The sequence below is a fragment of the Silurus aristotelis genome, assembly GCF_946808225.1.
Source record: "Silurus aristotelis genome assembly, chromosome: 1".
Lineage (NCBI taxonomy): Eukaryota > Metazoa > Chordata > Actinopteri > Siluriformes > Siluridae > Silurus > Silurus aristotelis.
The window spans coordinates 33,900,729-34,170,978 of record NC_139574.1 but is presented as its reverse complement, the minus strand read 5'-3'; the positions used below and the strand labels follow the sequence as shown (position 1 = coordinate 34,170,978).

At 38.9% G+C, this 270,250-nt stretch overlaps 8 protein-coding genes and 3 long non-coding RNA genes across 23 annotated transcripts; 6 read left to right on the top strand and 5 right to left on the bottom strand.

Annotated features, from left to right (window-relative positions):
• Positions 1-22,662: 22,662 nt before the first annotated feature.
• On the bottom strand, positions 22,663-26,934 carry LOC310725454. The gene is made up of 2 exons (XR_014533365.1): positions 25,979-26,934; positions 22,663-25,132 (listed from the first exon to the last, which is right to left on the bottom strand). It is a non-coding gene; the product is annotated as an uncharacterized lncRNA (long non-coding RNA).
• Positions 26,935-45,452: 18,518 nt separating this feature from the next.
• Positions 45,453-49,404, bottom strand: LOC310725445. 2 transcript variants are annotated; one of them, XR_014533363.1, is made up of 3 exons: positions 49,202-49,385; positions 46,171-48,455; positions 45,453-45,970 (listed from the first exon to the last, which is right to left on the bottom strand). It is a non-coding gene; the product is annotated as an uncharacterized lncRNA (long non-coding RNA). The 2 variants fall into 2 exon arrangements; XR_014533362.1 differs by having other exon boundaries at positions 45,453-48,455; positions 49,202-49,404.
• Positions 49,405-83,904: 34,500 nt separating this feature from the next.
• Positions 83,905-87,658, bottom strand: LOC310732849. 2 transcript variants are annotated; one of them, XR_014535562.1, is made up of 3 exons: positions 87,536-87,658; positions 86,777-86,873; positions 83,905-85,788 (listed from the first exon to the last, which is right to left on the bottom strand). It is a non-coding gene; the product is annotated as an uncharacterized lncRNA (long non-coding RNA). The 2 variants fall into 2 exon arrangements; XR_014535563.1 differs by lacking the exon at positions 87,536-87,658 and adding an exon at positions 87,346-87,512.
• A 10,363-nt stretch (positions 87,659-98,021) lies between these two features.
• Positions 98,022-112,949, bottom strand: flad1 (flavin adenine dinucleotide synthetase 1). Of its 2 annotated transcripts, none has more exons than XM_083537570.1 (8): positions 112,531-112,949; positions 111,751-111,891; positions 109,650-110,409; positions 108,390-108,537; positions 106,037-106,135; positions 105,596-105,785; positions 98,609-98,682; positions 98,022-98,473 (listed from the first exon to the last, which is right to left on the bottom strand). In XM_083537570.1, the coding sequence occupies exons 2-8, from the start codon at positions 111,865-111,867 to the stop codon at positions 98,338-98,340; spliced, it is 1,524 nt and encodes a 507-aa protein (XP_083393696.1). In that variant the 5' UTR covers positions 111,868-111,891; positions 112,531-112,949; the 3' UTR covers positions 98,022-98,337. The 2 variants fall into 2 exon arrangements, with proteins under 2 accessions (XP_083393696.1, XP_083393695.1); XM_083537569.1 differs by having other exon boundaries at positions 111,751-111,916; positions 112,531-112,945.
• Positions 112,950-117,639: 4,690 nt separating this feature from the next.
• Positions 117,640-154,956, top strand: shc1 (SHC (Src homology 2 domain containing) transforming protein 1). 6 transcript variants are annotated; one of them, XM_083537179.1, is made up of 14 exons: positions 117,640-118,008; positions 134,847-134,891; positions 144,066-144,230; positions 145,616-145,686; positions 146,411-146,474; positions 147,460-147,579; positions 149,004-149,057; positions 149,392-149,443; positions 149,707-149,833; positions 150,176-150,335; positions 150,840-150,897; positions 151,018-151,131; positions 152,044-152,276; positions 152,491-154,956. In XM_083537179.1, the coding sequence occupies exons 2-14, from the start codon at positions 134,880-134,882 to the stop codon at positions 152,617-152,619; spliced, it is 1,359 nt and encodes a 452-aa protein (XP_083393305.1). In that variant the 5' UTR covers positions 117,640-118,008; positions 134,847-134,879; the 3' UTR covers positions 152,620-154,956. The 6 variants fall into 6 exon arrangements, with proteins under 6 accessions (XP_083393305.1, XP_083393306.1, XP_083393308.1 ...); XM_083537182.1 differs by lacking the exons at positions 117,640-118,008; positions 134,847-134,891 and adding exons at positions 142,231-142,620; positions 142,793-142,910; XM_083537180.1 differs by lacking the exon at positions 134,847-134,891 and having other exon boundaries at positions 117,641-118,008.
• A 1,912-nt stretch (positions 154,957-156,868) lies between these two features.
• lenep (lens epithelial protein) lies at positions 156,869-160,368 on the top strand. The gene is made up of 2 exons (XM_083540241.1): positions 156,869-157,341; positions 159,928-160,368. Exon 1 carries the CDS (start codon positions 157,043-157,045, stop codon positions 157,307-157,309), a length of 267 nt encoding a protein of 88 aa, XP_083396367.1. The 5' UTR covers positions 156,869-157,042; the 3' UTR covers positions 157,310-157,341; positions 159,928-160,368.
• A 4,337-nt stretch (positions 160,369-164,705) lies between these two features.
• Positions 164,706-181,899, top strand: pbxip1b (pre-B-cell leukemia homeobox interacting protein 1b). 4 transcript variants are annotated; one of them, XM_083536638.1, is made up of 10 exons: positions 164,706-164,820; positions 168,389-168,474; positions 169,769-169,900; positions 172,201-172,510; positions 173,931-174,155; positions 174,259-174,282; positions 176,398-176,444; positions 178,071-178,187; positions 178,275-178,536; positions 178,645-181,899. In XM_083536638.1, exons 2-10 carry the CDS (start codon positions 168,415-168,417, stop codon positions 179,991-179,993), a joined length of 2,526 nt encoding a protein of 841 aa, XP_083392764.1. In that variant the 5' UTR covers positions 164,706-164,820; positions 168,389-168,414; the 3' UTR covers positions 179,994-181,899. The 4 variants fall into 4 exon arrangements, with proteins under 4 accessions (XP_083392764.1, XP_083392763.1, XP_083392766.1 ...); XM_083536637.1 differs by having other exon boundaries at positions 178,275-178,542; XM_083536640.1 differs by lacking the exon at positions 174,259-174,282.
• On the top strand, positions 181,721-189,422 carry tlr19.1 (toll-like receptor 19, tandem duplicate 1). Its single transcript, XM_083536570.1, has 4 exons — positions 181,721-184,817; positions 184,983-185,191; positions 188,538-188,646; positions 189,193-189,422. The coding sequence occupies exons 1-4, from the start codon at positions 182,283-182,285 to the stop codon at positions 189,202-189,204; spliced, it is 2,865 nt and encodes a 954-aa protein (XP_083392696.1). The 5' UTR covers positions 181,721-182,282; the 3' UTR covers positions 189,205-189,422.
• A 7,416-nt stretch (positions 189,423-196,838) lies between these two features.
• LOC310725350 (protein S100-A16) lies at positions 196,839-206,259 on the top strand. Its single transcript, XM_083540228.1, has 3 exons — positions 196,839-197,212; positions 204,654-204,775; positions 205,187-206,259. The coding sequence occupies exons 2-3, from the start codon at positions 204,656-204,658 to the stop codon at positions 205,337-205,339; spliced, it is 273 nt and encodes a 90-aa protein (XP_083396354.1). The 5' UTR covers positions 196,839-197,212; positions 204,654-204,655; the 3' UTR covers positions 205,340-206,259.
• Positions 206,260-207,520: 1,261 nt separating this feature from the next.
• s100t (S100 calcium binding protein T) lies at positions 207,521-209,731 on the top strand. Of its 2 annotated transcripts, XM_083540111.1 has the most exons (3): positions 207,521-208,356; positions 209,131-209,304; positions 209,407-209,731. In XM_083540111.1, the coding sequence occupies exons 2-3, from the start codon at positions 209,143-209,145 to the stop codon at positions 209,572-209,574; spliced, it is 330 nt and encodes a 109-aa protein (XP_083396237.1). In that variant the 5' UTR covers positions 207,521-208,356; positions 209,131-209,142; the 3' UTR covers positions 209,575-209,731. The 2 variants fall into 2 exon arrangements, with proteins under 2 accessions (XP_083396237.1, XP_083396236.1); XM_083540110.1 differs by lacking the exon at positions 207,521-208,356 and having other exon boundaries at positions 208,815-209,304.
• A 261-nt stretch (positions 209,732-209,992) lies between these two features.
• chrnb2 (cholinergic receptor, nicotinic, beta 2) lies at positions 209,993-238,021 on the bottom strand. Its single transcript, XM_083537712.1, has 6 exons — positions 237,652-238,021; positions 223,251-223,396; positions 219,805-219,849; positions 217,929-218,038; positions 216,398-217,436; positions 209,993-213,275 (listed from the first exon to the last, which is right to left on the bottom strand). Exons 1-6 carry the CDS (start codon positions 237,695-237,697, stop codon positions 213,126-213,128), a joined length of 1,536 nt encoding a protein of 511 aa, XP_083393838.1. The 5' UTR covers positions 237,698-238,021; the 3' UTR covers positions 209,993-213,125.
• Positions 238,022-270,250: the final 32,229 nt, after the last annotated feature.

The window sequence follows — 270,250 nt, the reverse complement described above, 5'->3', positions numbered from 1 at the left end:
TTAGCCCACCCTAAAAAAAATTACTAGAACCAGCAATGTAACCTCCCTAAAAATACAGTGAGTGACACTAGCCTCCAGTGTGTCTATACAGAGGAATACTACAGGAGGGAATGTACAGGGGTAAAGTAGGGCTTTAACAATTATTTGAGTAACTCGAGTAATTCGATTACAAGAACTCATTAAGGCAAATATGTTATTTTCACCCACAATATTTGAGTAGTTTGATTTTTAATGCACTGACTGCTTCTTCCTGCTACTCTGCTTTTTTTTTGGTCCACTTGCTTCCTTTTTGAATATGAATAAAAAAGAAACAAAAAATAAATAAACATTTCATTTTGTATGAGTTTGTCTTTTTGTTTAAATGATGAACATGGACACGAACAATGAACTTTTCAGAACATCAACTGAAATTATATAAAAAAACATTCCAATGTTTTGTTGTTTTGAATATTTCTCTGGCTTTAACAATTAAGTAATATCTGTAGCAATCAGCGATTCACCTCTTTCTTGCACTTCAGACAATGTGCCTCCGTGTGCACTTGAAGTCTACTGCGCATGAACCATGCGAGAGTTCACTTTCAAACTTCATCCTGTAAATCGATAAAATTGTATTTTTTAGTTGCCATTGTTGCTTTTTGTATTGTTGCACATGAGTATTATACCACCCGCATCCACATTCACCCATCAAATCTTGTCCTGCACTGCACTCATTTGTGTCGGGTCCTGCAGGAGTGCAGGTGTCTACTCTGGAGTTCTCTGGACAGGTTAACACAGAAGACGCTGCAACAGGGAGGAACAGGGAGGGGTTTGGAGAATATTCAGTCCAAAGAAAATCGAACGTTTGGGAAAATTTCGAACTAAAGCAACGTAAACACCGTACAGTGCAGTTACCATTTTTAAAGTAATTTTAAATAGATTTTTATGTTTTGGTTTATATACAGTGTTTTCAAAAAGTCACTCCGCAGTGGGTGTGTAGAGCAGGTAGTGGAGCACATTTTTAAAGCTGGCAATAAATATACAGATTTAGTTCGTGGAAAATTACAAGCAGCTTTTGCGGAGACAAGAATAGCACATCATGATACTGTGCGATATTTAAGAAATAAAATACATGACAACACAATACATTTAATTTATAAAATACACAAATACATGAGTGAGAATAATTATGAGTTACATTAAACAAATTTTTTTCCAAAACCTACTCCATGTGGACACTGCGGAAGGACTTTTTAAACATACTTTATTTGTATTTTGATGTCATATTGCTTAATAAATGCACTAAATGGGTTAAGTTGTCACCGCTATTCTTGTTTGCAATTCCAGAAATAAAAATTTAAATAAAAAAAAAAACATTTGTTGAAATTGCTTGTTAACTTTAAGAGACCCGTCTTATTTCCCCTCTCTTATTTAATATTACTCTTGAATAAAGAAGTACTTCTTATCCGATTATTTGATAAATCAGTGGAATTTGTACATTTCCTGGCCATATAGATTATAATGCTATAGTGTGCAGGTTATAATATACTATTTTTGTAAGTCTGTTTTGTAAAATAGATCTCAGCATGTTGGTTTAAATACAATTAAAATAATGACTTCAAAAATACAGCATGTGTTTTTGTTTGGTCCAGCATGCATACAGCAATGTATTGGGATGGAGCCAGGGCACTTATTCTTATGTTCTACACTGAAGTCACACAAAGATTTTAATCAATTACAATGTGTAGCATTAGAATATTTCAGCAGATGACAAAAATTATCGTGGTTATTGTTGTTTCTACATCAGTGGCCTTAACAGCGTAGAAAATCTATTAGATTTTCTGTGGGCCTGTCTGAAATGTTATATTTAAAACATTTACCATGATTTATTTCTACCTTTGCCCAAATAGAAATGAGTGCTCCGAAATGCCTTGTCATTAGAGATATGTCTGTTTCGGAGAATGAGGCGGAAGCCGAAGTATATGCACACAAAGTCTTTAATGACAAAATAGGCAGGAGATACACACACTGGCAGTGAAGCAGTATAGTCCTGTGAACGCAAACGGCAGTTCGTGTATAGTATCCATATATACTGTATAGCTTGTGTATAGCTTTTCTCAGCGCGGTGCTGGCAGCAGCAGAGAATCATGGTGCAGATAGCATGAAATGTAGAAAACAATATTGGACAACCTGTGGGTGAAAATGAATGGCTAAAAGGAGTGTGGGGGTAATGGAAGTCAGGTGTGTCGGGTTAGTAATTAGGCGAGCAGCTCCGTGCGGGTGGAGCACGTGCGGGTGAAGACGCAGGGTGCTCCCTGACAGTTTTCAGTCATTGAACTTTATTCTATTTTTAAGCTCTCACTAAGTTCACAGCAATGTTTATTCACATCATCAAGTGGAAGGTCGCCCGTAGTTAAATAAAACCTTACTTTGATATAAAACAGAATAATTGTTATTTATATTATATATTAATAAATATATAATTTATATATTATTTAACTTTGAAATGTCATTTTATAAAACAATAAAAGTTATATTCGTAACTATAAATGTAAATATTTACTACAGAATAACACTTTAATATTTTTGGAGATTGTACAGTATGGACATGCCAAATCATGTAGTCAAGTAGCCAGGAATGTTTGTAAATGTTATAATTTAATAATTATATAGTGCATAGGAAACAAAGATGCATATTTATTGATAAATTACTAAAATATTAAAATATAAATAATACATAGACAGCTTTCAACATTTGGTACTGCAAACTATTACAGTCCATAAATGCAAGCCTTACACACATATTAGTTAAAACTATTTTTAGCTGCATATAGTAGTCAGGTTGTACACACTCCTAGGTATTTATAATCAGTAGCCATTGTGTGGTACTGAACAATTTTACAGTCAAGCATATAGTAAAAACCTCACACGAAAAAAAAAAAAAACAATACACATTTCAGTATGTAATATTTTTCTTCCCAAAAAGTAAACCAGCATTTAGAACAAGGTAGAAAAACAAGGTACACCCTTCCCCATTCATCAAGAAAGTATCACTAATAAAATGTTGTAAGCAATAAGTTTTATGACCTGCACATCAATAAGAGAATGATTATAAAGCCCAAACAATCTGTAGTTTACCATTCTACAGTCTGAAGGATAGTTTACTGTTGGAGAGCCTTCAGAGTTATTGTCTAAGTTTCCCACGTGTAAGCATTTCAGCAAATTCAGTCCAAATAATTTAATGCTCAAAAATTATAAAGGAAAACTCAAGCGTTACATCATGTGACCATGACTAATCTTGAGGCCTACTTAAGAGAAAGAGATATTAAATAAAAACATTCTCAAGTTTCCAAGAGTCAAATGTAATTATTAGGGATGGACATTTAACATTGTATGCAATAAATAGAAAAGCACACTGTCGACTGCTTTATTCTGCATGACTATCTAAGGAGCCAAGAATAATACATTTTTTACATAAATCAACATCTAAAAGAATTTTCCAGTTAGCCATTAATTATTATTATTAATTAAATGTTATTAATGTTAAGCCCATCAGCACGAAACTACCTTGGCAGCACTACCTCTACTTTTACAAAATAATGAATAAAATAAAGCAAATAATAAGATAAGTTACTATATTCCACTGTACTAGCATAAGCTAACTACTGTACATTTACAGCATTTAACAGATGGCCTTAACCAGAGCGATGTAAAAGAGTGCTTTCAAGTCTCAATGAATATATATAAATAACTCGCTAAAGATTTAAATAAACAATAATATAAAAAGAATTGCAACAAAGTATAAAAAGATTTTTCTCTCTTGGAAATATGCATGAGTAGGAGTAGAATTATGAAATTTTAATAATGCTTCAGTAAATTCAGTTCTTTTAAAACATCCCTCCCCACCCTTGCTAAAAACAGTGAAGAATGTAATATATATATATATATATATATATATATATATATATATATATATATATATATATATATATATATATATATATATATATATATATAGTGAGGAAAATAAGTATTTGAACACCCTGCTATTTTGCAAGTTCTCCCACTTAGAAATCATGGAGGGGTCTGAAATTGTCATCGTAGGTGCATGTCTACTGTGAGAGTCATATTCTGAAAAAAAAATCCAGAAATCCCAATGTATGATTTTTTTACTATTTATTTGTATGATACAGCTGCAAATAAGTATTTGAACACCTGAGAAAGTCAATGTTAATATTTGGTCAGTAGCCTTTGTTTGCAATTACAGAGGTCAAATGTTTCCTGTAGTTTTTCGCCAGGTTGCACACACTGCAGGAGGGATTTTGGCCCACTCCTCCACACAGATCTTCTCTAGATCAGTCAGGTTTCTGGCCTGTCGCTGAGAAACACGGAGTTTAAGCTCCCTCCAAAGATTCTCTATTAGGTTTAGGTCTGGAGACTGGCTAGGCCACGCCAGAGCCTTGATATGCTTCTTACAAAGACACTCCTTGGTTATCCTGGCTGTGTGCTTCGGGTCATTGTCATGTTGGAAGACCCAGCCTCGACCCATCTTCAATGCTCTAACTGAGGGAAGGAGGTTGTTCCCCAAAATCTCGCAATACATGGCCCCGGTCATCCTCTCAGAACTTCTGCCCCACTAATCTTTCCTGGCCTCCTGTCAGGACAGTACTGAAATGTTGGTGGCAACTTGGTGGCAACATTTGGGATCTTTTTTGCAGTTTGTTTTTGAACTCTGAGTTTTAGGACAAGAGGATTATGATCAGAAATGTCCTGCTGAGCAACTCTACTAGAACACACTTGTCTTAGTTTTTTCTCCTGCAGAAAAAACATGTCTAATCTAGAGTAACTGTCATTCTGGCGTCGAGTAAATTTCTTCTCAGTGGGGTGTAAGTATGACCATGTGTCTCTTAGATTTAGAGATGAAGTAAAGTCTATTAAAATAGCTCGACCTGGTAAATGCCATGCAGATGATTGATTACGATCAAAGATGGGGTGTAAAACTGTGTTGAAATCACCTCCACATATGAGAACACCCTCAGCCGTTTCCATCAGATATTCCTTTAATCTAGCTAACACAACTTTGTCTGCCTTATGCTTATACAGGTTAACAAGAGTGTACAGTTCACCAAACAGATGACAAAAGAGCACAATGTAACCTCCACTACAATCCTCATTATGGCATATGTACTCAAACGGAACTTTGTCTCTTATCAGTATTGCAACTCCTTTGCTGCGGGGTCTGTGCACAGTGAAGTACACTTTCCAGTCCTTTTCAGTATTGTCTTTCAGGATGTTGTAACACTTTGGTCCAAGATGTGTCTCTTGTAAAAAGACAACGTCAGCTCGAAGGTCTCGAAGGGTTTTTAACAACTTAGAAATCTTTTCGGATGTCCTTTGGGTTTCTTTAATACCACAAGTGTTCCAGGTGACAAAACGAAGACTTAATTTTGTTTGTGATGTCATTATTAAACCTCTGTAAATAAAATAGTTAAAATAGTTAAAATTTTCCTGTATATGTCTGTTGTGTATTGTATGTTTAATACTATGTTTAATAAATATCAAAACACATCTAAGTCAGGCCATACATTTATGGGTGCATTTTCATGTTATCTTATGAACACAGTAATCTATACATTATGTATATTGTTTTTAGAAAACATTCTCTCGCACCATAAATAAAGTACTTTATTAAATACATGAAATTAAATCGTTAGAAATGTAGTTTGCACACAAATGTCAGCTGGGAATAGAAATTAAATAATAATTATAATATTGTGCATAGAGGAAATTATCTCATAATATTATACATTACATTCATTTATTTGAAAGATTGTATATATGGTACAAATATATGCAGAGAGACAACCATGTTTGCATTGAAATTCATTTACTTTATTTACCTGTTGAAACCAATTTACACTGGCTGCCCTAACTACTATATTAATGGTCAAAACTAATCATTTACGTTAAATCCATTCAGATAATCAAAACTAATAATGTTAGATGTTGTTGGGAACCTACCTTTCACATCGTCTGGTGGAAGATGAAGTGTATCAGATGAAAAATCTTTTTTGTATTAAAAAATAAATTTATTTATAGTGTTGTAACTATTGGTTAAACAACTGGTCTATAAAATTGACATCAACAATAGTTGGTGGTTCTGGAAAGAAAATAAGATCTTAAGAAGAGCAACTTACAAACCAGATAAATGAATAAGAATAGCAAAATGCAGCCAATGCACACAAATACATTCATTCAACATTTGCATAAGCACATCCCATTTTCTATGATGTATTGCTTAACCCTTTAAGACCTACACTAATGCATGTGTGGTGATGTGTGTGTGTTGTTGTTGTTCTTGAACTCTAAACAATAAACCAAATTATTAGAAAATATCATTATGATCCAGCAGCATTGCAGATACCAATCTAGTCTTAAAAAGAGAGTTTTAATTGTATATAGTATATACATTTTAATTATATATTTCTTATTTTGTGTGAGTGATTAGTGAATGATGGGGGTTCTTGCTTAGCTAACCATTTTTGTTATCGTCAGACAGCAAAGTAATAATCAGTAATAGTATAAATACAGATACAATTGAGACCAGTGTGAATATGTGATGTTTACTAATGGAGTACACACATTTTACTGAGTAACTTTTTCTGAGTAACAAAAGTTAATGTTAGCTATTGTCTTAATTTTTGTGTCTCAATAATTTTATTAAATGTAAGAAAATGACTACTCTTATATACAGATTTCCTTCTTTTTCATCATCTTCTTTTGGCTTCTCCCATTAGGGTCACCACAGCGAATCATCCGTCTCCACAGGAAGTTTAAATGCATATTATGTGATTGATTAAACTTTTTTGAAACATTTACCAATGAGCATTTACTTTAATTTAGATTAGAAAATGTCTAAAAAAATTTATTTTACACACACTTTTTGCCATGCAACCAATTATTATCTTTATATGTAAATTAGTTTTAGCATTACAGTTAGATCTGAAATTATTGTAATATAATCATTGTTATGTACAAAATATTAAATATTTTATGAAACTGATAAATATATGATTTCCGTGCCTGTATTAAAACTGCATTTTTCTGCAAGGTTTGAATAACAAATGACGTCAGTCTTTAGTGCATAGTAAAATCTAGCCTATATGAAAGATTCAAATTCTAGATTCACTTATGGAACAATGGAATATATGGAACAAAATAACAGTGTGTTTCTTTTCTCCCAAACAATAAAATATGTTTTATTGGGAAAGAATAATGCTGACACTTTTCTTTTTCCAATGTTTATCCTACTCCATTATAGATAGTTAAATTTTTCTAGGTTTATTCATAAAAAAAGGTTTGCTTGAAAGAAGCACCTCAGACTTTGTATCAGACATATTTTTGCTAAGGTCTTTTTTACAGTAATTGACAACAGGGATTTCAAATAGTAAATAGATCCTCAAGATATTCTTAATTAAATATATCATGATGTACTAAATTTATGCAATTTATACTCCTATTTAAACTCCTTATATATATATATATATATATATATATATATATATATATATATATATATATATATATATATATATATATATATATATATATATAATATCAATTTAGTACATCATGATATATTTTATATATATATATATATATATATATATATATATATATATATATATATATATATATATATATATATATATATAAAATAAGACATTTCTCAGTCTTATCATACAACAGACTCTCTGGCAAAGTACTCATAGTAGACGGCGATGGTGTTAAAGGCCGTTTTCCATTCATCCCCCTCCCGGATGTGTACGAGGTAGTAAGCATTTGGGATGTCTAACTTGGTAAATATAGTGGCCTCCTGGAGTAGCTCAAAGGCCGATTGAATTTCCACCGGAACCCTGTTGGGCAACAATACAACAGTCATTGGTAACCCGGGCCTCCACCGATCTGGTATGAAATTCTTATTTGTGATCCGCATATTCGATTTGGCACATGTTTTAGCTGGATGCCCTTCCTAACGCAACCCTCCCCATTTTTTCGAGCTTGGGATTCAAGGGAAATAGGTACCAATTCTTAATGGTGATTAAGTTGAGTCCCCGGTAGTCAATGCAGGAGCAGAGGTTCTTGTCCTTCTTTAAAAAAAAAAAAAGAAACCTGCCCCAGCCGGGGAGAAGAAAAGGCGGATGATACCAGAAGCGAGGGACCCCCGGATGCAATCAGTCATGGCCTCTTTTTCTGGACCCGTCAGGTGGTAGAGACAACCATGGGGGGTTAGGGTTAGGGTTAGGGTAACCCTGGCAATGGTCGTTCCTGGCAATAAGTCAATAGTGCAATGGTATGGATGGTGGGGAAGTAGTGATAAAGCCCTGGCTTTATTGAAGACGGTGGCCATATCCTAAAAAGATTTCATCCCAAAATGAGCTGGGATCTGAGGGACTGAGGTGAGATTAGTGGCTTGACTGTCATAGTACCAACATTTACCAACCGAACCTCCACCGAACCTCCACTCTCCTACACTTCTCCCTTTCCCTGCCATCTCTGTAGATGTCGTCCTCCTCTCCTTCTCCTCCTTCGGCCAACAGTAGCCCAATTTCCACCGGAACCCTGTTGGCCAACGATACAACGGTCGTTGGTAACCCGGGCCTCGACCGATCTGGTATGAAATTCTTATTTGTGATCTGCATATTCGATTTGGCACATGTTTTAGCTGGATTCCCTTCATAATGCAACCCTCCCCATTTATCTGAGCTTGGGACCGGCACTAATAGTGCACTGGCTTGTGCCTCCCTAACGGCTGGGTTGAGGGTTATGCCTCTGCAACCATGTTAAACCGAACATAGCAGGTGCTTGCAGTGATGGGATGATTAGGAATGATAACCATTCACGATTATTTAGTGGTGGAGACGAGGAGGGGCTTGGTGTGGTGGGTGACCCGATGGAGAACCTGGCGTAGACCAGGTGTGGTGCAGGGAGTGGTTTGGACTTAATGCCCAGTTGGCAAACAAGTTCCTCATTCAACAAAGTTCCAGATTCAACGCCATGCCCTCTCTTTTGCTGGACAGGTGGCTGCCATGTGCGCTGCCTTGCCACAATACAGGCAGAGCCAGTAAGAGCGACTCCTTCTCGCTAGTGGAGTGGTGGCGGTGGCTAATCTCCATGTGCTGCATAGGCTGAAGGCGCTGTAGAGAGCTGTGGAATCCCACCACTCTCTGCCCCAGCAGTGCGAAAGTCTGTGGCATATTCAGCTACAAATTGCCTGTCTTGGGTGGTCTGGAACAAGGACTGGGCGGCATCCTGCCAGGGGGTCGCCGAGTCGAAGATCTTGCGTAGCTTCTTGGAAAATGCACCGTAGGAAGCACAGACCGAGGACTGACCTTCCCACTCTGCCGTGGCCCACTGTTTGGCTTTACCCGAAAGTATGGAGATCACATAGGCCACCGTGGCGAGTTTATCCAGGAAAGATGATGGCCGAAGCTGAAATGTTTTTTCACAGTTCAACAGGAATGGCCTGCACTTCCTCGGTTTTCCCGCAAAGCGTTCACGGGTCGGCAGATGAACCTCACACCGAGGTGCCAGTGGTGCAACAGGCGCCGGAGTTGCTAATGTAGGGGCATGAGCAGTAGGTGTTTCTGAAGCAGAGGCCTGAGCTACAGGGGCTTGGTTGCACTGAAGGGCCAATTCACAAATTGCATTTTTCAGTTTCTGTATCTGTTGGTGATGGGAAGTGGTGATCTGCACTAGAAAGTTGAGTCTGGAGATCGTCCGCTGGGTCCATGTCTGGCCAGATCCTACTGTCAGGGTGCAGGTAGTTGGGTGCAGGTAGTTGGACCCAAATGCAGGATGCCAGCAAGGTATATATTTAAAGTCTTAAATAGCCAAAACAATTTCAGGTAAATCAGTAAGTCCTTGCAGAACAAAAAAGGCACAAAAGCGAAGTGTCCAAAAACTTACGACCGCCAGGCTGAAATATTCCACATATGAAAAAACACAATAAACAAAGTGTCCGAAAACTTACGACCACCCAGTGACGAGCGGGAGTAAGGCAGAGTGAGAGAACTAAAAATGCGCAAAGCCGCTGGCTGACACTATAGTCCCTTTCCAGTTTGATGGGCAGCAACAACTGCTTCTTTAAGATCATTGTTGATGTCTTTGCTTCCTGACAAAAAACAAAACAAAAAACTATACACGTGCATCTCAATACATTAGAATCATTAAAAAAGTTGATTTATTTTAGTAAGTCAATACAAAAAGTGAAACTCGTATATCATATAGATTCATCACGCACAATATATTTCAAGTGTTTATTTCTTTTAATTTTGATGATTTTGGCTCACATATAACAAAAACCCATCAATTCACAAATTCATCTCAAAAAATTTTAATACTTCATAAGACCAATCAAAAAAACATTTTTGTGAATTGTTGGCCTTCTGGAAAGTATGCTAATTTACTGTATATGTACGCTGTAAAAAATCCAACTTGCAAATTGTTAACTCAGTTTAAAATTATAAGTTATGTGGACAAATTTTAAGCACAGTGGTGCGTTATAAAATACTTATAAAATACATTACTGCATGATTACTACTATTTCGTCCAATGAAAATAGACAATTAAGATTGGAAAATATAATGTTTTGATTTCTTAATTTAAGCGTTTCACTTCCTGTCATTGCGCATACGCAGTCTGTGTCTGTAGCATTTTGCACGGGGTTTCCCCTCATCAACTGCATTTTAGAAGCGGCTGGATGTTCTCTGGTTCAGGTAATTTTTTTCTTTCGTTATTATTGAAAATAACCTAAATAGATTATGCAGATGCTTAACGTAAAATGGAACGTTATGTTTTGGAAAGACTATTCTAAGGAATGTAATATTTTTCAACAAGCTAAGAAAGCTAACGTGCTTCATTTGAAGGCCATCTCAGTTCACTTTGTAAAATTTGAATGAAATGTATCAAAATACATGATTTTATTGTGTAAGTTATAGTTATTACAATAATCTGTATTTAAATGGATGTGTGTTGTGGATAAAGTTATTAGAATCGTCTAGTATTTAAGTCATCAAACAAGCATACAAAAGCCATATAAAACACAATCATATGCCTAATGCGAATTACAAATGCTAAATTAAGAATTAATCTTTCTTTTTGAATAAATCTTTGCTTGATTTGCATTAGAGGAAGGCTTTAAGACCAGGCAGAATCCTTTGCCAGCTGGTCATTTCCATTTCACGTCTGCTTTTTGCTTTCTGCAAATCAGTTTTGGCTAATGTAATGCAAAAAAACTTGATCATTGATCATCCAGCTACGCCACAAAACAGAGCACTACTTGGGGAAAAAATGCAATCTACCTGAGTGAATAACGTTGCACAATAAACAAGGAAAATCGGCACTATTGTACGTTAATATTGTTAAATAGAGGGGAAAAACAGCATTTTACATTTCAGTAAGTTACAGGGTATTCTTAACCTTGCTTCCCGTGTGGTTATTTCTGATCTTACTTAAAGGCCGGTCCGTGAAAATATCGTCCGATATTAAACCGGTCCGTGGCGCAAAAAAGGTCTGGGACCACTGCTCTAGAGCACAAATTCGTATCACCGATCCTTTACATGCAGACAATTTATTATGTTTCGAAAAGTGCAATTCAGGAGATATTAAGTTGGATGTGTGATATTGTTTTGTTGTCTAGGTATACAGCAAAACAATCAATCAGAGATATGAAAGTATGAAAGCCACATTGATGAGTCATTGGCAGAAGAGCTTGCTGAATTAATATCAGCAAAAGTGTTTAAAACAAATCCTGTTTTAACAGCCACTGCAAAGAGGGAACTCTCTAAACAAAATACAGATGGACTGCTTATTCTAAAGAGCATTTTTAAGTTCCTGTGATCCTGTGGAGTACCGATTTGATAGACTACACCAAAATAGCTTTGTGTATGTACCAGTGTTGAGAGTTCTTGAAGTGTTGCTGAACAGAGCAGATGGCTTGGAAAAAGCAGTTTTTGTTGAGGAGGATTTACCAGGACAATACACATTATAGTGTTTTTATGGGAAAAGAACGAGAGAGACACGGAGGTATAACGTTTGCAGTCTTTACTGTCTTTTCCCAGTCTGCTACTAATACAACACACAACGCATGCCTGCTATTATATATGTAACACAGTTGCACCAATATACCACGCTCCTCCCTTCTTAGACTGAAACCTAACATAAACCAAACTTTATGTGGTTTAGCCTAAAGCACATGCATTACTTTAAAATGATCAACAAATTTAACTGAGCACACAGTAAGTCAGAGGTCCTGTACACTGCAGAATAGTGCCAGGTATCCAAAGCTTCTTGGGATGTGTGGGATGTCTGAAGTCTCGTACCAACACCCTCTCCCCCAAACTGAATGTCCAGAGAGACTTTGATTTCTTATCGTGCGCTTTCTGCTGTTGGATCTGGTGCTTGGATACAACATCTGGTGCTTGGATACAACTCTGCTGGTGTGCGCTCCATGAAAGTGTGTGGTGTATTCCTGTATGTGAACAGGTAACGGGCTAGCTGCTGATTGGTAGATGCCGACTGAGACTGCAGTCGAATCCATGCCTTCTTATAGGTTTGAACAGTCCTCTTAGCTGCACCATTTGAAGCCGGTTGGTATGGTGGTGATAGAATATGCCATACACCATTCCCCTTAAGAAATTGCTCAAACTCAGGTGCTGTAAATTGAGGGCCATTGTCGGGAACTAGAACTTTGGGCAGGCCATACAATGCAAACAGATTCCTGAGAAGGTTTACAGTCTTTTCCGCGGTTGTCAGCTTTGTGGGCAGGACTTCAATCTATTTTAAATGAACGTCTATCACCACCAGGAAATGATGCTTGTTGACCGCCGCATGATCAACATAAATTTGCTCCCATGGTGCTGTGGCCCATGACCATGGGTGAAGAGGGGCTGCCAGGGGTCTATTTAGTGTAGTTTCACAGGGTGAACACTGAGCCACAAATGTCTCAATCTCATGATCTAAACCCGGCCACCAAAGGAAGCTTCTTGCCAGAGCTTTCATTCGAGTGACTCCTGGATGTTCCTCATGTAAGTCGGAAAGCAATCTTCTTCTGTACTTAGGCGTTATGGCCACCCTTCTGCAATGTCTTTCGCAGAGATCGGTAGTTCCTCCACATGAGAGATCAGAAACACTCCTTCCTGCTCCTCCTTTAAAAGACCATAATTGCATGGAAGACAGGATAATGCGTCTGCAGAGTCTGCCCATCGTTGCATTTGGCATAATGCAGCCAGAGTTGGAACTTACGAATGTAGGCCCAAATATGGCCAAAAGTCGTTTGTGATCTGTCAGTAACACAAACTTTCTTCCATGTAGATACTTATAGAATTTCTTTACACCAAAATTATGACCAAAGCTTCCTTTTCTTTTTGAGCATAATTGCACTCAGTAGGTGTCATGGTTTGTGATGCGAAGGCAATGGGTTGGTAGGATATGTGAAATGACTGCACCCACGCCATATGGAGTGGCGTCACAGGCAAGTCTGAGAGGTTTTCCTGGATCATAATGCGCAAAGCACTTACTGTTCAGTAGCTGTTGTTTGCTGGCTTTGAATGGCTCTTCACAATTTTGTCACCAATTCCATTTTGAGTCTCCTTGCAAAAACTGTTGCAGAGGGTGCAACAATGTTGAAAGGTTGGCCACAAACTTTCCATAATAATTTAGCAATCCTAAGAATTACCTTAGCTCTGAGACATTCCTTGGAGCATTTATGATTGCTTCCACTTTCTCTTATGTAGGGTGCAAACCCTGCTCATCTATCCTTTACCCCAAATATTCTACAGAGTCTTTAAGGAAAGCAGACTTTGCGAGTTTCATCCTCAGTCCGTGCTTTTCTAGCCTGGCCATCACCTGATCCAGTACTGCTAGATGTGCTTCTACAGTAGATGCTGACACCAAGATGTCATCCATAAAACAGACCACATTGTCTATGCTTTGCTGTATCTGGTCCATTTTGTGCTGAAAAACAGCTGGAGCTGTCGAAACACCATAGGCCAGGCAGTGATAACGGAAAAGACCCTTGTGGGTATTGTCAAATACTGCTCTGACTCAAGATCTAGAGGTAACTGTTGATATGTGAATGACAGAACAAGTTTGCTAAACACTTTACCTCCTGCCAGGGTGGCAAATAGATCCTTAGTATTTGGCAGTGGATATTCTTCAGAGAGTATACAACGATTAACAGTCACTTTGTAATCACAGCATACTCTGACAGAGCCATCCTTCTTGGGAACCACTACTATGGGCACTGCCCAATCACTCGTTCCACCGAAATAATGGTTGCATTGCTTTGCAGTCGCTGTAACTCTTTCTCCACAGCATCCCTCAGAGCATATGGTACAGGTCGCGGCTTATAGAATTGGTTTGCTATCACGCTGAACTTGGATGCTAGTCTGGAATTCTTGAATCTTTCCATAACCGTCTTTGAAAAGATGTTTATGCTTGTCCATTATGGCTTTAAGAGAGGACTCGGTTCTTGTCTCTTGTTTTAGGCGGAAAATTTAACCCCAGTCAAGCTTGATCTTCAGCAGCCAATTTCGTCCTAGTAATGGCGTTTTGTCACCCTTTACTACCATCAATGGCAGTCTCCATTAATTTCCATTATACTGGACTAGAACTTGAATTTCTCCCCTGTATCGCCTGTATATGATGAGAGATGAATTGCAGCTGGCTGCAAGGAGCAGTCATTTAGGAGCTCTTTGTATATGGATTCTGGAATTAGAGAGACAGATGTGCCAGTCTCCATCTGCATGGTAACTATCTTTCCTGAGAGTTTCATTTGCAGAAATAGCCCATCTTTCTTTCCTTGTGCAGTGTAAACTGTAAAAAATTTAAATGCCTCAAAAGGAGCACTTAATTCGTCAGCCGTAGCTGTCACGGCTTTACCTGCTCGTTTACTGCTTTTGCAGACCTTTTTCAGATGGCCTGGTTTACCACATGCATTATATACTGCAGTGCGGAAATGGCATTCATGTGGCTGATGAACCTCTCTGCCACAACGATGACATGCATTTTTCGTCTGGCCGAAAAGCTTTATGCCGATCTGCTCGATGCAGAGAAACCTGAAATCGTAGATCCTTTCTGTGGTTTGTTCATCATTCTTCCCCGTGAAAAACTGGCAACTTTGTGAACCCCAGCACTGGAATGGTCAACACACTCTGTCAGCTCCTTAGTATCCTTGTATGCCAGTTCAAGGCCAAGAGCAATTTCACAGGCTTGTTTGAAAGTCAAATCCTTCTCAGATAAGAGACGCTTGAGGTAAGCTTCACTTGACATACCACAGACAAACTGATCCCTCAGTGCATCATTGAGGAACTGGCCAAACTTGCATGTGCTAGCAAGTCTTTTCAGGTCAACAATATAGTCTGTTAACGTTTCACCTTCTTTCTGGTATCGTCTGTGAAATCGGAAGCATTCAGCGTTCAATATTGGCTTTGGTTTAAAATGCAGTAACAACGTTTCAGTCATTTCTTCAAATGTTAGTTCAGCCACTTTCCTTGGTTGACTCAAATTCTTCAATAGTCCAGTACTCTGTGGGACCCAAGACACTTAGGAACACATCAGCTTTTTATTCTGCTGCAATCTCATTCGCTGCAAGCCATCTTTCAAATCTTTCTAAGTAAGTTTCAAAATCTTCTTTCTTACTTTCAAATTCAGGAACTTTGCCAATCATTGCTATATTGCCGTCACTTTATTTTCCGTTTATCACCTCCGTGCAATTCCGAATTTTTTTTTCTTTCACTCCAGTTTATTTTCTCCCATATCTGTTTTGTTGTACTTGCGATCTCTCCGTGAAGTACTAACGATGGCCAATAGATGTCAGTCTTCCGGTCTTTTTTTTTTTTTGGAGCTGCCGACTGAATAGTTTCCTCTATCACGCACTGCTATGGGCTTGAAACTTTTGATTTCCAGTTGCTTCAATAAATGGCAAACTGTTACTCTAGTATTGCAAATTCACTTGCACTTTTACTTTCCTTCACTATGGAATCCAAGTCCTCGTTGCCACTGTAGTGTTTTTATGGGAAAAGAACGAGAGAGACACGGAGGTATAACGTTTGCAGTCTTTACAGTCTTTTCTAACTTCCCATTCTGCTACTAATACAACACACAGCGCATGCTTGCTATGAAAATCCCGTAATACATGTAACACAGTTGCACCAATATACCACACACATCAACTCATAGTGGACAGTATTACAAGAAAACCAACTTTTATTGGTACAAAGTGATTGCATTTCAGTAAAGAATTTGCGGTTTGCAATCCCTTGGGGACTTTAAAAAACATTCACAAAATCACAGCCGTTTATTGAGTGCTTCTGATTCTGTTCTACTCTTCACTTAATACAACTTGCTCTGCTTGGAAAAAGCAATAATATAAAATTTTTTGTGTGAAAAATACCTTTATTCAACAATTCTTCTCCTCAGTGTCACCCTACTGCCATTTTGGAGAGTACCAAAAAAAATTCTTCTCATAGCTTCATAAAATTACAGTTGAACCACTTATGTCACATGGAATATTTTATCATTGTTTTTGGCACCTTTCTGGACCTTCAACGTGGTAGGACCCTTGCTGTCTATGGAAGGCCTTTTAAACACCTGCTTTTGTCTTCTGCATTAGGAAGTCATACAGGTTTAAAATGTAATTTACATTATGGAGAACAATTCCTTCCACCTGTGACGTTAAAGTTAAAATCAAAAAAATCATTGTGTGACAATGTGAAGAACAATTAATGGAGAGGGAATCTCTTTTGTGCAATCAGGTTCCTTTCCTGAACTGTATACAATGTGAGAGGATGAGGATCATTTAGATCAGGGGTTTTTAACTGGTTCTGTGCCAGGGACCACCATTCTGACTAACAAGTAATCCGCGGCCCACTAGCGTGTGTATGTGTGTGTATGTGTGTGTGTGTGGGGGGGGGGGGGGGGAATTCTGGAAATGTTTGGAAAAATAAATTATGGAAAAAAAGTGATTTTAATAGTGAAATTATGTAGGCTGTCACGGACCACATGCAATGCCGCGGCGGTTGAAAACCCCTGATTTAGATCCTCTGGCTCAAGTATTTAAATTGCACTTGTTTCAGAAAACTTGTAACACCTAAAGTGCTCAATGACCATGATTTAAGCCTTTTTTCACCCAATAACAAGTTTCCTGCCAGATGTCCTACATGACACTTTGGAGGGAATCGTTCCATTTGAGTTTTCAGTTTGAAAGAACTAATCACAGACATTTTACTTTTGATACTCTGAACTTTCCTTACAAGGACAGAGTAAACAGACCCCAAGTTTATAAGCAAATAATGATATTCTAAGAAATTGTGTGCTTCTAAATTTTTAGCAACAGTTTAGACGGGCCTCTTTTCTAGAGGAGCAAGTGCTGAATAATGTGCAAGACTTCCCTACAGCTGTTGCTCTCCTATTTGGCTTGATTCATGCCATCAACATTAGCTATCCTAAAGAAATAGAATACAGTTTTAAACCTATTCAGAAAGTGTTTATTAGCCTTGACCCCCAGTGCTCTTCAAGAGTCCAGTCCTTCAAAAACAAATTGTTAAAGTTTAAGTAGCTGCAGTTCATATTACTAATCAAAAGTGCAATTACTGAGTTGTTCGAGTTGGGTCAGTACGTGTATAACAGTAAAACATATGCCAAAGTCAGTTTTGAGTTAAAATTTTTAGATTTACAAATCTTGCTGGAAAATTAAATCAGTATTTCTATAAAGCTGGTCAGCAGAGGGATGCAAGAAGTGCTGTAAAACTGCCTGGTAGACCACTGTGCTGACCCTGGACTTGATAAAACAATGTGGACCACTACCAGCAGATGGCTCCCCAAACCACCACTGATTGTGCAAACTTTTCACTGGACCTCAAGCAACTTGGATTCTCTGCCTCTCCTCTCTTCTTCCAGACTCTGGGACATTGATTTCCAAATTAAATGAAACATTTACTTTCCTTTCATCTGAAAAGACAACTTTGGCCCACTGATCACAAGTCCAGTCCTTTTTTGTCCTTTGCTCAGGTGAGACACCTCTGACATTGTCTCTGGTCCAGGAGTGACTTGACACAAGGAATGCATCAGTTGTAGCCCATGGATACGTCTGTGTGTGGTGGCACTTGAAGCACTGACTTCAGCTGCAGTCCATTCTTTGTGAATCTCCCAAAAATTCTTAAATGGGCTTTGTTTTACCTTCTTCTAACACATTCCATTTCCTTCCATTTAACTCTCAATTAATGTGCTTAAATACAGCACTCTGTGAACAGCCAGCTTCTTTAGCAACGAGCGATGAGCTTTTGTGTCTTACCCTCCATGTGCAGGGTGACAGTGATTGACTTCTGGACAACTGTCAAGTCAGCAGTCTTCCCCATGATTGTGTAGCCTGAACCAGACTGAGACACCATTTAAAGGCTCAGGAAACCTTTACAGGTGTTTGGATTTATTTAGGGAGTGTCCAATATTGAACTTTTTCACAATACTCACATTTTTTGATGATACTTAATTTTGTGTTTTCATTAGCTGAAAGCCTAATCATCAAAATTACAAGAAATAAACACTTGAAATATATCAGTCTGTGTGTGATGAATCTATATAATATACAAGTTTCACTTTTTGTATCGAATTACTAAAATAAATCAACTTTTTAATGATATTCAAATTTATTCGCTTCCATGGTGGTCTAGTGGTTAGGATGTGGCGTTCTCACCACTGCGGCCAGGGTTTGATCCCTGGTCAGGGAACCAACCCCAGCCACTCGCAGTGCCGGTCCCAAGCCCGGATAAATGGGAAGGCTTGCGTTAGGAAGGGCATCCAGCGTAAAAACATGTGCCAAATCAAAAATGCGGATGATCCGCTGTGGCGACCCCTGACAGGAGAAGCCAAAAGAAAGGGTTTTTTTTTATGATATTCAAATTAATTGAAATGCACCTGTAGTTGCAACTTTCGCATGTAACACATGGTTTCACAAAAATAAATAAATAAAAGCTTTTTCTTTCTTATTTTTACTGTTATTGTTGTTACTTCTTATGTCTGCCTGGAAACATTGTACATTTCCTGGCCATATAGATTATAATTCTACTGTATATAGTGTGCAGGTTAGACTGTATCTTTTTTTTAAATCTGTTTTATAAAACAGATCTCAACATGTTCCAAACTACAACTCCAGTTTCAAAAAACTTTGTAAAAACTGTGTAAAATATAAAAACTATGAAAATATAAATAAAAATAGAATGCAATGATTTTGGGTTGATGCAAATCTCATCAGCCCATACTTTATTCACAATAGAACATAGAAAACATATTAAATGCTCAAACTCAGAAAAATGAACACATAAAGCAAAAAATAAGGTAATGTGTTGGCTGCATCACATCTCAATAAAGTTGGGGTGGTTCACAAAAGTCTGGAAAAATTAATTGCTATTAAAATTAAACATTTGGTAAAACATTTTCAACTAATTAGGTCAATTGACACCAGCTCAATAAGATGTTTGTGTATGAACAGTGTCTCTTAGAGAACATGATTGAAAAACACCACGATCCTCTCTGAGCCTAAGCACATAAAAAATGTACTGAGGCAAAGTGGAAAGCTGTTCTGTGGTCAGATCAAATTAAATTGTAATTTCTTTGTTGGAAAACATAGACACCACATCTTCAGGACTAAAGAAGAGAGGAACGATCTTGCTTGTTATTATAAGGTCACATCTCTGATCGTATGCGAGTACATTAAATCATAGTTTAAAAGCTGCTAGAGCTGAACACCTGAGCAAACTCATAGAAAATAACAAAAACAATCCCAGGTTCCTTTTCAGTACTGTAGCTAAATTAACAACAAATCAGGGATCTGAAAAATGTGTTCCATCACAGTTTAGTAGTGAGGACTTTATGAATTTCTTCACTGAAAAAATAGATAACATTAGAAAAACAATTGTGGCAGTTCAACCTCTGACAGCATCTCCCGACACAATCGTACCCACAACCCCACAACTACACTGTTTTACATGTATAGGACAGGAAGAGCTGTATGATGCTATTATGAAAGCTAAATCAACAACATGTCAAGATCCAATTCCCACTAAATTACTGAAGGAAGTGTTATATACAGCTGGTGAGCCTCTTCTCAATATTATTAACGCCTCACTATCGTTATGTCATGTTCCTAAATCCCTCAAGTTAGCAGTTATTAAGCCCCTCATTAAAATACCTAATCTGGATCCAAACACGCTATCGAATTACAGACCAATTTCAAATCTCCCATTTATGTCTAGGATTTTAGAAAAGATTGTCGCTGCCCAGTTATGTAACCACTTGCAGGAGAACAATATCTTTGAAGAGTTTCAGTCAGGTTTTAGGCCCCATCATAGCACAGAAACTGCTCTAGTTGAAATCACTAATGACCTGTTCTTAGCTTCAGACCAAGGCTACATCTCCCTATTAGTTTTACTAGATCTTAGTGCTGCGTTCGACACTATAGATAATGATCTTCTCCTCGATCGCTTGCAGAATTACATCGGTATTCAGGGACAGGCATTAAGCTGGTTTAAATCCTACCTGTCCAATCGTTACTATTTCGTAGATTTAAATGGAGAGCTATCCAGAATAATGCTAGTAAATTATGGTGTGCTTCAAGGGTCAGTTCTAGGACCCCTGCTTTTCACAATATACATGCTTCCGTTAGGAAATATTATTAGAAGGCATGGAATTAGCTTCCATTGTTATGCTGATGATACCCAGCTATATATTTCATCCAAACCAGGCGATACAGCTCAATTAGCTTGCATAACTGAGTGTGTTGAAGAAATAAGAGATTGGATGACCCATAACTTTCTGCTATTAAATTCTGATAAAACTGAGATTTTGCTCATCGGCCCAAAAAATAGTACACAGAAGCTCCAGCATCTCAGCCTGCATTTAGATGGTTGTTCTGTAACCACTAGTTCAACGGTAAAAGACCTGGGAGTTATTTTAGACAGCAACTTATCTTTTAAAAATCACATCAATCAAGTTACAAAAACAGCCTTCTTTCACCTTAGAAATATTTCTAAGCTAAGAAATATGTTATCTATATCTGATGCAGAGAAGCTCGTCCATGCGTTTATGACCTCTAGAATAGACTACTGTAATGCATTACTAGGTGGATGTCCTGCGTCATTAATAAACAAGCTTCAGTTAGTTAAGAATGCGGCAGCAAGAGTTCTTACTAGGTCAAGAAAATATGATCATATAACCCCAATCTTATCGTCCCTACATTGGCTTCCTGTTAAGTTTCGAATAGACTACAAACTACTGCTACTCACTTATAAAGCACTAAATGGTTTGGCTCCCATGTATCTCTTCAGTCTTTTAACACGCTACAATCCGCCACGCTCCATGAGATCTCAAAACTCTGGGCTTCTAGTAGTTCCTAGAATAGCAAAGTCCACTAAAGGCGGTAGAGCATTTTCACATTTAGCTCCTAAACTCTGGAATAGTCTTCCTGACAGTGTTCGGGGTTCAGACACACTCTCCCAGTTTAAGTGTAGATTAAAAACATATCTTTTTAGCAAAGCCTACACATAACACACATCACACACATCACATCATAACCTTGTGCTCCAGAATATATGATCACATGCACATTATCAATTTGTGCTGTTAATATCATGAACAGCAGCTACGCTAATTCCTCTCCACTGCTTCTCTTTCTCTCCCCATCCCGAGGCATCCTGAGGTTTGGCCAGCTCCAGTCACGTCCCACCTCGTGAAGATTATGGACCTATGGACGCTCATGGAGAAGTAGATGCCGAGTGTTTAAAGGCCCTGGCATGAAGAAGCTGATGCTGGATCTATGATGATCACAAATGTTGAGTTTTTTATACCAAAGACTGTAGAAAGAACATTCACTTATAATCTTATACTCCAGTACTCATGTTAGTTCTCTCTCTCCAGTGTTCTGTATTGTTGAAAGATTTATGATCAAACTCTTGATGTCACCCATATGAGGATGGGTTCCCCTTTGAGTCTGGTTCCTCTCAAGGTTTCTTCCTCATATCATCTAAGGGAGTTTTTCCTTGCCACTGTCGCCACGGCTTGCTCATCAGTGACAAACGCACACCATTCACCTTCACTGTTGTTTTCTGTAATGCTGCTTTGAGACAATGTCTGTTGTGAAAAGCGTTATACAATTAAACTTGACTTGACTTGACTTGAGTTTAAAATGATCTTGTTTTTTCTTTAAATCTTTTAATCTTCTTCTTCTTTCAGCTGCTCCCATTATGTGTCACCAAAGCATATCATCCGTATCTATACTACTCTGTCTTCTGCATCTGCCTCTTTCAAACCAACTACCTGCATGTCTTCCCTCACCACATCCATAAACCTCCTCCTTGGTCTTCCTCTTTTCCTTTTTGGTGGCTTCATCCTCAGCATTCTTCTACTGACATACCCCATGTCCCTCCTCTGCACATGTCCAAACCACCTCCATCGTGCCTCCCTCATTTTGTCCCCAAAACGTCCTACATTTTCAGTCCCTCTAATTAGCTTATTTCTAACGTTCAAATCACTTTAAAATAGAATATATTCTTAGTTAAAACACTTTATATGGGTTTCTTTTGTTGTTGTTTTGTTCTGAATAGAATAAAAACGTATGAAATTTGCTAATGATTACATTCTGGGTTTTTATTTATTTATTTATTTATTTTTACATTTTGTACATTGTTCCAACTTTTTGGAATTGTGGTTGTAGATAGAGTTCATGTCTTTTTAAGAAAGTACAGCATGTGTTTTTGTTTACTTCAGCATATTGAAACATTTTATTGAGGTAAAGCCAAGGGCACATAAACTAATGTTCTAAAATTAAGTCACACAAAAATAGCCTTTAATGAGTTACAATGTGAAGCATTATAAGATCACAGCAAAAGGCAAAATTATCATGGTTCTCGTTCTTTCTGCATTAATAAAATGTAGATTGGAATACATTGGAGTCATTCTAATGATGTATAACATACAATCATTGACGGCAAAAGTAAAGAAACATTTGAGATTTACAAATATTACACTGAATGTGTAAAACAAAAAGAGCAAAATGTAAAAAAAAAGAAAAATAAAAAAAAGAAAAGAAAAGTGAGTTATTTTCTCAAGTGTAGTCAAGTAAAACGACAGCCATTGAAACTCTATAACATTCATGTAGAATATAAATACCTTTACCCTATAAAGGTTTGTAACAAGAATCGACGGTGGTTTGTATTGTATACTGGTAAATCTCTGCAGTTAGTTGTAGAACATATGCCTTTTGTTGTTAGCAAACATGTATGTAAATGTTAATAGCATGCCTTAATCAAACAAATCATGGCAACCCTGTTGCGTAAAAAAAACTTCCAAAAAATGCATGGACATTCTCATTTATTAACGCACATCATGTACATAAAGAAATTTTAAGCACGTTAATATATTGCCGCCATATTGATTTTATCTCGATTATCGGTTATCTCAACGCTTTTTGTCGTCCCCTAGGCCGGCAACATAACCGGGTTCAACTGTATCACTAAAGTTAAGATCACTTTGTCTGTTTGTATCTGATAAGGAGCTAATGATGGTCGAATAATCATTAAGTGATAGTTATTTTAAGTCCTGATATGTTATTGACATGGCTGACAAAAGCATCCCGTGAATCAGATGTAATGTTTGGTGTATGTATTCGCAGAACCTGTCTTTGATAGCAGACTGTGCCTCTAAACTTATTTTCTAAAACTAACTCTTCCAGCTCATTCAGAGCCAAACAAAAGATTGCATTAGTGAGTGGATAGCCAGGCTCCAAAAGTCTAAATTCACAAAAGATTGGGTCTTTAGGAAGAAGGTAATCAAGAAATCTTAATTCTGGTAGAAGGACAATGTCTGATAACTCAGGATGCAGTTTCCTAATGGAGTTCAGAAGGAAATGCCACTCGATTTTCTGTGGCCCTGTCTGAAATTTTACATAAAAAAATTTATCATGGTTGATTTCTACCGTTCCCTTCATGGAAATCAATGCACTGAGACGCCTTGCCAAAATTTGTGATAATATTGAATACTGCAAATTAAAGATGTGTCTGTATCCTAAAGGATTTGGTTGCTCAAGTTTCTCTTTGTTCTGCATCACTGAATTGTATTCTATTTTTAAGCTCTCACTCAGTTCACATGAATTGTTTTTATAATATTTCACATCCTTTCCATCAAGTGGAAGGTCTTCTAATTCAGTCAAAGACTTAATGACACTCAGTATTTCTGCCCCACTAATCTTTCCTGGTCTTCTGTCAGGTGTGGAAGGCTTACACCACAGGCGTACACCACTGGCAACTTTTGGAAGTATTTTGTTACCATTCTGCCAAACTGTAAGATCTAGTACAAGAGGATAATGATCAGAAAAACCTGGCAGTTCAGCGATTTTGTGTACAGTGATCTTACGCACCCGTTCCATTCTGTGTTCTGGAAGAAAAAACATGTCTATCCTAGAGAGACTGTCATTCTGATGTCGTGTAAAGTCCTTATCAGTAGGCCGTAAGTATGACCAAGTGTCTCTGAGATTGAGAGAAACAGTGAAATATTCTAAAGATGCTCTAAATGGTGAATGTCTTGCTTGAGAACTTGAAGATTTCCGATCAAAGCTTGGATGTAAAACCGTGTTGAAATCACCTCCAACCACTAGAACACCCTCAGCTGTTTCCACCAGATAGTCTTTCAATCTAGCCAAGAAAAATTCGTCTGCCTTATGATAGTAAATATTAACAAGGGTGTGAAGTTCACCAAACAGACAACAAAAAAGCACGATGTAACTTCCATTGCAGTCCTCATCGTGGCATATGTACTCGAATGGTACAGTGTTTTTTATCAGTATTGCGACTCCTTTGCTTCGAGAGCTGTACACAGTGAAATAGACGTTCCAGCCTGGAACATCTTCCAAGATTTTATAACAGTCTGGGCCAATATGTGTCTCTTGTATAAAGGCAACATCAGCCTGAAGGTTATGAAGACTGTCCAGCAGTTTTGAGATTTTTTCTTCTGACTGAGTGATATCTTTAATACCATTTGTATTCCAAGACACAAAACGGACTCTTGATTCAGGTCCTGATGTCATTATTAATGACTTTGTGAATTTCTGTGAATAAATCACACTTACTTTAAAACATAATATTTTTTTAGATATTTCTTTCTTTTTTGTTCAATGTGCTGTATGTAAGCAAAGAATTCTTAATCCTACATGTACAGTAAATCAAAAAATAAATATTACATTATACTTCTGTAAATGAAATACACCATATAAAACTGTTCTACAGTGGAACCTTGGATTGGAAATAAGGCAAAATCTATATATTTTTTGCCTTACTGGCAATCCAAGGTTCCATTTATATATATATATATATATATATATATATATATATATATATATATATATATATATATATATATATATATATATATATATATATATATATATAAATGACAAAAGAGACAAACACAATAAAGTGCAATCTACATGGGTTGATGGGTTTTCATTTAAATAAAAAGCAGACACCGGTTAGGCCAGCCAGTGGAAACTTGTTCCAACTGGTAATTTCAAGGCAAACACACCTTGAAATTACCAGTTGGAACAAGTTTCCACTGGCTGGCCTAACCGGTTTTTTGACTAATGGCCAAAAACTTATCATTTATAATATATCCATTTAGATAACCCAAACTATTTATAATGTTAGTAATACCAAAACCCAAATATTAAAAATACAACATTTACAAAAAAATACATTTATAAAAGTACAGATTAGTTCACATATCAAAAAGTGTTGTTTTTTTAAAAGTACAGATTAGTTCAGATTCTAAAAAGTGTTATTATTAAAATGACCTTTGTGTACTGTTATTAATACTATTTTAAATACAATAATTTATAAAATAATAAATAGAAATTTTTTCAATTGTTATTTTATACAATCCATTGTTAGTAACTTACCTTGCCCAATCACCTTCAGGAAAAATGTAGAAGTGTACCAGATGAAAAGGCTAATATGTACTTGGAAAGATTTAAAACTATTTAAAGGAGAGTTTAAGAAGAGAGACTTATAAAGCAAGACAGGAGAAACTGAAACGCAATGAGCAGGAAATTCACACATACACATTTATGCAACATTTGCATGAGCACAACCCATTTTTGATGATGTCATGCTTAACCCTTTAAGGCTTAAGCATGCTCAGAGATGTGTGTGTGTTTTTATGGTTACCTGTAAATGTTGCAAGAACATGTAGAATATAACTTATTGAGTGAACAAAGAAAATTAAGGTACTAAATAAAGTTAATAAAAGTGTTCGGTCACCACCTAATTACCAAAGTAATATATTCATTTGACTTTGTTTTCTGCTGTTTGCCAAACCTTGGCTCAGTGATTTGTTTTCATATTGTTTAGTAATGGTATTATTTGGACTATGATTGTGTCCATGGTCTTTATTATTACCTTTGTTCTTTTAGTTTCTTTGCTTATTTTGTGTCTATTATGTGTGCTCTTCATTAAGAAAACCTCTGCATCCACTTTCCACTCACACACTTGGTTCATTTACTACAGCTTCATTGTGGGAAAGTGGTAGCTCAGTGAGTAAGACAATGGACTTCTGATTGCTCCCACTCCTGGGCCCTTGAAAATATGTATAAATGTATAAATAGGACAAATATAAATCACTCTGGACAGAGGCATCTGCCAATTGACATATATGTAAATGTAGGTGTCAACTATAGACGTTTCTTCTATAGTTAATTTAAAGAAAGAAATTAAGACAAAAAGGGAGATGATATCTTTCTATAATTAAAGGAGCCAAAACAAAGAAAATGGATACCTTTGGGAAACATTTTAATCACAACTCAAAAAATGTATACTTGAATACTCTTCTCTTTCTATTATTTATAGTTTAGATTATAGATCTAGCACTGTAATTTAAATAAAGATGCATTTTATAATGCCATGATTTTGTAAAAAAATATTTTGAACTGATTAATCATTTTAGAGATTAGAATTAATTCTTCAGTGTGTAAACAAATATAGGTTTATGAGCTGCACCCTGAAATGAGGTAGGTCTATGTATAATACTCAAGTATTTAATCCGAATGTAAACACACCCTTTTTATAAAGTAGAATGTGTAATGTCATTCTATTGTCAATTCTCATATCCTGCCTTACCATAAAAACCAGACAAACAACTTAAGAGCTTAATTTGTGTCTAAGTATGCAGCAAAACTAGTGTATGTTTATGTTGCTTGGTAATCACTTGATCTTATATTTGAAATTTCCTCTGACTGCCCAAAACTAATCTACTAGACTAATCTACTACAATAAATTAAAGCTATTAATGTTTTCTAAGAATTAGCAGACCATTATATTACTAAATTCAAAATTTTTATTACCAGTAATTACTAACATTTAAAAAATAAAACAAGCAAATTAATAAAGTAAATTTGAAATACATACAGTATATATACAGTACAGTCATTTCAAATAAAACACGATTTGTTTTAAATATACTGGCATTGCTTTTTATAGGTTTTATGTATTTTTATATGTATTTATGTGCTACTGTATTTAGATATAATGCATAGTAGGAGCTATTATTTTGTATATGCACAAAGATTTCTAAATTGTTTAACTTATAATATGAAAATTTTTTAATTTAAGTATCTATTATCAATGCTGTTTTTATAGTTCCATAGCAACAGCTTTTCTCTGTCTGAGTCATGCAATAAATGTGACACATGCAACCAGTTAACAGATCAAATGTTGATCCCTGTGGTTTCCCAGATGAATGTTAGTTTTAAAGTAACCAACAGTTTAATGTTTAACAGTGTGTGAATGACTCATAATTGTATCCTAATTTCATTAATTGGTGTTTGACAGAGGTGGGAAGAAATAAAGTACAAATACTTCGTTCCTATACTTAAGTAGATTTTTCTGGAATCAGTACTTCACTATTTATTTTTCAGATTTTTACTTTTACTTATTACATTGCTACACAAATAACTGTACTTTTTACTTCTTACATTTTCAAAACAGGCTCGTTACTTGAGTTTAAATCTATTTGGTGAAATGTCGATAATTTTTCTTCTCAGTGCGCCGTTTTCAGCCCATAAACCTATTTGTCAGGAATCCACCTGCCACACCTCCGTCAGTGACTGTCATTGCCGCTGCGTGCTCCCAAGCTCGCAGCACAAATCATGCACAGCTGAAGCGCATCACGCAATCACTCCCGGCTTCCATATAGACCGCTCACTCACACACACTCGCTGTCCGTTATTTCATGTTCATGCCCGTCCGCGTGTGTGCCGGTGTGTTCGCGGCTGCTTAACCCCGCTACGTGCCGTTTGACTCGGACTCTGATTTTCTGGATATTCCCTGCTCACGCAGGTATTTTGTGTTGGCACTGCCTGTTTGTGTTATTAAACACTGTTTGCTTTCACTTCGGCTTCTGCCTCCGTTCTCGCCTGACACTATTCCTTGTCATTGCGTGGCTTTTTCAATCTACCATTAGTGTTTTATTTCCGTGTCAAGTCAAGTCAAGTCAAGTTTAATTGTATAGCGCTTTTCACAACAGACATTGTCTCAAAGCAGCTTTACAGAAAACAACAGTGAAGGTGAATGGTGTGCGTTTGTCCCTGATGAGCAAGCCGTGGCGACAGTGGCAAGGAAAAACTCCCTTAGATGATATGAGGAAGAAACCTTGAGAGGAACCAGACTCAAAGGGGAACCCATCCTCATATGGGTGACATCAAGAGTTTGGTCATAAATCTTTCAACAATACAGAACAATTTGTGATCATCATAGATCCAGCATCAGCTTCTCCATGCCAGGGCCTTTAAACACTCGGCATCTACTTCTCCATGATCATCCATAGGTCCGAAATCTTCACGAGGTGGGACGTGACTGGAGCTGGCCAAACCTCAGGATGCCTCGGGATGGGGAGAGAAAGAGAAGCAGTGGAGAGGAATTAGCGTAGCTGCTGTTCATGATATTAACAGCACAAGTTGATAATGTGCATGTAATCATATATTCTGGAGCACAAGGTTATGATGTGATGTGTGTGATGTGTGTTATGTGTAGGCTTTGCTAAAAAGATATGTTTTTAATCTACACTTAAACTGGGAGAGTGTATCTGAACCCCGAACACTGTCAGGAAGACTATTCCAGAGTTTAGGAGCTAAATGTGAAAATGCTCTACCGCCTTTAGTGGACTTTGCTATTCTAGGAACTACTAGAAGCCCAGAGTTTTGAGATCTCAGGGAGCGTGACGGATTGTAGCGTGTTAAAAGACTGAATAGATACATGGGAGCCAAACCATTTAGTGCTTTATAAGTGTCTTACACACCACAGACGTAGGCTAATTTACGGAGTTCACAATGAGCAAGGCAGAGGGCAACAAGAAGTCTGGGGTTAACATGGATGAGACAGAGGGAGTCAGTGATGTAAACATGACTGAGAACAGAGTCATTCCTGATCACCTGTTCATCATCATCTTTTCTCAGCTTGTGTTCTATATGTTAGTTGTTCAGCCTGGATACATTCATTAGGTAACAACATTTTAAATTAGTTATGTATTTATATATATTAGGGCTGTCAAACGCAAATTCATTTTAATGGCACTAAATGTTATAAACGCATTATTAATGCAGGTTGCATTTCTTTTTGACCATTTGTATAAAAAAATATAAATAAATAAATAAATAAATATATAAAAGGTTTTAAAATAAAAACCTTCAGCACAACATACAATTATTCATTACATTTTTCCTAATAAGGCCAAAATGAACTTAAATTTCTTCGAATCACCTCATTAACCGTACGTGTGGAAGCATAGCAAAAGTTCAGTTTGGTGTCCTGATAATTTACGTAATTTAAACCACCATAATTACTTAAAAATATTTACAATAATATTGTCTTCATGCTCTATGTTGTTTGGTTTCGCTAATAATAAACATACATTTGCATAAAGCATCCATATTTCTGCATGTCCATGTTGCTTCGAGTATTAAAAACTAAATATTAATATATAGTAAATTAAGAACAGATAGAAATGTGTGATTAAGTTGCGATTACTGTAAATATTTAAATTGATTGACAACCCTAATATTAATGTCCAGTTACCACTGTGACACTAAAGCAGGTAGTAGTAATGACTACTTTTTACTTAAGTACATCAGAGCCCAAAATTCTTTACTTTAACTTGAGTAAAAAAGTATATTCCGTACTTCAACTTTTACTTGAGTATTTTAAAACATGAGTATCTGTACTTCTTCTTAAGTGAAGGATGTGTGTATTTTGCCAGCTCTGGTGTTTGGTAATGAAGGACTACTTTGCATGAACAACACTATGATTATGTGTCAGGCAGTCATTCATGCAGTGGGATGCAAATTATGAGCCAACTAAACAGCTACTTCAATTAGGGTACAAAAGTCATCAATTAAATATTTAGTTATCAATCATTGGACACCTGTTTGAAAGCTGGCATCCTGACCACCTTCTTCAATATGGATCCATTTTCTGTTCTGATCTCAACAATCTAGGCAAACTACTTGCTGGACACCAATCAGAGGCTGCATTTTTATGATGATATGTAGATTTTACAAGATATTAAAACTATAAAAAATAAATAAATAAAAGTATTTTGATACAAAATATGAAGCCATTTTTATTAACCCTATTGAATACAAATTACAAAATCCTATTTTAAATTTGAAATACGTTTTTAAAAAACATGTATCATAAATACTGCCCATCCCTGGTGGTGATTAAGTTATAATCATTTAGTGCTCACTTAAAATTTAACAAGAAACGAAAAAGCAGCTGGATGGAATTTGATACATTTAACACAAAGCACCAACTTGAATGGCACACAGAATCTTATAAATATTTAAACAAACTTTTTTTGCTTCAATAACAATGTACATTCAAGATGATTCAGATTACAGTACTTCGGTGTTAAGAATAAGGGTCGCAGAAAATCGGATCTGTTATACATATGTATTATTCCATATTTGCATACATTTAAATAGTGGTCTAGAAATTGTGCAATTTTCAGAGATTTTCACATGCCAGCTCCCACCACTCTAACTTATTTTCACGTTTGTCTAGCCATGTGCATCTTTGTTTTGATTTATGCTATGTTTCCACCCCTGTCTGTGATTAGTCATTTATCTCATGCCTTATTTGGTTTATGTTTAAATATCTCACTTTCATGTTTGTCTACCAGTGTGCTTCCTTATTCTTTTTTATGTAATATCTTCATATACTTTGATTCAACTTCCCAGTTTCGATCTGTATGGAGAGCTCATTGGCTCAGGGTAGGATTAAGAGGATTAGGACAATGGGTTCACCAAACAAAACTGATTTTATTTGGCCACAGACCTTATTTTAAGTTCTACTTTTACTTTTCAGTACATCAAGCTAAAACACATATACAGGTAACACGTGCACCCTCGATATTTATACAGTTTGGTTTTCAAGGTAGCTTAAACTAAAACACATATAAACAAAAGCACCCTCATCTCTGCACGGTGTCTCTATCCCCCAAGGTCACATCTATATAAATTTCCCTGCTCACTGCAACAGAGTACGTGTGGATGGAAAGAGAAATGGTGTAGGGGTGATTCTGAAGGAAGAGTACAGTAAGAGTGTAGTGGAGGTGAAGAGAGTTTCTGATAGGGTGATGATCGTGAAGGTGGAAGTTGAAGGGATGATGATAAATGTCATCAGTGCCTATGCCCCACAAGTCGGCTGTGAGATGGAGGAGAAGGAAAGATTCTGGAGTGAATTAGATGAAGTGGTAGATGGTGTACCTAGAAATGAAAGATTGGTGATTGGGGCAGACTTTAATGGACATGTAGGTGAGGGGAACAGAGGTGATGAGGAGGTTATGGGTAGGTATGGCTTAAAGGAGAGAAATGTGGAAGGGCAGATGGTGGTAGATTTTGCTAAAAGGATGGAAATGGCACTGGTAAATACATATTTTAAGAAGAAGGAGGATCATAGGGTGACCTATAAGAGTGGAGCAAGGTGCACACAGGTGGACTATGTTCTATGTAGGAGATGCAACCTGAAGGAGATTGGAGACTGTAAGGTGTTGGCAGGGGACAGTGTAGCTAGACAGCATCGGATGGTGGTCTGTAGGATGGTTTTGGAGGCGAAGAAGAAGAGGAGGAGAGTAGGGACTGAAAGAAGAATAAGGTGGTGGAAACTGAAGGAGGAAGACTGTAGTGTGAGGTTCAGGGAAGAGGTCAGACAGAGGCTCGGTGGTGGTGAAGAGGTGCTGGATGATTGGGAAACTACCGCAGGAGTGATGAGGGAGGCAGCTAGAAAGGTACTTGGTGTGACATCTGGAAATAGAAAGGAAGACAAGGAGACGTGGTGGTGGAATGAGGAAGTGCAGGAGAGCATAAGGGAAAAGAGGTTAACAAAACAGAAGTGGGATCAACAGGGTGATGAGAAAAGTAGGCAGGAGTACAAGGAGATGCGGCAGCAGGTAAAGAGGGATGTGGCAAAAGCCAAGGAAAAGGCATATGTGGAGGTGTATGAGAGAGGTTAAACACTAAGGAAGGAGAAAAGGATTTGTACCGATTGGCCAGGCAGAGAGACCGAGCTGGGAAGGATGTGTTGCAAGTTAGAGCAATAAAGGATGGAGATGGAAATATGTTGACTAGTGAGGAGAGTGTGTTGAGAAGATGGAGGGAGTATTTTGAGCAGCTGATGAACGAGGAAAATGAATTTATTGTGAACATCACACACCCAGAACAAATAAATCAAACTTTTTCGAAACAAAAATTATTTTATGAAAGCAATTCTTTCATAAACACTGTAAACATGAATGCATTTTAAATAGCGCTGGGCTAGAAAAAAGCTGCCTGTTGTATATATAATGATTGCATAAAGCACTACACATTGCTGTAATAATTTACAAACCTTGACACATCTTGTCCTCTGGCATACCAAAATAGATGACAGTACTTATATATTATTAACACTGTAAATTAAAAATATATACATTTTATGCATATAAATACATCTTATCATCGTACATATTCATCGACTATCCCCAGGCCTTTAAGCAAATCTGAACAAATACCAAAATGACTGATAAAAGGCAGATGTGATTTAAATACATTCCAAATGCGTTTCTTTTAAAATCAGAAGAAAAATATCATTATTTCAGAAAAGAATGCAAGCATGGTTAAATTCTTAATAAAATAATAAACAAAGAATTACAATAAACTAAACTTGAGCCCCTCAATTTAAGGTGAATTTGAATTCTTTGATGATTTCTCATTTAGGATGTGGTTAATTTTAAAGTTTAGGCTTGCCATTCCTTTCCTTTCTTACTCTCTTTCCTTCTTTTCCCTTCTCTTCCTCCTTTTTCCTAATTTGAACTTTTGTTTATTTTTATTTTTATATTCTTTATTTCTTTTGTATGTTTGTGTAGATAGTTTTATGTTGTGTTTGTCACATTCATTAAACGGCGTACTTTTCATAAGTGATTATCTCTGAGTGCCGCTCACATTTCAAGGTTCCTGCAACATTGAATCTGAATAACATGCTCTATTAATTGTACGGTATAAAGTAAAGGGCCGGGAAAATACCCCTTTTATAGAATTAATAAAAGATTATACTGTCTGTTTGGTGAAGAACAGACCAAATAATTATAACGTTAATTCCATTACCGTCAATTTAACAACTTAATTTAAATATTTAGGAGTACTTATAACCCGTTATAATTACTCAAAAATATGTCTTTTTTTTGAGAGCTAAATTCGCTACTGTTAGAACTCCACCTGCCACACCCCCTTCGGCTGTCTTTGCCTCTGTGTGCTCCTGAGCTCTCGGCTTCATTGGGCACACCTGAGGCTCATTCATCCAATCATCCACGGCTCCTATATAAACCTCTTATTCACCCACACTCTCTGTCGGTTATTGTAGGTTCATGGTGGTGGGTGTTAGCTCTATTTGCGGATTCCGCTACATGCCTTTCTTCACGGACTCCTCACTCTCTGCACGGCTGCGCTTTCCTTCCCAAAGCGCACCCCGGATTACCAACGATCCTCCCGTTGCTGTTTTCCCACGCACGCGCTTCCAACGCTACCATTCTCCGTGGCTGCCCCAGCGCCGCGCTTCCTCCGAAGCGCACCGTGGATTATATACACGGACTGCCTTTCACCAGTTCAGGACTTTGTGGACCGCGCTCCCACCACAGGATTATTCTCAGACACAGCGAGTATTTGTGTTGGCTCTGCCTATTTTCTTCATTAAACGCTGTTTGTTTATACTTCAGCTTCCGCGTTGCATTCCTTGCAAGACAGAATAACAGACCCCTGAAAAGGAATATAAGGACAAGAGAAAATGGGGACAAAAAAAGACATGATCGGATTACCGCCGTGGTCCCGGCACGAGCCGAACCTCGGAGGCAGGATTTGCTCTGCCGCGATGAAGCGGCAGCCAAGCTCCGCCTCGGGAAAAACCCGGAAATACGCTGCCGTTTCTCGCGGATCATGCCCTGTTGTTGACGCCCCCTTGTTGGCCACCATGGTGAGTTTATCCAGGAAAGATGATGGCCGAAGCTGAAAAGTTATTTCACAGTTCAACAGGAATGGCCTGCACTTCCTCGGTTTTCCCGCAAAGCGTTCACGGGACGGTAGATGAACCTTACACCGAGGTGCCAGTGGTGCAACAGGCGCCGAAGTGGCTAATGTACGGGCATGAACAGTAGGTGTTTCTGAAGCAGAGGCCTGAGCTACAGGGGCTTGGTTGCACTGAGTGGCCAATTCACGAATTGCATTTGCCAGTTTCTGTATCTGTTGGTGATGGGAGGTGGGGATCTGCACCAGAGAGGAAAGTTGAGTCTGGAGATCATCCACTGGGTCCATGTCTGGCCAGATCCTACTGTCAGGGTGCAGGTAGTTGGGTGCAGGTAGTTGGACCCAAATGCAGGATGCCAGCAAGGTATATATTTAAAGTCTTAAATAGCCAAAACAATTTCAGGTAAATCAGTAAGTCCTTGCAGAACAAAAAAGGCACAAAAGCTAAGTGTCCAAAAACTTACGACCGCCAGGCTGAAATATTCCACATATGAAAAAACACAATAAACAAAGCGTCTGAAAACTTACGACCACCCCGCGCCGAGCGGGAGTAAGCCGAGTGAGAGAACTAGAAGTGCGCACAGCCGCTGGCTGACACTATAGTCCCTTTCCAGTTTGATGGGCAGCAACAACTGCTTCTTTAAGATCATTGTTGATGTCTTTGCTTCTTGACAAAAAACAAAACAAAAAACTATACAGGTGCATCTCAATAAATTAGAATCACTAAAAAGTTGATTTATTTTTAGTAAGTCAATACAAAAGTGAAACTTGTATATATAGATTTATCACGCACAATGTATTTGTAATGTAATGTATAACTAAGTGTTTATTTCTTTTAATTTTGATGATTTTGGCTCACATTTAACAAAAACCCATCAATTCACAAATTCATCTAAAAAAAAATTTAATACTTCAAAAGACCAATCAAAAAAACTTTTTTGTGAATTGTTGGCCTTCTGGAAAGTATGCTAATTTACTGTATATGTACACTGTAAAAAATCCAACTTGCAAATTGTTAACTCAGTTTAAAGTTATAAGTTATGTGGACAAATTTTAAGCACAGTGTTGCATTTACTTATAAAATACATTACTGCATGATTACTACTATTTCGTCCAATGAAAATAGACAATTAACATTGGAAAATATAATATTTTGATTTCTTCATTTAAGCGTTTCACTTCCTGTCATTGCACATACACAGTCTGTGTCTGTGTCAGGGATTCCCCTGCCACGCCCCCTTCAGTGGCTGTCAAGCCACGGTGCTTCGGGGAACCCCCCTGCCACGCCCCCTTCAGTGGCAGTCAAACCTCGGGGCTTCGGGGAATGCTCCGCTCCTTCTCTCGTGCGCGCTCTGCCCGCAAGGAGCTTCTCGCCGTCGCACCAACCACACACACCTGATTCTCATCTCACACACCGGACTCTCATCGGCACGCTAATCACGCCGCCTATATCAGCACTCACGGCACACACACACGCCGTCCTTTATTGCACGTTCATGGGTGTATTGTCCTGCGTGTTCGTGTAGGTGTGTATGCACATATCCCACTGTGTTCGCGTATGCTTTTTCCTCCACGTACCGTTCGACTCGGACTCTCGCTCTCTCGCTTCGTGTGGACCGCACCTCTTTCCAGGCACCTCTTGGATCTCGCTTTCTCGAGTCCGGACTCGGATGTTGCGTACCGCGCCTCTTTCCAGGCGCGCCATGAATTATTCTCTCACAACTCAAGTTCCGACCCAGACATAGTGGGCCGCGTCTCTTTCCAGACGCACCTGGGATTACACTGTCCTTTTTCCCTGGATTCCTGGATTCCCTTTTTGCAGCAGGTATTTTTGTTGGCTCCGCCTTGCTTGTGTTTCGGTTTTCAATAAAGCTTTGTTTTGCTGCTACTGTGACTTCCGAAAAGGGACACAGAAGAAAAGGAGGAAAACCTTTCCGTAAAGAAAAAAAAAAAAAAAAAACGGAGAAGGACTATTCCGGAGAAAAAAAAAAAAAAAAGGAAAAAAATAAAAATAAAATAAATAAATAAAAAGGGGAGGAAGGAGATCATCGGATTACCACCGTGGTCCCGCCGTGAACCGAACCTCGGAGGTCCGGATCCACCCTGCTCCAAGCCCTCCAGGACGGCTCCGTTCCGCCCCAGGACCTCCAGGAGACCTCCTCTCTGTTCCAGACCCTCCGGGAGGGTCCCGCTGTGCTCCAGGGCTCCCCAGAGATCACGGCTTTGCTCCAGAGACTCCAGGAGAGCCAAACCTCATCCCCGAGCTTTCAAGAGAGCACCTCTCCACCCACGGGGTCCCCAGAGCTCTCAGCTCAGCTCCAGGACTGCGAAAGGGAAGTCGAACCGCAGCCCCCGGTCTCCACTAAGGGCTATGGCTCGCCCCCCAGTCTCCCTGAAGGCCGACGCTACATCTCTGAGCTCAGTTCCAGGCCAGGGTCTCAAGGCGGGCTTAGGTCCGCTCCAGGGTCTCCAGGCAAGCTCAGTTCCGCTCCTGCATCCCTAGGAGAGCTCAGCGTCGCTCCAGCGTTCCCAGGAGAGCTCAGCGTCACTCCAGCGTCCCAAGGAGAGTTTAGTTCAGCTCCGAGACTGCGAAAGGGAGAGAGAGACACGGAGGTATAACGTTTGCAGTCTTTACTGTCTTTTTCTCAGTCTGCTACTAATACAACACATAACGCATGCGCGCTATGAAAATACCGTAATACATGTAACACAGTTGCACCAATATACCACACTCTTCCCTTCTTAGACTGAAACCTAACATAAACCAAACTTAATGTGGTTTAGCCTAAAGCACATTCATTACTTTAAAATGATCAACAAATTTAACTGAACACACAGTAAGTCAGAGGTCCTGTACACAGCAGAATAGTGCTCCGTGACAGTGTGTATTCCTGTATGTGAACAGGAAACGGGCTAGCTGCTGATTGGGAGATGCTGACTGAGACTGCAGTCGAATCCATGCCTTCTTAAAGGTTTGAACAGCCCTCTTAGCTGCACCATTTGAAGCCAGATGGTATGGTGGTGATAGGATATGCCATACACCATTCCCCTTAAGGAATTGCTCAAACTCAGTTGCTGTAAATTGAGGGCCATTGTCGGAAACTAGAACATTCGGCAGGCCATACGATGCAAACAGATTCCTGAGAAGGTTTACAGTCTTTTCCGCGGTTGTCAGCTTTGTGGGCAGGACTTCAATCCATTTGAAATGGACGTCTATCACCACCAGGAAATGCTGCTTGTTGACCTCCGCATAATCAACATGACTTTGCTCCCATGGTGCTGTGGCCCATGACCATGGGTGAAGAGGGGCTGCCGGAGGTCTATTTTGTGTAGTTTCACAGGGTGAACACTGAGCCACAAATGTCTCAATCTCATGATCTAAACCCGGCCACCAAAGGAAGCTTCTTGCCAGAGCTTTCATTCGAGTGACTCCTGGATGTTCCTCATGTAAGTCAGAAAGCAATCTTCTTCTGTACTTAGGCGGTATGGCCACCCGTGATCCCCAAAGAACACATCCTTGGTCTGTAGACAACTGATCTTTTCTTTCATAAAAAGGTCTGAGGTTTGGATTGGGTACAAACTTAAGCCATCCAGTTAGTGTGAGATCCAAAACCTTGGATAGGATAGGGTCATGCCTGGTATCTCCTGCAATGTCATCGGTAGTTGCTCTTCTCCCGATGGTAGGATATGTGAAATGACCACACCCACGCCATACGGAGAGGCGTCACAGGCAAGTCTGAGAGGTTTTCCTGGATCATAATGCGCAAAGCACTTACTGTTCAGTAGCTGTTGTTTGCTGGCTTTGAATGGCTCTTCACAATTTTGTGACCAATTCCATTTTGAGTCTCCTTGCAAAAGCTGGTGCAGAGGGTGCAACAATGTTGAAGGTTTGGCCACAAACTTTCCATAATAATTTAGCAATCATAAGAATTACCTTAGCTCTGAGACATTCCTTGGAGCCGGGGCATTTATGATTGCTTCCACTTTCTCTTATGTAGGGTGCAAACCCTGCTCATCTATCCTGTACCCCAAATATTCTACAGAGTCTTTAAGGAAAGAAGACTTTGCGAGTTTCATCCTCAGTCCGTGCTTCTCTAGCCTGGCCATCACCTGATCCAGTACTGCTAGATGTGCTTCTACAGTAGATGCTGACACCAAGATGTCATCCATAAAATAGACCACATTGTCTATGCTTTGCAGTATCTGGTCCATTGTGTGCTGAAAAACAGCTGGAGCTGTTCGAAACACCATAGGCCAGGCGGTGATAACGGAAAAAACCCTTGTGGGTGTTGTCAGATACTGCTCTGACTCAAGATCTAGAGGTAACTGTTTATATGTGAATGACAGATCAAATTTGGTAAACACTTTACCTCCTGCTAGGGTGGCAAATAGATCTTCAGTATTTGGCAGTGGATATTCTTCAGGGAGTATACAATGATTAACAGTCACTTTGTAATCATAGCATACTCTGACAGAGCCATCCTTCTTGGGAACCACTACTATAGGCACTGCCCAATCACTTCGTTCCACCTGAATGATGATTCCATTGCTTTGCAGTCGCTGCAACGCTTTCTCCACAGCATCCCTCAGAGCATATGGTACAGGTCGCGGCTTATAGAATATTGGTTTGCTATCACGCTGAACTTGGATTCTAGCCGGGAATTCTCAAATCTTTCTATAACAGTCTTTGAAAAGATGCTTATGCTTGTCCAGTATAGCTTTAAGAGAGGACTCGGTTCTTGTCTCTTGTTTTAGGCTGAAAATTTTACCCCAATCAAGCTTGATCTTCTGCAGCCAATTTCATCCTAGTAATGGCGTTTGGTCACCCTTTACTACCATCAATGGCAGTCTCCATTCATTTCCATTATACTGGACTGGAACTTGAATTTCGCCTGTATATGATGAGAGATGAATTGCAGCTGGCTGCAAGGGGCAGTCAATCAGGAGCTCTTTGTATATGGATTCTGGAATTAGAGAGACAGATGTGCCAGTGTCAATCTGCATGGTTACTATCTTTCCTGAGAGTTCCATTTGCAGAAATAGCCCATCTTTCTTTCCTTGTGCAGTGTAAACTGTAAAAAATTTAAATGCCTCAACAGGAGCACTTAATTCGTCAGCCGTAGCTGCTCGTTTACTGCTTTTGCAGACCTTTTTCAGATGGCCTGGTTTACCACATACATGACATACTGCAGTGCGGAAATGGTATTCATGTGGCTGATGAACCTCTCTGCCACAACGATGACATGCAATTTTTCGTCTGGCCGAAGAGCTCTGTGCCGATCTGCTCGATGCAGAGAAACCTGAATGTGTAGATCCTTTCTGTGGTTTGTTCATCTGTCTTCCCCGTGAACAACTGCCAACTTTGTGAACGCCAGCACTGAAATGGTCAGCACGCTCTGTCAGCTCCTTAGTATCCTTGTAAGCCAGTTGAAGGCCAAGAGCAATTTCACAGGCTTGTTTAAAAGTCAAATCCTTCTCAGATAAGAGACGCTTGCGGTAAGCTTCACTTGACATACAACAGACAAACTGATCCCTCAGTCCATCATTGAGGAACTGGCCAAACTTGCATGTGCTAGCAAGTGTTTTCAGGTCAACAATATAGTCTGTTAACGTTTCACCTTCTTTCTGGTATCGTCTGTGAAATCTGAAGCATTCAGCGATCAATATTGGTTTTGGCTTAAAATGCAGTGACAAAGTTTCAGTCATTTCTTTAAATGTTAGTTCAGTCACCTTCCTTGGTTGACTCAAATTCTTCAGTAGTCCATACTCTGTGGGACCCAAGACACTTAGGAACACATCAGTTTTCTATTCTGCTGCATTCTCTTTCGCTGCAAGCCATCTTTCAAAGTTTCAAAATCTACTTTCTTACTTTCAAATTCAGGAACTTTGCCAATCATTGCCATGTTGCCGTCACTTTAATCTTCGTTTATCACCTCCGTGCAATTCCGATTTTTTATTTTTTTCTTTCACTCCAGTTTATTTTCTCCCATATCTGTTTTGTTGTACCATCCCTAGTGGTTAGGATGCGGCACGCTCACCACTGCGGCCTGAATAAATTGGGGAGGGTTGCGTTAGGAAGGCCATCCAGCGTAAAAACGTGCCAAATCAAACATGCGGAGGATCCGCTGTGGCGACCCCTAACAGGAGAAGCCGAAAGAAAGTTTTTATCTGTTTTGTTGTACTTGCGATCTCTCCATAACGTACTAACGATGGCCACTAGATGTCAGTCTTCAGGTATTTTTTTTTTCTTTTTTTTTTTTTTTTTTTGGAGCTGCCGACTGACTAGTTTCCTCTATCACGCACTGCTATGGGCTTGAAACTTTCCATTTCCAGTTGCTTCAATAAATGGCAAACTGTTACTCTAGTATTGCAAATTCACTTGCACTTTTACTTTCCTTCACTATGGAATCCAAGTCCTCGTTGCCCTGTAGTGTTTTTATGGGAAAAGAACGAGAGAGACACGGAGGTATAACGTTTGCAGTCTTTACTGTCTTTTCTAACTTCCCATTCTGCTACTAATACAACACACAGCGCATGCGTGCTATGAAAATCCCATAATACATGTAACACAGTTGCACCAATATACCACACACATCAACTCGTAGTGGACAGTATTACAAGAAAACCAACTTTTATTGGTACAAAGTGATTGCATTTAAGTGTCGATGTACACTAATGAATTTGAGGTTTGCAATCCCTTGGGGACTTTAAAAAAACATTCACAAAATAACAGCCGTTTATTGGGTGTTTCTGATTCTGTTCTACTCTTCACTCAATACAACTTGCTCTGCTTGGAAAAAGCAGTGATATAAAATATATTTTTTGTGTGAAAAATACCTTTATTCAACAATTCTTCTCCTCCGTGTCACCCTACTGCCATTTTGGAGAGTACCAAAAAAAATTCTTCTCATAGCTTCATAAAATGACAGTTGAACCACTTATGTCACATGGAATATTTTATCATTGTTTTTGGTACCTTTCTGGACCTTCAACGTGGTAGGACCCTTGCTGTCTATGGAAGGTCAAAGAGCACTCAGATTTAATAAAAAATATATTAATTTGTGTTTGGAATGACATGAGGGTGTGTAATTTTGAAAGAATTGTCATTTTTGGGTGAACTATCCCTTTTAAACACCTGCTTTTGTCTTCTGCATTAGGAAGTCATACAGGTTTAAAATGTAATTTACATTATGGAGAACAGTTCCTTCCAACTGTGACGTTAAAGTTAAAATCAGAAAATTATTGTGTGACAATGTGAAGAACAATTAATGGAGAGGGAATCTCTTTAGTGCTATCAGGTTCCTTTCCTGAACTGTATACAATGTGAGAGGATGAGGATCATTTAGATCCTCTGGCTCAAGTATTTAAATTGCACTTGTTTCAGAAAACTTTAAACACCTAAAGTGCTCAATGTACCATGATGTAAGCCTTTTTTCACCCAATAACAAGGTTCCCGCCAGATGTCCTACATGACACTTTGGAGGGAATCATTTTTTCAGAATAAGGTGGCCTTTTTTTGCAAAAGGCTTACATCATGGTACATTGAGCACTTCAGGTGTTACGAGTTTTCTGAAACAAGTGCAATTTAAATACTTGAGCCAAAGGATCTGAATGATCCTCATCCTCTCACATTGTATACAGGTCAGGGAAGGAACCTGATTGCACTAAAGAGATTATTTAACATGTTACCACATATAAAGCTTATTATTTTTAATCAGAATTTTGTTTTACAGAATATGTGGCTCCATGTTGTGTTGGCTCCTGATAATAATAGGAGGCTGGATATTTTAGAAAATCTCACTTCAGTTGAACACTTGAAAACAATTCAAAATATATACTCATACCTGAGGTACTAGCCGGATCCTGTAAATAGAAAACAGTTTTGTCTGGTGTCTGAAACTAATCTGCTAACTGTTCTAAAAGACAAACAGCAGGGAAAAGAGTAGAATGGAGGAGTCAAAGATTTGGCAAAAAATTATTTATTGAATAATCCTAGTTGAATACTTATCAGTAATGAGTCTGACAGCACAAATGAAAAAAGTGTTACTTTATATTGCCAAAAGTATTTGGGCACCCCCTTTTAATGAACAGGTTTGATTACTTCGTAAATTCGTAATTTCAATGAGTACAAATTTATAAGCAAATAATGATATTCTATGAAATTGTGTGCTTCTAAATTTTTAACAACAGTTTAGACAGGCCTCTTTTCTAGAGGAGCAAGTGCTGAATAATGTGCAAGAAAAGTGCAATTACTGAGTTGTTCCTGTTTGTTCAGTAGGTGTATAACAGTACAACATATGCCAAAGTCAGTTTTGAGTTAAAATTTTTAGATTTACAAATCTTGCTGGAAAATTAAATCAGTATCTCTATAAAGCTGGTCAGCAGAGGGATTCATGAAGTGCTCTAAAACTTCCTGGTAGATGGCTGTGCTGACCCTGGACTTGATAAAACAATGTGGACCACTACCAGCAGATGGCTCCCCAAACCACAACTGATTGTGCAAACTTTTCACTGGCCCTCAAGCAACTTGGATTCTCTGCCTCTCCTCTCTTCTTCCAGACTCTGGGATATTAATTTCCAAATGAAATGAAACATTTACTTTCCTTTCTTCTGAAAAGACAACTTTGGCCCACTGATCAACAGTCCAGTCCTTTTTTGTCCTTTGCTCAGGTGAGACACCTCTGACATTGTCTCTGGTTCAGGAGTAGTGGCTTGACACAAGGAATGCATCAGTTGTAGCCCATGGATACGTCTGTGTGTGGTGGCACTTGAAGCACTGACTCCAGCTGCAGTCCACTCGTTGTGAATCTCCCACAAATTCTCAAATGGGCTTCGTTTTACCTTCTTCTAACACATTCAATTTCCATTTATTTAACTTTCAATTGATGTGCTTAAATACAGCACTCTGTGAACAGCCAGCTTCTTTAGCGATGAGCGATGACCTTTTGTGTCTCACCCTCCATGTGCAGGGTGACAGTGATTGGCTTTTGGACAACTGTCAAGTCAGCAGTCTTCCCCCATGATTATGTAGCCTGAACCAGACTGAGACACCATTTAAAGGCTCAGGAAACCTTTACAGGTGTTTGGATTTAATTAGCTGATTAGAATGCGACACCACGGGTGTCCAATATTGAACTTTTTCACAATACTCTAATTTTCTGAGATACTAAATTTAGCTTTTTCATTAGCTGAAAGCCTAATCATCAAAATTACAAGAAATAAACACTTGAAATATATCAGTCTGTGTGTGATGAATCTATATAATATACAAGTTTCACTTTTTGTATCGAATTACTAAAATAAATAAACTTTTTAATGATATTCAAATTTATTGGGTTCCCTGGTGGTCTAGTGGTTAGGATGCGTCGCTCTCACCGCTTCGGCCCGTGTTCGATCCCCGGTCAGTGAACCAACCCCAGCCACTCTCAGTGCCGGTCCCAAGCCCGGATAAATGGGGAGGGTTGCGTTAGGAAGGGCATCCAGCATAAAAACATGTGCCAAATCAAACATGCGGATGATCCGCTGTGGCGACCCCTGACAGGAGAAGCCAAAAGAAAGTTATTTTTTTTAATGATATTCAAATTTATTGAAATGCACCTGTACTTGCAACTTTCGCATGTAACACATGGTTTCACAAAATTAAATAAATAAAAACTTTTTCTTACTTATTTTTACTGTTATTTTTTTTACTGTTACTACTTATGTCTGCCTGGAAACATTGTACATTTCCTGGCCATATAGATTATAATGCTACTGTATATAGTGTGCAGGTGTACTGTATCTTTTTTTTTTTATCTGTTTTATAAAACAGATCTCAACATGTTCCAAACTACAACTCCAGTTTCAAATAACTTTGTAAAAAAAAACTGTGTAAAATATAAATAAAAACAGAATGCAATGATTTTGGGTTGATGCAAATCTCATAAGCCCATACATTATTCACAAAGAACATAGAAAACATATCAAATGCTCAAACTGAGAAAAATTTACATATAAAGCAAAAAATAAGGTAATGTGTTGGCTGCATCACATCTCAATAAAGTTGGGGTGGTTCACAAAAGTCTGGAAAAAGTAATAAACATTTGGTGAAACATTTTCAACTAATTAGGTCAATTGACACCAGCTCAATAAGACGTTTGTGTATAAATATTGTCTCTTAGATAACATGATTGAAAAACACCACCATCCTCTCTGGGCCTAAGCACATAAAAAATTTACTGAGGCAAAGTGGAAAGCTGTTCTGTGGTCAGATCAAATGAAATTGTAATTTCTTTTTTGGAAAACATAGACACCACATCCTCAGGACTAAAGAAGAGAGGAACGATCTGCCTCTTTCAAACCAACTACCTGCATGTCTTCCCTCACCACATCCATAAACCTCCTGCTTGGTCTTCCTCTTTTCCTTCTTCCTGGTGGCTTCATCCTCAGCATTCTTCTACTGATATACCCCATGTCCCTCCTCTGCACATGTCCAAACCACCTCAATCGTGCCTCCCTCATTTTGTCCCCAAAACGTCCTACATTTGCAGTCCCTCTAATTAGCTTGTTTCTAACGTTCAAATCACTTTAAAATAGAATATATTCTTAGTTAAAACATTTTATATGGGTTTTTTTGTTGTTGTTTTGTTCTGAATAGAATAAGAATTTATGAGATTTGCTAATCATTACATTCTGGGTTTTTATTAATTAATTTATTTATTTATTTATTTATTTATTTATTTATTTATTTATTTATTTATTTATTTTTACATTTTGTACATTGTCGCAACTTTTTGGAATTGAAGTTGTAGAAAGAGTTCATGTATTTTTAAGAAATTACAACATGTGATTTTGTTCACTCCAGCATATTGAAACATTTTATTGAGGTAAAGCCAAGAGCACTTATACTCATGTTCTAAAATTAAGTCACACAAAAATAGCCTTTAATAAGTTACAATGTGAAGCATTATAAGATCACAGCAGATGGCAAAATTATCATGGTTCTTGTTCTTTCTGCATTGATAAAATGTAGAGAGAAATACATTGGAGCCATTCTAATGATGCATAACATACAATCATTGACTGCAAGAGTAAAGAAACATTTGAGATTTGCAATGATTACACTGAATGTGTAAAACAAAAAGAGAAAAATGTAAAAAAATAAATAAATAAAATAAAAGGAGTGAGTTACTTTCTCAAGTGTAGTCAAGTAAACCGAAAACCATTGAAAATCTATAACATTCATGTAGAATATAAATACCTTTAAATAAATATAATACTGAAATACAGTTACAAAAGTATCATTGAATGCTAATTAAAAGTCTGTGTTTTGTCCTTAAATATAGGTGTAGCCATATCTTCTTAATTCTGTAGTAATCCCGATTTATATATTTTTTAGTTTTACTACCTTTAGTTTCATTATAAATCAAGTCAGCCATCAAAACTAATGATATATAATTGCAATTAGTAGAACAGATATAAAAGAAACAGAATACATTCTGTGATACAATCGAACCCATTTATCTCAAAACATTTTTTTATCTTTGACATCGTTTTTGAAGTGGAACCATCAAATTCTCTTTTTGTCTTAGCATTTTCTCATCGGTTATGTCGATTCTTTTATGTCGCTGAACCCTAATATCTCGAGCACAAAAGAGGGCCAAATTTGCCACTTAACGTCGGTTATCTCCATCACCATGACCAATCGCCAGCTTTTGAAAATGTTAGTTAATGATGCCACTTCACCATCTCACCTACGTATTTTCGCGTATATAAGACGGGTCTTATACAAAGTTCTATGTACCCCTCACCCAGGGTGTGTCTTATATTAGAGATCAGCCTGGAATGACGTGAAGAAGGAAACAATTTCAAACTGCTGGATGCACTGCGTCATTCAGGATATTTCCGATGATGAGTTTCAGGCACAGTGCCGTGCAGCCGCAGAAGAACGGCTGAATTTTCCAGGAAGTGGTGGAAAAATCAAGCCTTACAGATGCTATCTTGGAAGAGGAGGCACAGGAGTGTAGGATACTTTTCAGGGCTGTGTCAGAGTGAAATGACTCGCGAATTTAATTTTGACACTGGTTAACTTTTTGTAAAAAATTAACTCACATTTATTAACGCACATCATGTACATAAAGAAATTTTAAGCACATTAATATATTGCCGCAATATTGATTTTCGTTTATCTCGATCATCGGTTATCTCAACGTTTTTTGGCAAACCCCTAGGCCGGCGACATAACCGTTTTCAACTGTATCACTAAATTTAAGATCACTTTGTCTGTTTGTATCTGATAAGGACGTAATAATGGTCTAATAATTATTAATTTATGGTTATTTTAAGTCCTGATATGTTATTGACATGGCTGACTAAAGCATACTGTGAATCAGATGTAATGTTTTGTGTATGTATTCGCAGAACCTGTCTTTGATAGCAGACTGTGCCCCTAAAGTTATTTACTAAACATATCTCTTTCAGCTCATTCAGAGCCAGACAAAAGATTGCATTAGTGAGTGGATAGCCAGGCTCCAAAAGTCTAAATTCACGAAAGATTTGGTCTTTAGGAAGAAGGTAATCAAGAAATCTTAATTCTGGTGGAAGTACACTGTCCGATAACTCAGGATGCAGTTTCCTAATGGAGTACCGAAGGAAATGCCACTTGATTTTCTGTGGCCCTGTCTGAAATGTTACATGAAAAAATGTATCATGATTTATTTCTACCGTTCCCTTCATGGAAATCAATGCACTGAGACGCCTTGCCAAAATTTTTTGATAATATTGAATTCTGCAAATTAAAGATGTGTCTGTATCCTCAAGGATTTGGTTGCTCAAGTTTCTCTTTGTTCTGCATCATTGAATTGTATTCTATTTTTAAGCTCTCACTCAGTTCACATGAATTGATTTTATAATATTTCACATCCTTTCCATCAAGTGGAAGATCTTCTAATTCAGTCAAAGACTTAATGACACTCAGTATTTCTGCCCCACTAATCTTTCCTGGTCTTCTGTCAGGTGTGGAAGGCTTACACCACAGGCGTACACCACTGGCAACTTTTGGAAGTATTTTGTTACCATTCTGCCAAACTGTAAGATCTAGTACAAGAGGATAATGATCAGAAAAACCTGGCAGTTCAGCGATTTTGTGTACAGTGATCTTACGCACCCGTTCCATTCTGTGTTCTGGAAGAAAAAACATGTCTATCCTAGAGAAACTGTCATTCTGATGTCGTGTAAAGTCCTTATCAGTAGGCCGTAAGTATGACCAAGTGTCTCTGAGATTAAGAGAAACAGTGAAATATTCTAAAGATGCTCTAAATGGTGAATGTCTTGCTTCAGAACGTGAACATTTCCGATCGAAGCTGGGATGTAAAACCGTGTTGAAATCACCTCCAACCACTAGAACACCCTCAGCTGTTTCCACCAGATAGTCTTTCAATCTAGCCAAGAAAAATTTGTCTGCCTTATGATAGTAAATATTAACAAGGGTGTGAAGTTCACCAAACAGACGACAGAAAAGCACGATGTAACTTCCATTGCAGTCCTCATCGTGGCATATGTACTCGAATGGTACAGTGTTTTTTATCAGTATTGCGACTCCTTTGCTTCGAGAGCTGTACACGGTGAAATAGACGTTCCAGCCTGGAACATCTTCCAAGATTTTATAACAGTCTGGGCCAATATGTGTCTCTTGTATAAAGGCAACATCAGCCTAAAGGTTATTGAGACTGTCCAGCAGTTTTGAGATTTTTTCTTTTGACTGAGTGGTATCTTTAATACCATTTGTATTCCAAGACACAAAACGGACTCTTGATTCAGGTCCTGATGTCATTAGTAATGACTTTGTGAATTTCTGTGAATAAATCACACTTATTTTAAAACATAATATTTTTGTAGATATTTCTTTCTTTTTTGTTCAATGTGCTGTATGTAAGAAAGGAATTCTTAATCCTACATGTACAGTAAATCAAAAAATAAATATTACATTATACTTCTGTAAATGAAATACACCATATAAAACTGTTTTACAGTGGAACCTTGGATTGGAAATAAGGCAAAATATATATATATATATAAATGACAAAAGAGACAAACACAATAAAGTGCAATCTACATGGGTTGATGGATTTTCATTTAAATAAAAAGCAGAAAATTTCTTATGCAGAGAGACACCTGTGTTTGCCTTAAAATACCATTTGGAACAAGTTTCCACTGGCTGGCCTAATCAGTTTTTTGACTCATGGCCAAAAACTGATCATTTATAACATATTTATTTAGATAACCAAAACTATTTATAATGGTAGTTAATACCAACACCTAAATATTAAATATTAAATATAAAAATTAAATATATTACAATTACAAAAAAAATACATACATTTATAAAAGTACAGATTAGTTCACATACTAAAAAGTGTTGTTATATTGAAAGTACAGATTAGTTCAGATACTAAAAAGTGTTATTGTTAAAATGTCCTTTGTGTACTGTTATTAATACTATTTTATATAAAATTTATAATTTAATAAAATCAATTTATAAAATGATAAATAGAAAATATTATAATTGTTATTTTATACAATCCATTGTTAGTAACTTACCTTGCCCAATCACCTTCAGGAAAAATGTAGAAGTGTACCAGATGAAAAGGCTAATATGTACTTGGAAAGATTTAAAACTATTTGAAGTAGAGTTTAAGAAGAGAGACTTATAAAGCAAGACAGGAGAAACTGAAACGCAATGAGCAGGAAATTCACACATACGCATTCATGCAACATTTGCATGAGCACAACCCATTTTTCATGATGTCATGCTTAACCCTTTAAGGCTTAGAGATGTGGAGATGTGTGTGTGTTTTTATGGTTACCTGTAAATGTTGCAAGAACATGTAGAATATAACATATTGAGTGAACAAAGAAAATTAAGTTACTAAATAAAGTTAATAAAAGTGTTCGGTCACCACCTAATTACCAAATTAGTAATAAGTAATAAGTAATATATTCATTTGTCTTTGTTTTCTGCTGTTTGCCAAACCTTGGCTCAGTGATTTGTTTTTTATATTGTTTAGTAATGGTATTATCTGGACTATGATTGTGTATGTACCACTTATCTATAAAAACTCACCACTTAATGCTGGTTATCTCTCAATGGTCTTCATTATTATCTTTGTTCTTTTAGTTTCTTTGTTTATTTTGTGTCTATTTTATGTGTGCTTTTCATTAAGAAAACCTCTGCATCCACTTTCCACTCACACACTTGGTTCATTTACTACAGCTTCATTTAGAGAAAGTGGTAGCTCAGTGAGTAAGACAATGGACTTCTAAATAGAAGCTCCCACTCCTGGGCTCTTGAAAATATGTATAAATGTATAAATGGGACAATTATAAATAACTCTGGATAAAGGCATCTGCCAATTGACATAGATGTAAACTTTGACATAGAAGTTTCTTATATAATTAATTGAAAGAAAGAAATTAAGACAAAAAAGGGACATGATATCTTTCTATAATTAAAGGAAAGTAGTTACCTTTGGGAAACATTCTAATCACAACTCAAAAAATGTATACTTGAGTACTCTTTTGTTTCTATTATTTATAGTTTGGATAATAGATCTAGCACTGTAATTTAAATAAAGATTCATTTTATAATGCCATGGTATATGTAAAGAATAAATAAACAAATACATAAATAAATATATATAACATGTTGAACTGAATAATCATTTTAAAGATTGGAATCAATTATTCATGTAAACAAATCTGGGTTTATGAGCTGCACCCTGAAATGAAGTGGGTCTATGTATAGTACTCAAGTATTTAATACGTGTGTAAACACACCCTTTTTATTAAGTAGAATGTGTAATGTGTAATTGACCATTGTCAATTCTCATATCCCGCCTTACCGTAAAGACCAGACAAACAACTTAAGAGCTTAATTTGTATCTAAAAAGCAGCAACATGAGTGTATGTTTATGTTGCTTGTATCTTTGAAATTTCCTCTGACTGCCCAAAACTAATCTACTAGACTAATCTACTACAACAAATTAAATAAATAGATTTTTATAAATGGCCATGCGCAGGTTTGTGAATGGAGGGTGAGGCCGGGAGCAGGTAGACACAAAAATGCCTCACCTAAAATGGATAATGACTAATGAGTGTTCTCCCTCTTTCAGTGATTGGAGGGGGCATTTAAGGAGAAGCGTGAGGATGTGTGTGTGTGTGTGTGTGTGTGTGTGTGTGTGTGTGTGTGTGTGTGTGTGTGTGTGTGTGTGTGTGTGTGTGTGTGTGTGCCAGAGAAGTGTGGCTGAGGCACTGAGCACCAAAATATAAAGATAAATTCTCAATAAGAGAGATTTGATTGACTAAGGCACTGTCCTGTCGTGCTGTTCCTTTTCCTCAAATCCATACGCTCTCCCACAGCCTGTTTGATCTGTTCCTTCACCATTACACTGACTAAGTTGAGTAAACAAAGTTCTATAGAAACACCTTCTCTGGCTGAGTCATGCAGTAAATGTGACATATGCAACCAGTTAACAGATCAAATGTTGATCTCTGTGGTTTCCCAGATGAATGTTAGTTTTAAAGTAACCAACAGTTTAATGTTTAACAGTTTGTGAATGTCTCATTATTGTTTTCTAATTTAACTTTTTGGTGTTTGACAGAGGTGGGAAGAAATGAAGTACAAATACTTCGTTCCTGTACTTAAGTAGATTTTTCTGGTATCAGTACTTTACTTCACTATTTATTTTTCAGATTTTTACTTTTACTTTTTACATTGCTACACAAATAACTGTACTTTTTACTTCTTACATTTTCAAAACAGGCTCGTTACTTGAGTTTAAATCTCTTTGGTGAAATGTCGATAATTTTTCTTCTCAATGCGCCGTTTTCAGCCCATAAACCTATTCCTTGTCATTGCGTGGCTTTTTAAATCTACCATTAGTGTTTTATTTTCGTGTCTTACACACCACAGACGTAGGCTAATTTACGGAGTTCACAATGAGCAAGGCAGAGGGCAACAAGAAGTCTGGGGTTAACATGGATGAGACAGAGGGAGTCAATGATGTAAACATGACTGAGAACAGAGACATTCCTGATCACCTGATCATCATCATCTTTTCTCAGCTTGTGTTCTATATGTTAGTTGTTCAGCCTGGATACATTCATTAGGTAACAACATTTTAAATTAGTTATGTATTTATATATATGAGGGCTGTCAAACGCAAATTCATTTTAATGGCACTAAATGTTATTAATGCATTATTAATGCAGGTTTCATTTATTTTTGACCATTTGTATAAAAAATATAAATATATAAATAAATAACTAAATATAAAAGGTTTTGAAATAAAAAAACCTTATCAAAAACAAATATTCACTGATTATGTAATCGGTATGAACGTTTGAAGAGTTACAGTTTCTTTGGATCACCTCATAACCCGTCCATGTGGAAGCATAGCAAAAGTTCAGTTTGGTGTCCTGATAAGTTATGTAATTTAAACTACCATAATTAATTTAAAGCATTTACAATAATATTTTGACTTCATGCTCTATGTTGAGTTCGGTTTTGCTAATAATAAACATACATTTGTTTATTGGCAAAAGCATCCATATTTCTGCATGTCCATGTTGCTTAGAGTATTAAAAAGAAAATATTAATGTATAGTACATTTAGAACAGATAGAAATGTGCAATTAAGTGGCGATTACTGTAAATATTTAAATTGATTGACAACCCTAATATTAATGTCCAGGTACCAGCGTGACACTAAAACAGGTAGTATAATGGCAAATTTTTACCTAAGTACACACATCCTTTACTTAAGTAGAAGAACAGATACTCATGTTTTAAAATACTCGGGTAAAAGTTAAAGTACTGATTATACTTTTTTACTTAAGTGAAAGTAAAGAAGTCTTGGCTCTGACATGTACTTAAGTTGTCAGGAATCCCCCTGCCACGCCCCCTTCGGAGGCTGTCATATCCCAGGATTCCCCGACGCACCTCGCTCCGGTTCTCGTGCATGCCCCGCCTGTCACGTCTCTTCTAACGGGGAAATCGCTCTCAATCGCTGTAGAGCTGTGGGACACAAATGGTGGTGAGTTCGGCTCGTGCACCACGTTCCTCCAGCTTCTCACCAGAGAACTCGGGATAGTCACGGCCGACCTTCATCTCCTCACCCCGCCTCCGAAAAGCCGGGTCAGTACCTGAATCTTCTGAAGATCTTCGCCCGGCTTCAGGCACTCCAGGAAAGCTCTGCTCCACCTCAGGTCCTCCAAGTGGTCTCCGCCGTTCTCCAGGCCATCCAGGATGGCTCCATCCCGCCCGAGGACCTCCAGGAGCTCTCCATCCTGCTCCAGAATCTCCAGGATGGCTCAGTTCCGCTCCAGATTCCAGAGGAGAGCTCGGCTCCGCCCCAGGACCTCCCGGAAAGCTCGGCTCCGCCCCAGGTCTCCCCGGAAAGCTCGGCTCCGCCCTCAGGTCTCGCCTGAGAGCTCCGCCCAGTTCCAGGTCCCGCCAGAGAGCTTCGCCCAGTTCCAGGTCCCTCAAGAGTGCTCAGCCTCGCTCCAGGCTCCCCACAAGGGCTTGTCTCGGCTCCTGGTCTCATCCTACGGCGAAGTCCCGCTCCCGAGCTCCTCCCACGGCGACTTCCCGCTCCCAAGCTCCTCCCACGGCGAAGTCCCAGTTCCCCGCCGTGGAGGTGGCTCCGCCTTGGAGGTCCGCCAGGGGCTTCACTCAGCCTCCGGCCTTTGACAAGAACGGGGCTCCGTTGCCGGTAAGCCCCGCAAACTGCTCTACCCCGCCTCCGGCAGTCACCAGGGTTGTCTCTCCCTTACAGGTCTCCGTGGGAGAGAGAGCGCCTAACCAGACCATCCAGGGTAACGTCGCCCCGTTCCAGGACATCAGGGGTGGTCCTCCCCGAGGTCGTCGTCCAGGTCTCTGTGGTGGACAAGGCTCCGTTCCCGGCCGTCCTGGATGTCGTCGGTCCGCCCCAGGTCTCCGTGGTGGACGTCCTCCCCCATCCGGTCTCCGCGGAGGGCATCACTCCGCCTCCGGCCTCTGCTGAGAGTGTCACTCCGCCTCCAGTCTCCATTGAGGAGGTCTCTCCGCCTCCGGTCTCCACTGAGGGCTTCGTCCCGCTCCTGACTTCCGTTGTGGGCTCGGTTGGGCTCCTGGCATCCGTGGGTGACGTCTCCCCACTTTCGGTCAACGCCAAGGGCTACACTCCATTCCCAGTCACCGCGTTGGTCTTTGCTCCGGTCCTGGGTCCTGGGTCCTGCTTTGTCCATGTTCCCCTTCCGGCTCTCCTCAGGGGTGGTCACTCCGCCTCGGGTCCTTCCCGGCTTTCTCTGGCTCCAGAGCGGTTCCAGCCGGGTCCCTTCAGGCCCTGGACGATCGGGAAGGCCCTCCTCCGAGTGCCCCGGCCCTCCGGGAGTTCCATGAGTTGTGGGCGTCCAGTGCCGCCCCTTCGGGGGGGGGGGTTGGGGGGTGTCAGGAATCCCCCTGCCACGCCCCCTTTGGAGGCTGTCATATCCCATATGTCAGGATTCCCCGACGCACCTCGCTCCGGTTCTCATGCATGCCCCGCCCGCACGAGGCTCAGTGCAATCGGGCTCATCCCGAACACCTGGGATTAATTCCACACCACCTATAAAAGCCTCACACACACACACACACTTGCTGTCGGTTATTAAATGTACGTGGTGATGCTCGTGTGTGTCTGTGCAGGTTCCAGGTGGTGCTTCTTCGCGTCAGCATTCCCCGCTATGCACCTTCTGATCCTGGACTCCTCGCTTTCCCCCCGGTGACGGTTCTTTCCCCGGCGCACCTTGGATTCCCGACGCCTCTCCGTCGCTTCTTCCACGTTGCGCTTCCTCCACGCCTCACCGCGGATAAATCATACGGAACTGCCTTTTGCCGGTTTTATCCCGCGCTGCGGGTGTTTTGTTTTGGCTATTTTGTTTAATAAAGACACCGGCTTCTATTTCTGCCCCCGCTCCATCTTCACCGCGTGACATAAGTAAAAAGTTGTTATTACTTCTACCTAGTTTAGCTGTTAACTGGATCTCACATCATATTAGGTAGGTAGGTAGGTAGGTAGCCTAGTGGGTTAAAGTCAGGGTCCCCACGAGGATGAGTTTCAGAGTTTGATTCCTGGTCAAGCTGCTTGCTGTGTTGGTAATTAAAACCTCTGGACCTTGTCTGCTCTGAAAACATTTCAATTCTGTCCTTTCTGTGTTGGATTAATTTCTTGATTTCCTGGTCTTTAATGAAAGATAACTCCACCAAAAAAAAGGCACTTCTGTGGTAGCTCAGTGGGTTAAGGCTTGTTCCTGAACATGGTCCTTAATATAGTCCACGCTGGTGATAAGCTTTCAAAGCCAGTCCTACATGCCTTCTTCCTTACTGCATTGGCATGAAACAAAGTATGAACCCTCCAAAAAGCACACATGCTTTTCAGCAGTGGTTGCTCAGTGGTTTAAGGCTTGTGCCTCATCTAAACATGCTTCCCAGTCTGATCTCTTCCATGGTTCCGTGGGTTAACTCGACACACACTCATTACTCATCTCAGCCCATTCCGTACGTAATAATATTACTTTTCTGGAGTAACGAGTAAAGTAGCGCGTTACTTTATAAATTTACACATTAATATAATACTTTTTTTAAAAAAGTAATGCAATTACTTTTCAGTTAAATAATTTTGCATCAAAAAATAAATACTGAATTAAAATGAACGTAGTCACGTAGAATCGCGCACTCATACGTGCAAGCAGCAGGAACAGAAGCTGGTCAGAAGTGGAGATGGCAAACCAGAGAATTACATTACTGTGATGGAAGTATTCTTATTATTTTGATATAGTCGAGGAAAAGGAGAAAGGAATAATGGTTAAGTGTAGATTATGTGTTGGTGAAAAGCTCTTGTCAACTGCAAAAAATACCACTTAAAAAAAAAAAAAAAACATCTGCATGCAAAGCACAGAACTACAGATGTGTGTGTGTGTGTGTGTGTGTGTGTGTGTGTGTGTGTGTGTGTGTGTGTGTGTGTGTGTGTGTAATGTTGAATATATGCAACATTATGCAATGTTGCATATATGGAAATGGAGACAGAAATATAGAAAACATTTGCCGACTTTCCACCACTGCAGCTCTATGGACTGCTCAGAATAAAAGTTCTCCGTAGGAGACACATGTACGATGCCATCGCAGCGGAGATAGAGAGCAAATTCACAGCTCATTTGCTCTTTGTGGGAAGATAAACTGCCACGGTCACAAATTATATCGCGAACTTTGTAAAAGCGTTCAGAATGTTTCAAGCTGATGATGAAGCAGAGAATGATGTAGACGAGGACAAGGTCATACTTACGGAATTGCACGATGTTTTACGTGATGACAGCGAAAGGTATGTTCTCCCTCCACATCACCGGTGTGCAGCCCATACCCTTAACCTTATATACATGAACGATAGTTATATTCCTGACAGCGAAGGCAGATTGCAAAGCAGTGTACAGAAGTGCGACTGGAAAGTGTTCAGCCTTGTGGTCAAAATTTAGTCGATCATCTTATTGTTCTCTAAGAAGTTATTAAGCATTTTAAATGTTTAAGAAATGTCTTTTGCCCCAATATAACTTATTTCTTAATGCCAATTATCTATATTACACCTGTTACACCTGTAAGGCGTGAAAGAGATACAAGTAACGCAAAGGTAATGCAAAAGTAATATAACGCATTACTTTTCATAAAAGGTAACTAAGTAACATAGTTAGTAACTCACTATTGTAATGCATTACTTTTAAAAGTAACCAACACTGTTTATTTATTATTATTTATACTCTACTGTACTAAACTGTTTACATGCTGTTTTTTGCACCTTTGACTCTATTATTGTCAGGAATCCACCTGCCACGCCCCCTTCAGTGGCTGTCATTGCCTCCGCATGCTCCTTAGCTCTCAGCGTCAAGCATGCACACCTGGAGCTTGTTAATCACTCACTCCCAGCTCCAATATAAACTGCACACTCACCCACACTGCCTGTCCGTTATTGCACGTACATGCCGTCCACGTGTGAGCCCGGCTGTTCCGTGTTGGCGTGTGTTCGCTTATGCTTATCCCCGCTACGTGCTGTTCGTCTCGGACTTTCACTCTTCGCGTGGGCAGCGCCTCTCCCCAGGCGCGTTTGGGACTATATCTGCCTTTTCCCCGGACTCCGTATCCTGGATTATCCCTGCGAACGCAGGTATTTGTGTTGGCTCTGCCTTTGTGTTCAATAAAGTTTGTTTGCCATTACTCTGGCTTCCGCCTCCGTTTCCCGGCTTCTGTTACCGTTTACATGCTGTTTTTAGCACCTTCACTGTTTCTTATTACACTATACTGTTATTATAGTATACTGTTTACATGCTGTCTTTTGCACCTCTTGACTGCTGCTGTTTTTTGCACTAAATTGTGTCTGTTTATATTCACTCCTAGGTATAGTTTTTACAGTTCTCCTCATTCAGTACTGTATATTCAGAGTATACAGTAGGTTTACTAGTTGGGGCTATCTCAGGTTTTGTGTCTTGTCTTGTGTTGTCTTTTGTTTTTTGTCTGCACTAGGTTGCACTCGATGCACTTTATGTAGCTTGTTGTTGTTTAGTGTAGCACCAGAGTTCCGGAGGAACGTTGTCTAATTTTTACTGTGTAATGTGTACCACTGTGTATAGTAGAAATGACAATAAAAGCCTCTTGACTCGACTTTACTTGATGGTGAGGATCAGGGTTTGAATCCTGCTTTCTTCCTGCTATTTACAATGTGGGTTCAACTTGTGCTACTTACATCTGTATTCGCTTCCTACATCTTTCTTTAGCGTTAAATTCTTGTGTTGATGGTTTAAAAAAGAAAGATAGACCTGCTCTAATCCAGCTTCCCATCCTGTTTTTTGGCTTAGTGGGTTAAGGCTGGTACTTTGCTAATGTTGGTGGTCAGGGTTCAAACCTGGCTTTCTGTCTGCTAGTCATGAGGTAGGTTAAATTCCTGATTCCTACATCTTCATATTCTTGTTTTGATGGCCTAAAAAGAAAGATAGACCTGCTCTAAACAAGCTTCCCAGCCTGTCCTTCCTGATGGTTCAGTGGGTTAATGCAGGTTCCTCGCTAATGGTGTGAATCAGCGTTTGAATCCTGCTTTGTCCCTGCTAGTCATGATATGGGTTTGCTTCCTATGTCTGTCTTTAGCATTATATTCTTGTGTTGATGGTTTGAAAGAAAAGATAGACCTGCTCTAAACAATCGTCGCAGCTGGTCCTTCCCGATGGTTCAGTGGGTTAAGACTGGTATTTCCATGTTAGTGGGGTTCAGGGTTCGAATCCTGCTTTCTGTGTTTCTGTCTGGTCTGAATTTCTTGTTTTGAAGCATGAAACGAAAGATAAACCCCCCAAAAAAAGAAGGTGTGTTGTGGGACTTGATGGCTTAGCGATAAAAGCCTTGCCTCTGAGTTTAGAGGTTGCTGGTTCGAATCTGGCTTCTCCCCACACTGGTTAAGCTGTGTGGAAAGTAGTCAGTGGTGAGCAATGGAGAGGTTTACTGTTAACAAAGGCTATGAAGACCTGCTGCTGCACAGCCTCAGAAAAAGTTCAGTTGATAGATTTTTGGCAGAATTTTTCCCTATATATGCAAAACTAAGTTGATACGTTTTTGGACATTTTTGCTTCATAACCACATGTTTTCAGCTTCTCAGATACTGGGGGGGGGCAGATGCCCAGATATTGCCCCCCTGCTTCAGTATACACTCCGAAACCTTCCACATCCAACCTTCTTCGCAGCTATTCCTGACACCTTCCTCACTCTTAACTTCAAGCCCTGGCCGGGGTTTGAACCAGCAACCTCGCAACCCAGAGGTAAAGGGCTTCCAATTGAGCCACAGGATCTCTTGCAAGAACCTGATTTTTAGGACCTTTCATAGTTCTTTATTAAAACTTTTTAAACAATTTAAAGGAAAGCTAAGCGGTAGGAATCGAACCGGGTGAGTCAGATAGCAGAGACCGCATCACTAACCACTACACTACCACAGGGATGGCAAACAAGGCTCTGCTTATTAGACTTTTGGTTTTCTATAGTTAAGAGACCTCTGTTTTCTCTTAGATCATGATGGTAGAGGGTCAAAAATCCTTTCTGTTCATTCTCTCAATTACTCGAAGTCTATGAGAAGTGACTCAGGTACAAGAACCACATCTCCAACACCTGCACCACTGATATACCATGATTTGCCAGCAACCAATTTTAATGACGTTTCATTGTTCTGTTTTTAAAAACTTCTTATATTGTTCAATATGAAACTAGAGGTAAGAATCAAACCAGGGAAGTCTTTCATCATAGATCGCTAATGGCATTACTTCAAAACTCAAAACTTTGTTAGACATGTAAATAAGGAGGAAAGACAGAGACAAAGACAAAGAGACACAGCTTTTAAAAGAGTGAGAAACAAATAGAGAGACAGCAAGAGAGAGAAATATACAGTGAGACAGAGACATTTACTAAAAGAGACACAGAGACAATTAGACAGAGAAAATAGAGAGACAAAGATAGTGAGATATAGCCACTTCCTGTTGGAAGTGTTTATCCTGAGCGACTCTTAATGATATCATTTACTAAATGAGCAGTAGTGAGTTAAGGGCTTGCTCAGGTGCCCAAAACTGGCAGCTTGGAGGTGTTAAACATGTATCACATTTACAGCATGTGATATATATGTACTTATAAAGCACTAAATGGTTTGGCTCCCATGTATCTCTCCAGTCTTTTAACACGCTACGATCTGTAATTCTCCCTGAGATCTCAAAACTCTGGGCTTCTAGTAGTTCCTAGAATAGCAAAGTCAACTAAAGGCGATAGATCATTTTCACATTTAGCTCCTACACTCTGGAATAGTGTTCCTGACAGTGTTCGGGGCTCAGACACACTCTCCCAGTTTAAGTGCAGATTAAAAACATATCTTTTTAGCAAAGCCTACACATAACATACGTCTCACATCATAACCTTGTGCTCCAGAACATCTGATCACATGCACATTATCAACTTGTGCTGTTAATATCATGAACAGCAGCTATGCTAATTACTCTCCACTGCTTCTCTTTCTCTCCCCATCCCGAGGCATCCTGAGGTTGGCCAGCTCGAGTCACGTCCCACCTCATAAAGATTATGGACCCACGGCGACGTCTCGCTGCCGAGCTCCTCACTCGGTGACGGTTTGCCTCAGGACTCCTCTCACGGCAACGTCCTGCCTCCAAGCTCCCTGGACGGTGACAGTTCGCCCCTAAACTCCCTGGAGGGTGATGTCGCACCGATGACCCCTGCCGAGGTCAGCACTCAGCCTCTGTGCTCAGTCAGGGTCGTCGCTCCATCTCCGGTCTCCATCCAGAGGGTCTTCCATCTGGTAGGCCCCGTTAAATGCTCTGCCCTGCCTCCGGTAGTCACCAGGGTTGTCTCTACACTCCAGGTCCCCATGGGTGATGAGGCTCCGCTCCAGGTCCCTGCCGTGGGCGTCACCCCTTTCCGGGTCTCCGCCGAGGACTCCGCCCAGCCTGGGGTCATTGCCAGGGCCGTCTCTCAGTTCCAGGCCTCCGTGGTGGGCGTCTCTTCACTTCCTGTCTCCGCTGGGCGCGTCGCCCCACCTCAGTGCAAAAAACAGCAGCAGTCAAGAGGTGCAAAAGACAGCATGTAAACAGTATACTATAATAACAGTATAGTGTAATAAGAAACAGTAAAGGTGCTAAAAACAGCATGTAAACACTTCCTGTCTCCGCTGGGCGCATCGCCCCACCTCAGGTCCTTACTGGGGCGTCATTCCGCTCCTGGTCTCCATGAGGGCCATCTCTCTGCCTCCGGTCTGCGCCCGGGACTTCGCCCCACTCCTGGTCTCCAAGTTGGGCTGTGCTCCGTTCCGGGACCCCGCTGGGATCGTTGTCCCGTTCCGGCTCTCCGCAGGGGTGGTCTCTTCGCCTCAGGCACTTCCTGGCTGTTCCTGGCTCCGTGGCAGTTCCGGCCGGGTCCTCTTCGACCCTGGAAGATTGGTGGGGCCCTCCTCTGAGTGCCCTGGCTCACCGGGCGTTTGGTGGGTTGGGGGCGTCTGGTGCCGCCCCTTTGGGGGGGCGGGTCAGGAATCCACCTGCCACGCCCCCTTCAGTGGCTATCATTGCCTCCGCATGCTCCTTAGCTCTCAGCGTCAAGCATGCACACCTGGAGCTTGTTAAGCACTAACTCCCAGCTCCAATATAAACTGCACACTCACCCACACTGCCTGTCCATTATTGCACGTTCATGCCGTCCACGTGTGATCCCGTGTGTTCCGTGGTGGCGTGTGTTCGCTTATGCTTATCCCCGATACGTGCCGTTCGTCTCGGACTTTCACTCTTCGTGTGGGCCGCGCCTCTCCCCAGGCGCGTTTGGGACTATATCTGCCTTTTCCCCGGACTCCGTATCCTGGATTATCCCTGCGAACGCAGGTATTTGTGTTGGCTCTGCCTTTGTGTTCAATAAAGTTTGTTTGCCGTTACTCTGGCTTCCGCCTCCGTTTCCAGGCTTCAGTTACCGTTTACATGCTGTTTTTAGCACCTTTACTGTTTCTTATTACACTATACTGTTATTATAGTATACTGTTTACATGCTGTCTTTTGCACCTCTTGACTGCTGCTGTTTTTTGCACTAAATTGTGTCTGTTTATATTCACTCCCAGGTATAGTTTTTACAGTTCTCCTCATACAGTACTGTATATTCAGAGTATACAGTAGGTTTACTAGTTGGCGCTATCTCAGGTTTTGTGTCTTGTCTTGTGTTGTCTTTTGTTTTCTGTCTGCACTGTCTGTCTGTATTGTTTTTTGTCTGCACTGTTTGCACTAGGTTGCACTCGATGCACTTTATGTAGCTTGTTGTTGTTTAGTGTAGCACCAGAGTTCCGGAGGAACGTTGTCTAATTTTTACTGTGTAATGTGTACCACTGTGTATAGTAGAAATGACAATAAAAGCCTCTTGACTCGACTTTACTTGATGGTGAGGATCAGGGTTTGAATCCTGCTTTCTTCCTGCTATTTACAATGTGGGTTCAACTTGTGCTACTTACATCTGTATTCGCTTCCTACATCTTTCTTTAGCGTTAAATTCTTGTGTTGATGGTTTAAAAAAGAAAGATAGACCTGCTCTAATCCAGCTTCCCTTCCTGTTTTTTTCTGATGGCTTAGTGGGTTAAGGCTGGTACTTTGCTAATGTTGGTGGTCAGGGTTTAAACCTGGCTTTCTGTCTGCTAGTCATGAGGTAGGTTAAATTCCTGATTCCTACATCTTCATATTCTTGTTTTGATGGCTTAAAAAGAAAGATAGACCTGCTCTAAACAAGCTTCCCAGCCTGTCCTTCCTAATGGTTCAGTGGGTTAATGCAGGTTCCTCGCTAATCGTGTGAATCAGCATTTGAATCCTGCTTTGTCCCTGCTAGTCATAATATGGGTTTGCTTCCTATGTCTGTCTTTAGCATTATATTCTTGTGTTGATGGTTTGAAAGAAAAGATAGACCTGCTCTAAACAATCATCGCAGCTGGTCCTTCCCGATGGTTCAGTGGGTTAAGACTGGTGTTTTGCTGTTAGTGGGGTTCAGAGTTCGAATCCTGCTTTCTGTCTGGTCTGAATTTCTTGTTTTGAAGCATGAAACGAAAGATAAACCCCCCAAAAAAAGAAGGTTTGTTGTGGGACTTGATGGCTTAGTGATAAAAGCCTTGCCTCTGAGCTCAGAGGTTGCTGGTTCGAATCTGGCTTCTCCCCACACTGGTTAAGCTGTGTGGAAAGTAGTCTGTGGTGAGCAATTGAGAGGTTGACTGTGAGCAAAGGCTGTGAAGACCTGCTGCTGCACAGCCTCAGAAAAAGTGAGGGTGATAGTTTTTTTCCCTATATATGCAAAACTAAGTCGATACTTTTTTGGACGTTTTTGCTTCATAACCACCTGTTTTCAGCTTCTTAGATGCCGGGGGGGCAGATGCCCGGATATTGCCCCCCTGCTTCCGTATACACCCTCCGAAACCTTCCACATCCAACCTTCTACACAGCTATTCCTGACACCTTTCTCACTCTTAACTTCGAGCCCTGGCCGGGGTTTGAACCGGCAACCTCTCAACCCAGAGGTAAAGCTCTTCCAACTGAGCCACAGGATCTTTTGCAAAGACCTGATTTTTAGGACCTTTTATAGTTCTTTTTTAAAAACTTTTTAAACAATTTAAAGGAAAGCTAAGCTGTCTGGAATCGAACCGGGTGAGTCAGATAGCAGAGACCGCATTACTAACCACTATACTACCATAGGGATGGCAAACAAGGCTTTGCTTATTGGACTTTTGGTTTTCTATAGTTAAGAGACCACTGTTTTCTCTTAGATCATGATGGTAGAGGGTCAAAACTCCTTTCTGTTCATTCTCTCAGTTACTTGAAGTCTATAAGAAGTGACTCAGGTACAAGAACCACATCTCCAACACCTGCACCACTGATATACCATGATTTGCCAATTTTAATGACGTTTCATTGTTCAGTTTTTAAAAACTTCTTATATTGTTCAATATGAAACTAGAGGTAAGAATCAAACCAGGGAAGTCTTTCATCATAGATCGCTAATGGCATTACTTCAAAACTCAAAACTTTGGGAGTTAAGGGCTTGCTCAGGTGCCCAAAACTGGCAGCTTGGAGGTGTTAAACATGTATCACATTTACAGCATGTGATATATATGTACTTATAAAGCACTAAATGGTTTGGCTCCCATGTATCTCTCCAGTCTTTTAACACGCTACGATCTGTAATTCTCCCTGAGATCTCAAAACTCTGGGCTTCTAGTAGTTCCTAGAATAGCAAAGTCAACTAAAGGCGATAGATCATTTTCACATTTAGCTCCTACACTCTGGAATAGTGTTCCTGACAGTGTTCGGGGCTCAGACACACTCTCCCAGTTTAAGTGCAGATTAAAAACATATCTTTTTAGCAAAGCCTACACATAACATACATCTTACATCCTAACCTTGTGCTCCAGAACATCTGATCACATGCACATTATCAACTTGTGCTGTTAATATCATGAACAGCAGTACGCTAATTACTCTCCACTGCTTCTCTTTCTCTCCCTATCCCGAGGCATCCTGAGGTTGGCCAGCTCGAGTCACGTCCCACCTCATGAAGATTATGGACCTTTGAAGAAGTAGATGCCGAACTCGCAAACATCCCGAACCATCTAGAGACGTACCAGTGCCAAGTGGATCCCGCTACATGTGTGGTTTTGACATTGGACCTCCTGGAGTGTTTAAAGGCTCTGGCGTGAAGAAGCTGATGCTGGATCTGTGATGATCACAAATGTTGAGCTCATATAACTAGGAGCAACTAACCATCTAGACTGTATAAGACTGTAGAAAGAACATTACTTATAATCTTATACTCCAGTACTCATGTTAGTTCTCACTCTACAGTGTTCTGTATTGTTGAAAGATTTATGATCAAACACTTGATGTCACCCAAATGAGGATGGATTCCCCTTTTGAGTCTGGTTCCTCTCAAGGTTTCTTCCTCATTACATTTAAGGGAGTTTTTCCTTGCCACAGTCGCCACGGCTGCTCATCAGGGATAAATGCCCACCATTCCCCTTGACTGTTGATTTCTGTAAAGCTGCTTTGAGACAATGTCTGTTGTGAAAAGCGCTATAGAAATAAACTTGACTTGACTTGACTTGATATGTAAGCATATTTACAGTGATTAAATATAAAGCCTATATCAGTGCAGAGATGTGTGGACATCATGAAGAACCTTTGCTATGTTTCCACATGGACAGTTAATGAGGTGATACAGGAAAAACTGCATCTCTTCAAGTCAAGTCAGGAAGCTTATATATAGAAAAGTATAGACATTTTACAGATTTGAATGATGTATTGTTTTAATCTGTACGATCAATAAAGACAGTAATTTAAGTTTGTGTTGCCATTATGAGGGAAAACCCCACAAAACGCCACCTAGAGGGTTAATTGTGTAAATCATGGCGGATTTTGGTGTTTGATTTAATATTTGGTGCATAAATAAAACACAAGTTTAAAATTAAAAATTAAAAATATTAAAAATATTTTTATCTGGAGTTTATTTATTTATTTCATATCTAAGTAAAGAAAGGACGTCGTAATATATAAATTTATTTTTTGCCAAAGGTTTTAATTTCCCCTCTTTATTATTTTGTTATTTATTTATGTATTTACATTTGGTGAAACAGAAATGTGTGCTGAATTGATAGCGCGTTAATAAAATTTCGTGCTGTTTAAAATAATTTTCATTTTGACAGCCAAATATACATATACATACATACATACATACATACACGTGTATGTATATATATACATACATATATATGTATATACAGTGGGTACGGAAAGTATTCAGACCCCCTTAAATTTTTCACTTTTTGTTATATTGCAGCCATTTGCTAAAATCATTTAAGTTCATTTCTTTTCCTCATGAATGTACACATAGCACCCCATACTGACAGAAAAACACAGAATTGTTGACCTTTTTGCAGATTTATTAAAAAAGAAAAACTGAAATATCACATGGTCCTAAGTATTCAGACCCTTTGCTGTGACACTCATATATTTAACTCAGGTGCTTTCCATTTCTTCTGATCATCCTTAAAATGGTTCTACACCTTCATTTGAGCCCAGAAATTTTTGATTATACTGATTGGACTTGATTAGGAAAGCCACACACCTGTTTATATAAGACCTTACAAATCACAATGCATGTCAGAGCAAATGAGAATCATTAAGGTAAAAGGAACTGCCTGAAGAGCTCAGAGACAGAATTGTGGCAAGGCACAGATCTGGCCAAGGTTCCAAAAAATTTTTTGCTGCACTTAAGGTTTCTAAGAGCACAGTGGCCTCCATAATCCTCAAATGGAAGACGTTTGGGACGACCAGAACCATTCCTAGAGCTGGCCGACCGGCCAAACTGAGCTATCGGGGGAGAAGAGCCTTGGTGAGAGAGGTAAAGAAGAACCCAAAGATCACTGTGGCTGAGCTCCAGAGATGCAGTCGGGAGATGGGAGAAAGTTGTAAAAAGTCAACCATCACTGCAGCCCTTCACCAGTGGGGCTTTATAGCAGAGTGGCCCGACGGAAGCCTCTCCTCAGTGCAGGACACATGAAAACCCGCATGGAGTTCTCCAAGATGGTGAGAAATAAGATTCTCTGGTTTAATGAGACCAAGATAGATCTTTTTGGCCTTAATTCTAAGCGGTATGTGTGGAGAAAACCAGGCACTGCTCATCACCTGTCCAGTACAGTCTCAACAATGAAGCATGGTGGTGGCAGCATCATGCTGTGGGGGTGTTTTTCAGCTGCAGGGACAGGACGACTGGTTGCAATAAAGGGAAAGATGAATGCGGCCAAGCACAGGGATATCCTGGACGAAAACCTTCTCCAGAGTGCTTTGGACCTCAGACTGGGCTGAAGGTTTACCTTCCAACAAGACAATGACCCTAAGCACACAGCTAAAATAACGATGGAGTGGCTTCACAACAACTCTGTGACTGTTCTTGAATGGCCCAGCCAGAGCAATGACTTAAACCCAATTGAGCATCTCTGGAGAGACCTAAAAATAGCTGTCCACCAATGTTTACCGTCCAACCTGACAGAACTGGAGAGGACCTGCAAGGAGGAATGGCAGAGGATCCCTGAATCCAGGTGTGAAAGACTTGTTGCATCTTTCCCAAAAAGACTCATGGCTGTATTAGATCAAAAGGGGGCTTCTACTAAATACTGAGCAAAGGGTCTGAATACTTAGGACCATGTGATATTTTAGTTTTTCTTTTTTAATAAATCTGCAACAGTGTCAACAATTCTGTGTTTTTCTGTCAATATAGGGTGCTATGTGTACATTCATGAGGAAAAGAAATGAACTTAAATGATTTTAGCAAATGGCTGCAAAATAAAAAAGAGTGAAAAATTTGAGGGGGTCTGAATACTTTCCGTACCCACTGTATATATATGTATATATATACATATATATATATATATATATATATATATATATATATATATATATATATATATATATATATATATATATATATATATATAAATAAATACAATACGAATTAAAAATGTTGATACCTAATGAATGTGTCCAGGCTGAAGATCCACATATAGAACACAAGCAGAGAAAAGATGATGATGATCAGGAATGTGTCTGTTCTCAGTCATGTTTACATCACTGACTCCCTCTGTCTCATCCACATTAACCCTAAACTTCTTACTGCCTTCTTCCCTGCTGATTCTTAGCTCCATAAACTAGTCTATATCTGTTGTGAGTGAGGGACAGGACTTTATACACCAGTGGATTGAAAAAGACACGCAATGACAGGAAATCGGTTGTTCGGCTGAAATCGGCACGCAGTAAAAAAATAAAATAAAAAAATTCACCAAATCAATGGATTAAAACTAAAGTAACGAGTCTGTTTTGAAAATGTAAGAAGTAAAAAGTACAGATATTTGTGTAAAAATGTAATGAGTAAAAGTAAAAAGTTGTCTGAAAAATAAATAGTGGAGTAAAGTACTGATACCAAAAAAATCTACTTAAATACAGTAACAAAGTATTTGTAGTTCGTTACTTCCCCCTCTGCTCGCAAACAATGTTTAACCAAACAAAAGGCAGACCAAACACAAATACACGTATTGGGGAATAATCCGGTGGTGCGCTCCGGGAGCGCTGCCCACGAAGTCCCGAACTGGCGAGAGGCAGTCCGTAAGTATATTCCATTGCTGCGCTTAGGAAAGCGTGGCGCTGGGCAGGAACAGAGGAAAGTAATCCAACCAGCGTAAACACAGAAAGCAGTACCGGGAGGATCGGGGTAGTCCGGGGTGCGCTTCGGAAGGGAAGCGCAGACGTGGAGAGAGTGAGGAGTCCGTGACGAAGGTATGTTGCGGGATACACACACGATGACACATTCCACCATCAACCTACAATAACTGACAGGAAGTGTGGGTGAATGAGGGGTTAAAGTTGGGGCTGGTGATGAGCGGGTGAATGAGCCTCAGGTGTGCCTAATGAAGCGGAGAGCTCAGGAGCATGCAGAGGCAATGACAGCCGCCGAAGGGGGCATAGCAGGTGAATTCCTGACAGAAATATTTTGTTATTAAAATTTGGTGATTAAGTTATAATTATTTAGTGCTCAATTATAAATTTAACAAAAAAGAAAAAGCAGCTGGATGGAATTTGATACATTTAACACAAAGCAACAACTTGAATGGCACACAGAATTGTATAAATATTTAAACAAACGTTTTTTAAACATGCTTTTTTTTTTTTGCTTCAATAAAAATTTACATTCAAGCTGATTTGGATTACAGTACTTCTGTGTTAAGAATAAGAGTTGCAGAAAATCTGATCTGTTATACATATGTATTATTCCATATTTGCATACATTTAAATAGTGGTCTAGAATGTGTGTCATTTTCAGAGATTGTCACATGCCAGCTCCCACAACACTAACTAACTTTCACGTTTGTCTAGCCATGCGCATCTTTGTTTTGATTTATGCTATGTTTCAACCCCTGTCTTTGATTAGTCAGTTTTCTCATGCCTTATTTGGTTTATGTTTAAATATCTCACTTTCATGTTTGTCTACCCATGTGCTTCCTTATTTTGATTTATGTAATATCTTCATATACCAAGCCTTTGTTTCAACTTCCCAATTTTGATCTGTGTGGAGAGCTCATTTTCTCAGGGTAGGATTAAGATGATTAAGACAATGGGTTCACCAAACAAAACTGATTTTATTCGGCCGCAGACCTTATTTTAAGTTCTACTTTTACTTTTCTGTACATCATCTGAAACACATATACAGTACACGTGCACCCTCATGATTTATACAGGTTGGTAGCTTAAACTGATTTACATATCAACAAAAGCACCCTCATCTCTGCTTGGTGTCTCTATCCCCCAAGGTCACACCTATATCAATTTCCCTGCTCACTGCAATAAAGAACACTGCTTAGTTTATCAGTCTTTTACATTGAGTTTGAAAAAACAATTTACATCTTTGCTTCCCTTTGCCGATGTTTAAGGGCATTCATTTACAGTATATACAGTTAGCCATCCAGATGTGTGTTTTGTGTCATTGCCTTGTTCCATGACCAGATTTTAGTTTAGCTTTAGCTGCTGTAGAGAGAGTCTCACGTTTTAAAGAATATATCAAACGTTAATGGTTGTCAAAATGATTGCAATTTGCCCACAACTGCATTTACAAACATTAATTGTGCTTCTTCTTCTTCTTCTTTCGGCTGCTCCTATTAGGGGTCGCCACAGCGGATCATCCGTCTCCATACCACCCTGTCCTCTACATCTGCCTCTTTCACACCAACTACCTGCATGTCTTCCCTCACCACATCCATGAACCTTCTCTTTTGCCTTTCTTTTTTTCCTCCTTTCTGGTGGCTCCATCCTCAGCATTTTCCTACCAATATAACTCATGTCCCTCCTCTGCACATATCCAAACAATCTTAATCTCGCCTCCCTCACCTTGTCACCAAAACGTTCAACATGCGCTGTCCCTCTAATGAACTCATTTCTAATATTGTCCATCCTCGTCACTCCCAACGAAAACCTCAACATCTTCAGCTCTGCTACCTCCAGCTCCGCCTCCTGTCTTTTACTTAATGCCACTGTCTCTAAACCATACAACATCGCAGGTCTCACCACAGTCCTATAAACTTTCCCTTTCATTCTTGCAGATACCCTACTATCACAAATCACTCCTGTCACTCTTCTCCACCCACTCCACCCTGCCTGCACTCTTTTCTTTACTTCCCTAACACACTCTCCATTACGTTGCACTGTTGAACCCAGGTATGTGAACTCCACCACCTTCTCCACCTCTTCTCCCCGCAACTGCACCACTCCACTGCCCTCCTTCTCATTCACACACATGTACTCTGTCTTACTCCTACTGACTTTCATTCCCTTTCTCTCCACCATGTACCTCCACCTCTCCAGGCTCTTCTCAACCTGCTCACTACTCTCATCACAAATCACAATATCATCCACAAACATTATAGTCCATGGAGACTCCTGTCTGACCTTGTCCGTCAAACTGTCCATCACCACTGCAAACAGAAAAGGGCTCAGGGCCAATCCTTGATGCAGTCAAACCTTCACCTTGTCTGTCAACCAGTCTGTCATTCCTACTGCACACTTCACTGCTGTAACACTGTCCTCATACATGTCCTGCAACACCCTCACATACTTCTCTGACACACCTGACTTCCTCATACAATACCACTACTCCTCTCTTGGCACCCTGTCGTACGCTTTCTCTAAATCCACAAATACACAATGCAATTCCTTCTGTCCTTCTCTATACTTCTTCATCAAAAATCTCAAAGCAAATAAGGCATCTGTGGTGCTCTTCCTCAGCAGGTAACCATATTGTTGCTCACAGATGGTCACCTTTTCTCTTGGCCTGGCTTCCACTACTCTTTCCCATAACTTCATGGTGTCACTGATCAACTTAATTCCCCTGTAGTTACTGCAGGTCTGCACATCTCCCTTACGCTTAAAGATCGGTACCAGCACACTCCTTCTCAATTCCTCAGGCATCCTCTTACCTTCCAAAATCTTGTTAAACAATCTGGTAAAAACTCCACTGCCATCTCTCCTAAACATCTCCATGCTTCTACTGGTATGTCATCTGGTCCTACCGACTTTCCACTCTTTATCCTCTTAATTTCTGCTCTCACTTCCCCCTTCACTAATCCTATCCACTTCCTGCTTCACTAACTCCACATCATCCAACCTTCTCTCTCTCTGATTTTCCTCGTTCATCAGCTGCTCAAAATACTCTCTCCACCTTTTTAACACACTCTCCTCACTAGTCAACACATTTCCCTCTTCATCCTTTATTGCTCTAACTTGCAACACATCTTTCCCAGCTCGGTCCCTCTGCCTGGCCAATCGGTACAAACCTTTTCTTCTTCCTTAGTGTTCAACCACTCATACAGCTCCTCGTATACCTTTTTTCTTGGCTTTCGCCACATCCCTCTTTATTTGCTGCCGCATCTCCTTGTATTCCTGCCTACTTTTCTCTTTACCCTGTCGATCCCATTTCTGTTTTTTTAACCTCTTTTCCCTTATGCTCTCCTGCATTTCCTCATTTTACCACCACGTTTCTTTGTCTTCCTTTCTATTTCCAGATGTCACACCAAGTACTTTTCTAGTTTCCTTCCTCATCACTCCTGCAGTAGTTTCCCAATCATCCAGCACCTCTTCACCACCACTGAGTCTCTGTCTGACCTCTTCCCTGAACCTCACACTACACTCGTCCTCCTTCAGTTTCCACCATCTTATTCTTCTGTCAGTCCTCACTCTCCTCCTCTTCTTGTTCGCCTCCAAAACCATTCTACAGACTACCATCCGATGTAGTCTGGCTACACTGTCTCCCGCCAACACCTTACAGTCTCCGATCTCCTTCAGGTTGCATCTCCTACATAGAACATAATCCACCTGTGTGCACCTTCCTCCACTCTTATACGTCACCCTATGATCCTCCTTCTTCTTAAAATATGTGTTTACCACTGCCATTTCCATCCTTTTAGCAAAATCTACCACCATCTGCCCTTTCACATTCCTTTCCTTTAGGCCATACCTACCCATAACCTCCTCATCACCTCTGTTTCCTTCACCTACATGCCCATTAAAGTCTGCCCCAATCACCAATCGTTCATTATTAGGTACACCATCTACCACTTTATCTAATTCACCCCAGAATCTTTTCTTCTCCTCCATCTCACAGCCGACTTGTGGAGCATAGGCACTGATGACATTTATCATCATCCCTTCAACTTCCAGCTTCACGTTCATCACCCTATCAGAAACTCTCTTCACCTCCACTACACTTTTACTGTACTCTTCCTTCAGAATCACCCCTACACCATTTCTCTTTCCAACCAAACAATGATAAAACAGTTTAAACCCACCTCCAATGTTCCTGGCCTTACTCCCTTTCCACTTGGTCTCCTGAACACACAACATATCTACCTTTCTCCTCTCCATCATATCAGCTACCTCTCTCACTTTACCAGTCATAGTGCCAACATTTAAAGTACCAACCCAAAACTCTACTCTCCTATACTCCTCCCTTCCCTGCCATCTCTGTAGATGTCTTCCCCCTCTACTTCTCTTCCTTCGGCCAACAGTACCCCAATTTCCACCGGTACCCTGTTGGCTAACGATACCTGTGGCGGTCATTGGTAACCCGGGCCTCGACCAATCCAGTATGAATTTCTTAATCATGACCCGCATATTCTTTTTGGCACATGTTTTTACGCTGGATGCCCTTCCTAACGCAACCCTCCCTATTTATCCGGGCTTGGGACCGGCATCAAGAGTGCACTGGCTTGTGCCTCCCTAATGGCTGGGTTATTATATACCAAAATAAATTAATTGTGCTTATAGAGGTATTTAATTCAGACAATGTAGTTCAAGGATTTTTCTGATTATAAAACACTGATACTGGATTGTATTTGTTGAAACATTAACTTGCTGGAGGATATCTATCTTAAATGCTCTTCATTATGTAACAATCCTCTTCACTAAATAATGTGAAACTGCAGCTTGGAATTATAACCCTTCCCAGAATGCTGAACAGCAACAATTTCATCTCTGAGCTTAATGCTGATGTTCTATATTGTATAATTACAAGGTGTAAACACACACCTGAGCACTCCAGATCATTAAACAGTCAAATGTTCTACTTGATATTTATCTTTACTAATACCTGGCTGGTAATTACTGTCTGACTGTTGTTCAGTACTAAAGCTAAAAGTCTTAATTTAAAAATAAGATAGAAGTAACAGTTAAATACACAACGGGGCAGACATGCACATAATTATACATAATGTTTATTGTGACCATCACACACCCATAAGAAATAAATCAAACTTTTCAAAACGAAAATTATTTTATGAAAGCAATTCTTTCATAAACACTGGAAACACGAATGCATTTTAAATAGCACTGGGCTAGAAAAAAAAGCTGCCTGTTGTATATATAATGATTGCATAAAGCACTACCACATTGCTGTAATAATTTACAAATCTTGACACAGCTTGTCCTCTGGCAAGATGTGTACTTCATAGTGCCCTTTAGACCTACCATGACTAACCAGTCCTTGGATCTGAAAGAAAAGAAATTGTATAATAAGAGGTCTTCATAGAAATCTATTGTTTAGAGCACAGGATACCTGTAGCTCCAGTTAGTTAAAAAAGAATAAACACACTATTATTGTACAGTAAAATGTGTAATGTCATGAGACATCTCTCATTTCTTTGAGTCCTACCTTAAAAAAACAAACTTGAGATCCAAAATTGGATCATGTACGTATGCGGCCATGTTTTTTGCTTTGGGACCTCTTGATCTTAGTTTAGGTTGGTGTAATGCGGCAGAAATGGAGGCGGACGCCGAAAGGGCACGGAAAGGCAGATTTTATTCGAGGAGATGCAGGGAAAGCCAGCCGATACAGGAGCTGAGTTGAGCGTGAGAGATGAGACCGTGGTGCTCTCAGGGAGCGCGGTCCACAAAGTACTGAGAACACGAAGCGAGGCTCGCAAGGTAAAACCAGCGGAAGCTTGGGTAGAAGCGCAGCGCAGGATATATGAGAGAGTTTTTTGTCAGGGAGAGTGACTTTGTTCAGAATGGTCAATGCTTTAATAAAAATGTCCATTTTAATAAGTGGATTTTTTCTGCTCTAGAGTAATGACCTCTTTGATGTTTTGTATGTCAATTAAATCACTAGATCTATTCAAGTAAAACAAAGCTGATCATGTTATTTAGCTTGCAATTAAAAATGATTAGACTATGATTTATTGAAAAATGCAGGTTAACATATTGTATTAAAATTGATTTAAACAGTTTTTTTAAACTTGATGTTTCTTGATGTTTGTGATTATTTGTGCACAGCTTTCTTATAGTCCCACAACCACAATTTCAACCAGGTTGATGCATGTAATTTGACTTTGCAACATTTATATCTCCTTTTCTTTTATTCTTTAGCCATTCAGATGTAATTTTCATGTGTTCTGGATCATTCTCTTTTTGTGTGGCCTGATTTCAAATCACCATAAGTTGTTGGAAAGATAGCCTCACATTTTTAAGAATTTATAAAAGGTTTTCCAGATCCTGTGTATACGAAACAAGCCCAAAACATCACCAGTATGTTTGTGATGATAAGCTGTGTTTCGCACAGTGAATGATGACTACGAATGTACTGCTTTATTTGTAAAAAAGATATTGTGGAATGGATATTGTTCCAGTGGGTTTTCCAATGCTTCTTCTTCTTCTTCTTCTTTCGGCTGCTCCCATTAGGGGTCGCCACAGCGGATCATCCGTCTCCATACCACCCTGTCCTCTATATCTGCCTCTTTTACACCAACTACCTGCATGTCTTCCCTCACCACATCCATGAACCTCCTCCTTGGCCTTCCTCTTTTCCTCCTACCTGGTGGCTCCATCTTCAGCATTTTTCTACCAATATAATTCATGTCCCTTCTCTGCACATGTCCAAACCATCTCAATCTCGCCTCCCTCACCTTGTCACCAAAACATCCTACATGTGCTGTCCCTCTAATAAACTCATTTCTAATCTTGTCCATCCTCGTCACTCCCAACGAAAACCTCAACATCTTCAGCTCTGCTACCTCCAGCTCCACCTCCTGTCTTTTACTCAATGCCACTGTCTCTAATCCATACAACATCGCAGGTCTCACCACAGTCCTATAAACTTTCCCTTTCATTCTTGCAGATACTCTTCTATCACAAATCACTCCTGTCACTCTTCTCCACCCACTCCACCCTGCCTGCACTCTTTTCTTTACTTCCCTAACACACTCTCCATTACTTTGCACTGTTGACCCCAGGTACCTGAACTCCTCCACCTTCTCCACCTTTTCTCCCTGCAACTGCATCACTCCACTGCCCTCCCTCTCATTCACACACATGTACTCTGTCTTACTCCTACTGACTTTCATTCCCCTTCTCTCCAGCACATATCTCCACCTCTCCAGGCTCCTCTCAACCTGCTCTCTACTCTCACCACAAATCACAATATCATCTGCAAACATCATAGTCCAGGGAGACTCCTGTCTGACCTCGTCCGTCAACCTGTCCATCACCACTGCAAACAGGAAAGGGCTCAGGGCCGATCCTTGATGCAGTCTAACCTTCACCCTGAACCAGTCTGTCGTACCTACTGCACACTTTACTGCCGTCACACTGTCCTCATACATGTCCTGCACCACCCTCACATACTTCTCTGACACACCTGACTTCCTCATACAATACCACAACTCCTCTCTTGGCACCCTGTCGTACGCTTTCTCTAAATCCACAAATACACAATGCAGCTCCTTCTGTCCTTCTCTATACTTCTCCATCAACATCCTCAAAGCAAATAAGGCATCTGTGGTGCTCTTCCTCGGCATGAAACCATACTGTTGCTCACAGATGGTCACCTCTTCTCTCAGCCTGGCTTCCACTACTCTTTCCCATAACTTCATGGTGTGACTGATCAACTTAATTCCCCTGTAGTTACTGCAGGTCTGCACATCTCCCTTATGCTTAAAGATCGGTACCAGCACACTCCTTCTCCATTCCTCAGGCATCCTCTCCCCTTCCAGAATCCTGTTAAACAATCTGGTTAAAAACTCCACTGCCATCTCTCCTAAACATCTCCACGCTTCTACTGGTATGTCATCTGGTCCAACCGACTTTCCATTCTTCATCCTCTTAATCGCTGCTCTCACTTCCTCCTTACTAATCCTATCTACATCCTGCTTCACCAACTCCACATCCTCCAACCTTCTCTCTCTCTGATTTTCCTCATTCATCAGCTGCTCAAAATACTCCCTCCATTTTCTCAACACACTCTCCTCACTAGTCAACACATTTCCATCTCCATCCTTTATTGCTCTAACTTGCAGTACATCCTTCCCAGCTCGGTCCCTCTGCTTGGCCAATCGGTATAAATCCTTTTCTCCTTCCTTAGTGTCCAACCTCTTATACAGTTCCTCATATGCCTTTTCCTTGGCTTTCGCCACATCCCTTTTAACCTGCTGCCGCATCTCCTTGTACTCCTGCCTACTTTTCTTATCACTCTGTCAAACCCACTTCTGTTTTGCCAACCTCTTTCCCCTAATGCTCTCCTGCACTTCCTCATTCCACCACCACGTCTCCTTGTCTTGCTTTCTATTTCCAGATGTCACACCAAGTACTTTTCTAGCTGCCTCCCTCATCACTCCTGCAGTAGTTGCCCAATCATCCGGCACCTCTTCACCACCACCAAGCCCCTGTCTGACCTCTTCCCTGAACCTCACACTACACTCTTCCTCCTTCAGTTTCCACCATCTTATTCTTCTTTCAAACCTTACTTTCCTCCTCTTCTTCTTCGCCTCCAAAACCATCCTACAGACCACCATCCGATGCTGTCTAGCTACACTGTCCCCCGCCAACACCTTACAGTCTCCAATCTCCTTTAGGTTGCATCTCCTACACAGAAGATAATTCACCTGTGTGCACCTTCCTCCACTCTTATACGTCACCCTATGATCCTCCTTCTTCTTAAAATACGTGTTCACCACTGCCATTTCCATCCTTTTAGCAAAATCTACCACCATCTGCCCTTCCACATTCCTCTCCTTAAAACCATACCTACCCATCACCTCCTCATCACCTCTGTTCCCTTCACCTACATGCCCATTAAAGTCTGCCCCAATCACCAATCGTTCTTTCCTAGGTACACCATCTACCACTTCATCTAATTCACTCCAGAATCTTTCTTTCTCCTCCATCTCACAGCCAACTTGTGGAGCATAGGCACTGATGACATTTATCATCATCCCTTCAACTTCCACCTTCACGATCATCACCCTATCAGAAACTCTCTTCACCTCCACTACACTCTTACTGTACGCTTCCTTCAGAATCACCCCTACACCATTTCTCTTCCCATCCACACCATGATAAAACAGTTTAAACCCACCTCCAATGTTCCTGGCCTTACTCCCTTTCCACTTGGTCTCCTGAACACACAGCACATCTACCTTTCTCCTCTCCATCATATCAGCTATCTCTCTCCCTTTACCCGTCATAGTACCAACATTTAAAGTACCAACCCGAACCTCTACTCTCCTACACTGCTCCTTTTCCTGCCGTCTCTGTAGACGCCTTCCTCCTCTCCTTCTCCTCCTTCGGCCAACAGTAGCCCAATTTCCACCGGTACCCTGTCGGCTAACGATACCTGTGGCGGTCGTTGTTAACCCGGGCCTCGACCAATCCGGTATGAAATTCTCATTTGTGATCCGCATATTTGATTTGGCACATGTTTTACGCTGGATGCCCTTCCTAATGCAACCCTCCCCATTTACCCGGGCTTGGGACCGGCACTAAGAGTACACTGGCTTGTGCCCCCCTAATGGCTGGGTTGGGTATTCCAATGCTTATTACCATTATATAAACAATTAATGTGGCTGTATTATACAAAAAATATGTAATGTAAATATATAATATCAAATAACACACTACATAATTATGATTTGGGGAATGTATGAACATGCTAAATTCGGCAAAAAAAATTTCTCTGTCATTTGTATTTTTATTTTGTTATTTTTTGAAGTTTATATCTGTTGGAAGGAAATCCCCTGTACTTGAGCTATTTTAAAATTACTCACACCTTCCATTTTGTTACCTGACAGGAAGTAAGTGTCTATCATTCCAATCTGTTGTGTTTTTTTATTTAAGGATGCAATAAATGATTTTGCTGGTACCAATTTTTACGAATAAAAATGTGCAGACCTGCAGTAACTACAGGGAAATAAAGTTGATCAGTCACACCTTGATCCATCGCAACATGAAGTTAAAGGTGACCATGTGTGAGCATCAGTATGGTTTCATGACGAGCAGTAAAGATGCAATATTTGCTTTGAGAATGTTGATGAAGAAGTATAGAGAAGGTCAGCAGGAGTTGTATTGTGTATTTGTGGATCTAGAGAAAGCTGACAGGCTGCCAAAAGAGAAGCTGTGGTATTGTATGAGGAAGTCAGGTGTGGCAGAGAAGTATGTGAGGGTGGTGCAGGACATACTTCTCTGCCACACCTGACTTGCTCATATAATACCACAACTTCTGTTGTGTGTCTAAAACATCACTAGACCAACTAATCATTTTAATCACACACTAGACTTAATAATATCCCAACAATATCTCAATATCCCATAGACCATTACCTTATATTGTTCACACAACTGGTAGATTAGCTGTGTCTCACCACGTTATCAACTAGGTAGGACTTTTTCAACCACTAAGGACAGATTCATAAGTATTCTACCTGATCTGTCTCAACATCTTACCAAAAAACTAAATGCAAATTATCTTGACGAAATAGGAAACAACATAGACTTTATCCTTATTATCAGCTGCCATGAGCCCTAGCAGTTTTTGGAACTGCTTGACAGTGAAAGGTTGTCCTTCTCTGACCTTCCTAACGGCCGTAAGGATGGCCACAATGCGGGCAGGGGAAAGCTGCGCACGCAAAGTAGTCAAATCCCATATGACGTTGAGATAGGTGGTTCTCTGCAAAGGAGAAAGCACACTCTTCCCTGCATTCAGTTTCAGCCCCAGCTCCTTCATGCAGGCAAGAATGACATCTGGATGCCAGACCACCTGAAGCTCTGATCGAGCTAGTGCCAACCAATTGTCGATATAGGTTAGAATGCAGATGCCCTGAAGCTGTAGCGGGGCTAGAGCCACATTCATGCACTTTGTGAAGGTGCGGGGCGAGAGTGCTAGGCCAAAGGGACGGACCCGATATTGATAAGCCTCGCCCCCAAAAGCAAACCTCAAGAACCTCCTTTGAGCAGGAAGGACGGCTATGTGGAAATAGGCATCCCTTAGATCTATCGTGACATACCAGTCCTCGGACTTGATCTATGACACCACCTGCTTGAGGGTAAGCAACCTGAACCTGAGCCTCATGAGTGAGCGGTTCAAGGAGCATAGATCTAAGATCGGCCTGGATCCACCATCCTTCTTCGGAACCAGGAAGTACTGGCTGTAGTAGCCTGACTTTCTGACCAAAGGGGGGCCCACCTCGATAGCCCCTTTCCTTTAGGAGGGTGCACACTTCCTGTTCCAGGACCAGAGCCTGCCTGCGTCCCACCATGGTGGGACACATCCCGTTGAACAGGGGAGGAAAGGACCCAAACTGAATCATGTAGCCCACCTCGATCATACGCAGGACCCACGAAGATACATCCAGCAGCCCTTCCCAGGCTGCCGAAATCCCTCAAGGGAATTAACCTCTCGGGGTCGCCCTCTGACCCACTCAGAGCAGCTGGAGCAGCCATTGGAACCTCCGAAGAGGCGTCGAGTCTCCCCCACCTACAGCGATCCCTCAGGCGGAAATGGAGGGAGACGCCCGCTGGAGGGAAGCTGTGCCCCGAAGCAGGGCTAACAGCGTGGCCTCCTGTGCCGAAGCATCCGATCGGGAAACCAACCCCTCGGGGCTGGCCCCAGACCTTCTCAGTGCAGCCTGACCTACTAAAGCCGAAGTGGCTTTCAACAGCCTTTTAGGCAATACTGGAGCCTTCAGTGACGCAACACCTGGGGAGAGATAGCTAGCTAGCGTATCCTCAAATCTGGGCATCTCCCCATAGCCACGATCCTTAAACCCAATAATATCTGCGTACAGCGAACCTTGCGGGGAGAAAAAACAGGCCGTATTTGGGGTCTCCCAAGACCTGGACACCTTGGTGTGCAGGTCGGGAAAAAAAGGTAAGCCCTGGCTCCGAGGGTGTGACGCGGGACACAGTAAACTCTTATTCAGCTTTATGGGAACACGCTGCTTCTGCTTCTCACCCGGCCAAGCTATCTCCAGCTTGGACACGGCTCTAGGAGCTCCTCAAACAGCGCCGTCTGTGAGGAGCTAGCATCGCTTCCTCGGAGGAAGAAAAACGGAGCTCCTCACCATGCGCACTGAGAAAAAGACTCGCCTCAGCGGGAGCTCTCCCCGGGGTGGAGGAGCATGGACTGGCAGGGGGGGATGGAGAGGACTCATCCGTCTCCATACCTGACCCGAGGGTGAGCACTCTCCTCGAAGAGTGATCTCTGGGAGCAGAGAGTGTAAATAGCCAAACGGCTACAGCACGGACAATCGTTCCTCTCGAGAGCCGATTGATCATGCTCCACTCCCAAACAGTTAATGAGTATCACCTCCCATAATGAACCGGGGGCAAGGAGGGACACAAATGCAAAAGCCTGTCTGTTTAGCCATGTTGCACAGAATAACACAAAAAGCACTTACCTGAACAACAGAAGCTAATGCCGCTACAATAGCTCCGTCGTTTTGTAGCTTCCTGGTCGTCGCCCGCTGATGATGTCACGACTTGCCTATTGGCTGGATTTTACACATGATTCAGAACATGAACAACACAGGGCGTTCCCAAAGTGTTTCAACACAGCTCGAGATTCTGAAAGGGAACTCCTTTGTCTAACGCAACAAAGCAAATGTAAGTAACCGTTTACGAACTATCTAGATGCGTGTTTAAGTTCGAGCACCTTTATCAAGGTGAATTTTGATTTCTTGATGATTCTCATTAGGTTGTGTTCAATTTGAGGTAACTTCTTCTCTTTCCTCTCTCTCTCTCTCTCTCTCTCTCTCTCTCTCTCTCTCTCTCTCTCTCCATTTCCTAATTTCTTTTTCTTTATATGTATGTTTGTGTTTATGTGTTACGTGTAGTCCCATTCATTAAACACCTTATGTTCACAAGTGATTGTCTCTGAGTGCTGCACAATTTGAAGTCACTAAATACTGATTCTGCGACATGCTAAATTACACCTAGTACAGTATAAAGTAGGGAGTTGTTTCTTTCTTGGCCGGGGAGATAACCTTTCCTAGAATTGCTAAAAGATTTTACTGTCTGCTTGGTGGATGTACAGATCAAATAATTGTAATGTTGATTCTATTACTGTTAATTCTAAGATGAAATCTAAATATTTATAATTCATTATAACCCATTATAATTACTCATACATATTTCCCTATTTGCAAGCTAAATTTGCTACATTGAAAACTGCAAATTAAAGATGTGTATGTATTTTAAATTATAAAAAGGATTCAGATGCTCAAGTGTCTTTTTGTTCTCCAACAATTAATTGTATTCTATTTTTAAGCTCTCGCTTAGTTCACATGAATTGTTTTTATAATATTTCACATCCTTTCCATCAAGTGTAAGGTCTTTTAATTCAGTCAAAGACTAAATGGCACTCAGTATTTCTGCCCCTCTAATCTTTCTTGGTCTTCTTTCAGGTTTGTAAGGTTTACACCACAGGCATACACCACTGGCACCACTGAAAATATTTCTTCAGCGTTATGCTGAACTGTGAGCTCTAGTACAAGAGGATGATGAACAGAAACATCTGCCAGTTAAGCAATATTGTGCTCTACAGTGATATTATTCACTTGTTCTGTTCTGTGTTCTGAAAGATACAACATGTCTATCCTAGAGAAACTGTCATTCTGACTTCATGTAAAGTCCTTATCAGTTGGTTGTCAGTATAACCAAGTGCCTATGAGATTGAGAGAAACAGTGAAATATTTAAAAGATGCTCTAAATGATGAATGTCGTGCTTGAGAACTTCAAGATTTGCGATTAAAGCTGACCTGCCTGGTAATTACTGTCTTAGTATTGTTCATTAATAATGCTGAAAATCTTCAATTAAAAATTGGATAGCAATAACAGTTAAAAACACAACAGGGCAGACATGCGTATGAGTACATAATTATACAAATTGTTTATTGTAAACATGAGACTTAAGAATTAGATTTAGAATTAAATCAGACTTTTTTTTTTTTCAGAATGCAATTTTTTCATAAACATTGAAAAAATGACTGCATTTTACATAGCAATAGAACCAATATATATATATATATATATATATATATATATATATATATATATATATATATATATATATATATATATATATATATATATATATATATATATATATGACTGCATAAGTACTGACTGCATATATATATATATATATATATATATATATATATATATATATATATATATATATATATATATATATATATATAAATATATATATATATATATATATATATGACTGCATATTGGTATATGACTACCAATATATATATATATATATATATATATATATATATATATATATATATATATATATATATATACAGTGAGGAAAATAAGTATTTGAACACCCTGCTATTTTGCAAGTTTTCCCACTTAGAAATCATGGAGGGGTCTGAAATTGTCATTGTAGGTGCATGTCCACTGTGAGAGACATAATCTAAAAAAAAAAATCCAGCAATAACAATGTATGATTTTTTAACTATTTATTTGTATGATACAGCTGCAAATAAGTATTTGAACACCTGAGAAAGTCAATGTTAATATTTGGTACAGTAGCCTTTGTTTGCAATTACAGAGGTCAAATGTTTCCTGTAGTTTTTCACCAGGTTTGCACACACTGCAGGAGGGATTTTGGCCCACTCCTCCACACAGATCTTCTCCAGATCAGTCAGGTTTCTGGCCTGTCACTGAGAAACACGGAGTTTGAGCTTCCTCCAAAGATTCTCTATTGGGTTTAGGTCTGGAGACTGGCTAGGCCACGCCAGAACCTTGATATGCTTCTTACAGAGCCACTCCTTGGTTATCCTGGCTGTGTGCTTCAGGTCATTGTCATGTTGGAAGACCCAGCCTCGACCCATCTTCAATGCTAACTGAGGGAAGGAGGTTGTTCCCCAAAATCTCGCAATACATGGCCCCGGTCATCCTCTCCTTAATACAGTGCAGTTGCCCTGTCCCATGTGCAGAAAAACACCCCCAAAGCATGATGCTACCACCCCCATGCTTCACAGTAGGGATGGTGTTCTTGGGATGGTACTCATCATTCTTCTTCCTCCAAACACGTTTAGTGGAATTATGACCCAAAAGTTCTATTTTGGTCTCATCTGACCACATGACTTTCTCCCATGACTCCTCTGGATCATCCAAATGGTCATTGGCAAACTTAAGACGTGCCTTGACATGTGCTGGTTTAAGCAGGGGAACCTTCCGTGCCATGCATGATTTCAAACCATGACGTCTTAGTGTATTACCAACTGTAACCTTGGAAACGGTGGTCCCAGCTCTTTTCAGGTCATTGACCAGCTCCTCCCGTGTAGTTCTGGGCTGATTTCTCACCTTCCTTAGGATCATTGAGACCCCACGAGGTGAGATCTTGCATGGAGCCCCAGTCTGAGGGAGATTGACAGTCATGTTTAGCTTCTTCCATTTTCTAATGATTGCTCCAACAGTGGACCTTTTTTCACCAAGCTGCTTGGCAATTTCCCCGTAGCCCTTTCCAGCCTTGTGGAGGTGTACAATTTTGTCTCTAGTGTCTTTGGACAGCTCTTTGGTCTTGGCCATGTTAGTAGTTGGATTCTTACTGATTGTATGGGGTGGACAGGTGTCTTTATGCAGCTAACGACCTCAAACAGGTGCATCTAATTTAGGATAATAAATGTAGTGGAGGTGGACATTTTAAAGGCAGACCAACAGGTCTTTGAGGGTCAGAATTCTAGCTGATAGACAGGTGTTCAAATACTTATTTGCAGCTGTATCATACAAATAAATAGTTTAAAAATCATATATTGTGATTTCTGGATTTTTTTTTTTAGATTATGTCTCTCACAGTGAACATGCACCTACGATGACAATTTCAGACCCCTCCATAATTTTTAAGTGGGAGAACTTGCAAAATAGCAGGGTGTTCAAATACTTATTTTCCTCACTGTATATATATATATATATATATATATATATATATATATATATATATATATATATATATATATATATATATGACTGCAAAGAGCACTACATTGCTGTAATACTTTACAAACTTCGACATAACAAAATTAATTACAACATTTATATCTTAAAATATATCTTAAAGAAAACAAGCATTCAAATACATTTCAACATCATACATATTCATTTTCAATTCAATTCAATTTAATTCATTTTTATTTGTATAGCGCTTTTTAACAATGAACATTGTCTCAAAGCAGCTTTACACAGATAATGTGGTGATTAAAAGTAAATATGTTCTTTGTAAGTAAGTTTGTCCCTGATGAGAAACTCAACTTCATCATGCATATCAAATATCCCTAGGATACCTAAGGGAAAAAAGTGACTGATAGATCTTTAACCTCTGTCTTTCTGTGCAAGGTTCTTCAATATTCAACCAAAATATGAAGGCAGACATGATTTAAGTGCATTTAAAATGCCTTTTCTTACAATAGCAAAAGGAAAATATAATTATAATATAATGTAAGCATGTTCAAATAATCTCTATTAATCTCTACTTAATCTCTACTTAATAAAATAAGAAACAAATAATTACAATCAACTAAATCATATTAGTAATCATAATCAAATATAATAAAGAAATACACTGACAGGCCAGAAAAAGTTGTACATAAGAAATAAGCATTTTGTCAGAACATTAAATTAGATGTGCAGCATTGACATTTATAGAGAGTTTACATAGTTTGTGATGTAGGTGCCGTAGAGAGGGAAGACCGACTTTACTTTTTTTTTTGCTTGCTGTTAAAACCCTTTAAATGTTTTCACATGTATATGCTTGAGACAGTTTATTTTAGTGTTAAAATTGACATTAAAATCATCATGATATTTAAATTTAATGTAAAATTACCATGTCACTACATTACAGTTGAACTTTTATTCCTGAATCATAGTGGAACTGTTGCGTTGCCAGATGATAGCTTCATTTAGTGAACAGCCAGACTGTAAATTATAATTGCCTTCAGTCTTTAAAACAATTCAGAATTTTTACGTTTATTTTTGGGGCAAACGCGTACAATTTTGAACCTTTCTCTTTGTATTTACGGTCAAGATCCTCAGCCATTTTCTCCAGGTAGGATCTGTTGTATTTTGTTTTTGTTGGAAGTTCGTTAAGGGTTTGTTTCAGACTAATACCGTATAACTCAAGGCGTTTGGTAATAACACAGGAAAAAATATCTTTTTCCACTTTGTTAAAATTTGCAGGTAATGTATTTGTCTTTAATATGTCATTGTATGTATTCTTCAGTCTAATGTATTCTGTTGAATTTAGACTGAAGACCGTTTTAGAGCTCGTTTGGCAGCCATGTGTTTTGGAAGTTAAAGATTTTAAAGCACACAGAATTTCTGCTACACTAATCTTCTCTGTGGTGTTGTCAGGGTTGTATTGGGTTGTCCTGTTTGAATTTGGGTTGTCCTGTTTGCTTTGAGGCATCTTGCTTGTCTTGGGTTGTTTTGTTTGCATTTGAAGTTGTAGGACAAGAGGATAATGATCGGAAATGGTTTCCGTGTGAACTCTAATGCTCAGTTCGTTATTCATTGTGTCGTTTCTCATGAAAAACATGTCTATTCTGGAATAACTCTGACGCTGATTGCATGTAAATCTCCAATTATCTAAATTGTTTCCATGTCTGTATGACCAAGTGTCTTCAATTTCCAATGAGCTAGTAAAGTCATCTAAAACTGCTTTTAATGGTGACTTATTTTTTCTTGGCGGGTTACAGTCTATGTCTTGTTTCAAATATGTGTTGAAATCTCCTCCAACCACTGGCACACCTTTATCCTGCATTATCAGGTATTCTGTCAATCTCCCCAAGACAATTTTGTCATGCTTATGATTATACACATTAACAAGAGTGTACAGTGTACCATGCAGACGACAGTTGAGCACAAAGTAACCTCCATTACAATCTTCATCATGGTCTATGTACTCAAACGGTATGTTCTCTTTTATTAGTATGGCGACTCCTTTGCTATTAGATAAGTGTACAGTGTAGAAGAATTTCCAGCCTTCATAATTTGTCCCAGTTTCTTGCCCCAATATTTTTTCCCAACAGTTTGGCCCAATATGTGTCTCTTGCAAAAAAACAACATCGGCGTTAAGGCTGTTGACTATATCTAATATCTTTGAGAGCTTATTGGGGTGCATCTTTGTGTTTTTAATACCACGTGTGTTCCAGGAGACAAAACAGAGTTTTCCTTCATCTTGCTTCATAATTTTTAATTTCATTTCTGTAAATAAAAAAAGAGAATGTAATACAAATATTTCTGTTTGCATTGTATGTTTTAAAACAACCATGAGACTGCCTATTTTTTTTTTTTTTTTTTTTATGAAATCATTTTTATAAACAGTCATCTCTCAATACAGTTTTCCAAAAATACTAAATATTATATACTAAATATTTCATATATATATATATATATATATATATATATATATATATATATATATAAAATATTTAGTATTTTTGGAAAACTGTATTGAGATACACGATGAAGAGATGACTGTATATATATATATATATATATATATATATATATATATATATATATATATATATATATATGCAGTATATTAGGGCTGTCAAGCGATTAAAATATTAATCGTGATTATTTACATGATTGTCATGAGTTTGCAATCAAAATTTAATTGCACATTTTTATCTGTTCTGAATGTACCTTAAATTAACACTTTTTTAAAGTTTTTTTTAACTCTAATCAGCATGGATGTGGACTAATATGGATGCAAATGTATGTTTATTATTAGTGAAACCATACTCCACATAGAGCATGAAGCCAAAATAATCTTGTAAATGTTTTAAAGTAATTATGGTGTGTTAAATTACGTACACCAAACAAAACTTACACTATGTTTCCACATGGACAGTTTATGGTGCTTTATTTGAGACTTGGCACATCAGTAAAACAAATGTTTAGTGATTAAAAATGATCAATAATTTATTAGCATTTAAATTATCATAAAATTATTATAATTTATTTTTTATAATAATCATATTTCATATTTCGCTTTCCTATTTATTTAATATTTATTTATTCATATTGATTATTTAAAATGGTCAAACAGAAATGCGTGCTATCTCATTGCTATGAGCCGTAAATGAAAACCAGACAAGAAAGGTCAAAAATTCAATCATACTTTAAAAAAAAAGAGAGGAGAAGCAGTACTAGAAGTCTCAAAAATGTACTAGAATGTACTTACCACAAATTAAAGAAGTGATGGAGGATGATGACAAGTTTCAACAGTCAGCCTTTAAAATTATCACCAGTTTTATAAGTCAAGCTCCCTGTAGCTTCCACTGAAGTCACAAGAACAACCAGTGGTGGTAATTGAATTACAATGCACAATTTAGAAAATGTAGAAAATTATGGCTTTATAATGATTTGGTCAATTAATTTGGTGAAACTAATTTGTTGAAATTTGTGTTTGTTTTTGTTCAGAGTAATCAAAGCTTCAAAAAAAAAAAAAACTTTTTTTAAGTAAAACAAAGCTTATCATGTTTTTAAGTTTGCAATTACCAATGAGTAGACTATGATTTATCAAAAAATGTATTAAAAGTATTTAAGCAGTTTCTTAAATCTAACTGAAACTATCTGTGAATCAGTATTTTTTTCAGTAAATATAAAGCTTGTTATGTAGAATCATTGTGTAAAGCTGAGTAAAAAAAAAGGGAAAAAATAACTGGGGCTTATTAAATTTAGGGCTAGCACACTGGGTTAACTATTGTATATTATTATTATTATATATTAACTTTACATTAAGCTTCTTACCCTGGATCTCTATTATTTATTTACAGTATTTATGATATTTTGTGATTGGATTATAATATAATCCCTTGTAGAAGCCATAAATATGTATATGCAAATATTTTTCAGTGTTTAAATTATAATATAAACATTCTTCTATCTCAGTAAATATGCTCAATGTTGTTATGTAATGTTTCTTATTTACTGAACGTACCTTATTGCCTCAGCTGATGTAAGAATATCTTATGAGCCCTACTGTTTATAAGAAGCCTTGAAACACGTCACTGTATCCAGGTAACATCCCCATTGGTTAAGCATCTATTACATAACAAACACCTATATAAAGGTGGTGATTAACTTATAATTATTTGTCTTCCTTTTTGTCATTTATAAACAGGAAAAAAGAGCTGGATATAGTTTGATGCAGTTTATATAGTTTTACAGTTTTTAATAATTGTTTTAAATAATATGAATAATAAAATAATAAAATGTTAATTTCAGTTTAAACCCACTTTAGCAACAATAACATGTACAGTAAACATTTTTGTAGATATTTATCAGCCTCTCAGATTAATTTGGAAATTAAAACTTGGTTAAAAAATTTTTTTTACAACATTGATTTAATTTCCTGATGACAACAACATTTCAGCTAGTTCGATGCTTGTTATTTGACTTTGCAACCATTAAAACTCGTGTTTTCTTCTTTAGCCATTCAGATGTCAATTTGTTGGTGTGTTCTGGATCATCCTCTTGTTGTGAGACTTGTTTTCGAATCACCTTAAGCTGCTGAAAAGATGGCCTCATATTTAAGAATATATAAAAAGTTAATGTTTTTCTAAATGACTAAGTTTTACAGATCCTGTGAATACAAAACAAGCCGAAAACATCACCAGCTTGTTTGTGGTGATAACATTAGTGGTGTTAATGGAATTTCTAAGTGAACAACAGTGACATTTATGGCATTGTAATGATTTGTTAAATTAATGCAGCATTAAAAAAAAAGTTACAGTGTAAATTACTGCATACAAAATGTCACAAAGCTGTAAAACATTTTAGTTTTGTGTGGAAATGTGTCACATAGTTTAATGTATTGTCATTTTTCATTTCCATGAGCTTTACCTTTAAAACCAGACAGACAACTCAAGGACCAAAACAATGCAGCAACACCAGTATTTGTTTTGTTGCTTGGCGATTACTTAATCTATGTTCAGCATGGTGTGTTCTGAATCATTCTCTTGTTGTGTGACCCGATCAGGTGTTTGTTTTTGTGATGGTGATACCTGATCAGGTGACACAACAAGAGAATGATTCAGAAAACACCAATAAATTGACATCTGAATGTTTTAAGTTTTAAGAAACTGTTTAAATAAATTTTTATACAAAATGTTGAACTTCGGGGGAGTGGTGGCTCCAGCTGTTAAGGCGCTTGGTTACCGATCGGAAGGTCGGGGGTTCAAGCCCCGGTATCGCCAAGCTGCCACTTTTGGGCCCTTGAGCAAGGCCCTTAACCTGATTGGCAAGTGATTGCCAATCAACAAAAACAAACACTGGTGATGCTGCATTCTTTTGGTCCTTGAGTTGTCTGTCTGGTTTGAACAACCCACAAATGTTTTGGAACATTATCTGTTTCACAATATCCTTTCTAAAATGAAGTATATTGTGGAACGGATAATGTTCCACAATATTTGTGAGTTGTTCAAATGCTTATTAACATTATATAAACAGTTAATGTGGTTGTAATATACAAACAATATGTAATGTAAATATATAATAGTGAATAACACTACATGGTTATGATGACATGCTAAATCCTGCAAAGATGTAGCCAAAGATGATCATAGTTGTTTGTATTCTATTAGTGGTGTGCTAGCATACACAGGAAATTGATAAACTTATTTACGGCTAGAATATGAATCTTTATACAACAGTGCTTTTAATTTGATTGACTGAGTTGGGTTCCAAAAATAGATACAGTATATCTATGTAGTAGCTTTAGTTATATAGATTCATATTTCCACACCAGAACATTTGAGTGTGTATCAATTTCCACTTTATAAATTGAAACATTTACTGTAATTTTGTGCGATCATTAGTGGACAGTATTTTTTCTCTATTTCTCTCCAGAGTTTGATTCATTTAATTCTAAATATTTAAATTTAAGACAAGGTCACATACAAAACATTTTCAGTTAAATTCAATTTTTCTGTTGTTTGTATTTTTATTATATATTTTTTTCTATTCTAAGTCTATTGTGGAATGATTCATTGTGAAATTCTGTAAAGCCCTTATTAGTAAAATGATGATCCCCGTACTTGAGCTATTTTAATATTACTTACAACTTCCATTTTGTCATTTGACAGGAAGTACGTGTCTATCATTCTAATCTGTTTTGTAAATTAGCACATAAGTAGAATATACATTTTTATTTATTAAGGAACACAATAAAGGAGTGTGCTGGTACCAATTTTTAAGAATTAAGGAGGAATAAGAGAGGAATAAAGTTGATCAGTCAAACAATAAAGTTATGAGAAAGAGTTGTGGAAGATAGGATGAGAGAAGATGTAACCATCTGTGAGAAATATGGTTTCATGACGAGGAAGAGTACAACAGATGCCTTATTTGCTTTGAGGATGTTGATGGAGAAGTATAAAGAAGGACAGAAGGATTTGCATTGTGTGTTTGTGGATGACAGGGTGCCGAGAGAGGAGTTGTGTTATTGTATGAGGAAGTCAGGTGTTTCAGAGAAGTATGTGAGGGTGGTGCAGGACATGTATGAGGACAGTGTCTAAAACATCACCTAAATGCAAATTATGTTGACGAAATGACTAACTACATAGACTTTATCCTTACTAGCACTTTAGACACCATTGACCCCATCCGATTAAAAAAAGGTGAGAGAAAAAACACCTGCACCATGGCATAATAGTCATACTCATGCCCTCAAGAGAGCAGTCAATAATCTGGAAAGAAAGAGGAGAAAAACTAAATTAGCATCTAAGGCACGTAGGGCTCGCCATGTGACCTTGAACGCACGGAGGGGATTGACCTTCTGTGAGAACCCTTGGGTCCTGAGCCACCACTGAAGGGGTCTCATGTGCAGGAGGCAAAGAAAAATCGATGACTTGTCTGGTAACTGTCTGGTTACAAACTCTAATATATTGAGAGTGTTTTATAGGACAGGATTCATGCAGCTCCTACTCTATTCACAAAAAGCCAATCTGTCCTTATAATAACATCATATAATAAGAATAAAAGTATTAATATAAGATTATAAGTATCAAAGTAATAATTCAGTGGTAACAAACTCAGTGGTATATGAAAGTGTATATTTCTTATAGAAAAAAAAAGTAAAGCTCAGCAGAAGAAAAAGTTACACTGGTATGGCAAATAAAAGTCCCAAGCGATGCTCAAAGCGAAATATTAGGTATTTTACAAACAATTAACAAAATACAAAATTCACATAATTTACACAAAAGATCCTACTGAATTCATAAGAGGTAGTCTTATAGAAAAGTGAAACCAAATCTAGGATTACGCATGAGATACTCCCTGAAACAACCCAGAGCTGGTAGTAGGTATGGTATTTAAATACCGTGCCTAAGTGTGAATACGCCCTTAGTTTAATGAATGTGTCATGCCATTACCGTCTGTTTTTCCTATGAGGCCTTCTTTAGAAACCAGACAGGCAACTTGAGAGCCAAATTTGGATTAAAGAATGCAGCAAGATCAGGTGGGCAAAAGTTAAATAAAATAGTAAGTGATTTGGCCCAAAATGGAACTTTCCCTGACTGCTACTGACCCCACTAATATTTAATTAAGTCTATTTAAATAATAGAATTAAAAAAATCTACTGCAAGAAACCAACATTAATAATGTTATATTATTTGTGGTACAAGGTGTGGACTTAATTGTTGGACCAAATGTGAACACACCCTTAATGTACAAAAGAATATGTACTGTCATTGACAATCGTATGAGTCCTGCCTTAAACACCAGACAGGTAACTTGAGAGCTATTTATAGGTATGTAAGTAGGTAAGTAGGTAGGTAGGTATGTAGGTAGATAGATAGATTGCACATTAGTACCTAGGAAATGGGCAGCTTGCACCCCTAAAAGACAACATCACTGCTGAAAGGTATATACAACTGTTAGAACACATATACTTCAATTCACATGAAGTCTTTTTCAAGGAAGACCTTACATACACTATATTGCAAAAAGTATTTGGTCACCTGACCTTTCCTGCTATATGTGGTTCTGTTCCAAACTGTTACCACAAAGCTGGAGGCAAACAATTGTATAGGACAATTCTATAGGGGACCTAAGTCAATTATATTCCATTTTAAGTAAAGACACTTATGATACACCATTTACAATGATATGGAAAGGAATGGTTAGCAAAAGATTATTTTGATTTGTTTTCCAAACAGTGTAGTGGAAAAGTGAACCCTTTGTGAAGGGGAAGTGTAGTGTGACTAATATGCAGGGAGATTGGGACAGGGCACTACAGGGCTTCAAAGTGTGAGTTTTTCCTTCCCACCTGGTCCACCCCAATACTGTAGGTACTTTATTCAGTTCATTATCTTGGCCTGGCCTCTTCTGTGATTTGGTTCTTGTGGGTGAACTGGCCAACTGTAAAAGCAAACTAGCACAACAGTAACCTGGGCCTTAGAAAGTACTAAACCCATTCACTCCTGCAGATCAACCATTTTCTGTCAATTAAAATCAGTTACCTGTCACACTACTGATTAAACCCACTATATACTGTAAGCCACATTTAGTCCCCAATACCTGGTAATATCCTTCACTCTACTGGGAAAATGTTCCACTAGATTTGGAGTGCACTTTTGAAGTGTTATACTTATTCAGTCACAAGGGTGTTAGTAAAGTCAGGTACTGATGTATTTGAGTCTGAGGTGCAGTCAGCTTTTTAATTCATCCCAAAGGTGTTTATTAGAGTTGAGGTCAGAGCTCTAGAGCAGGCCAATCAAGATCTTCTACTCCAACCCATGTAAACCACAGCATCATGGACCTTGCTTTGTAATGCTACCATTTACATTTACATTTGCGGCATTTATCAGACGCCCTTATCCAGAGCGACGTACAAAAGTGCTTTAAATCTCTAGTAATGAATAAATCTACACTGGTACGCAAGATTACAAACTTAATATAAATATAACTTGAATTCTACAAACTTGGAAAGTGCTAATTTAGGTATTTATGGAAGAGGTAGGTCTTCAGTCGTCGCTTGAAGATAGTCAGGGACTCTGCTGTACGGACATCTAGGGGAAGTTTATTCCACCACCTCGGTGCCAGAACAGAGAAGAGCCTTGAAGTGTACCTACCTCTCATTCTGAGAGAAGGTGGTATAAGTCGAGCAGTGCTGGAGGATCTTAGACAGCGTGGTGCAGTGTGAGATGTGATGAGGTCACTGAGGTAAGATGGTGCTGGTCCATTTTTTGCCTTGTAGGCAAGCATCAGTGTTTTGAATCTGATACGTGCAGCTACTGGAAGCCAGTGAGGGGAGTACAGCAGTGGGGTGGTGTGGGAAAACTTGGGATGATTGAACACAAGTTGTGCAGCTGCGTTTTGGATCATTTGCAGTGGATGAATAGCATTCAGGGGGAGACCTGCCAGCAGAGAGTTGCAGTAGTCAAGTCTTGAAATGACAAGAGACTGAACAAGCACCTGGGCAGCCTGTATGGACAGAAATGGTCGAATCCTTCGGATGTTATAGAGAAGAAATCGACAAGAACGAGCCACATTAGCGACATGTGGGAAGAAAGACAGTTTATTGTCCATAGTTACCCCAAGGTTATGAGCAGTGGCTGAAGGGGAGAGCAGAGAGTTATAAAGTGTTATTTGGAGATCTTGACCCGGAGTTGAATCCCCTGGAATGACCAGCAGTTCTGTTTTGCTGGGGTTGAGTTTGGATGTGTTTGGATGTGGTAGCATCCAAACACATCCAAACTCAACCCCAGCAAAACAGAACTGCTGGTCATTCCAGGGGATTGCAGGGGATTGCAATACAATTGTGTGCTGCCAACTTGTGGAAAAAAAACACAAATGGCTAGTAGGTGTCGCAAAACTTGTCCTCTAGTGTATGAACATTCATTTAAATTTGATAGTGTAATTGAGACTGAGTAGACTACACATATTCAGACTTGCATAGTGCAGTTTAATCTAATCATTTCAAACATTTATTCGATTTAAACATCACTAAATAGAACTAAAAGGTTTCACCTGATAACGGAGTTGTGGGACAGAAGGGGATGTTAGACAGGACATAACACTGTAACTACTGTACAAACCATGTAGCGAGATACAAATAAACAGGTTTTTTTTTCTTGTGTGACTGCAAATTATTCTGTGTTGTGCTTTTAATGAAAAAAAAATTACAGTACTTGAGTGAAGAATTAATGTGATTGTTATACCTACTTGCATAAAGGCTTTAAAGTTAACGTTCAAATAAAATGCTTTTCAATACATCAATAGAAATTCTGGTTTATACCATTTTTTAGACTTAGATAATGTAAAAAGATCAATAGTAATTGATTAAATAAGATTTTTAAAATTTTTATGTTTGTTTGTCAACCCTTGTGGTCCTTGAAGTCAACAATTTTGTTTGTTCCAATCTTTCTTTTGCCCGCCAGATGTCGCCATTGTATTCCTTTGTTAGCTCCACTTATTGCTTATTGTTTTCACCTGTGATCAATTTCCCACAATGTATCTAATTTGGCATATTTGAAGAGGGTTTGACTATGACAATGTCAACCCTAGGTGTGAGTTCCTATTAGGGATTTATGGCTATACAAAGCAAATAACTTTCAATGAATTAGTAACACTAAAAACTTTTATTAATTATTATTTATTATTTATCTAATACATAAGAAATTGTGCGAAAAAAAAAAAAAAAAAAAAACCTGTTTGCCCCCTTACCATGATTGATTGCAAAATAAATTTAAAGAACTTTAAACTTCATTTTTCTGTAGTGTGATTTTTTTACGGAAGCACATTGCAAAAATAATCACAGAAAGGATAATGATTAAGACTATCTCATAATTATGACTTATCACAGAATTATGACTTATTAACTCAATTATGAGATCCTGATCTCATAATTATGACTTAGTATCTTATAATCATGAGATAAGTGGGGGCAGTTTGTGGCAGGGGAGCATTTTAGCGCATGGCATCGAATCTGAAGTTATTGCATTCTTTGCTCGGATCATCATATGGTTTAGCTTGATAACTGTATATTAGTTTAATTAGCTACTGGACATTTCCTCGCTGACCTGCCCCTCCTGCTAATTCATTTGGTTACAGTAAGTCTTGCTTCAGTTTATAGATACTAGGCATTAACTATTATTATTATTATTATTATTATTATTAATATTATTATTATATTTTAACATTGACTTTTAATATATGTTACACATTCTGACTGTCCAATTGATAAAAGTTTGTTTTATCAAGTGGACAGTCAGAATGTGTGATTAAGGATCAAGTAAAGCTGATCCACGAAATTAAACACTCCTGATATAAAAAAAAAAAAACCCTGATATAATTCATATAATATTCATATCAAACCAAAATCTACTTTTTTTTTCATTTTATTTCATAAAAATGAACAAACTGCATTCAACAATAGGTCACTACCGAGTGATACAGTATATGATGAGAGCAATTTGTTTCCTGCTTTAGAAATGTACAGAGAAAGAAAAAGCAGACAGCATTAAGGTCTTCACTGCTCTGATTTGCTCCATTGAGAGAAGTCAAGCTAAGCTACTCGAGGTGATTAAGAAAAATCAGAAAGTGGCAGAAAGCCAGGCTGAAGGCCTTATTCATGAGAAAGAGCAGGAAATCACAGTGCTAAAGAGGAGAGACTCTGAACTAGATCAGCTTTCACACATAGAGGAGCATCTCCACTTCCTACTGGTCAGTGATTTTCTGCTAACAGGCAATGCCAAGCTTTACAGAAAACAATATGCACCATGCTGAGAGATTTTTCAACTTTCCTTTTTTTACTGTAGATTTGTTCTTCCACACTCAGCATTCCGTACACCAAGAACTGGACTGAGAACAGTTTAAACACTGATGAAAACAACAGTGGGGGCACTGTGAAAACAACTCTGCCTCAGCTTCAGAAAACTCTGAATGAGAAAATAACACAATGGATATATATATATATATATATATATATATATATATATATATATATATATATATATATATATATGTCAAAATTAACACATTGAAAAAGCATTAACGCAAATTCATTTTAACGGCACAAATTTTATTAACGCAGCATGCATTTCTGCGTCCCAGGAAAACGGCTGAGGAGTGGAGGTCAGTCGGTGCAGGGGAGTCGCGATGGAACTAAAAGCCCAGATAACTTCCAAAGTGAGAACTGCACGTACATGGAGAGGGTGTTTCTCCAGAGATGGGGTGATAAATAATATGTCATCCAGGTAGACAAACACAAAGCAGGAGAAGTCATTAACCAGGGCCTGGAATACCGCTGGAGAGTTAGTGAGTCCGAACGGCATGACCAAATATTCATAATTGCCTGAGGGGGTGTCAAAGGCCATCTTTTATTCATCCCCTTCCCAGATACATACAGTCTGGTATGCATTGTGAAGGTCCAGTTTGGTAAAAACAGCTCATTAAAGAGGCTCAAAGGCCAAGGACATCATTGGCAGGGGTAGCGATTCTTGATGGTGATGCCATTTAGGCCGCAATAGTCAATGCAGAGTCTGAAGCTCTTCTTCTCGACAAAAAACCTGCCCCAGCTGGACGAAGGTCAATGACACAATCGCAAGGACGGTGAGGATGTAGCAATAGTGCCCAGGCCATGACCAGATCATGGTACTCCAAGGGGACGGAACTGAGGTCAGAGGGTGGTTCATCGCCAGAACAGACCGGGACCAGGGAGATAGAAGTGAGCAACTAGCATGACACGCGACCCCCCCCATTTCAGCACCTTAACACTGGTCCAGTTCAGGTGAGGGTTTTGCTTCTTCCACCATGGAAATCTAAACATGGCTGGTGCTATGGGTGATGGGATGAGAAGGAAGGATTCCTGATGGTGCTTGGCAGTGAAAACAAGGCTTATATGTATATATACATATATATATATATATATATATATATATATATATATATATATATGTATATATACACAGTACAGACCAAAAGTTTGGACACAACTTCTCATTCAAAGAGTCTTCTTTATTTTCATGACTATGAAAATTGTAGAGTCACACTGAAGGCATCAAGGGCTATTTGAGCAAGAAGGAGAGTGATGGGGGTGCTGCGCCAGATGACCTGGCCTTCACAGTCACCGGACCTGAACCCAATCGAGATGGTTTAGGGGTGAGCTGGACCGCAGAGTGAAGGCAAAACGGCCAACAAGTGCCAAGCAACTTTTGGGGAACTCCTTCAACACTGTTGGAAGACCATTTCAGGTGACTACCTCTTGAAGCTCATCAAGAGAATGCCAAGAGTGTGCAAAGCAGTAATCAAAGCAAAAGGTGGCTACTTTGAAGAACCTAGAATGACATTTTTCAGTTGTTTCACACTTTTTTGTTATGTATATAATTCCATATATAAGTCCACATGTGTTAATTCATAGTTTTGATGCCTTCAGTGTGAATCTACAATTTTCATAGTCATGAAAATAAAAAAAACTCTTTGAATGAGGTGTGTCCAAACTTTTGGTCTGTACTGTATATATATATATATCAGCTTTTTAGACATACTGTATGTCTAATGTGTAACCTAACATGTTATGCTTTGTTCTAATTAGTTTGCACACAACTCAAGAGGATTCAGCAGTATGCAGGTACACAAAACCTGTCCACAAAACATTGTCTTATTTGCCTATTAATCCTTTACTTTCCTTATTAATTTTTTTTAATACAAAATATTTAGCAAAGTCTTATATGAAGAAGATCTTTGTTGGGTCAACAAATGTTTTATGTGACACACATTTCTGTCATCCATGCATACGTTTTCAGCGTAGCCAGTTTTGTTCAATGGAATGAGACCCTTTAGCTTGGATGTTGTATTCACGAAGTAAACAATAGTGCATTCAGGGTGCATTTTAAGCAGGTGTCATGTTATCAGGCACGTCCGGACATTTTTTGCATTTTGGCCTATATTGAAACTTAGTTAAAGCACACGCACAGGTAATAATGACGGAAGAGAAAGCGTACGTAAATGGAAAAACAGCCTAAAATCCATAAGATTCAACCAAACACTTTAGGGATACTATTTGTTGTATATTTGTTGTTGGTCAGTAATGGCATCGCTGACATTTAGCTTGGTTCCTGTGCTCAGTAAGAGGTGAGCAAGTCTGATATATAGCACTGCAAGAGTTCAGATTCATTCCAATAATCATTGTAAAAACAAACAAGACACTTCTACAATCAGCCTCAGTTTCTCAGAGCCAGATCAAGAACTGGGTCAGTAAATGGACAAGTGTCTGAATTACCCTGAAAAATTCCATTACATGGCTTCCATTCTATAATAAATACAACACTATTGTTTACCACTGATAAATATGTTGTTTGTTTTAGGGTTTCTGGAAAATTTATTAATCTCATCAATGCACGCAAATGTAATTCTCACAAGAAGCCTTTACATTCTGCTTCTCAGAAACTGAAACCAATGATGGCATACAGACGATGACAAAGATGTACTGTTAAAATGTTTATTTAGCCGTTCAGTTTTTTGGTCACTTTCCATTTTAATGGAAACACAAGCACAAAATTCAGTCAAGTATTAAAAGGACAAGCCCTTTTTAATATGCAGATTATATCTCATACATGTCATGGCATCATAGGATCCCATTCGGGGGAAATCTGCACCCAGTGTTGCTATTATTGGCTCAGGAGCCACTGTGACTGACCCTGGGCAGGACAGTTACTGAAGATTCATGGATGTATGTTTTCCAGTTTCTCCCTGCCTTCTCAATCCCTCAATGTGAGCATCTGACCCTACACTTGTATGACATCATGACCTCGAGCTGCGCTCCTCTTCTTCTTTCTCCAGCTGATAAGCAGGTCTATAATGTGTTACACCCCTGTCATCCACCTCTTGGAGAGAAAGGTTCCTAAAAGTGTTATCCATGCTCCCCAGTGAAGTGTATCTACAGAACACATAAAATACATGACAAGAACAATAAGTAAAGATTTGAGAGACAAAGGCCGCATTTTGAATGAGTGAAAAAATGCCATGTGTACATAAATATCTGTGTGTTCAGAAGTGGTAAATAGAGCCTCACCCTTTGTCATATAGAATGCAGTATGGGACATAAAGGGTCCTCAGGAACATCCAGATGTCATGATATGTCCAATCCTATGGGCCAGCAAGAGACAACATACATCATACAAGCTTTGGTCATTCTGTTCTACAAATTGTGTTTTATATTTGTACTTGTCGACACCCAAATAAACTCAAATAAACTCAAATCTACTCAACCATTTTCTTGAGACAAACTTGAGACAATCTATTCATCTGCTTCAGCTGGGCCAAAAATAAATGATGCAAGTGAACAATGATCACATGAGCACATCAGCATATTTGAATGACTAAAGATGACAAAAAAAAGTCCCTAAATATCAATGTAAGAACAACAACATTTGAAAGACTGATAAACACCTATGGAAAACATTCACAAACAGTAATTTATGGTTCCAAAACATATACAGGAGAAAAAAATAATTTTTTTGTCACCTGATTTTATTTGGTGGTTTAGAGAAGTAGTTTAGAATCACAGTATTTTAGGCCCTAATGACCAAAAACAAAAGCAACAACAATTAAAGGATGGTGCAATTTCTGTATCATGCAATTGTAATGAAGGCTTCATGGAAAGCCTGGCTTCCTGTAAAAATTCAAGAAAAATGCAGAAATGAAACGTTCTTTAATATCAAAATATCCATATCATTAACTACTCTTGGTAAAATATCTCCATTCAACACCGCACTGTTCATTCTATGAAAAGTGATAATCAGCAATCTGTTGAAACTGAAATCAGTATGAATGTCAGACACCAATATACAGCCTGTTGGAACATTAACCTTCATCACTTTGACAGATAGATCAATGTACAGCAAATAAACAAAAAGGCTATAGGCGTAAAAATGTATGCTGATAAACAAGTGCATATATGTGTGTGTGTGTGTGTGTGTGTGTATGTAGGCAAGATGTATAGAAGGAATATATAAATACTTAGCGGTATATAAATTTACAATATGCAATTTTTTTTACATTGTATTTACAACTGTACAGAAGTTATACATAGTGTTTATTAATTATTCTAATGGTGACAGGATTTAATTGTATTCATATAAACACCCAGTCGTTTTATCGTTTTGAACAAAGCGTTCATGTTCCTTTTGTTTATATGCAACAAACCTGGTAATTAAATGGTATTAAGACTTACTTCCACTATCTACTTTGCCAAATATATACATTAATGTACAAATGTTGGTACAAAAACATAACAAACAGCTTTATTTTCATAGAAAAATTCTTTATAGCATGAATAACAGCTTTGCACACTCTTGGCATTCGGACAGTTTGTTTCTTTATACATTCAGCTGAAACACTTCCAGTTCATCCCTGAGCAGTTCATTAGGATTTAGGTGCTGTGACTGGGTAGGCCATTCTATGATAGACAACACCCCAGCCCACTGTTTGCTCTCTAAATAACGCTTACAGAGCTTGGATGTATGCTTCAGGTCATGTTGGAGGGGAAACTTGGTTTCAGTTAGACGCTGTCCAGATGGAATTGGTTGGTATTGAAGTATAGACTTATCGATTAGTAGCCATGCTGGGTTAGTTTACCTTTCGACCGGAATAAATCTCCATCCTTCCCTGCTCCAAAACAACCCCAAACCAATAAGCTTCCATGTTTGACTGTGGCTGTGAGGAAGTCTGCGAACATCTCTCATGTTCTCTGTCTTAGATAAGTTTTTCTCTCGTTGCCAAAAATTTCAAAATAACATCTGTCTGCAAAACATTTTTTTCCCAGTCTTTCACAGTCCAACTCTAGTGTGTTTGGCTTTTAGCTAGTTTAGTGCATGCCTGTGTAAAAAGATTTGACAGGCACTGTAACTGCTATCAATAATTACATACAAAAATAGCCGTAAGAACCAGATAAACATGTTTACTGTTTCATGTACTATACATAACCAGTAAAGATTAAGGTGGCTGCACATTGACTTGTAAAATCATCATTGCACTCATCTGCTGTCACTTTGGGTTTGAAATCTACAAGTACTTGAAGAGCTTTCGAGCAGAAATAACATACTTTCTGTTTTAATGATGATTATTCAGAGGCCATTATAAAGATTATGCAAAATTTGATTACATTAAAATTTTTATTTTTTATTTTTTTATTTTACTTTATGTTCAAAGCCAAAAAAATGAAACCTTCCACTTTAAATTTGGAGGGTTGGGCAGCTCCATTCTACATCTACGTTCATTAATGTAATCGACAGCTTGTGCACACCTACACCACCAGTTATAAGAATGCTGGATTTGAATATTTCAGAAAAAAAAAAAATGCAAAACGCACTTTATTTTTGATTAATCGACCATTTTGACGAATACGACTCTCAATGGAAGTCTGCCCCAGGGGTCATTTATTCAATTTACATGAAATCCTTAAATCAACTGCATACAGCAAATGAATATACAGAAGGCTGCTTTCTTTTCCCCCCATTTTACTCATCAGTCACTGTCTCTGTTAAACATCTCTTTTCTACTCAAAGGAAATTTTTAGAGAAATTTTGTTTAACCCCTTATGTTAATAATTAGCTGCAAGTGTGGAAATGATAAGGGCTCTTAAAGGGCAAAGTCTATGATATAATCAAATTGTCATATTTATAGACATTTCCCCCATAATGGTCTTGCAACTCGGCGACTCTTCCACGACCCGGTACTGGGTTGCAACCGGTGTTCTACACCAGTGGTCCCCAACCTTATTTGCGCTACGGACCGGATCAATGTCGGACAATTTTTATTACGAACCGGCCTTAAAGGTGTGGTGGAAAAATACAACAAAATAAAATGATACAACCGGCAAAAAACATTTTGCCATTTTCTAAATATAATAATAAACGTGAATCCACTGTGTTGTTTTTTGGTCATTTTGCTCGCTTGGGGGTTTGAATTTAGCGGTAATGTATGATGTGTTATGTGTATGTGTATGATGTGTATGATGTGCGGCCGGAGCACCCCCCCCTTTAAGAATGTGGATAAGACATCATGACATGCATCAAGAGTGAGTCATAGACAGATGTAAGGGAGAGAATCTGGTAATTTTCCAAAATAAAACATCGTTCAGAATTGAGATAATAAATAAAACAAAAATAATGTAAGTTATGTATTCTTTCTGTGAGGCCCGGTACTAATTGACCCATGGACCGGTGCCGGTCCACGACCCGGGGATTGGGGACCACTGTTCTACACTATTACTTTTAACGCTGCAGTGCGCCTATCAGCCACATGGGGGGGTGCTTGGATAACCACAGTTCGGCATTTCGACCTGCGATTAATGAATTGCTTTTGATAAACCGCAATGTGGTGCATATTAACAATCGTATTGTTAATATTTACAAGTGTGCTTAATGTTTGACTAATTTGTGTACTAATTATTCACAAATGCTTATACAATTGTTGAAAGATGTATAAACACACAATTTTTAAGCAATGAACCTCAAACTTTTTCTTATCGCAATAAATGTACATGCATTCAACAAAAAGTCGTTCAATGCAACATTTCCATGGCAATGCTTTCAATAAGAGGAATTTCTGCCTTCAGTTAATTCATTTCTGACGTACAGTACACAAGATTTCTGACTTATTCACAAAAATATGAGGTAAACTTCCACACAACATAAAGGTGTAATCGAGGTCGTCCTAAACTGGGGCTGCAATTGATAGATCGGATAAAGTTTTTTATTAGATGTTTTGCTTATAATAAATATATAAAAACCCCTAATTCAGGGTATTTATGTATAAAACTGTATTTAAAAAAAAATGCAAAAGCCACATATTGACTTTAACTCAGGCAGTGTAACAGAAAAGTGAAAGGAGCAGAGAACATTGTTGGACCTCTCAGTCACCAATACAGGATATCCACCAAAAGCATTACCTCAGTAAAACAACCAGATTAATGTCTGACTTAATCTACCTTTACCACACCCTCTTATGCCTCTGATATACGATTTTGCAGTGTCAAGACCAAGCCCTACCTTTATAAAGTGCCAGAATGTAACTGTCAGGCCTTAGGAACAATTGTAGACCATAATAAACTCTTTGACTCTTTAAATATTGTGCTTCACTAAGCACCCAGTTGAGGCACGATCTAAAAGTGAAAGGAGCAGATAGACTGTCTTTTGATAGACAGGCCCAGGCAGAATGGGCAAAATACATTAAAATCCACAAATAATAACAAGGATCTGCAGGAAGGTTACCTGACCCTGCATTGCTTGCACAAACATGATCTGCATGGAAGAGTCATCAGAATGAAACCTTACCTCATCATGTGAATGAAAAGAAAAAACTTGGCAAGTGTTATGCAACTGGGTGGATCTATTACATGCTGGGTTTGTGTTGTAGCTAGTGGCAGGGATAGATGAAATAATAGTTTCCAGTTTACACCAGTAAATGTAATACTATCAGTCATGAAACTGAATCTGAAAAGAGATTTTTTATACTCTCCCCTTACATTTTTCAGACTTAAACAAGACTGAAATCTGGGAGTAGATCTTAACCATGCAGTGCTTGCAAGACAGGCCAGGAATATCTCTGGAAACTGGAAACCATTCTGCAAGGTATAGCTAAGTATTTACCTAGAAGAGCTCCACATTACTAGCATTAGGTAACCAATATGATTTTGAAGTGTCCACGCGTTTTTTTATTTCGGATCCTTCCAAGTTTTGTTATAGTTTTATATCTAAAGACCAAGCTATTCGGTACAATTTATATCGACTTAGCTTTAAATAAATAGTTTCGCACATTTATAAGAAGAATGATTTGACTTGATTTTGAAGGCATTTCTATTTTTTATCTTGTATTTATTTTTTTATTATTTTATAGTTTGATGTAGAGTCTGTGCTTAATTCTTCACACTTTAAAACTGCAACAAACTATGAAATCTGGTGAGAGTTACCCAAACGTTTGCATTCAACTGTAAATCATATTCATGTTATTTATGAATATCATAATATCTACATTAGTTTTTCCCTGTTACAAGTCCCAAGAAGTAGTACACTTGTAGCAAGGTGATTGTTGTATCCACAGTGTTAGAAAGGTTGTAATAGTGGTGTTGTACCTATTTTGTTTTTTATACTGTACAACTTGCACAGGAGTTATTTATTGTTGGGTCCATAGTGCATCTTTCAGTGGCATACATTTTTTTTTTTCTTGAACCTTTCCATATTATGTAGTTACAACCTACAACTGAAATCATTTTATATGATTGAACTTATTTTGCTAATGAAAAATTACATATGATTAGCACATTTGGTAGACTGTTTATTGCTCTATGTTTGGAATCCTAATAGTATAGTGAAAAGTAGCTTTTCTGTTTTTATAATTTACTTTAGAATTCTGGAGTGAGTTAAATGAAGTGGTGGACTTGTACCTAAAAAAGAAAGATTGGTGATTGGGGCAGACTTTAATGGGCAAGTTGGTGAGGGAAACGGAGGTGATGAGTAGGTATGGCTTTAAGGAGAGGAATGTGGAAGGGCAGATAGTGGTAGATTTTGCTAAAGGGATGGAAATGGCAGTGGTAAATGCTTATTTTAAGAAGCAGAAGGAAGCATAGGGTGACGTATAAGAGAGGAAGAAGGTGCACACAGGTGCTCAGTGGTGGTAAAGAGGTGCTGGATTATTTAGCAACTACTGCAGAAGTGAAAGCTAGGAAGGTACTTGGTGTGACATCTGGAAATAGAAAGGAAGACAAAGAGATGTGGTGGTGGAATGAGAAAGTGCAGGCGAGCATAAGGAAAAAGAAGTTGGCAAATCAGAATTGGGATCAACAGAGTGATGAGAAAAGTAGACAGGAGTACAAGGAGATGCGGCAGGGGGACGTGGTACAGAGGGATGTGGAAAAAACTAAGAAAAAGGCATATGAGGAGCCGTAGGAGAAGTTGGACACTAAGGAAGGAGAAAAGGATTTGGCCAGGCAGAGGGACCGAGCTGGGAAGGATGTGTTACAAGTTAGAGCACTATAGGATGGAGATGGAAACGTGTTGACTAGTCAGGAGAGTGTGTTGAGAAGGTGGAGGGAGTATTTTGAGCAGCTGATGAATGAGGAGAATGTTGATGATGAAGTAGAGAGAAGGCCAAAAGGAGTTGCATTGTGTGTTTTTGAATTTAGAGAAAGTGTACGATGTATGAGAAAGTTGGGTGTGTCAGAGAAGTATGTGAGGATGGTACAGGACATGTATGAGGACAGTGTGACAGCAGTGAAGTGTGCAGTAGAAACGACTGATTCAAGGATCGGCTCTGAGCCCTTTCCTGTTTACAGTGGTGATAGACACTTTGAAGGATGAGGTCAGACAGGAGTCTCCATGGACTATGATGTTTGTGAATGATATTGTAATTTGTGGTGAGAGTAGGGAGCAGGTTAAGAAGAGCCTGGAGAGGTGGAGGTACGCACTGGACAGTGAGGGAATGAAAGTCAGTCGGAGTAAGACAGAGTACATGTGTGTGAATGAGAGGGAGGGCAGTGGAGTGGTGCGGTTGCAGGGAGAAGAGGTGAAGAAGGTGGACAAGTTCAGGTACCTGGGGTCAACAGTGTAAAGTAATGGAGAGTGTGTTAGAGAAGTGAAGAAAAGAGTGCAGGCAGGGTGGAGTGGGTGAAGAAGAGTGACAGGAGTGATTTGTGATAGAAGGGTATCTCGAGAGTGAAAGGGAAAGTTTATAGGACTGTGGTGAGTCCTGCGATGGTTTATGGTTTAGAGACAGTGATACTGAGTAAAAGACAGGAGGTGGAGCTGGAGATAATTTTAAAGGTGCTCAAAGCCTTTTGCAGGGATAATTCGGGCTGTGTTAAGCAGGAAAAAATTATGTTATGTCAAGATTATATTCTACAGCTAAAATCTTCTGGGGGGGGTGGGGAGCAACTCGCAATAAATACATTATAACTACAGAGATAAAGTCTGTCAGACTTTGATGTTGGTGTGACAAAGCCGTTCTGAAAGTTTCTGACTTTGAATACCGTGCAAGTGTGTTTGTATGTATTTGTTTTTACCAGTAATGGGTTGACTCTCATATAGGGAGGCCAGTCTGGGTCTGTGGGGCAGAGGGCGGTGAGGGTGTGCGAGTATGGATCAGTGCGTCTGGTGCCCATGAGAACAGCACGGAGCTCAGGTCTCTTCTCCTGCACATCAATAAGAGCCTGACGAATGTTTCCCTCCACAGCTAACAGGTCCAGTTCGTATCTGCAAAACAAATACTGTACATGAGTATTTTATCTACTTATCTTAATTAAATTCTTAATTCGATTCTTCTTTATTATTCGGTTCATATGTACAGGCATTGCAATGTCTTTCGCTGAGAACTGTGGTATGGGTGGACAATGCGCAACTAATAATAAATACATTATAACAGACCGCTTTTTTTGCCATTTGGGTCAAAAGGAGACCGAAAGCAAGGTTCTCAGTTCTAAATAAATAAATTCTAAAAGGTTTACCTTTTTATCGTGTCCTGTAGAAATTTTTCCATCTCTGGGAATGGGGAGACGATTCGGATGTACAGTGCTTTCACCTTGTCTTTGCTGTCTGGGTAGCGGCTGAGAATGAAGCAGGGTTATTAGCTAATATAAATGCTGTGTTTGTGTAGTGTATACTCTATGCTCTACATTGAAAATCTTCACATGCTGATCTTTCCTTATTGTTAAGTATTTGTAAGGTATGACCATGCATGTATAATAGACACAAAGGTCATCTGTCAAACAGCTGGACTTTTGGTATAAATCTGTAGCATTTTCTAACCAACTAAAACTTCAAAAATAAAGGAAAAAAACAATAGCATTGCCCAGGTGCTGATTACAGAGGTTAATTTTTTTAACAGCAAAACCCAAAATTTTTTTATAGTTTCACAATGTATCTATATGTGAAAAAAAAGAAAGGAAGTGAGAACGGAAACTGGATGGGTCTTTATTAGAAACAAAACTGCCAAATCAGGCCTGTTCTACAAAATGCAGAAGCGCTTTTAAAAAAAAAAAAAAAAAGAGAGAGAATTCTAGGAACAAGTCGCTGTTCCGTACTTTATTGCAGGTCAAGGATTTCCTGTTGTCATACCTTTAAATGAAGCCAAGTACTTGGACCCTGGTTCCAGCACCATAACGTGAATACTGGTAAACTTAGGTATTTGCAACAGTTCTCTTTACATACATTTTTTTTGGTCAAGTTTAAAGAGATGGATCAAGCTTAATGACTTATGCATTGCACATCAAATAGAAATACAGTGGTGTGAAAAAGTGGGTTTTTTTCTCTTTTTTTTGCATGTTTGTCACATTTTAATGTTTCAGATCACCAAACTAATTTAAATGTTAGTAAAAGATAACACAAGTGAACTGCAGTTTTTAAATGAAGGGTTTTTTTATTATTGAGAGAAAACTAAATCCAAAACTACATGACCATGTGTGAAAAAGTGTTTGGCCCCCTGTTGAAGCTGTGGTTTATCACACCTGCGTTTAATTTCTCTGACCTGCCTGACAAAGTAAATTAGACCAAAAGATCCTCAAAAGCTAGACATCATGCCGAGAGTCAAAGAAACTCAGAAACGAATGAAAAAAAAAAAAAGTAATTGAGATCTATCAGTCTGGAAAAGGTTATAACACCATTTCTAAAACTTTGGGACTCCAGTGAACCACAGTGAGAGCCGTTATTCACAAATAGCAAAAATCATGGAACAGTGGCGAAACTTCCCAGGAATGACCAAAATTACCCCAAGAGCACAGATTCGACTCATCCAAGAGGTCACAAAAGACCCCACAACAACATCCAAAGAACTGCAGACCTCACTTGCCTCAGGGAAGGTCAGTGTTCATGATTCCACCATAAGAAAGAGACCTGGCAAAAATAGTCTGCATGGCAGAGGTCCAAGACAAAAAAAAACGCTGCTGAGCAAAAAGAACATAAGGGCTCATCACAGTTTTACCAGAAAACATCTTGATGATCCCCAAGACTTTTGGGAAAATACTCTGCGAAATGACGAGACAAAAGTTGAACTTTTTGAAAGGTGTGTGTCCCATTACGTCTGGTGTAAAAGTAACACCGCATTTCAGAAAAAGAACCTCATACCAACAGTAAAATATGGTGGTGGTAGTGTGATGGTCTGGGGCTGTTTTGCTGCTTCAGGACCCTGAAGATTTGCTGTGAAAAATGGAACCATGAATTCTGCTGTTTACCAAAAAATCCTGAAGGAGAATGTCTAACCATTTGTTCGTGACCTCAAGCTGAAGCAAACTTGAGTTCTGCAGCAGGACAATGATCCAAAACACACCAGTAAGTCCATCTCTGAATGGCTGAAGAAAAACAAAATGAAGACTTTGGAGTGGCCTAGTCAAAGTCCTGACCTGAATCCTATTGAGATGCTGTGGCATGATCTTAAAAAGGCTCGAAAACCCTCCAATGTGGCTGAATTACAACAATTCTGCATAGATGAGTGACCAAAATTCCTCCACAGAGCCGTAACAGACTCAGTGCAAGTTACCGCAAATGTTTGATTGCAGTTGTTGGGCAGCTGAACCAGTTATTGCACAGAGCCATGTAGTTTTCGATTTTATTTTCCCTCAATAATAAAAACCTTCATTTAAAAACTGCATGTTGTGTTCACTTGTGTTATCATTTACTAATATTTAAATTAGTTTCATGATCTGAAACATGCGTGTAACAAACATGCCAAAAAAAAAAAAAAAAAAGAAATCAGGAATAAACACTTTTTCACACCACTGTATATAGTCAAATCAATCAAAAAGTGTATTTATGGGCTGTTTGAAAATGCCACAATTCTGATACTCTCATTTCTCTTTTCCTCACCGTTTAAGGGCAGCATAGAAAAGATGCAGCAGCGCCGTGCAGTCTTTGCCACCGTTGAAGCCGATGCAGATCTCATTCAGTCGGTAATGATCCAGTGCCTTCTCGATCGTCCTCAGAGCTGCAGCTACTTTCTCCCCAAGGGGTGAGCCTGAAAAAGTGTAATTAAAATTATATATATATATATATATATATATATATATACACACACACACACACACACACACACACACACACACACACACACACACACACACACACACACACACACACACACACACACACACACACACACACACACACACACACACACACACACACACACACACACACTGGGAACACCCAGTATTTTACGGTTTTAGAGAGACATGCATTTTCCTTTCATTTATATGCAACAACGTAGGTAATTTAACAGTATGAAAATTCACTTTGACAAAAGCAATAAATAAATGTATAGATATACTTTCTTTTTATTGAAAAAAATCCTCTGTGGGCATGAATACTGTTTACGTTTAGCTGAAATACTTCGCTAGTTGGAGATTTCTATCTGCCTGTCCGTTTCATGATAGATAGCACTCTACCAGACTGCTTGCTCTCTGAATGACATTTACAGAGCTTAGACGTATGTTTCGAGTGATTATCTTGTCGTATCACAAACTTGGATCCAATTAGCTGAAGTCCAGACAGAATGGCATTGAAGTATGTAATAGAAGCAATGTTGGTCAGTATTCCTTTCACTTGTAATTAATCTCCAATCTTCCCTGCTTCAAAACAATCCCAAACTTTTTAGCATCCACCTCTGTGTCTGACTGTGGGTGTAAAGTAGTTTGTTAGATAGAAGCACCCACATCTTCTCTCCTGTTCTTCGTCTTACATAAGTTCTCCTGTTAGAGCCAAAAATGTCAGACTTGGACTCATCTGACCGCAGAATTTTCTTTTAGCCGTCACTGTCCAATTCTCTTCTATATCTATATATATATATATATATATCTATATCTATATCTATATCTATATATATATATATATATATATATATATATATATATATATATATATATATATATATATATATATCTTTAACCGGCTCCAAAACCAGACTTTGAGCATGAGAAAAACCACACAGAACACAACCAGTCTGTTGTACATTATTTATCAGCGATTTCTGTCTTTGCTGATATTATCCCATTTCTTTACTTGCTGTTTTTTTCCGTATGCACACTCAAACAAAGGGAACTTTTCATGAATCGGTTTTACAATAATTACCATTCAAGGCGAGTGAGTAGACCTCATGAGGAGCAACGGCTACCGGATCGCTGACCAGCGGCACCACACTCCCTTTAGGCAGCTCCTCCTCTAGCTGGGCCTGTGCCGTCTCCACCTTGTTGGCACTATCCGAGTCTAGCACCAGTCTCACACGGAAGTAGTTACTCAGCCAGTCGGGATACGATCCGAGCGCGATCTGCTTTCCCCATTCTGACTGCAGCCTGGTCAGGATGGGCGCGATTTCTCTTTCGTCAGCATCCACGAACACCTCACACGTGTGGAAAGCAGTCCCCGGGCTGGCAAACAGATGTTCCAGGCCATTGAATGCTCGCTCCAGGAGTGTAGGAATGCCAGGGAACATGTAGACATTGCGCACGCTGACGAGTGGGAAGCGCAGAGGTTCACCGCTCTGAGGATCGCGGCCGTAGTTCAGCCTTGCAGAAGAGGGCACCATTGCAAGTTTCATTGTGGCACTGGTAGAATCGACAGTACCGAAGAACTGCTCGAGAAGGCGTGTGAGGTCTGGGTGGGCATGCAGACTCTCATCGAATGCCAGCGCCACCGCTTCAAAGGTCACGTCGTCGTGCGTGGGCCCGATGCCACCCGCCGTGATCAGGTGTGTTACCGTTGGTGAGAGAGCGGCCACTTCCTTAGCGATGACCTCCTGCACATCAGGCACCACCGAAATGCGCTGCACACTGACTCCCAGCTTGCGCAGGCCGCGGCACAGGAAAGTGCTGTTCGTGTCTGCCGTGTGACCCTAAGACATTAAAATATACATTTAAAAATGTTATTTAAATTAAAAATGTATAAACATTGCATGCCTGATAAAAGGACTGTTTCCAGTCATTTATTGCTCAATCACTGCATACTGTACAGGCAATTTTATCATTAGTATTTTTATGCATTTAAAAATAAACGTAAAAGTAAAAGCACAACAACTGAAAAAGCAGCTGAACAGCTGATAAAGGTTTCTCGCATAAAATGTGTAGTACAGCGGTTCGCAAAAAAAGTACTGTTATGTAAAAGTACCGTAATTTCCGGACTATAAAGATCATATATAAGCCGCACCCACTGAATTTTACAAATATTTTTATTTTTAACATAAATAAGCCGCACCTGTCTACACTAATGTACTTTACACAGGCTTTAACGAAAGACACGTTACACACGGTGTAACGGGTGAAATATGTTGCGCTTCCTTTAGGAGCATAGCGGTGTTTTGGGAATAGCATGCCAGAAGCGAGCTCTCCCTTCACCCAGACTCAACGCGTTACAACAGCTTGTATCTAAACAGTAGCCGACCAAGAAAGTCATTGTTCACTGTCTTCCTCCTTCCTTTTACAACTATTTCTCTCGGGAGTTTTTCTTTGGCATCGTCGTGCGTTTAAAAATCACCCGATGGAAGTTTTTTCTCCCGATGCCGTGCAGCTCAGAACACAGTTGAGGTGCGTTTTTTCTTTTCCGTTCGAAAATTTCATTGGTCTAATATTATGGGGTTCAGTTTTTTGGCTTGAAGTTTGTAAAACCGGGAAAAATTCATAAATTAGCTGTTTCTTTGTTTAAGCCGCGGGGATCAAAACGTGGGAAAAAGTAGCGGCTTATAGTCCGAAAAATACGGTAGCTCGCAGACCCAAAGCTAGCTTCACCATACAGATTAAGATTTTTAAAACAACGACAGGGGATGACGGTTACATTGATGTGTTTCTCATGCAAAGCTGTTCAATGTCTAATCTGAAGCTATATACAGCCTAATATAATGGCAGGCTAAATCAAACTGGTATTTTAAGTACTTTAAGATCAAGATTTAAAAAAATAATAATAAAAAGCTCCAATAAAAACAGTAACCAAATAATTATTTGGATATATGCTCATAAAATACATCATGAAATTAATCTAGAAATGTCACCCCCCCCCATGATGAGAGACATGAAGCTAAAATTGTGTGTGGTTTTTAAATAAACAGATCTTTTTTTTTTTCTTCAAACTATCACCATTTCACCCTTTTTAATGCAAAACACAATAGTACACCACAGCTCGTTGTGTGTAATGGTAATTACCCGAAATGCCACATCGTAGCGGGTTTGTCTCTGCGTCTCACCTTGAGAATCTCATCACCGACGATGATGATGGCGGCAGTGACGGCTTCTCCGTTCTCTGTGCTACCGTTTTGAGCCATGCTGCTGAGGTGAGCTCCCACGCGACGAATCCTCTCCATGGCTCTGCACAGCCGAGGTAAAGCCTGGAGCATTCAGACGGGGCGAAGACTAGGGGTAAGACACAATTGTGTTTATGAATGCTTAGAGTCATCGCAAAAATATATCCTGTAACAGTGAAAGCTGTTAGATTCATCCAAGACCAAAAAGATTGTTAAAGGTCTTGCTCAAGCAGAACAGTCGCAACTTGATTGACTGTATAAAGGCCCAGGGGCCCAAACAGTCAAGGGCCCCAAAGTCAGAAATTATTTACTACCTACAATCAAAAGGCCTCCACATTTAACAGTGTGTGATGTGCTTCTCGCTGTTATCCGTTATCTGCTATTCAGTAGGTTACATGATATCAAATGAAAGACTGCAGCTCAGTGATCTGGCCTCTTCATGGAGAACGGTGCCTTGTGACGTCACGGAGGTAACCTGTGAATCTCCCTCTAGTGGTAAAGCGTGGAAATACAACTGAAGAGGAATCCTCTCCCACAAACCCTAACCTCATATGACCAGGGATTTGAACGCATAATCTGATTTTGATCCATATCATCATCATCATCATCATCATAGGAAGAAAGACAATATAGCTGAGACGAGTTATGATTTTTAAATGATTTTACAAATAACAAATAAGATATAGTATGAATTATTTACCATGGCTTTTTTGACTCCCTTACCTTCTTAGCAGGTGATAAATGATCACTGTGTGTGAATCATGCCAAGATCATGCCTTGAGAGGTGCATCTTCTTGAACATAAGCATGTGCTCAGATCAGAGGGCATTGAATTACTACAGCGGTCAATGTATCTATAATACAGCATGTCATGAAGATTTAATAGGCACTGGAACGTCCAATGACAGTCAATCATACTAGAACATAACTAACTAGAATATAATAAAAAAGAACAGAGTATAAACCGTTCAATAAAGTCCCACAATTTGTTGACTTGACCATGGACCCTTGCCCTCCGCTCAGATGCTTCAAAACAATACGATCATGTCCTGTAAGGAAACTTGAGCGCCTCTCGAATCAGCCAATCGGATGCAGCGTTTGCCGGACCTGACGCAGTACGCCTCTACATGAACAAATGAACATTGAGGAAGGCGGGACTTACCACTCAACCCGGAAGTGCCGCTACTTTTCCTGGGTGAGGGTGTCGTGACGTTTTTCCGCCTATATTCAGCAAATCCCACCTATTATTACACACATGCATTCAATGTGCCCCATTTTTATGTCTAAGTTACAAGAATGCTTTCTTATCTCCCTTTTTTCTTATGTCTAATAAAATAAAGCTTTCTTACTTAAAATATTCTTTCAGAAAATGTATTGAGGACACACCTATATCTAAACAATGTTAAAAACAATTTCTTTCATTTTATTCCCTCAGAAGCAGCAAGCTTTAAAGTGGTTTGGTTTGTGGTCAAACTGAAGCCTTTTCCCAAAACACTGTGTAAGGACGAGAGCCCAGTCACAGAAAAAGAAATCCCACACACACATTGAAACATCTATACATCTACACATCTCTTTCATCTTTTTCTATTGTGATACCCAAGTCACAAGAGCTCACTTATGAATATCTGGAGTGACAGATTGGGATCATGATGTACTAGTTTTACTTCAGGGGTTTTTGGGGGCTGTACTTCTCATTCCCATTGCTGCACTGTATATTTTTCAATTTTAAATCATTTGTTGTAATAAAGGGTTGGCCTTGGGAGTTTCACTACTTATGTCGTTTAGCAACTCTCATATAAGTAGTGATACTTTTAATACTTTAATTCAATACTGCCATTGTATTGAGAAGCTTGAAGGTGGAGTGGTAGCTCAGTAGTCAAGGCTCTGGGTTACTAATCGGAGGCTTGGGGGTTCAAGCCCTGGTATCACCAAGCTGCCACTCTTGGGCCCTTTAGCCAGGCCCTTAACCCTCTGTGCTTCAGGGTCACCATATCATAGAATATGTGAAGAATGAATTTCACTGTGCTTTAATGTATATGTGACAAATAATGGCTATTCTATTGATTATCACATACAAATATCAATCCTGGCCAGGATTTTAACAGATTTGAATAGGAGCTACTATTTCTTGCACTGCTCCTCTGTTTATTGTAAACACATTCTGTCACTCGGTTATATATCTTGTGATCATTCAGTCATTTGTACCTCCTGAGAATTCGATTTGAGTCATAAATCTCGACTAATCGAGTCAATTAGTCATAAAGGAAACAGGTTAAAGGGGGAACAATTGTCAACATTGTCTTGTTCTGTCACAAAAACATAAAGAGTTAGGAATGTAGTTTGAATAATAATGTTTTAAATGTTTTTTTTTTGTTTGTTTTTATAAATGTAATAAATAAAAAGTGTGTGTAGTGCATTGTAGTTTATTTAATATTAATATAAAAAAATATATTTAATAATAAAAAATACTGGTATTGGTATTGACATTCTTGGTTTTTAGAAGTACCTGGTATGTTATTAAATCCCATTTCAGTGCTATAGGTTTTGCAGAATTTGCCCTAAATCCCACTTACCCACATGCCCCATACTTTATATAAAAGTCCTTAAAAACTCTAACGATTCTTCACTGTCAGTGTAGTCTTTAGGTATTTTATATGCTCAAATATTTGTAAAACATTGTATTGTTTAAACAATGAAGGGAATAAGTGAAATCTTAATTTTCACAACCTCAAGACTTCAGTGAGATGCTTTTTTATTCTACTTTGAGAGGCCTGGGTTGCAATCAGCGTTCCAATTCATTCCAATGGTGTCCAATAGGGTTGAGGTCAGAGCTCTAGAGCAGGCCACTCAAGATCTTCTACTCCAAACCATGTAAACCATATCTTCATGAAGCTGGATTTGTGCACACGGGCATTGTCATGCTAGAACAGGTTTGGGTCTCACAGTTCAAGTAAAGAGAAAACTTAAATATACCACATGCAAACGTTTTATACGATTCATTAAAAAAAGCGAAACATTCTATTGTGTGCCTGAGGAGGAACCACATAAGGCTGGAAAAGACAGGTGACCCAAAACTTTTATAGTGTCCAACTATAAGTATATAGTGTAACAATAGAACGTACATTTTTGTGTTTTCTGGAATATCTTAAATGATTATACAGGGCTCCTGGACACAGAGGGCTCTAAGAAGGGCCTAGGTATATTTTTAGAAATCGGAATTAGGCCCATGGAGAGTGTATTTATACAGGGACTAGACATTCGTCCGACTGGGTTGGTGTGAAAAAGTTTAGACACAAAGCAGACTTACTTGAAATAAGTGTCTCTTTGCACTTAGTGAGGTGTTAGTTTAGCTGCTTAAACTTCTATCTCTGGACAAGAAAACAAATAACCACAGTTAGGAGTGGCAGTACACTCTAAGAGTTCTCTTCGGCCCCCCTTCCTCCTTTATGATAGCCCTGAACAAGTGTGTGTCCCAAATGTATTATGTTTGCTTGTTTTAGCCTTATTTTACCTTGAACTGTTTGTTCTCATCATGTTTCAATTTCACACTTGTTAAAATCAAAGTTGGAAACTGCAGGTCAGAATGAACTAAGAACAGAAAGTATAGATTGTTGATCATCACATGCTCTTTGCTGACTGTGTGTGTCATTTTGAGACTCTGCCGAGATCCAGAAGATTCATACAGTGACTGGTACTACGACCCTATATTAAGCGACTGACGCTTTTATTTTTAACAAAGGCGTATGAAACCAGTATAGATGCTAGTAGTTTATGCTGTATCTGAATGTTATAAATCCACAGAAATTAATCTGGTTTATTCAGAAAAAAGAATTACTCCTCAGAAAGAAAAACATAGTGAAGCTTACTTGGTTTTTTCCCCTAGATTGTCTTAAGTATTTATTCATACTGGTATTTATCGTAAATAGGCCCCTTATGCACTTCTGGTTAGATGCTTAATGTATTTCATTGGCTCTGTACATGTACCTTGCACAATGACAATAAAGTTGAATCTTATCTAATCTAATAACGCAGTGACTGAAATGTGCATTTTATTTGCTAAATGTCACACCCACCCTCGAATGATCAAGCATGTCGACTTTCTGTTTAATTTGGATATTTAATGATTGTGTTTTGTTTTTCTGATGTTTTGTCTTTAGATTGTTTGTGGCCTTTTATGTATTTTGCATGATTTATGTATTATGTGTTTATGTATAATTCAATTCAAATTGAAAGCATCTTTACAGAAATTAAAAGATTATGAATATACAGTTTTCATTTATAAATTAATTTGTAAGTTCATCTCTACTGAGTGATCCAGTGGCACCAATGACAAGAAAAACCTCCTAAGGAAAAATAAAGGATGAACCTTGAGAGGAACAAGTTTTAAAAGGAAACACCTAATCTTCCATTCATTATAGTTCCATCATTATTAAAGTTTTTAACTGTGGTCTGATGGAGACTCGATTGGAAAACACTTTATGGTGATTGTAGTTCTTAAACATTGTCCTAAGCAAACTCCATTCCAGTCTAAATCACTCACAGTTCTTGAGTTGAACTCAATCTAAAAGAACTCCATCTAGAGGTTGAGTATCAGGCTGAATGGTAGTCCTTAGCCAACGCAGCAGAATGTTTATTTCAATTTCAGTCTAAATCCATCACCATTCTTGAGTTGAACCCTCCACAGTGACCTCATGGATCCATAAACCGATTATATGGAACCATCCTCATCCTCATCAAGTGATCTCCAATCAAAAAGAGAAAAGAAAGAACTCTATTTATACTTTAGGGAATCAGGATGAATCATTGAAGTTAAAAGAGAACTACAGACACACTCCACTTATACGCACTAAAAGTTATTAAAATTATTAGTAAGCAACTCAAAAACTTTAAGGATGCATTTGGACTATAATTAATATCAACAGTCTACTATGATGGCTCAGTCAGGATCACTGGTTGCATTTAATCGCTGCACATCCTTAACAACGATGGAACTATGATGAATGGACTTTCGGTGCCACCCAGATGAGGATGGGTTCCCTTTTGGTTCCAGTTCCTCTCAGGCTTCTCCTCATACCATCTCAGGAAGTTTTCCAGAGCGACATACAAAAGTATGCTAGATTACAAACGTATTGTAAATCAACCTGTTCGCTCATTAGGGACAAACTTACTATCAGAATCAGAACCAGGTTTATTGGCCAAGTGTGTTGACACACACAAGGAATTTGGTTCCAGCTGTTAGTAACTTTTAAAATACAGACAAATAAAAACTATACATTCAGCTTGTACTATACAAGACAAAACAGACAAGACAAGACAAAGACAGACTATACAAGACACTACAGACAATGTGAGAAAGTATAGACAGTGTGAGTATTAAATAGGGATACAGATCAGTAATGTTTGATAAGCAACAAACTTACATATACTTTTATAACTGCTTTATTTCTTTTAAGCTGCTTTGAGACCATGTCCATTGAGAAAAGTGCAAAACAAATACAAATGAATTGACCTGAATATTTGTTTTTTAGGAATGTTCACCAGACAGATGTGGAAATATGACTAAAGAGTTACAGTTACAGAGCATCACTCATTAATCCTGGTACAAATCAATTGACGAAACTCTCCTTTACGCTGTAGTTTAATCACAGTCTATGCTTTGGGCATATGAAAAAAACATTATTTGTTGATTTCTATCAATTCGCAAAGGGTGCTTGAACAGAAAACACGAGAGAATCACGGAATGCATGGCTCACGCGCGCTGTTCTTTCTGCGATTGCGCAAACGAGTGAAGGCCGCGCGCTCGGCCGGGCCAGGTGCAGGCGCTCGCGCTGTACGCCAAACCGAATGACGCAGGCGGATCGCGGAAGTGTGCGTGTGCATGTGCGCGCGCGCGTGCGTATGTGTGTCTCTGGTCTTCGGAAAGGGTGGCGAGCATAGGAAGGAGGAAAAGGAAGAGTTAATAGAAAACAGAGAGACGACAAAAAAGTTTTCATGTCCTTTTTTTCCCCCTCTAGCACTTTTTCCCCTCTAGTACAGCCGGCAAAAAACAGGCAGCGGGGTTTTTTTTTGTATTCGTCACCGGACTGTAAACTTTTTTCTTCTTCAATGTAACACTGCAGGAAGTTGAGGTTACAAAAAAAAAAAAAAGGTTCGGGAAAGGAGGATATAGGAGACCCGAGGACTGCAAAGAGGAAGAGTGTGGGTAAGTTTGTAGAAAAAGAGTTTGCAGTAGTTTCTTTTTACTCATGAAGATGTTTTTTAAAGTTGAGAAAGTTTCGCTGTCGCCTTTTTCCAATCCGCTCTTTGACTTGTTCACTCTTGACTGGTATGAATCCCAGTCCTCATGCCTCCTTATACTATATATATATATATATATATATATATATATATATATATATATATATAAAATATAAAAATCTCCATCCTGTACATGTGTCCTAAGTTGAATAAGGTCTCCCATGTTCTATGTCGTATAGTATAAGTTTGATTGACTAGGAAGCCATGTGGGATTGTCTTGACTCCAATATTCCCACTTTTTTATGACATAATGAAAAAAAAAATCCTTTTGTGGTTTTGCTTAGTCCCCAGATGTTTTCTCATATCTCATACAAACCCATATGATAGAGATTTGAGTGCAATTTCCTGTATAATTGTCTCAGAACCCCCCAAAAGAAAGAAAAACACAGGTCTATTGAGTGACCATGTCTCTGCCATTTTCCCCACCCTACTAATCTTCCTTAGGTTCCAATAAAAATATCAAATGAGTGATTAAAATAAAGGTTTTCAAGCGGTTCTGGTGCAGAAACATAACAGTGCCATGGAGTTTTGTTTGTTCAGGAGTCATCTTGAACCTTGTTGTACAAGGGAGGAAAACAAACCTACTTTTGTTTGCTCACCGATCGTCATTGCGATTCAGACAAAACCTTTGGTTGATTGCAGAATGATTTTTTCACACCATATTATGTGTGTTTTAAATGTGTATCAGACCTGATCAGAGCGCACGCTCGTTCTCCAATCGGAAATCAGCATGTGAGGACAATAAAGAAAGAGAGGTTTGTCACGTATATACATTAGAGCACAGTGAAATTCCTTCTTCACACATCCCAGCTTGGATAGGAAGCACCCCTGGAGCAAAGAGCATTAAGGGCCTTGCTTAAGGGCCCAATGGTCGTAGGTTGACAGTGCTGATGCTTGACTAACAATTATCTAATCAGTTATCCAGAGCTTTAACCTTTGAGCTGTAACTTATCCTCTCAAAGGCGATATTCAGGAAAATGTGCGGGGGGGGCATTCCTATATATACACCCAAGCAAATTTGCATGTAAGAACAATGCGTGCAGCTGAAGCAGAATTAGGAAATGTCACACACAAATGTTTAATTGTTTGCAGGGTGCAGTTGTATGTAACTATCACCGACATGATGAAATTAAAGACAAGGTTTGCTTGTCTGTCTCCCCCCCCCCAATGCGATCAGGCGACCGTTATCAGCGAGTTCCTTAATTCAGCAGGTATAGCTGTAACGATGACGATGGTGCGACTATGTTCAAATATTAGAACGGAGTCAAACCGCGTTAATTACGACGTCTTATTCTAGAAAACGTTGCTTTAACGGTTTCTAGGTACCAGCGGTTCCACAGGCTCCATCATTAAACTAAACTTGGTTTTGTTCAGGTGAATTATGTAGGTTTACATCTTGCGCCAGCAATAATGAAGCACATCATGTCTCCTTAAAGCTTCCAGTAACGTTGTCCCAACATGCTTTTTTGCACATCTCATCTCATTTATTCGATATTCGGTGGTACATGTTTAACGCTGTAGGTATGTTTCCTTCAGGTCCAGGCATGACCACAATTAGACTCGTTTGTATTATTATTATTATAATTTTTTTTTTTTACACTGTTTCGAACTCATTCCTGTTTCTGTGTAAGTGTGCCCCAGTTACAATAGATTAAAGGCCCTAAAAGTTATCGTTGGTCTTTCTCACACACAGACTTGTAGACACTCTGAATGTCAGACAGTTAAAGAAGAGGCACCTTTAAAACCGCCAGCACAAAGTAATGGAAAGCAATTTTCCTCAATCTTATCACTCACACTGGCTGTTCCATCTCATCGGTTGCAGGTTGTTTTAAGTCAGAAGACCCCCATATTAAAAAAAAAAAGCCAGAGCAGAACGTTGGTTATGTGTATTGAAATATTTCAATGGTGGAAATCCAAAACAAAAACAAAACAGTAAACACTCGAGAGGATTTTTTGAGGATAGTTCTGTGAATAAATTAATGGATTCAACAGAGAAAAAAAATGCCTTAGAGGGTAGTGTTGCAAGATCATCTGCCATAGCTTTTCGCTTTTTTCTACATATATACACGCTATGGATACAAGTTTGTGGAAACCTGATCATAAGATCCCATTCCACTTTACTAGTCTGTGTAAAGGTGACACGCATTCAGTTCACGGTGTTCAATAGGGTTGAGATCAAAGCTGTATAGCAGGCCACTCCAACCCATGGAAAGCATATTTCCATTGAGCTTGCTTTGTGTACAGGGGCACGGTCAGGCTGAAAAAAGGTTTGGGGCTCCTAGATCAACTGAAGGGAACATTTTATTGATGATGCTTTCAAATACATCGGATACAATTGTGTGCTTTGACCTTTGTGGTAACAGTTTGGGAAAGAACAGTTTATAGTGGTTTACTGGTCATTTCAAGGGAGAGAAACAATAGTAACTGTTTATAGCTGTAATAATGCAAGTAATAGTATGATCTTTTTGATGGGTGTCCTATTATATTATATAAATCTTTGAAGTGTTAAAAAAGTATAATCTGTAGTTTAAAAAGAGAATTATTGGTAAGTCATTGTGGGGTTGGCTGTTGGATCTTTAGATTGTCTGCCTATCTACTACAAAGAAGTCTTTTTTTTTTTCTTTTTCTTTCTTTTTTTTTTTTCTTTTTACTTGTCACTTAACAAATATCTTGGTCAGTATGGGTTCCTAATAGCATTTACCGTATCTGCATAGCCAGGATAAGCAAATCTGCTTTTCATGGGTGTCAGTTGCAGCTTAAGCATGACTAAAGCAACGTTCAGTCACCACGCTGCCCCACCAGCATTCCAACTTCATCCCCCTTCCATGGAATTACTTATCTTTTACTTTGCTTCCTCACTGTGTTCCAGTTTTCCAGACACAACTTTCATTTCAAGAAATGTTCTAGAATGCCTGAATGCACAGAATTGCAATCCTCCAAGCAAGGAAAAACACCCGACGGTGTTCTAAGCAAATAATATAAGCCATAGCAGTGTGACACGGCCCGAAGCTAAACGGATTATATTATTTTACTTATTAATGAGGCAAGTTAGTTCCTGGTAGAGCAGCTTTAAAAAATATATATATATCATGTTGTACAAGTATAAAGGAAACACTCCTTTCTTCTGAAGACTCTTCTGTGTCTAGAAACTGGCTGCTACAAAGCTCTGACACCTGAGCCTACACATAACTGTTTCCTAACACAACGCTTCAAGTTTTAATGAGTATAAATTTTATATATATATATTTTACTGTTTCCAATATGGTTCACAGGCCCTGTGAAGGTCTTGTTTCTACAGAAACTTTTAAGTATTTGACAAATGAACCTTATAATTCAGGCTGTGGGTGATACTAGTGTTGGAGACGTGTGGATCTAGAGAACAAATTGGCAACTTCTTATTTGAGAATTTAGCAGCCTTTTCGTGAATTCAGGTTTATTCCCATAAACCTAAATCTGAAAAATGTGCTATGTATGTATATAATCAGTTGCGGGTTGTGCATTTGGTACCTGGGCCTTCAGTGGGGATTTACCTGTCTTAATCCACCTCTAAATACCACCACTATCACATCACAATTATAGAAACAATCGATACTATACAAAAACGCAATATAACAATTTACAGAGAGAGAGAGACAATTCAGATATGGAGGGTGAATACCATTTTACTAAAGCAAGCTCCAAACCTTTACACTACAACCGCAACTGTGCCACCTACATCATCTGGAGCAGTTCAGAATCTATATTTGTCTAATAACATGACAAAAACATAAAGATTTAAATAAAATACAACTTACTCTCCAGAGATGCATACTCATAATGCATGCTTATAATTTGCAATGCTCTTCAGAGGCTGTAAGCCAGTGGTATCGCTCGTATTCACTGGTCTGGAAGCGGCGAACAATCCCTTTCCCAGGCTGAGACAAGCTAGCTAGCTTCAGGGTTGATCGACCTCCTCACGATGTCTAGCTTTTCTTGAAAATATATTTTTTAGGTATGTCCAAGACCAAATACATTTCTCTTCCTCTGTAGGCATAAAAAAAGGTCTAACTTAGATGTATTAATGTGTGCAGAGCTACACACGTGTTTTGCTAGTTGAACTTGGCTGTAACAGTTTTCCTCTGACCAACCAATCAGAGGAAGGAAAAATGCTGACGCTATACTGGGCCAGCTAGCTGCCCTGTGAGGTGAATTTGAAATTGGATTGTTAAAGAAACAGACCCGTTGGTAATATTCTCAAGTAAAAAGGCCAGCAGAACAGACTCTGAAGGGCCCTGGGCAGATTAGATTGACATGGCAGCACATAGAGGCTGAAATGTGATTGGACAAAAAAATCTAACTTCCACATACACGTACTGGAAGCAGTGCAGCCAAAAGAAATGCTACAAAATGAAGAGAATAAACTGTTGGGGATAAATTAACACAATTTCATAGAAACAAATATTAGAATTTAGGTTGTAAATGTAGGTTAGTACTTCTGCGGAAGGGTTTGATGGCCCTGACCGCCCACCACTATATATATATATAATGTACACAGTGGCCCCCGACCTACAAATGCCCGACTGTTGTTGTTATTATTATTATTATTATTTTTATTATTATTATTATTATTATTAGTAGTAGTAGTAGTAGTAGTAGTAGTTGCCGCCTTGTGTTACACCATAATCTCACTAACGAACTATCATTGGTAGTAAATGAGGGAAATCTTTTGCTCCTGTAATACGTTCTGTAATGTGATCATCCTAATGGTCTTCTTTGAATATTCAAAGACCATTTGAAAACCTACAAAGATGAGGCAGATCATAAAAAGTGCCTCACAGACCACAGTGCTGTTTGAAATATCTTTTTGAACAAGCATACATTCGAGCCCCAGCAGCATAATCAAAACACAATAGGAAAGCAAAAAAAGTTCCCCATTCTAGATGAATCGTTCTTGCTACAGCAACGAGCACAACTGCGTCGCTACTCTTAAAGCTCTACACAGCCATTAGAGTGTCTCTGAAATCACGGGTTGTCGTAGCACACGAGGTCTTAAGTAACAGCTGGCAACCCACACCACAGCAGGTGACTGATATAAACATAGTCTGCATTTCGCTATCACTAGCGACGAGCTGTTGACGTTACAGCTTAAAGAAATAGCAAATAAATTAGAAAGCAGTTTTCATGTTGTTTTCGAGTTGCACAGAATATTGTAGTAATTGCTGAGGTCATGGATTATTCTTACTAAATTAAGCTTAAAGCTTTAAGCTTATAATTGCAAGATTTCAGTTATATACCAAAAATTGTTCATTCAGCACTTTCTCTCTCTGTCTTGGGTTTAGGCAAAACAGATTCCAGCTTGGGACCACCTTTCACCGGCAATCAAGGCACACCATCTTCACTATTGCGTTGAATCTCATTTTCATGTTTACTTATAGTTTGTCGGTCTCTAAATGCTGCACTGTTTATTAATATTGTACAATGATGTGGCATTAATAGAGGCCATTTTGCATTTGCCCGACGGCCTTATTCAGAGTGAATGTCATGGAGCAGTCGAGTGTTAACGTTGGTACTCAAGGGCCCAGAAAGGGCAGGTTGGTGGTGCTGGGCTTTAAAATGTAATTATTCTTAATGCAGTTTTACATTTTAACAGTGCATTTCTTTAGCATTGATATTACATTCTATTTATGGCAGAGCAAATGCAAAGTCAAAAGATTTCATTTTTGCACATTATCTGACTATATTCCTGACTATTTGATTATTTGACAGGTCTTTATTTGTGTTTGTACCTGGATCTCAGCCAGAATATTATATTATTTAAATATCATCAGCAATATGCATACATGTTCTGACGTGACATATTTTGCCTATTTTGCCTGACCAAAGAATTTTAGTGAAAGACGTTTATAGTAATGAAGCTGGTGGTTTCAAAATTGGGGAAGCACAGCTGTCAGTCCTCACAGCTGTCTCAAAGCACTGCAAACCAGCCAATATCATGGATCAAGCAAGTTGAAAGGGGTTTTTTTGGGGGGTTTTTTTGCTACTTAAATTTTTGCTGACAACATTAGCAAAGATTTTGCTACACTTCACCGAAGGTACTGACAACTAGCTAGCTAGACTTATATAATATTTTATATATATATATATATATATATATATATATATATATATATATATATATATTTGTATATTTATATATATATATATATATATATATATATATATATATATATATATATATATATATATATATATATATATATACATATATATATATATATATATATATATATATATATATATATATATATATATATATATATATGTATATTTGTATATATATATATATATTTGTATATTTGTATATATATATATATATTTGTATATTTGTATATATATATATATATATTTGTATATTTGTATATATATTTGTATATTTGTGTATATATATATTTATATATATATATATATATATATATATATATATATATATATATATATATATATATATATTTGTATATATATATATATATATATATATATATATATATTTGTATATTTGTGTATATATATATATATATATATATATATATATATATATATATATATATATATATATATATATATATATAAAATAATAAATAACAAATCTTAGAAAACACATGCGTATAATAAAAAAGAACCTTAATTGTTAAGAAAATAAATTTACAAGCTATATTGTGTAGAAATGCTTTGTATCTACTTGATATTTTTTGGTTTATTGGTTGGTGCCAAGATGTTTACATTTTAAATGTCAGTCCTGATGCCTATTGTTTCACTGATTGCTTGTTGGATGCAGGGTTCAGCTCTTTTTAAAGGTCTTCCGATCATCATATGGTGAAGCAATCCAAAAGAAAAAACTGGTATAAGGATGGATACTCAATAAATGTTGAGAGAATTTATTTTTTTTAATCTCCAATAATGGACTCTATGGCTCCCATTGAAACTGAATCCAATCAACTAATAATCAATCAACTTGATAAACTGTACTCAAAGTGTACTTGCCAGCATCTGACAGAAAAGCTCTATGGCTTCAGAGAGAGCAAGATCCAGGTTGGCATGAGAGAAAAGCATTTGTTTTAGTGATTGATTCCTAGCGTAGCCAATAATCAGCGTGTCGAACTCCGTCCCAGTAATTGCTCCTGATCCTGCGACTGTAGCAACTTCAGCACCAACTTGACCTCAGTGTGCAGCACAGGTCTGAAAGCTCTGGTTCACATTTACAATGCTGAATGTCCTCCAATATTAAAACAGTTTGTGTCAAAAGAATAAACTGAACCACATCTACTACTATTTATTGTTGCAAGTGACCATGTGAGTCATTTATGGGGACTACAGAGTGACGAAGGTTTGTGGGCAGCTGCCTATAAGATTTGTATGTACATTCCACAACTCATTCCCATTTGCTGTTATACTAACCTCCACTCTTCTGGGAAGATGTTCCACTAGATTTTAGACCATGCAAGATTTGTGATTCTTTGGCCACAAGGGTGTTACTAAAGTCAGGTCCTGGTTTAGGGTGAGGAGACCTGGGAGGGGGCAGTCAGTGTTCTAATTAATCCCGAAGGTGTTCAGCATCTTCATGGAGCAGGTTTTGTGCACACGATCAGTGTCATGCTGGAACATGTTTGATTCTTCTAGTGTAAGCGAAAGGAGAGTGTGATTGGCGTCCCAATACTTTTGTCCATGTATCGACATGCCGTTGTCTGATTCATTTAATTAATCAGCTCTCATTGTGTTTAAATGCAATGTGCTGAGTGAATCTACAGCACAGATCGTTGCGTTATTCAATTGTCTTCGTCATTCAATGCTTTAAATGCTTATTTTTTGTCTCTGACACCAAAGACGACTCAAATGGACTGTGGACTCTGCCAAAAAAACACAATTGCAGAGTTGTTTTTCTCTTTCTCTCTTCCTTTCCCATCCTTTTAACGTTCTAGTTGCTAAAAATAACTGCAATTTTTTGTTGTCTTTACCTCCAAAGCATAATCTTATCCAGTAAGTGGGTCGCCTGGGACCCGAATTGCACATAGCTACACAGGATAAGACACTTCCTGTCTTCCCCTTACTGGTTGTGGCTTTAATTCTTGCGCAAGGCTTCAGCAGAGCGACAGTTTTAACAGCACCATTAAAAAAAAGGGAATAAATGGTCTAATTTAAATTATATTTCAGGCGAATGTGAAGTGTGATATTCAAATAAGGACGATCTTTCTTAACTTAAAAAAAGCTGTTTTTATTGTGGCATAAACGACGGTGTAAAGGAATTGTGCTATGTAATGATTAATATATTTAAAAAAATGTTAATTTATTTTCTATTTTTTTTATAAAATCAATAAGTCTACATATCGTGTAACTGATCATCGAACACGCACCTAACTCCGGATCATCTGTGTCGATGTGGTGGCCATGAAAATGTGGCCAGAAAGTGTTAAGTGACTTCCTTTCCTTTCTGTGGATGTGTGGGATCATTTTAAGTACACAACATCCTCTCGGTTATTTTCCATCCCACTGCCTGGTTTTTTTTTTTGTGTGTGTGTGTGTGTGTGTGTGTGTGTGTGTGTGTGTGTGTGTGTGTGTGTGTGTGTGTGTGTGTGTGTGTGTGTGTGTGTGTGTGTGTGTGTGTGTGTGTGTGTGTGTGTGTGTGTGTGTGTGTGTGTGTGTGTAGGTTTTATTTATTTCTCCTACTTAGTGGTGCAGTAGCAGCCTCACTGCAAGTAAGACTGTGTAAAGTACAGATATAATAATAATCTGTATGTGGGCACACTCTTTATGGACAAAAGTATTGGGACACCTGTTCTTCTGTTACCATGAATTTGAAGGCACGCAATTGCATTAATGTCTCTGTAGCATTACATTCTCCCATCACTGAACCAGTTCCAGCATGCCCAAAGCCACCTCTGTAAAGATGTGCTGTTCATGGGTTGAAGTGGAAGATCTTGAGTGGCTTGCTATAGAACTCAACCTTATTGAACACCTTTGGGATCAATTGGAACGCTGACTGCACCCCAGGCCTCCTCACCTACACCACTACCTGCCTTTACCAACTCCCTTGTGGCTGAATAAGCACAAATCTCCACAATCTGGTGGAACATCTTCCCCGAAGAATGTGGAGGTTATTATAAAGGAAAGTGAGGACTAATGGTCAGATTGTTGCCCATATAGTGTATGTCACATGCTATCAGTGTATTTTTCTTTTCTGAGACATTGAGGACAGTATCAGCCTCATGCTAAAGATATTACTGACCTTGAAAGCATTGTACTCGCAATGCTGCATGTAGTGTTTTAATTGTGTCGCACTTTTTTTTTTTCCTTAATACATATTGATCTACTGTTGTTTCCTTTGTCAGTGTGTGCAATGTGTCAATGCTTTGATGCCCACACGATTATCAAGCTGCACATCGAGCCCAGGCGAAACCCGCAAAAGAAAAAAGGCACAAGTGAACTTAAACCACCCACAGAGCTCACAAAGTTTTTAACAACCAAGTGCTAAAACTGTTACACTGTTATCTAAACATTGACCCCCCCCTTACTGGGTCTGAAAAGATAAATATACCTTCGCTTAATGATCTCCTGAACTTGTTTTCTGAAACTCTTGACAGTCTCAGTGCTCCACATGAACTAGTATTGTGTCTTCCTCTAGCTCTGAGCTCTTTTTTTCACCTCTGTAATGATCTGTTATTTTACCGATCTTTCTGTCGCAACATATAAGGACAGGAAACTGTTACAAGGGTGCTTGGAACACATTTTTTTTGGGTCTTCCTGTAGACAGTTTAGAAGAAATTAGATCATCGTTGTAGGATCATTCCATTATAAAACATATGAACGCATTCACGCTGAAATATTTGTGATGAGTTCAGAGATATTGGTGCTGATTTGTCAGTGCTGAGATCACAGAGGGCCATTGTTAGAGCAGTTTCAATGACAAATAATCACTGTTTCACTTTTAGTTTAAAAAAAAAAAAAAGTCTTTTATTTATTTATTTATTTTTGTTGAGAGAAAGAAGGGATCTTCAGAAAGTGAAGTTCAGGGATTGGATTATCAGTCGATGGATACCCTGTATTTAGGATGGATGGATGAATGGACCACCATCTCAGAGGAAAAATTCACATTAAATTCACAAAAAGAGTTTGAAGTAGGGCTGCAACTAACGATTATTTTGATAATTCAATTAATCGTGTGTGTGTGTATATGTGTGTGTGTGTGTGTGTATGTGTGTATATGTATATGTGTGTGTGTATATATATATATATATATATATATATATATATATATATATATATATATATATATATATATATATATATATATATATATATACACACACACACACACACAGTACGGACCAAAAGTTTGGACACACCTTCTCATTCAAAGAGTTTTCTTTATTTTTATGACTATGAAAATTGTAGATTCACACTGAAGGCATCAAAACTATGAATTAACACATGTGGAATTATATATGGAATTATATACATAACAAAAAAGTGTGAAACAACTGAAAATGTCATATTCTAGGTTCTTCACAGTAGCCACCTTTTGCTTAGATTACTGCTTTGCACACTCTTGGCATTCTCTTGATGAGCTTCAAGAGGTAGTCACCTGAAATGGTCTTCACTTCACAGGTGTTCCCTGTCAGGTTTAATAAGTGTGATTTCTTGCCTTAAAAAATGGGGTTGGGACCATCAGTTGTGTTGTGCAGAAGTCAGGTGGATACACAGCTGATAGTCCTACTGAATAGACTGTTAGAATTTGTATTATGGCAAGAAAAAAGCAGCTAAGTACAGAAAAACGAGTGGCCATCATTACTTTAAGAAATGAAGGTCAGTCAGTCCGAAAAATTGGGAAAACTTTGAAAGTGTCCCCAAGTGCAGTCACAAAAACCATCAAGCGCTACAAAGAAACTGGCTCACATGCGGACCACCCCAGGAAAGGAAGACCAAGAGTCACCTCTGCTGCGGAGGATAAGTTCATCCGAGTCACCAGCCTCAGAAATCGCAGGTTAACAGCAGCTCAGATTAGAGACCAGGTCAATGGCACACAGAGTTCTAGCAGCAGACACATCTCTACAACAACTGTTAAGAGGAGACTGTGTGAATCAGGCCTTCATGGTAGAATATCTGCTAGGAAACCACTGCTAAAGAAAGGCAACAAGCAGAAGAGACTTGTTTGGGCTAAAGAACACAAGGAATGGACATTAGACCAGTGGAAATCTGTGCTTTGGTCTGATGAGTCCCAATTTGAAATCTTTGGTTCCAACCACCGTGTCTTTGTGCGACGCATAAAAGTTGAACGGATGGACTCTACATGCCTGGTTTCCACCGTGAAGCATGGAAGAGGAGGTGTAATGTGTGGGGGTGCTTTGCTGGTGACACTGTTGGGGATTTATTCAAAATTTAAGGCATACTGAACCAGCATGGCTACCACAGCATCTTGCAGCGGCATGCTATTCCATCCGGTTTGCGTTTAGTTGGACCATTATTTATTTACAATAGTATACAAACATCGAACAGAAGCATTTGAACATATAGTGAAGACGCAGTAAAACACGTTTGAAAACACAAGTTGCTTTTGTAGTAAACATGCAGTAAAAAGTGAATGGAACGGAGAAACGCAGCGAGCTAACAGTCTTGATAAAAAATGTAATCGTTTACCACTGCTGTTTTTTGCTGCTTTCAGATTGTGTTTGTTCGCACCGTTTTAATGGAATCCATCACCATGTTATGAGCGAGCTGATTGCGCAACATGATGCTCGCGAATCACGACAGGACAGAGCCAGTGCGACTTTCCTGAAGTGACCAAACAGTCAATAACACTTCATTAAACTACACCATTTTCACATAAGGAGATTTTGCTGATGTTTCCGTGCATATGTCCTATTTATCTAAATGATCATATATATTTTAAATGGATTTTAGAATAACTACTTGGTAAGATATGGAAGAACTTGGGCGACCTCAACACTAAAAAACGCTCTGCCTCCACACATAAAAAAAAATGCGTTGCGGTTTTCCGAAAAACCTCCATTTGTCGTTTTCAAATTTATCCACGTTCAAACTGGTTTTCAAGAAGTGTAGTTTTCGTTGACTGCAAACGCAGTGTGCAGAGAAGCCCAGCAAAGTGATGAGCTCTTGTACAGTGCTCTTGCTACAAGCAGCCTCTTGTACCACTTTTTTCTACTGTACTTTGAATACATTTTCTACTACAAGAGCTTCGCGGTTTCATCAGTGGGTTGCAAAAATGAATGAAAATGATCAACAGATGTGTTCGTCATGTGGCAGGCAGCCAATCAAAACTGATTTTTGGAAAAAATAAGTTATTTGAGGTTACAGTAAGCCAGTTGGGTCGACCCACTGCTGGCAAAAAGAACCCATTTGTGCTCACACCAGCCTCTCCTTATTGTGGGGAATGATTGTACTTGTGCATACAGATGTTTCCTTATTCACAACCTTACGAAGAAAAGCAACACGAAAGAGGTGAATTGTGCTTGGTGATATCCAGATCACGATTTTTGGATGTATTATGCATCTCTACCGAACTTTAATGGTAAAGCCATGCTGCATCACATCCCTATTAGCATGTCGTCAGATAGCATTGTGGGTAATCTTAGAAGCATGTGAAAAATCAGTAATAACACTAATAATGGAATGCTAGCTTTTAATGATTAGCATTATATATGCAAAGACATTTAGGGTAAGAAATCAACCTTGCACCTTGTGTTCCTCAGCTTGAAGAGAGGGCGTGAAGAGGAGGAAAGGAAGGAGACTGTTTTAGTCCAACTCAATGTGTGTGCGCTTGGAAGAGGGAGAGGGTCTAAAATAGAACTGGCATTTGTGCTCTGGGAGACTCTGGATTTTAATATATCATCAATTTACAAAAGCAAGTTCTCCCAAAGCGGTTCTCATGCTCGTTCAATATCCTACTTCTTGCATACAGCCGTGAGAGACCTGCAGAGTGGTGTAAGAGTGATTAAGGCGCTGGAGAAAGTAGACTTTTTTCTTGCGGTAGTGCAAAGAGTGTATGTGGTATGCATGCAACTTGACACAACTTTTTTTTTTTTTTTTCTTCTTTGTCTGACAATGAGGGCACAGAACAGCCCACATTTAAAAGTTAAACCCGTTTGAAGTCTACAGCGTTTTAAGTCTCTCGTCGTCGTCTTCACTTTCAGCGTGGGAAACGCCCGCAACCGGAGTTCATGCAGAGTTCAGAGCGACTTTGTTAATCATCTGCAGCGTAAGGTGTGTTGCGTTTGCGCTCAGGAACGGCAGGCAGCGTGTGATAACATTGCAGTGGCCGTAGGTGCTTTAAGATCGACTAAATAGAAATGACATTGTGACTTAATTGATTTTGAGGGCCGTAGAAGGGTTTTCGCTCACACGCTCATTGGTGGCTTTGATTGAAACGGACAACCTCGTGGTCACGCAATGGAACTACTGAGCTGCCATAGTGAGGGTGTCAAAAATCAAGGAAAGAAAAAAAACAAGGAGAGAAATCACGAGTTTTGCTTTTTTCACAATAATACAGGTTTCCTAAAGAAAAAAAAAAAAAAATTCAAGAAAACAGGCTTAACATTATTCAGGGAATGCTTTAAACGTATTTAAACCATTCCAATGTTTTTCGTTTAGAGAAGTCCTAACCTCCCTGGTTACCAAATTTCCAAATTCCTCCTCGCACTAAATCCAGTCAGACTTCCTCGTGCTTTCAACCCTGTAATTATAGAAGATCTTAGAAAAGAATGAAGGCCATGCTGAGGTTCTGCCCACTCCAGCTAAAAGCGCATGCAGCCATCGAAACCGATTCTTTTATCCCATTCCTTCAATCCAACCTTGTATTTAATGATCACAATTTTTAACCAATTGCTTCTTTCAGCTCTCAAGTGTATTAGCGTGCATTATTATTTATTTATTTATTTTACTTAATAAGCTCTATTAACCATACGACAGTAAGTAATACCATAGTTCTTAATACTACTAAGAGAAATCACATTTTTGCTGGTGTACAATGTATTGGGACACCTGACATTTTTCTAAACCATATGAGGTTCTAACCCCAAACTCTTACCACAAAATTGGAGGCACACAATTGTGTAGTATGCCTTTGGAAAATTTCATTAGCATGAAATTTTCCCTTCACTTGAACTAGGAGATCTAAAACCTGTTCCAGCATGACATGCACAAATACATCTCCATAAACATATGGTTGGAAGCGCTTGAGTGGCCTCTGACCTCAACCCTACTGAACAGCTTTGGAATGAATGTGTACGCTGACTGCACCCCAGGCCTCCTCACCTCACCTACATCAGTAGCTGACTTTACTAATACTCTTGATGCAGAATGAGCACAAATCTCCACAAGCACACTCCAAAAACATCGTCCCAGAAGAATGAAGGAATAGGAGTGTTAAAAAAATAATAAATAAAAAAGCTGTATCGCTTTGTATATTTTGCACATCTGCGACACGATTGCCTGATTAGATCTCCGCATGAGCGTGCAGGTGTTCAGCAGTCGACTGCGCATCGTGTTAAACTTGACAACATTGCGCTCGGACTTTCGACATCGGGCGGACGGAACAGCCGATATCAAAGTGCAGGGACTTTCTTAGCTTGCCCAATTATCCACATTACTCCACAGTGCAGTCATGCAGCCTGACGTCTCCTCACGAAGTCACAATTTGATCTTGTCTTTGACGGTCTGATGCTTTTTAGAAATGTACAATTGCACTCAGGAGTCATAAGGCAACATGGTTGAGGAAAAGAAATGATGCATTTTAAGCTTCGCATTTGTCAGAGTTTGTCATGCTTGAACACATTTATTATTTTAATTGACCACCCGGCACAAAACCTGATAAGAACAAAGTGCCGTTCTCTCTATGCCTCATTCATTCGAAGTACAAATACTTAGTTACTGTACTTAAGCTGATTTTTTGGTATCAGTACTTTACTTCATTATTTATTTTTCTGACAACTCGAACTTTATTTTTAATCTATTTGATGGCATGATCAAAAAAAGTTTTGTTTTCATTGCCACCGTTTTGAGCCCATCAACCTATTTGTTATTGTGCGGCTTTTTTAATCTACCACCGGTGTATCGTTTCCTGGCTCTCACACACCACAGATGAAGACTAGATTACAAAGCTAAAAATTAGCAAGTCAGAAGGCAACGGGAAGTATGGTGGACGTGGATGAGACAGAGGGAACGTGAACATGACTGATCATCTGATCATCATCATCTTTTCTTGTGTTCTATATGGTGGTTGTTCAGCCTGGATACATTCATTATATTAGAATTATTTTGTATTAATATGATGTGAGGTTCAGTTACCAGCATGACACTAAAACAGGTAGCAGTAATGGCTACTTTTTATTGAAGCACATGTCAGAACCCAAACTTCTTTACATGAACTTCATTAAAAAAATTTAGAGTACTTTAACCTTTACCAGAGTCTTTTTGAAGATCTGTACTTCTACCTGATTAAACGATATGTGTACTTTTGCCATCTCTGCCGATCCCGTTATTACATTGTGCTAATTCTCCATCGTGATTGCTTTGCATACAATCGTTGATTGAGCATACGATCGTATTTTGCTTCTGTCTCACTCTTAACCATGTAAAACACACTCATCTATGCGACTGAAAAGAAATACAGTCTTTCCAAAGGGGCACAAAATGTACCGGAAGCGTTGCTGTTGGTAACTGTCTTTAGAGACTGTGCACCGAATGCACTCGCATTGAGTTCACAGGCCGGAGCTTGAGTTTCTTGTTATTCTTTGTGTCTGAGACCGAAAGGCAGGCAAGCGGGGGCAAATACACACCACCTCCTCAAATCTGATAATTCTTCTCATACCATGGTGTGTCTGGGCATGATCATTTCAGTTTCTATATATCTCTCACACAGACGCACACTTCAGCAGCATTCAGCACATCAGCATTCAAGGCTGTGCTCCGGTGTGGCAGTTATCGTTAATAGCCGCTGCTTTATTTGCGTGTGTGAATTTGTGAGCATGTATTGTCACAATGCAGGTACGAAAGCGAAATTCCTTCCTCTTTCTCAATCCCACAGGAATTAGCTCCACTCTATTTGTGAACATTAAGCAATAGGTGACTACCATGAAGTGACGATTCAATAAGGCAGGATTTATTTATTTATTCTCGACTTCAATAGAAGCAATTGTTATCTGTTAACGCTGTCATTCGAGGGGCTTGGGAGGGTTTGAGCCGACCACAGTAACGATTCATCGCTCTTTACATTCGTAGTGCGCAGAAAAGCATCTCTGAATGCACATTGCCTGTTTTTGGATGATAGTAGTGCAATCTCAGGTGGTTTTCTGCCATCCAAGCCCATTAACCTCCGGGTAAACATGCTGAGAGTTCCGAGATGCATTTCTCATCATAACGGTGATGCAGCGAACTGACAGGTTTCCGGTGTCTTACGTGATTACTTACTGTTTTGACGGTAATCTTGTTAAAAAAAAAAAAGGTTCCGTTATAGCACGGTGAGTATTATGTGATTCATTATAATATCACTATATGCACACACACACACACACACACACACACACACACACACACACACACACACACACACACACACACACACAAAACTGTAAAAAGGAGGCCAATTCTGGTTTTTGAGATTATTAAACAATTTGTGCCTTGGGTAAGGGACTATATGTGTGTTTGTGTATATATGTATGTAAAAATGAGTTTGTCTGCGCTTTGTGGTATTTCTAGGGAAACAGATATACAAAAGCAGAGAGTTGTCCAATGGACTATGTGGTAAGCTTCTCACACACACACACACACACACACACACACACACACACATGAGTCTCCTGTGGCATAGAGGCTGATAATTGATAATGTCTTAGCTCACTCCTAAACCTTATTGGTTTACTGTTCATTATTGACTTAGGTCTAATTTGCTCTTTAGCAGAATAAACTCGTTTGATTTTACATGTGCCCAAGTGACCTTTTTTCCCCACTTGAATAGTCTCTTTATACACATTTCCTCATTTATCAAGAGCGAATAGACACAACATTTCAGGTACACTGGAAAAGCAACGGGCCTCATTTATCCAGCTGGATTTAAATGAATGTAAGCGTAAAATCGTACGTAAGGGCATTCACATGAGCAATATGGTATTCATGGTAATCTAGTTAGTGTCTCTAGTATCCCACAAGTGCTGTTGGCTTGTAGATTCACATCTAAAGAAAATCAGTGATGTAATTGATGAGCTTTGAAGTCCGTTGCTCAATTGAGTCATATTTATGATTAGTAGGGGTGCAGCTACCGTCAAGTTTATTTATAAATTTTTTTTTTTTTAAATCACAGCCTTTGCGTGGAAAGTGACGTACGTGGTTTTCATCCTCGTTTTGTGCGTACCCCACTTTCCGCACAGAGGTTGTGATTTTCTTTTAAAAAAAAAAAAAATAAATAAATAATAATAATTATATATATATATATATATATATATATATATATATATATATATATATATATATATATATATATATATATATAAAATAAAAAAAATCTGAGCCCTGCGTAGGCACAATGTGGAAACACAGAAGACGCGTGAGAAGGGGAACTGGCGATGCAGATACTTTGAGTGGAAAGTGGCGTATGCACAAAACGGGGCTGAAAACGTTTATAAATGAGACCCCTGGGGTGGTCCAGATTTTAGTGGGTGGTGCGTTGGTAATAATGGTCCGAGGGGAAACACGATGCTCCGTGCTGGTTGACTGGACTAAACATTGCACCCTAATGACAATGACGGAAATCCAGCCAATGGAAATCCATAAATAAATGAAAAAGAGAAATTATGTACCAATGCAATGAGCTGCATTGGTAGATAATTAAGAGCATACTCGGGTTAGTGTGCATCACTAAATAAGAATCTGCTTCATAGTAAGCTAGAAAATCGTTGTTTAGTTTGATATTTACACAGAATTTGCCTCTTCAAATGATATTGCATTAAAACGCCATCTGTGGGTTTGAACACGAAAAGCCATGTTAAGGAAAAGTAAGCCATCTCGTAAACTTAAATAGGCTACAGACAAAGCTCGCTGGAGTGTTGCTTAAAAATGTGTTTTATTTATGCATATCACTGCGACACGCTCTTCTCAGAAACCTAACCACACTTCACAAGTATTGTAGGGAACTAAAAATATAGGTCAGAGCAGACCATGATCAATCATTGCTTTTGTGAGCTACTTCCTGTAAGCGCAGTCCCTAGTTACAACCGCACAACCTCAACACTATCTACACATTCTAGATTCGTGCAGGTTTTGCAGAGTAAAAATCAGCCTCAATGCCCAGAGTCACAGTCCTGCATGCACACCGGTGGAGGGAAAGCATCCGGAATTGGACCGCATGGTGATACACCTGTGTGTGTATTCTCACTCCTGGCTCACTCATTCTTTTTTTTCTTTTTTTTCTTGGTTTTAAACACAGAACCTAGTTGTGGGCTGGTTTACTGGTGTCCTGTTCTCATCTGGTGTTGGTCTTTGGTTTTGGTCTCATTCCGGACAGAATCATTTCACTGATTTCCTTTTTGTCTTTATTGGTTTATTAATTTTTTCCGTTGTCGGAGGGGTTTGGTGTCTCAGTTCCGTCAACCCGAGTAGCCAAAGGGTGTGCGTATGCCTCTTTTTAAAAGCATGAACTCTATAAAGGTTAGTTGGTGTGTCTGTTCTCAATGTATTCTCCAGTGTTATTTCCGAATGGGACTGCTGCTTTTTCGAACGATATGTAGGCAGCAGAACTTTATTCACTGCATGAAGCCTCGTAGATTGTTGTATCTCGTCATTATACTCGTATTGTAAGTGTTTCATAGGTGAAAGATGTTGGTGTTTTTTCCCTGCAAACTCTTTCTTTTGAATCAAATTTTTTTTTTTCAATGATTCAGTTTCATGTTTGTTCGTATTGATGATGTATGTTGTTTTGTATGAATTGCTGCCGAATAAGAATTGCAGCGCTCGCTCTCTTTTTCTCGCTCTCGCGCTCCGTTTCACCTCTGTCTCTTTCTATGCTACTCATCTCTGTTTCCATGTTTCTCCATCTGCCCCTCCCTCTCTGCATTTGTCTTTCTATCTATCTATCCATCTATATACATATAGACTACCCATAAATAGTGGCCCATAAATATCTGAATATTATGAATTGTTAACTTTTGTAGGATTTACAGCACCTTTGAAATATCCACCATTGTAGGACCCCCCCCCCCTTTTTTTTTCCTTTTTATTTTCCTTTTTATTTATTTATTACATTTTAGTTTTTTTGTTTTTTTTTAACAAAGAAATTTGACACTTTGACACTCAGCTGTTTCATGGCAGGTGTGTGTTATTCCATCATCATTTCCTCATTCGCCTCACACACATAAAAGGTCTTCACATTAGCTGTGGCCACACCGGATAACGTTCTTTCCCTAGTGATAAAAACGCTTGACAACAGTCAGTCAGATTAAGAACACGTGCCCGTGTCAAAGTCAACAAGGTTCCACCAGAGTAAATACAGAGGGTTTACCACAATATGTAAACCACCGGTAAGCCTCAAAAACAGGATGAAAAGGATTAGTGTTAGTCAAAAACATCTGAAAGAAAAAAAAAAAAGAAATTGTTGCTGTTCTAAGGTGAAATTTCTATGAATGATGAGGCGAAGAACAGCTTGCGGCAGAATGCTGCGAAGAGAAGAGTATGACGAGATGGAACTGCTCATGAGTGAAAGCATACCATCGATCTTATGGCATAGGCATGTATGGCTGCCAGGGGAAAATGAAGACAGCTGCAGTAACAGCCTGGCAGATCATCACCAGTGGAATGAAAAACAGTGTTTGGTGATGTGCATGTGATCCAGACTTCAAAGGATTTTTGGATTAAAAATGACAATTCTCATATTTGTAAGTTTGTCAAGCCCTTATAAACTTGAACAAATAAATAGTTAACAAATTGGATGTAAAAAGCCATTAAATTAAAGATAAAGGTTTGCACATTGATATTCAAATATGTATGTATGAATGTCTCCCTCTCTCTCTCTCTCTCTGTCTCTCTCTCTGTCTCTCTCTCTCTCTCTCTCTCTCTCTCTGTCTCTCTCTGTCTCTCTCTCTCTCTCTCTCTCTCTCTCTCTCTCTCTCTCTCTCTGTGTTTGTTTTATGTTCCCCTTGGCAGTCTTGCAGGATATTTCAGCACAGCATAGTGACGTGAATGAGAGCCGAATGAAAACTGACACGACTTCCTCTGACAGCTCCATACACATTCCTCCGTGCTGCGTGAAGACTCTCACCTGGTGCGCTCTGGGAGCTGTAGTTCAGATCATCCTATATTTAGGTTGCTTATCTGAAATACTGATATGTAGCATCTGGTCTGCTTGAGAAAGTGAATGTGTGTGTGTGTGGGTACTTTGCAAGCGTGGAACAGAGAATCTTTTGCTTAACCCTGGGATCGTTTGGGAACCTGCGTGCTTTTCTGTTCGGTTCAGGAAACGGGTACCGCTTCACTTGCGCACACGTGCTATCTCAAGGTGTGAAAGAGGTCAAAGGAAGTTAAAAGTGGAGACTGAAAAACAAGAGAGCAGGAAATGTGAAAACGAGAGGAAGGAAAGAGGAATGAACTCCTCCTCAATGAGCCTCCCTTTGTACTTCTAGCTCTTAGGTTACCAAGGGAGGCGCATCGACTTTTTTTTTTTCTTTTTTTCCCCTTCCATTTGTTCCATCCAACCATCAGTGGCAGCGTCCATATATTCTCTATTCTCCCCGACCCCCATCATAAGTGTGTGCATTAGAGAGGGAGACTTGGCGCGCACACACACACACACACACACACACACAACAAATTCATAAATGACTGACGCTGCAAGGAGTCTGTGAGGGAGGAAATGAGGGAGGGGTTGGGAGAACGAGGCAGGGAGCTGGAAACAGGAATCAGCAGCACCATCAGTGTGTGAACGTGCATCGGGAAAGAGAGAGAGAGAGAGAGAGAGAGAGAGAGAGAGAGAGAGAGTGCAAGACAGGGAGGAGAGGAGAACAGAGGACAGTTGGCTGCACTGCTCAAATGCAGTTGGAGGTTGGAAGGCGAGGAGGATGAGTGAGCGTGGGGGAAGGAGATGAGACAAAGGGAGAACACATCGTTGTTTTCATTCCACAGAAAAGAGGGAAGAGAGGGATCTGCACGGAAACAAGGAGAGGAAGGAGAGCCTAACCATGACTCTGTCATTTTTTTAGCCAAAGGAAGCAAGTCAACGGATAACAAGCAAGCGCTCTTTTTTTTTTTTTTTTTTTTTTTTTTTTTTTTGCTGCCAGGGAGGAAAATGAGGGAGAGAATTTCAAAATGAATGGGAAAGATATTGTTTTAGCAAAGCCATAGCTAAATAGTACTTTCCTTTTAGAATTGAGAGACTCAAGAATTGATATTTTGTCTTTACTTCATTTAATTATTTGTATTTTTTTTTAAATTTAATTAAATTTTTATTTTTTTGGCGCATCCCAGGAGAAATAAACAGGAGGCGAATCGAACAGTGTTTTATTATATGGAATGTGTTTAGTGTTGTACAGACACCCTTGGTATCATTGTTAGGTTTACTTTACAGCTGATATGCAGAAAAACCAGGTTTCTCTTATGCAAAAGTTTTCAGAGGTAGACGTTCTCACCCATCGCGCTCATTTCCCCATCATTTCTTTCCTTTTGCGATGTTCTGTTTCAGCTTAAAGCAGGCGCCTGTGCGTACTCTCGAGCGATCTTTGATTTCCTCGCCGGACCGCTGCCCTAACAGACAGAGTCTCTACGAGTGTCTGCTGCTGTCTTCATCGAGATGTCAACATTGATTAACTTTATGGCAGCAGAGACAGTGGCGGGACTTTGCCGTCCCTCTTCAGCGTGCGCGTATTAAACCAGCGCGGCGTGTGTAAAAGTCCCAATCCGCCGAGCCACGGCTGACAGGTTACGTGTTGGCGGAATTCGCCGCCTTCTGTTTGGGTTCTTTCAAGGTTTTCGTCTGGCACAAATCTGCGCTGCATCGTGTCACCATGGCAACAAGCTGGCAAGCGTGAAGCCTTTCAAGTTAGTGTAAACTTTTAAGGTCAGTCTGTCTCTCACGATTTAGATCCAACACGCAGATTACAAGGTGCTTTGTTTTTTTTTTCTTTGAGATTGAGTGTCTACTGTTTCTCTCCCCCTTTTTTTTTTTTTTTTTTTTTTTTTTACTTTTTACTTTTGTGCAGCTGATTAAATTAGATTTGCCCTCACTAGTAATTAGTACAGGCAATCATGATTTATACCTATTTCCCATCGTGATGTTGATGATCAACTTGTGTTGTAGTTGAACTCAGGTTTCATCTTTTTTCTGGAGTGCCAGCAATGCCCATCTCAGCTAGATGAGGCTTGTGAAGGCAAACATAGCTGTCTGTTTATTAACCAAGCTTCTACTGAAACTCTTATATGAGCTGCTACTGATAACGTAAAACCACAGTTTTCTTCATGTTCTCATGAACCAGAACTTCATACACCTTAATCTCGTTGCCACATAACTCACAAATCCACCTTTTTGGCTTCATCAAGAAACAGGGATTCTGCCATATTCTTGATGAACAGGTGCTACGTTCGAGTTGCCGTGGTTTGACCCCGTGCAAGGCTCGGTTCTTTGTACTGTTATGTATTCGATGTTTTTGTAAACCCCCTCCTTTCCTATACACGGTGCACCTGTCATGAATGCTCACAAACTAAGGACACGATTTGTGATTCATGATCCTGTTTGATTGATTTATTTAGCGCTTTTTCACAAGGGCCATTGTCTCAAAGCAGCTTTAAAGAAGTTAAGAATTAAAGTGGTATATGTGTATATGTATTCTATACGTGCGCCAAGTCCCGTCTCACACGTCAGGACCGCATCAATTTATATTCCGTGCCGTGTATTTGTACAGGCGTCGGTGCATTTAATCAACTCCTCAGCGAGGTCCATAAGCTCTTGCACTTAGCGGGCCTCTTTAGAGCTGCACTGAAAAGACACTAGAAGCTTAGTAACAAGCTCGTTCAACTTTATTACACGCCACAGCAACACCAGAGCCTGTAGTGTTGTCTCAAATATCACACGGCTGCAAGGTTCTGGGGCTTTGCACGTGGTTCTCGCCTTGCCGTCCGTCTTCACTTGTACTGACTTGTAACCATTATATAATCAATATCACTGATTATAGCTATTGGTGCTCTGCTAAAACAATCAGACTTACAATCTGAAGCTTATGGTTTCAGAAACAATTTATTGTCGTGCTGATGCCTGACTCGTTTCTGTGTGAATGGGAAAAGACTCGGAGGACCTGACAGTCTGAAGAGCATGGATAGGAAGTGTGGCTACTGTTACAGTCACCGAAAGTGCTTTTAAAGTTTTGGTAATATATGCAGCGGACTTGTACTGTGCTTCGTGCTTGTAGGACTGTTCTGCCCGTACACACGGACACTGTTCGTAATTTACCCAAACAGTCGGCCATCATAGGCTGCTGTTTCTTAGCCAGATGCTTCATTAGTATTTATGTGACCCTGCTATGTTCCGCGTGGGATTCTTTTTTTTTTTCTTTTTTTTTCTCAGGAAACTGATTTATTAAGGCCCGCTCTATTCGAGGGTAGCGTTCCCCGGGTGGGAGGTGTCATTTAGGATAATAACCGCGCGATTGATTTTTCCACTCCGCCTCTAACGAGTCATCTGGCCGAGATCTCTTAGGGCCGAACTTCTTATTAAGCCAATCAAGTCTCATTATAGTCACACCGGCAGGCCGCTCGGTAGTCGGTACCGCGGGAAGTCGTGTTTCAGACGTTGGAAGGCGACAATCTATACACCTTGGCTCATACAGATGCGCAAAGACACTAATGGTGCTCTCGTTGCATTACCTTTTATACTAGCCATATTTTGATCTGATTTCTAGGGCATTGGTAGAACAGTTTCAGGGCTCTCGAAGATCAGTTTACCTTTTTTCTAAATCGGTCATCTTTCTATATCTGCAGTTATCTTCAACAGTTTAGCTATGTAACTAGGGGCTATGTTTTAGTCTCGGTCTATGAGTAATAGAATTCGGGTTATCGGCTAGCAGGAAACAGTCGAATATTACACCGTTTTGCTGTACTTTTAAAACCAAAAAAAAAAAAAAGGAAGGTCAGGTCAGGTCAAAGAGTCAGCCTGGAGAACGGGAAAGAATACGTGGGCGGGGGGACGGGGGAGAGAGAGATCATCTGGAAGAAGCGGGCGAGCGTGATCGAAAGGGAAAGGGAGAGGGAGCGAGAACAAGAGGAGGAGGAAAGGAAGAACGGTGCCCAGTGCACAGTCTGGAGGCTGAGGGAGGGATTTCAGGAGAGGAGGGACAGGGAAGGGGAGCAGCCGAAGGGAAAGAGTACAGAAGGAGCTCAAGAAGCTCAGCCAGAAGTGATCTGGAAGAGGCGGGAGGAAGAGGAGAGAGATAGAGAGAGGATACAGCTGGACGACAGTGGACCCAGAATCATTTGGAGGAAGAAGTAGAGAGAATGAGAAGTAAGAAGGAATATAAGTGTCCGTGACTCGAAAGAGAACGGGAGGAGGTCAGCCGAGCGAACTCGATCCAGACTAGAATTGGTGCTTTCGAACCTTTTGTGTTCCTGATCTAATACTATGTTGTAAAGTTTACAGTATTCTTTTCTCACAAGGACTGATTTCTATCATTTAGGTACTTAAGAATTTCGATCAAGACGATTTGTTTATAGTGCTATTAACCAGGACATGACAGGAGACAGACAGAAGCACTGAGAGGTTATGTGCTTGGATCTGGGCAATTCTTCAACCAGGTTCGTCTCAAACTTGAGGTGGATTATCTGACCGTGTTTAGTGGTTTCTTACTCTCTTTCTTTCTCTCTCTTTCACACTCCTTTTTTTAAATATTGATCTGCCTGTCTATTGGAAGCCTCTTCTCTTAGAGACTCAGGTGCAGGTAATAGGTTTTTATGGGATGAGCGATTGTAGTTTAGCTTCCCTCATAGAAACCCAAACACCCTCAAATATCAGAGACTTTTTTTTTTTTTTTTTTTTTTTTTTTTTTTTTAAAAGTCATTCACATTTTACTATAAAAAAAAAAAACTGACACCAACCAACTGACATCAAGAAGACAATCATGCTTCTTCAGTGGAGCTTTTGGTGCTCTTAATGATGCGAATATACAATGTGAATTATAATTCTCTCTATGCAGACTGAGATCTGATGCAAACACTTTCACACAGACTTTAACCCACACTGTGTGACTACACTGATGTCATAGTCTAAAGTTTTTGAAGTCTTCTCTTCAATTTAGATTCTTTCTCCTCCTCCTTGTTTCTCACGTTCACACTCGCGTTTGAATTGAACTGAGCCGTTTTAAAAAAAAAAATTTTCCTTTGGCCCAAAGATGAAGGGGTCAGTGGATCGAGATAAGAAAAGAACTATAACAGAAAAGATGGGACCCGTTTGTATTTTATTTGAAAGAGACTCTTGGAGAGACCTGAACAGACCCTAAACGACCTTTTCGATTCGAAGCGGAACTGAGCGACGAGAAAATGGAACTCATCCCCAAAGCGAAATACACCCCCTTCCGGAGTGACTCGTTCAGCTCTACGGACGAGACAGCCTCTAATCCTTCTCTCCCTTCCTCTGCTCCACTCACCCCTTTAACTCCTTTGAGCATTGCTTCATCTCTGTCTTCCTCATCGCTCGCCCCTATCCTGCCCCCGACATCCCCCCGGCCGGCTGAGAACAGCCCCACTACGCTGTGCTCCTTCTTTCCCAGGATGGGCTCCCTGCGACTTGGCATGTCTGCCACCCTTCTCCCAGGCCTGAAGGCATCCAACAGGGCCCAGGAGACCCCCAGCACCTCCTCCTCTTCTTCTGCTTCTACTCCTCCTCCTCCACCTCTTCCCACTCCTACCCTCCTTCCTCTAATGGCTCCCTCTCCTCCTCCTCGTCCTCCACAGGACATGAACCGGCTGGGTGGTGCGTCACGCAGGGCCCGTGTGGAAGGGGGCCAGCTCGGGGGCGACGAGTGGACGCGCCACGGCTCGTTTGTCAACAAGCCCACGCGAGGATGGCTGCACTCGGACAACGTGGTCAGCACTACCGGAGTCAGCTACATGGTTAGGGTAAGATGATTTTAGTTACAAACTTGAGACTTATAAAGACTGTTTTATGTTATTTTCAGTAAGTTTTTTTTCTTTTGTTGTGAAACATCATTGCTTCAGTTTAGTAGGCGTTAATGGTACAACTGCCAAATCAGATTCTTCGTAAATGAAATCTTACTTGGACCATAGCATTCTGATTATATAACTACAATATAAAAATGATATAAGCCCACATTACAGCCACACCAATGGGACCTTTAAAAGTTTAGCTGTTAAAATGGCCTTACAGAGTCCTGCAAAACAGATGATTCAATCCCTTTATCTTCAATCAATATTTTCATAGAATTTACATATAATAACTGTTAAGAAAAGTTCTCACGATTACTTTAACTCGCTGGAATTCTGTCTCATTCTGTGCGCGTTACTGATCCTCTGACTCATGATGTACAGACAACAGCTGCCGAAGAAACTTGGCTTCTTGTCATTACACTGAAACAGGGTGCATCCTTTTCATTCATATGACTAAAGCCATGTAATATGTCTCAGAGCTCCATTAAATAGTTTGCCTTTCCATTCTTGACTAAATCCAAACCCTAGCAGAAGACTGATCTCTGTGTGCTGAAAATCTCCCTCAACTTCGAAATAAGGCCATAGTTAAGAGATTGTAATACGATATACTTACAGCATTAGTGCTCTAACCCAGTGCTTTCAGAAAAATGTTCACGCAATCATTTAGGAATCATTTGGATTTTGAATTTCAAGGATGCCCAAACCGTTTGTCTTCAGGAGCGCAAAATAGGCTCCGGGTGGGAGGAGTGGCATACTTTTAATCCGCTGTTAATCACAGCACAACACTAGCCAATCGTAGGCACCTGTGAGCGCCAGTGTGTAGAAGAGGGTGGAGAGCAGTTGTTCGAATAGATATAGGTTCTATATCTCTGAGGAAACACGTGCTGGTGTTCATGCTCCCAGGCGGGTAGCTGTTGCTGGATAGGAGAGTGTCGGTGGGTGGGGATTAGCTGAGCCCAATTTACAGAGAAATATAAAAAATAAATCTTTTGATTATGGACCAGTCTGAATTAAAAAGTCCTTTTAGAAATATATTCCTTCCTCAGCAGGGGTCAGATTCAAATCGAGCCAAGACCTGGAGAAAACCTAGTAAATGGTGACTCGCTATATTACGGTTTAGTCGATGACTAGCATTAATCTGTAATTATGTTTTGTCTTTTCTGTTTGCTTTTTATTATTATATCTAGGTGTATACCTTTATGTTCAGTAAGACAGGAGCTGCTGTTGGTATCTTAGATGCTGTTTATCGCATCTCTGTGCTTGGTTTTTGTGTGGGTAGATACAGGAAGTGGTGTGGCCTAACATCGCATTGTGCGTTTTTCTTCTCCTTCCTGCAGTACATGGGCTGCGTGGAGGTGCTGCAGTCAATGAGGGCGCTGGACTTCAACACCAGAACTCAGGTTACCAGGTAAAACCCGCCCTCGCGTTAAAACCTCTTGTTTTCCGTCAAAGGGACGAGGCTGGTTGTATGCGCTTTCGCTTCAGACGCGCTGCAAACCTGGCGGATAAAAGGCTCTCCTTTAATTAAATATTAATTGCCTGCTCTCATATGCCTCTCCTCTGTCGTGGTGAAAGGGGGAGGAATCATGATAGAGAGAGAGAGAGATGTCTTTTCTCTTTTAATTTCACTTTTTATGCCCTCTGCTGAACTCATATGTGTGTGCTTGTATGTGAATGAAAGAGAGGAGGCATTCGAATGCCATCACTCGTGCCTTGCTGCCACATACTCTTATTATAGAAACATCTGGAAGCCTCTGGAACCCTTGCGGTTTCTCCTATTTTGTTTAGTCGTCTCTACCATTTGCGCGGCTCTATAGTTTGTGCGTCCGGTTCCAAAGAACGGCTGACTGAATAAACCAGGCTGTTTTAAAATGCAAACATGATCCTGTTTAATTTATTGAAAGGGAGAAAGGAGTGTGTGTGTATGTGTGTGTGTGTGTGTGTGTGTGTTTGTTGTGCGTGTACTGTGTATGAGAGAGATCTAATCTAATTTTGTGCAAGACTGTGAAATCTGGGAATGGAAAAAAAAAAGCCTTGATGGAAAACCTTGTCTAATAATCTGATTAACACACACACACACACACCCATTGCCTGTGTTTGTGTGCGAATAACTCTGCATGTCTGTGTTTCAGAGAGGCGATCTCAGTGGTGTGTGAGGCAGTACCAGGTGCCAAAGGAGCTCAACGCAGGAGGAAGGTATTCAGCGCTAAACTGATATTCACCCGGCATTTAATCACCGCTCACTTCTCTGCACTGTGCTGATACAGCAGCCGACACGCACACAGTCTCTCAGTATTGGACAAGACTACAAACCTGTTCTTCGGAGTCATAAAATACACGTAGCATGATTAAACTATTGTAAAGGCAAAGGGCACGTCGATTGTCCATAACAGTCGGACAGAATAAGATTCATTCCAAATAGATCTAGAATAGAAACCTCGTTTTCTTTTTCTCTTTTTGTGCTCTGTTCAGAGTTTGTTTTCGGGGACAGTCGATTCATCTGTGCACTTTTATAGCACCGACTGCGACATTTTTGTGGCGTCCAGGGTCTGACCCTTTCGACATCCAGCACGAGAGAAAGAGCCAGAATGTGATCTGGAAACTTCCAGAGCGATTTCTGCAGCTGTTTTTTCTTTTTTTTTTTTTGCTCTGTAATATTTACCACTTTGTTTTTTTCCCCCTCCTAATTAATGAACCCGTCCTACATTTAAATCCATTTATTGTGTAAGTTGTGTAACTTGCATGAAATCTATTTATCTTGATGTTGAGGGAAAAGATTATAATTATCTCGTTAACAAGACACAAACGATGGCAGATCTTTCGCCTCTTGGAAAGCGTAAAGATGCAGCTTAACCCCAAACTGTTCTAAAGCGCTGACTCTGGAGACGCCTTCCAGAAATGCACCGTAAACAGGTTCTCGCTAAAAAAAAAAAAACCCTTTGCCGTTAACCGTGGTAATGTACAGCGTCTGCCATGCAAGTCCCTGTGCACATTGTTACTATAAAAAAACAGGGTTTTCGAGTGACCGCATTAATATAAAGCGTGCAGCTGCAACACAGTTATTGTTCAATTTGTGCTATCGTGGAGCATCTGACAAAGTTCTGTGGTGTAGGTGTTAATAATTGTTTTTCGATTCGTTTTTTTTTTTTTTTTTTTTTTTTGTCTCTCTGTCTGTCTCCAGCCGACATCTCGGTCTCTGATCTCCATCCTAGGAAAGAGTAACCTCCGGTTTGCTGGAATGACGATCAACCTCACGGTGTCAACGAACAGCTTAAACCTACTGACAACCGACTGCAAACAGGTCAGACAGTAGACCGAGAAAGATCAGAAGGGGAAAGCCAGCTAAGGACCAGAAGTGGTTTTCTCCAGCAAGGCTACACTATATGAACAAAAAGTTTTGGGACAGCGGATTTTTCCATCCATATGTGCTTCCTCCCCAAACTGTTATCTCAAAGATGCAGGCACACAACTGTGTATGATGTATTTGGATGTGGTAGTTTTTCCTTTCACTGAACTATGAAACTCAAACCTGTTCAACATTAACCCTTGTGCACATTGGCTGAAAAAATCCAAAATCCAGTGGAACGTCTTCCCAGAAGGGTGCAGTTTATTACGCGTTGGTATCAAAAAGTTTCGAGACTAGCTCTGTTTACAAGAAAGCACTTTTATTTATCTCTATTTACACACCATCACCTTCAAAATAGTCCCCTTGCACAGCAATACAGCGCTCCAGCAAATTCTGGAATGCGTCCCGCAAGTGTTCTTTTCGAAGCGTGTCAAGCACCTTCTGCTATTCGTGCCGGATTTTCGCAACGGTGCCAAACGAATACCTTTATCTTCAGGCAGAGGCCGAAACCAAATCTTGCGAGAGAGATTTCCGGTGAGAAACTCGCAAGCGAGAAGCTCGGTATCCGAGTGCGCACGTGGTCAGAATAACACAGGACGATGTCTTTTGGCACAACTTATGAAGGTCGGCGCTCGCTGTGACTGTGTGTGCAGCCTTGTGCTGCCACCTGTTGGCGTGGTCCATAATTGCCGTGTCTTGGAACTTTTTGATACCACTTCGTATACCAGCGAATGGGGACTACACGTGTAAGGGAGTCCACAAACCTTTTTTCATATGGTCTATGAGAAAATAATATGTAAAAAAAAAACAACAACTATGATGAGCCTCTAATTTGTGACAGCAGAATTGAGCTTTCTAGGTAGGCCTGATTGTGTTTAGATTGTGTTAATCAATATGGCAAATCCTTTGTAAGTGAAAAACAAGTTCAATACCGTAATTCTTGTAGTAATTATACCTTGTGGTGTTTACGATCTAATGAATGTCAGGTTTTAAACATATGACGATGATTGCGCAGATATGCATGAATGTAGCTTCACTATTTTCACCCATTCACTCCTGAGCAAGGACCTGGGATGAGTGTAATCTTGAGACAGAAGCTGATTGAATGTCTGTAGTGTCTCACTTGTCGTTGTGAATCATACATATAAATGGATGCCTCTGATGCTTAATGTCTGCTATTTTAAACCCCAGACTCCCTACACACTCATTGTGTGCTGTTCTTTTTTTTGTTGTTGTTTTTTTTTCCCCCTCCCTCCCTGTTTCTATATTGCCACTTTCACCTCTCACACGTTTTTTGTTTTGTTTTTCTTTTTTTTTCTTTTTTTTAACCATCACCCCATACTTTCTCCATTCGTCTTCACCTTTTTTTCTCCCTGCAGATTATCGCCAACCATCACATGCAGTCCATCTCTTTTGCATCAGGAGGAGATCCAGTGAGTCCCACATCCTTCACTTTTGTCTTTTTTTTTTCTTTCCGTGCCCATCTTTTTTTCTTCTTCCTGCATCTGTTTCTCTCGTTTTGTACCCATTTGTGTCTCTTGTCCTGCCCCTGTGGTTTGAGCTCATTCCTGTTTGCTCATATGTAGTTTCCCTCGATCTGGACTCGTGATGAGTAGATCTTCTTGCACCTTAAATTGAACTTTCTTTTCTGACTTTTCCCCTTCTTTCTTTTATTTATACTTTCTGAAAAAGAAATCTGTCTCAACATAGAGTAAGTTCTCTACCCGCATCTTCCTCTTCATCCTTGTCTTCCTCTCTTGTTTTTAGGATACCGCAGAATATGTAGCCTACGTAGCCAAAGACCCTGTCAATCAGAGAGGTATGTTTAAACTATTACCTGTGATCATTTCTTTTCTGATACATTTTATTAGCAGTTTTTCAGCTGTATTTAATAAAAAAAAAAAAGACAAATATGACTTCTTGAATGTATGTGTGCTGATTACTAAAGGAAAAAAAATCATAATCAAAATAAATATATATTTTTTATTATTATTTATTTTGTACGCTAGCAAAATCACAATGTTATTTATATTGTTGCACAGCATTTTGTCTCGATCCTGCTCTGACTTCCTGTGTTGATAGCGTGTCACATCCTGGAGTGTTCTGAGGGCTTGGCGCAGGAAGTGATAAGCACCATCGGACAGGCGTTTGAGCTACGTTTCAAGCAGTATCTAAAGAACCCCCCTAAACTCGTCACCCCACATGACAGGTGTGTGTGTGTGTGTGTGTGTGGTTGAGAGGTTGTGTATGTAAGCACAGCGTTGCTCTTTGTTGCTGAGATGGATGGTATACAGCTGTCTTTACAGCTGCATATTTAAATCATGATTGTTTGTTTATGTAACTCGAATATGTGCACAATGAACAATTCCATTGTGTATTGAAGACACTGAAATCTAATCTAATATTATTATTATTGTTGTTGTTATTTATTTATTTATTTTATTTTAGAGTATGCTTATTAACCCAGTGGCTACACAGAGAGTTGAAAGCAGTTTAGAAAACAGAAATGATGACTAGTCCTGCTAAATGAATCTCTCCCTCTCTCCCTCAGAATGGCTCCTTTTGATGGCTCAGCATGGGAGGAGGAAGAAGAGGACTTTGCTCCTCCCATAGATGTTCCATACTATAATAATTTTCCCGGAAAACAGCCACCCCCAGGAGGCCTCGTGGACATGAGAACTCGCCCTGGACACAGCACAGGAGCCACAATCGTGAGACCCTTTTCGACCTGTTTGATGCCTTTCTGTGTTTTCATGTAGACTATGAGAATAAGTGTCATTCACTTAACAGCTGTAGAGAGGCTATATATTCCATCCAAAGCAAGACTTAAAAGAAACAAGTATGTACTCCATACATCTTTACACCTAACTAGGGGGGAAAAAAAGGGTAAAACCATATTCTTAGCAGAGTCTTACACAATGTGCAGCTGACTATAGTTGACTTCCAATAGTTTGTACTACTACTACTGAAGCACACGGACAGTTTCTGTACTTTTTCCTTCCATTTTCCCAGTTACTGAACAGCGCCCCACAGTGGTGACTAGCGTGAATGTGTTAAATGGCTAATTAGTTTGTTCTTCAGCACATGATTAAAGCTAGGGGGCACATTAGTACCATGTTGTGAATGTCCATGATTTTATTCCAGGAAGGGCAAGACTTAACAAAATGACGGTAAGCTTTCGCAACCTAATGTGTTGTTTCTTTCTGTGTGTGCAGCCCTATGGCCAGCCTGGAATAAATGACATCCATAAGCAACCTCTGCCTCCACTACCAGGTCAGTATATGTTCCATCGCTTTTGTCCCCTTTGCCATCAGAATGTTACCTGTGCTGAAAGCATCGCTCTAATGAACAGTACTACTTCTTTTATTTTCTCTTTCTTCGCATCTCATTTAGTGGGAGCTAAAGACGGCGGTCTGTTCGACGACCCGTCATATGTCAATGTCGATAAGTCCCGCCCCCAAGCGGCCGCAGCTAACGGAAGTGCTCACAGAGATGCGTTCGACATGAGTGAGTCGAATTACCTTTAAACACTGAGCTCCTGATTTTGATAAATTTTTTTGGTAGTTTTAATTTATAACCCGGATTAGAAACGAGTATATTAGAGGGACCGCGCATGTAGTGAGGCGCGACTAAGATGGTTTAGACATGTGCAGAGGAGGGTGGAAGAATGCTGAGGATGAAACTGTCAGGATGAAGGAAATGAGGAAGACAAAAGAGGTGTGGTGAGGGAAGACATGCAAGTAGTTGGTTTAAATGAGGCAGATGTAGAGGACAGGGCGGGGTATGGAGACAGATGATCCGCTGTGGTGACCCCTAACGGGAGCAGCCGAAAGAAGTTGTTTAATTTTATGAACCATTCATCAGCAGGATCTGTTGTACTTCTTGTGAATGGGGTTTACACCACAGCGCTGCTGAATTCTCAAATCCGATTGGCCGAAAGGTGCTGATTTGACTGTTATGACTGGGCGCCATATGATCTAATAGTAAACTCTAATAAAAGCGAAAAATTTAATATATTATTTGTTACTAAGCAAAGGAAAGCAGCTGATTGATTGATGTAGTTAACTTTTTTCGTCAAGACATTTATTTAACATTTTATGCATAGATAGTGTAACAGTTTCCGTAGCTAATCAGACCAGGATTCTCTGCATTATTCGCGTTATAAACTTTAAGATATATTGAAAAAAAGCATAGACTGGTGAGGAAACGAGTGTTTAGTGGTGCTATAAGTGAAAACAGAACTTACTTGTCTTGGACATTTCACAACATTAAATGTAACTACATGTATGAGGTGTCAAGTACATTTTTAAATGAATTTAATATTAGTAGTAACAGCTCCTTACACCACTCCATGTTCCGTATATTCCTGTTAAAGCACACCGTCACGTTTGATTGGTTGTGTATTGTGCGTATTCACAGAGCCATTTGATGATGCCCTCAGCGTGTCTGGCACAGTGCCCCCTATGGCTCAGCAGCTACAGAGTGAGCCCTGGTTTCATGGACCCCTGAGCCGCAAGAAGGCCGAGAAGCTGCTGAGCAAAGACGGCGACTTTCTGGTGCGCGAGTCGAGTACCACGCCAGGCCAGTATGTGCTCACAGGCCAGCAGGGAGGCCAGCCAAAACACCTGCTGTTGGTGGACCCAGAGGGAGTGGTAAGAATGACTGATTTAAGGAGGGGCATGTTTCAGCTAGAGGGGGAATGGGTTGGGGGTGGGGAAGTGAAAATGACCTGTCAGAGCTTTAATCATTACAAGCCATGTGTTGATGGGTTATGAAATTTTTTTAGTATTTCTAATGTAATTATAGATAGTTTATCAGCTGAATTCGAGTTCTGTCTCATGCGCCGTCTTTCGTCTTCGTTTCCAGGTTCGTACCAAAGACCATCGCTTCGAAAGCGTCAGTCACCTGATCAGTTATCACATGGACAACCGGCTGCCGATTGTATCCGCAGGAAGTGAAGTGTGCCTGCAGCAACCAGTGGAACGCAGAGCCTAAGTGTCTGCCACATACACTGTTCTTCTTCTGCCATGGTGTCTCCTTCCTACTCGAACTCTTGTAATTAGATGTTTTTTTTCCCCAGAGATCGTCTCACGTTTTGTTTTTTGCAGAGAGGATGAGCAACCAAAAAAAAATAAATAAATAAACGTGTGCTCTGTATATTCTCAGTCCATTTTGAAGCTTCGAAGCGATTGATCATTGGACTCGTGGACCAAGAGAAATTTGCAGACGTCAGATTAAGCTGTAAGGATAAATACAAGACTCCAGTGGGTGGGAAAATGAGCCAAAAAAGAAAATCTGGAAAGACTCGTGTATGGTGTGTGTGATTTCAGAGTAACATGTCTAAGCATTCAGTGGATGAGCTGAGCTCGGTAAAACTCAAAAGGTCATGTGCTGCAGAAGAGAAGTGAAGGGAATGAGTGATTCGAAAGACTGGTAGTTTGGATGCATTTATTGATTGATTCATTCTCAGAGCACCGGTGTGTAAAACATGATCACGCAGAATCATTGTGGACAGATCTGACACAGCCAGGCACTGATGCTGATGTCACACGTGTCATGGAGTTTGTGTGTGTATATATATATTACATTAGCGGGAACCACTTGATTTGATAGATTTATTTCAATTAACACACTTGTCAGAATAGTCAAGATTTAAACAGGTAGACCAATTCTAAGCTTGAAACCTGCCATTCTGGTTTATACTGGTAATAAATTATTTTACCATTTGGGAGTGTTTCAAGGCAACGTATCCTATATGCAAAGAGAAATAGATGATATACTGTAGATTATAGATATAATGAAGTAAAAAAAAAAAAAACTTTCACCGAAATGTTGACCCCAGCAAGGATTGGATCAAAAAAAAAAAAAAAAAAACACAACACCCATTCCATCTGGCAAGAACGGACGGAAAGATACTGGGATCGGTTATATACAGAGCTTAACAAGACTCAAAAAAAAAAAAAAAAAAAAAAAAAAAAGTACCATATTAAACGAGTCATATTCTGTTGTGGTGATGTCATTCTTTCGAAAGCATCTGTATCATGAACTTTCTGTTTTTTTTGTTTTTTTTTGTTTTAAAGCTGTATGTTTGACGTTTTTCTCTGTGTTTGCCTGGTTCGTTGTGTACTTGATTTGAAATTCAAGAATAATGAGAGTCCAAAAAAAAAAAAAAAAAACGAAATCTGACACTCTGTTGCAATAGGATAGTTCATATGAAACATTTGATCAACTCTGCCCTATAATCCTGGAAGAGAACACGCCCCATCTTTTCCTGTTTTTATATTCCTGTTTGAATTGTGCCTTTTCCCTCAAAACCACATCATTAGGATGCAGTCGGAGTAACGAAAACTTCGTCAGCGTTCTCAGTCCAGAGCGTTTTCTTGCTGAAAAAACGCGAGTGTAGTTCGGTTCGGTCCAGGTTTTATTCGATGACAATCTCTGTCGATTTCTTGCACATTCTCGTTATCTTGCTGGTAAATAATGCTCATGTTTTAGTGCTGTGCCATGACTTATTGAACCTTCTAGATATTGTTTGTTTCCTTTTCTTGCTTGTAATTATATATATATAGATATAAATAAATATAGATATAAATATATATATATATATATATATATATATATATATATATATATATATATATATATATATATATATATATATATATATTTCCCCCCTCATAGATGTAAGTGTTTATAATACTTGTATGCTTTACCAAGATCCAGGCTTGAATAAGGCCAGACAGCTCTGTTATGAATGTCTGCATCGATTGAAGAAACCAGGAATCCTATTAAAACAACGGTGATAGTGAGTTTTACTGCTTTTTATTGATTTGCAGCAGGGTTTGAGTTGATTTCCAAATGTACCACTCAAGTTCAAAGATTTTTTTATTATTAGGCAACCAGAATTGATGTGTGACTTCTTTTGTGTTCAGAAAAGTAACTTAGAGGGTCAAGTGCAGACTTATTGCGACAGTGCTTTCTTTCTTTCTTTCTTTTTCTTCTTGTGTGTGTGTGTGTGTGTGTGTGTGTGTGTGTGTGTGTGTGTGTGTGTGTGTGTGTGTGTGTGTGTGTGTGTGTGTGTGTGTGTGTGTGTGTGTGTGTGTGTGTGTGTGTGTGTGTGTGTGTGTGTGAATTGTTGTTGTTTTTTTTTTTTATGTATTTTGCATTATCTTGGCCAAAGGTTTATTTTGCCTTACAAGAACAATTTTTTTTCTGTATGCTTTCTTTTTGATTTATTTTAATATGCCTTTAATGGTTTCATTTGGGGGAAAATAGATGTTTACATATGTATCTGGAACTAAAGATTGCATATATAAATGCATTATCAGACAATTCAAATGAGTTCAGTGTGTTTTTCTATCATTTGCACTGCGTTGTCTTTCTCTTCTTCACATTTTATGTGAGCTACAGTATCTGCACATTATTGTACCATTTTAATTTCTCTGTCAGCAAATCACAGCGCCCTTTTTTTTGAAAATCGGGGCAAAACTGGATGAATATTGATTTATTTACCGCTTGATATAAATGATCCTTAATTAAAGAGTCGTATTTTTAGGCCTCCCACATACCTATTTATAATAAATAAACACCTCCCATATATATTATGTATTCTGTGACCGGTGAAGTAAGTAACACTGATTATCTCATCAAATTACCTGTTACTGGGTTGGATATACAGTATTAAGCAGCAAGTGAACATTTTGTCCTCAAAGTTGACGTGTTAGAAGCAGGAAAAATGGGCAAGGGTAAGGGATTGAGCGACTTTGACGTGGGCCGAATTGTGATGGCTAGACGACTGAATCAGAGCGTCTCCAAAACTGCAGCTCTTGTGGGATGTTCTTGGCCTGCAGTTGTCAGTATCTATCAAAAGTGCTCCAAGGAAGGAGCAGTGGTGAATGGACAGCAGAGGCATGTCCATTTTATATATATTAGGGGTGTAACGGTACACATATTCAGACCGAATTTTCCGGTACAGGGTTACGGTACTCGTGTACTGAATGCAATCCTTTTTATGTGCAGAACGTAGGTAAAATCTGAGTTCCCCTCAGGAACGCATTAAGTGGTGGACTGTCAGTTTGTTTAGGCTCTTTAAATGCATTTTTTAAAAATTATTATTATTAAACTTGAAAACATGCACAACAATGCCAGGGGTATAAAAATAAACTAGAGTTAGCGCAGTGTCACTGTGGCTACTCACTCCGTCCTGGAAATAAGAATTTTGCGCATGCATGAAAATGCTAAAGAATCCATAGCGTTAGCCGCTAGCCACTTCCTCTAGCGCTATGGATTCTTTAGCGTTTTAATATCCAGTTTCAAGAATTTAACTTAAAAGGAGAAAATCCTGACAATTCCACATTTGGAGAATTGAGAGTGAATGAATGAAGGATGGAAGGAAGGAATGAAAAAGTTTTTTAAATTTAAATTTATTAAATTCTCCATTTATTAAAATTGTATTTAATCAATTGAATTAAAACATGTATTACAGTAATTTGATTGATTTTATTAAATTTTTTTATGAAATAATATAAAATATATTTTATTTTTATATTTTTACCAAGCAGAACCATAACCAAAGCACCTAACCATTTTATTTTAAATTGTAGGACCTTATATAGACAGGTGTGTGCCTTTCCAAATAATATCCGATCAATTGAATTTAACTCAGGTGAACTTCCATTAGCATTTTTTATTTATTTATTTTTGAGTATTATATTTATTTTAGGCTAAATCCAAAATGTATTATTTTGGTGCCAATAATTCTGAAACCGGTCTGGAAAATGTACATTACAAATATTTTTTACAAAGTGGTATCTCCTCAGGCTCAGCTTTTCCTGAAAATGGCTAATAATTCTGGAGTTGACTGTATTATATTCCTGTTCTCGTGTGTGTACATTTCTTCCGTTTCAAACCTGCTCCTCACATCAGAAGGACAGAACAATGTGAGTATTCAAACTCACTTTTGCACGAGTCAGGAATTGGATGCAGTGGACGCACCAATGACGCCCATAAATTGCTTCCTAAATCACATTAGAACAAAAGGCACCGGTTCCAGTGGAGGCAGAATAGACCAAGCATGTGTTTGGGTAAATTATCGTTTTGTTTTATGTGTAGAAGGTTGTGGGTGGGGTGTGGTGGGGGGGATGTGAGGCAGGGGATTCTGGATAGTTTCCCAGCACAAAAGATGAGCTAAAGATACACAATAGGGAGATTTATAGGTTTAATGACTGTACAATATAATGTGGGAGAAGCGTAGAATGTGCCTGGTCCACTGGTATGTTCCAGACCTGAATATAACAGAGACTAAAAGAAAGGTAAGGTCATTTAGAGACTGTCTGTGCAGGTAACAGCTGCTATTGATAGGTGAAGAAGAAAGTCACAAAATTTGGTCCCACTTTACAACGACAAGCTGGGGAACTTTATGACGCAAATCCATGGTACCCTCCGCAACTTTCTTGCCCATCACTTCCAGTCTTCGGTAGACAATCAGCACAGGATGCATTCTCAGCGCCCCCTGGCGCAGGCAGTACCTCCCTCACTGGGCCAGAATCTGAGAGACCTGGCGTACGGCTTTGGCCATGGAAAAAACCTGCTGGGGGGAAACATGGCCTATGCTGTGATTCAATCTCTAAAAGAGTGTTTTTATTTCCTGCTCTGCTGCTGGTGCATCAAAGAGATCCTGGATTGAAACACAGAAAAGAGAAACCCAAGACAATACAGGTATGTGAGGGCTTTGTTTTTCTCCTTTTCCTTTTTGCTTTTTGCTTTTTTAATAGCATAATGAGAATGATGATAATAAAGGGTTGCCTTCTGCTGAAGGCAATAACATGCATAATACCAGTGTAAATTACATTTCTATAATGAAATCTGAAATATTAAGCCATTGTAAGAAGTTAATTGTAAAATATACAGTGAGGAAAATAAGTATTTGAACACCCTGCTATTTTGCAAGTTCTCCCACTTAGAAATCATGGAGGGGTCTGAAATTGTCATCGTAGGTGCATGGCCACTGTGAGAGACATAATCTAAAAAAAAAAAAAAAAGAAAATCCAGAAATCACAATATATTATTTTTAAACTATTTATTTGTATGATACAGCTGCAAATAAGTATTTAAACACCTGTCTATCAGCTAGAATTCTGACCCTCAAAGACCTGTTAGTCTGCCTTTGAAATGTCCACCTCCACTACATTTATTGTCCTAAATTAGATGCACCTGTTTGAAGTCGTTAGCTGTATAAAGACACCTGTCCACCCCATACAATCAGTAAGAATCCAACTACTAACATGGCCAAGACCAAAGAGCTGTCCAAAGACACTAGAGACAAAATTGTACACCTCCACAAGGCTGGAAAGGGCTACGGGGAAATTGCCAAGCAGCTTGGTGAAAAAAGGTCCACTGTTGGAGCAATCATTAGAAAATGGAAGAAGCTAAACATGACTGTCAATCTCCCTCTGACTGGGGCTCCATGCAAGATCTCACCTCGTTGGGTCTCAATGATCCTAAGGAAGGTGAGAAATTAGCCCAGAACTACACGAGAGAAGCTGGTCAATGACCTGAAAAGAGCTGGGACCACCGTTTCCAAGGTAACTGTTGGTAATACACTAAGACGTCATGGTTTGAAATCATGCGTGGCACGGAAGGTTCCCCTGCTTAAACCAGCACATGTCCAGGCACGTCTTAAGTGTGCATAGGACCATTTGGATGAAGAGGAGTCATGGGAGAAAGTCATGTGGTCAGATGAGACCAAAATAGAACTTTTGGGTCATAATTCCACTAAATGTGTTTGGAGGAAGAAGAATGAAGAGTACCATCCCAAGAACTCCATCCCTACTGTGAAGCATGGGGGTGGTAGCATCATGCTTTGGGGGTGTTTTTCTGCACATGGGACAGGGCGACTGCACTGTATTAAGGAGAGGATGACCGGGGCCATGTATTGCGAGATTTTAGGGAACAACCTCCTTCCCTCAGTTAGAGCATTGAAAATGGGTCGAGGCTGGGTCTTCCAACATGACAATGACCCGAAGCACACAGCCAGGATAACCAAGGAGTGGCTCTGTAAGAAGCATATCAAGGTTCTGCCGTGGCCTAACCAGTCTCCAGACCTAAACCCAATAGAGAATCTTTGGAGGGAGCTCAAATTCTGTGTTTCTCAGTGACAGGCCAGAAACCTGACTGATCTAGAGAAGATCTGTGTGGAGGAGTGGGCCAAAATCCCTCCTGCAGTGTGTGCAAACCTGGTAAAAAAACTACAGGAAACGTTTTACCTCTGTAATTGCAAACAAAGGCTACTGTACCAAATATTAACATTGACTTTCTCAGGTGTTCAAATACTTATTTGCAGCTGTATCATACAAATAAATAGTTAAAAAATCATATATTGTGATTTCTGGATTTTTTTTTTTTTAGATTATGTCTCTCACAGTGGACATGCACCTACGACAACAATCTCAGACCCCTTCATGATTTCTAAATAGCAGAGTGTTCAAATACTTATTTTCCTCACTGTGTGTGTATATATATATATATATGCTGTTAATTATCTGTATAAAAAGGTGAACTATCTGAAACTTAAAATCATCAATCACTGTCATTATAGTCATGTGCTGCTTGTCATAATAATATATTGCTCTGACATGAATGCAATATAATACTATTTTAACAGAGATTCATCAAGGAAATAATTAAAAGCAAATGATCACCTTGGGTAATATGCAGATAATTTGCATATGTTCTTTATTTCTGCACATATGCTACCTAGAGCCAGACCCATTATCCTCCCCCCCCGGACCCTAATCCTGTTTATTGTCCAGATCTGGAAAAGTATCTTAAATACTACACCCACATTGGAGCCTTGGCATTGCATTCTATTAGCTTGGGTATTTCACCAAGTTCCAAAGCTGGACCACTGTCTTTTTCCTACAGACTGCTTACTTTGCACATTTCTGCTTGTTTAAAAAGCAACTTTCACTGTAGAATTTTATTGAAATAGGGTCCTTTCAATGAAAGAGGCCAGAAAAACCCATATTTGGGCGTATCTCCACCCCCTAAGATTATACAAATTTGTTTAGATTGTGACTGTTCCACTAGATGGAGTTCTAGTAAAATAAAGGCATGATTCCGAAGGAATATCTGGGACTGTCAGAGAACCACTGCAGGGTTTTGAAGCAAGATCCTCAGCCAAAATTGCTTTGATTGTAACTCTGCTTGTCCTAAACAGTTTACATGCTTTTAATTTGAAACAATGTTCAATTAATCCAAGTGTATAAGTTGAGCTGTGTCTTTGGATTTCTGCTTCTTTTCCAGTGTCCCTGATTGAAGTGGTCTCCAGCCTGTTCTGTTAAGCAGACCCATCACAGAGGGCACTGAACATGACATAAAGAAAAAGGCCTCCCTGTGCACAGATCCAAATGCAATACTTTTAGGGTTTGTGCTAAAAGAAATGATGATTCTGAAGCCCTTTCACTCACCTGCCGCTTCACGTTTACCTGCTAGCGCTATCCATAGCATATAACATCTATTAACCAGCAATGGTGAAGGCTGTTCGTTCTTTCTCTGAGATAAGCCAGCTGCATATTTTCTCCACAGATGCTCATGATTGGCTAGTGTTGCTCTAATTGAGGCTCCCAATCTGAGAGCACAGCCTCTTCTCCAGTTACAAATGGCTGTGGTAGCATCAGGATGTAAACTTCCTAACGCCTAGTGATTATATTGTTTAAAAAAAAAAATTATAATAAAAAAAAACAAGACAGCAGCTTGGCCAGTCGTTCATTTAATCATTACTTTTGTCTCCCACACAATGTCATAACGTATACGCAGAGCATACATTACTGTCATAAGCTATAAAACATGCACAATAGTAATGTACAGAGTATATGACAAGATTATTTTCTATTTTATCCACAGTGCTGCTGTTTTACCACTGTATCACTGTGTTTTACAGATCAAATATACACGTTTTAATATTTCAACTCCCATCGAATTTAGGATATGTCTGTGCTCCATATATTCTCGTGTACTATTTTCATTCCAATCTGTTCTCATTCACTATAAAGCGGACACCATGTAGATAAAAAAAAAAAAAAAAGATTTATTGCACAATAATAATAATAAAAAAACTAAACCCAGCCAAAATATTTGGAAAAAGACCTAGCAACAGAAATATGGATATATAATGTTAAATTACTCTCCTTTATTGCATATCAATTGTATCATGACAGGGATTTCGGATTCATTTGCAACCATGCAAATGCAATCTATGGTTTACACTGAATGGTACTAAAAAGTACATCCAGTCCGCAGCTGTTCTGTGAGGAGAAAAGCAGACAGAAAGACTATGGAAATTCAAATCACCACTTTTTACAACTGTGGTAAGCAGAAAACCATCTCAGAATGCAAACCAGTTAAACCTTGAGGTAGATTGGCTATGAGACAACTTTACATTTACAATGATGGTGTTTACACAAGGCCTTTTCTGCTGGCCTAAACACAGTAATCATGACTTACATGACTTACGTTTTAGGAAATGTTTCCATGAATATGTATTAAAATTATTCTTAATGGTCTATTCTCTTTATACACTATATTGGCAAAAGTTTGCAGACACCTTGTCATAAGTGTAGTATGTGCTTTTTGAGCATCGCATTCTGCATTTAAATCATGTTTTCGTAATTAAATAGTCCACCAAGCCATAAATTAAGGGGTTTATCAACTTTAAACCCACTGTATATGCACTATATATGCAAAATGTCACTTAGATTAAAAGCACGTATGCAATTAGTGACAATAAGAAATGTGTGTGTGTGTGTGTGTGTGTGTGTGTGTGTGTGTGTGTGTGTGTGTGTGTGTGTGTGTGTGTGTGTGTGTGTGTGTGTGTGTCTGTGTGTGTGTTAAAATATATATATATAGATTAAATATATCAGCACTAGGAACATTTGTTCACAAGCTCAGTGCAAACTGTGCCTCAGGCTGGTATTTGCATAGACTGGTCTATTATACCACGTGAACTTGTTTTCTCTGGCTTCTTTCTCACTTAAAAGATTTGGCACCCACACAGAGTGGCATAGAGCGTGCATGGTGCCCCGTACTCAATCCCAATACACACAAACACTAAAATAACTCTATTGCTTTTACATTAGATCCCATGGAACAATAATTAGCCTTGTGTTCTTCTTATATATCCTGTGACATTTGCAATAGTGTGAGGATATGCTTTGAAGGAGCTTTTCTAAATGCTGTAAAAGTAAAAAAAAAAGATAGATAGTACAGTTTCACAGCAACAGAATGCAGTTTAGCATTTACCAGAAGTGCAAAAAAAAGGCAGCCTTGTGCAAACCCAGAAGCGCAGATAATATGTAAATATATGTACCACAAGCAAATATAAAGGTTATGGGTGTAGAAATGTGCAGACACTGTTGAGCAAGTACAGTAAAAAAATATGTATGTATGAGAGGGGAAAATTAAATTTTAAATGCGTGTAAGATGTGTGTGCATCACAATATGAAAAGCAATATGGGATATGTACATTTATAGTATGAGACAAACATTTATCTTAATAGATATGTACATTTAAAGTATATATGTACAGTTACAGAATGAGAAGTACATTTTCAGTATGAGATATATACATTTACTGTATGAGAAATGTACATTCACAATATGAGATGTACATTTACTGTATGATATGTACGTTTACAGCAAGATATATTTACATTAAGAGTGTGAGACATACAGTTACAGTATGAGGTATGTACATTTCAGAATAAAAATATGTACAGTATTTTATATGTACATTTACAGTATGTGACAAACATTTACAGTATGAGAGATGTATATTTACAATATGTGAGATGTATATTTACAGTATGATATATGTACACTATGATATATGTACATTTGCAGTATGAGAGATGTATATTTACAGTATAATATATGTACACTATGATATATGTACATTTACAGTATGAGTCATACATTTACAGTATGAGAGATGTATATTTACAATATGTGAGATGTATATTTACAGTATGATATATGTACACTATGATATATGTACATTTACTGTATGAGACATACATTTACACTATGGGGTATGTAAATTTACAGGATAAAAAAATACAGTATGTGACAAATTTACAGTAGGAGAGATGTATATTTACAGTATGATATGTACACTGATATATGTACATTTACAGTATGTGACAAATTTACTGTAGGAGAGATGTATATTTACAGTATGATAAATTTACACTATAATATATGTACATTTACAGTATGTGACAAATTTACAGTATGAGAGATGTTTTTTCAGTATGATATATGTACAGTATGGTATATGTAGAATATCCAGTATGTGTCATACATTTACAGTATGAAACATACATTTACAGTATGATTATATGTACAGTATGATATATGTGCATTTACAGTATATGACATAAATTTGAAGTATGAGGGATGTATATTTACAGTATGATATATGTACAGTATGGTATATGTACATTTACAGTATGTGACAAATTTACAGTATGAGAGATGTACATTTACAGTATGTGACAAATTTACAGTATGAAAGATGTACAATTACAGTATGTGACATACATTTACAGTATGAGAGCTGTACATTTACATTTTGATATATGTACAGCATTATATTTTGTACATTTACAGTATGAGATGTTCATTTACTGTATGAGATTTGTATATTTACAGCAGGAGATATGTACATTGACAGTATGAGCTGTATATTTACAATATGAGAAATGTACATTCACAATATGAGACATATTTACAGCATGCAATATATTTATTTACATGATTAAATATACGAGATATGCACATGTACAGCATAAGGCACATTTAAAATATGAGAGATGTACATTGCATGTACAATTGTGCCAAAAGATTACACGATGTATGTACAGGTAGTATTCAGATATATCGAAGATAATCTAGAACATATTATGAATTTACAATGATATATATTTATAATTATATTATATTACATTTACATTTGCATTTACATATGTGCTTTGACTCTATAGCAATGATTAAATCTACACTGGTACACTAGATTACAAACTTAATATAAATATAACTTTTGAGTTCTACGAAGCAAATTTGGAAAGTGCTAATTTAAGTGTTTCAGGAAGAGGAAGGTCTTCAATCGACGCTTGAAGATAGCCAATGACTCCACTGTACGGACATCTAGGGGAAGTTCATTCCACCACCTCGGTGCCAGAACAGAGAAGAGCCTTGAAGTATACTTTCTTTTCATTCTGAGAGAAGGTGGTATAAGTCGAGCAGTGCTGGAGGATCTCAGACAGCGTGGAGCAGTGTGAGATGTGATGAGGTCTCTGAGGTAAGATGGTGCTGGTCCATTTTTGGCCTTGTAGGCAAGCATCAGTGTTTTGAATCTGATACGTGCAGCTACTGGAAGCCAGTGAGGGGAGTACAGCAGTGAGGTGATGTGGGAGAACTTGGGTTGATTGAACACAAGTCGTGCAGCTGCGTTTTGGATCATTTGCAGTGGATAAATAGGTTTCAGGGGAAGACCTGCCAGCAGAGAGATGCAGTAGTCCAGTCTTTAAAAGACAAGAGACTTAACAAGCACCTGAGCAGCCTGTGTGGACAGAAATGGTCGAATCCTTTAGATGTTGTAGAGAAGAACTCGATAGGAACAAGCCACATTAGCGACATGTGGGGAAAAGGACAGATGTTTGCCAATAGTTACACCAAGGTTACGAGCAGAGCATTATGAAGAGTAATTCAGAGTTAATCACAGAATGGTTGGACATTTTAGAGCTCAAGTATACATAATACATGATGATTTCTGGTAGTAAAATCAGTAAAGCATAAGTGAGTGTCCTGGAGGCGCATTGGAGAGTTCAGTAGGGTCATGTTTGTAGGAAAAAACCTGCTGGATTTGGTGCAAATGTTATAATTATGATTCTAGAGCTTTGGAATGAGATGTCGAACGATTATTTTGGTTTGTTTTTCTTGACACCTGTGCTTGTCAGATATTGTGTTTGAAGTATGGCGATGCCGGCCTGTGATTGGTGCACTGTCGATAAAGGGGCGGGGAGTTTAGGAAAATGTCAGCTGCGATTGGTGGGCGGGGTTTTAGAGCAGCGAGAGCCAGGAGAGGAGCTGAAATTCAGCTGGAACTTGTGATATTCATACGATTTCAAAGGATTTGAGGTAAGAAACAAGACTTCTCATATATAAATATATATACACACACATATGCAACCTATTATTATAAATGGAAACCGTTTATCTCGTGTAACTTGCATTCTTTCGCATATCCGCAAACTTTCTCTTTATTTCCGGCGTGGCGTCCATACCAAACAAGACTCTTTCAGCCCTGGAGTGCACTACAAAAGGCGTAGAAAGCCGTTCATTTGCATTCTATTTAGGTCACCTATACAGGGAATACAAATCTGATTGGAATTCGGAACGTTGTCCAAATTTCATTAGGGTTTATTGTTATTTGGGAAAAAAAACTTATATTCATAGCCTGTTCACGTCATGACCCACTGGCTGAATAGTGCGCATACAGTATGTAGCTGGCTTGGGTAACAGGGTTTTAGCTTTGGAGCAGGGTCCAGACTTCATGTTAAGACAAACTTTTACCTTTTTTGGGCATTTGGGACGAAATAGAGGAGAATGAACCATATGATAGATGTGGTGGTCATTAAAAAAAAGAAAAGAAACAACAAAAACATCAAAGAACTGCATTGGGGGGGAAAAAAGCTCTTTCATATCAATTGCATAGATATGTGCAGTATAGGTTTTGGTTTAAAAAAAAAATCTGAGCTGCTTTGGGAATCCATCATGGTCCATTCATGGTTTAAAAACAGTTCATTTGAATACATCCCAGTACACGCACACACACTTGTCACTCACAGTTCCGCCATCTGTGTTGCCAGAGCCTTGTTCCAAAAAACCAAAAAAAACCAAAAACGTAACCCATCTAGAGCGCATGCATTTCCACTACAAATCCCACTACAAACCATTAGTTGTTCGTCAGTAAAACCATCACCAAAGGTCTTCCTTCTCATACTGTGTTGGTATACAGCATTTAAGTGTTCAAGGTTTTTTTGTCAATGCCACTATATGTGCAGACAGAGGAATCGAAATACCGTTTCTCTTCTCTCTCAAGTGTTTTTATTGTCAATACAATAAAGAATGTTCAGTCAGTGCAATATAGAGCAGTAAACTTGTAATAAATAAACCTGTACATATCTCGTAAACGTTTGAATGTGTAAGGTGCAAAAATACATCCTTGTAGACGCAAACATAATGAAGTTTTGATTATAAAAGCAGGTCATTAACCCAAAGAAACCAGTGTAGAACCTCATTACATGTTGAATATGATGTCCTAATGGTTCCCATTGGTGTCCAGTAGACATAAATCCTGTGATCTACCAGCTTTAGGTGTTCTATCAAGTAGAAATGACATGCCATCAATAGCCACAGTGTTACAGCATTACAAATTCCATTAAAACCAACTCTGCATCCATTCTAACCATTTAATTTTTTATTTTTTTTTTCCCCCTCCAGCATTGAGGAAACCTGTGAACCCAGAGTAAACCCATGCAGACACTGGGATTCATGCAAAACTCTTTACAAAGTGCATCTCAGTACCAATCGGTAAATTTAGTTGGGTTACAAATTTCAGGTCTTTACCGATACACAGTCTTGTTGATATTAATGTTATGGTACTCGATGTATTGTGCGTTAAATAATTGCGTCAGATACTTACAGATATGTATGCATTACAAGGGTAAATCATACAATTGTAGGAAATGTAATGATACCTAATACATTATATAACATATATAATTATATTTCCTATAACTGTGTGTGTGTATGATACAGCATCAACATAGAGGCACATAGCAAAATGTTCTCTCTTTTTCTTTTTTCACAGCCACTTAGTTTTCCAGCTGAGCTAAAGATTAACTGGAAGTGCAAACATCTTTAAGTAAACAGACATAAAATACGTCATTTGTCATTCATGATTTTTAAACAGAGCTCAGTTTAGGGATACAATTTGGCAGTTCACTTTATCATTCAGATCATTAAGATGGAAAAATATAGACGCTAGAACGCCACTATAATCCTTCAGCGTTCCTTTTTTTATATAGTTCTGTTCATTAAGCGTTCAGCTCAGCTGTTCTTAAAGGCTTATTTTTAGCTCTTCTCTAATTCCACTATATACTGAGTTCCCATCACATCCCCGGGCTACATTTATTCACCTCTCAAGGGGGATTTGCTATTAGCAGACCCAAATTACTGTGACGAGGATTTAAAAGATCCTTAATGCAGCGTGAAGTGTGTCACAAAGTACCTGATTAGTTTTTTGGTGTTAATAAATTGAGCTTTTCTATAAAATATGCTTGATATCTTCTTCATACTATTCTAAACATTTCAATTTTAGTAACATAATGATTGTCTTTTACTGAATTGTAGAGATCAAAACAACCCAAACGAGTGACCTATTTGGAAAAGGCACCGCTTTTTTATTTTTTATTTATTTTTTTATTTTTTGTCTTGTTTTCCCCCCATCTTATTCAAGTCTAACTTTTTTGTTTTTCCAAGAGTTTTCTGCTTCCGCATTTAAATTGCTCTCTTTTTATTTGTACTGTTTGTGACCGCCTTAGTTACCCAGGTCCCTGCCAAAACATTTGGTGTCTAACGAAAGGCTCAGTGTAGCGCAGAGTGAGATAACTACCAATGAAGATTTGAAGACTCGAGCACATTAGTGTGTGCTTTTAGAAAATCATTCCACGTTAAGTCCCCATTTCGTGTTATAATAACCTTCACTCTTCTGGAAGGATGTTCCCCTAGATTTGTGCTTATTTAGCTAAAAGGGAGTTAGTGAAGTCCATTTCTGATGTAGGTGAGGTGAAGAGGCCTGGGTGCAGTCAGTTTTTCAATTCATTCCAAAAGGCCAAAGTGCTCTATAGTAGGCCACTCAAGATCTTCCACTCCACCACATCTGAGCCAGATGTTCACGGAGCTGGCTTTGGGTCTCGAAAAAGCCAAGTCTGGGTCTCAAAGTTCAACTGATTGGATTTGGAAGCGTTACATTTTCCTAGGACTTCCTATACAATTGTGTGCCTTCAGATTTGTGGTAACAGTGGGGAAGAACCACATATCCTGGAGACTTCAGGTGTCCCAAATCAATTGTTCTTATAGACTTTGACACTTGTGGCAGAGGTCTGTTAATTTTCCTTTTATTTCCGCCTCATGAGCATATTGGAGAACGAAGCGTTTTGTCAGTCAGCATTCATATACGTGATTGAGCACGGAAATTATTCTGTCACTCTTTTACCTACCCTGTGTAAGAAAGGATTCCCATTCAGTTGTATTTCCACGCTTCACCACTAGAGGCAGACAAACAGTTTACCAATCATAAGTTACCCATGACACAACAAAGTGCACCGTTCTCCATAAAGAGTATAAAAGGCCAGAACACCGAGCAGCATTCGGCATCACGCAACTTCCGAACAGCAGCTAGCAACTGGCAGCAAGAATCACCCATGATCAATTCTAAACCCAGTAAAGTTTGAGTGTTATGAATCCTGTACTGTGTTTTTATTGACACGCTAGGGCGAGTACAATCTCCTGATCAGCGCAAACCAGATAGTAAAACTCTCTTATATGGTCCTTCAAACTAGATAGGAAACCTTCCTAACATTTGGTCCTTCGAGCCGGATTGGAAAAAAGTAAAGTTGATTTCTTTTGTGTTGTGTTGCAGTGGCTGAACAGGGCCATCGGGGGGCGATGGCTGACAACAGCAACACCAATGGCAACAGTTGGACCATTCTTCCTCCAGATGTTAAGGTGTGTGTTCTGTAATTATGGTAGGCCTGGCAATTCTTTATTTTATTTATTTGGGGTGGGGGGTGCTCTTCATTTCTTTCATACCATTTTGAGGTATTCATGCGTCGTTGCCATGCTGCACACTACATAAATCATTACACAAATCTTCACACTAAATATGGTAATCTCTGAAGTCTTGAAACAGCAAAAGCTATTTCTCTTGTTTTTAGGTTTGAGATCAACAGATGAATCTGACCATAGATCACATTTTCAGGATTGAATTTCCTGATATTTAGGAATATACGTCTAGATGTTTTCAACATCCTTTGACAAACTTTGGTGCCAGATCTTTTGCTGGATATAACTGCATCAAATCGATCGACTTGGTCAGTCTAATACTTGCTACCATTTTTTTTCCCCTTGGTGATGTCCTATGATGTAGCAGTGGGTTTTAGGTCATTGACTTGCGGCATGATGAAGCAAACGGATTTGATGATTTTATAAAGATTCTTTGAGCCTGCTTTCAGAAGCAGTCATGAGCAAATCTTTTTTTTCTTTTTGATCTTTAAATAATTTTGTTAGAGGTTAATTTTTGGTTCCAAAGTATTTGCTGATCATATGTTAGTTTTGTTCTAAATTTGGCATTAATGCTGATCAGAACGCAAAATTTGTGACACCTCCATCCTTGAGTGATGGAGGTTAATACACTATATTGCCAAATGTTTGTAGACACCTAGTCATAAGTATTTGATGTGCTTTTTTTGGGCATTGCATTCCACGTTCAGACCCAATTCCCTCCAGTCTTTTGGGGAGATGTTCCACTAGATTTTAGAGTGTGTTTACAGTATGGACATTTGTGTTCATCAGCCACAGGGGTGTTTGTTAAGTCAGGTACTTATGTGGGTAAGAGGTGCAGTCCAAGTTTAAGTGCATTAAGAATTTAATGTACCACATACAAGGACATCCTATACAATTGTGTGCCTGCAGCTTTGTGTGTAACAGTTTGGAGAAGAACCACATTTGGCAAGAAAACACTACCAAAGGTACATGGAGTTTAGCAGTATTGGTATTTAGCAAACCCTAAAAGCTTTTTCAATGCTTGTTGATGAACTATTTCATCTACATTACCATATAAAGTTTTTAAAAATCCTTCTTTTTTTAAGTTCTGCCCCATTCATTCAGGTCTTGAGTGCAAATAATGAGTGGATGAAAACCTTAATGATGTTAATATTAGGTGAGAAAATGGGTTATCGAGTGGGCCGAGGAAAATGGGTTATGGAATATCAATTAAAGTTTAATTTATGTTCTTGTATAGGAGTCTGGTGTAGAGAGCATGGGTCCGCTGTCTGAAGGGCAGGAAGAACTGCACGCAGAACCGGTTCTCACACACTCATCCGCCCTTTTAGACACACCAGCAGAGCAAACCCACCCTCCTGATCTTCCACAGGTTTGTCGCACATACCTTTCATTTCACTTGAATGCTAGTGATTTTAATTTAATTTTTTTTTTATTCCAGGAAGGATAGAATAAGGTTAAAAAATATAGTCATTGAAGCACAAATGCAACAATTACATGATCACTTAAGATACATTAGGAACAACTTGAGGTGCAGGAACAGTGTAATGGACACAAAGTACAGTGTAGTTTTATGACAAAGTAAAGATGTACATGTTATGGATTATAGCAAAAATAATGATAGTAGTTTGCATTACACCCAACCACAAGATTTATGTGCGTTTTGTACATGCCATTCCACATTTAGTTCCCATTTACAGTTCTGGGAAAATGTGCCACTAGATTTTTGGAGTGTGCTTGTGAAGATTTGTGATCATACATCCACAGGAGTGTTAGTAAAATCAGGTACTGATGTAGAGTGAGGAGGCCTGGGGTGGGGTGCAGTCAGCGTCCTAATTCATCCCAAATGTGTTCTACAGGATTTTGGTCAAATCTTTATAGCAGGCCACTCAGGAACTTTTACTCCAAACCATGTAAACCATACATTGGTTACGTATGCTTCATGGTGCTGGTTTTGTACACAGGGGCATTTGTCATGCTGTAAAAGTTTGGGTCTCCTGGTTCAAGGAAAGATAATATGCTACCACATTCAAAGACATTCTATACAATTGGGTGGTTTCAACTTTGTTGCAACAGTTTGAAGAACCACATGTGGCTGGAAAATTCAGGTGCCCCCCATACTTTATTCCATACAGTGTATTGGTTATGCAAAAATTAATCATTGTATAAATATAGTTCATTGGAGCATATTAAAATAACTTTTTTCACTGAATTTACGGTTAGGCATTGAATTTTATTTTCATTTGCAAAAAATTACAAATTGAAAAATCTATTGATTTTTATAAGCTAAAAGAAAAATCTATTTAGTATATTTACACCTCTAGAAAAAAATAAAGTACAACAACAAAAAAAAGTTTTTTTTATTTATTTATTTTTTTTATGAAATATTCACATTTTTTTTTTCTTCTTCAGTTATTTAATTTCATTTTGTACATGAACCGCATATGAACATAATTAGTTTTTGTACATCCAACATGATTCGATTGTGTATTTTCAAAGTCCTAATTAAAATCACTAACCCTTTGTAAGCTGCTTTGAGACAATGTACATTGTTAAAAGTGCTATACAAATAAAAAATGAATTCAATTTGATTGAATTGTTTAAATCTTCTCGTCTTTACCCAGAGCGATTTACAATTATTAATACGACTAAGCATTTCCTTGAGCAGATAAGGGCCTTGCTCAAGGTTTAACCACGAGCTCCCATTTTCCCTTCCTGTTATATTCTAACACCTTTACTACGAGAATGGATCACACGTGTCCTATACAGTAAATAAATAAATCACACTTTAATGAGAAACGTAATATTTATGTACGAACTATACAAGTATTGTCATATTGAAACATGAATACAATAAAAATGCAAATGAAGCAGCTACCGATGTGATGCAATGCGATTCACCCCTATTACGATGCAGTGCGATCAGAGTTCGATTCCATTAAAAGCAATATGATGCAATGGAAAAAATACGATGCAGTGCAATTCAGTATGGAACAGAGAGTTCGCTTTTCTTTGGTTCAGACAGACAGCAAATCATAAATTTACTTAAGGGCCCTCTGACTTCTAACGCATGGCCCTTTCACAAACCGGGCTTTCCTGTTCTGTTTACAGGAAGATGCAGCTCTACCTCTGCCATGTTGATCTATATTTTGTGCGACTCAGGACGCGCCTCGGCCTCTGTGGTGTTGTGACGTGTCATATTTACGTAGTAGCAGTGGTTCTGAGGAGAAATCAATATGCAAATAAAAGATTGGTCACTTCCTAAGTGATAAAAGTATAGCGCATCTACTAACAATTACATGTAAATAGGCTTTTACCAATGCATATATGTTAAAAACGATGCCTTATGATACGAATGCCAACTTGTATCCGATGCACAATTTTGTATTTTTTTTTTCACTCACTTTTTTCACTTTCACTCAGATACACCGATGCGAATTACTGAATCTTACAATCCCTACTAGGCTGCATTGCCATTAATAAATAAGAAACTTTCAATCTGATCAAATTTGAAACTGTTTTTTTTTTTTTTTTTTTTTTTTTAAATGAGTATGAGTGTTTTTAGTAATGGCGTACATTTTAAGAAAAAAAAATATATAAATGAATTGCTTCCCTGTTTTGAATGCATAAAAACTTTGCATGGGCCTCAGGTTTCCTCTTATTGTCTACCAGGTGACGCCACTAGAGGGCAACGAAGACGCAGCTGTTTTACCCAGTACTACAGTGAAAGGGGACGCGCCGTCCCGCAGCCTTGATCAAGTCGAAAACCTGACTTCTTTAACCCCAGACCCTGCTGAGCGAGGAGCATCTGGCGAAACCTCCAAAAACCAACCTCTTATTGAAACCGAATCCTTCTCTGACTCGTACACGCACATCAGCCCATCACCTGTGTACTCTTCAATTCCTGGAGCCCCAGAAGATGATGAGTTGGAGCTTTCCCAAGGGGAAGAGAAGAGTGAGCTGAGGAAAACTCTAAGAGAAGGTAAGGAATAAGTCATGCACCAAAAATGGCCTAATTTTACAGATGCACTAATTGTAAACCTGTAGCTTTTATTTAATTATTTTTAATGAATGATTTTATTTATTTGACATTTTCTCCCTTAAGTTTTGGTTGCTGGGTTTAATGAAGAGTGACTGATCTTGACAGGTCTGGCATAGAGTGTTTAGGAGTTGCCTGATCCCAAGCCACCAGACAACCTGATCTGTTCCGCATGAGGCTATATGACTTGCTTAATGATCTACCTTGTGCATATTTTCTGTGCTATGCTGTAAAAATCTTACCGAATGAAAATTATTGAACCTATTTCTTCTTGCAAATATAAGATAGATTTGGCTATGTTCCAGATATTGCCTGTGTTGTGTGCACACGTAAATGCCTGGAAACGGACATTATTTACAGAAGGCAAAGTGTGTACATAGCTGTATGTGCAAAGTGTCAGCTTTTTGTGTGCACCTGCATAGTGTGGGGCAGGAATACAGTCCAGATGGGACACCAGATATTTTTGGGAAGGCGGAAGAAAACAGGAGGATCTGAGGTAAACTCATGCATACCCTGGGCGAATACTGTGCAATACTCTATACAGACAGTAAATCAGAGAGCCTGAGCTCAGGATCAAACCAGAGTCCCTGAAGCTGCATTTAGACCATTTGCGAAATTGTTTCGAAGGCAAATAAAAAACGTGGCACATATTATATATCAACGGTTTTTATTGTTCTTCTCATCTCAAGAAACTGGGTGTCTGCTGGATGTGGAACAACTGCACAGGCACACTGATTTCCGAAACCCTGAGGAATTCCAAAAATAGAAATAATAGACGGTGTACGAGTATCGCCTCGGTCCACATGCAGTATGGCGGAGAGCACGATTAAAAAAAGCATTTCAGAACGGCATGCTGAGAAGTTTGCACTAATGATGCATTAATCAATCGAAAAGCTTGCAAAGGCAATAAAGCATTCATCTCTATAGCAACGCATAAATCCAGTGTTGGCCACTACTGAGATTTTAGGCACATGTTACTGAAATTTTAACTCTGGCATTACCCTCCCTGTTATACTGGAGATTTGTGCTCATTCAACCACAAGGGCATTAGTAGAAGTGTCCAGCAGGGTTGAGGTCAGAGCTCTACGCAAGATCTTTCACTTCAAAACCAGATGTTCCTTTGCTTTGTTCACAGGGACATTGTCATGCTGGAACAGGTTTGAGTCTCCCAGTTAAAGTAAATGGAGAATTTAATGCTACTTGATCCCAAAGGCATCCTACACAATTGTGTGGTTACTTTGTGGCAACAGTTCGAGAACGAACCGCTTACATCATACGCATACGTCTGAAAATGTCAGGTGTTGCCAAAGTTTTGTCCATAGAGTAGATTGGACTCTATCCACGCATGTCTCTTTCCATGTAGAGTTTAAGCCGGAAGAAAAGGCGAACGATGGTGACGGACTTAGGAGGAGGAATGTCTCCGTCCTGCCCCCTTTGTACCATCGGGGTGAGGAGGAAGAGGAGGAGGGTGAGGAAGAGCAGTTCAGACATCCGCAGAGAGATGGAGAAGGGGACATCGGGTTCACCTTGAACAAGTGCATTTTTGGAGCCCTCGTTCTTCTAGGCCTGGGCACCATATTCTTCTCCGGTAAATACTGAACATTAAATGCAGACCCTAATCTCTAAAACATGATGTATGTCTTTAAATTGAGTTAAAGGGCTTTCTGAGACATGGCTGTATTATTCTGCAGGTGTACTTTTTGATCTGGATGACGGTAGGTTGTATGTACGTGTGTGTGTGTGTGTGTGTGTGTGTGTGTGTTTGCATGGTTGTGAGAATTGGAGTAAGTTGAATGCATGGCTTATTATTGATAAGGGATTGATAGGAAATAATCAGTTTGATTGGCATTTTGTTTTAGGTGGGTGATCCCTCAGTTTCATGTGCATATGACTAAAAAGAAAACGGAACAGCTTATGTGAGTTAACCACTGGATTTTGCTGTTAAAGCCAAATTCTTATAATACAAATGTGGGAAAAGTAGCACATGAGGTCGGGCCACCACGGACCACCACCATTCTTCTTAACCAAGATACCCTTAGGTGGCATTTTGGTAATAATGCTTGAGAGTGCTTTCTATGATTTTTCCAATAGATGTTGAGCTCTGGTGACTGTGAAGGCCAGGGGTAATTATTTTTATCCCCCCCATTTTCATTGTCCTCATTCATTAAGCGTATGTATGGTGGCGTGATCAGGATTTCTTTTTTTTTTTATCATTGTGGAAGAAACCATTTTCGGTCAACTGAGGAGCTTGAGCTGATCCGTTTTTCTTTACACGGTTCACTAATACGCAAGAATCACTCACCTTGAATGTATGCATTCGGTCCAACCACAATATCCAACTGTATGTGCTGATGTTTTTATAAATCTAAATGTGGATATCACTCAAGTCACTGCTATTTTTCAGACACAAGCCAGTCGAGCAGTCTTTCTGACTGAAGCCCTTGTTAATAAATGCTCTTCTCCAAGATCTGATCCAAAAACAAGACCTGCTCAGCAATTTTATACATGGGAGAATTTAAATACTTTAACATTAGAAATCACTGTACATTCTTTTTTTGTAAATTATACATATTTTAATATACTTGGTATTCAGTACAAGTTGAAAAAATTTTTTTAGCAATCAAATATTAAGCAGCTTAATCACAAAATACTCTTCCAGAACATCTAGTGGTTTCAAGAAGTGTGTGTGTGTGTGTGTGTGTGTGTGTGTGTGTGTGTGTGTGTGTGTGTGTGTGTGTGTGTGTGTGTGTGTGTGTGTGTGTGTGTGTGTGTGTGTGTGTGTGTGTGTTCTTCTGCAGTCTCTTCATGAACATGTCTAACCTTAAGTATTTGAGGTGTGGGAGGTGGAAGCTCAGTGGTTAAACCATTGAACTTCTGTTTGGAAGGTTGAAATTCAAATTCCAGTAGCAATAAGCTACCATCAATTTTCTAAAAATTAAAACTTTGTTGTTGATGTCAAGGCCATAACTTAAAGAAATTAAGTTTGCCTTGCAATGTAATGTGGCGAGGCACATGAAGCAAGTACTGTTGTTAAAATACTGACAAGTGGAGAGAAGCACTATGATGCATGTAGCTTTTTATTGGGTATATATCCATATAGCTGTATTTTGTAAACATATACTTATTCACTCTAGCTCATTTTTTGCTACACAGTTTATTTATTTGAATGTCTTTCATTTATAAAGAAGGACTACTATTAGCCTGATATTATTTGGCCAACAGATTTTTTTCACTTCTGGATTAGGAAATGCTCAGCAACCGCAAATATCCTACCGGCAGCAGTATTCTGGACAGAAATAAAACATGGCATACACTTACATCCGCACCACACACACTATAACCGATATCACTGCTGTATTATGAATTATTGATTCAAGGAGTAGAAGAGGCTACAAGATGTGCCAAAGATGAGCTACAGGTAGTATTTTTTATACCAATGGACTGTATCTGTACCTGCTAACTGTACCTAAGCAAATCATTTCTGTGTATTTCGAAGGTATATTGAATCTAAATGCGTGTCCATTTCATTTCTGTACAATCTGTATGACCTGAATGAACAAATCGCATATAGCATTAACTCGTTGATGTCATGTGGAAATGAAAGTCTGAATGTAAAAAGAAGTTCATTTTACTTTAGTTTTCAGGTTTGGAAGTATATGGAGCTGGCCTTTTGATCATTTGTGTGCTTGAAGCATGTGTGCTTTTACGTTTGCATGTTTACTCACATGCTTAAAATGTTCATGTATGAAAGATTCCTACTTAATTTTACATAGACCAGGCACTGTGATGACCTTGGCTAGATTATCATTATTTCAATTATATTTTTTTAGAGGGGGATGCCGATTCCATGGACCTGAAATATCCACAAGAGAAAAAGGTTAGTTCTTTGTTCACGTTGTCCTGTTTTCGAAAGTACGCCCTGTAAAAGTGTCAATACTAAGAAACTGCAGTCTAATAATTACATTTAGCTGCAGAGGGTTAAGATATTTTGTTAAAATACGAAAAATGACAATGAAAGGTTTTCTGAAATTTTGTTTGTGAGCTGCGGGAAGAGAACATTTATGCATCAAATATCATACGTGGATTATTTTAGACATGTATATGGATATGATTTTGCCTCTGTGCACCACCTTGATGGATTTGAAACTGGTTTAACAAAACTATTGCTTTAACCTCTGACAAATGATACACATTATAAATATAATGATTATTTTAATACTCGTGAGTCCCTGAAGTCTGGAACTCATGGGTTTCAGCAGATTTTGTTTCCTTTTCGAGATGCTTTGCAAGGTTTTTTTGGTTTATTATACACTTGTACTGTGAATAGCTAGACTTTTTTTTCTCTGATACTTCTGTCACATTCACTATAAACGCCAGTAATTACTGGTGAGCCCCACTGGTATCCCTATATGACATAATCCATATCTCATAACACTGACCCCAAAATGTGTGACCGATAATGTGGTATGCTTCGGATCATAAGCCCTTCCTTTTCCTTTCATCTCCATTGTCCATTGTTTTTGAGTGTTACCAGTAGTTTGCTAGGTGTTTATATACGTGTAGGCATTTCTTGACTGCATAATTATTTTACCAAGGAAAGAGCTCTGCAATCATCCACTTTATTTGTGTTCTGTGGCTTTCCAGGCCTTCCGTGCATTCGTTCCAGTATTGCCACTGGATCCTTTCTTTTAAGAATGTACCAAATTGTTAGTATGGTCACTCTTAAAGTTTCTGCTGGAAAAATCTAAAAAAGACCTAATGATAGCTGATGGTGAAGTTCTCATGAACACCTACTAAATACAAATTCAGTGCTCATAATCTTGTGCAATTTTATTTCCATCATTTGTAATGTGGACACCTGGCAATTTACTGAGTTACTGTGTAAAAATAGCTTTAAAAACTTTTTTTTACACCTCAATTGCAGATATTTAAGTCTTACTTTGCAAAAAGCCACAGTGCTAATTATTATAATGCAGTACACCACTGGCATCTTTGCTTTTTATATACTATATATTATCCAATTTGGGAGAAAGACATGAATGCGTATTAACTTGTCACTTGTTGCAGTTGGCATAACCTGCGTGGTGGAGACTGTTCCACAATGCCCGTTCTCAAGGAGCTGGAAGGGTGTAAATCCCAAATCAGCTTTGAATTTTTGGGGTTTATATTACCAACCCCAGCCATAAGGGTTGCCAGTGCACTCTTAGTGCTGGTCCCAAACCCGGATAAATGTGGAGGGTTGCATTAGAAAGGGCATCCAGCGTAAAAACGTGCCAAATGAGTACAGATTACAGAGTACAGAGTACAGGCGACCTCTAATGGGAGAAGACGAAATAAGTTATTATGGTATACAATGAAGTCAAATGATTTATTTCATACATGGTATTTATATTTTTTTAAGTTTATCATATCAAAGCTGGTGGAAAGTGTGTGTGTGTGTGTGTGTGTGTGTGTGTGTGTGTGTGTGTGTGTGTGTGTGTGTGTGTGTGTGTGTGTGTGTTAGGAGTGGTTGAATGCTGATGCACAAACGGGCACCCCTGGAGGTGTCCAGCCACCAGATATACTGGACGAACTAGCCAAGGAGAACCAGCAAATTGCAAGTTTAGAGGACCAGCTTCAGGTAGTTCCATACATTTTTATCTGTTTTGTGTCTTGTACATTGTACATTCTTTCTAGACTTTTTATTTTTCCTATTATTTAAACAAAGAAACAGGAAGTGGATTTCAAGGATGCACAACTGCAAGTGGAAGAAAGCACCAAGGAGAGACTGAGGAGGGAAGAGCTGGAAGCAGAAAACCAGAGGATGAAAGAAGAGTTGGATAAACTGCCTGCCTTTCAGAAAGAGTACCAGCAAGAGAGTGAAAGGGCGAAGAAAGAAAACGAGAGAGTAAATAAGGAGCTGGAAGTGCTTCCAGTGTTGCAGAAAGAGCTGGAGCGTTTACGAGATCAAGTTACCGAACTCACTCAGGGTACAGGTGAAAAAAAAAAAAATAAAAAAATTATTTGCTGATAAAGTATGGATAAATATCATGTTTTGTTTACCTTGTCCATTAAACTGCATTCATTCTTTCTTTTAGCGAATGTGCAAGCTGGACTGCCCTCTGCTGGGCATGAAGAGGTACTTGGTAGTAGTCTGGAGAGGAAAGAGAGAAAGGATAAAAAAGCTTGGGATAAAGAGAGGATAGAGAAAGCGCTTAAGGCAGAAAAAAAGGAATGGAAGAAAGACAAAAACCTAAAGGTAACCGAGCAAGACGGCAAAGGAAAAAGCGCGAAGGATGGCAAAGATTGGCAGAAAGAAGACATCAAGCAAGGGAGGCTCAAGGAAGAAGGGAAAAATGGGCAAAAAGACCATAAGAAAGAAGATGCCCAAAGATGGAAACTTGATCATGGGAAAAGAGAGCCTAAGGAAAGAACTGGGAAAAGAGAGTGGAGGGAAGAGAAAAAGTGGGAAAAGGAGAAGCATGACGAATTTGTTGAAGAAAGGGGGGAGAAAAGAGAGATAGGGAAAGAAGGTAAAGAATGGAAGCAAAAGAGAGAGCATAAAGACTTGAAGGAAGAAAAAGAATGGAAAAAGGACAAGCAAGCAAGTCGGAATGACAAAGAATGGAAAGAGCAAAGTGAAAAAAAGGAGTGGAAAGAGCGAAAGGAATGGTCGGATGAGCGAGAGAAAGGCGATGACAAGTACAAAAGTGACAAAAGCCAAAAGGAAAAAACGAGGAGAGGCAAGAAAGATCATCACAACGAAAATGGGGAAAGAAGAGAAAGGGAGGAGAAGCGTCGAGGTGGGAAAGAGGAAGACAAACCGAAACGTGGAGGCCGAGCAGAGGAATGGAAGGCGGAGAAAAAAAACAAGGACCGTAAGAACCATAAAGAGGAAAAAGTGAGCGGAAAAGACAAACACGAGGCATCGCATCATTTATACAGCGACAGAAAGCGGAGCAAAGACCACGTGCACGTCGACTACTGGGCTAAGCAGAGGGAAAAGGTCCGTCACTTTTACGGGTCAACAGAAGGGTGCGCCGATGTGACGGCATGCGCACGCGCAGAGGGGCTTGCTCCTGTTTCTCAACAAGATTTCGAGGCGTTCGTCTCGGGCTATTTGACGAAACTTCAAGGAAACCAGGACCAAATTTCCAGGAAAGAGGAACTCAACAAGCTGATTGGCGAGTTCTTCACTGACGGAGTCTTTGTCCATGACCAGATACCATTCAGCGAGTTTGTGGAGGACGTGGAGGACATATTGGAAGACATGGCTGATGATGATGATGACGAAGATGATGATGACGAAGATGATGATGATGATGATGAGTTAGAGAATGTGATGGATGAATTTGCAGTAGAGGCAATGGTAAAATTTATGATTCAGGAGAAGGAGGGAAACGAAGAAAAAAGAGGGGGACGAGGAAAGAAAAGGATGAAGGGGTAACAGGTTGCATTATTAAGAGGCTCTTGATTAAAGGGGTTACGTGTTGGGGCTTTGCTTTGTAGTTCCACATTTGCTGCACCCCTTCGGTTTAAAACAAGGACATCAAAAAACTGCTACTGTTCATGCGTTTCCTGGCTGTAGATGTAATCAGAGTGTGTGAGGGAACATCACGCTTCCTGCAACATAATACCCTGTTCATAACCGATGACGTTAGATTTACAAGCAAATCAGGCAACTGTGCCCCTAAATGTTAATATAACAAGAATGTGTGTAAAAGGGAGCCACTTCCTGGTTTTGTCTCAGTGGTCCAGTAATTTCAGGAAAAAAAGAATTCTGTCGACCATATTAAAAAAGCATGAACACGCACATTTGCGTTTTCGTTGCAATCAAAGGGTTTTCGTTATTGCTTTACGGTACACTATATTGCTAAACATTTGTGGACACCTCATTAAACACCCATTATGTGCTTTTTGAACATCATTCCATCCCATCCCATCACTGCCCCTGCTGGGCCCTCGAGCAAAGACCCCTAACCCACAACCGCTCAGGTGTAGAAAAGAAATGAGATAATTGTAAGTTACTCAGGCAATTAAGTGCAACTGGCAAATGCTGTAAAAGTACATTTCAGATTTATTTCCTCTTTGCTGTAATAATCTCCACTTTGCTCTTATATTAGCCTCCATCTATATATTAAATTCCACTATATATTAAAACTTGTCTATGGGGATTTGTGTTAATTCAGCCACAAGAACAGTGATTTTCACCCCTCGTGTCCAGGTCTGGGGTGTAGTTTGTGTTTGGGTGTTCAAGCCCCAACACAGCTAAGCTGAAACTGTTTTGCCTCAGGGACGCTTTATCAAGGCTGATCCTGCGCTCTGACCCCAGTTTCCTAACAAGCTGGGAAATGCAATGTATATAAGACAAATCCCCTGATGTTTGTGTTCTTGTTATGCCTTCAACTTTCTTTTGGGAAAACCCACATATGGGTGTGACAGTCAGGTGTCCATATTCTTTTGGTCATATAGTGTATGTTCATCTATAGGCAGGGTTAGTGTGTAAGAGTATTTTTTGTGCAGCATTTTAAAAATACAGATTCTTACAATATTGGTTGAATGTAGGGTTTTTTTGTCTTGTTTTACTATAATTCTATAATATCACGGACCACATTTACAATTTTTGGTACGTTTTATTTATTATTTTGTTGTTGTTTCTGTGAGAATATCTAGCTTTGTCTGAGACTTAAAGAAGTAAGGAATTGGTATTTTTCCACCCAACCTGGTTGATATAATGTAGGGTAGAATTGCACTGTCAGCAGTTTTGTTGCGCATGTTTTCGGGTATTGCACTTTACATTCTGGCTTGTTTACACATGCAAAAAAAGAATAATAATTTTAAAATGCGTCCCAAGTGAGAATATTTTTTTCCCATATGTATACATGCAAAACAGACACCAGAAGTCCGTCTTGCAATTATTTTCTGAGCAATACAAAGCTGTAATAATGTCTTATGATAATCACCTAAGGAAAAGTGAGCAAGTGTGTAGCACAGAGCTGAACACGAATTTACATTAAGAGCATATAGTGAACCTGTTCAGTAGTGTTTAGGAAATAAGAAATACAATAATATATACAGAGTACTTTGGATAATGCTGAGATGTCTGTGCTTAGCAATAGAATCAGGGAATAGAATAAACCATCTTTATTGGCATTCTTTTGTTGTTTGCTGCTGTTTTTTTTTGTTTGTTTGCTTTTGGTCAAGCAAAACAGCTATTTTAAAATGCAGCGTGCTACACTTTTTCAGTTCCGCTTACTCTGTGGTCCATCTAAAAGGGTTTGTGTGAAAGGTTACACTTTGTGCATTTTATTTTTGTTTTTCACATTTCACTAATAAAACCAAATTCACCCAAACTGTCCGTCTCTAACTAATATATGATTTTTAAAAAAATTTCATCGACAAGCTGGTCGAAATGCAAGTGAAATTTCTTTACTCTTAGAACATCTTATACCCCTGTAGCACCAGAAAATTCAGTCCAAGTGCGTTTCCTCTTGATGCTCTTAAGTTTACTAGGCTCCTGCCTGAGAGTCACTTACCCAGTGCGGGTCCTTCCTCAAATGCAGTCTACATGATTTAAATAAAACTGAAGGGGAAACAAAAAAGAACCCACCCAGTCCTCTGAGGTTTCAAAACGTGAGATTTTGTTCAGTCTGACCTTTTATGCAACCGCAAGGATTAAATACTGCACTGAATAAACCCTAATAAAAACAAAAAAAGGAAATCTCTGGCTCAAAATATGGGTATGTACAAACTAACACCTGTGCGTTCGACTCTGCGTTTTTGCTCGGGATTCGTTCTGTGTTTTAGTATGTTTACTGTAGTCACTGCTCTCATTAATGAGCACTGCAAGACTTTTAATGAGCATCTCCTCAATGACATCGGTACCTTGTGCTATTATCCGCCTGGGCTCGGTCCCTATGCCGAATGCAAAGGTTTAGATTTCCAAAAGGATCTTTCGGAGGTTGCGACAGGAGTTCGATTTCTCTGCATTTTCACTGATTCAACAATGATTCCAGCTGGTGCGTTCTCTCACCTTGGAACGATTGAATTTCTAATAATACATGGCTACAATCTCAGGAGGGTTGAATCGGGTGCCTTCTCAGGCCTTTCCAACCTTAAATACTTGTATGTTTATTTCAATGACTCCAATTGCAGCAACATTGTATTGGACAAGTCTGTGTTTGCTAGATTGGAGAATCTAGAAGTCATCCACTTGAAAGGTATTAATTTGTCTAACATTCCCAATACGACATTTAAGCATTTGGTCAGTTTAGTGAACTTTTCTCTGGATGGCGTTTGTGTGAAAGAACTTGGCGATGTTTTATGCAAAATCCCAAATGAAATGTCCCACTTGAAATCTTTAAAGGTGTTGACCAGCGGGATCACTTCCATCAGAAGTGCTCAGAAAGGATGTTCGTCTTGGCCTTTCGCTGTACTTGCAGGAATTCGGGTTTTAGATCTTAGTCTAAACCCTATTAAAATAATAGAGGCCGATTCTCTGGCAGTGTTTCGAAACCTTTCAAGTTTCTCACTAAATTTTAATGGTGTTTGGCTGGGACAAATTTGGGAGTCTGGAGTCAGAAACTTGAGCAGGATTTTACTTTCTGGATCCATCATGGAAAAATATGCTTTAAAGTCCAAAGACATGTGTCAACTAGTTTCTAAATTAAATATCCACGCTCTCGAACTGACCTATGTACACTTTGATTCATTGTCAATGGAAGATTTCAAAGATTGTGGAACAGAGCTTAAAGAACTTGGTATATTTTATTCAAATGTCAAGCAGCTGGACGTAGGATTCTGGAGAAGCATAGCAGGAACACAGACAATGGAGTTGTATAGGATTGCATTAACTGAAGCTGCGTTCTGTGATGCTGCAAACGGGACTGTTTGGAATGTAACTACTCTGAATCTAATGGAGAACCATCTAACCATTGTGAAAATGCACCAGTTTGTTTGCACCCCTCTACTCGAGCAACTACTACTTTCTAAAAATGCCATTACAACTCTAGAACCCGAAGCGTTCAGTGGGTTGTATCGTCTTAAGATTCTCAAACTTTCCACGAACAAGATCAAAACGCTCGCTGCCGATGACTTCCAATCCCTTCGATCTCTGGAAGTCCTGCTTATTGATGAAAATGTGATTGAGAAAATCGAAGAGGGGACATTTAGAAATCAGGAGAAGCTGCGCGAACTTTCATTCGGAAGGTTGGAATACGTCTATAAGTTACCCCTGAACTTACTCTTTTACGGTTTTCCAGAAAACTTGGAGCGTCTCAGCATCGATGCGAATTTCGGGACTGCGTTTTCTTTCGGAAGTATGGGACGACCCAAAAAAAACTTGACATTTGAACTAAGTGGATTGGAGCTTAACATGGACAACTATACTTCCTTTTTGGAGTCCATCCGAGAGTTTAAATTAAATACCCGCCGTTTTTTTTACAAGATCGACTTTTTAGTTCCTTTTTTCACCAATCTAGAATTGTTAGAATTTACAGCTGACCCTGAGCAGTTGTTCATCAATTACACAGGAATCAACAGATTGCATTATCTTAAGCGTCTTAAACTCATCAACCTTAATTTCTCAAACCACACCAATCCCGGAATGACCTTCTGGAATCTAAAACGCCTACGGATCCTTGTACTCTACAACTGCCGTCTGAACTTTCTGACAAAGATGATGTTCCGAGATTTGCAATCATTGGAACTGTTGAATCTCTACAGTGCCAACCCTTTGACCTTAAAGGACGGGATGTTTGATGCCCTGCCAGTCTTGAGTGCTGTGGTGCTTGACAGAGTGGACTTTCAGTGTGACTGTGACATGGGCTGGTTCCTGGAATGGGCGCAGAGCACACGAACACAAGTCATCAATCTGCAACAGCAGCAATGCATCTGGCATTACCAGAAACTGAATTTGTTGTCCACCATGGAAAAATTGTGCCAGACAGATGTGCAGTACTTGTGCTATTTGGGCACCGTCAACATCATCAGTCTGCTGCTGGTCAGTGCTCTCTGCTATCGGTTTGCCTACTGGCCCTGCGTGGTCTTAATCCTTCGCCTCAGAGGATATATGGAGAGGAGGTTTGGTAAATTTTGGTGGAGGAGAAGGCAAAGGCACGGACTGAATGATCCAGAAGACGACATGAAATATGATGCATTCGTGTCATTTAGCAGCCGTGATGAAGCTTGGGTCCTGGAGGAGTTGGCTCCAAGGTTAGAGGAACAAGGCCATCCCAGGCTGCGACTCTGCTTGCACAGCAGAGACTTTGAGGTAAGACTTTTACCGATCTATTCATATAGTGTACCTTTTTAAACAGGCCATAGCAATCTGGCTTTATTAGTAGTTTTGTCCTGAGACTAATCGCCTTGAAAAAACTCATTTTCTAGGAGTGATTAAACGAATACCAAAGATTTAGACATTATTTATTTATTTCAGGTGGGAAAGGGAATTGTCGACAACATCGCAGAGTGTATCTACAGCAGCCGGCGCACGGTGTGTGTTCTTACTCGTCAGTATCTGCGAAGTGACTGGTGCGGCCTGGAGATGAGAATAGCAACGCACCGGCTGCTTGAAGAAGAGAAACATCGTCTCATTCTCATCTTTCTCGAGCGCATCTCTCTATTTGAACTCAGCAATTTTCACCGGTAAAACTTTCACCGAATAGACAGCAGATTTAGAAAGTAACACTGCAATCATTCAGCAGCTTCTAGCAAAAGCAAGAAGACTGAGTAGATCTGTGTTTTATTAGCATTAAATTCCATATCTAAATTGGTGTCTACATTTTGTAATCTTACCCTTTAGACATTAAAACTGTGTTTATAGGACTGTGGTGAGACCTGCTATGTTGTATGGTTTAAAGGCAGTGACACTGACTAAAAGACAGAAGGCGGAGTTGAAGATGTTGAGATTTTGATTGGGAGTGCCGAGGATGGACAGGATTAGAAACTAGTTTATTAGACAAGTTTATTTTTTTATTTGATATTTTTTTTTTTTTGTACCGTCATAGGGATGAAACACTGCACCCTCCTGCAATTCTATATTTGGTTTTTGAGAACATAGAAAAACAATTGTGTGCACCTCACCCACTTCCTTATACAAACATATAACCTCAAGCAGAATGCAGAACCACCTTCAGCAACAGTAACATTTATCAGTCTCACAAAGTTTTGGCGAAATTCCGGCCCACTTTTCTTTCCAACATCACCTCAGTCCATTGATGCTTGAAGGCATTTGCTTTATACACAGCATCTAGCTATTCAGATTGATTTGATTGTTTTCAGGCTATTGATTTTATAGAATGTTGAATAACAGTTTGTTGGTCTTATGACCCTTCCAAGATTAATGATAAGCAACATCATTTACTGATCATCAGTTACTGATTTTGAGTATTTTTTCAGTTACACTTAGGTTGTGGAAGTGGTCATTTCCAAAAAAAAGGGAAGTGGCAGCTAAGTAGTTAAGATGTGTTGTTGATTAGCATATCCTGAGTTAATACCACTACTGGGCCCCTGATCGAGGACCTTAACCCTCAACTGCCAAAGGTATGAGTGAAATAATTCCAAATCTATCTGGTTAAGGGTATCTGCCAAATGCACATGTAATGTAAATCTTAATGATTGAAGAAAGTAATTAAGGATTTCTTATTCTTTCCCCAACTGGTTATTAAAATTTAGTTTTTCCACTCCATATTACAATAACTTTCTTTCGGCTTTTCCCATTAGGGGTCGCCACAGCGGACCATCCGCATGTTTGATTTGGCACATGTTTTTACGCTGGATGCCCTTCCTAACGCAACCCTCCCCATTTATCTGGGCTTGGGACCGGCACTAAGGCTTGTGCAACCCTAATGGCTGGGGTTGGTTCTCTGACCGGGGATCAAACCCGGGCCACAGCGGTGAGAGCGCCGCATCCTAACCACTAGACCACCAGGGATTTTATGTAAAAAAAAAAAAAATTGTAGTTGTTGTCACCTAAAGTTACTTTAAATTTTAATAGAAGCGAACTACATGGTTGAATGGCCCTGATGAATACAAACTTTAATTTCTTCCTTAATATATATATCCTATCCTGGATTCAGTATCGGAACTGTGAAATAAACAAAATAAAAAAAAAAAGGGAAATAAGAGCAACATATAGACAGGCGACTAACCGTAAAAGCAATGACCTTGTAATGCTTTGGAGGGTGTGGGACGCTGATCTGCCTGATAGCCATTACTTGAAGTTTCACTGAATAGTTTGATGAGCGTGTTCATTTTTCAGACCATATAATATAACGTTATGCACACCAAACAGGGATTTTGGAACAGTTTTTCAGGCAGCATTTCCCACCACCATTATCAAACCACTAGTTATGGTGATATATTGTGTAAAATCATATGCATCTTTTCAGAGTAGTTCCAGATATTGAATTGATAGCAAGGCACACTGAAGCTGTTTTGTAAGATCCTTTAATTTGTATGAATCACTTGTGAAAATTAGGAGGTGACTAATAAGTAATGATAGGTGAATATAAATATAATTTTGTGCAGAGGAAAATTAACAACAGCAGCACCCTGACATACTTAAGTTACTTAACTTTTTAAATCAGCGTATGAAATGTATATGAAGTGCTTTATTCCTGAAGGGACACAACAATGCAAGAGTTTTGCATTTTTCCACATATGACAATTGTAAAAGCACTAATATCAGGGGGTAATAAATAAATACATAAAAACATACCTAATAATAATGAATTAATAAATCATTATAGCTGTGGTCATGCTTAAGATGCCATGTATCAGCAGCTAATAGCTAAGAAAGTCCTAAATAAAGGCACAGATGCACCATAAATCCGGTGCCAGTCCCAATGGTGTTTTCCTGCTGTGCATGTCCTGGAGTACACTAAAATCTAAAAGAAAAATGGACAAATCTGAAGCATCTAGCTGTATAGAGCATTTTCTCAAAGCTGTAAGGGTTTTGTCAAGATTTTACTTAAAGGATCGATGAGAACCAAGGATGAGACTTTATGCTGATCCAAATATAGGAATCTTCTGTAATCCAATTACATCACTTCAATTTAATTAAATTCATTTTATTTGTATAGCGCTTTTAACAATGTACATTGTCTCACAGCAGCTTTACACAGATAATGTGGTGATAAAAATCAATAAGATGTTCTTTATAAATGTAAGTTTGTCTCTGATGAACAAGCCGATGGCGACTGTGGCAAAGGAAAAACTCCCCGAAATGGCATTAGGAAGAAACCTTGAGAGGAACCAGACTCATCCTCATCTAAGGAATCTTTGTGTTTACAGGAGTGTCCCAACTGCAAAACTGGATAATTACTGTATAAATGAAAGTTTAAAATCTATAAGGGTGGCTTGAATAAGTAGCTTTAATTTCTTTATTCATGTTTCATTCATGTATACATTTATTACACAAACATAAGAATAGATGCTCTGAATCAGGTGTACTTCTATTTTTGTTACCTGAGGTTAAATACTAAATTTAAATGAGATGAAATATCTCTGATTATTATAAAAAAATTTTTTTCATTTTTATATATAGGATATTTTTATTAATAAGGAAGTGATTTATTTATTTCTAATAAAAACATTAATTCATAATAAAAAAGGAATCCTAACAGACATGACTTTCAATCTTTAAATGACCAATTATATTCAATAACATAAATATAAAAATAAATAAATAATTGTAGAATTGGTTATTCACTTTGCAAGGCAGTATATATGTGAATGGTTCTTGAAAAGCAGAATCATTCAGATTTGTAATAACTATGTGTGTGTGTGTGTGTGTGTGTGTGTGTGTGTGTGTGTGTGTGTGTGTGTGTGTGATATATATATATATATATATATATATGTGTATATATATATATGTATGTATGTGTGTGTATATGAGAGAGAGAGAGAGAGAGAGAGAGAGAGAGAGAGAGAGAGAGAGAGAGAGATTATATATCTAACAATATTCTTTTTTTTTTTTTCTTTTTCATAGCTTGGCCAAGCTGGTAAAATCACGCACGTATTTGGACTGGCCACAGGATAAGTCAGAGAGGATACACTTCTGGGAACGTCTGAGAAGAAACATTGCTGAAGGCGAAATGGTGAGGCAATCACTCTTTTCCCTTTTCTGGTGCATTCTACACATGATCATTATGTCTCTGATTTGATGCTAGTTTTTGCTCTTCTTTAATAAAAATTGTTGGCATGCATGAAAGACCAGCCAGATAAAGGTCATAAAAATACATTATATAGACAAATGTTTTTGGGCACCAGTCCCTAATATTTGTATGTGCTTTTTGAACAACCCATTCCACATTTAGTGCCTATTTTCTGTTAAAATGACCTCCTATAATGATCTCTAATTTAATAATGATATTGAACTTGGAGGTGGAATTTTTACAGTGCGAACACGGACGGGAAGCATAATGCACACACAGCAAAAAGTTTCAGGGTGGTTATAAGGAATATAAGAACTCTAGTGGACCAGAACTAAGTGTGGTATGATCTGTCATAATGGATAAAATGAGAACTACAGGACATCACTGTCCTGAAAATTTAGTGATCAGTAGTAGTAGTAGCAATATTAATAATGACAATAATTATAATAGCAACAAAATCCTATGTCTTCATTTCCTTTTCTTTTCCAGGATGCCCCTTAAAACCATGGACCGCATTAAGTTGACAACAACATTTAAATCTCTATGCTATATGAAAAGGAAAATAGCATAAAATAATGCAAATCTGTTTATCAACATTTGACCATTGTGATATTTCTATAAATGTCCAGTTTATTATTCATTCTCATTATGCATGAATGCTATATTTAGCAACAACAGGGGTTAAATTTATGCTGATCACTTTTGATTAAATGTTGCACCATTATTTATTTATATATAAATATTATATATATTATAAATATTATATATATATATATATATATATATATATATATATATATATATATATATATATATATATATATATATATATATATATATATATATATATATATATATATATATATTTGTAAACATTGTGCTGTATTAATAGGATGAAGCGCTGTACTGATTTTTATTAAAAGGTCATTTAAATACACTATATGGGCAAAAGTATTGGGACACCTGACTTCTCCAGCCATATGCAGTTCTTCTTTAAACTGTTACCAAAAAAATTGGAAGCACACAGTTGTATTGATTGCCAGCTCCATGAAAATATTGTTTATATGGGTTGAAGTGAAAGATCTTGAATGACCTGCTATAGAGCTCAGACTTCAACCCTACTGAAGACCTTTGGGAGCAATTAAAACACTGACTGCACCTCAGGCCTCCTCACCCTACATCAGTATCTGACTTTACTAACACCCTGGTGGCTAAAGCAGCGCAAATCTCCAAAAGCGCACTTCAAAATCTAGTGGAACATCTTCCCAGAAGAGTGAAGGTGAATCTTGTGGTCAGGTGTCCACAAACCTTTGTTCATACACTATGTATGGTAGCAAAAGTTTTACATACCTCTGTCACGAAAGCATTTTTTACGATGTAAAACATAAAACCATGATAAATTATGTCAGAAATAATTTTTTTTAAATATTAAATGAAGCACTTTTTAATAATGGGGTATGTGGATGTGCTTAAAACGAACCAATCACATTCAAACTTCTGTCTTTTATCCTTTATCTGAGTTCTGAAATCATGGTCTGGATGGTATCTCACACAGAAAATGTAGTTTTATGTTATATACAGTCATTGGGCATGAATTCTGTATATAACATAAGAACACATTTTAAGCATTACTAGATGACCAAATAAAAAACCTCAACTAAAACGGCACCAGATACACTTCAATGCTTCATTTAAGGACTGTGCAACAGACTCCTTCAGTTTTCAGTACAGTTCAATTTCTTTTTCTATTTGCCTGCCTTTCTGACTTACCACTCATTTGGAATTTTATTCCAACAAAAAAAAAAAAAGTGGAAAGTCATTCAGAATTTTTTGTAAATACCTCTATATGAAGAAGCAATTGCTAACAATGAGCTGAACAAAATTCATTAACAAATTCATTTTATCAAATAGTATTTTATGTAAACGTGAGTGAAAAGACCCACCAAGCTTGATTGCAAACATGCTTCACTTTTTAGAATTATTTTCTGTTATATCTACTAATGTTTATTCTTTTGCTGAGCTGGGAATGTTTGTATACATATCCAATATGTTGAATAAGTCCAGAATTAAATTTTATTTGATAATTAAATACAAATTCTATGTTTTTGAATGAGCTTCAATAAATATCTGAACCCTTGTCATTTTTTTTTTTTTTTTTTGGGGGGGGGGGGGGTTCTTTTCTTTTCAATCTACTGAAATGTTTTCAGTTCTGCTTTTTTTTATGGCTATAGAACCACATAAGTACCACAATATATATCTACTATTTCAACCCTAGTTTAGAGAAGCAGTTTTCTCTCATTTCCTCTTTATTGAAGAGATTACATTGGTACATTTCATTATATAGTAAATTTTGCATAGGTTACATTTTAGGTTTACAAAACTGTATTCCTCCAGAACGATGTGAGATACTGATAAAAACCTGCACTTCAAATTATTGCTTGAATTAAACATACTTTTAGGGGAAAGAAATGACAAAATATTGAGGGTGTACTTTCTTTCTTCCATGACTATTTTTGAATGATTATTTTAGTGACTTCCCCTCTACTCCACTATATGGAAACAAGTTTGAGAGCACCTGACGAAAATATTCATACCGTATGTGTATACCCTTCCTGTGGGCTCACCACCTGCAGGAGGGACCGTAAGGGACGGTGCTGTGAGGATTGGGCAGCAGTCGAAGGCAGGGGCCTGCTTAGACTGCTGCCCCCGCGACCCGAATTACGGATAAGCGGGAGAAAATGAATGAATGAATGAATGTGTATATCCCATTCCACATGCAGGCCCCATTTTCTATTTTTCACTCTTGGGGAAATATTTTAGATTTTGCTTGTGGAAATTTGTGCTCATTCAGACACAAGGGTGTTAGTAAAGTGGGGTACTGGTGTAGGTGAGTTGAGGAGGCCTGGGGTGCAGTCAGCGATCACATTCATCCCAAAGGTGTTCAATAGGGTTGTGGTAAGAGCTCTATAGCAACATATAAATCTTCCACTTGAACCTATGTAAAGCATATCTTCATGGAGCTGGCTGAGACATTCTCATGCTGGACCAGGTTTGTGTCTACTAGTTCAAGAAAAGGGAAACTTTAATGCTTTTACAACCGAAGGCATTTTATACAATTGCTTCCAACTTTGTGGTAACAGTTTGAGGAAGAACCATATATGCTTGGGAAAGTCTGGTTTCTTAGTAATGTTGTCCATATAGTGTATTTATTGAAATCCAACAGAAAGTTCTCAAATGTACATTCTAGCATTATGACCATGATGCATTTTATATGTTAAAATATACATGCAGCCAAAACTGTTTTTTTTTGCATTTGTTGTTTTAAAAGATAGTGTTATTAAAATATGATCAAGGCCAAGCAATATAGTCAAATATACCAAAGTTGGAAATACATAATTGTCCAGAATAATACGCTTTTTTTAATTTATAAAAATATTTTTTACTGCCTGGTGAGTTTAGGCACCAACTGGATTTAACTAAACAAATAGGTAAGGGCCTTCAATTAGATTATTACAGCAGTAAATAATACAATTCAGCTGGCAACAAGTCTTTTTTTAACCCTAACTGATTTCTGTGTCAGAAAATATGTGGTCTTGGAAAAGATGTTATTCTGTTTTAGAAAGCCTGCATCAGGCAACAAAAAAAGCAACTAAGATTGTTTAGATACATTTCTAGCAACATGACCTTTAAAATCCTTTTAGATTATTTTTGACACTTTCCTTTATGTAGTCTTTAATACCTGATAATGCTGCGGCTTGCTTAGCCTTGGGGTCAGAATAATACTTTAATAGCACTGGCTTCTTGTGACCATGGTAGTATTTACTCTCAGTAATATGAAGACAAAACCTCTTCAAGAGATATGAATTAGTTATATAAGGATACACAAGTAATTTTATGCTAAGACCCTAAACAATTAAAACTTAACATTAGAATGATTTTGAAGGGGACTAAAAAGCATTTCTGTTAGTCACTCTTGATAATTGTCTACTAAATTCTGTAATTTTAAATGTGATGTAAATGTACTTGGAACTTTATAAGTGAAATAAAAAATTTAGCATTCCCAATATGCTAATAAATTAGCATTGGTGCCACTGTTCATAAAAGACAGAAATCATTAAGCGTTCCGCATGGATAAGGAGTAGGAATGCAAAGCTGAACACTTACCTCTTCTGGTAAGATTTGGTAGTGCATGAAGGTGTTAAACATTCACTGCAATAAGAGGCTTCTTGCTTTTAAATTGTTTTGTTTTCCCTTTCAAATGTCTCTCCAAATGCAGCTGCAATAAACATTCTAGTCTCTCAGTTTAAGGCAGGGAAGTATGGCTTGAACCACACACTAAGCACAGATGCGAAACCTAGCTCACACCACAGCAAGGCCCTTTAATTGGAACCATGGCTGAAAGCTTAACATGAGTACAGGAGGGGTCTGGTTTCATAGAGCTTGATGGATTAACTGCTAAGACACCTAATAAACCTGTGGCTTGGATATATTGAAACAGTTTCCAAATTATATTAACTCTTATTCTCCAGGATCAGAGTTGGTCTCAGGTTTAGACATGGACACCAACGCAGAGACTAGTTTCCTGCTGTACACCTGAGCCAACAGATCAGCTAATTATCATACATTTCTTGATTTGGCTCAGGTGTATTGAGGAGACAACCTGAGAAGATATCCCAGACCAGACCTGGGCCGGCTCCAAGAGGATCCAATAATGTGATTCGTATATAATTAAAATATGTTGGTCCAAAACATAGGTTTTGTCTCTGTCCTGGGGATTATTGAGGTGGGTCTATATACAGTACTTTTCCTAGGGTCAGGTTTTGAATAAATAGCATACAGTGTGTTGAAATTTATCCCGGTTGCTGACTAAGCTATGTTGGGCATACACCATGATACAAAGCAGAGAGCCATTACCACCCAAGGACTCTTTTCCAATAACAACACACACAACTAATCAATTTCTTTAAATTTTTTATTTATTTAAGAATGACAGAATTATACTTTTTAATAAGCATTTAATGTTGTAAAACACTATTTCCCCACTTCTGCTGTAGCAAATCTAAACCCACATTCTCTCACCACTGTACTTTTCTCCCTTGAATTTCAGAACAGAAATAGCAACTTGTGATGATTCTGAGAAACCACAAGGCCATCTGTTATAAAGACAGTCCCATGTAAGGAAAAGGAGCAAACACTGATGAGTGATTTTAGATTGAAAGATAGGTGGATAGATGTACTATATTGCTGCCAACAGAAAATTGTTGAGAATAATTGCTTTTGTGGTGCATCTTTGTATACAAGTTTTACCCAAACATTTACAGACTGGAATAAATGCATTCATATAAGATTTAAACTCGAATTGAATCCAGAACTGTCTTCAGGAGCTGCTTTTGTTAAAGCTTAATTAATGAGAGATCAATTCTGAAAACTGATTATGGTATTGCGATGCAGTAGAAACTGAAGTAACCTCTACAGAAATCCTAATACATGTTGGGTATAATCCTTATATTCATCTTATACATTTTATTTATATATCAATATAAATTAATATATCCACCAACTTATATTATACACATTAGGATGACTTGAATGATGCACTGATGTACTAAACAGTATTAGTAATCAAAGCTAATGGGCCTATATACAGTGGGTACGGAAAGTATTCAGACCCCCTTAAATTTTTCACTCTTTGTTATATTGCAGCCATTTGCTAAAATCATTTAAGTTCATTCTTCTTCCTCATGAATGTACACACAGCTCAGAATTGTTGACATTGTTGCAGATTTATTAAAAAAGAAAAACTGAAATATCACATGGTCCTAAGTATTCAGACCCTTTGCTGTGACACTCATATATTTAACTCAGGTGCTTTCCATTTCTTCTGATCATCCTTGAGATGGTTCTACACCTTCATTTGAGTCCAGATGTGTTTGATTATACTGATTGGACTTGATTAGGAAAGCCACACACCTGTCTATATAAGACCTTCCAGATCACAATGCATGTCAGAGCAAATGAGAATCATGAGGTCAAAGGAACTGCCTGAAGAGCTCAGAAACAGAATTGTGGCAAGGCACAGATCTGGCCAAGGTTACAAAAAGATTTCTGCTGCACTTAAGGTTCCTAAGAGCACAGTGGCCTCCATAATCCTCAAATGGAAGACGTTTGGGACGACCAGAACCCTTCCTAGAGCTGGCCGTCCGGCCAAACTGAGCTATCGGGGGAAAAGAGCCTTGGTGAGAGAGGTAAAGAAGAACCCAAAGATCACTGTGGCTGAGCTCCAGAGATGCAGTCAGGAGATGGGAGAAAGTTGTAGAAAGTCAACCATCACTGCAGCCCTCCACCAGTCGGGGCTTTATGGCAGAGTGGCCCGACGGAAGCCTCTCCTCAGTGTAAGATACATGAAAGCCCGCATGGAGTTTGCTAAAAAACACCTGAAGGACTCCAAGATGGTGAGAAATAAGATTCTCTGGTCTGATGAGACCAAAATAGAACTTTTTGGCCTTAATTCTAAGCGGTATGTGTGGAGAAAACCAGGCACTGCTCATCACCTGTTCAGTACAGTCCCAACAGTGAAGAATGGTGGTGGCAGCATCATGCTGTGGGGGTGTTTTTCAGCTGCAGGGACAGGATGACTGGTTGCAATCGAGGGAAAGATGAATGCGGCCAAGTACAGGGATATCCTGGACAAAAACCTTCTCCAGAGTGCTCTGGACCTCAGACTGGGCCGAAGGTTTACCTTCCAACAAGACAATGACCCTAAGCACACAGCTAAAATAACGAAGGAGTGGCTTCACAACAACTCCGTGACTGTTCTTGAATGGCCCAGCTAGAGCCCTGACTTAAACCCAATTGAGCATCTCTGGAGAGACCTAAAAATGGCTGTCCACCAACGTTTACCATCCAACCTGACAGAACTGGAGAGGATCTGCAAGGAGGAATGGCAGAGGATCCCCAAATCCAGGTGTGAAAGACTTGTTGCATCTTTCCCAAAAAGACTCCTGGCTGTATTAGATCAAAAGGGTGCTTCTACTAAATACTGAGCAAAGGGTCTGAATACTTAGGACCATGTGATATTTCAGTTTTTCTTTTTTAATAAATCTGCAACAATGTCAACAATTCTGTGTTTTTCTGTCAGTATGGGGTGCTATGTGTACATTCATGAGGAAGAAGAATGAACCTAAATGATTTTAGCAAATGGCTGCAATATAACAAAGAGTGAAAAATGTAAGGGGGTCTGAATACTTTCCGTACCCACTGTATTCACTAGAGAACAATATAAAATATCCTAGCCGCAATGCCATATTTTATGTGGAAAAAGAAAAGGTTGGTCTCTTTATCACTAAATGAAAAACTGCACCATGTATTTTTTTTTTCTCAAATATTTCAACAAAATGAAATTGTTGCCCCAAACACCAAACCCCAGCAGACTTCCAGGTACTCAACAGGACTTATTGACCAGCTTATGTGCTCCTTAGACAAAAAATACAAAATAGAAATAATAAAAATATAAAAACAATGAGTTTCCTGTAGTCCTGGTGGTTAATCATCCAACTGGCACTAATGCAGCTTTTACCAAATAGTTTCTATTATTATGTTTTTGAAAGTGATTTCTAAAAGTGTTTTCGATTAGACACAGCTTTTTGGAAACTCTACCTATCCAAAATACAATTTGAAATGATCTTATTTATATTAAATTAATAATAATAATAATAATAATAATAATAATAATAATAATAAAAACTATAATTTAACACAAAGATGGACTGGATCTGTATTGGCTTATTAATTGCAGTGCTCATGTCTCAGGTATGTGCATTTCTTGGTATGTTTTAAACATTTAGCACTTTCTCTCAACACATTTATTTCAAATAAATCAAATCCACTGACTGTTTTTTTTTTTTTTTTTTTCATATATACAAGTTTGAACATGAGGAAAAAAAGGAGTCATGGTTATGTCTTGTCTCTCTACACAACTTTACAGTCCTTGTGCTGCCAGGTTGAACTTCTTGGGTAACTTCTTGATGAAACACTTAAGGTGTGGTGCCATGAGAATGGTCTAAGCTTGGTTACAAAATGAATCTTTTCGTATAAACCTGACTTTACATGTTTCCACTTGCCACACACATTAGATATGGAATTTGCAGCTTAGAACAAGCACTGTACTTGTTTATGAGAGTGGAAAAAAGAGGGGATTAGGCTATTAAATTCTTGTTTTTCCCCCCTAATTCATCACAGATCTGCATTTTGTCTACAAATTGCAAGCTATTTTTAAAGACGTGTTTCGGTGTAATCCAGCACTTCACACACAGACACACACATTTACACACGGATATAAACTCCCGTTCCTTTCTTCTCCTCCACCCCTGTTCTGTACGCGCACACGCCCAGTTATTTAATGAAAAAAAAAAAAAAAGACTTGGAAAGACTTCGGGATTCACGAAAGAGACACTTAAGGGCGTTGTACACAGGCAGAACAAGGCAAAACTACGAAAACTTCATCACTACAGTAAGTTCTGACTTATTAAAACAGAGACACACACACACTTTTATATATACACGAATACTCATTTTTTTGTTGTATTTAGTATGGAATTTTGTCATGGTTCAACTGTGCGCATGCGCGCTTAAAACTTTCTGATACTTATATCTAGTCCAGTGCGCGTGTCATATAAATGGTGGCATTTATGATAAGGGCTTTCAACTGTATTAAACATTAATAGTACATGTCCAAGGCCGTGGTGTCATGTCTTGAGGTGTCCGGTTCCTCAGCTCGGAAACAAGAGAACCGGATTGTTCAGAGTAGAGGAGAAACAGAAACCCGCAGCTCTTTACTAATTCAGCGCCTTTTTTTCTCCTAACCAGCCGTGTGTGTGACAGCCAAACTCGCTTTCTCTTTCCTTCTTTTAAATGGTGATGTGTGTTAAAAAAAAAAAAAAAAAAGCTCTTAATCCCTGGACAGTTTAAACCCCAGCACCTCCAGCTCTCATGTCTCCAGAGCTGGAAGCTGAAGGTTCTCATTACCAGGAGGAGAAAGCTGAAAAGGGATTAAAACGCACCACTATCACCACCACCACCACTACCACAGGAAAATCTCCATATTGTATCACCAGTCTACAGGAAATGCCACTGGTCTTTGATCCACCCTATGCCACTTTCCATCTTCATTCTCTAGAGGTGTGTGGAAGGGTCTTCGATAACCCTTCAGACTCGCTACAGTCTACTTTTCATTCCTGTAGACCCTGTAATCCCCCCCACCACCCCCTTACTAGCTGAATCATGTCTAAAAGATTCCAGCTGAACCCGAGCTCCATGACCACTCGGTTGGATTGTGCGCAGATTTCCGAGAAACGGTGTCTAACCTATAGCTGTAACTTTCATAACTGTTTTTTTATGACCTGATTCAAGCCATTTGTATGCTACAGGAACAACGCCAGGCAAGCATGAGTCACAGGCATGAAAAAAAAGAAAAGCCATTGATATTCCCGTTGTTGTGAATCCGTTTTCTTTATCCATATACGTTTTATAAAAAGGGCAGTATGACCGTTCTTTGACTTTTAATTCATCTATAATAAAAGATATACACTTCTCCTTTTGAGGAATGCCTAATGGCTCAAAGCTTTAAAGGGTTAAGGGTGTGCAGAAACCAAAGCCGAACTAAATAAACAGTTTGAGAAGTAGAGAGGTTGCTTTAGATCTCTAAGTCTCCAGTGCTGATCCGTAAAGAGGACAATATGACATGTGGCAAAGTTATAACAGATGCTAAGCACATTTGCCAAGCACTCAATTTTAGAAGTGAAATTTGAAGCGGAATAAGAATGGGCTACGGATCCACTGGAGAGAGACGAAAAAAAGCATACTTTTGAGTTATTTAAGTTAAGTTTAATATTATTATCATAATATAAATTGGCTTGTGTTGTTTGTAAAGCATCTGAAATCCTAACACACTTAAAGCATCTTAAAGATTTTTTTTTTTCTTTTTTTCTTTCTTTTTTTTTTTTTTTAGTAGAGCAGTGCTCAGTTGCAATGTTCTACAAAAGAGTTCAAAAAGGGTCCTCAGTTCAAAATAAATGTTCATAGATCATTCTTTCAAAATAGATACGTATAAGGTGTCTTGTGTATTTACATATAACATGCAGACTTCCAACAGCATAGAATTGTAAATAAATAAAAAAATCAACCACAAGAATCAGGACTTGTACTCCTGCCCACATACACTAAACAGCCACTATAATGTGACTGTTAATGTGAATAACATGGATTATCTTATTACAATGGCACTTGGATCTATAAGACAACAAGTGAACCATCATTTCTCAAAGTTGACATATTGAAAGCAAGAAAAATGGGTGAGAATCTGAGCGAGTTTTACAACAACCAAACTGATATCTCCAAAGCAGTAGGTCTTTTGGGGGTTTTCCCATTATGCAGTGGTTAATACCTAAAAAAAGTAATCCAAGGAAGGACATCCAGTTACCTGCTGACAGAGTTATGTGTGTGTTATGTGTTATATGTAGAGAGCGAAGGCGAGCCTATCTGGCTCAAATCCTACAGAAAAGCTACTGTAGCACAAATTGCTGAAGAACGCGTTCAGGAATGGGGTCCGGGGTGTTGAAGGGGTCTTTACATTTTACTTCCATCTGTACTGAAAGTATGGCACCATTTAATATGTGATTTCAATTGGCAATTTGGTGTTGGCTCCCAAAAGCAATTAAATCAAATCCTTATTCAGAGAAAATATTATTTAAAATCAGTAATTACAATGGTGATATACTGGGATTCTTACTTTCCATTCTTGAATAAAAGTCACCAACGTATTAGTTATTAACCATCATTAAAGAAACAGACTGACCATTGAAATAAAGATTTGAAAAAATAGACGTTAGGGTAAACGCATTCTGACAAATAAATCACTTTGTCTGACATGTCTACCACAGGCAGTTTGTGCACCCTGGGAAAGTATTCAGCATGCCAGAGAGGTTTTTCTGAAACTTTTTGCAAACCTGTTTCAATCCTTTTAAGCCCAGCCCATTCGCCCCACAGGTGTTTGTTCAGGTTAAACTAAGCTGCACTGCAAATCAGCCAAGCCCCATGAGGCATAAAGCTGGGGAACTGGTCTTGCTGATTTCTCAACAATGCTACTCATTCAAAAAGTGCAACATAATGCAGCAATGGATTCAGTGATAGCAGAGAATCACAAAATATACTATGAAGTGCTGAAAATCCAGTGGCTTACAGGATCCTTTAACAAGTCATAATAAAACCGAGCAAACAGGTTTTATTAACAAAGTCTGGTTTATTTGCAATGTTGTAATTTGTTGTAAAAAGGAAAACATAATGTGACAGTCTGAATATGGTTGGTGTCACACAGATAATAAAAAAAAAGTGTTTAAATGAATGATTAATATTTTTTTAATAAGTAGCAAAGGTGAAGTGACTCAAAAATGACTTGAAAAGTACAGATATTGGTATTGGTATTGATAATACTGCTCCTAATAGTTGGTATAAACAAAAGAAAGGTGGTATTGCCCATCTCTAATGGGAACTGAAATGGTAGATATTGGGAGTAGGAGGAAGGAAAAAACAGGGTAATATAGACATAACACAAAGAACCACTAGGCGGCAGTCATGGTACTTTAAACCATTTTCCAACCCACCAGATATACATTCTTTTGAAATTCCATTATTCTTGATCATATTTTTAAGAGATTTACATCCCTAATATACATCCCGGAGATAAATATACAGCTTGAGACATCTATCAAAGGATTACCAATCATTTTTACTCCAATACTACTTGGCTTTTACCCTCCTCTTCTGTTTCCTAATTCAGCGATTGTAACATGTATATGGACAAGTGGGAATCATGTGGCATAATTTACAAAATAATTAAATCATTTTAATCTTAAATCAAAATAATCCACAGTATATATTTATAAAAATAGATATATGTTAATTTGTGCATTTAAAATGGACAAATTCTCAGTTTCTGTCAACAGGTCTGGATTTAAATTCATGGTTGTTTTTCAGTAGTTAAATAATAAAATAACTTTTTTTTGTGGCCTCTCTCAGTAGGGGTCGCCAGAGCGGATCGTCCATCTCCATACCCCCCTGTCCTCTACATCTGCCTCTTACAAATTAAACCTGCATGCCTTCCATCATCATATCCATATACCTCCTTCATGGCCTTTCTCTGTTCCTCCTTCCTGGCATCCTCAGCATTCTTCTACTGATATACCCCATGTCCCTCGTCTGCACATGTCCAAACCATCTCAATCGCATCTCTCCAGAACGTCCTACATGCGCGGTCCCTCTAATTAACTTGATTCTAATAATGTCCATCCTCGTCACTCCCGATGAAAACCGCAGTATCTTCAACTCTGCCACCTCCAGCTCCACCTCCTGTCTTTTACTCAATGCCAATATACTTTTAGATACATGGTTTATTAATACAACAGAATTCATGGGCTTTCGTATGTTCTGAAGTTCAGATCAGGGCGATTAGATTTAGCATGTTTAGAGCGCTTGGGTTACACAAGCCCTCACACTGTATACTTTATGTGTCAGACTGTATGTCTAAATTGTGACTGAATTTCAAAAGCGTTCATTAGACGGGAGTAGTGTGTGTCTCCCACACTAATGACTAATCACACATGGAAGTAATCAATCATCCTGAATAAGCCAACCACCATTGTCTGCACTCATCCCAGCTTTTGTAGCCTCAGTAATTATTTAGAACTAAATGACACTTTGTAAGTGACACATTTGCTTGCATGGCACGCATTCACGTCATAGAACCATGACACCACAGTAAACACATCGTGTTTTTTTTTTTCTGTGCATCTTTAAATAATGCGCTCCAGGCTTGCTGATAAGATCGGTGCCCAAGATGAATCTAGTGTCTCTGGTTGCCTTCTTCCTTCTCTTCACTTTTCTTTGTGTCCACTAATTCTAATTAGGTTAATAGAGGTGCATCAGTAATTGGCAGGCACCGCTATGTCGTGTTAACGTTAATCGTTCAGTGTTCAGTGTTCATGTGGGGACATCTGTTAGGTGGAATTTTACCTCAAAGTCACACACATACACACACATGTTATCGAGTTAGGTCTGCGTGTGTATGTGCACGTCCCCTTCGAAAGTATTGGAATGATCAACGTCGAGGCGCTTGGGTTTTTGCGGTACAGTTTGAGATCAAATACAAAATGGCAGGAAGTGAAAGCTGAAATCTTGATCTGTCGTCTCATATTCATCGTTTGATCTCGACTACAAATGTCTTCAGTGTGTAGCACAACGAGAAGAACTGGCCCTGTTGTTTCAATACTTTTTGTGGAGACCGTACATACACGCATTATTGAGTAGAACTAGAAGTTTATGGCTTTCTAGGCATTGCAATTTGTATAATATTTTTCATTTTGCATATGAAGTGCAAATTAATTAAATGCATTCCACACTATACTATAAAGTGCATATATTTTATAATAAAATGGTGTGTATGTGTAAGTTTGACCACAATGCAGTCATTTGTGCATCTGCTTGGTCTAGCGAATAAAATACAATGCTTTAAAGATATGAAGTGAGGTGTCTGTTGTTTCCGTGTTTCTATTGCGTGTGCGAGTGTGTGTGTCTGTCTTTCTGGGTCTCTAGGTCTCTGTGTTTCTGTTCGAGGTAAGAAGTGAGTGTGGTTTGCTTTTCCAAGGATGAGCACCAAAGTAGACTAAGTGTGTGTGTGTGTGTGTGTGTGTTTTGTCAAAAGTAGACAGTAACATAGACAGGCAACGGGCAATTCCTCAAGTAACATGAGCTCATAGCATGCTGGTGGCCCAAGAGGATTGAGTGTCTGTTCAAGATCACAAGTTCTTTTGTGTCTCAGTACGGACTTGCTGAGCTTTCCCCAACCTCCGTCAGGCTTCTTAACTATCCTAGCATCACTGAACTCCTCTGGTCTCTCATTTTTCACATACAAGCCTCCCTGAAGCCATGACGCTCCAAACCTAGTTACATGTGTCACTGTGGATTTTGTGACTCCCCTGGGGTGTTGAGAATCAACTGAATGCCTTGACTTTTATTTGTATAGCACCTCCGAGTCGGTGTTGATTCTGAATGACAAGGAACCCTGGTCATTCCTAGAATCCTATTACATAACATAATCAAAAGGGTTGCTGACAATCACCTGAATAACCTACTTTCAAAATGTCATGATGTGTATGGGTCACTGGAAAGGTGTTTGGCATTGCCCACTAAGACAGTAAGAGAGGCAAGGTAGAAATGGAGAAAGTGTAAGTTGACCCCCTGGTATCAGCAGAGGAGACTTTCTAAAGTAAAACGCATCTAAGTAATCCCCTTGAGGAGGACAAGCTTCTTATGGCATGGCATGTCATGATAGGGGGAGGGTATCACACTAAACAGCACTGGATTTCTTTTTACAATGGGACTTTAACTGAAAACCAACTCAGCTCACATATCGACCATGAAGACAAGGAAAAGACTCGCATCTGTCTTCAGTGACAAATCATTCCAAATAGTGCTTATAGGGTACATACTGGCAAAAAAGCTATGCACAGGTAGCGTGCTGCCTTTGCGAATACCAAATATTTTTCATTTGTTTGAGCTAGCAGATCTGCCAAGTTTTGCCAGATACCAGGAAAGGCACAGTAAGTGCAACTGAAGTGTTTATTGTATAATCCAGTAGATCACAATCCGATTCCTGACATGCATTAGCCATTCATAGACTCCAAAAGAGAACAAGTATAGAAACCAAGGCATTGCTGACCATCATAGGGCCACAAAAAGGTTGCTACTGCCTAGTTTCTGAATTTTGTGCTACAATAGGCAGTGGTAGATATGGAAAGGTACACAGTAGATGACTAATCGTGGGCCAGTGGATCCGGTTCTAGGCTGTCCAGCTTTGTTATGGAAAACCCCAATCATTAAACCATTGTCTAGTTCGTGCTGGCAAGTCATTCTCTTTAACAATGTATATGGATCGGCCTGCCTGAGGCCAAGCTAAAGAATGCAACCAATGTGATGGCTTTTCCTGCTTAAACAGTGGAGAAATACTTGGCTCACTCTCAGCACATGGAGAAACCATTTTAAAATGTAATATTCAATTTTCCTATGAATTGAAACACACTGCTTTCTTTTTATTGCCACAAATTATGAAGCACTCTTTATTTAATATGGTGGTGGTCTGTCTTGATGTACTTTTTTTTTATATTCCATAAGAAATTGTTAAAGTACAGTATTTTTTTTTTTTAAAACTGGTCAATATACTTATGAACTCAAAAAGACATCACATGATATCGTTATGAAACAGACTTTTTTGGCCATACCTTCCTATTACTATAAGCTACTCAGAGCCTCTGCAAATATCCATTCAGATGTTCATCGTGCTGGCATTTATGGATGTGGTGAGGGAAGACATGCAGGTAGTTGGGTTGAAAGAGTCAGATGTAGAGGACAGGGGGGTGTGGAGACAGATGATCCGCTGTGGCGACCCCTAATGGGAGAAGCCGAAAGAAGAAGAAGAAAAAGAAGACGAAGAGTGCTGGCGTTTAGATTTTAGAAGATTAGATTAGATTAGATTAAATTGAACTTTATTGTCATTGTGCAAGGCACATGTACAGAGCCAATAAAATGCAGTTAGCATCTAACCAGAAGTGCCTAAGTGGTCTATTTGCAATATATAGCAGTCTAATGAATAGGGTTTGAGGTCCATATATATACAGGGGTGTGGGTGAGTTTATAGTATTTATCTCCAAACTAAAAACTGCAAAATTAAATAAAACATTCTAAAAAAAACATATTTATCTTAAAAAAAAAAAAAAATTTTTTCCCCCAATACTTATGCTACCTACTGGTCAATCACCGGTCTTGGTCAGTTTATGTATTATTTTCTGTTCTCCTGTTCTTTTCCCTAATCCTTTTTTTTTTTTTTTTTTTTTTTGCATTAGAAATGGAGTCAGCTATCAAGACCGTTGTTACACAGTTCTTGGGTTCAGCTGGAAAAGACAGTTGCCTCAATAAGGGCAATTTCCAAAAGCTGGTCCAGCGTCAACTGGGGAACATCATGTCTGTAAGATGGTTTCTTGTGTTTACACATGGAAGAATTTTTATATAATGTTTACAATGTGGATACGGTGCTTCTTCATTCTGTTCATACAAAATTGGATGTTTACATACTTTTAGATCGTTACAAACTACATATACACTTCACAGAATTTACTAAATACAGAATAAAGCTATGGTATATCTCATTTGTGGGTGGGGGTGAGAGGAGTTTTTTATGCTACGGTATTAGCCACTCATTATTAATTAATTCATGATACACTATTTATTAATAATACCCTTGAAACTGTTGTAGATGAATACTTTTACAACTCATTTTTGACGTAGTATCTCTACTACTGGTTCTCCTGAAGTTTCTTTCTCATCTATGCCAGTCTCCTAACTCTTATTTAAATTTTATTTCCTCTGTTTAACAAAGGACACAGACAGCTCATCAGCAGTAAAGGATATGATGCGAGGTTTGGACGAGAACCAGGATGGGAAGGTCAGCTTCCAGGAGTACATGACCCTCATTGGCTACTTGGCTAACTCTCTGAGTGAAAGTAAAGCTAAACCTCAAACCACCAACTAAGACCTCTACAGCTGACCAACTTCATCTTTGTGTACTCCAGTATTGCTAGTAATGTGGCAAAGCAAACTCACTGTGTGCATGTTTTTCTTTTTTTTTTTTTTGCTTCTTTTTACACAGCTGCCTAATTCAGAACTGACATGTCTACAATCATTACTAACACACCGTCCTGTGAAGATTAAATGTTAATAGATCCAGTGTTAATTTACTACATACTATATGCCAAAATGATGTACACTGCCCTCAACCATCACTCACAGTCCTACAGTATCTGGACTGAGCACTGATGCTTCAATAACCTTAATTATTGTTTTGTACTTTGGAGATATTGCATGAAAATAAAAAAAAAAAGGTTATTGATCAAAGTTGTTTTTGTGGAAATGTGGAAAAAGGTGAAAATGATATATATAATAAATCATATAATCCATGCAAAATGATTAATTGCACGAAAAATCACCGCTTTTCTGGGAACAAATTGTGACCAATGCTACATGACCTTTATACAGTTATTCAGCTTGAACGTCTGGCATTAGTTTATTCATAGTTTCTTCTTTAAAAGCTTAATTTGCTTCTACTTTGCAGCTACATTTTTATTTTAAGCGTAACATATTCACGATAGAAAGCTTTATATAGACTACATAACTGCATATAAACTTTGACCCTTCAAAAAATGTTAACATCATGATTATTCATTTAGTCGCAACAATAAAAAAACCCATCACGACAACTTTTGCCATAAATGTAGTAACTGTGTTGTTTATTTTTTTGTTCATTTGTTCATTAGCATCTGGAGACTTTACTTTGGCATGTGCCAACACACACATTCACAAACACACTTATTGTATTGCAACAGGCTATCAATCCATATCTTTTCTTGCTACCTGATACCTCCAGCCATCACAATAAACAACTTTTAAATTAAACACCACCTCATCTGTGCTGCTTTGTGTGTCTTTGGGTTCGGTTCAATATTTTGATATAGTGTTTTTAACATTGTTACAAAGCCATCACTCACAATCCTTCAATATCTGGACAGAGCACTGATGTTTCAATATGATGCCTTAATTATTATTTTGCACATTGTAGATGTTGCATGTACATTTTAAAGTCATAAATCTTCTATTTTTAACTTGGGCTTATTTTTCACTTTGGTGGGACTCAAATTACATTTCATAGAACAGGAGTTGTGATCTTGTAGGGATTTTTGACTGATCCTCTTTGGGGGGAAAAGTAGGTGACGTGCACTGTTCAGCCAAGAAGTCACTGTTTGGATTTAACTGAGCAAATAAGTAAGAGCATCAGTGGGATAATTGCTGCAGTGATTAATATGTTTCAGCTGTAACTGGTTACTTAACCCTAACTGATTCAGTGAGTAGCTTGTCAGAAGACGTATCCTGTGGGCGTGGAAAAGGTGTTACTCTATTTTAGAAGGGCCAAAATATTGTATAAGAATAAGTATGAGATTGCTGAAACTACTAAAATTGGGTTAAGAACTGTTTAATGCATTATTGCAACCTGGACAGTGAACCATCATCTTTGAGGAAGAAATGAGGTCAGACATAAATATTGAATAATCATGATAAGATATCACTTCAAAAGGGAAATTGTTAAAGCAACAACAACAAAAACAACAAGATTAACAGTAGAACTCATGGCTGCGTTTAATAATGAATTAAAAATACTTTTACATGCACAATATAAAGAGAACTCTGGGGATTGGAGCTCAACACCAATGTAGCCTTAAGAAAATGACTTATCAGTGAGACTAATAAATAAAAAAAGGCTTCAATTTGCTGGTTAGCATAAAGATTGGACTCTGGAGCAATGGCAAAGATCTTTTGGTGTGATGGGTCCAGATTTACCCTGTTTTAGAGTGATAGGCAGAAACCATGATACACTTATCAGTCTTGGTACCTACAAGCCTGTTGAGGCAGTGCTATGATCTGGGTTGCCTTAGTTGGTCAGGTTCGGCCTAAGTTAAGTTAAGTAGCTCAGCAAATGAGGTCAGCTGACTATCTGAATATACCGAATAAGCAATTTTCTTCTCCTCCTATTAGGCTTCAATTGTAAAAGAGTGGTTCAGGGAGCACAAGACATTATTTTCACACATGGATTGGTCTCCATAGACTCCAGACCATATCCCCATCGAGAATGTTTTGGATGTGCTGGAGAAGACCCTCCCATCATCAATACAAGATCTTGGTGAAAACTGAATGCAGTTCTGGACAGAACAAGTGCAAGGGTAAATACGTTTATTTAAAGGATGCCTTGGTGAATTCAAGTCATAATCAAAGCAAAGGGTGGTCCAATGAAATATTACAGAATATAAGGTTTTTTTTTGGCCACAGCTCAGAGAATAAAACAATTCTGCCCTTAGGCTAGTTAAAATTGATCACGTATATCTGAGTTTTGTTTACTTGATAATTTTTTTTTCAATTTGATATCTAGATTGATTGTTTTACAGTTTTCTACTTGGTTCATTAGAAATGCAGAAATTAAACAGAATTATTACCCATCAATTCAAACTGTCCTTTGTTTTTATGGCCTGGTTTTAATAAAGATGCCTGTGATTAAGACATTGATTACAGCTCTTAATCATTTAGATCAGCATGTTGCACTATCACATTCTAAAAATTTAATGCGACAAGCACTGGAATGTATAACTACACCTTCGTGACGTGTTTCGCTTTCCATATAAGGAAACAATCTATTTACGGCCGTAGTAGTGATGGAAAATAAAGACGAGCCTGTGATCTGAGCCTCATGTTTTAATGATGTGTTTTTGGTCTTTAGAGGCCAAGAACATGGGATGAATGAATGAGTGTAAACAGAGAGGGAGGAGAGAATAGTGACAGGTGGGCAGAGGCATTGAAGGGATGGGGAGAAGGAGACAGAGGAGGAGGGGAGGGCGTGAATGAGAGGAGGGCACGAGAGGTATATAAGGCAGAGTCTACATCTATTTCCCTTACAAAGCCGCTAGATTCCTTTTTTTTCTACAACAAAACTCTTTCGACACACAGGTAAATGGATGGATGGATGGATGGATAGATGTATGGATGGATGGATAGATGGTAAAATGAATGACAGAGACTGAGAAATGTGGCACTGATAATAACGTTATATGCATATATAGTTGATGTATTTGTACATAACTCCATACAATAGTTATATACTTTATGTAGTTATATATTTAAATGATTAAGTTTGGTGGGATGTAATATAAATGGATTTAAATACTGAACGACATGTGATTAGCATTAGATCAGGTTTTCTGCTTTCTTACAATCTGAAATATTTTTATATTTAATACATTTTATAATGATTTGCTATTCGAAATACTTTTTATTACGAAATAGCACAATTACAATGCAAATCTGACTAATATACTTGCCCTGGGTGTAATTGTGATTCGTGTGTGTGTGTGTGTGTGTGTGTGTGTGTGTGTGTGTGTGTGTGTGTGTGGGTGAGCCTTCTTATCTGACCCCAGTGCAGTGAAGCTTAAACTGAGCTCACCTTACACTCAACCGTGTAGTTTCCTCTTCTGCTCTCTAGGTTCAAAGTGTGTTTCTCAGTTTAAGATTTCACTCTTATCAGCAGACTCACATTTCCCTCATCTAGTTAAAGCCCTCTTCTGGCACCATCGTTCCCTTTTGCTACTGTTTAGCACAAATAAAAATTTTGGACCCTTTTTGACACTTACGTAGAGCCCAGAAACAGAATTTTATGAGACTTTAACTTTTTCAGTTTCCTTGAATGTCACCTAAATCTATATGTATTTTTTTTTTTCTAAATAGTCTTGACCCAGAATGTCTAACCTGAACTCGGAGAACGCCACCACCCTGGAGAGCGCCATGCAGCTGATGATCCAGACCTTTCACAAGTACTCTGGTAATGAAGGGGACAAATACACACTTAGTAAGAGTGAGCTCAAAGATTTGCTTACCCAAGAGCTAGGAAACTATCTGGGGGTAAGACGATTTTATGTATAATGTGAAGGCTTTGTTAAAAAAAAAAAATACTATACAAAAAAACTTTAACTTTAATTAACTAGAGCTCTCACATATTTACAGAATGCACAGGACAAGGATGCTGTAGAGAAGGTGATGGGTGACCTGGACTCGAACAATGATGGCGAGGTGGACTTTACAGAGTTTGTCATCCTGGTCGGTGCGCTCACCGTGGCCTGCAATGACTTCTTTCAGGAGTTCAATACAGAGAAAGGTGCTAAAAAGGAGTAGGTGCTGTCTCATCTCTCTCTAAACTAAAACTAACAAATGACCACTGAATGAAAAAAGAGAGAGAAAAGCTGGCAGTTAATGGTATATGTAGACCCGTACACACACACACACACACACACACACACACACACACACACACACACACACAAACACACACACACACACACACACACATATATATATATATGTATATATATATATATATATATATATATATATATATATATATATATATATATATATATATATATATATATATATATATATATATATATATGTGTATATATATATATATATATATATATATATATATATATATATATATGTGTATATATATATATATATATGTGTATATATATATATATATATATATATATATATATATATATATATATATATATATATATATATATATATATATGCTCTCTAACACCACAAATATATATAATTCTACACATATTTGTCCACAAAACACATCTGTTGGTGAGCTTGGGTCATACGGAAGAAAATTTGAGGAGTAAAAACTAATTTTAAAGGTGGTCATTGTTGAAAATTTGTATATTGGACTTCTTCCTTTCATTTTTATTAAAAAAAACTTTTTTGTGTCTGTTCAATACCAAGCCATGTCATCTTTATTAACATTATAATAAAGATCACATTTTAAATTCACTGTGATTAGTGTCCTGTGTGAAATGCTTAGGGGTGAAGTTTTTGTTTGTAACTGGCAGAAGATACAGCTGTTATATCTCTAATATTCCTTCACAGACTAAGAATAACAGGCTCCACAACTTCCAAACACATAGAGGAAAAAGAACACTTTATGAACAAAATATTGGGACACTTTTTCCCAATCCCAATCAATTGTCTTTCTTTTCACACAATTGTATAGGATGTCTTTAGATATATATATTTCTCCGTCACTCAAACTAGGAGACACAAACCTGTTCCAGCATGACAATGCTCCTGATATAGTTTACATGGGTTGTCATAGAAGATCATGAGTGGCCTGCTATAGAGCTCTGACCTCAACCCTATTAAACACAAGTGAGTACCTGACTTTTGTATACGCCTGGTAGTTGAATAAGCACAAATCTCTACAATCACACTCCAGAATCTTGCAAAACATCTTCCAAGAAGAGTGAAGGTATTAATAAAAGCAAATGGGAATTAAATGTAGTACAATGGGATGCTAAAAAAGCACTTACCAATCTTGGCCAGGTGTCTTAAAACTTTATCCATATAGTGTATGTGCAAATACAATAGTGCTAATAGATTTAATCCCAGAGGGGGAACAACTTTTATTACTGAACTTGAATAGAAGGTTAGCTCTATTTTTTAGTACAGTTGAATTACAGTAATTTTATGATTTTTTTAAAGAGTTTAAGTGGTTTGGGCCATTAAGGGAGGAGGGATAGTTTAAATGATTGGGTAGAAGGGTAGTTAGGGTTAGTGTTAAGTTTCTTGTTTATACTTGTTATGTGAAATTCCACTTATTTTTCTTTGCTTTGTCTATTGGGTTTATATAAGAAGCATTTAGATAAAAATATGAAAGAAAAAAAAAACATTATGGACTAGCTAAAATCTATTGTTGGCTAAATATTAGTCTGTGACATGTGAACTCTATATTAATATGGATCAACCCACACTGCAGTTCCAATACTGAACCTCAACGCACATTTCCATTTACTAGTGCAGCTTTTTCTAATGCAGGAACTAAAAGGTTTTAGGGAAACAAAGTCTTTGCTCACTACATTCCAAGAAGCAGCTTATAAACTTTTGAAGTAGGACACACGTATTCATAAATCATAATTGTAGGTAAGTGGAAATGTGTTTAATGAATGCGTAGAGGTGCATCTTTATTTGGCAGCATAACACTTCTCTTGGAAGTATTTGGTTGCTAATGTTAATAAAATTAAAAATATCGATATAATAGAATTTTCAATATACTTTTTTTTATTAAGGAAGGTTAAGGTTAATTAAGAAGATTGGAAACATGGCCTCATATCCCTAAGGCGATGATGCAGAAATGTATATAAGCAGTAAAATCTGAGGACGAATGTAATGAATCATCTAAATTGGATTTCTTTTTCTGTAAATGCTGTCAGATATGTTTTTTCATTGACCACCTTCATTCTATATTCAGCTTTTAAGAAACACCAGGCTTAGAAAATGCTGAAAAACAGTAACAGACTATTACTGTGTAAAAACCACTCTGCTCAAGAGACTTTCTGTAGGCGAATCCTAATCATACGTCACAGGCAAGTGAGTGATTAAAATTCTTATTGATATTTTTTCACAATACAGAGTATAATGACATTAGGATATCTCTCTAATGTAAATTTGAAAACAGGGATACGAATGAAGCAATGAGATAGAATTAGTCGAATGTATAGAAGGGCAGCTGTGCAGACAAAGGTTATGGTACAAGCATAGTGCAGGGGTGTATTGTTACCCCACCACCGCAAATGAGAGAGTCTGAAAACATTAATAATACGCTGTGTTTGCTTCGGCGTTCATTCGTAGCAAATGGCAACACAAATGTAAGCGCCACATGGAATCAAAACATGGAAAGATTATAGAAGAGAAGGAAAAGAGCAAAAGGCCTAATAGAATCCAAGATGCCTATCAACTTTAATGGATCTGATATATTTTTGACCTATTTAGACTTCCTTACACACTTTTCTTCCAATTCCATTTTCAAAACTCTTTCCCCGGCAACATTCGGCAACAGTTCATATTTCACTACAGCTTTCTTTTTTTTTTTCTTTTTTTTATCACAATTGTGAATGGAGAATCTACACCGCTCTATCATTCGTCACAATCCATTTTCCCCGCGATCATTGCGTAATGGTCATGAGCGGTTCATTTTAAAACACATTCTCGCTATGATAATAGAATAATACAATATTGCATTCAGACAGAAAATAAGCATTCAGGTGTGTTCTCGTACAGAAACAATGACTTGGAAGGCTTGGATGTGTAATGCACTATAACATGTTGACCATAAACTCAGAAAATATACTGGCAAATCATACCATCATACTGGCAAAATTTCAGAATAAATAAAAGGTGTTTTCATTTAAACCCATTTCTCCTGCAGTAATGAGCAGTCACTAGTCTCATAAATGGTTTGTATGCTCGCTTGCTGTCGCATGGTGGAGCTCGTGGGTACAGATGGCTCAATCTAGCAGGCTGCTTGCAGAGAATAACATTGGTTTGCTGGCAGAGTGAAGTGTGCTCTCTCTGTCTGTCTGTCTGTCTGTCTGTCTGTCTGTCTGTCTGTCTGTCTGTCTGTCTGTCTGTCTGTCAGTCTGTCTCTCTTCCTGATTTTGTCACTCAAAAGAGAAGAGGGAGGGTAATTGAATGCTAGGTGCTTTGCATTAAAAAAAATTGCTGAGTGGTTATTGATTGTGTTTAGATATTCCAAAAAGGTCTCCAAAAAACCTTAGAGGATTTATGGCTGAAAAGTCCCAGTCTAAGTTCCACCCTCGGGCACGAGTGCTCGCTCTCTCCTCCTCTATTCGTTCTGTGAGGTGGCAATGTCTGACTGGTCAGCCAGGAGTGTTGATGATAGCTTTGGACGAGTTCTGAAAGAGCGGCTGCAGGAACATTCCCACTGTGCCAAAGACACACACAAAGATGAAGATCCAGAGAAAGAGGCGATCGATCACCATGGCAACATATTTCCAGTCCTCACTCACCTGTGGAAGAGAGAATAACAGCAGAGTAAACCCAAGGGGATTTGGGGGAATATGAAGAAGTGAAACAAAATGTAAAAAATGGGATGAAACACATGAAGAGAAAGCTCCAAAGAGAATTTAAATAGAAAAAAAGAAAATTAAGAAAGGGTGTAGAATGACAGATATGTTGAGATGAAATGAAAAGAGTGAGAGGGTAGGTTACATGATTACACATTGATTGAGGGAAGTGTTCGAGTGAACGAGAGATAGACTGGTGGAGAAAATTGTAGGAGAAAAAGATCAGGGGAAGGACAACAATGATATCATGAAGGAAAATACTATATTCATGAATATGGCTGAGAACGGGTTGGGATGAAGATCACCGGTGTGATAGAGGTGGTGCTTCAACCTGCGTCAAATCAGACAAACATTTATTACATTTCCGGAACTTCGCTGCAATGTTGAGGAAAGTCAATGTCACGTGACTAAAAAATGCGTCATCATTTTGTAAACCTCCGTTTTCACCGTTCACACTACGATGCGGAACCGGCGATTTTCAAATGTATCCCTTTTTGGAAGATCTTTGAAAGATTTAATTAATTAAAAACTTGATGTGAAAAACTCGTCTCGATGTGGATGAAAGGCCAAAACAGAGAGGAACATGCGTTTTCAAAAGAAAGAAAATTAGTATGGATATTGCCTAAATTAGTGCACTTATAACATTCACTCACTAACCACTTTAATAGGAGCACCTGTGCAACATTTTATTCATGCAATTATCCAATCATAATAATTTGTGTGTGGCACTGAGGGGTGTGGTTTAGAAGTTTTAGGAGTCTCTAAGAAATAAAATTGACTGACTTTGAGCTGATCATTGTTTACGTCTGCAGCATGCTCATCCTGGTCACAGTAAGTCCTTTTCTTAATTAAATAATTTGAAATGATAATAATCTCTCTCTCTCTCTCTCTCTCTCTCTCTCTCTCTCTCTCTCTCTCTCTCTCTCTCTCTCATTCTAGTCTCTCCTACTTTTTTTTTGGAGCTTTAGCAATTCTTTTTCTAGGCTACAATGTTTCAGCAACATAATGCATAAAATGCTACATATATGGGTCAAGATTGTTAGCTAATTTTGATCCTTAAATTAAATAGTAATATGGGACAAAATGTATTGGCAGTTTGGCTTTGACCTGTGACTACTGGTGCTAAATAAGCTGGACTGAGTAGTTCAGAAAATACTCAGTATCTAGAATTTCCAAGAACAGTCTCTAGAGTCGGGAAAAAAAAAAAAAAACCTTGAGGTAAGCAATTCTGCAAATGAAATCGCCTTGGCAAAATTTAACATAGAGTAGTCTTTTTTTCCCCCATGTTTATTTCTTTGGCACTGTCTTTGTCATTTCTTTTCTTGCCTGTGTGTCTAGTCTTCTTGTCACCCTTAAACTCTCTGTTTGTGTGTGTGTGTATACATTTTAACATTTGTAAATTCTTTAGAGCTATGTCGTATAGACAAAAGGCCATATTCCAATAAGTATATAATGTATTGCGATATTTTGTGACTGATCTGCAATATACTGTTTTATCTTTGTTATTATTTGCATATAAATAATATACTTTTGTAAATAACAAATAAACTATTTGGACAAAAGTGAGCGGACACCTGACCACAGGATTTGTATGTGCTTTTTAAAGGTCCCATTCCACATTTACTCGCGGTTTGCTATTCTAATATCCTCCACTTTTATGGAAAGATGTTTGGAGTGTGGCTGTGGAAAATTTGTGCTCATTCATCTATAAGTGCAGGCTTATTGTTTAAAGTCAGGCATTGTCAGGCTGGAACAGGTTTGGGTTTCTGGAAGTAAAATATAATGATCTAGCATTGTACCAGTTTGAGGAAGATCCACATGCAAATGGAAAAGTCAGGTGTCTTAATAATTTATTAATTCCAACTGTATCTATAGTCCAGTTTACTATTTTTTATTGGAATGATGATGAAATAATTCTTGATTGAAAAACATTTTAAATTAGTTAAGTAGTGACAAAAGCTACTGCAATATCATTTTACTGCATGTCCCCAAAACCTACAAGAGTTTGGTCTATGCACTATTATATCATTGCCAACTCATCTCTTTTGATAAGAACAATGCTCCTTCCAGTGCAATCTGTTTTGGCAGGAATAGAGCAGATGGAGCCCAGAGCATTTTGAAGCTCTAAAGTAACGAGATCCTTTAAAAATTCTTTAGATGATTAAAGGTTTTTATATTTTGTAAATTCTCACTGCAAATATTAATAGAGCCGAAGCAGAATTTCGGTGTGAACTCGGTGGTCTAGTGCTCTCACCGCCGCAGCCCGGGTTCGATCCCCGGTCAGGGAACTAACCCCAGCCATTAGGGTTGCACAAGCATTAGTGCCGGTCCCAAGCCCGGATAAATGGGGAGGGTTGCGTTAGGAAGGGCATTCAGCGTAAAAATGTGCCAAATCAAACATGCGGCTGATCCGCTGTGGCGACCCCTAATGGTAGAAGCCGAAAGAAAGTTTTACTCTATTATAAAAAATATTTTATCTACCACATTAAATTCCCATATTCTCAAATCTCTTGAAAATTCTATGTGTTTTATGTAATACTGATTTCATTTTATTGTTTGTTTACTTTTAAAACAGGCTTTTTAATGATCATTTGGTTGCTATGCACACTATTTCTAAGTTTTCAATCTCCATTTCTAAGTGCTCTTCTGTCAAAGCACTAAATATAAGCCTGTGTCATCAGACTGCTTGGCAGAGATAGTACTGCAAATACACTATATTTTGATATTGATATTACTGCTCTCAAAAATCTCTGAAGTGTGAAATTTAACATATGCAAACCATAGGAAAAAAAAAAAAAAAAGGAAAGTTTATTGTAAAACCACTTTCCAATCTACAACTTTTTATTATCCAAGGAATACATTCTACATGTATCCACTTAAGTGAGGCCCCATCAGATGTAGCACTTTCATAGTAAGGTGTGATCAATGGGACTAGTTCTCGAAGGGTATACAATAATAACAATTTATAAAAGTTATATGTAAGCCTTAATTAGCAAAGGATCGCTAAATTAAAACAGTGATGAAAGATGTAACAAAGTGAAGCAATATATAAGATCATGACTCACGCTGCGATCATCATCTTCACACTTCATGTGGCTGGCAATGAAGCGCACTCCCTCTACAGCTTCATCAAAGCCTGGACATGCCTGGCCCAGGAGGCCCTGAGGAAGAGCAGCAGGAGGTTGCTGCCTTGCCCGTGGCAAAGCCGAGGTGCCCTCACGCCCTCCTTCCCTTAGACCATTCAATCCCTCTGTGGACTCGCCACCACTTTCACCTGCCTCTCCTCCAAACTGCTTGACCGAAGCCCGATTGACATAGCACGTACATGCCTCGCCACTCTCCTGACCAGAGATGCCGAGTTTCTCGTTGGCACGCCGGCGTTGCCGTAGCTTTTGACGCTCGCTGCTATTCCTGGGCTGTCTCATAAAGAGTAGGGCAGGGAGCTTATCAAGGAAGACCACTCTGACCCATGGTGGCATGGTGTGGGTAGTGGGTGAACGGTGGTGCACATTAAGCACGCACACACTAGTGACAATGGAGAAGGTAACAAGCACCATAGTGAACATCAGGTACTTTCCCACAAGTGGCACATCCAAAGATGTAGGTGGCACAATCTTGGAGATGAGCAGCAAGAAAACCGTGAGCGCTAGCAGCACGGATATGCATAGCGTCATCTTCTCACCACAGTCTGAAGGTAGGTAGAACACCAGAATAGCCAGTGACGTAATCAGCACACATGGGATTATCAGGTTGATGGTGTAAAACAGTGGCTTGCGGCGGATGATGAAATCATAGGTGATAGCCACGTAGGCTGGGTCTGATGGATTCTCATTGCGGCGCCCAGGCAGTGCAATGATGTCCCATTCTCCACTTGGTGTGAAGTCGTCCATGCTGGCCACATCGGCTCTCAACACCAGGTCCACTTCAGTGCGGTCGTATGTCCACGAGCGAAAACTAAGTGTACAGTTCTGCTGGTCGAACGGGAAGTGTTTCACCTCGATCTTGCAGGCACTCTTGTAAATTGCTGGTGGCAGCCAGAACACGCTGCCGTCATAGGAGACTACAGCATTGGAGTAGAAGGACACTTCATACATCCCATCAGCACTGGAAGAAAACGAGAATATGTGGGTGAACTTTTCTCAGCAAAGTGAAGAGAGGCGGCCTATGCAAATGAATTTTTTTCTGGGCAAGCCATGGGTCAGTATACTGTCATAGTACTGATGATTTATTTTTTGCAAGAACATGTACTTATAGAAATCCTGCACCACATGTATTATGGTGCAAGATTTTATCCAGAATTTCTTGAGTAATCAAAAACTGAATCCTTTATTCCCAATGTGTAATTATATATACTGATGCAACTGTCCAAAAGTGAACTGTATGAAGAATTGGTATCTGGCAACCCCCAGTTTAAATCATTTACGTATTGTGGGTATTTAAATGCAGCGCATATTCATATGCTTTTGTGTTTCAATTGATGAGATGATGTGAGTTTGGAAACAGTAAGTATGTGAGTGCATATTGGTAAAAAGCGTTTAAGAGTAAACTGTAGGAATGGACACATACCACAGAGACGACAGAAATTTAGTCACTCACTTGTTGTAGAGGACTACATCTGGCAGCCAGATGTGTTTAGAGGGAAGGCGGACCTTCTTCATTCCGTCAAATTTATCAGGGTCCCATGTGAGACGGTAGTCCTGCCACTCCTGAGCAAAACAATCAAAATCCACCATCATTTACTTAAAATCAAATAGAAAGAATAGTACAGATTAAAAAGAATCCAAAGAAAGCTGTTCAACTGCTCATGGACAGATTTAGTGTGCTTGCTCGACATGATTTTGAGTTTAGTTATTCTTTACAACCTTTCAAACAAGTCACTGAAGGTCCAATGTGATTGATTCTGATTTCATCTTAGTGTTTTTCTGAAACAGGATATTGAATGGCCATTTGGTAGGTATGTGTAGAATCTCTAGTGTCTCGGTACAACTTCCCAGAATGAAAATTTATCAACATTCTACAGTCTATTTTTAAACACTTGAAGCTCACGTGACGCTCATACCAGCAGACTGCTTGGCAGAGGTAGTACTTCGAATAAACAATATGTTTAGGTTGATAGTTCCCTGAAACATCTCTAAGGTAAGTAATACGTAAAATATAACAGAAAAAGCCTTTTAAACAAGTTTCTGCTTAAACATGTCACTGCCATAGCCACAACCCTCAATGATTTCCTTCCTATCATCCTCACCCCTGTCATCACCAGGTATTGTAAAGGATGGTCTCAATGTCAAAATGGTGGTAGGCCAGCAACAATGACTGGATGGCCTAAAGGAAAAAAGTCCAACATTTGGAGGTTTGGTATGCCAAAAACCACCCTCAAACTTCATAAATGTAAACGATCTAATCTAATTCAACACTCCCTAACCCCATGCTATATTATCTATTATGGTTTCCTGGCTTTGTAATGTTAATCCAAATCACTGATCTGATTTAATTTCATATAATCTTAATCAACACCATCTATCTCAGTGCTACATAGTCTTTTATGTTTTGCTGGAATTGCAAAGATTGCCCAATCTGTACGAATCTAATATAATCCAATTTAATTCAACACTACCTAACCCAGTGCTATATTGTCCATTATGTTAGGTTGGCTTTGTAATGATTGTCCAATCTGATCTAATCTAATTTAATCTAATCTAATCCAATCCAATTCAATTCTACATAACCCAATGCTACACTGTCTATTATGGTAAATTGGATTTGTAATGATCATCTAATCTAAACGAGTCAAATCTGATCTAATCTAAACTAACTAAATTAAATTGTATCTAATCTTGATATGATCAGTATTGCTTTTTTTTTTTTTACAAAGTGATGATCATATTCTCTTGACTACAAAACTCCCTGAAGCAATAGTGTCATAGATACTCTGGAATTGGGCATGGTAATAAATTTCTAGTACCATTTATTATTATGAATACTAATTTATTCTTAGTAATCATTTAGCATACAGCCTGCTTGTCCTTTGTCAAAAAAGAGCCATTAAAATAATCAGATTTTAGCTTTCACACCCACACACAGATCTGAGCTGAGCAGCATAGATGACAATCACTGCTATGAGGCAGTGGAGCAGTGCTTTATTGACAGCAGGCAACAATCCTGCCAAGCCGAATTTTTAACCATGAAGAACATAATCAAGTTGTTTAGCTTTAAGTGTGTGTGTGTGTGTGTGTGTGTGTGTGTGTGTGTGTGTGTGTGTGTGTGTGTGTGTGTGTGTGTGTGTGTGTGTGTGTGTGTATTTGAAGTGTGTGAGCAAATAGCTGACATTGCCCACCAAAGCTCAGGTGCTACTGACACTTGGTTAATTCATGCATGCTTGTGTGTTGTGTGTGTGTGTGTATTTTTGTGAGCACAAACAATGAACAGTGGTAAAGGTGGAGGAATATTGATGTGTTTGTAAGTAGAGACTGACCTGAGTGAGCCAGACGTTAGTGGTCATGATCTGTTCTCTCTCATGCTGTTAACACACACAGACGTGTAAGAAAATCGTTCCGTAAACATGTCACAATACAACAATACAATTATTGTAAAATAAGAAGCAAAACTGCATTAACAAAATCTAAAAGACACATTAATTAGATGTATATATTGTGTATAATATCCTGCTAACAATAATTACATTAAAACAGCATGAATAAGGTCAGAAAGGGACAAAATCCCTTAGATTATTGACGGTGTAGTTTGAAGCCTAGAATCAGTAGGGCAACATTTTAAAATATCAATTCATTCCCCTTTTAGGGCCGATTAAACCTCTAGAGAACCATTAAAGAGCATTAGCTTTAAACCTGCATCCTAGATAACACACCTCGAGATTTACAGTGCACTAAAGGTACAGAGGATACAACATTTAATGCAATTAGCCTGACAGTGTTCAGCAAGCATTAAAGTAAAAGTGCCGGTGAAGAAGTGAAGCCAACTCTGTGTCAGTGTTCTGTTACACACCAATGTGGATCCTTATTTATGTAAACACAATCCACAGTAATTTTGTTAGTTTTTGGTCAGAGTTTTTTAACATTGTTGTACACTGGCTGTAGCCATTCATGCAGGTTTCTAATCAGCCAATCATGTTGCAGCAGTGCAATGCGAAAAAATCAAACAGGTACATTTCAAGAGCTCTGTGAACCTTAAATTGGCATAGTTGCTTGTGTGGTCTGGTTTGATTCTGTTCTGAAAGTGGGATATTTACCCACAATCTCTAGAGTTTACTTAAAATGGTGCGAAAAATAAATAAATATCTGGTGAGCAGCACGTCTGCAGATAGAAATGTCATGTTAATGAGAGAAATTATTAGAGAATGGCAGAATTGGTTTGACATGACAGAAAGGCTATTGTAATTCAGATTCCCACTCTGTACAATTCTGATGAGCAGAAATGGATCTCAGAATGTTTAAACCATCAGGTCGGTGGGTTACAACAGCAGCAGACCATGTCAGGTTCCTCTTCTGTCAGTTAAGAAGGCTGCACTGGTAACATAAAAAATAATATTTAAGCAAAGGGTCTACATGCTGAAAGTCCTTTCTGGCACTTTACACCAATATGCCTTTCTAACTGACAAAAATGTCACAGTTTTTTATTTCCCCGCCATTCTGTATAAACCCTGGAGACTGTTGTGTGTGAATTTCACTCAAAAGCAGATAATAATCTCCTGCACGTTATAAAATAATGTACCAACATCAATAGCAGATAATTAGAGATTTTGATAAGTGTAATAAAATACGGGTTTTTTTGATGGATAAATAGAACAATTGCTAATAAGGATTGGGTCATCATCTTCTTCCTGGAGTTCTGTAGTGCGAGACTTAATACATATTAAAATATTGTCCAGCATGAGTTCTTACCAGTATTTATTCTAATGTTGTGTTTGGTGATTTTAGGATGGTTACTGCCCAAGTCATGAGCTTGCCACAGACATGTGGGGATTTACATATTTTACTCTTAGGGCACTGACTAGATGATGAATGATTTGCCCTAGCTTGATTGATTTTTTGGTCCATCTCCCAGGTGATGGCTGCAATAAATCAAGATTTGAGAAGAATGGTTTCTAGGGATTTTGATTAACATTGTATATAGATATGTGAATACTAATGAAGTCCTTAATAGCTAATGCCTTCATTGTTCCAGAGCTAGCAGGAGAGCTAGCTTGCCTGAGAAGAACACTGCCATGTGTTTGCTGGAGTTCCTGTGTGAATAATGGTGTGATACGATTGTGAACAATTTAAAGGAGTAAAAACCTTTCACTAGTTTCTAGTCTATTAATGGAAGTGTTTTCACATGATCGAAAACATGCGAGGCCAATAAAAAGTTTGACAATAACTAATGGGGATCTGGCTTACTTGTGATGGGTCACACAGTGGTGACTGGAGATCTTTGATTTGCAACAGACTTTGGGATTCAGGGTTTAAGCAGGGGCCTGTATACCTGTACTAAAACAGTTTGGTTGTATATACTGTTTGATAATTATTCACAAAACTCCAAGCACGACAAGTTGAAAGCCTGTTGTATTTTATCAAATTGTGCAAACCAACCTTCTTTCCTCGACTCAGGCAATCAAGATTGAGCTAACTGGCCTGATGGTGGCACTAAAGCACAAAATGTTATGTTTTAGCCCCAGGTGTTGAGAACCCTGGGTCCTGGATGCAAAATCCTTTTTCTCTTATCCCTTGGCTGATTTTAATCCATTTGGGCGATTATGTGTGAAAATACTTTTTGCAAACTAAGGTCACCCATAGGGTAGCCCGAGGAGTCTGACATCAATCATGGGTCCAATACAATAATATAAATTTTATTATCTTTTGTAATAGTTCCAACTTCCAAGCATGTCAGTGTGTCTGTAGAAACAAATATATATAGAAAACCATGTCCTAATAAGAGGGCTGATGATGAGACTAACAACTAACAATGAAATAGATTGAATAGATCAGTAGCTTCCTAATAATTCATTCATTACTTTAATTATGCGTCAATATAGGTTATCACAGGTTTTTTCCAGAAAGGCAACTTTCCAGTTTAAACTCAGATTTATATGTTAATTGTCAGGTTTGTGTAGAGACTACGTTTCCTGTGTTTAACATGTGTTCGTGCACCTGTTTCATGTTCACAGTAATTAATACTTGTGTATATATATATATACTCATAGTTCACTGTTGGATTTTGCTCATGTTAATGCTAATGCTAAAGTTTGTTTTATGTCACTTTGTGGTTGGGTTTTGTGTCTTTTTGTTTCTGTGTTTAATGTTTTTATTTATTTTTTTAACAGTTGGGAAGAATGCAAATAAAAGCATAATGCAATGAGTTGCAAACCTCATAAACCCTTAATAAAGTGAGAAAATGTACCATGTTTAGAGAAAAGTAAGGTCATTTGGAATTTGATTGCCACAACATGTCTCCAAAAGGTTGCAATAGGGCCATGTTTATCACTCTGTAGCATTCTCTCTTTTTTAACAACAGTCTGTATATGTCTGTGAACTGGGGAGAGTAGTTGCTGAATTTTTGGGAGAGGAATTTTGTCCCATTTGTGTCGGATACAGGATTTAGGCACTCAACAGTCCTGGGTCTTCTTTGTTGTATTGATTTGTTGTTGTTTTTAAATGACTATATACAGGAATTTCTGTTTATATTTGCTGGTTAGTAGAGATTAGATGACTGCAAAATTTTTATACTGACCTCACTTATACTCAATTGTTATTAATATTTAGTTGTAGTGTAAAGTTCAGTAAAGTTAGGTTGCGTTAAAGTACCCAAAATTAGGTTAAACTGCTTTGTATATAATATAACCAAATATATTAGTATTTAATGCAGTATGAAACTTTTGGAAAAAATATGGACATTTTACAATAGGAAATGGAAAGCTGTCCTCACCACGCTGATTAGCTGTGCCAGTGAGACCATTAGCTGCACAGTTACCAACTCTGAGCCATTTGTTGCTGGTCGAATCAGTTTGTTGTAGTGAGCAGGATTTAGGAGATGTTCAACCAGACGCTCCTCTGTGTCAGCTCCTTCGCTACCTATGAATAGATAATACATCTCAACTAACATTGAATAAGAAACCTCTGAGGTGCAAGACTACATCCATCATTCATTGCTAACAATTATTTTATTCAAATTTGGTTTATATAAATGACATATTGTCAACATATACTGTCAATATACAATTGTCAGCAATGGTAAACAAACAGAGCAAGATGCAGAAAGAGAAGGAGAATATTGACCCCACCCCCATTTTCATTGCTGGGAAAAAGAATCCAACTTGGGATACCAAATGTGCAAAGAGCGCTTGAGGTAAGCATACATAAATCAGTATATCATTTCATGTTGCATTTTTATTGGCTAGTCAGTAGATGTAGGTGGTTGAAGCAAACTGTGAGATGGTCATCCTAAGGTTTTTACAGCCTATTCTTGGTTACAAGTCTAAGACAGTGGCCATCTTTAAACCTCTCTCATAGTATGATATAGGGCCACCATTTAGGACCAAAGAAATTGTTACAATTGTTTCACTTTGGTCATATTCAATCTGGGGCAGCCCAAAATCATAAAATATATACCAGGCATAATAATAACATTTATTGAAATGCTGAAAATCATGGAAAGCCAAATACAATAGTGTCAGTGGGTACACCTGTGAAGTATTTTACCTTGTAAAGCATTTTATATTGTACAATTCTTAGTAAATATGTGCTATGAGTTTGGATCTCTCCCTTTTTTTTTTTTTTATCCACCCCAACTAAAACCTCTTTTGTCAAGGCAGAATGCAGCATGTGGTCCAGTCCCAGGGGGTATCCACGCTACAGTTCTCTCACTCTGTCTTTTGCATATAAGGCTTATACATGCTCAGAGTCGATATAAAGTGCACATCCTACCTCTTTCATTTCTCTCCCTGACCATCAATCTTTCTCTTTTCCTCCTCTTTCTCTCTCCTCTCTCTCTGTCCAGTATGCATGAGTGATGGCTTAACACAGCAGATCAATGAAGAGCCTAATCATGCACCATAAACTAGCCTCTCTTGCTGTTATGTTCTCCGTCTGTACACTCAGCTTACAGCAGCTCCTCAGACCCAGATTCAGATGGCTGTCATGTTCAGTCTCCACAGAATCCCTTATTATCGCACCCATCATTTGGTTTTAATTTGTCATACTATCTGCACCTCAAGAAGTCAGTATTTGTATGAAGCTTCTGTATTGTATTCTGCATTAAGGTCCTGGGGATGGAATATATCCTACCCACCTTTATGAGTGTTTGTATGCAGTGACAAAAGTGTGTGTGTGTGTGTGTGTGTGTGTGTGTGTGTGTGTGTGTGTGTGTGTGTGTGTGTGTTACTAGTTCAAATTATATAATATGTGCATGGTGCAAGCTTTATTTATAACTCTTGGAGTCTATGAACACAATTTTTCTTGTATTTTTAGTCTTCCCCTGTGTTAACTTGCCCTGTTCTGTTGTCTTTTAGAGACAGGATGCGACTGAGGCACAATGTAATAAATCCATATGTCTTAACATTTGTTTTCCAACACTTTAGACTGGATAGACTTAAAAGCTTAAAGGCCTATTGGTCAACATCTATGATATAAATTTGCAGAGTGAGTGCTCTGTATGGTCAAAAGAATGTGGCCCCCAAATTGGCATGCTGTAGTATTACAATTTCCCTTTTTTGGAACTATGAAGACCAAACCTGTTTCAGCCTGACAATTCCCATGTACAGAAAGTTATTTCCATTAAAATATTAGTTTTCCTGTACAGAGCCTTTACTTCAGCCCTACCGAATGCCTTTGGGATGAATTTAAAAGCACCCCAGGCCTTTTCACCTGACATCAGTCCCTGACCTCAGATCTATGCTTCAAACTCAAGTGGAAATCCTTCCCAGAAAAGTAGTGGTTATTATATTAGCAAATGAGGAATGGGATCTTCATAAAAAAAATATAATAAGGATCATTGCTGCAATGTTTACCGTCTCACTGTCTTGTGTTGTTTTGCATTAAATGCTGCACACATGCACTTAAAAAATTTTTTTTAATTACAATAATCACAAACATTAGTCTACCATATTACTATTACTATAAAATCTTAAAATGTTAATTTGGAATGCTATTTGCATTGCGATGTTTGTGCTTTGCAGTAATATGGTGAGTAATAGAGTAAGTGGAGCCCAAGTACCAGAAAAGGTTTTCCTTTGCCCACTTTGCATTAGAAGAATTAGTTTCAATAAAAAATAGAGTATGTTTTTAATTTTTTTTTTTTTTTTTTTTAAACTAAACAAAAAACACTACAAATAAAGACTTTGGGTTACTGAATAGGTCAGGGGTTAAATATGCCAATTTGGTCTCTGATAAATAGGCACTATACTATGACTTTTGCTAGCTGGGACATGTAACTTCTGTCCTGTAATGTACACATATCACATTCTTCAGTAAGACTTCTTCATGAAATGAAATGAAATGAAATGCAGTGAAAATGCTTTAAACTTTGCTATACAATTTGCATTAGCACCACTACAAGAAAACACTGTTAAAGCAAACTGTATACCAGGATTATAGATCATGAACTATGTTTCCCAGCAGCCAATGCATGTCCATGCCTGCATCACATGACCAAATTAAATGCCACTTGTTACAAGCACCTGTTTTCTGTTTCACTCTTAACTGGCACATGTATGTAAGTCTCACTTTGCCCCTCTCATGTTTATCGCTGCATCACATTGTTTCATGTTGTTTTCGGTAGTCCGGTAGATCTATGATAGCAACGAGTAGATCCAACAGTGAGTGAGGGGGAACTTTATTAAAGGGAAGGGTAATGGGGAACAGGTGTAGGTGATTAGAGCAGGGAGAGACTGAGTAAGAGTTTGAGCCTTGGAGGGACCAAAACACACAACGGGTAAAATACAGTGGTTCAGGGAAAGATGTTTAAGTAAAGAAATTATTATAATTAAGTAATTTCTTTACCTTAACATCTTTCCCTGAACCACTGTATTTTACCCGTTGTGTGTTTTGGTAAGAAGAGACAATATAAATACAAAACATATATCTGCACTTCACAAATTCGCCACACTATTGAAAAAAACACAACGCGTTTGCACACTGACCAAGCTATACGATCCCACTCAAGATCCCACTATAGACTAGGACACAGTGGATTAACAGAGTTTGGCTTAGCATCTACACAATAAAATTTGCATTTGAAATAAAAATCAGTCTATGAATTAATAGCAGGAATGATATGTGTACAGTGTTGGAAATATTTATCTATATATGGATCGAAAATATATATTATCAAAACATTCATCTGCAGATGTGCTCATGGTTCCTCAGGCACTGTAGTACACTCTGTAGTACAGAGTCTTGTTCCGCCATAAGGAGTAGGAGTTGTCAAACTTTATAAGGTATGTTCCTTCTCCTGCGAAACTGTGACTTCCCCCTTGGAGGGAGGCGTGGCTGGTGGTTCCCTGATAGTTTGTATATAATATATATAAATTAAATAATCTGCACCTGCATTTACTTTCAATCATCTCATATGACATTTGGATATATAAGAAACAAGGAAAGAAAAGATTAATCTAGTGATTAAATAGTTCCTGTAACTCACACAGTAAAACTGGAAATTAAATCAACAAGAAGAAGACAGGGTTGTTGGAAGGGGGCTTATATATGTTTTATATATAAGTATTAATAAGAAAAACAAAAGGCCAAAAATATCTGTACCACACAACTGATTGTGTTACACCATGCCTTGTCTTGCCTCAGCAAAGGCGTACGAGAAGGAGAGCTCATTTCCTGACCTGCTTATTGCTATTGAATTGAGTATACTCTAATCAATTCTAACTATAAACCTGAAAAGGTTATACATCAACATAAGGCTATACCAGTATAGATAATAAGGTCACATAAAATTTTTTCCAAATACAATGTGTCCCTTGCCGTATGCCTCAAGATTTACAACCTATTAAGCTTCCTGGCCTGTCGCTAGGTCTAGAATAATGTTCCTTACTCTAAACAACTAGCCATTTTCATTGTGTTGTAGTTATCAGTCATACATGGTAATTATCAAACAATATGTAAGACGAATGATTAGCAGAGAGTACAAAATGTCAAAGCAAAAATAGTCTACATATCAGAACAGTTGTAACATTGTATCAAGTCCAAGAAGAACATTTTTAACCTAATTTAAATGTTTCTGTTATCAAACAGTATATCACACAATATGCCTAAAGTATCAGCGTTAATATTTAATAATTGTGTCATACCTACATTTGGGAAGAATCATCATAATCGGACGTAATAGCGTTTACATTTGCTTTGTGGCTATATTATTTATGTGAATGTGTTCTATTAAAAATAAAATTGCATTAGTCAACTACTGGACATTGGCTTAAACCATTACCAGCACCTCATTTACACCCTAATGTACAGTGGTGGAAAGAAGCATTACATTGAGCTAATCTTCGAATGTGTCCGAATCATATTCATCGTCCTATTCTCTATAAAAAAATTCCTAATTAAAAAAAAATGCTAATAACACCATTAGGGCTTACAATGAAAATGTTTTAAAAGTCAGGTGAAAACCTGCATTAAACTCAAAACTACTCAGCCATGAACTCTTTGGTCAGCTTTTAAGGAAGTGATTACAAAATTGTCTGCCCTTTGTGTCCTGCTGATGTTATGATATTATGTTCATACAAGTTTATATGAAGCAAAGATAAAAGCTAATTATACAAATGTATATTAAACAATCTCTGTGTATGATTCAGGTTAACAACATAACACATTAATGGAACCTACATGTCTAAAAGTTCATGAAGACCTAACCATCACATTTCACCCTTGTTACCCTTCAGTTTTGCTTCTATAACAGGAAATTAAAGATCATCTGCAGCTTCTTATCCAAATTATGGATGGAAAATAAATTATTAGAATGTTCCTCATGCAATTCTTATGAATGCTGGTTAACCACATTATGGGCATTGTTGTCAGGCTGTACAAAATATCAGTAAAGAAACATGGGTGGATGGGTTATATTTTGAATTGTCTCTCTTAGTAGAGTTGCTGGTCCCTGAGAACAATTTATCTCTGAACATTAAAAAAAGAAAAACAAATCAACAACAGAAATTGCTTAAAGGTTTCTATGTAAAAAAATATATAGTTTAATGTTATCATAAAGGTTGAAATGACAATAGAGTTACATTGGTAGAATTAGCTATTTAGCAGGATCAGTACTGGTTTTCAAAATATTTTAAAGCAGTCACAGCTTTCTACCCAAACTGATGCTGGAAAGCACTGTTTTTTCTTCTACTTACAATGTTGTGTGTAAGGTTACAGTTTGTGAGGATGACAGTTTTTAGGCAGAGCAACAAAGTACAAAAGCTCTTCAGGGCTGAAAAGTGACACTGTTGTTCACTCTTGGTTCCTTCTTTTTTGTATACTCACTTTTTCATTGCACCATGGTAGCGCAGTGGTTAAGGCTCTGGGATACTGATCGAAAGGTTGGGGTTTCATGGTATTGCCAAGTGGACACTCTTAGGGCCTTTTATCTTCTGTGCTCCAGGGGCACTGTAACATTGCTGACCCTGCACTCAGACCCCAAGAAAGAATTTCACTGTGCTGTACACTACATGTTACAAACATCAAGCCATTACATAATAATGACACCATAGATTTCTAACACCTTTCTTCATCAAACTGTGCAACTTTCTTTTCAGCTTACTTTATAATATTCTAACAGGGCCAGACTGATTGTTAGCTGATTGTTTTTATTATTTATTATTTTATTGATCGATGCATGCAATATATTGATAGATATATCGGGACAGTTTAACCCAAAATGTTCTTACAAAATTGATGACAGCAACTTTGAGGGATAGCCACCAAATACTTTTGACATCTCCATTCCTTATTTCCCCTCTAAACCGATTTCCCCTTTTCAAATGCACTATAAAAGGTTTTAGATCGATAGCACTTTGGACATGATTTATTTTTGTGGGGCACTCCTGCGTCTGGTTGTGTCTGCACATGTGCTCGGATTGTATGTGCCATAGGAAAAAAAGTGTGTAGATATTGGATTTGCTGGAATTGGGAAGGGGAGATATATTGGTATATGGCATGTGTGGGCTTGTTTGCGCTAGTTTTAGCTTGGGGAAAAAAAAGACTATTTCTGTAACCTGATATTAAAGCTGATAAGAAAAACTCTGTCTTTCCATAATGTATTCATGTACAGTGTGTTTCAGGTGATTTAGGTCATATACTTTTAAACAGGTGGCATTTTACTAGCTTGCTAACTAACTGCCTAATTTATAGTTATAATGTATGATAGCGTACATAAATCAGTACTCTACAAAAATCGATGTCTTCACTCAACCCTAAAAGATGCCACACCACTAAACATGTTATGTATTGTACAGTAGCTGAATTTCTAAATATTCTTGTGTTGTGTCACTGATGTTTTAAAGATTGAAAGATTCTGCTATGTGCTATGTAAAAATATGTAAATGTGTTTACAGTGCCTCTTTATGTCTGCTTTAGAATGCATCATAGAGTAGTCACTCATCTAGACTTGTGACTTGATTGACTTACAACCGGTTCCCTATCTACGTCGTAAGTTGGAGTCTACCTGTAATAGCATTTACTAAGAAGGCACCATTTTAATTCCTGTCTGTCATGCATCAACATGGCTGTATGGCAAATGTTAGTTAGTTAGTAATCAACATACTGTCCCTATAATAATGTGGAGATTTTCTCCTCCTGATGAAACTAAACACTGAAACACTGATATCCTCTACCCACACTTATGTCCTCTTAAGTGCTTTTTAGATGTTCTCTAGGGCAGGGAAAGCAAATCAGGAATGAGAAATTGGATATGTTTTCTGTTGGTTTAAGTTGAATCAGCAGTGTGGTTGGGGGGCAGATAAGACATAAAGGTTCATCTGTATGTTATTGGCTTTGCTGAAGTACCGTGTGTTCTCTTTCAAAGTAAGAGGGGTTTTTTTGCCATCTTTCAGCTCTAGTTATGTTTGTGTTGTGCAGCAAAGTAAGAAAATCATTCCCCAATATAGTGACCACAACAGACGATTCTTGACTCTTTAAACTCTGACTTTATCTTTATCTTTAAAATGACCTCGTTGCATATATCACTTTTTATCATGTTTAACAGTCCAATGTTGAAAAAAAAAAGATAATAGTGAGTAGGTTTTTGTATATCAGTCTGATAAACAGAAATGAAACTATATAAGTCTGCACATCATTCCCAATCTGATACTTTGGTTAGATAAATGTGTTTGTGTGCACATATTATTAAAAGGCTCATTCCAGTTGGGACCAAATGCATAAAAAGGTTAAATAAGGATATGAGCAGTGAAGCTTCCCCACCCCCTCGAAGATCAAATTGTTCCCTGACATTCTTTACTGAGCTTTAAATGCCAACCGCAGCATTAAATGAAACACATTCATTTTTAATCATTATCATGGCCTATGTTATTGCCATCAGTGTAACAGCATATCAGTGCCAGCATTTCTAAACATGAGCTACGTTTCTGGAAAGAGTGCGTTTGTAGCATATATCATGGCAGAACAGACTTATTAATCTACTGTACAGTTCATTTGTCCCAGTGCTGGGAAATTAATTTTAACATTAGCACATTAAACAAAAACTAGTATCACATCAACAAGGAATCAAAGAGTATCCAAATTTAGCTTATTGTAAATAAATGTGATTTAGGTTCATGTTCAGTACAATAGTCATATATCAGCATAAATCATAAGCTATTCAGTAATATCCAAATTGTGTACATATACACAGTATTTTATTAAAAGGGTCTGTACACCTACGTATTTATGCAGTTATTTGAAGAACCAATCATGTGTGGCAGTGCAGTTCATAAAATCATGCAAATGCAGACCAGCAACATCAAGTAATGTTTACATCAACCATCAGCATGGGATAAAATGTGATCTCAGTGGCATGATTGTTGGTACCAGGTGGGCTCTTTAGAGTATTTTTTACTACTGCTGATCTCCTGGGATCTCCTTTTTTTTCACAGAACAGTCGCTAGAGTTTACTCAGAATGGTGCCATTCAAAACGTACATTCAGTGAGCAGGTGGTCTTCAGATGGAAATGCTGTATTGATGAAAGAAGTCTGGCCATTCTCCAATGACTGGTTTGACCTGACAGAAATGCTATCGTAACTCAGATTACAACTCTTGTCGTGGTGAGCAGAAAATAAAACATTTTAGAATGCACAAGATATCAAAGTGGCTGGGTTAATACAGTTAATTATTACATTGGTTCATCTTCTGTCAGCAAAGAAAAGACAGTTGAAGCTACAGTGGGCACAAGTGCACCAAAACTGAACAGTTAAAGACTGGGAAAAAAAGACTAGCTTGGCCTGATGAATGTGGAGTCCTGGCAGAATTGGGCCCCAACAGCATTAAACCTGCCTTGTGTGAACAGTCCAGGCTGGTGGCAGTTGTGTAATGGTGTGAGGAGTGTTTTTTGGAACGGTTTGGACTTAATGCTACAATCTATTTGAGTTTTGCTTCCTCTCAAGGTTTCTTCCTTATGCCATCTCTGGGAGTTTTTCCTTGCCACAGTCGCCACCGGTTTGCTCATCAGGGACAAACTTACACTAATAAAGAACATCTTATTCATTTTTATCACCACATTATCAGTGTAAAGCTGCTTTGAGAAGATGGTCGTTGTTAAAAGCGCTGTACAAATAAAAATAAATTGATTTGAATTGAAGTATTGTTGCTGACCATGTGTATCCATATATGCCCACAATTTATCTTCTAATGAATAAATCCATTTCAAAAGCCATCTGAATCTGGTTCAGTTGTCTTTAGTGGCCTTCCAATCGCCAGGTCCTAATCGAGTAGAAGACTTTTGAGATTTTGGTAGAACAGAGAGTCACAGCATGAAAGAGCACCTAAAAGATCAGCAGGAATTTCCATAATGTAATCATTTCAGCATGGAGCAGAATCTCCAAAGAAGTTCTCCAAAAGCTTGTGAAATCGATAAAGTGCCATTAAACATTGTGGCTGTTTTGGGAGAAAAAGTATTACTGTAGTGTTCCTTATAAAGTTTTCAGTATCTCTAAATTTGCCTTTTTTTCTATTTTACACCTGACCATTTAATTATAGGACACATGACTTCGGGTTGAGACTATTTCTAGTTTCAACCCCTTTCCATAACATTTTATTCGACAGTATATAAAGATGCTGGTTGAGTCATTAGACTTTTGATCAGAAGATCATGAGTCCAAAACCCAGCACCACCAAGGTCCCACTCCTGGCCCTTTAAGCAAGGCCCCAAACACATCTTACAATCAGGCTTCTTTAAACATTTGTATATATTTTTCAAAAATAACACTTTTAACATTGTTAATAAAATGTTCTTTGATTCATAAAGTAATGGTTAAACAGCACTATTAACTGTAAACAGTATTTTTACTTTCATTATTTCTGATCTTTTTTTTTTACAGTTATTCACAGATCTTTAAGGAAAGTCAATTGAGATTAGCTGACAGGAAGTTCCTTTTTAATCAGAGCTAAAAGATGCAGAGCTGCAGTATAGGGAGTCAAGAAATGCCTTTGAAAGAGCAGATTTGTGTACATAAGAGAATAAGGAGTGTGTGTCTGAGAGTGTGTATGAGTGTGTATGTGTTTGTGCAGTCTTGTGTATGGAATAGGGGCTAAATATAGAACAGAAGGTGACCTATCCCCCCCATACCTTCAGTAACTCTGAATTCCTCTCAGAAGAAGAGACAGTTGGAATTAAATGCATGCACAAAGTGCAATTGCATCAGCTGTATGCAGATAATGACCCTGAAGGCCTGTAGTATACAATAATGCTATCATGGACCTGTGTCTTTTCCTCTGTATTTGTGTTATATGATAATAAAAAGGGGAAATTTTTGATGCAGTACAACACTTTTTAGTAGCATGTTTGAGGAATAATTGTTACTTGTTCTCAAGCGTGATTAGTGTTAAAAACACGTTAATTGAGCAGCTCAATAAACATGATAGCGACTTGAGTTCTAGGCCACTATCTGCCCTAATGCTAATCAATTATTTATTTTTGTAACACCTTTAACAATAAACATTATAAAGATAAGCAGCTTTAAAAGAATCTAAATTTTTAACAATGGACATTGTCCCAAAGCAGCTTTACAGAGATAAACAGGTTATTAAACTGTAATTAAAATTTTAGTGGCTGTAGGTTTAGTTCCTAATAAGTCTATTCTCAATGAGCAAACCAGCAGTGAGAGTTGCAAGGAAAAAACCTGAGATGGTATGAGGAAAAAGACCTTGGGAGGAACCAGACTCAAAAGGAAACCCATCCTCATGTGGGTGGCACCTGATGTCCATTCATTCTAATTTAAATTTAGATCCCTAACAAGCAGGAAGAATTATTAAAATTTATATATACTATAAAAATTGCTATATACTATATACTGTAGGCAAGCAGTCCTAAGTGTATTCAGTATAAGTTAGTATGAGTCTGCTGACACTCATACATCTCCAGATCAGTACATCTCCAGTTTATACCTGTGATAAAACAACTCCATCTCCGGTGGGAGAGAAACAGCAAAACTCATCAACTTACAGCTAATATAAAAGAGTAATGCAGTTTCAATCATTTCCACATATAGTACTAATTCAGTTTTCATGAGCATAAGCAGATCAAAATCGTTCTACTGAAAAACACATTAAATATGCTTTTGGAAACTGTCAATATGCACAAAATCAGAAAAGCCTAAATGATTAAATATGTGTGATGAATGGGTTTTTGTTTTTTTATCAGTGTATCAAGTCCAATTTATGGTATTTCCTGGTCTTCTCTGTATTTACAAAATATGGACAAAGATTATTAGAACACATGACTTTTACAGCCTTATGTGGTTCTTATCCCAACTAATACTCCAATGTTGGAGACACACAATTGTTTAGGATGTCATTGAATGTGGTAAAATAAAATTCTCCTTTTACTATAACTAATAGACCCAAACTTGTTTCAGAATGACAATGCTGCTGTGCACAAAGCCATTAAGAAATGCTTCACATGGTTTAGAGAGGAAGATCTTGATTGGGCAGTTTTAGAGCTCTGGCCTCAACCCTACTGAACACCTTTGGTATAATTTAGAACACTGACTGCACCCCAGGCCTCCTCACCTCAGCTACATCAATACCTGACTTTACTAACACCCTTGTGGCTGAAATAACGCAAAACTGCGTGAACACACTACAAAATCTAGCGGAATATCTTCCCATAAGAGTGAGGGTTAATCGAACACCACATGGGGACTAAATGTGGAATGTTGAGAGATTTTAGAAAGCGTGATGAATGTAATGATCAGGTGTCCACAAACTTGTGTCCATCTACCATAGTGTTGTTTATGTGCAGTGTTATCTGGTGCAGTAAGAAAACACATGCTCTCTACACAGAGCAAAGAAACAGAGATACAGGGCAGATAAAAGCTGCTGCACTCTGATTGTCTCTGAGAAGAATGATGTGTGGAGAGAACAGCCGAACTGATGATGGAGGTAACCGTGGGTGGTACACGTGTCCTGACCTTGTCTGCCTCTGTTATTGATTTATGATGGATTAAGATTGTACGTCACTCCATAGCAATTCATCTTCACTACATCCGGAGGCAGAACCCTCACCAGTCTGCATAGCTTTATCTGAAGAAAGCATACGGAAAACACACAACCCTCGCGGCAGGGCCAGAACTGAAACACTGATGCTAATTGCTCTTAATGAGAGTACTAAAGATGGCAATTTAGATGACAGGAAGTCTGTATTGATCCCTGCTTTGGCTGTGAAGACACCACTCTTAGATTGTCTTGTCTTTTTTGGCACTTGATAGAGCACTTGGAGTTTTGCAGTGTTTCTACTGCTTGCCTGAGCTGTCATTATAAACTTCTTCTGTGTGCTTTATTGCTATCTACTGTAGACATAAGCCTGGATTTGATCGTGTGTGCCAATACAAAATGTGTAAGTACAGCATGTCGTAAAAAGCATTTTACTGCATGTCATACTCTGTATGTATGTGTATGTGACAAATAAAATTTTATTCGATTTGATTTAGTATGCAGGTCATTTCATATTTCTACTTAACTCAGTTTAATTTCTATAGCACTTTTATTTCAGAACAATATATAACATTTGAATTAATGCATTTATCCATATGAATGTATTATCCCTAAAGGAGAATACCAGAGTTGATGGCAGTGATGATATGAGGAAGGAACCTTTAGAGGTACAAGCTCCCTCAAAATCCTCATTTTGGTGACAGTGCGATTCTCTTTTATAACTGTGTACTCACTAGTTACAAAGATTGCAACCGGAAAATGCATTTCAGTCTTATCATGAAGTCTACTTCATCAAATGTCCACTGATGGAGACCTGAGTGCAAAACTGTTCTAGGCAACTGCAGTCTGAAGCTATCATCATGGTTCCAAAGTGGTACAATAATCTATACAGTTCTATGAACCGTTGGTGTATAGAAATCCTGCGTAAATTTTGCAATAAACCATTCGTATATCTGTCATATATATGTACAGATATTATTGGTTTGAAATAGCCATATGGAGAAGACAGGGTGGTATAGAGACGGATGATTTCTAGTGGCGAGACCTAACGGCAGCAGCTGAAAAAGAAGCCTTGTACAGATATAAGAATGAAGCACAGCAATCTTTTAGCCAATTTCCTTTCAAAGGGATTAGCAGCAAATGAAAAGGATAATGATATGCAGGCCCATACGAGGCCATCTATTACGCAAAGTGTAATTTTTATGTAGAAGAGATATTGCAATGGTGCTGTGGACCGCTTCAGATAAAAAACCCAGGTTTTCTTTTTGTTTTGTCACGACGGATCTTGCTTCTTGAGTGCTCATGAGTACCGGACAGAATAAAGGAAATAAACAAGGAATTTGAGTAAATTTGGAACAACGAATTGAGTAAATAGTGATTTTTTGTCTCTTTGTCATACAAACATGGATGATTAGAGATAGAATGGCACTGTCTCTGTGAATAATCATGAATATAGGCCTCCATGCATGTACATGACACTGCTGAGCTCATTAACCCCATCTCCTGCTGACTTGATGCTAGTTAATGAGAATATAGCTGCACTCATGCTAGTTAATGAACCTCGCAGGTTGTCTCCTCTGTTGCCTCCTTAAATTCTCTCTGAGAAAGACTCATGAAGATGAATGCACGATGAAGGCCTACAGGATGTACACTGATGCTCCTTAGACCCCGATCTCTTACTTTATTTCCTCTGTTTACTGAGTCGTTCTTTCAATTAACCTAATCTGTGAATTAGCTGGACTTTTGGTGTGTGTGTGTGTGTGTGTCCCCACATCTGCAGCGTTCACACTGCACAAGTAATTATTCATTGTCTTGTTCAATACTGCCAATGACTTTCTGTTAACATCCCTGATTAACACAAGCTGATATGTGAACGCACTCACACACACATAGACACACATCTATGCCAACATCCAAATATCAAACTCTTCACAGGCACACACACATACACACACACACACACACACACACACACACACACACACACTTAAGGCCACTGAGGGGGTTAGACATGCCTAAATAAGACGTGATCTCTCCAACTCATTAATACACGTGTCTGGTTGAAGGATGCCTGAAGGATGCCTCTCATCAACATACACACACACACACACACACACACACACACACACACACACACACACACACACACACACACACACACACAGAGAGAGATCACACACTGGATCACACAGCAGGACGTTATACGTCATCATACTCATATATTATCCGCGTATTTTAATTATGGTTCTTATGAATAAATTAAACAAACAAACAAATAAATACAATTCACCACACAGAATAATATTCATTGAAAAAAGAAATTTACAACTTAGGAAATCATTATTCCTTCTCCAGGCCTGCATTCAAAGACATAAATCATGTATTTATTTATTTTTATTTATTTTTTTATTTTTTTATTTGTTTGTTTGTTTGTTTGTTCATTTAAATTCCCATGTAAATAATGTCTATGTTTGTTTCACGTCGTTTTTTTTTTTTTTCGTTTATGACATAAAGCCGATCAGTGTGAGAATCTATGCATCGAAAAGCTCGAAGGCGCGCACTCGCGCATACACACATACACGCACAGACGTGCGCGCGCAAATAAAATAGGACACGCACGGATTTTTTTTTATTATTATTGTTATTCCTAGTATTATCTCTTTAATCTGTAAAATAACAGATTGTGACTTACTTGCTGCAGTAGCCAGCAGTATGCACAACGCCGTCCATACAGCCATGTCGGCTCGGATGAGGAGGACATCGGTCGCAGGAATGGGGATGAATTTTTTCTTTCTTTCTTTCTTTTTTTTTCTTTCTTTTTTTTTTTTTTGCGCGCGCTCGGATCGGTGAGCGATTGCAGTGTATAAAGAGACAGAGCCCGAGTCGATGCCTCTATAGCTTTCTTATCCTAATTCAGAAGGCTTTAGGTCGCCCCTGGACTTAGCATAGTTTATAACACCAGTGAGATGAGAGTGTTTTCCGAGAAGCCAGGTATAGTATAGATGATGGGTTGGTTGATCGTGACGCGCGAGAAGTGCACCGTTTTATACACGAGTCGGTTCAATATGAATGAGTCGACTCTTTTTTTTGATGATGAGCATGATGAGGAGGAGGATGAATGAGATATGGAAAGCACATGATGATGCATTTTAACATGCCATGAAATTGCAGATATAATTCCAGATATAAGTCCATCACAGATAGATGAAGAGATAACAGGGAGGGGATTGAGATGTGGATGTGAAGATGGAGAAATGTCCCAAGCTCTGCCTCTCCAGTGGGTTTCCTCTGAAGACTCGAACTGTCTCTGATGCAAAAACATTTTCAAACCAACGTAATACATTTGCTGTGTTTGCCGTCAATGATTATGTGAACATTTCTGGTTGACGAAAGCACAACATTAAACAAGAACCCACAAGCTTTATTTAAATCTTAAACAGTCGTTATTAATCCATTGGAGAAACCATTAAAGACCACATTATGCTTGCTGATTCAAATTGCTTTATGCTACTGGAGACAATTGGAGCTTTTTTCTTGGAAAGTAAGTGGTTCTTAGATGTCTAAAAATAAAAAAATAAATGCTGTATTCCAGGTTGCTAGAGTAAATATTTAGGTAAAGAATGGAGGTCATATACAGATATATAGTATATAGTCATATACAATTATACAGCATACAGTGCAATTTTGTCCATTACTTTCCACTATGACTATAAAAATATTGATTACATGTTGCATTTCCAATAACTTCCTTGAAAACAAATGGTGTAAAATCCATTCATTAATATCCCATTGTTGGCACCTGTTTTGTGTTTATGAATCACAATATAGTCTGGTGACTAGCCCTGAGTGTTTCGAAGATGTGTTCGATCAGTAACATCATTTGTAGATTTCAGCTGTGTCCCCTCAAGCAGCACATCTAGTTTCCCCCTGCCCTGTGAATTGTGTGTAATTGGGATTACATCAGTATCTTTCTCATAATGGCTTGGGCACGAATGCACATATCATGCACCGTGCCTGTTAGCATTGCCATGCCTCTTGCTTTTCACTCAGCAGCTCTAGAGTTGCTGGATCCAAAATGGTGTGTTCAGTGTACCATAAGTAACTGTAGCTCCTGGAAAAATGATGTATTAACATTCTCTTTCTCTCTCTGTCACATGGCCTTTTCTTCTGTAATCATATTCTGAATTCAATGATATTATTCTTCTAACTATCGTGCTTATTTTGTATATTTTTAAAAGTATCTGATATGCTTACGCTATATAATGGCATAGGTGGACAAACAAAGAGAAATATGATAGACATAAAATATTATGACTTATGAGAAAGAGAGCAGGGGAGAGAGATTGTCGAAGATAGATAGATATAGATAGATAGATAGATAAATAGATAGATAGATAGATAGATAGATAGATAGATAGATAGATAGATAGATAGATAGATAGATAGATAGATAGATAGATAGATAGATAGATAGATAGATAGATAGATAGATACTGGGCATAGGGGGTTACTGGTAAACAGCAGATTTGTCACCAGTGACTCATTCTTAGACAGTTACACATGTCCATTTACTATTCGCACACGTTTGAGGCTATGCACTTTTAGCAGTGAGTCATCCGGTGGAGTGAGGTATCAGAACCTTTTAGAAATAAACCACAATGCCGGAATACACCGGTCACATGACTGAAGAGAACCGACATATATTAATGAGAAGTAGAGGCAGAAAGAGAGAAATATAAAAAACAAGGAGGAAAAACGGATATAAACTACTGTTGGAAAGCAAGATAAGGACATTAGGAGAGAACAATTATGGCTTTTAATGAAAAAGATTAATACAAGCAGTAGTCCTTAGGGAAAAAGAAAGTCTTGTGACAAAGAGGCATAGTGTTGCATAGTGATAAAACTAAAATCTTTGAACTTAACTCTGTATATTAGATAATTCAATAATTTTTTTTTACCTTTAACACCTTTCTTTATCTCTAGTTATATTACTGTATTAATTCAATTTAACTAACAGTGCTAAATTTAATAATGCAGTCCTGCTAAATACTATTATTCTTAACATTGGTTTAATCTTCCAGTTTAAGCTATAGAGTTTTTTTTTTTATTGTAATTGGTTTCCACATTTTATTTTTAAGTAAATTGGGTGTGTTTTTATTAGTAATACAAAATAGAGCTCTGACCTCAACCCTACTGAACACCTTTTTGGATGAATTGAAACGCTGACTGCACCCCAGGCCTCCTCACCTACATCAGTACCTGACTTTATTAACACCCTTGTGGCTGAATGAGCACAAATTTCCACAAATACCATTGAACCATTGAGTTTTAAGATGAACTGAAACCAGATTGGATCTAAAAAATGTAAACTATTTCATAATTCTTTTTTTATTAATTACTCAAGTTAATCAATATAAAAAAAGTGTATTTGCTTTAACCAAGCAGGCATTTTATTTAAAATTGTTTTCAAAATGTTAACTGTAAAAATGTTCACTAATGTTAATAATAATAAACTATGTTGATAAAAAACGACAAGCAATTTTATGTTTTGCATTTCTTTCCCCTAACTGTACTGAAATTGAACTGAACGTCTCCAAGTTATGTATGTAACCATGGTTCCCAGAGGGAACAAGATGCTGCATCAATGCTTTGGGAATGCCTCTGCTTTGTCCACGCTCTGAATCACGTGTATAATCAATCCAATGGAAAGTGCTGCGTCACCGCTGGTGTGACGTTACGACCAGGAAGCTTAAAAGCACATGGAGTGAAACCAGCGCTAGCTTCTCAAAAGGGATGGAAGCACTGCAAGGATGCAGGCAGTGTGGCACAAAGATGCAGCTTCTTGTCTTGGGGAACCATGGTTACATATTTAACCTGGAGACGTTCCCCTTCAGGAACTCGAGCTGCGTCAAAAACGTTTTTAAACAAGAGTCCAATTAAGCCAGACTGACCAATCCCTGGCTAGTGGGTACAGGCACAGCTTGGGTTAAGGACAGAGGGGCAAGAAGTGGCACTGAGGTCAAGGCTATAAAACCTAAAAAGATCAGCCAACAGAGTTGCAAATAACCTGGAGGGAAACTCCAGAGGACAAGCCCTTAGAGGCAGCTACACTTCAAGTGGAGCACACTCTAAACACGAAAGGAGCGGGGAGACCAGAGGATCATAAGAAGAAATAGCATCCACAATCCATCTGCTGAGCGTCTGCTTATTCGCAGGGAGACCTCTCCTCAGAGGGCTATAGCAGACAACCAATTGCTCTGAATTCCTCCACAGTTCTGTTCTGTGGAGGTATATGTACAGTGCTTGCGCTGGATAAAGTTGGTTAACAACCCGTTGAACTGTGGTGGGCCAGACCCGAACTGAATCGTATAGCCTATGTCTACAGTGCGCTGGACCCACCGAGACACAGAGCCCCTAAAGGAATCAGTCTTTTGACCTCAGTCCAACTATATTTGAGTGCTGTCCTTGCAAGGGGAAGAAACCGCAGAACGGAGTGTTTCTGAACCTTGCAATCGGGCACTGGTCCCAGCAGGTGAAGGAGGTGAAAGGGAAGAGCCTGTCTCAAACCCCTCTGCGAGGTTTACTTGTCTTGCCTTGTCGAAAGAATCACGAGGAGCGGGAGCACCCTCCTCAAAGAGTGCTCTCCAGGAGCTGAGCATTTGCATTGTTTTGCAGTCGGCTCCCTCGAGGACCGACCTAGCATGCTCTGCTCCCAGACAAGCAACACATAGCTGGTGCGTATCCCCCCCATGAAATATCGGGGATGAGGATGAATGCCGGGACGAAAGCAGTGCTTCGTCTTCTCGGTCGCTTTCATGCTGAAATAAGGAAAAACTCTCCAGAAGCTAGTGCTGGTTTCACTCCATGTGCTTTTAAGCTTTCTGGTCATGACATCACCCCGCAGGTGATGCTGCTAATCATTTAAACTGCTGGCCTTTTAAAATGGGTCAATTAAAACAAATTACAGTCATCCCTCCATTTATTGCGGTTCGAATCTCGCAGTCCCACTTTATCGCGATTTTTAATGTGGCATATAACTATTTTGTTTCGCAAATGGTCACGATTTTTTCACAAAAAAACTAAACTTATAGCGAATTGTTTTTATGGAGTTTTATGTTGAAATAGGGTAATTTAGTAATAAAAATATTATTATTAATTACAAAATGAAGGAAAAAGAATACATAAAATACTGGACATTGTATCATATATTTACCTGAGAAAAAGAAATTGTGTTGTGTACAAAATTATTATACGGCTGGAAGAGCAAAGCATTTTTGGGGTGGCATTCGTTTATTGGTTTTGGCACATAACTACCGCGATAAATGGGGGACAACTGTATACCAACAACCTAAGCACATTTAACAGATCAGCATCGAAGGCAGAAAAGAAAGCTTAAAGCTGATTTTAAGGTGTTTCATGACAATATTTTAATGCAGAATGATTTGCCCATGAGGGGTTAACACTAAGGGCATGTTGAATGTTTGCAGGCATATCTTGATTTAAAACTGTGAGAAGGCCAAACATCAATTTGACTGAAGTCTACTTCTACATCTGGATTCTAAACAGAAGGAAGCAGTACTGGAAATGTTATGAGGATTCTATACAAATAGAATATACTGTGACCAGCAGAGGTAAGATGTAACAAAGTACAAATACTTTGTTACTGTACTTAAGCAGATTTTTCTTCTATCGGTACTTTACTTCACTCATTTTTTATACAAATATCTGTACTTTTTTTTCTTACATTTTTAAAGCAGGTTTTTTACTTTATTATTTTATTTGTGACATGATCAATATTTTTTCTTCTCATTGTGTGTTGTTTTCAGCCCATCAACCTTTTTCTTGTCATTGCAATCTTTTTCAATGTATCACTGGTGTATAATTTCTTGGCTCTTACGTACCTAGGTAGCCGACAAAGCAGAAGGCAACAAGAAATATGGGGCTAGTGTGGATGAGGCAGAGGGAGTCAGTGATGTAAACATGACTGAGAATGTCTCTAGGTTATGTATGTAACCCTAGTTCCCGAAGGGAACGAGATGCTGCATCGCAACTCTTTGGGAACCCTTCCGCATTGTCCACGCTCTGAATCACATGTGTAATCACACCAGCTTCTGTAAAGGAGAAGGAAGTACTGCAGGGACACCGGCAGTGTGGCATGGGGACGCAGTGTCTAATTTCCTCAGGGAACTAGGGTTACATACATAACCTAGAGACGTTCCTCTTTCAGGAACTCAAGCTGCATCCCAACACTTTGGAAACGAGTTGTCCGTAATGGTGTGCTATTTATTCATTCATTCATTCATTTTCTCCCGCTTATCCGTAATTTGGGTCACGGGGGCAGCAGTCTAAGCAGGCCCCCGCCTTCGACTGCTGCCCAATCCCCACAGCACCGTCCCTTACGGTCCCTCCTGCAGGTGGTGAGCCCACGATAAGGGGGCCCCACGTCACGGACCTTGATATTTCCCTCGTAAGGGACCCCCGGAGCATAGAGGGTTAAGGGCCTTGCTCAAGGGCCCAAGAGTGGCAGCTTGGCGATACCGGGGCTCGAACCCCAGACCTTCCGATCGGCAACCCAGCGCCTTAACCGCTGGAGCCACCACTCCCCCCTATGGTGTGCTATATAAGGTGAAAAGAGATCCAAAGCTTAACAATAAACTGTACCTGTTTGTTGTGCCTGGTTTATTGAAAGCACAAGTTGTTCATGGAATTCATGATGCAGCAGGCCATCAAGGATGTGGTAGAACACTGTTGCTAGCAACGCAAGGATTCTTCTGGATATGCATGAAATATTATATTGATGATTATGTGAAGAATGTCATCGATGTGTGGTTGTTAAAACCTCAGAACCCAATGCTCCGTTAGAAAGTATCCGTACATCAGAACCCCTGGAACAAGCCTGCATTGACTTTTGGTTAGGAGAGGTCAGTGATAGTCTATGGATGTGTTGATTGTGACTTAGCATTTTACAAAAATGGCTCATGCACTTCCATGCCAGAACCAGTCTGCCAAACAAGTTGAGAATAAGCTTTGATATGATTTCTTTCTAGTCTATGGATTTACCAAGAGAATTCATTCTGACCAAGTAGCTAATTTTAAGAGCAAACTAATCAAGGAACTATTGACCATGGAAGGTGTAGACAAGCCACACACAACTCCATACCACCCCATGGGCAATGGCATTGCTGAGAGGTTCAATAGGACGCTTGGAAACATGATCAGGACATTTCCCCCTAAAGCAAACTCTAAATGGCCATAGATGCTACAGCAACTTTCCCTCTGTTACAACTGCACAGAACATAAGATGACAGGTTCTTTCTTATGTTTGGCAGGGTTCCTCGCCTTCCAATTTACGTCCTGTTTCAAAACGTGCTTTTTTAAATTAACTGGTTGCGAACAGAGAATAAAAGGGTAGGAGAAAGGTGCTGACAAATAGGAGTCATCTCCATATGAGGTCATCGCTGTGTATCCTGATATCAATGTTTACAGGATTCGGGACATTAACTTGGATAAAGTGAGGGCAGTCCATAGACATCTTTTGTTATCTGTCAGCTTTCTACTGGTTGATGACCCTAAGGGAAAGGTTGAAAATTGCTAACTGGTTATTAAGTAATCCTGATGGTTCTGTTAAATAGGATCATCATATGAACTGTACAAACTTACCTGATGTGGCAGATTGTGTGCCAGACATGCTGGATTCCACGAGTATGGACTTTGGGAACCTGAATGAAAAAAGTGATGTACTTGTGACAAATGATGTTGATTTGCTTGGAGTAGAAGGTCAAACTTCTAACTCGACACAAGGAGAGCAGGTCACAAAAGGATTTGCAATTGCACCTGTGGTGTGTACTCGGCATGTGTGTGGTGTAACAGGCATCTTTTTGGTCTACTATAGAAGTGGTCCCCAACCCCCGGGCCGCAGGTCAATTGGCACCGGGCCGCACAGAAAGAATACATAACTTAGATTATTTCCGTTTTATTTATTATCTGATTCTGAACAATGTTTAAGTTTGAAAAATTACCGTCATAGACACATTTGTCTATGACTCACTCTTGATGCATGTCATGATGCCTCGTTCACATGTCTTACCTTTATCCGTTACCTTCTTAAGGGTTCTGCTCTGGCAGCTAACACATAATACATTACCGCTTAATTCAAACCCCCCAAGCTGGCAAAATTAACAAAAAACAACACAGTGGATTCACGTTTATTATTATATTTATGTAAGTACTGTAACACGGTACAATGAATAATAAATGAATTTATACTCGAGTTCACAAGTAATTTAGGTTCGACTCTAGGAGGATAAAATAACACTGAGCCCAGTTATGAATGAAATTTAACAGCCGGCACTTTAATTGTAATTTCAGAAAGAAAACTTAGAAAATAACACAATGAAGTGAGAGAAAGGGGCTTGACATTGAACTCAAGATAGAATAAAGATAAAATAAAAAAATTTAAACGAAATAAAGTAAAATGTCCCAAAGTCTCTTGTATCCTGTAGGTGTAAATATATTTCTCAACCGTGAATGGTGTAAAGGGTTTTTTTTTTCTCTTTTGTAAATTTTTCTTTTTCTACTCGGTGTGTACAGGGTGTGTGAGATCGTAGCTTAGCTGTTGTATCCCATAAATCCACAGGGGGGTGTAAGTTCACTCCACATGTGTAGGTCAATAGGCTCTGGCTCGCCAATCAAAAGTAGATCACGATGCAGAATCAGACTTCAAATATAAAACCCAATCAGAGTTCTCATAAAGAAACACGGTAATCAACCGAAAAAATCTGATCTTTTCAGCAAAACTGGAATGCATTTCCAACCTCATGGTGCATATCCAGCTAGCTTTTTCAGCTGAACTAAAAGCAACCAGTTCACTCATTACACCAAAGTCAACTGCCCTCTAATGGTGCGGAAACAGTACTGCACCAATTACATGAGTCTCTTTGGTAACGTACAGAACAAAAGGGGTCTCACAGAGTTAATTTACACAAGAAGGTAATGTTCAATTTAAAGGGGTTACATTTAGAAAATGCCGGTGGTATAATTTTATTTTGTTGCATTTATCCGCGATACCTTAAAGGCCGGTCCGTGAAAATATTGTCCGATATTAAACCGGTCCGTGAAAATATTGTCCAACATTAAACCGGTCCGTAGCGCAAAAAAGGTTGGGGACCACTGTACTATAAGATTGGGGTTAGGCACCTCTCTAATCTTTATGTACTCATTATGGAAGAATCTATAGATTGACAGCTGTATTGTACACTGTCATTTTTTTTTTCTAGTCATTAAAAACATTGTGTGAGTAATGGAGACCTGCTATGAGTGAGTTGTTTCTGCTGTAGCAGCTCCGCCCCAGGGCCTCCAGGTGAGGGCAGCTCCGCCCCAGGCCCTCCTGGTGAGCTCCTCTCTGTTCCAGAATGTCCCGGTGAGCTTCAGAGTTTCCCCGAGAGCTTCACTCCGCTCCTGGGCTCCTCAGAGTGCTCGACTCTGCTCCAGTGTGTCCAGGAGAGCTCAGCTTCGCTCCAGGACCTCCGGGAGAGCTCAGCTCCACTCCAGGTCTCCACAGAAAGCTCCTCTCTTTCCCAGAGCATCTCCGAGAGCTCCTTTCTGTCCAAGAGCATCCCTGAGAGCTCCTCTTTGTCCCAGAGCATCTCCGAGAGCTCCTCTCCACTCCACAGAGTCCCAGTGGGCTGCTCTCCGCTCCACAGAGTCCCAGAGATCTCCTCTCAGCTCCAGCATGTCTCCGAGAGCTCCTTTCAGCTCCAAGGTCTCCAGGCGAGCTCAGTTCCGCTCCAAGGTCTCCAGGATCGCCCCCGAGCTCCTCCATCGGCGACGGCTCGCCCCCGAGCTCCTCCGTCGGCGACGGCTCGCCCCCCGAGCTCCTCTGTCGGCAACGTCTCGCCTCTGAACTCCTCCGACGAAGACATCTCAGCCCCTAATCTCCCGAAACCACACCTCCTAGACCATCTGAAGGCGAAGTCACGCCTCAGCGTTTCTCTACGCCGGAGCTGTCTCTCCGCCTCCAGCCTCCGCTGAAGACGTCCCTCCGTCCCCGGTCTCCGCTACAAGCATCTCTCTGTCCCCGGTCGCCGCTGGAACCGTTTCTCCGTCTCCGGCCTTCGCCCTGCCTCCAGTCTTGGCCCTGCCTCTGGTCTTCGCCGGTGCTTCTGCTCCATTCCTGGCCTTCGCGATGAGCTACGCGCTGTTTTCAACCTCCGCTGAGGGTGTGGCTTCGAACCGTGTCTTCAGGATGGGCATCGTCCGGTTCCGGGTCTCCACCGGGGTTGCTGCTCCGCCTCGAGTCCTCCCTGGCCTTCCCCGGTTCCGCGACGGGTCTGACCAGGTCCCTTTCGACTCTGGATGGACACCGGGGTCCTCCTCCAAGGAGCGGGAGCTCGTTGTCACTCATGCCTCCGCTCTCTCTGGAGCTCCAGGTGTAACTATGCACACCTGAAGATCATCATCACTCCACCCCGCTCCTACATAAACCCCTCTCTCACATTCACCTGCTGTTTGTTATTGTATGTGTTGGACTTTACATAGGGTCTATATTTTTGTGTTTCGGTGTTCACACAGGACACTATTGATCCGTCCATTCGGACTCCACAATCCCGTCCCGGCTGCGCTTCTTCTCCTCCCCACGCATCTCGGGTCAGCTACGCTTCTCCCAAAGCGCACCTCGGACTCTCTCAACGGAAGGACTGCCGTGTACATGTGTGAGTGTGTGCATGTGCGTGTGTGTGCGCGTGTGTGTGTGTGTGCTCTTGTGTATCTCTCTCCCTCACACTTTTACTTTCACTCATTAAAACCTGAGCGAGCTGTACTCCGGCTTCTGCCTTCTGTTTCGCTCGCACCCTGACATATATTGATGTGTTATTAGTTTAATAATAGATATATGTGCTTACAGTTTTCTTTAGGCCCATTTACACTTTTTCCTAATAGTGTCTTTCATTTTGTAGCGTTCCAGGCACAGTTTGTGTGATGAGCTACAGATTCACACATTTTCAAGTTAATACTAAAATTACACTACTACTACTACTACTACTACTACTACTACTACTAATAATAATAATAATAATAATAATAATAATAATAATAATCAACTTCTTCTTCTTCTTCTTCTTTCGGCTGCTCCCATTAGGGGTCGCCACAGTGGATCATCCGTCTCCATACCACTCTGTCCTCGACATCTGCCTCTTTCACATCAGCTACCCGCATATCTTCCCTCACCACATCCATAAACCTCCTCCTTGGCCTTCCTCCTTTCTTCCTTCCTGGTGGCTCCATCCTCAGCATTCTTCTACCAATATAACTCATGTCCCTTCTCTGCACATGTCCAAACCATCTCAATCCTCCCTCACCTTGTCACCAGATACCCTACTATCACAAATCACTCCTGTCACTCTTCTCCACCCACTCCACCCTGCCTGCATTTTTTTCTTTACTTCTCTAACACACTCTCCATTACTTTGCACTGTTGACCCTAGGTACCTGAACTCCTCCACCTTCTCCACCTCTTCTCCCTGCAACCGCACCACTTCACTGCCCTTCCTCTTATTCACACACATGTACTCTGTCTTACTCCTACTGAGTTTCATTCCCCTTCTTTCCAGCGCATACCTTCACCTCTCCAGGCTCCTCTCAACCTGCTCACTACTCTCACCACAAATCACAATATCATCCGCAAACATCATAGTCCAGGGAGACTCCTGTCTGACCTCATCCGTCAACCTGTCCATCACCACTGCAAACAGGAAAGGGCTCAGGGCCGATCCTTGATGCAGTCCGACCTTCACTTTAAACCAGTCTGTTGTTCCTACTGCACACTTCACTGCTGTCACACTGTCCTCATACATGTCCTGCACCACCCTTACATACTTCTCTGACACACCTGACTTCCTCATACAATACCACAACTCCTCTCTTGGCACTCTGTCGTAAGCTTTCTCTAAATCCACAAATACACAATGCAATTCCTTCTGTCCTTCCCTATACTTCTCCATCAACATTCTTAAAGCAAAAAAGGCGTCTGTGGTGCTCTTCCTCGGCATGGAACCATAATGCTGCTCACAGATGGTCACCTCTTCTCTCAGCCTGGCTTCCACTACCCTTTCCCATAACTTCATGGTGTGACTGATCAACTTAATTCCCCTGTAGTTACTGCAGGTCTGCACAACTCCCTTATTCTTAAAGATTTGTACCAGCACACTCCTTCTCCATTCCTCAGGCATCTTCTCATCTTCCAAAATCTTGTTAAACAATCTGGTTAAAAACTCCACTGACATCTCTCCTAAACACCTCCATGCTTCTACCGGTATGTCATCTGGTCCAACCGACTTTCCACTCTTCATCCTCTTAATCGCTGCTTTCACTTCCTCCTTACTAATCCTATCCACTTCCTTCTTCACCAACTCCACATCATCCAACCTTCTCTCGCTCCCATTTTCCTCATTCATCAGCTGCTCAAAATACTCCCTCCACCTTCTCAACACATTCTCCTCACTAGTCAGCACATTTCCATCTCCATCCTTTATTGCTCTAACTTGCAGCACATCCTTTCCAGCTCGGTCTCTCTGCCTGGCCAATCAGTACAAATCCTTTTCTCCTTCCTTAGTGTCCATTCTCTCATATGCCTTTTTTTACTTGGCTTTCGCCACATCCCTCTTTACCAGCTGCCACATCTCCTTGTACTCCTGCCTACTTTTCTCATAACTCTGTCGATCCCACTTCTGTTTTGCCAAACTCTTTCCCCTTATGCTCTCCTGGACTTCCTCATTCCACCACGTCTCTTTGTCTACCTTTCTATTTCAAGATGTCACACCAAGTACTTTTCTAGCTGCCTCCCTCATCACTCCTGCAGTAGTTACCCAATCATCCAGCACCTCTTCACCACCACAGAGCCCCTGTCTGACCTCTTCCCTGAACGTCACACTACAGTTTTCCTCCTTCAGTGTTCACCATCTTATTCTTTTCTCAGTCCTCACTCTCCTCCTCTTCTTCTTCACCCCCAAAACCATCCTATAGACCACCATACAATGCTGTCTAGCTACACTGTCCCCCGCCAACACCTTACAGTCTCCAATCTCCTTCAGGTTGCATCTCCTACATAGAACATAGTCCACCTGTGTGCACCTTCCTCCACTCTTACATACATACCATCTACCACTTCATCTAATTCACTCCAGATTCTTTCCTTCTCCTCCATCTTACAACCCACTTGCGGAGCATAGGCACTGATGACATTGATCATCATCCCTTTAACTTCCAGCTTCACTTACATCACCCTTTCAGAAACTCTCCTCACCTCCACTACACTTTTACTGTACTCTTCCTTCAGAATCCTCCCTACACCTTTTCTCTTTTCATCCACACCATGATAGAACAGTTTAAACCCACCTCCAATGTTCCTGGCCTTACTCCCTTTCCACTTGGTCTCCTGAACACACAACATATCTACCTTTCGCCTCTCCATCATATTAGCTACCTCTCTCCCTTTACCCGTCATAGTACCAACATTCAAAGTACCAACCCTAACATCCACTCTCCTACACTTCTCCTTTCCCTGCCATCTCTGTAGACATCTTCTTCCTCTCCTTCTCTTCCTTCGGCCAACAGTAGCCCAATTTCCACCGGTACCCTGTTAGCCAACGGTACCTGTGGCGGTCGTTGGTAACCCGGGCCTCGACCGACCTGGTATAAAATTCTGATTTGTGATCTGCATATTTGATACGGCACATGTTTTACTGTGGATGCCCTTCCTAACTCAACCCCCGCTATTTATCTGGGCTTAGGACCGGCACTAAGAGTGCCGGAAATTTATTGGCTCCCTAAATACAAATGGAGCGCCATTTCAGATTATGAAAATCCTTGAAAATCTTTCAGTTGCACAATATAGGTTCCACCTGCATTTGTTAGCTTCAGGTGCATCCAATGACATTTAATATAATAAGTCATATTTTTTGTATGATAAACTATAACTAATTTAGCATTTTGTACTGCCAGTGGCAGAAATTATGAATTATGTGACAGCCTGAAGCAAGAATGATCTGTTTGATTCACAGATTTATATCAGACCAAGTAAGTAAGACACTTCTTCGTTTTAGACAGACTCTGCACCCAAATGCACATCTCTCACCAAAACATCTGAACAGAGCCTGAGTCTGTAGTTAATGTATGTCTGAGGAATGAATATGCCATATTATAGTTCAAAACAGAGCGCATGTGTAACAGTGTGTAAAATAGTTAAATTAAATGGGGACAGCGCCATCTGTCTGTTGCCTGATGGCATTTGGCACGTGAAATAGGGACCGCCTACAGCAGATATAATGAGACTATGCTGTGGGTAAGTCGCACGTTTTCAGCAGCTGAAGAATTAAATGTTAAATTGATTAAAAACACACAACTAACTGCTTTATTGCTGATTTATTCTAAAATTAACTGTTTGTGTTTGGCGTCGAATTTGGTGTTTTATATTAAGTTATTTTTAGTTTGTGTTACAAGGCCTAATCATAATTGATTGTGCATTGTCTTTGTTTTATGTAGAAGGTTTCTTTTAATTCTCCATGCGGGTTCCCTTATTTCCTGTTCTCCATTGTGCAGGTATGTTGTAAGATGTGTTGTATTAATGTGTTTAATGTATTAGCTAATTGTTCAAATTTAACTGTGTTCGCCGCTAGGTGGGGATGTTTACCCTCCAATCCAATTTAATTTAATTGAATTGCTAAGTTTTTCACTCAATTGTGATCAAATCATTGAAAATGTTTTGTACACTATACGATCACAACGCATAAAGATTTAATTGATTTAAAAAGATTAAACCAGATATAATGAGACTATGCTGTCGAAGGTTTTTTTTTTTTTTTAATTCGGCATGCCGGTTCCCTTATTTCCTGTTCTCCCTTGTGCAGCTCAGCAGAAACGACTGCCCGGGCAAGACCGCCACACACGCTCTAACCTGATTGGTGGCTTGCTGTGTGTTTGACCAGTTAAGCTTTTATCCACTCATAAATAAAAAGAAACGACTGATTTCACAAAATATAGTTGAGTCAAAAATAAGATCTTTGATTTTGGAATGTAGTGAAGTTTTAGTCTCCTTAAATGGAAATAATTCATTATATTACAGATTTGTGAAGAAACTGCTTAAGTACAGCAGTGAATTACATTTACTTTGTTACTGTCCACCACTGGTTTCTACTTCATAGAAACGTAGCAATGTAGCAGCAAAGGCATTGTCAGGTTTTAGTTGTGGGTGGAGAGGAAGCAGGTTGTACTGCAAGGAGAAAACTCTGATTCTAACCTGTGTGTGATGCTTTCGGTGATTGTTGTAACTGTAGAGACAGAGCTGTCTAAGTTCACACAAAAACATGCAAACGTGGGGTGATAAACATTTGTGTGAGGCAGGTGGATTTTAGATCCCACAGCGTTAGTCAAGTTTAATTCTAATCGAGGACCAGCTAATTGTTAGATTAACATGTTGTACATGCATGTGCATAATAATTGTTTAGTTTTAAAATTAAGGGCATTTTTAAAAATATCTTTTGATAATAATATAATAGCAAAACTATTTTTTTTAAATTATAACTGTCATTAAACCATATGTAGCTACAAATAGGAAAGTTTGCAAACTTTTTAAATTCATCTTTTCCATTTATGCAAACTATTTAATCTGATATTGAATGTTGCAATAATACAAAACATGACAAACATTTACACTGAAACACTGTTTTAAACAGTATAAAATACTCATAGTGTAGGAAGTGATGGCTGCAGCACCTGACTGCTGCAACAGGGTTGCAGCAAGGTGTCAGGAAAGCTTGCCAATTTCTGGCCAGAACTCATCAGGTACACGTTCATCATATATAATCATCATACACGCTGACACTACCACTATATACTTCCTCTATTATATCATGTGCCTAACCGTATGGCTTTATTTCAAAGCTATGATTCATCCAGCAGTAGTAAGAAATCTCGTACCAAAGAGGCTCGTACCAAGCTTTCGACAGAAGAGCGACGGAAGCTCTTTGAGCAGGAGGTGGCTCAGCGAGAAGCCCAGAAACAGCAGCAGCAGCAACAGCAGCAGCAGCAACAGCAGACTAGCATTCAATCCGCTTGTGTATCCTGCAAGCCCAAGCTTCATGAACTATCCACCAGGCTACCCCATTTAGACCTATGTTGACCCATCTAACCCCAATGCGGGCAAGGTACTATTACCTACACCACCCATAGACGATCATAATAATAATAATAATATTACTGCAGTTGGTTGTCAGATGTCAGTCTCACACTGCCCTCTAGTGGCTCTAACAGGACTTTCTTTTCACTTAATTCTGTACAAATATTATTAATCGTGGTTTGTTGTCTAGTTATATGTAATGTTGATCTTTTACAAAGCAAGATATTTTTCTAGATCATATTAAACTTCATTCTTATTTGAGCCTTAAAACGTTTGTGATAAATATAACAGAAGTTAAATAAAGCTGATTCAAATTAATGTAATAATGTAGAAATAACGAGTACAGATCTAATAACATTTAAAAAATTTATTTTGTCAAAATGTTTTCATAAAATTCAGTCTTTTTGGTGAGAAACTGCATGAACTTAATACTAAATGTATTAAGTCAAAATCATTTACATGCAAGAACTCAATTAAACATATTGTTAGAATAAAATGTCAACTTGATCAAACCTTAAATTAGACTCTGAACTGTACGAATGCTATTTGTTCTGTTATTGTACTAGAAACCGTCAATGTTGAGATGTTTGGGAACTGATTATTGTCTTTATATATGCAGGTCAGAGTTTTTTCATGCTGGAACACCGTTCATGAGACGATGATGTAAGATGGCGAGCCAAACCATAGAGACGAAGCTGACTGAGGTGAACCCCTCAAACTAACCCAGGAACAGAGTAGGAACATTCTGACCCACTGCTGGTTTTGCCCAAACAGAACAAAAGTTTATTTTTCTTGAGTAAAACTGCTGAAAGAAATATTTTTAAGGAGACAATGTTTTATGTTACAGATTATTTTTAGAACTGTGGAATCGAGTCATTTACCAGTGAATCTATCGATTCAGACTCAATTGAACCGAAATCAGTGAACCAACTCTTCTGGACCTTATTATTTTTAAATTAATTTATTGAACCAAAATCTTTTGAACCGAGTTACTTGAACTGAATCTACGGAGTTGAAATTGATTAACCAAACAAAACTGAATAGATTGATCAAATTAATTTATTGAATTAAAATGTTATTTTGTATTGTTTTTGAATGCCAAAGCCTTATTTCTGATTTGCAACTAACTGAGGTTGTTAAAAGTTCTATTTCAACAGTAGATGTTATAAGGCTGCATTCTAACGAAACTTTAAATTTTTAGTTAGGATTTAAATGAAGTCCAACAATTTAATAAAAGAAACAAAACACAACATAATTTGAAATATTACATTTTTATTAAACATTACAATAATTATATATATGTTTTTTGTACTTTATAATATGTATGGCATGCGCCCACATGCTGAATCTAAACCTGCCCAGAGCTTTGCAGATTCCTGTTCCTCATGAATTATTAAGGAAGTTGTAAGGATGGTCAGATCTTTCCATGAGGTCAGACCCCGAGAACTGCCATGCAACAAAACAATAAACTTTCTAATCTGAGGAGAAGATCCCTGTCGTTTGAGGAGAGGAAGACATCTGTTCAGCTGCCCTCTCCAGCCCAGGACTTCCGCATCCAGCATCTTCACCTCCAAGATTGCCTTTTGTTAGATCTTAGATCTTTGAGTTTAGCTCATTGAAAATGGGGGCAAAAACACGTGTTGCGTTTATAGTTTTGTTCAGGATAGATAGATAGATAGATAGATAGATAGATAGATAGATAGATAGATAGATAGATAGATAGATAGATAGATAGATAGATAGATAGATAGATAGATAGATAGATAGATAGAGCAGCTTTGTCACCAGTGTATCACTCACAGGTCACATGACTGAAGAGAAACGGCATAAGATTGAGAGGCAGAGGCAGAAAGAGAGAAATTAAAAGCATGTGACAAAGCATGTGACAAAACGTGACAAAGCAACAACCTTCCTTGATCTCTCGCTCAGTTTTTCCTCTGGCTCTCTTGCATCTCTTTTGCTGTCTTACAGAACAGAATGACTTCACTTGACAGGAGTACTCCAGGATGCTCCAATGTGCTCTTGGTAAATGATTTACAGTGTGGGACCCCTCTGATGTACAGCATGTTTATCACCTCTCCCTTTCATCTCAATCTGTCCTTCTTTTTTCCAGCTCTTCTATTTTTTTTTCTGACTCTCTCTGTCCAGTAATACTTCCTAGTTAATGTTGACACACTTATTCATTTCAGTGAAGTGTTGGCTCTTACTGATGGACATCTCTCAAGTTTGCACTTGTTGAAGAAGAAAATTTCAAGTTAGTCAATTTCAGTACAACCTAGTCTAGTTCTGATAGCTGCGGGACCTCCATAGGGTCCTAGGCGTACAGGCTCAATAGGTGTTATAAGGTGAGTATGGTCTGCTCCTATTAAAAGGAGGGGTTGTACTTTGTCATGGGCTGTAAAAGAATGCCTTTGAACACTTAGGTTTGGCGGAGCACTCTTATCCCATTGCAACACTCCAGCAGAGATACCAACACCTGAAAGGCATTCCTTTACAGACAATTTTTCCATCCCTTAAAACCCCCTTAAGATAAAGTGGGAGGGAGAGCCAGTGTATTCTGCGGTGTCACACAAACATCAAATTCCTTAGATCCCAGTGATTTTCCAGGCTTTGAACTCCAGACAGTTCACCCCATTATTCTAGATCCTCATCATCGAGACACCAAATTACTCATTCAGAAATATGATAGCAAGCTGTGTCACCCAGGACCGGAATGAGTATTTGCTGAAATGAGAAGTGTCTGAATTGCCTCACTTCCAGAGATTGGGAGACAATTAAAAAAATCCCTACATAACTGCATGAAATGTCATAAGTGAAAGGCTTAACCTGAGACCCCTAAAATGGCTGATCTCCCTCCAGCACGCTCGAGACTCCACAAACCACCCTTTTACAGTACTAGTATGGATTGTTTGGGCATTTCCAAATCAAAAAATGCAGAAGCCTGTAGAAAAGATGGGGAATTTTAAAGTGTCTCACAACTCGATGCGTACACATTGAACTCCTCACAGCTATACTCACTGATTCCTTCCTCATGGCTCTGAGGAGATTAATAGCATGCAGAGGAACCCCCTCAGAACTGTTATCCGACCAGGGCACTAACTTCCAGGGTGGAAAGAGAGAGAGAGTTAAGGAAGGAACTTCAACATCTCGCCAAACAAAAGATTGAATTTCGGTTTAACCCACCTAATGCCCCTCACTTTGGGTGGCAGCTGGAAAAGAGAGATCCGATCTCTTAAAAATGCCCTCTGTACAGTAGTAGGTGCACAAACAGTAACAGAAGAAGTTCTTTAAACAGTACTTATAGAGATAGAGGGAATTCTCAATAGCAAACCTCTAGGTTATGTCTCCTCCAATGTAGCAGACTTAGACCCAATTACCCCAAATCTCCTGCTCATGGGGCGGCCAGACAGCTCTTTACCTCAAGTGATCTAATCCGCCAATTAATCCATAGGACGATGTACATGGAGACAAAATTAAGTTCTCACTGATCATTTTTTGGTCAAGCTTCGATTGACTCGACATGTAAGTACATTTGACTCGACATGTAAGTACATTTACAGCCAGTTTTCCAACAGATGAACTTCAATCACTTTAAACAATGCTAGATGATGAACCTGAGGTAATCATTTAAGTTGTCCAACAAGCATCACCTAGCGCAGAAGTTTATCTTAGCTTAATTCCATCCAACTTCATTTAGCTTAGCTTAGGTTTGCTTAGCTTGGGTTAGTTTAGCTTAGGTTAGCTTCGGTTAGGTCCGCTTCGGTTAGGTCCGCTTCGGTTAGGTTATCTTCGGTTAGGTTAGGTTGATAACCTTCAAAGAAAACAGAAAGATATACATAATTACAAACAAATCTCATCCTGTGCATTAACACAAATATACACAATTCATACACTTTAAATACACCGACATTATTATTTAAATTACCAAACAGTCTATAACAGTTCAAACAGTCTTACTAGCACACAAGTTGCATCAAACTTTTTCCAAAGCACCTCCATTCTACCATTAGCGTCCTGAGTTGACCGATCATTGACATGCTTTCCGGTTTACAATGTCCTCATCCTGCCGTAACTCTTTAGTCACGGTAATCCTTTGAATGAATGGCTTTACCGCTTTCTGCGCATGCTCATATTCAGTCGCGCAAATCAAAAGCTCACCAACCCTCCGGCGTGACTTCGGCTGTTTCTGGTGCTCTTCCGTACTGTTTCCTCAAATGTTATCAGTTCGGCATTCAGGATTACCGTTTTCTTTTCAGGCAACCAAAATAACTTTTAAACTCACCTAAATAACTTTAAACTCACCTTACCTAATCTCCAGATAAGACACAAATGGCATGCAGACACTAAAACCATTGTAGTTGGGTCTGTTGTTACGATCCCCAGCTACCACGAGCCCTTTGGTTGATTGGAAAAGTGATTAGAACATTTCCCTGGAGCAGATGGACAGGTAAGCAGAGGTCAATGTTAAGGTTCGACTATACACACGGCCTGTTACCTGTCTTATTAATCTACCAGAGATAGTTTATGAGGATGACACTAAGATTAAATTGACAGATTTGCTATGCATATTTGGGGGCGGTAGTGTAGGAAAGGATTCCCATTCAGTTGTATTTCCACGCTTCACCACTAGAGGCAGATACAAAGTTTACCACTCATGAAGTTACCTCTGACATTACAGTGCGCCGTTCTTCACCAAGAGTATAAGAGACCAGAACACTAATCAGCAGTGGGCATTCGGCATCGCGCAACCTACTGATGTATATTTCGGGTTGTGCAGGAGTGTAGCTGTTGCTCGGAAGAAATCTCTGTAGACACCGTCTTTCTTGCAAACCAGGTTTATTCACAGAAGGTTCAGCATCTTGATACGAGCATCCAGGATTTGCTCGAAGGGGTTCAGAGCCAAACAACCCGTCCTCCCGATCTAACGTCCTGTCTCATATATATATATATATATATATATATATATATATATATATATATATATATATATATATATATATATATATATATATATATACAGTGAGGAAAATAAGTATTTGAACACCCTGCTATTTTGCAAGTTTTCCCACTTAGAAATCATGGAGGGGTCTGAAATTGTCATTGTAGGTGCATGTCCACTGTGAGAGACATAATCTAAAAAAAAAAATCCAGCAATAACAATGTATGATTTTTTAACTTTTTATTTGTATGATACAGCTGCAAATAAGTATTTGAACACCTGAGAAAGTCAATGTTAATATTTGGTACAGGAGCCTTTGTTTGCAATTACAGAGGTCAAATGTTTCCTGTAGTTTTTCACCAGGTTTGCACACACTGCAGGAGGGATTTTGGCCCACTCCTCCACACAGATCTTCTCCAGATCAGTCAGGTTTCTGGCCTGTCACTGAGAAACACGGAGTTTGAGCTTCCTCCAAAGATTCTCTATTGGGTTTAGGTCTGGAGACTGGCTAGGCCACGCCAGAACCTTGATATGCTTCTTACAGAGCCACTCCTTGGTTATCCTGGCTGTGTGCTTCAGGTCATTGTCATGTTGGAAGACCCAGCCTCGACCCATCTTCAATGCTAACTGAGGGAAGGAGGTTGTTCCCCAAAATCTCGCAATACATGGCCCCGGTCATCCTCTCCTTAATACAGTGCAGTTGCCCTGTCCCATGTGCAGAAAAACACCCCCAAAGCATGATGCTACCACCCCCATGCTTCACAGTAGGGATGGTGTTCTTGGGATGGTACTCATCATTCTTCTTCCTCCAAACACGTTTAGTGGAATTATGACCCAAAAGTTCTATTTTGGTCTCATCTGACCACATGACTTTCTCCCATGACTCCTCTGGATCATCCAAATGGTCATTGGCAAACTTAAGACGTGCCTTGACATGTGCTGGTTTAAGCAGGGGAACCTTCCGTGCCATGCATGATTTCAAACCATGACGTCTTAGTGTATTACCAACTGTAACCTTGGAAACGGTGGTCCCAGCTCTTTTCAGGTCATTGACCAGCTCCTCCCGTGTAGTTCTGGGCTGATTTCTCACCTTCCTTAGGATCATTGAGACCCCACGAGGTGAGATCTTGCATGGAGCCCCAGTCTGAGGGAGATTGACAGTCATGTTTAGCTTCTTCCATTTTCTAATGATTGCTCCAACAGTGGACCTTTTTTCACCAAGCTGCTTGGCAATTTCCCCGTAGCCCTTTCCAGCCTTGTGGAGGTGTACAATTTTGTCTCTAGTGTCTTTGGACAGCTCTTTGGTCTTGGCCATGTTAGTAGTTGGATTCTTACTGATTGTATGGGGTGGACAGGTGTCTTTATGCAGCTAACGACCTCAAACAGGTGCATCTAATTTAGGATAATAAATGTAGTGGAGGTGGACATTTTAAAGGCAGACCAACAGGTCTTTGAGGGTCAGAATTCTAGCTGATAGACAGGTGTTCAAATACTTATTTGCAGCTGTATCATACAAATAAATAGTTTAAAAATCATATATTGTGATTTCTGGATTTTTTTTTTTAGATTATGTCTCTCACAGTGGACATGCACCCACGATGACAATTTCAGACCCCTCCATAATTTTTAAGTGGGAGAACTTGCAAAATAGCAGGGTGTTCAAATACTTATTTTCCTCACTGTATATATATATGAGCCGTTGCCATTGACCGCATCTCAAAACATGCAAGATGTAAGTGAGCTCATTTCTCCAGAATGTTTAGCATAAGGAACATCACCACATATGGACAGTTGCTATTGTCCGCATCTTAAAACATGCAAGATTTAAGTGAGCTAATTTCTCCAGAATGTTTAGCATAAGGAACATCACCACATATGGACAGTTGCTATTGTCCTGTTGTACAGTCGACTCGTGGGGGATTTCAGAAGCTGCACGTAAAGTCGAATGAAGGTACTACATATTTTCAGATATTACATATTTCAGATACTACGATAATTTACATTTGCGGCATTTAGCAGATGCCCTTATCCAGAGCGACGTACAAAAGTGCTTTGAGTCTCTAGTAATGAATAAATCTACACTGGAACGCAAGATTACAAACTTAATATAAATATAACCCTTGAATTCTACAAGCTTGGAAGTGCTAATTTAAGTATTTCAGGAAGAGGTTGGTCTTCAGTCGTCGCTTGAAGATAGTCAGGGACTCTGTTGTACGGACATCTAGGGGAAGTTCATTCCACCACCTCGGTGCCAGAACAGAGAAGAGCCTTGAAGTGTACCTACCTCTCATTTTGAGAGAAGGAGGTACCAGTTGAGCAGTACTGGAGGATCTCAGACAGCAGGGTGCAGTGTGAGATGTGATGAGGTCACTGAGGTAAGATGGTGCTGGTCCATTTTTGGCCTTGTAGGCAAGCATTAGCGTTTTAAATCACAAAGCACAAGTCGTTCAGCTGCGTTTTGGATCATTTGCAGTGGACGAATAGCATTCAGGGGAAGACCTGCCAGCAGAGAGTTGCGGTAGTCAAGTCTTGAAATGACGAGACTGAACAAGCACCTGGGCAGCCTGTGTGGACAGAAATGGTCGAATCCTTCGGATGTTATAGAGAAAAAATTGACAAGAACGAGCAACATTAGCATCATGTGGGAAGAAGGACAGTTCATTGTCCATAGTTACCCTAAGGTTACGAGCAGTGGCTGAAGGGAAGAGCAGAGAGTCATGAAGTGTTATTTGGAGATCTTGACCTGGAGATGAATCACCTGGGATGACCAGCAGTTCTGTTTTGCTGGGGTTGAGTTTTAGTTGGTGAGCAGACATATCCATGAAGATATGTCTGTCAAGCATGATGATATCCGAGTGGAAGCTGTGGTATCTGATGGAGGAAAAGAAAAGATTAGTTGAAAGTCATCTGCATAGCAGTGATAAGAAAACCTATGTGAGGATATGACTTCACCAATGGAGTGGTTATAGAGGGAGAAAAGGTGGGGACCAAGTACCGAGCCTTGTGGGACACCAGTGGTGAGTCTGCACGGATTGACCTTCCAGGTAGGAGGCTCTTGAGGGTTGACAAAAGTGTCCTGTGGTTGACTGTGTCAAATGCTGCAGAAAGGTCCAGGAAGATAAGTACAGATGACAGCTTGGCTGACTGAGCAGCATGCAGTTTCTCAGAAACAGCCAAAAGGGCAGTCTTTGTGGAATGTGCTGCTTTGAACCCAGACTGATTAGGATCATGGAGGTTGTTCTGTGGGAGATAGACAGAGAGTTGGTTAAAAACAGTGCGTTCCAGAGATTTAGAAAGAAAGGAGAGACGTGATACCGGTCTGTAGTTGTTGACGTCTGATGGATCGAAAGCAGGTTCTTAAAGATGGGACTGACCTTTGCTTGCTTGAAGGTATTTGGTACATAGCCAGATGTTAATGACCCATTGATGATTGTGGAGATGAAGGGCAGGAGATCTGGTGTGATGATCTGAAGCATCCATCTGAAGAGGACAGGTGGTGGGATTGCAAGATTGGATGACTTGCAGTATCTCATCTCTAAACCCAGTATAGTTTGAGTGTTCTGAATTCTGTACCGTGTTTTTACTGATACGCTGGGGTGCGTACAATCTCCTGATCAGTGCACACCGATAGTGGTTTCCACATTTTATAGTAGAAATACAAAATACACTCAACACGTTGATTACAAATAAGATTGGGAATTTCAATCAACATAAAGACATTAAGGATGTCACAATAGTAAAATTATGCTTAAAAACACTAAGAATGAAATACTTTTTTCTTACCGTTTAATGCCTTTAGAAAACATTGAATATTATACAAAATTCAATGGACTACATCATTTTACTTTTGCAATATTTTGAATAATTAACATCATAGAGCTTAAAATTTGTTTAATTGATAACCTATAGTGTAGAAAGAATACTATTTTAATAGTATATTAATAGGTATTTAATAACATCTGTGGTGAGTGTTCCTGTAGTGTTGTTTGTTGGAGTTCACTAGGTTTACATTTATTTGTAAAGCCTTTAATAATTTAATGTTAGAAAAATAGTCAAATGGATATTGTATGGATAAGAATTTTTAAAACTGCATTTAATGGTAATATTGTAATAGTACTACAGCCTAAGACAAACCTAACCCGGTTTGTCTTGAAATGGGCGGGGCTTTAACCGCTATGTTATTTTAATCATGCAATTGATATGGGTTGATCAGAAATTGTTATATTTATTGCTGATTATAAAAATATTTACAGGACAGCATCAGGAATGAGCTTCAGATCAATGGTTTTGATTACAATACAGATAATTCATATGGTTAACAGATACAGATAATGCTGTACTCGCTCATCCCTAGTGTGTATGTAGCTTAATTAATTTGTAATATTTATAACACTAGCTTACTACCTTTATTTTATTTTTTTTATGAAATACAGCAAAAACGTGTCAGACACTCGGTGTCTGGTTACTGGTTAGAGACAGCTGAAGGTTTAAAAAAGAAAAAAAATTTCAGACAGGCAGAGACGCAATGCGAGTCGCATTCTACCAAGCAAGCACCACGTCTGAACGAACACACGGTTACCAGAACTCTACTGTATAGTAAGTACGTATTATTAACGTTACAACCCGAAGTAAAAAGCTGAAGAAACCCTAAACGTTAACGGAAAAGACCCGCAAACCCGAGTGACTGTGGGAGAGACAGAGAGCTGTTCTGTGTGTGACTTTGAGTGAGCAGTGCGGGACACAGGAACACAGTACATCTGTATGTGTGTAGGGGAGGGGCGCTGTGACTAGCCTATCACAAAACGCTGACACAATCAGCATCCCAATGATGATTTTTATTCAATCTGAGCACAGATATTGACTCGTATTACTCGTATAATACTCGTACTCGGTAGAAGTGCTTTATTCGTACCGGATACTCGTTTCAGCCGAGTATCCGGCTCATCTCTAATGTCCACACATCTCTGCACTGATATAGCCTTTATATTTATTCACTGTACATATTCTTACATATATATCACATGCTGTAAATATGATACATGTTTAACAACTCTAAGCTGCCAGTTTTGGGCACGTGAGCAAGCCCTTAACTCATTTAGTAAATGAGATCATTAAGAGTTGCTCGCGGATAAACACTTCCAAGTCAAGTCAAGTCAAGAGGCTTTTATTGTCATTTCTACTATACACAGTGGTACACAGTACACAAAAACGAGACAACGTTCCTCCGGAACCCTGGTGCTACACTAAACAACAACAAGCTACATAAAGTGCATTGAGTGCAACCTAGTGCAAACAATACAGACTGACAGTGCAGATAGAAAACAAGACAACACAAGACAAGACACAAAACCTGAGACAGCGCCGACTAGTAAACCTACTGTAGACTCTGAATATACAGTACTGTATGAGGAAACTGTAAAAACTATACCCGGGAGTGAATATAAACAGACACAATGTTGTGCAAAAAACAGCAGCAGTCAAGAGGTGCAAAAGACAGCATGTAAACAGTATAGTAGAATAACAGTATAGTGTAATAAGAAACAGTAAAGGTGCAAAAAACAGCATGTAAACATTATAATAGGGTCAAAGGTGCAAAAAACAGTAGAGTATAAATAATAATTAAATAAATGATGGTGGAATGGGCTGAGATGAGTAATGAGCGCGTGTCGAGTGTTAAGTCCAGGTTATACAGTCCAGTAACACACATTAAATGAGTGTGTGTGTGTGTGTGTGTGTGTGTGTGTGTGTGTGTGTGTGTGTGTGAGTGAGTTTCAGTTCTGTGTATTGAGTGGCCTGATGGCTTGCAGGAAAAAAACTGTTGCACAGTCTAGATGTGGCGGCCCGAATGCTTCGTAACCGTTTACCTGATGGCAGGAGAGTGAAAAGTGTGTGTGATGGGTGTGTCTGGTCGTCCACAATGCTGTGTGCTTGCGGATGCAGCGTGTGGTGTAAATGTGCATAACAGATGGGAGAGAGACTCTGATGATCTTCTCAGCTGCCCTCACTATCCTCTGTAGGGTCTTGCGATCCGAGACGGTGCAGTTCCCAAACCAGGCAGTGATGCAGCTGCTCAAGATGCTCTCAAAGGTCCCTCTGTAGAACATGATGAGGATGGGGGAGGGAGATGAGCTTTCCTCAGCCTTCTCAGGGAGTAGAGACGCTGCTGGGCTTTCTTGGTGATGGAGCTGGTGTTGAGTGGTGTTGAGGTGAGGTTATCCACCAAGTGAACACCAAGGAATTTGGTGCTCTTGATGATCTCCACTGAAGATCCATCAATAATCAGGAAGTGGCTATATCTCGCTATCTTTGTCTCTCTATTTTCTCTATCTAATTGTCTCTGTGTCTCTTAGTAAATGTCTCTGTCTTACTGTATATGTCTCTCTCTTGCTGTCTCTCTATTTGTTTCTCACTCTTTCTAAAGCTGTGTCTGTGTCTCTTTGTCTTTGTCTTTCCTGCTTATTTACATGTCTAACAAAGTTTTGAGTTTTTAAGTAATGCCATTAGCAAATCTATGATGAAAGACTTCCCTGGTTCGATTCTTACCTCTAGTTTCATATTGAACATTAGAAGACGTTTTTTTAAAAACAGAACAATGAAAGGTCAATAAAATTAGTTGCTGGCAAATCATGGTAAAAATAAGCTTCTAGCAGGAGATCCTGTGGCACAATTGGAAGAGCTTTGCCTCTGGGTTGAGAGTTTGCTGGGGCAAACCCTGGCCAGGGCTCGAGGTTAAGAGTGTGGAAGGTTCTGGAGACTGCTGTGGGCAAGGTGTCGAAATGGCTTAGTGGAAGGTTGGATCTGGGTGGTTTTGGAGGGCATCTATTGAAGTAGGGGGGCAATACCTGGGCAATTGCCCCCATGGTTTATAAAAAGGTGAAAACAGGGTGTTATGAAGCAAAAAATATTGACTTTTTCCTATATGCAAAACTTCACCCTCCATTTTTCTGAGGCTGTGAAGCAGCAGGTCTTTACAACCTTTGTTCAGTCAACCACCAAAATGCTCACCACAGCCCACACAACTTACCCAGTGTGGGGACAAGCCAGATTTAAACCAGCAAACTCTTAACACAGAGGCAAGGCTTTTACCACAAAGCCATCAAGTCCCACAGCTGAAAGGTGTTTTTTTGTGGTGTTTATCCTTCGTTTCATACCAGCAAAGCAAAGAAATTCAGAACAGACAGAAAGCAGGATTCAAACCAGGAACCCCACCAACAGCAAAAAACCAGTCTTATTCCACTGAACCATTAGGGGGAACAGGCTGCCAAGCATGTTTAGAGCAGGTCTATCCATATTTTCAACCCATCAACACAAGAATATAACGCTAAAGATAGATGTAAGATGTTAACCCACATCATGACTAGTATGGAGAAAGCAGGATTCGAACCCTGATCTCCTCTATCAGGGAGGCACTAGCTTTCGGGGAACCATCGGGGAGGACAGGCTGGAAAATGTGTTTAGAGCAGGTGTATCTTTCTTTTCAACCCATCAAAACAAAAATATAGCGCTAAAGAAAAATTTAAGAAGCACGCATTAAACCCACATCGTAACTAGCAGGAACTAAGCATCATTTGAACCTTGATCCCCACCAAAAGTGAGGTAAATGCGTTAACCCACTAAACCACCAGGAAGGAATGGCTGGGAAGCCTGGCACAAGCATTAACGCACTGAGCCACCACTGCTGACAAGCATGTGTGCTTTTTGGAGGGCTCATCCTTTGTTTAATGACAGCACAGTAAGAAAAAAGGCATGTGGAACTGGATTAAAAATCTTATCATCAGTGTAGTCTATATTCAGGCACAAGCATTAACCCATTCATTTGGTTCAGGAGTTTAATTTACCAACACAGAAACCAGTTTGAACAGGAATCGAACTCTCAAACTCATCCTTGTGGGGATACTAACATTAAGCCACTAGGCTATCACAGCCAATAAGCGCAAACCCTCCTGTTGTACTGCTTTATCTTTTCTCTGAGCAACGCAAGCACCTAATGCAAAAAAAAAAAAAAAAAAACACCCAGACTAGGCCTCAAAAGCTGAATAATACAATCATGGAGGTTCTGGGCTTAACCCACTGGGCCATCATAGCTGAACAAAGAGACCAGGACTTGAACCCTGATCCACTTTTTTTACAGAGGAACGGCCATAAACCACTGAGCCATCAAAGCTGGCAGCAGCCCGGCCCCTTTTAATATCAGCAAAGCTTTTCTCTAAACATAGACAGGGGAAGAAAATAGACCGCAAAGTGAACTCCAGTTGGCACCATCAGGGAGGTACGTACCTACACCAACTGAGCCAAAACAATTGTAGAAAAAAGCTTTACTCTGTTGAGTATGAACAAAGCAAACATGGAACGTGTTAGTTTAAGTGTTTCAGGAAGAGGTAGGTCTACAACTGTCGCTTGAAGAAAGCCAGAGACTCTGCTGTTCATACATCTAGGGGACGTTCATTTCACCACCCTGGTGCCAGAAGATAGAAGAGCCTTGAAGTATACTTACCTCTCATCCTGAAAGAAGGTGGTACCAGTCGAGCAGTGCTGGAGGATCTCCGACAGCGTGGTGCAGTGCGAGGTGTGACGAGGTCCCTGAGGTAAAATGGTGCTGGGATGACCAGCAGATGTGGACCCCCTCAATGTTACCTGGTATGAGCGACCTTCCAGGTAGGAAGCAAACCATTTCCATGCTGCTCCACGGATACCAAGGCTCCTGAGGGTAGACAAGAGAGTCTTGTGGTTGACTGTGTTTTATCATGGTACAAGAATTACCTCAGTGGTGCAGGTGTTGGTCTTGTGGTTCTTGTACAGTTGAGTCATTTCTTGTAGGGTGGTGGTAGTAGCTTGGTAGTAAAGGCTTTGGTCTGTGGGTCAAAAGGTCACAAGTTCCAATCCCGACAGTAGCAATCTGCCACAGTGCGCTCGTGCCAGGCCCATAGCTCTCGTTTGTTTGGTTGTAGGTTACACTGGAAAAGGGCCTCTGCCCAATGCCTTAAATAGACATCTAATTGCAGTCTAAATGCTAACGTCGTGAACGGAGAAAAAAGAAAAATCACCTCTCGTATCTTTTTTAGACTCTTGAAGACAAAAGTCCAATAAGCAAACCCGTTGCTCCCTGTCCATTGGTGGTGTCTAGCGGTTAATGTCTTGGTCTCTGATGTAAGACTTTCCTGGTTCGATTCTTACCTCTAGTTTCATATTGAACATTATAAGAAGTTTTTAAAAACAGATCAATGAAAGGTCATTAAAATTGGTTGCTGGTAAATCATGGTATATCAGTGGTGCAGGTGTTGGTACCTGAGTTACTTCTCATAGACTTCCAGTTACTGAGAGAATGTACAGGAAGGAGAAGTTTTGACCCTCTACCATCATGATCTAATTGAAAACAGTGGTCTCCTAACTATAGAAAAGCCAAGAGTCCAATAAGCAAAGGCTTGTTTGCCTCTCCTGTGTTGGTCTAATGGTCAGTGATGTGTTTACTGCTATTTGACTCACCGGTTCGATTCCTACTGCTGAGATTTTCTTTAAATTGTTTAAAAAGTTTTAAAAAAAGAACTAAATCAGGTCCAAAAAAAAAACAAGTGCTTGCAGGAGATCCTGTGGCTCAAATGGAAGAGCTTTGCCTCTGGGTTGAGAGGTTGCCGGTTCAAACCCCGGCCAGGGCTCGAAGTTAAGAGTTTGGAAGGTGTCAGAAATGGGTGCTTGGATGTGGATGGTTTCTGAGAGTGTATCCTGAAGCAGGGGGGCAATCCGGGCATCTCCCCCCCCCCACCCCCCCGGGCGTCTGAGAAGCTGAAACAGGTGGTTATGAAGCAAAAATGTCCAAAAAAGTATCGACTTAGTTTTGCATATATAGGGAAAAATTCTGCCAAAAACCTATCACCCTCACGTTTTCTGAGACTGTGAAGTCCCACAAATCACCTTCTTTTTTTGGGGGGTTTATCCTTCGTTTCATGCTTCAAAGCCAGAAATTTAGACCAGACAGAAAGCAGGATTCGAACCCTGAACCCCGCCAACAGCGAAATACCAGTCTTAACCCACCAAACCATCGGGAAGAACAGGCTGGGACTATTGTTTGGAGCAGGTCTATCTTTTCTTTCACACCATCAACGCAAGAATATAATGCTAAATGCAGACGTAGGAAGCAAACATACATCGTGACTAGCAGGGATACAGCAGGATTCAAACCCTGATTCACGCCATCAGCGAGAGACCAGCATTAACTCACTGAACCATCAGGGAGTTGGGGAGCTTGTTTAGAGCAGGTCTATCTTTTATAACCCATCAAAACAAGAATATGAAGATGTAGGAATCAGGAATTTAACCTACCTCATGACTAGCAGACAGAAAGCAAGGTTTGAACCCTGACCACCAACATTAGCAAAGTACCAGCCTTAACCCACTGAGCCATCAGAAAAAAACAGAAGGGGAAGCTTGATTAGAGCAGGTCTATCTTTCTTTTCAAACCATCAACACAAGAATTTAACGCTAAAGTAAGAACCCACATTGTAAATGGCAGGAAGAAATCAGGATTCAAACCATGATCCCCACCACCAATGAGATACCAACATTAACCCATTAAACCATCGGTGAGGACAGGCTAGGAAGCTTGTTAAGAGCAGGTCTTTCTTTCTTTCCAACCCATTAAAAGAAAGAAAGAAAGATTTAGGAAGCGAATCTTGATCGTGACTTGCAGGCAGAAAGCAGGATTCGAACCCTGAACCCCACCAAAAGCAACACACCTGATTTAACCCACTGAACCATCAGGGAAGACAGGTTGGGAAGTTTGTTTAGAGCAGGTCTATCTATCTTTAAACCACCAACACAAGAATATAAAGCTAAAGAAAGATTTAGGAAGCAGGAACATAACCTACATCGCAACTAGCAGGCAAGAAGCAGGATTCAAACCCTGATCCTCACCATCAAGTCAAGTCAAGTCAAGTCAAGAGGCTTTTATTGTCATTTCTACTATACACAGTGGTACACAGTACACAGTACAAACGAGACAACGTTCCTCCGGAACCCTGGTGCTACACTAAACAACAACAAGCTACATAAAGTGCATTGAGTGCAACCGAGTGCAAACAATACAGACAGACAGTGCAGATAGAAAACAAGACAACACAAGACAAGACACAAAACCTGAGACAGCGCCGACTAGTAAACCTACTGTAGACTCTGAATATACAGTACTGTATGAGGAAACTGTAAAAACTATACCCGGGAGTGAATATAAACAGACACAATGTTGTGCAAAAAACAGCAGCAGTCAAGAGGTGCAAATGACAGCATGTAAACAGTATAGTAGAATAACAGTATAGTGTAATAAGAAACAGTAAAGGTGCAACAAACAGCATGTAAACGGTATAATAGTGTCAAAGGTGCAAAAAACAGCATGTAAACAGTGTAGTACGTAGAGTATAAATAATAATAAATAAATGATGGTGGAATGGGCTGAGATGAGTAATGAGCGTGTATCGAGTGTTAAGTCCAGGTTATACAGTCCAGTAACACACATTAAATGAGTGTGTGTGTGTGTGTGTGTGTGTGTGTGTGTGTGTGTGTGTGTGTGTGTGTGTGTGTTTCCTTTCAGTTCTGTGTATTGAGTGGCCTGATGGCTTGCAGGAAAAAAACTGTTGCACAGTCTGGATGTGGCGGCCTGAATGCTTCGTAACCGTTTACCTGATGGCAGGAGAGTGAAAAGTGTGTGTGATGGGTGTGTCTGGTCGTCCACAATGCTGTGTGCTTGCGGATGCAGCGTGTGGTGTAAATGTGCATAACAGATGGGAGAGAGACTCTGATGATCTTCTCAGCTGCCCTCACTATCCTCTGTAGGGTCTTGCGATCCGAGACGGTGCAGTTCCCAAACCAGGCAGTGATGCAGCTGCTCAAGATGCTCTCAAAGGTCTCTCTGTAGAACATTATGAGGATGGGGGAGGGAGATGAGCTTTCCTCAGCCTTCTCAGGGAGTAGAGACGCTGCTGGGCTTTCTTGGTGATGGAGCTGGTGTTGAGTGGTGTTGAGGTGAGGTTATCCGCCAAGTGAACACCAAGGAATTTGGTGCTCTTGATGATCTCCACTGAAGATCCATCAATAATCAGGAAGTGGCTATATCTCGCTATTTTTGTCTCTCTATTTTCTCTATCTAATTGTCTCTGTGTCTCTTAGTAAATGTCTCTGTCTCACTGTATATGT

Coding starts and splice junctions, on each gene's coding strand:
- lenep (XM_083540241.1), top strand. CDS start 157,043: ATGACGCAAATCCATGGTACCCTCCGCAACTTTCTTGCCCATCACTTC.
- tlr19.1 (XM_083536570.1), top strand. CDS start 182,283: ATGGGTATGTACAAACTAACACCTGTGCGTTCGACTCTGCGTTTTTGC. Junction 184,818..184,982: donor TGCACAGCAGAGACTTTGAG/GTAAGACTTTTA, acceptor TATTTATTTCAG/GTGGGAAAGGGAATTGTCGA. Junction 185,192..188,537: donor GAACTCAGCAATTTTCACCG/GTAAAACTTTCA, acceptor TCTTTTTCATAG/CTTGGCCAAGCTGGTAAAAT.
- s100t (XM_083540111.1), top strand. CDS start 209,143: ATGTCTAACCTGAACTCGGAGAACGCCACCACCCTGGAGAGCGCCATG. Junction 209,305..209,406: donor AGCTAGGAAACTATCTGGGG/GTAAGACGATTT, acceptor ACATATTTACAG/AATGCACAGGACAAGGATGC.
- chrnb2 (XM_083537712.1), bottom strand. CDS start 237,697: ATGGCTGTATGGACGGCGTTGTGCATACTGCTGGCTACTGCAGCAA. Junction 223,397..237,651: donor ACTGCTGGCTACTGCAGCAA/GTAAGTCACAAT, acceptor ATCTATTCATAG/GTAGCGAAGGAGCTGACACA. Junction 213,276..216,397: donor GTGAAGATGATGATCGCAGC/GTGAGTCATGAT, acceptor TCTCTTCCACAG/GTGAGTGAGGACTGGAAATA.
- LOC310725350 (XM_083540228.1), top strand. CDS start 204,656: ATGGAGTCAGCTATCAAGACCGTTGTTACACAGTTCTTGGGTTCAGCT. Junction 204,776..205,186: donor AACTGGGGAACATCATGTCT/GTAAGATGGTTT, acceptor TGTTTAACAAAG/GACACAGACAGCTCATCAGC.
- flad1 (XM_083537569.1), bottom strand. CDS start 111,900: ATGCTCCAGGCTTTACCTCGGCTGTGCAGAGCCATGGAGAGGATTCGT. Junction 110,410..111,750: donor TCGGTGATGAGATTCTCAAG/GTGAGACGCAGA, acceptor TTAATGTCTTAG/GGTCACACGGCAGACACGAA. Junction 106,136..108,389: donor TTCTATGCTGCCCTTAAACG/GTGAGGAAAAGA, acceptor CTTCATTCTCAG/CCGCTACCCAGACAGCAAAG.
- shc1 (XM_083537178.1), top strand. CDS start 143,652: ATGGAACTCATCCCCAAAGCGAAATACACCCCCTTCCGGAGTGACTCG. Junction 149,058..149,391: donor TTGCATCAGGAGGAGATCCA/GTGAGTCCCACA, acceptor TCTTGTTTTTAG/GATACCGCAGAATATGTAGC. Junction 149,834..150,175: donor CTCGTCACCCCACATGACAG/GTGTGTGTGTGT, acceptor TCTCTCCCTCAG/AATGGCTCCTTTTGATGGCT.
- pbxip1b (XM_083536637.1), top strand. CDS start 168,415: ATGGCTGACAACAGCAACACCAATGGCAACAGTTGGACCATTCTTCCT. Junction 169,901..172,200: donor ACCCTCCTGATCTTCCACAG/GTTTGTCGCACA, acceptor ATTGTCTACCAG/GTGACGCCACTAGAGGGCAA. Junction 178,188..178,274: donor GTTTAGAGGACCAGCTTCAG/GTAGTTCCATAC, acceptor ATTTAAACAAAG/AAACAGGAAGTGGATTTCAA.